The sequence below is a fragment of the Chiroxiphia lanceolata genome, chromosome 18, assembly GCF_009829145.1.
Source record: "Chiroxiphia lanceolata isolate bChiLan1 chromosome 18, bChiLan1.pri, whole genome shotgun sequence".
Lineage (NCBI taxonomy): Eukaryota > Metazoa > Chordata > Aves > Passeriformes > Pipridae > Chiroxiphia > Chiroxiphia lanceolata.
The window spans coordinates 2,195,468-2,424,386 of NC_045654.1; the positions used below are offsets into that span (position 1 = coordinate 2,195,468).

General features: G+C 48.6%; 5 protein-coding genes and 2 long non-coding RNA genes across 7 annotated transcripts; 5 read left to right on the plus strand and 2 right to left on the minus strand.

Annotated features, from left to right (window-relative positions):
• Window positions 1-473: 473 nt before the first annotated feature.
• On the plus strand, window positions 474-25,039 carry FBXO21 (F-box protein 21). Its single transcript, XM_032706132.1, has 12 exons — window positions 474-679; window positions 3,347-3,482; window positions 5,643-5,735; window positions 7,689-7,821; window positions 9,156-9,302; window positions 10,162-10,295; window positions 10,538-10,674; window positions 11,056-11,232; window positions 11,964-12,096; window positions 14,546-14,736; window positions 16,171-16,328; window positions 19,617-25,039. Exons 1-12 carry the CDS (start codon window positions 474-476, stop codon window positions 19,793-19,795), a joined length of 1,824 nt encoding a protein of 607 aa, XP_032562023.1. The 3' UTR covers window positions 19,796-25,039.
• A 1,332-nt stretch (window positions 25,040-26,371) lies between these two features.
• On the plus strand, window positions 26,372-33,820 carry TESC (tescalcin). Its single transcript, XM_032705857.1, has 8 exons — window positions 26,372-26,475; window positions 30,866-30,935; window positions 31,857-31,937; window positions 32,462-32,601; window positions 32,691-32,752; window positions 32,852-32,959; window positions 33,363-33,410; window positions 33,503-33,820. Exons 1-8 carry the CDS (start codon window positions 26,418-26,420, stop codon window positions 33,578-33,580), a joined length of 645 nt encoding a protein of 214 aa, XP_032561748.1. The 5' UTR covers window positions 26,372-26,417; the 3' UTR covers window positions 33,581-33,820.
• A 5,956-nt stretch (window positions 33,821-39,776) lies between these two features.
• Window positions 39,777-95,516, minus strand: FBXW8 (F-box and WD repeat domain containing 8). Its single transcript, XM_032705856.1, has 11 exons — window positions 95,244-95,516; window positions 92,187-92,291; window positions 84,636-84,800; window positions 83,787-83,875; window positions 67,668-67,825; window positions 59,775-59,971; window positions 58,097-58,306; window positions 48,326-48,453; window positions 44,062-44,235; window positions 41,252-41,368; window positions 39,777-40,588 (listed from the first exon to the last, which is right to left on the minus strand). Exons 1-11 carry the CDS (start codon window positions 95,514-95,516, stop codon window positions 40,444-40,446), a joined length of 1,761 nt encoding a protein of 586 aa, XP_032561747.1. The 3' UTR covers window positions 39,777-40,443.
• A 62-nt stretch (window positions 95,517-95,578) lies between these two features.
• On the plus strand, window positions 95,579-111,267 carry LOC116795655. Its single transcript, XR_004360119.1, has 3 exons — window positions 95,579-96,381; window positions 106,827-107,337; window positions 109,462-111,267. It is a non-coding gene; the product is annotated as an uncharacterized LOC116795655 (long non-coding RNA).
• Window positions 111,188-143,074, minus strand: RNFT2 (ring finger protein, transmembrane 2). The gene is made up of 13 exons (XM_032705499.1): window positions 143,054-143,074; window positions 141,411-141,595; window positions 140,229-140,524; window positions 140,042-140,101; window positions 135,606-136,087; window positions 133,163-133,239; window positions 131,559-131,659; window positions 129,189-129,342; window positions 119,831-119,980; window positions 116,100-116,165; window positions 115,128-115,229; window positions 113,778-113,903; window positions 111,188-113,653 (listed from the first exon to the last, which is right to left on the minus strand). The coding sequence occupies exons 4-13, from the start codon at window positions 140,086-140,088 to the stop codon at window positions 113,582-113,584; spliced, it is 1,377 nt and encodes a 458-aa protein (XP_032561390.1). The 5' UTR covers window positions 140,089-140,101; window positions 140,229-140,524; window positions 141,411-141,595; window positions 143,054-143,074; the 3' UTR covers window positions 111,188-113,581.
• A 197-nt stretch (window positions 143,075-143,271) lies between these two features.
• Window positions 143,272-152,162, plus strand: C18H12orf49 (chromosome 18 C12orf49 homolog). Its single transcript, XM_032705500.1, has 5 exons — window positions 143,272-143,508; window positions 144,935-145,091; window positions 146,305-146,456; window positions 146,917-147,030; window positions 147,996-152,162. Exons 1-5 carry the CDS (start codon window positions 143,398-143,400, stop codon window positions 148,077-148,079), a joined length of 618 nt encoding a protein of 205 aa, XP_032561391.1. The 5' UTR covers window positions 143,272-143,397; the 3' UTR covers window positions 148,080-152,162.
• Window positions 152,163-166,584: 14,422 nt separating this feature from the next.
• LOC116795898 lies at window positions 166,585-169,169 on the plus strand. Its single transcript, XR_004360199.1, has 3 exons — window positions 166,585-166,667; window positions 166,792-167,030; window positions 168,672-169,169. It is a non-coding gene; the product is annotated as an uncharacterized LOC116795898 (long non-coding RNA).
• The last annotated feature ends 59,750 nt before the right edge of the window (window positions 169,170-228,919 follow it).

A 228,919-nucleotide genomic window follows, 5' to 3' on the forward strand; every position in this document is an offset into this window, starting at 1 on the left:
CCCTCGCTCTCCCTCAGCCGTCCCTGTCCTCTGTCTGTCCCTCACACTGTCCCTGTCAGACACTCTCCCTCCGTCCCCGTCCCTCGCTCCTGCCCGCTCTGTCCCCTCCCTGTCCCTGTCAGACTCCCTCCCCTCCCTCCCTCGCTCCCTGCCCGCTCCCTGCCCGCTCCCTGCCCGCCCCTGCCCGCTCCCTGCCCGCTCCCTGCCCGCTCCCTGCCCGCTCCCTCCCGCTCCCTGCCCGCTCCTCCCGCTCCCTGCCCGCTCCCTGCCCGCTCCCTGCCGCTCTCCCCGCTCTCCCCGCTCTCCCCGCTCTCCCCGCTCTCCCCGCTCTCCCCTCTCCCCTCTCTCCCCGCTCTCCCGCTCTCCCCGCTCTCCCCGCTCTCCCCGCTCTCCCCGCCCCGTGTGGCCGCAGCCCGAGCCGCCCCTCCCCGGAAGCGCCGCGCGGCCCCAGTGACCGCAGGTAAACAGCCAAGATGGCGGCGGCGCAGGGCGCGGGTCCGGCGGGGCCCGGCGGCGGCGGGACGGGCCTCACGGACCTGCCGGGCGAGCTGCTGGAGCTCATCCTCTGCTGCGACGTGCTGGGCGCCGCCGACATCGGCCGCGTGTCCTGCACCTGCCGCCGGCTGCGCGAGGCGTGCCAGCCCCGCGGGAAGGTGTGGCGGGAGCGCTTCCGCCTCAGGTGCGCACCGCGGGCCCGGCCCGGCCCGGCCCGCCCGGGCTGCGCTGGGCAGGGCAGGGCAGAGGGGGGACCCGCCGGGGCTCGGGGGAGCCGCGGGTGGTGCCCGCGGCCTCCCGGGCCTGGGAAGGCCGGCGGTGATCGGGGCGGGGGGGTGGAAGTGCAGCCCCGGCTCCCCATCCCCGTGTGGCTTCCCGGCTCCGGCGGGTGCGCGGGGAGCCCCTCATGGGCCGGACGAGCCCTGCGGCGTTCGGGGTGAAATCGCGGAGCGCTTTGGGTGGGAAGGGGCCGTAAAGATCATCCAGTTCCATCCCCGCCTGGCAGGGCAACACCTACCGCTAGGCCGGGCTGCTCCAAGTTTATCCCACCTGGAACGCTTCCAGGGATGAGGCAGCCACAGCTGTCCTTCCGCACTTTTAAAAGGGCTTTACAAGGCTGCCTCCCCTCCGAAATCCCGCGGGGTGGGACCGGGCTGTGCCTGCTGCTTGCAGGAGGTCTGTCCTGGCAGCTCTTTGCTAGAGATCAGTCCTGCAGCCCCTTCCACTCCCGGGATCCTGCACTCCCCAGATCCAGCCGGGATCTGCCAGTGGCACGGATCAGATCCACGTGCTCTGGAGTTGTGGCTTGGCCTCCCTGACCCCGACAGCACCTTCCAGAACATCTTCCAACACCTGCCCCGTCACGGGACTAATCCTTTACAGCAGAAGGGTGTTTATTTGTGGTGCTTTGAGAAGAACTGTTTCCATGGGTACCAAAATCCTTGGGACGGACTTTTGCTGCTGCCGAGTTTCGTCTCGCCCAGGGGCACTCACAGGGTGCCTGGTGGGGGCAAAGCTGTGTTGTAATCCCTGAAACTGTTCGCATTTTGGCTGGGAATGAAGCAGGGGGGTGACATTGCTGATGCTGAGCTGCTTTCAGCAGTCCTGGAGGCACCACCACTCAGCGCTGTGGCCTCCAGCCTCTCTAGGATAGAACTTTCTCATCTGTTACCTGCTTTTTTTTGGTCTGTTCTGGCACGGGAAAAGTAGGCAAATTGCTTTCTCTAATTGCCACTTGGCTTCTGAAATGTAGCATGGCCCAAATGAGAGGATTATTCTCTTTTCACGGGCGAAAAAGGCCTATTGAACAATTACAGCTTCCCCAGATCACCAGACCGTGGCTTGGGATTGACTTTCACCGATTCAGTGGCTGTGTTTCCTGGGAGTTTAGCTCTGGTTGGGATCCAGCAGCTGGAATGGGATGTGGTGGGTGATTAGCACACTCTGCTCTCCTCCTCTCTCCTTGGTAATGGGACTTTTGGCAGGAGGTTGCACGTTGACCTTGTTGTCCTGGCCGGATTCCATCGTAGCAATTGCACTTTATCTTCCTAAAATTCCCAATATCATTTCAACCCAAGAAATTACCCTTTCTCATCCCAAAATAAAAGATTGTGATGGTTATTGTGGGGTGGCTGCATTTCAGCAGTAAAAGAGAGGCCAGGGATTTGGGTTGTTATATAATTTGAGGTTATTTGACTTTATTTTGTAAAGGCAATTACAGGGCAGTTTAATTATTAACTGGCAGTGAAATATCTTCCATGTGGGGTCAAACCCACCTGTGCATTTTGGTCACTGGTAATAATTTTTATACAGGAGTAGTGATTTAAATATTTGGCCTTCTCTCTATTTATCCAAATAAATATATATGTAATCTGGAAAGATCCTCAGGTTACTTAAATAAATAAATAAATCAAGATAGATAGATAGAACCTGAAAAAAAAAAAATCAAGGCAGTCCCTGTGACTGAAGGAAAATGTTTTATATAACCAGTAATAATTAACAGAATTTCAAAACGTGAAATAAAAGTCCCAGTGAATTGCAAGAGACCTTTCTCTCAGCTTTATTTCCAAAGTATTTTCATCTGTGCTGATTCTTCCTCGTGTTTCTCACACAGGTGGTCTTGGAGTCTTCACAGCAGCCTTGGGAATTGCTGTGCTGGCACATATTTTTGCACACCCACTTTGTTAGAAAAGGTGCTGCTGACAGCCCCAAAACACACCTGGAGTTAGACTTTGAGTTGAACCTTGAAATTCTTAATAAAGTGTCTTAAGTTTTTGGACTTTTAGACTCAGTAAAGCAGGTTGGGGAGGGTTTTTTACAGGAAAGCTGCGAGGTTTTTTTAAAAATAATTATTTATTGTACCAAAATGAACTGGAAAAGCATTCTGCTGTCGGTTGGACTACAGGGTTCTGTTTTCCTCCAGTAGATGTTGCCACCAGCAAGGGCAGTGGAGGGAGCTCTGCTTTGTGCAGCCTTTTAATTAGACCCCGAGGTGGTAGCAGGAACACAGGACAATGTTTGCTGCCAAGTTGGCTGACATGGGATACTTCTTTGCTGAACTCTTTTAATTATCCAGCTAAAGCATTTAGGATATTTAGATGCTGAAACCCTGGTGTGTGAGCCTCTGAAGGTTTCCTCTTGGCAGGCTTTAGGAAATCTGACTTTTAAATAACCACGAAGCTGAAATCGCTGGGTTTGTGCTTCGACGTTTGGGTCGGTTTTGCACAGTTACCTTTAAAGCTGGGCGGTGTCTCAGCTCTCACTGGTTACAGTAAGCAGCATTTTCCAGCTCTGGGGGCTCTCAGGGCTGTGAAATCCTAATGCTCCTGTTCCTTTGTGTCTCCTGGGGTAGGTGGCCATCCCTGCTGAAGTACTACAGCCACACGGACGGCGTGAGCTGGCTGGAGGAGTACAAGGCCCGGCACAACGCGGGGCTGGAGGCCCAGAGAATTGTGGCTTCGTTCTCCAAAAGGTTCTTCTCAGAACACGTGAGTCCTCTGTGTGTCTGTGCAACAGCCTGGCCACTTGTTTAGTGGAATCATTATTAGAATCATTAATGGAATCATTCAGGTTGGAAAAGCCCTCTGAGATCATCAGGGCTGACCGCTAATCCAGCACTGCCAGGTCCACCACCGAACCACGTCCCCAGGTGCCACATCTGCAGATTTTTTGAACACTTCCAAGGACAGTGATTCCACCACATCCCTGGGCAGCTTGTTCCAGTGCTTGGCAACCCTTTCAGTGAGGAGATTTTCCCTAATACCCAACCTAAACCTCCCCTGGTGCAGCTTGGGCCTGTTTCCTCAAGAGCGGCTGAGCTTTCGTGTCAGGAGGTTGTGTTCTTAAAAAGTTCTTAAGCCATTCAAAAGGTATTTATTTCTCAGGTGGTTTTGCCTTTTAAAAATTATTGTTATTATTATTATTAGGAAAAGGGGCACTGACCAGGCTCCCCAGGGCACAGCCCCAAGGCTGCCAGAGCTGCAGGAGGGTTTGGACAACGCTCTCAGGGACAGAGTGGGATTGTTGGGATGTCTGTGCAGGGCCAGGAGTTGGACTGGATGATCCTTGTGGATCCCTTCCAACTCAGGATTATTCAAAGATTGCACTTCCTTGATTTTAATCCATACTTTTTCTCAGTTTATCTTGTCTCTCTCTTCACATCGTCTCAACTGTGCGATCAGAAATTTCGTATTTCCTCACTTTGTGTGCAAATGCTAATCCACAGCCAACAGGGGAGAGAGGTCAAAATCCAAAGGTCCAACACACGTTCTCTGGTTGCATTTTCAGCTTTAAAAACTCTCTGCTCACGTCTGTGTGTTCAGACCCAGCTCTGGGAACTTCTGAAGGCCGGGGTGGTTTGTTGACATGCAGCACAGCCCCTGAATTCCTCACCGCAGACCTTGAGCAGGGCTGTGTTCTGGGAGCTGTCACAAGGCATTTGGAAGCAGGGGCAAGGCACAGCAGGGTCACTGAATTGGAAAGGGTGTTATTGAGGTTCTTCACCCAGCCATGACACTGAGATGCTGTTGTGTTCAGTGGGGAAACAGGTGGAAATGTGGTGTCTTGGGGAGATTGACTCTCACGTGGAGCAGCAGATATTTCATTGTCCGTTTGCTTCGTTGGTGGCTGTGGATTTTGGGCAAGTTGTACAGTTGGGTGAGCCTGAAATTCTGTGAAATAAGCATAAATGCTGCCTGGAAATGTGGCTGAATTTAAAAGTTCACACCAGAGCCACTGAAGAGCCACCCCTCTGTATCTCCTGTGCAAAAATATTGTGGTCCGGTAGAAAATTCCCTTAAGATACAGGAGACCTGTGTTGAAACCCTCTCCCCTGACTTCCAGCAAGGGTTGGCAGGTAGTGTCTCTCCTGGAGAAGGTGGCTGTGGGGCCAGTGGGGTATTTGGTGTCTCTAGGCTGTTCTCTCCCACTGTAGCTGCAGCAGACACACATCTGTCCGTGGAGAATTGTCAGAGCATTAACTGGGAAAGGCAGCTCCTGGATTGCTGTTCTTTTAATCACGTATGCAAAGACTTCTGAGAGACCATTAAGCAATACCCAAAGGCCTGATAATGAGAATCATCTCCTGTGGGGCAAGAAACTGCAGCTTGATTCCCTGCTTAGAACTCAGAGGAAGAGACTTTCAGCCCATGTTTTATACCAAGAAGCGAATTTTTTATAGTTCAACCAGAAACTTTAAAAATAATTGTGAATTTCTGGAGAAATAGCTGTTCTTAATATAGATGCATAAGTGGTTGATTCAAAAAATAAAGGCTCCTGCCTCTTCATTCCTTCCCCCAGGATTAATCTTAGGCACTGAGGTTCAACCAACCACAGGCAAAAGTTGATTCCACCTTAAAATTACTGCATGAGATGAGATGTGCTTGTGCTGGTCCCTAACCCGCCCTAGGAGCCCCAAATGCTGTAGAATTTGGCTCAAATTGCTGTAGGATGTTACCAGGGCTCTCAGTGGATCCTTGTAATAAATCTATGAAGTACAGACTGTGAGTGTTTGGTGAGCTGGACATTTTTAAGGCCTTGCCTGGATTTGAAAAAAACAGGCCAAAATTGGGGTTGAGACTTTTTTCTGCAGTTCTCTTCTGCTGAGAGGAATCTGTTGTGCTCTGCATAACTCCTGTGTGGTCCCACAGGTCCCCTGTGATGGATTCAGTGACATTGAGACTCTGGGGTGCCCCAGTCACTTCTTTGAGGATGAGCTGATGTGCATCCTGAACATGGAAGGAGGTAAGAGAGAGAGAGGGTGACAAATGCCAGGAGAGCAGTGCTGTGGGGAAAGCCTGACCTCAGCTCCTGTCCTTGTGCCCCTCATTAAACAACACCCCCAGGCCCACCAAGGCTGGCACATGTTCCTGTGGGTTTAATTGCAGAACAAATTGAATATTTGCAGAAGGAACCACGTGAACTGTCCCACAAAAAGGAGTCCCCTGGCTTGGTGTTGCTTATTTGCTTGCCAAGTCATGCCATCTCTTGGGACCCCCTTCTCTGCAGCAACTTCCCATCCTCATGTTCCTCTTTTTATTTAAGCCTGGATCAGTTTGCTGAACTGCTTTTCAGGATCATTCCCACCAGAGGGAAGCAGGAATACTTGAGGATTGCCACCTTGAAGCCACGTATCATGAAATTACAGCCTTTTGTTTTCTTTTCCTCTTGTTGCTTTTCTTAGCTGTAGTAGGTTGGTACAATTTTTTATTCCCAAATAAGAATTTAATTCAGAGTTTAAATCTGAGTTTAGTTCAGCCACTGCACATGTTACAGTCCTGTAAATTATTCAGACAAATGAAATGGCAGGTGGGTAAATAAAACTTCTGGTTTGCATCTGCCTGGGTTTTCTCATCACCAGGATGAACACTGGGCAGGGTGAATAAGTCACTGCTTTCCTTGGAGGTTTTTCTGCTGGTTTTGGTGTGATAAAACCAATGATAGATTGCTCTTAATGGGGTCTAAAAGCCTTAATTAGAGGGACTGTCAGTAGAGCTTGAAAAAACCTCACTGGAATGGCAATCAGCTCATTTTTGCCTTTTCACAGCCATTTTATTACCTTTGCCATTTGAACTGGGACTGAGCATCCCTCACTTGACGACTGGTTGAAAAGCTTCTGAGCCCTTTTCGCTGGCCAAATGCCTCCCCATAAAGCAGAATTGCTGCTAATTACCCCCTGATTAAGCTGTACTCATTGCCATTCAGCAGCATTAGGCTAAATCATTGCCCTGGAAGACATCCCAATAAAGCAGTTGTCCCTATTGAGGATCCCAGTTTATTGGAAGAGGATAAAACGTGATGGGGTTGGATTGTCCTCCTGTCCAGGAGGATGGAGAAGCCTGACTGGACCTGCAGTCTGGAGGACAGGAGGTGTAAGCAGGGAAAGAGATTTTTTTCTAAGGAAGGAACCTGGGCTTGTTTTAAACACATGGCAAGGGCAGAGCCTGGGAAGGAGGGGGATTTTCCCTCTGGGTGTTTTCGAGGCCAGGGCTTGTTTAGATGCCCGTGGTGTGAACACCTCTGGGTTTGTCCTGTTGCAGGTGACCTCCTCCAACCTTCCCTACACAGTAACCAGCTCTCCAGTGCTGCTTCTCTGCCTCCACCTGTTAATTTAGAAAGTGATGGGCCTTTACTGTAAAAAGCTTTGGAATTGTGGCATCTACACACCAACTGTTGATCTGTTCCTGCCTTTTCAGAGCAACAGAGTTGGTTTTCCTCGGGGGAATTGTGGGTTTTTCCTGAACACTGTTGGGCTCACATTCATATCCCTCATCAATTCATTTTTAATGCTGAGAGGGTGCTTTCAGATTGACTCTGGAGGGATCCACTCAGACAGAGGGGAATGTTTTATGAATAAAATATAGGATTTTGATCAGATATTCCTGACTACTTTAATTAGGATCTGTGTTGTTTCCCATGATAATGCACCTACTCAAAGTTATATATTGGTGATAGGATGAAAATCAGAGATGGTGGGAACAATGTTTTGAAAGTGCCTTACCTTGTGGGGGTTTTGATGATGAATTTCCTCTTAACATTTCCCTTTCTGGCTGACTTTTCAGCGACAGCATTGTCAAACTCGTTAAACAAAGCAATAATCTAAATTATAAACGCCTATTCACCGGAGAAGTTCAATCAAATGTTCACCCTTAAAATACCTGTTTAGGGCAATGCTGCTTCTTGTATTTAAATGTAACAGGAAAGGCCTCACCTGGAAGTATTATGCAAAGAAAATTCTCTATTTCCTGCGGCAACAGAACATATTACAAAAACCTGAAGGAGTATCGCAGCGCTGCGCGCCCGATCTGAGCGACAGTCCGTTCCTGGAGGGTAAGTCTTGGGCAGAAATCCCGTGTTTTGCACCTTCCTGACAGCTTTCCCATCGGTGTTTTGCTTGGAAGGAACCTTCCTTGCTTAATATTTCAGCCTGGCCTCGGGACGTCCCCAAGAACTGGCTCTGGAAACCATGCAGGGTAGGGATGGGGAGTGGCTGGAAGTCCCAGGCACAGGTGTGGGAGTGTAACCTGTGCACCTCATAAGAAGAAAGGAAAGGTTTTTCTTCTATTCATGTCTTCACTCTGGTGGATTATTCTCCTTCCCAAGCTTCCTGGGGAGAAGACAGGTCTTCTGGATGCATCCAAAGCTGCCAGTGCTGTAGAAGAGTCCCTTACTCTTGGTGTACACTCCAAAGAGCCTCTGACACCACAGGTGGTTCTTGTTGGTGGCAGTAGACTTTGGCTTTCCCTTCTTGTCCTTTTTCCACAGTGGCTTTTTTTTGGACAGCTATTTGTTTGACTTAATCTGTGGGTCACAAATAGGTGCACAAATAGTCTGCCATGAAGGGCACATTATTAGAGCTATATTAGAGCACAGAAAGTCTTGTGAAGTTCCACCTGGCCAGCACAGGGAACACTTGAAGGGGACTAAAGAAGCCATGGCTTGGGGGCCCTGCTGAATTCCTGGAATTCCCTGCCATGATGTGCTAACAGAGCGATGTAGGAAGCTGGGAGAGTTATGGTCCATGCAGATTCCTGCAGGTGGTCTGCAGTTGATTCCAAAGATTGGGCAATGTGAGGCTTTGGAAAGAGCAGTGATGACAGGAGAAGATCTGTGACAGGGATAGGTTTGACAGAAGAGGTTTGGGCAGAAGGAAAGTGAAAGTTGTTCTGTTCCAGCGGGGTTTTGGATAAGAAGGTGGGAGGGCAGGTGTGGAAGGGAAAGATGAATGTATCAGAAGAGAACAAGAATGATAGCTATGGAAGATGCTGCCAGGAAGAAATCAGAGCTGAGGCACAAGTGAAGTGGATTGTTTCAGGCTCTGAATAAAAAGCAGTGTGAGTTGGGAAGCTGCCAGGGGATGCGGTGGTGACCGCAGAGCTGGCTGGTTAAGCCTGGCCTAGCAGCATACCTGCTCAGTGTACAAATCCACTGCTTCCCCTTCAGGGTGGTGGAGGGGGGGGAATGCTGAATTTAACTGGTTATTATCGTGTCAGCTTATTCCTGCATTTTCTGTGATAAAAATCCATATTTGGCTGCACGTTATGGACCGACGGCTCTGGTGCTCTGCTGCAATCCCTTCCTGCATGCCTGGAATGCAGAGCAGGCAAAACTAAGCAAAGAAAAAAAACTGAAGTCCTGTTTCTTATGTAGTTTGTCTCTTGCAGGTGCTGTTTTAATTGATCAATACTGTAACCCCCTGTCAGACATCTGCTTAAAAAGCGTCCAGGCGCAGGTGGACGATATCGCAGACAAGGTGCGCAAAGTCCTGCGGACCAAAAACCCCCGGCACCCCAGCTTGGCTTCCAAGGCAGGTACTGTACAGAAAATAAAGCTTTCCTGCAGCTCTGGGTGCAAGCAGACAAGGGGAAACAGCTGTTGAGTTGTGGCAGCTTGAGGAGCTGTTGTTCTTTATCCCCTGGCAAACATATTCTGACGTTTGCTTAAACCATCAGTCGGGAAAGAGCTGTTTTGTTCAGCCCAGAGACCTCCAGCCCGGGGTTCATCATCTGATGCTGTCTGAGCAACAGAACTGGGAGGGGAATTCATTCTTTTTCCCATTTATCCCTGAAGTCTTAATAGTCCTGATATCTGTAGCAGAGCTGTAGGCAGGGAAACAACCTCTTCTCTGCAAGTCCCAGAAAAAAGGTGCATGTTTTAACACCTCCAAAGGTCAGTGTTTTCCTCTGACATGGTTGGGAAATTATCTTAAGCTGGAATAGCTGTTATTAAAGTGCATCAGTCTAATACATAAAACCACTTGATTGAATTAGTGGTGCAGTTAGCAATTGCTTGGTTTTATTCTGGTCTTTGAGTGTGGCAGTGGTAGGAGCCATTATCACTTCTCAACTTACTTTGGTTTTCTTTTTAGGGTAGGGTATCACTGTAAATCATTTATAAGATGCAGTTAATAACAGACCCTCTAGCAGTGCTTCCTTCTACAGTAATGACACGTTCTAAACACTCATAATACAGCAATCCTTGATTATTGGGGCTTTTAGGCAGAAAAACAGGCTCTTCAGAAAAAAAGATGCTTTTATAAACACTCTGTGGTGTTTTCCTGGCTTTCAAGGGCAGAGTGAGTCCAGGTGAAGCTTTCTGGCGTGAAGATCACTGCCCAGAGGTGGAGTGCACTTGTTTTCTCAGTCTTTGTTTCCTTGCACGTGTTTTCAGGAGAGGTCTGTGTTCCAGAAGTGGAGCTCCAGCGGCAGGTTCTCGATGCCATGAACTGTGTCCTGTATGAGCAGTTAAAATACAAAGGAAACGAGCTGGATTACTACAACTCCCTGAATTCATACATTCACCAGGTATGTTTTTGGCAAAAACCCACGAGGCTTCAAGGCCCGAGACATTCTATTTGTGGTGGTTTTTTGTCCAAGTGTAGCCAGACAAATAATTCTCTCTGAAGAACAACTTGCTGTAAAATACAATATAATGTTTTAAGGCATATTCTCTGGAGTTGTGGTGTTTTCATTTGTGAAATCAAACCTCAGGGGTTTGTGTTTTTTCTCAATACCCCACGTGTTTTTCTCATCTTTGTCTCTCCCAGGTTTTGATCCGCAGGACAGGAATTCCCATCAGTTTGTCTGTGCTTTATTTAACAATTGCCAGGCAACTGGGAGTCAAACTGGAACCAGTCAACTTCCCCAGCCATTTTCTCCTGAGATGGTGTCAAGGAAAAGAAGGGTGAGTGGCCTGCTGAATATTGAAACCAGAAAGCATTTACAGCTCCAGACCTATATGAAAATGTGTCATTATTTTCCTCCTGGAATTATAACCTATACAGAGGAAAAAGTTCAGACCTCTCAAAGTTTTCCCACAAAAATCAGCTCTGCTGCTGCTGGAGTGGGAACAGATTTCCTGAAGTAACAGTAACCACAGGGTGTTGTTTCCCTTAGGAAAATTAGAAAAGAGAGAGAAGGTACCAGGAAATCTCTGTTTAGGGGGGAGCTGAGGAATAAACGACGCTTGTTTTACAAAAGTGCTGAGGGAAGAAGAAGAGGAATGGCTGATCCTGGTTTACCAGCAGACCCTTCCTCACCATTTGGTTTCCTCGTGGTTTCTCAGGAGCACAGATATTTTTGACTACACCTACATCGATGCCTTCGGGAAGGGGAAGCAGCTGACGGTGAAGGAGTGCGAGTACCTGATCGGGCACCACGTCACAGAGGAGTTCTATGGAGTGGTGACTTCCAAAGAGGTCCTGCAGCGCATGGTGGGCAACCTCCTGAACCTGGGCAAGCGGTGAGTTGAGATCTTCTCACCTCTGAGGGCCCCCAGAGTATCCTGGCATCATAGCCAAAGTTGCCCCTCTCACAGTTTGGGAGCGAGTGCTTCAGAAAGGTGTCAGTCACCCCATGAGGTCCTCAAAATTCTGTCTTGTCACAATGCATTGTCTGGCTGCCTTAATCACCTTCACCTGAGTGGAAATAAGAATGTTTAGTAAAATTAATTCCCCTCAAGAAAATAGATTTTTTTTTTTCCCCCTCTTTGTGAAAAGTTTATAGGGACTGTCCACCCTTCCCTTGAGAGCAGGGACCTTTGTTGTGACCTGGTAAGCACAACCCACATGCTCAAAGGAGCAGTTTCAGAGCTACTGTTGGTGTGTAGAACATCTGAGTTTTATTTCCAGGTGCCCCTGATACTCCCTTTCCCAAGTAGCCACAGACAGAAATCACAGGAGTGAAAAGATTGCTTGAGGTGTTAAGGGAACAAAAGGAGATTTCAGCAGGGAGTGGCTTGGTGAGTGAGTTCTCTGTGCAGGATTGTTTGACAGCAGTGGAGTGGGAGGGCAGAGCCCAGCCAGCTGTGTAGGGATTTTCCTCCTGAGCTGTTGGATGTGCCCAGTCCGTGCTGGAGTGGCTGAGGGAACACACCCATACCCATAGCATCATTTTTGGGGACTCTCCCTGTCCACTGGAGTACTGGGGTAGGGGTTGCAGAGCCTTACAACTGGGTTTCTTTTTTGCTGGCAGAGAAAGCACTGACCAGTCTTACCAGCTCTTGAGAGACTCCCTGGATCTGTACCTGGCCATGTATCCGGACAATGTGCAGCATCTAATGCTCCAGGCTAGGTTATACTTCCACCTGGGAATCTGGCCAGAAAAGGTACCTCTCCACTTGGTTGGGTGTTTTTTGGGTAGGCTAAGCACTGTTAACACTGGGCTATTGATTTTTGGGCTGCCTCAGCTTGTGTTACAGTCTGCCACAAGTTGTTGCTGTAATAAATGCAATGGAATGAGTTATCACGTTGCAGAGAATCAATTCCTTCCATGCAGAGCAGGGAAGAGGGAATGATTCTTGTCTGCTTGTCCTAGAGGAGACTAATGAGCAGCCTTGAGTCATAATTCATGATTTACTGCCCAAGCCTCACAGCTTATCTTGCAAACAGCACTTTTAGCTGTTAAGTTACAAGATCATCCTGTTTGGTTTATGCCCAAATTGTGATCAAATTCCTGTTGGACTCCTGTAAAAGGAGCAGTTACCTTATCAGGAAACTTGAGGAAGTTATCTTTTATAAATATGACCAAAGCTGTCCTCTGGAAACTTGACCACACATCTGTGGCTCTAGTGAAAAAAGCAGCTTGATATTCCTGTCCTTGGAATTCTTTTTGATTATTATTACCTTTAGTGTAGCAACTCGAGTCCTGCAATCTTGTGAGTGTGGGAAAGAAGGTGCTGGGACTTAAGAGTTGTCTGGATCATCCAGTTCTTTCACTGGATCAGAGAAGAAGCCTGTAACTCCAAAAGTATAATTTCTTTAGTGCTTCAGTGCAGCAAAGAGGTCAAAATTTCCTGTGTTGCTTCAGTGAAGCTCAACTTTTGGGCAGTGCCAGTCCCAAACGTGAGGGTGTGGGAGGGGGCAGGAGTATTGGCTGGACATCTGAGCAGAAAACAAAGCTTTTTGCACCAAATTATCTGAGACAGGACTGCTGGAAAATCTGCCTGCCTTCCTTCTGAAGAACAGACTGTGCTGAGCTTGGAGTTCCTTTCTTACAGCAGCAAGTTTAGGGTGACCACGGGAAAAACAGCACAGAGAAATCGTGTGTGGGAAGGACTCACTGATATCAAATGGCAACTGTGCATAAATGGGGGGAGCTCAGTGAAACACTGGAAGATCTTCCTCCCCCTTCCTGGCACTCAGGGTTGTGTTTGTGAAGCCCCAGTCCTTGGATTTGCTGTCCTCAGAACACACATGGCTGAGTTTTCCATGTAGTTCTCTGCACCACGTTGCCAGATGCAATGGAAATGGGCAAATTTGGACTTTCCAGGATTGCATCCAGTCCTTCCAGGCAGTTAACCAGAGAGAATGCTCTCTGTCTGACAGGGCAGAAGGTACCAGATTTTATAGGGGACTGTATGGGAAGTGGTAGAAAATCTAAAAAGTCATACAGAATGTTGTCCTAAATATTTTCAAGTGACAGTATAGGAAATTCCCTCGAATGTCTGGCAGCTGTGGTTACTGTGCTAGGCCTTCCCCTTCCTGTAGGATTTTTCAGGATTTTCAGCTCCTTCTTAATTCTTCAGAGAATTAAAGTGGCCTTGAAGCCTGAGCTGTGTTTTTTTCTCATACCAAATTACTCACTTCTTCTTTTTTTTTTTGATTGATTTTCCTCACTTCTTGGCTGATGGAACCTGAGATTTCTATTCTTTTGCTGCTGCTGCTCTAAACTTAAGAGGGACCAAACTTTCCAGCATGTGATCAGGGAGACAAACTTTTTGCCAGGTGCTAAAGTGTGTCAGATTTTGGGGCTGTGGCATCACTTGAGGTGTTTGATGTTGGGACACCTCTATGTCTCTTTTCCCAACATGTTTAGACAACAGGTTGGGGATTTTTTCCTCGCTTTTAACAAAAAACGTAAAATTTGCGTCGCCTACCTCTGACAGACTTGGCAGCAGATGCTCTGATGTTGTACCAGAGGGTGTTGGAAGGCTGGAATTCTGTATCTACAGGGCTTGCTGCTTTAAGAGCACCTTTTAAGCTGGTGTTCTTTCCTCATCCTGAGGCAGGCAGGTTTTCTGTCTTGTTCACTCTTCCAGGAGAAAGCACCACAGAGGTTATTTGCATTTCCTTCAGTGCTGCCCCGTTTTTCCCTGCCAGGCTCCCACAGACACACTGAGGAACTCTTCTAAGTTAAAATATTAGTTCTCAAGTGCAGCAGGAGTCACGTGGAATCACTTCACAGCAGCAGTTTGGGGGACTAACAACAGTACCCTCATAACATTTCAGAAACAGTGAAAAACCCTCTCATCGGTGCCCTGTGTCACAAAATGCGGGGTGGTGAGCTGGTGTGACTCAGTTTTAAGGAGCTGCTGTGCTCACCAGTGCCCTTCCTTGGAAGCCAGGAGCTGTACAAACAGAGAAGGAGAGCACTGTGTGCAGTTTGTGCAGATTAGGCGTGGAACAAGCAGAGAGCTCAGTGTGGGAAGTTCCCGTGGCGGATCTCCAGGCCTGGGCTCTTACACACAGCTGAGCACAGCACTAGACCTGTATGTATTTATACAAGTGCTGCTGCAGGGGCTGGTTCTGAATGGCCCTTTGTTTTGGTTGCTGAAGGTCCTGGACATCCTGCAGCACATCCAGGCCCTGGACCCGTCTCAGCACGGGGCCGTGGGGTACCTGGTGCAGCACACCCTGGAGCACATCGAGCGGCGCAAAGAGGAGGTGGGGCCCGAGGTGAAGCAGCGCTCGGACGAGAAGCACAAGGAGGTCTGCTTCTCCATAGGGCTCATCATGAAACACAAGAGGTGAGCTCTGCACCCCCCCGGAGCAGGAGGGTTGGCTGTGGCAGCAGCTGGAGCTGCGATGGGAAATGATGGGAAATGCCAGGCACGTGTGTCTGTGCCGTGGAGCGTGGAGGGAGATGGGAGCAGCCCTGTCTGTGCTCACAGAGAGAGAGTCTTGGCACTGCTGCTGGACTGCAGAGGGGTTTGGGAGGGGACTTGTCTGAGTCATTGGGTATCACACAGGTAAAATTTCCAGAGCTCTTCAAGAAACATCACCATCAGTCAACGAGGGACTGTGGAGCAGAACCAACTTCAGAAGAGATTCTGATATATTCTTATATATCCTGCGGAGGTCAATAAGCTGTCACGATCCCAGGGCAGGCAGAAAACTGGAATCCTTTATTGGGTTCACAGCTTCATATTTAAAGGGTTCAGGGTTTACATATTCAACAGGGGGTTCTACCTATTTGTGGTATTAAAATTGAGGGGGTTTCACAAGGATGAGGTAAGGGAAAAAAGGTTAACGTTTTTGGGGTCTTAGGAATTACCTCATGGGAAAAACCCACTTTAACTTGGGTGGTGATTTTACAGGGGGGAGGAGAGATAAAACACAATGAGTCTTCTGCATAGATTGATCAAATCAGGGTATGGTCTCTCTGGCTTGGGCAAGGCATGTGATAACATCATGCAAGGAGCCTCTTCAATTGTGCTGGAGGTGGCAGGAAGAATCCACAGTGATGAAGTTACTAAAAAGGGTTTTTCCCCAGCTTCTGTGACTCAAGGTTTTCTGTTTAAACCTAGCAGTTTCTTTTCTCATATCTAAAATTTGGAATCCAGCAATATTCTGAGAGCCTGTGGATCTTTCCCTGTGCTGTTATTCCCTCCTCTCCCTGCACTGCACAGGGGCTTTGTGTTGCTGTCTGTGCTGCTCTGCCACAGTGACATGCCAGCATGGCCACTCCTCTGACTCAACAGGACATGTGGAGCATATTTCAAGGGCATCAACAGTGACAGTTATAATACCTCTCGATTAATCCCATAAATATTCCATAAATAATGATGCCTTTGTTTCTGGGAGCTCAGGGTTGGGATTACCATGTCTGTGTGATGGCACAGAATTGCACAGTGCACTAGGGTGGTTCATTCCCTCCCTATTTCTTGTTTCTTGTTCTGCCTGGTGACTTCCAGTCTCTTTCCTATCTTCTTTTCTTGCTCACATTTGGTTTTCCTTTGTCCTCAGCTGTTTATTCCTGTCTGTTTCTCCAGTCACTCCCAGTCATTTCCCTCCACCTCAAAATAACACGCACCATCTTCCTGAATTGGTTTTTTTTCTTCCCTCTCCTCCCCGTGCCAGCTCACAGGAGGTTCCTATCCTGTTTGTGCTATATTAGTCTGGAGGGAAAGGAGCTGGCTCCGGGGTTTTCAGGGTGTTTGGTGTGCAATTCCTGTCGCTAGGTACGGCTATAACTGCGTCATCTACGGCTGGGATCCCGCCTGCATGATGGGACACGAGTGGATCCGGAATATGAACGTCCACAGCCTCCCCCACGGCCCCCACCAGCCCTTCTACAACGTCCTCGTGGAGGATGGCTCGTGCAGATACGCTGCCCAAGGTGAGCAGGAGCCTCCCTGTGCTGTGTTTGTGAGTGCATTGGGAGAAAGGGGTGCTTCGGTGAGTGACTCTTTCATGTAGAACATAAACTGTTAGCAAATGTTAGCCAGGTCCAGGGAAGTGATTCTGCCCCTGGACTCAGCACTTGTGAGGCCATACCTCAAGTGCTGTGTCCAGTTCTGGGCCCTTCAGTTCAGGAAGGACATGGAGGGGCTGGAGCAGGTCCAGAGAAGAGCAGTGAGGCTGGGGAAGGGACTGGAGCACAAGTGCTGTGAGGAGAGGCTGAGGGAGCTGGGGGGGCTCAGCCTGGAGAAGAGGAGGCTCAGGGGAGACCTCCTGACTCTCTGCAACTCCCTGACAGGAGGGGGGAGCCAGCTGGGGGTTGGTCTCTTCTCCCATCAGCAAGACAAGAGGGCTGGGTCTTGAGCTGTGCCAGGGGAGGTTTAGGTTGGACATTAGAAAGAATTTCTTTCCAGAGAGGGTGCTCAGCCATTGGAATGGGCTGCCCAGGGAAGTGGTGGATTCTCCATCCCTGGAGGTGTTTAAGGACAGACTGGATGTGGCATCAGTGCCATGGGCTGGGAACCACAGCAGGGTTGGATCAAGGGTTGGACTTGATGATCTCGGAGGTCACTTCCAACCCAGCTGATTCTATGATTCTAATCCTGAATCTTGTTTGCTGTCCATGAAATCAGCACTGCAAGGAATGGGCCTTAAGGCCCACTCTGGTGTAATTTCCTCTTGCCCAAGAAGTGTCTTTAAGCATCCCTAAAACACTTGTTCATGACAAATGTGGTTGGTTTTATGGTGTGAACCCTATGGTTGCTGCTTTGAAAGAAGTAATTCAGCTTTTGCTGAAGGCTGAAGATCTGCCAGCAGCTCTTTCTTGTGGAAATAACAGCTGTGCCTTGGACAGGACCTGGAAATAGGATCTAGTGAGGGAGCACACAGGCTTTGCTTGCAGGACCTGGTTCTGAGCAGCTGTCATTGAGACAGCACGTGCCAGGATCCCAGGGAACACAGGTAGCCTGGCTTTTAGTGCCACCTTAATAAGAACACAAGTTAATGTCTCTTTACAAGTGCAAAGAGGTGTGGAAATCTCTATATTACATGTTCTTTATGCAACATAACCATAAGAGGAAGTTTTGATGGTTAGAATTTGTGGTTAGGACATGGGAAGAGGCATCAGGCTGAGGTTCAGAAGAAAATTAAAACAGAAAAAATGCATTTGTGATTCTGTATCTTGCCAAAAGAGTGTTTTGTTTGCCTCATGTTTGTGTTCTCCCTGTGATAGGGAGCCAGGGCAGCTGCACAGCCAGAGTGTGTTTTGCTAAGAGAAGATGTGGAAGCTGCTGGAAATGCTGGGATATAGTCAGCCCTTTCCTTAGGTGCTCCCTAGATATTCTATCCCCACAAGAAAGAGGTGGTTTTTCAGGAAGGAACACCTGTACCTTTGTAGATTTAAAGTGCAAGTGTCTCCCACTGTCCTAGAGTTGCTTTATATTCAGTGGTCCAAAAAGAAAAAACCAAAAAGTGGGAGCATTGCAGCTCAGCCTGATGGTCCATATTAGGCAGGGCTTGGCCTCTCAGAGAGCCTTAAAAACCAGAAATTCTTGTGTGCCATGGGTTGATACTAAAATATGCATCTTGGTGGAGACTAATCAGGTAATTGTCCACAGTGCTGCTGGGGCTGAGTCACTGCTTAGCTTTTATCTCATGGTTTATAAACAGGCAGAATTCTGGCTGGTCCCAGGGTGTGTTTCAGCCAAGCATCCAAGTGTTCTGATATTCCTTGGGAGAACTGTCGGGTTTGTCCCTGCTTGCTGCCTGGCTGTTGATATCCCCTCTGAAACGTGTCCTGAGATCACCTGGGAAGGATGATTTCATAACCCCCTGACCTGACTTTGGGGAGGGAATGCCAGTTTTTTACTGAAAGACTCTTAAGCAAATCTGCATGTGGAGTTTAATCTGACCAGCTCAGGAATAACACCGAGCTTGTTACAGGTAAATGGAGCTCAGCTTGAGGCCTTCCTGTCGATGTGATTCCAGAACACCTGTGTCATGCAGCGAGTTTGGTGCCTGTGTTTTGTATCCCTGGCTCAGAACTGCTTGTCAGCACATTTGGGAGGCTCCCACCTTGTGCTGAGCTCGCTTGTCTCAGCCTCTCCCCCCCTGCTTCTCCCTGTGCACAGCTCCCTGCTCAGCCCTGCTGCTGCAGAGCCCTCGGACTGGGAATTCTTTTCCGCAGTGGTGCAGTATCCAGAGAGGTCCTTTGCAAGCCTGTAGGACTGGACTGCACCACTGCTGAGGGATAGAAAGCCCTTGTGCTTCTGCAGCAGCTTCAAAGAGCCTGCATGGATTAATAGGAATTCTCTGGGCTCTCTGTAGTGAACGGAATTTCAGAGACGGATTATTCTGGAATGACATTCTCTGCATCACGTCTTGTTCCTGCCCTGGCCAAAGTCAGGCTTTGACACTTAGGCAGCTTTTTTTTTTTTTTTTTTTTTCCCTAGATAATAGTTCCTGTATTATCTGGCACTGTGCTGGAAAAAAATTACATCATTTGGGGACTGCTGCAGGGCACCTGTGTGGGATTTACTGCCAGTCCTCCTGCTCTGTGCTGACCCTGCAGAGCAGAGCAGCCCTGGGCTGGGGTCACCTCTGGGTTTTAGTGTTTGTTTAACTCTTGTGCCTAATCAGGTTGTCTTGTAGGAGGAAATGGGCTGCTCTGGGAGAGAATCAACCTGCCTTTCTTAGGAACTTTGGTTTAACTTGGGGAAGTTTGGGTTTAGAGCAGTTGATTTTGCTGTGAGATGCCCAAAACCCAGGCTGGGCACTTGGCATGGTGGAAACACAGGCTGAGCAAGGAAGCACTTGGCTCTTCTGCCAGGACAACCTTGTGCAGGTGGGCTCACCTTGGAGCATTTGAGGAGGGTCTCTCCCAAAACTGATCTCCTGTGGGCTGTGAGGGATCAGAGCTCAGTGCAGCAGCTGCTCCCTGCACTTACCAGAGTGGGAGCAGCATCCTGCTGCTCCAGCCCAGTGTCAGGCATAAAACAGTTCTCATGCCACTGGTAAATGGGGTCACTTAGGAGGTGAGGCTCTGTGCCCCCTCAGACTGCCATATTCCATGCACATTTTCCTGGATTAGGTTTTTTTTTTTACTTCAAAGCACTGAGATTTGGTGTTTCTAGAGCCAGAAACAAGGCCCTGAGACAGGCCCAGGGTTTCTTGCCTTGCACTAGCACCATTTCCTGTGGTGATAACCAATCCTTTCCTTTCCTGGCAGAGAACCTGGAATACAACTCCGAGCCTCGGGAGATCCCTCACCCCGACATCGGCCGCTATTTCTCCGAGTTCACCGGCCTTCACTACCTGGCAAATACCGAGCTGGAAATTCGGTACCCGGAGGATTTGGAGCTCACACGAGCCACAGTTCAGAAGATCTACAGCTCAGGCAAGGAGTGAGTGCAGAAGGCAGCGTGAGGACAGAAGCAGCTGGAGTGTAGCTTTACCCTCTTGGCAAAACTTGCGTGGAAAGCAAGTTCGGTGACAATCCTTTGGCTTGATAATGCATTGAAAACTGCATTGAACTTTGAAACTGGTGCTACAGCATCTTCCCCTTGCCTGCCTGCCCGTTCTGGCCCGAGAGGCACAGGGACATGTTGGCAGTTGAGGCCAAGCAGAAGGATGTTGCAGGGACAGCCATGCCAAGGAAGCGCGTGGTCCTTCGGAAGGATCTGCACAAACTGCTCGTCCTGTGCTTGTCTTGCCTCAGGAGGTCGACACAGTGAGATCCCTGGTGTGGAACGTGGAAGAACCCCCTCTTCCAGAGAAGGAAGTTGCTTGTCCTTGCAGTACTGTGGGGTTTTTGTTTGGTTGTGTCTGTTTGCTTTGGTTTTTAATGTATATCCCACGCAGGTGATAGTTTTTAAAGTCTCTTACGTTTCCCTGTCGTCCTCTCCGGTCTGAGTTTTTGGTCAGGTTTTGCTTCACCTCTGTAGTCTGATTGTTCATAGAGCTACTGTCCCAATCCTGAATATCCTTCTGGGCCTGGCAATATCCTTTTGGGCCTGGGAAAGAGCCCCAGCAACAAAACCAGCAGCAGTGAGGCTTCTGGGGGTGGCAGGCACTGGGTCCAGTGGCCACCTTGCTGAGGACACGGACTCTCCTAAAGCAGAAGAGGAGCTTCTCGTCCTTTTCCACACCTGCTGAACACACCCAACCCATGTTTTGTGATCTGTTCATCATGTATGTCCAAGGCAGGACCTGTGGCATGGCCTGAGTGCTCCCAGGACACTTTGGAACCTCGTGGCACTTTCCTGGGAGCCTTGGGGCTGGTGCCACAATGACTTTGATGTACAGGGAGCTGCTGCTTGCTGCCTCCTCCAATCTGTAGGTATTTATGCAATACATTGGAATTATGACTGGAAACTGGCCAGCCCTGGAGTCAGCCAACCTGTGTATGGAAACAAGATGTTGATTCCTGCAGCTTGAGGCCTTCTTCCTTTTTGCCAAAAGAGACTGGATTCTGGGGGAGCACCGACTTTGCTGCCTGCAAGGGAAGAGCTTTAGCAGCTTGAGGCACATGAATTTTAACATGACTTAAAGACCCAGGCAGAACCACAGCAGAAAAGGTTTTCCTCTGGGTCCAGGGGTGCAGAGTGACAGTGTTTGTGCATATCTTTGTGGTTTCTGAAGCAATGTGTGTAGAGTAGCTGCAGCTCCTGTCACTGTCCAGTTGCAACACAGTAGTTCTCTCAGAGCTGAGAATTAGGTCCCTGTAGAATTAGGTGGATGCTCTTAAGCTCTTGTAGCACTTCAGGTGAAATCACAGAGCCCTGCCCTAAAACAATGCTTCAACTGCATGTCGTCCTCCTGCAGTCCTGGTCATGCTCCTGCAGTCCTGGTCATGCTCCTGCAGTCCTGGTCATGCTCCTGCAGTCCTGGTCATGCTCCTGCAGTCCTGGTCATGCTCCTGCAGTCCTGGTCATGCTCCTGCAGTCCTGGTCATGCTCCTGCAGTCCTGGTCATGCTCCTGCAGTCCTGGTCATCCTCCTGCAGTCCTGGTCATCCTCCTGCAACCCTGGTCATGCTCCTGCAGTTCTGGTCATCATCCTGCAGTTCTGGTCATCTTCTGCAACCCTGGTCATCTTCCTGCAACCCTGGTCATGCTCCTGCAGTTCTGGTCATCCTCCTGCAGTCCTGGTCATCCTCCTGCAGTTTTGGTCATCCTCCTGCAGTCCTGGTCATCCTCCTGCAGTCCTGGTCATCCTCTTGCAGTCCTGGTCATCCTCTTGCAATCCTGGTCATGCTCCTGCAATCCTGGTCATCCTCCTGCAACCCTGGTCATCCTCCTGCAATCCTGGTCATCCTCCTGCAACCCTGGTCATCCTCCTGCAACCCTGGTCATCCTCTTGCAACCCTGGTCATCCTCCTGCAACCCTGGTCATCCTCCTGCAACCCTGGTCATCCTCCTGCAGTCCTGGTCATCCTCCTGCAGTCCTGGTCATCCTCCTGCAGTCCTGGTCATCCTCCTGCAGTCCTGGTCATCCTCCTGCAGTCCTGGTCATCCTCCTGCAGTCCTGGTCATCCTCCTGCAGTCCTGGTCATCCTCCTGCAGTCCTGGTCATCCTCCTGCAGTCCTGGTCATCCTCCTGCAATCCTGGTCATCCTCCTGCAATCCTGGTCATCCTCCTGCAGTTCTGGTCATCCTCCTGCAGTCCTGAGCACTGGTTGTGTGCAAGAAATAAACACTCAAAGCCCAGCACGTTGCCCCTGGAGTGGTGGTGATGGTCTGCAGGGACCCCAGGCCTTCAGGGACAGCAGCCTGGAATGTGCTGGGGAATGGGGAAGGTGCTCTGCTCCAAGGGGAACTGTGAAGGATTATAATCGTAGAATCCCAGAATAGTTTGGAAGGGACCTTAAAGCTCATCCAGTTCCCAAGAGCAGGGACACCTTCCACTAGAGCAGGGCTGCACTGAAATGACCTCGCAGGGAGGGAGGAACTTCCATTTTGAATCAGGGTAGGGAAACCTCGGACAAAAATCTTATAACCCATCCCTTGTTCTCGAGGGTTGGAGCAGACTCCAGCCCTCCAGCCCTTTTTGGGGGTTGAAAGCAGATCCCAGAAGATTCCTAGCAGGGGTGCCAGGTTGGGAATGGGGCTGTGGAGTCCCAGGGTTGATGCTGGTGGCTGAGAACAGGCAGAGCAGGGTTTGGGCTCCCTGTTCCCAGTCCCAGCTCTGGATGTCACCGAGTGCCCTTGGACTCTGCCAAATGGGCAGTCTGGTGGCATCTTGGCCTCTCTCAAGTGCATCAAGGGAATTTTACCAGGCTCACAGGAGCCCTCAGGTGCTGCCTGAGTCCCAGGCAGAGTCGTGCCATAAAAAAACCACAGGAGCCAACGGAAGCCACACAGAGTTCCCCTGAAAATTGGTGCTGGCCAGTGCTTCTCTAACCCACATGAACACGTGCTATGTGCTTAAAAAGCCAGGGCTCCCAGAGCAGCCAGCAGAGCCCCAGAGCAGCCAGCAGAGCTCTCTTTTGGGGCCACTCTGTGTTCATACCCCGAGGAGAGTCTGGTCAAGGAGGAAATGGGGGAGCTGCTGCTCACCACAGACTGCACCCTTCCTGTTTCCAAGGGGAGTGTTGTGTGCTGTGAGGGACTGGGTGCACAGGGCAGCCCAGCAGCCCTGTAGCTAAATCCTGGGCCCTTTGGCAGGTGTTCTGTGGAGGAACTGTGTCCTCAGACAGCTCTGCTTTGCTGTGCTGCCCACGCCTGGCTGGGGGTGTTGGTGTCACCCGGGAGCACCGACACAGCCTTGGATGTGCCAAATCTGGAAGAAACTTGAGGTGTTTTCAATAGGCACCACACAAACACCAGCCCAGGGTCCAAGTCTGCTTTTGGCACTTCAGGCAAACACAAAGTTTGTAAAGCCCCCCCTGTTTGTTCCCATTTGGTTGGGGTGACCCCTCTGCCTCCTGTGCTGTTTGCTCTGGGTTGAGTTTTGCTCTTGGTGAGGAGGAATTCCCTGCTGAAGTATCTGCAGCTGTAGGAGGCTTCAGCCCAAGCGTCCAGGGTGGCCAGGGAAAGCTGGAAACCTCCCAAGGATCCCTCTCTGTCCCTGCTTGAGCAGCCTCTTGGAATGCACATCAGTTCCTGCAGGCTGCGCATCCCAGGTCTGCACGGCGGGAAACGCCTCTGTGGGACAGTGGGGTGACATTTGCTGCCTCCCTGTGCCCCCTCCCCTCCAGGCAGCACAGGAGGGGGTTTCCACAGTCACCTTTTCCCCAAGAAGACAGCAGTGGATCCCAAAAGTTCCTTGTGTCCATGAGTAATGTCCGGGTCCACGTCAGTGTTCATGTTACAGATGGTGCCAGTGCACACAGTGTGCAGTTTGTCCTGTCTCTGTGGAGCTCTCCAGGAGAAGGGATGTTTTCTGGAGAAGGTAGAATTGCCTCCCTCCTCTCCCACCATCCAACCAAGTGGAAAGCCTGGCCAGGTTCCCCAGTGCAGTGCCAAAGTCCTCTGGTCCTGCATCCCCTGGGAGCAGAGGGGTGAATTTCCTGCAGCTCAAACTCCCTTCTCTTTCTCTTCTCTGTCTTCTCCCTTCTCTTTCCATGTCATTGGCCATCTGTCCTGGGGACAGAACAGCCCAGGTTAAATCTGGAGGGTGAGGGAAAAACAGAGTGGGGGAAGAGGATGCTGGAAGGAGGCTGGAGGGAAGGAGGAGTCACTGTCTGGATCCTTAGGAAAAGGACAGGGAGCTGAGCAGCAGCCGTGGGCTGGTTCCCAGCGGTGCCGCTGGATCCGGGGACTCAGGGATGTTGCAGGGAGCACCATTCCCGGGTTTCCTCTAGCAGGGAGTGAGGCCTGTGGGCAACAGCATCTGTGGGAGGTTTGTCCACCCTTACAGGCCAGTGTCTTGTGAGAGAGGCTGCAGAGCTGCTCCCAGCCCTCCACCAGCAGAGTGTGTTCCCTGGGACAGCCGGTGGTGCCACATCCTCTTGGGAAGCCCTTCCAACCCTCCCACACCCATCATGACACACAGGACCAGCAGGAACATTCTTGGAGGGCCCTGACACAGCCAAGGGCTGGGAGTGTGGCCTCTGTGACAAACCATGAAGTTTGTCACCAGCCTTGGCAGGAGAACCAGGCAGCAGGACCCTCCTGCCCTGCCCTGGGCCAGCAGAGCGCTGTGTCCTCTGGGACAGGGGGTGAGGAAAGGCTGGAGAAGGGCTCCTGGGATGTCCTGGTCCCTTCCAGGCCACCTTCACCTGCACACCAGGTTGCTCAGGGTGTTGTCCTGACTAGTTCTGAGCATCTCCCAGGGCCATCCCAGCTCGGTGGGCCCTGCCAGCCTCCCTGCTGGCTCCTCCCCCACAGAGGACACAGGGACTGTGCAGGGACAGAATGGACAGGGACAGAATGGGCAGGGCCAGAATGATGCTGTGTTACCCTCCCTTCTCTGGGCTGGAGGGGCCTGAACCAAACCAAAAGCTGCATTTAATGGAAAACTGCCCAGAGGGTGCAGAGTCCCAGGGCCCCCGACACAGCTGAGGTTGCAAGATGGGGACATCTCTCCTTTCTCCTTTTTTATTTATAAAAAGGTATTTTCCTGGATCTGGGACAGCTGGAGGCTGGAAATGATTTGATCCCTTTCCTGTTTATATTTGGCTTTAAAAAAATAAACGACACTGACTTGCTACCCCCTCCCACGGTGTGCTGTGCTTTCTGAGCTGCCTCCCAAACCCCCTGTGTGCTCTTCCCTGTGCCCGTGGGAGGCTGACGTGGCCCTGCCAGTGCCAGAGCCCGGTCTGGCACCGAGGGAGATGGTGACAGAATCACCCACCTCTGCACCAAACCTGCCTCCTGCTGCCACACCCCGGCACCGCAGCCAGGCTCTCCCCAGGGCTGGAGTTCCCTTTGGGGGGGGTCCTGTGTCACCCCTCTGTCTGTGCCCCCTTGCCCTGTCCCCATCCTGGGGGTCGGTGCAGCCCTGGGCAGTGCTGGGGGGGGGAAAGGGCTCAGGTGGGAGCCGGGGGGAAAAAAGGGCTCAGGTGGGAGCCGGGGGTTCTCCTCGCAGGGGGAGATCCCGGCCCGCATTCCTGCGGCCAGGCTGGGCAGGGAGTGGGGCACACTGGAGCAACTCCACACCCTTCTCCTGGGGAATGGTCCCCGTGCAGCGCCCAGAGCCACGAGTGGGCACAGCCGGGGCTGCGGGTGCCACCAGCTGGTGATGGGAATTCCTCCACTGCCAGGGGGTCCCGCCCAGGCCGGGCCCTTGTCACGGCCCTTCACTCTGGAGCCTGAGGGCTGCAGGAATGCTGACCCTGGAGCCTAAGGCCAGCTCGGTGTTAACCCTGGAGCCTAAGGCTGCCTGGGCTGTTCAATCTGGAGCCTAAGGATAGCTCGGTGTTAACTCTGGACCTAAGACTGGCTCGGTGTTAACCCTGGAGCCTAGGGCTGGCTGGGCTGTTCAATCTGGAGCCTAAGGCCAGCGGGGGTGTTAAATCTGAAGCCTCAGGACGGCGGGGGTGTTCATTCTGGACCTAAAGACAGCTCGGTGTCAACTCTGGACCTAAGACTGGCTCGGTGTTAATTCTGGAGCCTAGGGCTGGCTGGGCTGTTCAGTCTGGAGCCTAAGAACTGCGGGGTGTCAACCCCGGACCTAAGGACGGTCGGATGTTCACTGTGGCCCCAGGGCTGGCTCAGTGCTCTCTGCCCCGGTACCGGCTCGGTGTTCTCTCTGCCCCCCTGCCAGCTCTGTGCTCTCTCTGTCCCCGTGCCAGCTCTGTGCTCTCTCTCTGCCCCAGTGCCGGCTCAGTGTTCTCTCTGCCCCAATGCCGGCTCCGTGTTCTCTCTGCCCCCCTGCCAGCTCTGTGCTCTCTCTCTGCCCCAATGCCGGCTCCGTGTTCTCTCTGTCCCCGTCCCGGCTCGGTGCTCGCTCTGTGCCCGTCCCGGCGATGTGCGGGGCGCAGGGACCCGGGGCAGCCCCGCCGCCTCCCCGCCTCCCCGCCCTTATAAAGCGTTGGCGGCGGCGCTCCCGGTGCAGCGCCCGCGGCGCCGCTCCCGGCACGGCCCGGGATGGGCTCCGCGCACTCCGTGCCCGCCGAGATGCGGGAGCTGGCGGACAGGACCGGCTGTGAGTACCGGGGGCACCTTGGCCACCCACCCGAGCCACCCCCGCAGCCTCCGGACGCCCCCCGGCCGAGGGGACACGGGGTGTCCGGACCCGCGGGGGACATGTCACTGCAGGGGAGGGGCAGGACGTGTCACCTGGGGTGGGGAAAGGTGGCACCTGTGGGGGGGGTGTGTGTGCAGGAGATGTCACCCGGGAAGGGGGGGATGCAGGAGGTGGCACCTGGGAAGGCGGGGGGCGGGGGTGTGCAGGACATGTCACCTGGGAGGGGCTGCAGGAGATGTCACCCGAGGTGGGGGATGCAGGACATGCCGTGTCACCCGCGGGGGCTGCAGGAGGTGGCACCTGAGCGGGCAGGGTGTGCAGGAGATGTGATGTCACCCGGGGGGAGGATGCGGGAGAGGTCGCTCGGGGAAGGTGCAGAGGTGTCACCTGGGGTGGGAGAGTGCAGGACGTGTCACTTGGGGGTGGGGGGGATGCAGGTCTGTCACCCGGGGGATGGAGGGGGGGGTAGGGGAGGGGGAATGGGCAGGAGGGTGTAGACTTGTCACCAAAGGGTTGCCAGCATGTCACCAGGAGGTGGGGGACGCAGCCGTGTCCCCGGTGCCACAGTGCCACGAGCCGGGGCGTGGAGCGGTCACACGAGGGAGCCCCGGCGAGGCTCTGCCACCCCCGCCGCTGGTGCAGGGAGTTGTCCCCGCACGGCTGCTTTGCCCTGGAGCCGCCGGGCCGTGACAGTCTCGGGGCTGTTACGGGGTGGTTCGGGATCAAGGGACCCGCAGGCAGGGAAATGCAGCAGGGACAGCCCAGGGCTCCCAGCAGGGGCGGGGGGTAGGACGGGGTGGTCGCGTCCCTCCTGGGAAACGCCATCGCTCCAGGGCGTGGGCAGCTCTGGGCACAGAGATCGGGGTCTCCCACCTGGATCCTCTGGGTCCTGCCGTGCTGGGAGCAGGCTGGGACACAGGGAGGGGTGAGGGGACACAGGGAGGGGTGAGGGGGCATAGAGAGGGGTGAGGGGACATAGGGAGGGGTGAGGGGACATAGGGAGGGGTGAGGGGACATAGGGAGGGGTGAGGGGACACAGGGAGGGGTGAGAGAACACAGGGAGGGGTGAGGGGACATAAGGAGGGGTGAGGGGGCATAGGGAGGGGTGAGGGGACATAGGGAGGGGTGAGGGGACATAGGGAGGGGTGAGGGGACATAGGGAGGGGTGAGGGGACACAGGGAGGGGTGAGAGAACACAGGGAGGGGTGAGGGGACATAGGGAGGGGTGAGGGGACACAGGGAGGGGTGAGAGAACACAGGGAGGGGTGAGGGGACATAGAGAGGGGTGAGGGGGCAGCTCTGCCCTCGGCCAGAAGCTTGGGGGTGAGGCTGAGAGGGTCCAGCAATGCTCCCCAGAGCTGCTGCTGATCCTGGGGTCACATCTGCCTTCCTGCCCTCTCCTCCTCCTCCCCCGGGTGGGCTGAGCACCCTGAGGCAGGTTCAGCCCTCCCCACAGGGGAGCCCGTGGGGTGCCAGCCTGGCAGCCCAGGGTGGGAGGAGGTTTTGGGGAACTCCCTGGCCTGGGGAGCAGCAGCACCTCCAGCACAGGCAGTGCTTGCCCGTGGGAGGGCACCTGCCCCATGCCCCAGTGCCCTGGGAATCAATGCCAGGGCAGGGTTTTACAAGGGCAACACCCCAAAAAATCTCATCAAACCAGAGGTGGGAGGGCAGGGGGAGCACAGTGACCCTGTGCCATGACTGGGGTTCATGTCATGTGCTCCCAGAGGGACTCACAGGGTTTCCCACCGTGCTGGGGCTGCTGCCAAAAGAACCTGGGAATTCAGGGGTTTTACAGCCTTGCTGCTGCAGTCGGATGTTAGGGAAGGAATCTCAGCCACCCTCGGTCCCGTGGGAGGAGCAGAGACAGGGCAAGGCCACCTGCCTGTCCCCAGGGCTTCTTCCTTTGCCTTCTCCCCCTCTGAAGGGGCACCCTCAGGGTCTGCTCAGGGTGTTGGAGCAGTTTCCCCTCCCTGCCTCCGTGTGCTTCATCCCAGAGCTGCAGCAGCCAATCCCTCTGGGGCTGAGGGGGCTCTTCCCGGGATGATGAGACCATTCCCTGCACCCAGGCCCATCCCACGGGGAGGGCAGTGCAGGGCTGAGCCCCCCCGTGCCCCTCTTCCCGGGGGATGCCCTTTGCTGGAGTGACACAAACCACCCCAGGCTGGGAGCAGCAAACCCAGCTCCCTTTGGATTAAATCCCAATTTTCCCCCCTTCAGCACAGGCTGCCATGCTCAGACACGGGCCTGCAGCACCAGGGTGTTCCTCAAGGATATTCTCAGGGATATTCCCAGGGATATGAGCAGCCTCTGCTGCCCTTGAGATGATCCTTCTCCTGGCAAAGCCTTTGCCCTTTGTGCAGGTTTTCCCTTTTTTTTTCTGGAAAGCACTGCCACCCTTGGCAGGGCAGAGTGGTCCTGCCCTGTGAGGAAGACCTGGGTTTGGAAAAGAGGGAGGAAGAGCCCTCTTCAGGCCTTGCAGTCGTGGGCTGGATGCAGAGCAAGGCTGGACCGACCACGAGCGTGCCCCTAACCCCAGTTTTTTGTCGTGTTGGGGCATTTTTTTGGGAAGATCAAAGACTTTTGGTGTGCAACCAAGTCCCAGATGCTGAAAACCCAGCTGCTCCCACGGTGACAGCGATGTTGTCGAGGGAGAAAAGCGAAAGGTCACTTCTCCATGGCCAAAATTGGAAAGCAAAGTCCAGAGAAAGTTTCCGTGTGTGTGTGTTGTGTGTGTGTGTGTGTGTGTGTGGACAGAGCAGAGCACCAGCCAGAGGGATTAGGGAAAAAACATCCCGTGGATGAATCAGTGGGGGCCCAGGCAGCCTGGGATTCCTGGGAATCACCCCCCGGGAGCCAGAGGGTTCAAGGGGGGACCCCAAAGCCGTGCAGGGGGTTAAGGAGCCCCTGTTCCAAAGGTGCTGGTGGCTGCCAGTGCAGGCAGGTCCAGGCAGGCCCAGAGCCCCAGGACCAGCACAGATGGGTTTTCTAGTCCATTAAAGAGAGGTCTGTGAAGGCTCAGCCTCGCTGATCGATACAGTTTCTATTTCAAGGCCGTGGAGCAGCAGCGAGGAATGCAAAGGACATTATTTAAACATCGTAAAAGAGAGGGAAGGAGGGAGGGAGGGAACAGCACTCGGCCCAGCACTGGCCTGGTGTCTCTCAGCCACAGCACTTAACCATTTGCAGCCCCTCAGTTGCACTTCAATATCTTTTATCTCTCTCCACGGTGCCAGGAAAGGCTGATGTCCAGCTGCTGGTGCAGCCCTGCCCTGTGCCAGCTCCTCAGCCACCAGCTGGTGCCCAGACTACTCCACCAGCCCATGGAGACAGGGCTGCAAACCACTTCCCTGGCTCCTGGGAACGGCTCTGTCAATATTTGCACAAGAGTCAGGCTCCCTGTGTGTCCTCGGGGGTTGCAGGGCTTGGTTACAGCCGTGGGGAAGGAAGGATAAAATCACCTGTGGGTGGCACTGGGGAAGTGAGAAGGTGCTGCTGAGCCTCTCTCTGTAGCCCCAGAGCTCCTGGGGCTCAAAGCAAAGCTGCTGCACCCCAGTTCCAGCCCTGCCCCAGGTCTGGGAGTGCTGCAATCCCTGGGGGATGCAGTGCCCACCTCGGTGGCTTGTGGTGTCCCAGTTCACCCTGAACAGCAGCTGTTTCCAGGCTGGGCTTTACTTCTGGGCTGCCAATGTGTGCCCTCCGTGCCCAGCCTTTCCTCTTCCCTGGTGAGATGCTGCTGTCAGCTCGGGGCATTTTGGATCCCAGGGTTATTTCCTGCCACCCCTGTGGACACGGGCACGGGAAGCTCCCAGAGCAGGGGGAGATGTCCCAGGGCAGGTCGGGATGTGCTCCCTGGGCTGGGCACTGCCCACAGTGCCAACAACCCCAAAGGAAAGGGTCAGGTCTGTTTGGAGGGTCTGATCCTGAGGATCCTGAGCTGGGGGTGGGATCCTGCTATGCCAGGCCACACCATACTGTGCCACGCAGTCTGAGCCAGGGAGCTTCTGCAGACCAGGATTTGGGATAAACCAGCCCTTGGAGTCACCCCCCTGCAGCCAGCAAGGGACAGAGCACTCAGGGACACAGAGAGGGACCTTGCAGGGCTGCACAGAGCCACTGAGGGGACACAGGGATGGGCACAACTGTGCCAAGAGGTGCCCAAGGCCCTTCCCCAGTGCCAGGGGTGCAGGAACAGCCCTTTGGCTGCTCACGGACAGTGGTGCCCCAGGAACAAGCCGTGGTGCCCACCCGTCTCCTCGTGTCCCTGGGCAGGACAGGAGCTGGCAGAGGGATCCCTGGGGGTCTCCCGGGGAGCTCAACCCCCCCATCCCCTCCCTCTTGTCCCCAACAGTCACCTCGGAGCAGATCGAGCACCTGCACCGGCGCTTCAAGCAGCTGAGCCAGGACCAGCTGACGATCCGGTACGGCATTCCCAGCCATCCCATTCCCAGCCATCCCATTCCCAGCCATCCCATTCCCAGCCATCCCATTCCCAGGGCCGACCATCCCATTCCCAGTGCCAACAATTCCATTCCCAGTGCCAGCAGCTCCATTCCCACTGCTGGCCATTCCATTCCCAGTGCCAACCATTCCATGCCCAGTGCCGGCCATTCCATTCCCAGTGCTGCCAATCACATTCCCAGTGCTGGCCATCCCATTCCCAGGACCGGCCATCCCATTCCCAGCGCCAACAATTCCATTTCCAGTGCCAGCAGCTCCATTCCCAGTGCTGGTCATTCCATTTCCAGCACCAACAATCTCATTCCCAGCGCTGGCAATCCCATTCCCAGCGCCAACAATTCCATTCCCAGTGCCAGCAACTCCATTCCCAGTGCTGGTCATTCCATTCCCAGTGCCAGCCACTCCATTCCCAGTGCCAGCCATTCCATTCTCAGCACCAACAATCCCATTCCCAGTGCTGGCCATCCCATCCCATTCCATTCCTGACCAGCACAGGCTCAGCCCTGTGGCACAGCTCGGAGGGACAGCGGGATGTGGAGGAAGCTGAGGGGAAGTTGGACAGCAGGAGCTCCTTCCCCTGCCTTGTTGAGCCTGTTTGAGGCCTTATTCCTGGGAAAACTCTTCCAAAACCACGCAGCCATTTGCAGGTCAAGCCCCACCATCATCCCAAGTATCCCAGAGCTTCCCAAAGGGGAATTCCCCCATAGCTGTGCCAAGCACAGACTTGCTCTCAGTCTGAACTGAGGCAAAAAGGGGTTTTCACCCAAAGCCTCTTTATTTTTCCATGATTGCTTTGGAAGAACAGGGTTGGGGCTTTTCAGTGGCATCTCCCTCCTCCTCCCTCCCTTCCTCACAAGAGGTTGTCCCTGTTTCCTTTGCAGCAAGGAGAATTTTGACAGCATTCCCGACCTGGAGTTCAACCCAATTAGGGGGAAAATCGTCCACGCCTTTTTCGACAAGCGGTAGGAACCCCCCCAGCGCCACGGGGAGGGTCGGGGCTGTTGGTTTATCCCCTGGGAGCGGGATGTGCCTGGGGAAAGGTCTCCCTAAAGGCTGGGATGGAGCCGGGGGGGTGGATATTACAGCCCTTTAAGCTGAATCTCAGGGACAAAGCAGCGCTGAAGGTTTGGTGTGATGGGTCTGCAGCGGGGGGGGGAGGGTCTGGGGAGGGTCCTGATGGGGTCTGCAGCGGGGGGAGGGTCTGGGGAGGGTCCTGATGGGGTCTGCAGGGGGGGGGAGGGTCTGGGGAGGGTCCTGATGGGGTCTGCAGTGGGGGGGAGGGTCTGGGGAGGGTCCTGATGGGGTCTGCAGCGGGGGGAGGGTCTGGGGAGGGTCCTGATGGGGTCTGCAGCGGGGGGAGGGTCTGGGGAGGGTCCTGATGGGGTCTGCAGGGGGGGGGAGGGTCTGGGGAGGGTCCTGATGGGGTCTGCAGTGGGGGGGAGGGTCTGGGGAGGGTCCTGGCCTCCCATCCCCCCGCTGTCGGCAGGAACCTGCGGCAGGAGTCGGACGGGCTGGCGGACGAGATAAACTTCGAGGACTTCCTGACCATCATGTCCTACTTCAGACCCATCGAGATGAACATGGACGAGGAGCAGCTCGACCGCTTCCGCAAGGAGAAGCTCAAATGTGAGGCTTTCCCAGAGCCCGGGATGGGGGGGGAATGCTGGGAGGGGACGGCCCCTCTGACCCCCCCCCTCTCCTCTCGTCCCTCCCAGTCCTGTTCCACATGTACGACTCGGACCACGACGGGAAGATCACGCTGCAGGAGTACAGGAATGTAAGATCAGGCTGCAGGAGCACAGAAATGTAACCTACGGCCCCTCCCGCCCCGGCTCCAGGGAATTCCCGGCCCTGGCTTTGACCTCCTGTCTTGCAGGTGGTGGAGGAGCTGCTGTCGGGGAACCCCCACCTGGAGAAGGAGTCTGCCCGCTCCATCGCCGACGGGGCCATGATGGAGGCCGCCAGCATCTGCGTGGGACAGATGGTGGGAGCTGCTGCCCTGCCCTGCCGGGCACGGGGGTGCTGTGCTGGCACCAAAAACGGGGCTGGGCGGTGTCTGTCCTGCCCAGGGCATCTCCCAGCTGATCTGGCTGGAGGTGTTTTTGCAGGCAGCAGCTTTCTGGGTGGGTTTGTTCCGCCAGCAAAGCCCAAGGGGGATGAGCAAACAGCCTCCCTTAAAGCCCCACCCTTGGAGTTTGGGGAGTTAGTGATTATGGGAATGGTGGGCTGGGAACTAATTTTGGGCTGGCCGTGGGGTACAGGGCTGTGCACCCATGGGAGACTTGTCCCACTGCCCCAGGGGACCCACCCTGGGTCACCCAGAGCCCCCAGAGCCCCGTGCCCAGTGGGGTGGGGCAGCTGCGATGTTTCCTCTCTCGCTGGCACAGGGGCCGGACCAGGTGTACGAGGGCATCACCTTCGAGGATTTCCTTAAGGTTGGTGGCATCTGCCAGGAAGGAGGGAGCTGGGAGGCCTCAGGGAGCTGGGGTCGGGCCCCTGGCCCTGCTCAGCCCCGTCCCCCTGGCAGATGTGGCAGGGGATCGACATCGAGACCAAGATGCACGTCCGCTTCCTCAACATGGAGACCATCGCCCACTGCTACTGAGGGGGAGGAGGAGGAGGAGAAGAGGAGAGGAGGAAGAAGAGGAGGAGGAGGAGGAAGAGGAGGAGGAGGAGAAGAGGAGGAGGAGGAAGAAGAGGAAGAGGAGGAAGAAGAGGACTCAGCAGCAGCTCCATGTTCCTGGCACCAAGCTCTCTGTCCCCGCCCGCACTGGGGCTGCCGCTGCTCTCTAGAAACATAAGAGGCTTTTATCTGTAATAAAAGGTATTTCTCTTTTTATTCCCAGCTCAGAAATACTCCGTCCATCCATCCCCCAGGGCCTGCTGGGGTCTGTCCCTGTGCAGAAACCCTCCACAGACACTGCTCTCCCTGTAAATCTGCATTTTTCAGCCTCTGCTCTGGGGAAGGAGCTGCTGTGATCCCCCTGATCCCAGGCCAAGGGAGAGTGTGCGGGCAGGGATGGGGATGCCGAGGGGCCGGAGGGAGAAGGCAGCATCCTCAGCACCTGGAAGGACAATCACATCCCACTCTGCATCCCCACGGGATGCTCAAGCCAGCAAAGATGGAAACAACTCATGGAATAACCCCAATTTAAACCCCAACCAGCCCCCCCCGGCTGTGTGTGCCGGCCAGAGCCGGGAGGAGCCAAGCTGGGATACAGGCAGCAGGGATGCAGGGACGTGGGCTCCTGGCAACCAGGTGGCTCCTGCCCCCACATGTTCCCGCTGGAAAAAGGCACCGGAGACAGGGGGTTGTTTACTGGTATTAATGACTGGATGGCTCCAGGCGCGTTCCCGTCGCTAAGGCAGCCTGAGCTGGGGAGGGAGGGGGAGAAAAAAAAAAAGGGCAAGGGCTATTTTTAGAAAAGCAGGAGAGATTTATTTGTTTTATCAAAAATGGCTTCCCCTGGTGACATGTTCAGTGGCTGGGAGCAGAGCCCCCTCCCAGCCGACAGGGAGCGACGGAGCCGCCACAGCCCCTCCATCCCCGCGGGCAGCGAGTGTGGGCACCTCCCCGGCTCGGGGCACCAGCGATTCCTCCTTCTTTGCCGTATTTTTGGGGGTCTCTGCTGTGCTCAGGCACCCCCACGCAGAGGCTGCAGATAAGAGAAATTCCCTCGCAGGCTTTGGAAGCTCTGTCCCCACGAAATTCCCGTTCCCAGCCGCTGGACACGGTCCTGCTCCGGAGCAGCTCCTGGAGCAGCAGCAGGAGGGAGAGCTGGCAGCGCTCCCCCAGCGCAGCACAGCCCTTCCCTGCAATGCAGTGCTGGCCTGGAGAGACCGGAGCGGCTCCTGCTGCTCCACGGACAGCCCGGGGCACACCTGGGGATGGAGCCGGTCCTGTCCTGCAGCTCCACGCTGGGAATGCCCCACGTCCAGCTGGGTGTCCCAGTGCCACCACACCCAGCTGGGTCTCTCAGTGCCACCAAACCCAGCTGGGTGTCCCACTGCCACACGCTGGGTGTTCCACTGCCACCAAACTCAGATGGGTGTTTCAGTGCCACCATGCCCAGCTGGGCGTCCCCCAAAGCTGTGGGGCAGCGCTGTGGCACCTGAGGTGTTGGTTGAAGTGTTGTGGTGCTGGCACATGGTGCTGGACCTGGGCCGGGTGGTGGGAGCAGAGTTGGTGCTGGGCCTGGGCTGGGTTGTCAGAGCCAGGGTTGGTGCTGGACCTGGACAAGGTGTGGGAGCAGGATTGGTGCTGGGCCTGGGCTGGGTTGTCAGAGCCAGGGTTGGTGCTGGGCCTGGGCCAGGTGTGGAGCAGGGTTGGTGCCGGTGATGCCAGAGGGGCTGAGCACCAGGGTGTGGGAGGGGATGGCAGGGATGGAGCTCTGGCTGTTCCAACGCAGCCATTCAGGCCCTGAGGGGTCCCGGGGCTGCCCCACAGCTTGGTCTGTGTTTGCAGGGCTCTGGGGTTCCAATCCTGCTCTCCTCCAGCTCCTCTGGACACCCCCTCTCCCGGGCTCATGCCCAGTGGCACAATCCAGGGCACAGGGTTGGTGCCAACCCCCCGACTGGCACTGAACCTCTCCTCCTCCTCCTCCCCGGGCCAGCCCCTCTGTGCTCCCTTCCCGCCCCACAAACGTTAGGGCACAACACCCAGCTCCTCCCAAAATCCCCAGGTTTCAGGAGTCAACCCAGGCTCCTTCCTCTGTTTTCTCACTGGAATTTTCACACAGACACGGCAGGACCATCCCACTCCCTGAACCAGCTGCAAGTTCCATGCTCCTGGTCACAGTCCGGGCTCTTTTCCACCCCTGGATCTCCCAGAGGGGCTGTCTGTCCTGGGAAGGGCCTTTGATGTTGCTGGGACTGCAGGGTTTGACATTAGGTTGTGGTCCCACTCCCCCTCCATGCTGTGGTTTCCTGGGAGGAGACATCCGAGAGGATCCACACCAGCCAGGGCTGGGAACACCATGCAATGCAGGGAAGTACAGGGCAGGAGGACTGAAGAGTATTGGTAAGAGGATAATTATTACCCCTTGAGCTAATTAGCTGTCCCCAGGTATTTTGTGGGGTGGTGTGGAAAGTGTGGGAAGCAGGGACTGCAGGAAGCAGAGGCTGGAGCCAACACAACCCTCTGCAGGAAATGGGATGAGGTGGAGAGCAGGAGGGAGGTGAGAGTGGGAAGGGAGGGCCCTGGGAAGATAAACCTGATCCTCACCCCAGCAATGGCTGATGCTGAAGGCCTGGTCCTTAGGAACGGATCCTCCAGGGCAGGAGCATCATTCCTGTGCCAGAGGAAAGCCAGGGAAGCACAACCCAGGGATGGTGTTACACACAGCAAACCCCAGGATAACAATCCTGTGAATCACTGGAAAATCTGGCAGAGCCCTGGGAAACCTGGCAAGGGTGAGGCCTCTGTTGCAGCCCCACAGCAAAGCCCAGAGCCTTCCATGAAGGACAATAGTTCTGCTATGGGGCCGAGATGCTGAGCCCTGTGAGGAGGCCCAAAGCTCTGTGGCAGATCCCAGCCGTGGTCAGCAGAGGGGAATTGGAAAACTGGGAAGGCTGATAAAGGCTGAGCAGCACTGGAGACAGCAGCAGCTCCTGGGTCTGGAGAGCAGGGCTGGGTGACCCCCAGGACTGCAGGGTGGGGACAGACAGTGCACCATGAGCAACACTCATCTCCACCATCCCCACCCATCTGTCAGCCACAGTGGGGCTTGGGAAAGGCAGGAGACCAGAACATGGGGGACATCTGCCCAGGAAGGGTGGGAGGAGCAGGAGAACAGGAGGCAGCACAGAGCCACAGCCATGGAATTGGGCAGCCCCTTACAGCTGATATTTGTGAGCCAAACTTTGAGGAGGGACTCGTTCCTTCCAGTGGCACCGTCTGAGGCAGAGGTGACACAGCAGCTCTCCCATGAAGAGGTATTTGGCCCAGAGGCTGAAGGTCCACATTTCTGGCCATAAATCTTCCAGTGGCACAAATCCTGACCTGGAATAGGCCCTTTCCCACTGAGTTCTGCTCTATAATCCAGCAGTACTTCAACCACTGCCACCCCATCTTCCCCTCTGGCAGCAGGGACTGGACTCAGAGGTCCCAGGGACTGGGACGGGTTTGGGAGGACCCCAGCACTGCCCAAAATGTAGGTGAAGGTTTTAGGACCATCCACAGAAGGTGGAAATGAGTGGCCAAACATCACTGGAAGGCAAGAGGGGGTAGAGAGGGCAAAGCCAATTGTTTTTTGCACCACCTGGGCACATTGGCAGCACACATCCACCCCTCCCTGACGGCAGCTGGAACAGGGACTGACAGAGGTGGGCAGGGGCAGCAGAGCAGAGGCTGAGTGGGAAAGGCCACAGGGTGGGAGGGGAAGGTGCTGCTCGAGGCAGAGACCCCTGTAGTCCCTCTCTGCACAAAGAGCACCCACTGCTCCTCTCCCACCACTCCTCAGCACCAGGAGAGGGATGGCAGCCCCCGAAATGCTGGAATCACCCTTCCCCCACTGCCAAGGTCACCAAACAGAGGCAAAAAGCACTTTCTGGGGGCCTTTGCTGGTGGGTTGGCCCCAGAATGAGTGGAGGGGCAGCTGGGGATTTTCCAGGGTGGATTTTCCAGCACAGCTGAGCACGTCCTACCCTGTCCTTCCCGTTGTGCTGAGCACCCTGCGGTCACAGCTCCGGGGCTGAGCACAGACAGCTCCCCTTTGATCTCGGATTCCCTTTGGAGCAGAGATCCTTCTCAGGAGGGAACAGACACCTCTTTTTAGCTGAGGGTCACTGTCACCAACAATAGACACCAGCAGTTGTTCTTGAGGCTTTTTCCCCTCCGAACTATTTCCTCCTCGGATGCCTTTGGATTTTTAGCTGTCCCCAATTACCCAGCCTGGCTGAGGGTCACCAGCCTGGCACATGAGCCCAGTGTGAGCCTTCACCTTCAGCCCAGCCCCTGCCAGGTCAGTCCAACCTGGCCCAGCTTGTCCTGACTGCAGCTCCTCAACTCAAGGAGCCAAAACCAGCAGAGATCTCCCTTCCCAGTGACCACCCTTGTGTGACACAACTCTGGGCTCAGCTTTGCTTCACTGGCATCAGGAGTCCCCAGATGGGAAGCCCAAAGGTGGCATCGCTCCCCACAAACACAGGATGGTGGCTCCATTCCTGCTCTTGTAATTAAGGAACAGGAGATTCCCCCAAGCCCAACCTGAGCAGCCCAGGCCGTGTTTGCTTCACTCCAGCACTACTCCAGCACCCAGGGAAGTGGGACAACAGCCCTTTTCACAAACCACAATTCAGCTCCCCACATGAATACTATACTCTCCAACAGCCTGAGTGCCCTCATTTGCATTAGGAATGCCAGTTAAATGCACACACCACCTTCTGCTGTGCTGCAACCTCTTCAATGAATTCCAGACACAGGGAAAACAGACCCAAAGGACCATCCCGGGATCCACCCGGAGGAGCTGCACCCAGAGCCAAGGAAACAGGGAATTCCTTTCCCCACTGGAGGTGACACAAACCTCCCAGGATCAGGATAGGCTGGTGACCAAAGAATTGGTGACTTGCAGGGCTGCTCTGCCTAAGGAAGCAAACATTCCACAGGCAGTACTGCAAAACATCCCCCTCCCATCGGCTCAAGGATGGGGCAGTGCAGGGGGACAGGGAGAAGCAGGGAGCAGGAATGTGCAGGTGGACTCCAGGAAAAGGGCTTGGACACGTGGGCACAGCACCAACTTATCTGCTCCTTGCAGCAGGGAGAGCAAGAGAGAACAAAGCTGTCCTGAGATAACAGAGGAAGATAAGGAGAGTCAGAGTGGGAAGAAGCCAAGGGCTGGGCAAGGAGGGAGGAGAACAACATGGAAGCTCTCTCTGCTCAGCACATCAGGAGTCACAAGGCTGAAATAACCCCTCAAAATCATTTATGCTGCAGAAATTTGTCAGGTTTCTGCAGAAATCTCATCCCAACTGTGTATCCGTGACACTGCTTGATCTTCCAGGAATGGAGGGAGGGAGCTGGCTTCCCAGAAAGAAGAAAAAAGAGACCAAATTTTTATGAAAGATCAAATTTATTGGTCAGACAGAATGACTTTGCCTCTTGCACTGCTTGTTATCCATCACAAGGAAAAAGCCAAGTGTTAAAAATCAAAACCATGGGAAATTTGGCTTAGGGGTCATGGAAAACCACCCCAAGGCAAAGAAGGAAAAGCTGCTCTCCAAGCAGGAGGGCAGCAGGAAGCTCTCCAGTGACTGGAGAAAGGCTGAAGTGACAGCCCAGCCCCTCTCCAGTGACTGGAGAAAGGTTGAAGTGACAGCCCAGCCCCTCTCCTGCAGGTTTGGGCACATTCCTTCACCCCTCCCTGGCACTTTTACACCCATTCCATTAATCCAGTAAAAAATATGTTAAGTTAAAACTTAACCTCAGCTGAAACAGAATTGGCACGGCTTTGGTTTGCACCAGTAGGTTTCCAAGGGCAAATCATAACCACAAAACAGTTTTAAAGGACTAAAACAGATCCAGGGCTGGGGCTCTTGTTCTCCAAACTGGTTTTCCCTTTGTCAGTGCAGCCTGGGCTTAAGGTGAGTGCACCTACAGCCTGGGGGCTTCTCCACAGCACTGGTGCTCAACCCCCAGGCAGGGGCACTGAGCCCAGCTCATCCCTTGTGTTTCAGGATCAATTCCCAGTTTGGAAGCATCTGATCCAGCAAAGGATCAGACCTGAGCCATAGCAGCCCTTTGTTCCAGTGCAGGGGGCTGGTTCACCCTGAAAGACTCAGGAACAAAACTCCAGAGACACGTGTACACAGACAATTAAAAAATATTTAATCCAGAATTTTAGAGGATTTAAAAAAATAATTGATTTTAAAATCATTCTGATGTGTGTGGACTGCTGAGTTCCCAAGCATCCAGTCTGGCCTGGGGCCAACCTTCCCTTTCCTCTCTCCATCACCCTCCCCTCTCCCAACCTTTTGTGCATGGTCCTGTCCCTTGACACATTCCAGTGCATTCCAAGGAAAACAAGCATGACCAGCTCTTTACCAGGACAGAGATAACAAACATGTGGCTCAGCAACATGCTTTCCCCAAGTTCCTGGTGGGTTTTTTCCCCCTCTCAGGGCAGGCAGGAACTCCTGAGTGTGCTCCCACCCCTCACACTGTGCCCCTCCAGCTTCCTGACCGTGTCCCTCTGCCAAGGTGGGACCAGCAGCATCCTTCCCACAAGCAGCAGGGTTTTGGTTCACCCTGCAGTGTGATGTTCCCCTTCATCTTCACTCTCCCCTCCAGCAGGGTGGACCTCTGAGCAGCACCACGTTTCAGTGACATGCTCCAGGGCAGCCTTGAACTCTTTGGGTTCATATCCCCACATTTTGGTGAATCCCAGCCCGTTGTCCCGCAGCCAACACCCCCTCTGAGGTGCTTGTCCCACGTGGCTGTTGTCCTGCCTGGCCCCCAGCAGCCCAGGAGCCCCTAAATGCTGTCATAGGGCATGGCCAGGCCGATGTTGTAGTTGTAGCCCGTGAGCTCGTCGTAGGACGAGCGGCAGATGGGGAGGACACTGTCCCCTGCCAGCTGCTCCCCTGAGAACTCGTAGGAGTAAATGATCCCTCGATACCTGCACAGAACACAACCAGGACACACCCCTGAACCTTCATCACATACCAGGGAAAGGAATTATCACCATAAAGGATCGTCCCAGTTCAAGAACTCGGTGCTTCGGGAGCTGATATAAAACCCCTTCCCTCCTGCACTAGTCAGAGTTTAACAGAGAACATCCCTCCTGCCTCCTTCCAGGGACCCAGCAAGCCCTGGGAATGAATCATTCCCTCCAGCACTGCAGAGACGTGACTGTCATCTGCTGAAACATCTCCAGCCTGCTCAGGACGGGGGCAGACGAGCCCATTGTCTTTGATAGTTCAATCACACACGGAGCAGCCCGAGATGCAAATACCAAAACCTGCAGTTTAAATACCAGTAGTTTTCCTTCAGGAGCAGATATCACTGCTAATATTTAGAGCATGGAAAAGGCTGTATTCCCTCTCTGGCTTCAGTGGCCTTTATGTTCCCCCGCTGAGAAAGAAATGCATTTTTTTCATGCTGGAAGAAAATAAAAAGCCAATTCCTCCCTTGTTTTGAAAACCTTATCCTTAAACTTTTTTTTTTTTTTTTAAGATGCTTTACCTCCTCTGTTCCTGCTCTGGATTATGACTCAGGGGCTTAGTGTGCTATTTAAAAATATATAAAGGAGAGCAGATCTGTGAGAGCTGCCTTAACTCACTTGCGGTGCACGGCGGGGTCGTCGTCGGCGCTGCTGCTGCCCCGAGGGTTCCTCTCCTCAGGGATGTTTGCCGTGATCAGACTGTGGGAATTGAACCACACGTGGCGAACCGGGTGCCTGGAAAACAACCCCCAGCTCTGGGTGAGGTGCCACCTGCACTGCACTCCCAAAATCCAAGTGCAGGAAAGGAATCGCTCGGGATTAAACAAGGATTCGTTTAAGTCGACGCTCGTTCTATGGCCAGAGGTTGGGAACCTGCAGCTCTGGCTCTACTCTGCCAGCCTGGAGCAGATCCCACATCTTCTATCCCCAACCAATAGGGCCAGAAACCGGGAACCTGCACCTCTGGCTCCTCTCCTCCAGCCTTGAGCAGGAACCTGCACCTCTGACTCTTCTATTCCAGCCTGGAGCAGATCCCACATCTTCTATCCCATCCAGTATGGCCAGAAACTGGAACCTGCACCTCTGACTCTTCTACTCCAGCCTGGAAGAGAACACACATCTTCTATCCCCATCCAGTATGGCCAGAGGTTGGGAACCTGCACCTCTGACTCTTCTACTCCAGCCTGGAGCAGGAACCTGCACCTCTGACTCTTCTCCAGCCTGGAGCAGATCCCACACCTTCTATCCCATCCAGTATGGCCAGAAACTGGGAACCTGCACCTCTGACTCTTCTACTCCAGCCTGGAGCGAACACACATCTTCTATCCCCATCTAGAATGGCCAGAGGTTGGGAACCTGCACCTCTGGCTCTTCTCCTCCAGCCTGGAGCAGCACATACATCTTCTATCCCCATCCAGAACGGCCAGAGGTTGGGAACCTGAACCTCTAACCTTTCTCTCCCAGGCTGGAGCAGGAACCTGCACCTCTGGCTCCTCTCCTCCGGACGAAGCAGATCCCACATGTTCTATCCCCACCTAGTGGGCTCTTACCAGAACACATGTGGAGGTCAGAAAATCTGTTCCAAACCCGGCAGCACGGAGGCTGTGAGGGATGGGGGCTCTCTGCCTGTTTGCTGCTTTGAGGGCTGCAGCACACTCCTGGGGAGAGCAGGGTGCTTCCCAAAATGAAGGGTAAGGACCCCCACGACCCCCAGGCACTGAGCTATGGAAATGCACTCTGAGGCACATGCTAAGAATCACAGAATCATGGAATATTCCGGGCTGGAAGGACCCACAGGATCATCAGTCCAGCTCCTGGATGCACAGACACCCCAATCCCACCCTGTCCCTCAGGGCGTTGTCCAAACCCTCCTGGAGCTCTGGCAGCCTTGGGGCTGTGCCCACTGCCCTGGGGAGCCTGGGCAGTGCCCAACCAGCCTCTGGGGGAAGAACCTTTCCCTGATACCCAACCTGACCCTGCCCTGACACAGGCTCCAGCCATTCCCTGGGTCCCATCCCTGCTCACCCAGAGCAGAGGTTGGAGCTGCCCCTCTGAGGAAGCCACAGACCCTGAGGAGTCTCCCCTCAGTCTCCTCTTCTCCAGCTGGACAAGCCAAGTGCCCTCAGCTGCTCCTCGTGTGGCCCCTCCAGACCCTTCCCCCTCCTCATGTCCCTCCTTTGGATGCTCAATCTGGTCTACACTCCTTTTCTCTCACTGGGGAATAAACTCACCCCAAACCACTGCACCAGCATTTTCTGTCCAAGCAGGAGTAATTTCTCCCCTCATCTCCATGACCCCAACGTGTCTCCTGTCACCTCCCCTGGCTCCTGCCCTTGTTTTCCATTCCCAGCCATGGATAACACCACACACAGCCCTTATCTCAGAAGGCCTGTTTGATTGAAGGGATCGCTTCTGATTCCTCTATAGATTAAACAGTATTTTAAATGTTCAATCTAATGGTTTCACTTGGAGTCCATCCCCCAGCTCAGCCCTGCCCTGCCTGCCCTCCTCCTGCAGCAGCACTAATGAGCGTGCCAAGGAGACAATCAATGGAATATTGTCCTTAATGCATCAGCCACATCACAACAGGCTTTATCATTCCCAGGGTCAACAGGGAAGGCAATACCTGCTATTAATCAATGACAGTTCCAGCTTGAACTTCTCTGCCTGTAAATACCTCATCTAGCTCCTCTTTGGAAAAGAGGCATTAAAAAAAAAAAAAAGAAATCAGGATTTATCTGCTCATTTTATGGCTATCACTCAGAGTTACAAGGGGCTAAATCCTTGAGTCTTCACCCAGATGAAGCCAAATCCCTGGGAACTGTGCCTTGATCAGGAAATCTGAATTTGGCTGCAGCAACTGTCAGCTCCAGGATACTGATCTCTGCTTGTACTCCCAGTACTGAACTACTTGTGCTTTCAGTACAAACTGGTATTTTAGTATTTAAATGAGTTTAAATACCAGCCTGGCTTTGATCATCACCATGAAGGGAATGTGTGAACGTGATGAGCACAAACACAGGGACTGTGCTGGGATACACTGGATAGAGAGAGCCAGGACCAGCCACTCTGAAAACAGCCAGCCCAGTGTTTTAAATGCAAGGTTCAATAAGCAGAGTGGTTGGGGACGGGGCAGGGAGAAGGCAGGAACTGAACCTCATGGAAAATCCAGGAAAGAAAACCTCCCTGGCCTCCGACACCGACTGAAGCGCTCATTAACTAACGAGCAAAAGCCCAAGACAGCTAAAGGGCAGGCAGAGAAAGCCATGACTGCAGCTGGGGAGGCAATCTGTTCCCAAATCACATGAACACTGAACAGAACCCTCCAAAATTCATCCTTTTGGTGCCTTTTGGATCATCTCCTCCCCACACTCCTCCCGTCAGCCGGAGCCCACGAACACCACGGGACAGCCCCCTCCAGGAGTTACCTGGCGTGCATCTCCCACAGCTTGGTGCCCATCCTCTGGTCCCACACGCACACCAGGCCCTCTTCTCCTCCACTGACGATCTTCCAGTCGTCCATCTGCACTGCAGACACTCCCAGCTGGTGGGCGTAGAGGGAGCACACGGACTCGCCCCCGCGCAGGTCGAACACCCTGACCCTAAACCAAAGCCAGGGAGAACAAACAGGGATAAAAACCAGCTGTGGACGTGCAGCCTTGCGGGTTCTGAGAGCACGAGGATCTTTGGGGTCGTGAAAATGTTATCTGGGGCAGCAGCAGTAGCCCCGTGGCCACTGCAGGGCTGGAAAACCAGTGCGGTCCATATTTTTCATTGCTGAGTTTTTCCTTGGACTTCTGGTTATCAGAGGGTTTTTCAGGCAGAGTTCTCCCACCATACAGCACTTTCCTGACTCTTTATAAGTCCTAGGACCTAAAGAGGGCCTCTTTACAAGTCCTAAGACCCCAGCCCTGGGGTCCTCAGCACAGAGAAGGATGTGGAGCTGCTGGAGAGAGTCCAGAGGAGGCCCCGGAGATGCTGCCAGGGCTGGAGCCCCTCTGCTCTGGAGCCAGGCTGGGAGAGCTGGGGGGGTTCACCTGGACAAGAGAAGGCTCCAGGGAGAACTGAGAGCCCCTTGCAGGGCCTAAAGGGGCTCCAGGAGAGCTGGAGAGGGACTGGGGACAAGGGATGGAGGGACAGGACACAGGGAATGGCTTCCCACTGCCAGAGGGCAGGGATAGATGGGATATGGGGAAGGAATTCCTCCCTGTGAGGGTGGGGAGGCCCTGGCACAGGTTGCCCAGAGAAGCTGTGGCTGCCCCATCCCTGAAAATGTTCCTAAAAGGTTGGATGGGGTTTGGAGCAACCTGGGCTGGTGGAAGGTGTCCCTGCCCATGGCAGGGGTGGGACTGGATGAGCTTTAAGGTCCCTTCCCACCCAAACCATCCTGTGATTCTCTGAGCCCATGATACAAAATACAAGTGCAATTTGGAGAAAGCTCCTCTATCTGAGCCTCCCAAAACATCAGCAATGCCCTGAGGCACTAAATCCTGTGTTTTGGGCACACTGCTAACACACCCTACCCTGGTACCCAACCCACATCCACTTGGGATGAGGGGTAATATTATTACCAGGATCAAGGGAAAGGACTGGGATTCCAAAGATTTCAGAAGACACCAAATGTGGGGCAAATTAAAAGACAAGAAATGGGAATGACATATTTATACTCTTGACTTAATCACTAATATTAAAACAAAGCCATCCACAGGCACCCAGCAACCAGTATCTCTTCTCACTTAAAAAATGCAGCCACTGACTGCGGGCAGATTTTAGGTACATCTGGTTTTCAGACATTATTGACCACTCAGACAAAGCACTTGGAAGAGAACCATAAGGAAGACTCAACCAGAACAGAACTACAGGAACAGAACTTAGGATTTCAACCACTGCAACAAGGCCACAAAGCCAGTTAAAGTTTTAAACCCAGCACGTATCACAAAGGAGTATATTTTTCTGATCCTTATGTCAGGATCCAATATGTCAGGATTAAGAGATGAAGCATCAGTGAATAAATAAATGCAGCAAGTGAAAACAGAAGGAAAGGCAAAATACTGATCTCAGATTTGAAAGGAAGCCAGAGAAAGTTCCTCCCAGCTGATGGCCATCAGGAGTGAAAGCATCAGGTCCACATTAATTCCAGAAAAGGCCAAAACACACTTGTTCCAACACATTAACTGTGCTTTATTCCACACCCCTGCTACGATCCTAATGGTGTTGTGCAAGTTTTTCCTTTTCCTCTCTCCAACGGAGATTGCACCGGAGGATTTCACAAACAACACGTTTCGGGGACTGAAAGGAAAAGGCAACAGAACAGTCCAGAACTCCAGCAGAGCAACATCCATCTGACATGCAGCAAAACATGCTGGAACGGGGCGAGGAACACGCTCCGTGTGGCTGCACGGCCGCCCTTGGGAACATCCCATCCCTCGGCTGGGATGGTGACAAGGACTCGCTGCCTCCAGCTCCAGCAGAGAGGAGCTTTGGCTACATGTTGGAGCAGTGCTTTGGGTGAGGATGGGGTATTTTGGAAGGGCTGCTGTCCTGCCTGTGCTCTGCACGGAAATCAAAGCTGCTCCTGTTTGGAAGGCTCAGCTGGAAGCGAAGATCCGATTGAGTCCTGCTTATTCCATTAGCGAGCGCCCGGGTTTCAGGCAGGTGTCCATCCTGGCACACCCCTGGAAGAATCACAGGCACACTTGTGCTGCTCAGATGTGCTTTGAAGGGAAGAAAGAGAAGCGTTTTGCCAATCTAATGCGATGCTGTAACACAGACCTGGCACGGCCCGGCTCCTCCTGCCTCAACAGCTGGGCTCAGTGGGAGCACTCCGGGCTCATCCCAGCCCTGGGAGCAGTGGGGAAGGTGTTCTCATGACCAGGCTTTGACCCTCCTGTTAGACTGACTCAAAATTAAGCTGCCTTGCCTCCAGGAAAGCATGGAATACATGTTTTGATCCACGCTCCCGGCGACCGGCCTTGCCATGTGTTTGCTTTCCCAACGCCGTTCGCCATCCCAGCTTCCAGCACGGAAAAGCAGGATCAGCACACGCTCCCTGCTGTCACATCTCTTGCCAGAGTGAAGCACAGCTCAGAAATCAAATACATCAGCAATGCTTCAGGAGTGTTTTCAACGGAGAGACAGATTTTACAGGTCCTACCAAAAACGTTTCCCAAGCGTTAACGTCTCAAAATCGTGGCTTTGAATAAAAGACCATCATATTCCAGTGAAATTGTGAAACTGCTGCATTTAATTCAAGCTGTAAGTGTTCCTACCGGCCAGCAGCAGTCTGAACTCCTGTGGCAAGGTCCCTATTTAGTAGATTTGCTCCTTAATAGGGCTGTGGAGGTTCCAGTCTCATTCCACCTGTGGATGCCCAGCACCTTCATGCAGCAGCACATGAGGCACTGACCTCAGAGATACCCGTGGTCCTGCCTCCTGGATGCCACACTTGTTTGCTCAACTATTAATTCCTAACTTCTTGCTATTTTTAGTGACAGCCAACCTCTTAAACTCAGTCAGTGCTTGAGCTGAAAAACCAAAAAGCTTTCTGGAGGGGAAAGGGCACAGACTCCAAAGGCAGTGAATCCCAACCCCACTGAAGGGATATCAGCTTCAGCTACTCTCCTGTCACGTGCAAGAGATCAAAATTGGAGGCAGTTTCACTGGGGTGCTTTGGAAAATCAATTATCTGCTTTTAGAGGGCAAAAAAAAACCTCCCAAGGACTCAAGTCCACTCGTCAAACTCCAGATATTTCCCTCACCCTGCGTGCCGAGGAAGTGTGAGGTTTGCTTGCACTGCCTGTTCACTGAGAAAGGAGGGGGGAAAAAAAAAAGCTGTTTGACAAAATAATCATTTTTGCAAGCTGCTGCTCTGGCGGGACAGAGGTCTGGGATTTGGCAGAGGGAAGTGCCCGCCTCCCAATCTGATCCCACCACCACAGCACAGCACCACCTGCAGCCTGGTGCCCGGCACGGGGAAAGGAGGAGGGAAGGAAGCGGGAGCCATTAGGGACTGGCTCCCTGCCATCCCACATCTCCTTTGGAGCACTGGATCAGACCCCACCGACGACTCGCCAGGAAAAGAAAATCTAAAAATTGGACTCAGAGGGTCTTTTTAAGCACTTTAATCCTTTCGCGCTGCCTGTTCCCAGCGCGGCCGCTCCTGGCACCGGCCACTGCGCTGGGAAAATCCTACTCCCCAAGCCAAGGAGTTAAAGAGAAAGCTGCTAATCAGCTAAATAGAAGCTGGAATCTGTTCATATGAAAGTCTCTTTTTTTTTTCCCCGTCACCTGAGGGACATCACAGTGTTCCCAAATACACTCTTGACATCGTTTGGCAGCCGGGCCCCTCTCATCTCCCACGATTCATCCCCGGGGTTGTTTTTTTAATATCAGAAAGTGAGCTTTTAAATGCCAAACTAATTTTGCGGGTGGTGGCGGGGAAGGGGAAGATATTCCAAGTGGTCTCGCTGGGCTGTGCACCAACTGCGTCCACCAAATGGCTGGAAAAGCAAAGTCTTCCCAGGGAGCTTCCCGAAAACAAAGCCCGCTGACAGCCACGTCCAAGTATTACCTAATAGTTTGTTCCTCAAACCGTGGCTGCATTTGAAACGTTAGAGGAGGAACCAATTCCAGCAGGTCCAGCTGTAGGACAGCAGGATGGGAAGTCAGCTAACTGGAGATGGTGGCACTTACTTTCTGTCCTTGTTGCCCGCTACGAGCATGTGGGGAGGGCTGTCGTGGAGGTTGACACACGTGAAGTCACCTATGGAGTTGCCCACCTTGGTCAGGCACTGGTTTGTTTCCAGGTTGTAAAGAAGAATCTGCCAGAAAGGGGACAAAACACAGGATGAATTCCTCATGAGCACGACAAAGAGGTTTTGCTGCAGCTCGAAGCGGAGTTGTTACCCCCAGAGATGTTTTGCTTGTTGCTTGATTTGTAACACATGATCAGGAGGCAGATTTATCCCTATTAAAAAGGGGGATACAACACCCCAGAAATACATCTCTAGTATTCTTAGAGATTTTGAAAGCTTCACTCTTGTTGCCCAGTCCTCCAGCACAAAATGATCCTCTCCTCTCTCAACTCCACCCTTCAGACCTGTAAATCCTCTGGATTTAAAAATCCTGGAGACTTTCAAAGCTTCACTTTTTTTGCCCAGTCCTGCATCACAAAACGAGCCTCCCTTCCTTTAATTCAACCTTTCAGATCTCTACAGTTGCACAAATAGGAAATAAAAGGCCAGGCAGCATCAGTGCCTCTGCTCTGGCAAATGCTGAAATAATACCTACAGATTGTGTAATATCAGGGTCTGTTGGGGGGGACACAACCTCAGAAATAAGGAAATCGGGTTTCCCAGTGGAATCCATCAAGGAGCAGGGATGCACCACCAGTGCCACCCAGCAGCAGACAGGGACAGCTCCCAGGCAGTTTCTCCAGGCCAGATCTTTAAAGTCTGTGAGGAAAACCAAACAGTTTCTTCCCCAATTTGAATATTTGACCGAGTAGCAGGAGAGAAGAGCACCAGCACTGAGAAGGTTCAGACAGATGGGCTGAGAGAGGCAGGGCCAGCCAAGTGCAGCCGAAATCGCAGAGCAGAACAGAACACGGGCCCTGCTGAGAGCTGTGCTGCACATCACACAGACCAGGAGGAAAATCACATCTGAAGTGGCAGCTCAGATGGCAAAGGCATAAAAACAACCCTGATTTTAGGCAACATCCGAGATGATTCAACCAGAGCTGGGACGAGAGGGACGAGTTGTTCCCCCTCCTCAATCAGTTCCATCACGTTTGCTGTTTTTCCTCTGGGGCCAGATGAGATTTATCTGTTTGGGCCTTTCAATTTAGGAGAAATGAGTATTCTTAGAAGCAGGAAAACGTGCTGGTCGAAGCCCAGTGGAGCTGAGCACTGCACCTGGCCTGACATAACTTCATAAACGTTATTAAATTTCACGGTGATGCTCCTTTCAATTAAAAGAGACCTGTGACCATGAGAGGAGTTAATGGTACTTAAAATATCAGCAGAAACTCATGGCAACATCAGCATGGCCAGGCCAACCTCACATCAATACCCTTTACTTCTAATTTGCTGGTTATATCCAGTGCAGCTTAATAAATATTACACAATCTGTAGGTATTATTTCAGCATTTGCCAGAGCAGAGACACTGATGCTGCCTGGCCTTTTACTTCCTATTTGTGCAACTGTAGAGATCTGAATTAAAGGTTGAATTAAAGGAAGGGAGGCTCGTTTTGTGATGCAGGACTGGGCAACAGAAGTGAAGCTTGAAAAATCTCCAGGATTTTTAAATCCAGAGGATTTACAGGTTCCCTCCACCTGCCATTTCTCCCAGCTAAAGAGCAGGCAGGGTTTTATTCAGACATATTATCAGCTCCCTATTAGGATAAAAACATTCACATCCCACTTCCTGAGGCTCTTATAAGATTTGTAATCTCCCAACTAGTCCTTTGTGAACTTACCTGCCTCGAATACCAGTCTTTAACATGTTATTTTTCATCCTTAAGACCCAAAAGAACCAAAGCAATTTTTACCCAAGCTCTGTAAAACCAGGAAGGCTCTGTACTTGCAGTGAGGTTTAGGGCGTAAAAGTTGCTCAAAAAATTCATTTCAACTTGCCCACCGAGGAAAAAATTGCTACAAACTGCATGGAAATGTTAATCTTTGAGGTCCAGAGCAGTTTTACAGGCTGTTCTCACTCACAGCCCAGCTCCCAACAGCTCACTAACCAAACCCAGGGATAATGACGTTCTGGCAAAGGGGCCTCGAAGAGTTTTCACTGCAAAGGAAATTAATATCTGGGCCTGGCAACCAAATTTCTCCTTGGAAAGTTCTGAACAAAAGACAAAGTCAATAAAGTGCTGAATTCAACCTAAGAACAATAAGTGACGGGGTCAGCAGCAAAGTATTCCAGCTCCCAGTTGAGCCTCTTCCCAGCTGGATGGAAAAGCTCCGGAGAGGAGAGGGCCAAAAGCTGCTTTCCCAAAAGCCCCCCGGGGCTAATGCTGACAGGGAACATCCAGAAACTATTAATTTACCTAAATGTCCATGGCTCCCATCTACCCCATAAACATATGATATGTCCTTGAAATGGCCGTGGAAGACCACAAGGAAAAATTGCTTCCACGTGGCATTTAAAGATTCCCCCGCTCTCCATGGGAGCAAATGTTACACGTTGCAGCCTCAGTTCCAGCCCTGGGGCAAAACTCACAGGTACCACCAGCTGAAAAATCACTTATTTCTCCTCACACAACCTGTAGGTGGCCACTAATTTAAAACATTTGCAGCTAAGAACCTGTAAAAAAATAAAGCTTCGCATCCACAAAAATGGAAGAAAAGCTTCTGCCTCACCACCTCCTACCCCCTCCAACGCCTTCTCCTCTCATGCCAGCCTCTATTCTTTTAAAGACTGTTTATTTTAACAATCAATAACAGCACTGATTGCTAAAATAAAATTTTATTCTGAATTTTATCACGCTCACGTGTCTCTCTAGCCAATTAGCCCCGTCACTGGAAGATTCTCTTTGTGATCTTCAGGATTTGTCTATCTCGAAATTCAACTCGTCCCGAGCGATTTCATGCTCTGCAAATGAATTTCAACGTGTTTTCGTGGCAAGCTGATAAGTAAAGAAGCAAAAAGCACTCAGAGTGCCTTTTTTTTTTTTTTCTGAAGTCTGAATAATGATTTCTTGAAGACAAGGAGTTTAAAAGCACACTGAGGACAATTTTGAAGTTCTGATGAGCTCTCCTATAATATCTCAAGGCAAGAAGGATTTTCTTTACAAAGGCCAAGGAGAAAGAATGGAAATACCTGGTCAATAGGGACTTGAAATAAGGGCCTGTGTGTTAAAGGGCAGATAAAGCCTAAGATCTCTGGGAGGTTTATAATCCTGTAATGCACACTGCAAGGGGATTACCCTTTTAAAGGTATTTATAATCCCATAATGGACACCCAAGACCAGTGACCTAATAGGTACCAAGCGAAGGTAAGTGAATCCAGAGCATCTGGGTGTGAAATGAAGTGTCCTGGGATAGCACACTAACGAGATCCCTGCCCCCAGAGGGACCTGGGGGGACACACAGGGGAGAAAAAGCATTAAAGACCCCGGGCAGACCTTAGGGGGGACCCAAGGCACCGGGTAAAAAGTGTTACCTATTAACCTTGCCCAAATGAAAAGTCCCAGCCCTTGGCCAGGAGCCAACCAACCTCCCAGAATGCTCCATAATTCAAGGAGCCAGGGATAGCCAGAGTACCTCCACCATTATGTTTAGTTAAAGACCACAGAGATTAGAAAACACATTATCCACCTCGGAGGCGATTCTTGCCATGTTACAAGTCCCTTAACGACCTTTCCCATCCCTCCCTCTCCCTCTCTCTCTTTTAATAAGGCTGAGCAAATGGGACTTCATTTTATCCCACTGCCACAGCCCGGTGCTGTTAATTATTCATGCTCATACTCTCCCCTTTTGTTAAGACAGTGCATTAGACTAATTTCCCTCTTTACTGGGTGACTTGGGCGAGGCTCAACCTGTGGTCACTCTCGGACAGACGCTCCAAGAAGCTGGAAAATTCACGAGCCAAGGGAAGGGAAGAAAGGAGAAGTTACTGCAGAGCAGTGGGCACGGGGAACTAACTCTCTTTAAATGCTGTCCAAGAACTCCTGAAAGAGGAGGAAAATTAATTCCCGAAGAATTAAAGCCTCTGCAGCCAGAAGAGCTGAGCTGGGAGCTTCGTTACACCGTGCAGCTAAGTGAGGTCAAGCGTGGCCGATGTACTCTGGGCTGAGATACTTCCAAGAAAAACCAAGGAACTGAAGGGAATGCTGTTGATGGAACTCTTCCATGCGTGTCCAAGACCCCAGCAGGTGTTTTGGGATCCTGGGTTGCCGGAGATGTCTTTTTTGGATGGGAACATTGAAACAACAAATCCCCGAGCGCTCGTTATCAAAGAGCCCGTGGTACTTTCAGCAGGAGCAGGGGTGTCCAACCCACCGTCCTGGCCAGGAGCCAGCACACAACTGCTCTGGGGAGGAGCTGCTTTCCCTCTGCAATCCCAGCCCTGCCTTCCTCTCCAAAGTTATGGCACTGCACGGCCAGGGAAGACCGAGGTCTCTCTCAGAACCGGGTGTGTGCTGTATTTTTAGTTCTTATTTAGCTGAAGTATGGAAGGGAGGGTGATAAATATCAGCAAAAAGTGCAATTGTCAAACCACACTCGAAACCTACATCCTTTTCCTCACTGAACAGCACACAGGATACATTAAAGAGCCACTTTTTCGGAAGGAATCGTTTAGGACGGAGCTTTCTGTCACTTTAGAGACAGAGGATCAAAATAAAACAAACCCAGGAACAAGCAGCAAGCCTGGGTACAGGATTTACATTTATTTTCATTTATTCTCCCCTTTTTCTTTCTGGCCATCCCTCTGCCAACTGGAAAAAAACCACATTGCCTGAATACACACAAATATTGCCAGCAAAAGAAAGGGTTGTGAGATTTCAAGCCCCCCCAAAATAAAAAGGGATCCTGTTTTTTTTCTCAGATTGAACCCATCCCATTTCAGAGGGTATCCACAAAAGCAGGAAGGCTACTCCACATGCATTTGTGGCAGAACTCATCAAATTAAATACAACATATGGTACACACTGCTGCAAGTTGGGATTTTTGTATCTAAAGCGAGGTGGAAAAAATAATATTTTTAAAGTTTACAAGGCTCAGGGGCACAGTTTCCCAGTGCAAATGTATTGGATTGCCTACTGTAAATATGGCACATGACACTGCAACAACAACAAAACCAATTTCACTGTTAACAAATGCAGGGTCAGCACGTTGAGACTTGCACCCAGAGATAAGTGTTCTGGCTCCATAAATTTAAAGATGAGCTAAGATTTAAAAGGAGCAGCTGAGGGAGACAGACAGACAATCAGAGAGAAAGAAAAAGAGTAAATCAAACACAAAACAGCCAGTTTGGAAAAAAAAAATAAATAAAAAAAAAGCAGTTAATATCCATGAATAATGGATGTTTGATTTAAAAGCAGTTTACTCCAATATGATGTAATTTTTGACAATCAGCCAGAGAGACTATTTTGCAGGTTCTTGCCAGATATAAGTCATTGTGCAAAGCTGGTAACACAAGGGCTCCTCTGAGCATGCGGAAAATTGACTTTCATGCCATCCTGGAGGTGACTTTGTGCTGGCAAAGCCGGGCTGAGCTGCACCGAGAGCCGAGAGCCACGCTCGGAACCCCCCGGGGACCCGCGGAAACCACGGAGCTCGCGGCAAATCCCGCCGGAGAGGCACCTCCCGCTCCTCCCCACCTGCTGCAGAGTCACCCACGGAGCTCCCAAGGGGAGTGTGTTGTTTTTCCACTTTGAAGTTTTTCCCCCTCTGCCCCGAGTTCTGAAGTGAGACTCCAAGCTGGCGGGAAGAAGGAGAGCCAAGCCTCGCGCCGGCGCTGCCAAGGCACCTGCAGCCCTCGCGGTTCCAGCGCCGGACACTGCCAGCCCCCGGGATCTGCCAGCCTGGATGGGCTTGGGATGGGCACAGATGTCTGCTAGGACTGCAGTGGGGGCACCAGGCTCACTGCCCTCGTGGCTGGAGGCTCCAGTGCCCACTGGAAGGATGGTGTGTTTACCCACCGAGCCACCCACTCGCTGGGAAAACAGGCCCAGAAATGCATTTCCCCCAACACAGGGGAAAGGAAAAGCAAGGGAGTTATTAAAAAGTAAGGGAGTCATTAAAAAGCAAGGGAGTCATTAAAAAGCAAGGGAATTATTGAAACCTGAATGATTCTCTTGGTTTTGTATCACCTGGAATATTCATGGCCTGTCCTAGCAGCTGTATTTTCCAAACCTGAGACACCCTTCTGAGGCACTCACAGTGTTGTATAAATAGGGAAAAAAAGCAGAATGTCATCACTGGCAGCCAATGCAAAAGGCATTGATTTATTCATTTGAACTTGCAAAATTATTTCTGGTCATTTACAGGGGTTAATCAATACATCATGTAAAACTTAGGCAAGGGAAAGTTCTGGTCTCTCTGCTGGACTCTGTTCCTTGTGCTGCCTGACACAGTTCAGTTCCTCAGAGAGGTTTGTTTCTCTGACATGATACAGAAGTTTATAAAGAAAAGGGTATTTAAAACACCTTTCAACACCTTCAAAGATCTGCTAACACTCTGCAGTCCTGCAGCTCCTCAAAGAGAAAGAGTTGGGCAAGTCCCATATGCTCCAATTCAGTCCCCAGCCCTTCTACCATGAAAACAAGAGTTCATAAAGATTAACTTATTGAAAAAAAAACCCACCACCAAATACACTTTTAAAAGAAGAAAAATCAAGATAAAAAATTATTGGAAGTCTTTGGAACTCCCTGAGAACTGGAGACATGATGACATCAGAAAAGACACTGCAGCTTCTCAGTTAAAGAGAAGGATTTTAGTCAAAGCAAGGAGCAAGAAAGATGTAACAGCTTATATCAAGCAGCCATGACCTAAATATATCATCCAAGAGAGACTGTAGACAATGAAATTCAATTTAAAGGATTATTTACTGAGGCTGCCCCATCCCTGGGAGTGTCCAAGGCCAGGTTGGACGGGGCTTGGAGCAACCTGGGATAGTGGAAGGTGGCACTGGATGAGTTTTAAGGGCCCTTCCAACCCAAACCATTCCATGATTCTGTGATTTAAGAGTTTATTTAGTTCACTACAGTGGTTAATTCTACTGGATGCACTCCCATTGGGAAGCAGTTAAGAAACATTAAACACAGGAGCAAACCCAGGCAGGATTTCAGTGGCTGCTCAGAAGAGCCAGGTGAGGTTCAACACCTTTCATCAAGCCCAAAACCACCCAAATCCTCCCATGTTTATTAACTTTATCACCAAGAACTGCTGAATAGTTTCAAAAATTTGAACTGAATTTTAAATACAGGAAGAAAGTCGGGTTTGAGGTTTTCCCTTCCCCACCCCGAGAGAATAAAAAATGTCAAGAAACAAATTGCAAGAAATAATCAACCTATAAATTGCAAGAAATAATTCACAAAGCTCACCTGAACTACAGCAGGAGACCAGAGTTACCTGAGAGCAGATGGAAGGTTATAAATACCCCAGCTATGAGAAAAGCTTTGGTCAGACCCTACAACCAGATTGCATCAGAAATCAGATGAAGTCAATGCTGACATTTTTCATGCTCCATGTGTAAGAGGTTTATATTATATTATATTTTATATATATATATTATTATCCCTGTACAAGCCTAGATGGGAACACAGACCTCAGGATTTCCAGAGTTTGGAATTTAAGGGAAATAGTACATTCCATGCTGAGTTAAGACAACTGAAATATTACTGAATTATTGAACTATGATTGAAGAAATTCACATCTTAACATAAAAAAAGAGCTCCAAGAGCAATAACCAGACAAACTTCCAAGAAACAACAACATATTTGGGTTGTCTGATGCTTGAACTTCCCAGAGCTGAAGCATTTCTGTTCTCCCCTCACTCCTGCAAGGATGTCTGCAGTCTGACAGCAGGCAAGTCTAGGCCGTGGATTTGATGTTTTTCTCCTCTCCAACATAAAAGATCCTACAGATTTTATGCCTCAGATCTCGACTCTGCTGTCAGTTTTGGTTAAAATTAGAAAATTATTAAAAAAAACAGAGAGAGAGAGGGAAGGATGATGGCTTCCCAAACTAATTTTTTTCATGGGCAAACTATTTTCATCCCAAAGCAGGTTACTAAGGCGGGAGAAGGAAAACAAAGCAAACCCCCACCTGAGAGGAAACCCAGCCAGCAGCAAAAGGGGGCTGGAATCCTCCACCACCAGGCTTCCAAGATGGAAAGCTCTCCCCAAGACAGCTTGTGAGCTGGTGCCCGGTGTAATCAGCCAATGCACAGTCCCTTCACGTCTGTGGGAGCCGAGGAATTAGCACAAGAGACGCTGGTAATTAATTTCCAGCGTGATGTCAGCGGAGCAGCGGTGCCAGGAGAGTGTCCTTGTCACACACATCCCAGCCCATCACCCTGATTGGGATGCAGGGCTCAGCACAACCCGCCGTGGAGGAGCCCAGGACTAAATTAGGAAGGATGTCCGGCCTTACAGAGCGGAGCTTGGGGCCCTGAGGGGGTTTCACAAAGGGGGTGGCAGAGGTGATGCCCCTGAATGAGGAGATTTTGCCTCCTGACCTCCCACCTCTGCAGGGAAAGGAGCTGGATTAAGGCAGCAAAGGAATTAATAAAGAGAGAACAGCCTCATCTCCCAACCCTACAGGTATTTATTTGTGGTGGCCTCCCCGGGGAACGTGGATTTTGAGGGGAAAGGAGATGCAGCTGGACACGTTTGTTCCTCACACAGAGGAAGTCCTAAGCAAAGCTTTGCTGTTCTGGTGACCTGCCAAGGAGAATGCTGCCTTTTTACACCACAGACCACAGCTCCTTTCATCTGGGTGTGCTCACCTCCTGCTCTTTCTCCACCTGCCTGAAGAACCCTGTTCCCCTCATTGCTGACAGTCCACCACAGGTCTGAGGTGTAACACAGAAAAAGGAATGAAATTTGGGAGTGGAAACTCTTCTCAAGGCATCTGGAAACAGGTCTCTCCTGTTTCCAGCTTGCTCCCTGCCCTGGAGCGGGGCTGTGTCCAGGAGCTGCTTCCTGGGATCTCAGGGACTCTAAGATGCCCCCAAAGCTGTGGCTGCCCCATCCCTGGAAGTGTCCAAGGCCAGGCTGGATGGGACTTGGAGCCACCTGGGCTAGTGGAAGGTGTCCCTGCCCATGGCAGAGGGTGGGACTGGATGGTCTTTAAGGTCCCTTCCAACCCAACTATTCCATGAGTTTATGATTTATGTCACTTATTTGGGTCTGCCATCCCACAAGAACCCCTCCTGCAACCAGAGGAGCTTTGGAAGAGCTGCATTGGGAGCATCCCTCAGCCATGAGGCTCCAGCAGGGCTACAAAAGCAGCGTGGTTTTGATCTACCCTGCCAAGATGTTTAATGCAACAGTCACACCATCCTCACCAAGCTGGAAGTGACTTCAAATACTCCAGAGCACAACCTAAAAATCCTTCCCCCCCCCCCAAGATCACACATTTGCACGTACAAAGTTCGACATGTCCCCTCACCAAAAGGGATGTTTTGGGCTTTTGGGTTGTTTTTTGGGGGGGTTTTGAGCCAAGTTCCCCCTGATGCCACTGATGCAGCATAAACCAGGCGAGCTGGGCCCTGCTGAGGAGCAGAGATTGAAAAGGATGAACCCAGTGAACTCAGATAATAATAATAATCCCTCACTTCAGCCCAGGAGGAGAACACACAAAAACATCAAATTATTGCATAAAAGAATGTCTTCCCTCTCCTGCTGAAAGCTGGAGAGCAGGGAAGGAAGTGCTCAAGCAGCATGAACTCTTTTTTTCCCTTTGTTAACGACAAAGGTATAAAAATCTTACCAAAAGAGAATTAAATACCTGGTTGGGCTCATTCAACAACCAGCCAAAGGTTTTGATCCCAAAGGCAGCTTCATGGGCAGACACATCCAGGCAGGTGACAGGCTGGCCATAGACAGAGTGCAGGATTTTGCCAGGATCTTCTGCTTTCAGGAGATACACAATGTCCTCTGCAGCTGCCACTGCCACTGGGCTCCCCGTAACATCTGGAACCAGATTAAGGAAGTTGACCTGAAAAGAGCAGACTTTTTATTTTTAATACATCACAAATTCTTCTACATCACTACTGCCACTGGCTGAACTGAGCAAACTACCCATGTGTGGTTATGGGTTATGTCTTGTGTCATCCCAATTATGGATTAACTTCAGACAAAGACCGAGAATCAATTTTAATTCTGAATTTCTGCAAGTTTAGCTCCTATGATGAAATTCAGCTCACAATCTTTAGAATGAGTCCATTAAAAAAAACAAACCTAATCAGAGCACATTACAATAAAACATCCCAAAATGTCACATCAGAGAAAGGAGCAAAACTTAACACACTCATCCACTGAAGGACAGAGAAGCCACAGGTTAAAGCACACAAGGGAAATACCGTGGCTGGAATGTGAATAAGGTGCTCCAGAAGAGGAAACACATTGATACAACTCACATGGAATTGGAATAGTTGATGTTTACCCTGCAATCATGTAGGGTTACCCTAAATTAACAGAGACATCACATCCCTCTAGGACAGCCCAAATGCCAGCTCCCAAATCTTCTGTCACGAGACCACGAGGATGTTGCTCTTCCCATTTCAGTAAATAATGAAAATACAGCTGAAAAGTCTCACCATGGGAAGGGTTTGAACTCCTGAACAGTTGATCTCTAACCCAGCCTTGGAAGATAGTGTGGAATCTGTGTGTCCCACGGGACAAACTGACTTGTCACAGCATGCAAGATCCAAAAAATGGATTCAACTACAGTGGTGCTTTAACTGGAAAACCTCTTAAATCAACAAAATCCCCAAATATTTTAAGCACTGCAAGGCTGACTTAGCTTTGGAGGAGAGGATTAATCAGGGGTGGTTTAAATCCCTTCACACCCCTTAGCTGTGCACTCAGCTTCCTGCAATGGCAGAGAGGCTGCAAGACTCAATTATTCCCCTGCACTTCCTTCCCCTACCAAAGAAAAGTTGATACTCTGAGACCCAATAAAACTTGAGAGAACGGGACAGCTTTTGTTTTTTAATTAAAACAGTCTCAAAAACTTCAGTTGACAGAAGGTGCAACCCGAAGAGTTCCAGCTTCACAAGTGACACTATTAGCTCTCCTGCAATATCCTGCCTCAGAATTAATCAGACAGAGCTGATCTGGAATGAGACCTGGAGCTTCAGCTCCAATTCTACGCGAGAAAACTGATTTACAAAATGAGCCAACCTAATGTTGACAGGGGGAAAGAAAAAAATAATTAAAACCAGCCAACCTCCTGCACCATATGGACTCGGGTTCATTTTCACTCGTAGCCTAAGCCAGCATTTCACCCTTGCTCTTCAGTGCTGAAAGGCTCATCCATTAACCTGCTCCAAAGCCAGAACCCCCAGCTGATAAGGCTGTTCTCTAGTTCAGGGAGACTTCTACAAGATCCCCCTTAGCTTGCACCAGAAATAATCACTGGATCGGGAGCTCCTGCAGGGAAGCTGAGCGGGCTGGAGACTCACCAGTTTCTGGATTTCAAAGGTTGCTGTGGTTTGCCAGAACCCTCTGTCCTCGGCGGTTTCCACCTTGACCTCGAAGCCCGACGCCGTGGCCACGGCTGCGCCCTCCGGCCCCAGGGCCAGAGCCTGGATCTTCTGGTTGTGCTGGTAATGATGGATTGGCTCCCGCCCCAGCAGCAGGTTCCAAATGCTGATGGTTCCTGGGCACCAAAAAAGAACCGTTGGGGGTCATCTCAGAACTTAACGAAGCTTTCCCAGAGCATTTAAAGGGGTGAGTTCACATCCATGGCGTGGAAAAAAAGGGAATGTACAGAGAGGAGACTGCAGGGCAGGAAAGCAGAACTTCAGGATGCTGTGCTGCCTCTGAGCCACAAACCAGGTTCAGGGGAACCTGTATGTGCTCTGGCCTTAAGCTGAAGGTTTAGAGTAGTTTTCTGAGGAAGAAATTCTTCCCTGTGAGGGTGGGGAGGCCCTGGTACAGGTTGCCCAGAGAAGCTGTGGCTGCCCCTGGATCCCTGGAAGTGTCCAAGGCCAGGCTGGACAGGGCTTGGAGCAACCTGGGATAATGGGAGGTGTCCCTGCCCATGGCAGGGGGTGGGATGAGAAGAGCTGTAAGGTTCCTTCCCACTCAAAGCATCCCATGAATCTCTGATTCCAGGCTCTGTTGCTCTCTGTGATTCCCTAATTTTTGACTTTCCAATAACAGGATCTACCTTGAGGAAGACTCCTTGATTTCCCTCACATTTCCACGTTTGGAGAAGATCAGAATAAACAGCCACCCAAATTTTTGTTCTACTGCAAACACACCCTCAAGTACCACAAAAAACCACCAAGGGCAAACCCACGCTCAAATTTAAGCCACTTTGCTTTGCACCCAGAAAAGTTTTCAAAGTGAGGAATCCGAAGCTCTGCACGCACAGTTCAGGGATTTTAACACCATTTTCAACAGTTTACAACCAGCAGCAAAACTCCTCATCCTGATGCTGTGGGAAAACAGAAAATGCAGAAGAATTTGTGGCATATGGTGTGATTTTGGGGGCTGACTCGATGGTCCTTGGGGGTCCCTTCCAGCTCAGGAGATTCTGTGATTCAAAAAGAATACAAATCCCAAAGGATACAGGAGTGAAGTCAAAATACAACATATTTCTGATGGCATTTTTCCCAGCAGGGACCCCCCATATTCTATTTAAAATGCTGCTGCATTAAAGCCATAATCTGAATAAGAGCAACCCGAGGCAGTCGGGAGCGGATGAGGGAACAGAAGGGCTGGGTGGAACTGGAGCCTTCTGGGCCACCTTTGCACTGAATTAAGGGAGAAACAATCTTGAGGAAGGGCTGGAGAAGCCTTCCCTCGACTCAGGCATTAATGATGAAATGATTAATGGCAGCTCTTCCTTCAGAGGAGACATAAAAGCCCCGACAGGCAGCTGGGGATGGGCACCGATGCCAGTGTGCAAACACCACCCCCCAGTCCCAGAGGAGGTGAAGCAAGAGTGTGGTAATGAAACTGCACATAGTGAAATGGTATCTAAATGAGTTTAAATTGATTTATGCTCGCTTTTGTAAAGATTATTTGGTATCTGGAAAGTGCTACCGATGTGAAATAATGCAGATAATCCTTAAGATCCCTGTCTAATGGCACTCCCCCTGAATATTTATGTTCCTCACCATGGGAATGAGCACCATAATGGGGACCATTTTTGTTTTATTAGGGATGAATATTTAAATTAATCTGCTATTTGCCTAAACAATTAGCTGCCTCTGTTTGTTTACACAAAGCCAAAACTGCAATTAGGCTTCCATCAAAAAGATAAGTCCCGACTAAAACTGTCCCGACGGAGCCGTAAGGGCTCGGAGCAGAACTTCCCAAAATTACTTCTTAGCATAATGGTAATTATGTTAATTGCTTGAAAGGTAAATAACTGCTGAACTGGGTTGGAAAACCAGACTGGGAGCCTGTATTGCTCCCACTTAGCCTAAAACCAGTTAACAAATCCAAATGGGCAGCACGGGCTCCCTCCCCTCTTGCAGCACGACTGAGGCACCCCTGGGCCTGCCCGAAAACAAAGTCTCATCTCCAGGACAGAAAAAGGGGAGAAAACAGGTCAGAAACGGGGAGATCAACCCCCATCAGTGATAAAACCCTGTGGGGACCTCAGATCACGGATGTCAGACCTGGAATTTCTGGGCAGCCCATGGGTATCCCTGCCAAGCTCCTCCAGGCAGGAGGATTTTCAGTTTTGATTTTGTAGAATATTTATCCCAGTTAAAGACCACTTTTGTGAGGGGGGGAAAAAAGATGTTGATTTGCTTTCAGTGAAGCCTTTTGTTTACAACCATCTGTGATGAGCATTTAGCTGGTTTCAGTGGCGTATTAATGGATGAAAGTTCTGGAAAATGCAAAAAAAAAAAGCCACATTGAAGTCAAAGAACCCTCTTCTGACCACAGGAGCAAACTGGGAAACCCAGAATTCAGAGTCCTGCTCTCTAATTTTGGGCAACAAGTTATTATTATTATTATTATTATTATTATTATTATTATTATTATTACTACTACTTCAGGTCAAACATCATGAAAAGAGACAACGGTGGAAATGGCTCCTGCAATAATAAAATGGTTTCAAGATGGGTATTTTTGGTTGCAACCAGATGTTCAACAGCAAAATCTGTCCAAAATAGCACAAAATGTTATCAGGCAAGCACAGTGTGTGCAAAATCTGATACATCCCTGGTAATACCAAAAACCCAAGTGACAAATTCACATGTAATGAAGGAGCACAAAGTAAGGAGTAAAAAGGAAAGTTTGTGGAATGTCCTGAGCTGGAAGGGATTGACAAGGATCATCGAGTCCAACTCCTGCATGAGAGCAGGAAAACATTATCCAGCTTTCCACAGAAAAAGTAACACTCCACGGGATTGATCAAGAGGTAAAGCTACAGGTGCTACTCAGAATATTCTGCATTTCACTGCAGACACAGCCACATGTATTTATGAGCACACGAGGCTCTGCACCAGTCCATCACGTTTGTTTAAGAGCAAAAAAAACCCTCCAGGTGACAGTTTAAAGTTATTAGTGTGGCAACATCAAAGAAATCAGGGCTAAGATTTACCAGTCAGATGAGATCACTGCTCTCCACAGTCCCTGTTCCTGCCCCCAGCGCTTCATTTCCAAGGCAATTTCTCTGCTAAGGTGAAGTTCAGGTTGCAAACATTCACTGTCCCTTTTATTTTTTTAACACTGAAGCCTCGGAAGTGTTAGGAAGTCGTTAAGTCAGAAGGATCAGCAGTGTTCTCACAGCTCTCTAAAATCTGTGGTTGTTCCAACTGAACTCCAACAATAACTCCCCAAAACGATTCAGGCTTTCCAGGATTCAGGCTTTCCAGCTTGCTCAGATTTGGTCTTGGCTCAAGGAGACAGGGCAGTGCAATCACTGACACTTGACAGTCACTGCACCAGCCTCGTTGTTTATCCCTCTGTCCCAGGTTAGACAAAGAATTCAACTTCTAATCCAATATATTGCTGAATTGTGGCCTGATGAAAGGTCCATTTATTGCAAGTGGAATGTATTTGGATAAAACACTGACCATGAGCCTGTTGTGCCTCACAAAGTGCACTGCTGATCCTGACTGAACTCCAAACTTTACTCCAAATTTAGGAGACATCAGCCTCTTGCTGTATCAAAGGTGGATGGCTGGAGGCTCTTCTCCCTCCACGAGTCTCCTCTTTGCAGCTGGGAGCACAAAAGACATCCTCCAAGCTGCTTTTTTACATCTATTTTCATGTATTGCAGGCAACACACTTACCACAAAATCAATAATAATAAAAAAAAAGTATTTCTTTTCCTAGAAAATCCTCTAATCCTCCGTCGGGGAGGAGAGGCAGCACAAACACAGAGGCAAACAGAGTGAAATCTCATTTGTAAATATTACAGTGGCTGTATTTGGCAGGGCAATAGAGGCTCCTCAGAGCTCCTCCTGAGCTGGGCACAGCAGAAGAGAGGTGCCCACCTGGGCTCCCTGCTCAGGGAGGGAGGGAGGCAAGGCTGGATCTCGGGGTGGAACATCCCAGCCCTGATCCTCATGACCCGTTGCATCAGCTCTTCCACATTAAGACAGGCACTTGCTGTCAGCTAGTGGCTGCTGTCAGCCTTGGGGAAGATGTAAAGCAGTTTACATGTGCATTATCTGAAAAAAAAATAAAAAACCAAACACAAAGAAAAATAAGCAAAGACACGATTTTGTCAGTGCTGGAGCAGGGAATCCAAATCTGCTCATGGTTTTCACTTCAGCTTCTAATCACAGCTCTGTGGGAAGGCCAGAAGCTGCTTAATTCACATCACCTCCACGTTGTTCCTCTTTGAGAGTTGTGGTTTTGCCATTTCTACCTTGATTTAAATGAAATAAAACTCTTTTTTGCCTTTTGAAAACACCTGGGAGTTGGACTCGATCCTTGTGGGTCCCTTCCAGTCAGGGTATTTTTTGACTCTATGACTCCGTACAGGGGGGTTTTTCCTTCCAACTGAGAACATTAATTTATCTCCTCACATTTTTCAGGCATATCATGAGCCTATGAAATACAAACAGCAGAAGAAATACATGAGTGGAAATAAGCACCAGCCTGGAGTATCAAAACTACTTCTTGTGAATTCTGAGTTTTTCCCCCAACCATTTCTAGTCAGAGGATTCACTTTACCCTCAGCAGATCTTTGGAGTTCCTTAACTAACTTTTTACATTTTATTTTGACTTCCAGCAGGTGCTTAGTGAGAGATCAGACCCCTGTGATAAGTCTTGTCTTCACATCACCATTACCACACCGGTTTCCTCCCAGTGTTGCCAGGTTTTATCTCCACCACCCTCCTCACAGGGATTTATTTCCACCCTGGACAGTCCCTCAGAGAAGGCACAGACAAGACAGAGAGTATATCATTCCCAACTTGGGGATGCAAGAGGCAGAATTCCCATGACTGTGGTGGGAAATCACACACCACCTACCCAAAGCAAATGTTTGCACCCACAGCCACCTGTATCCAACAGGAATAAAGATCCTGCAGCGTCCTTCACTTCTCCCTTCCTCTCAGCCAGTCTGTCCCTGCTCCTGCTCTCCTAGGGCATGTCCTGCCACCAAACCCACCACTCCACTTCTTGCAAAGAGGGCACAGAAGGGACAGACAACACCCCCAGGCAGCTTTAAGGGCACCAGAATGGACAAGACAGCAGATTTGCACAAGTCCCAAAAAGGAGCAGTGCCAAAATTCCCCTCCTGGAGCCTGCCAGCAAGCAGGAGCACTGCTGATCCCACAGCAGCCACCTTCCTGTGCTCCATGGAGCTGCCCTGCAGCTTGGGAAGGACCACCAAGCCCTCCCAGTGGGTCTCCAAGCACTCCACAAAGGGCAGCAAGTGGGGCACCTCCCTGCTGTGCCTACATGAGATGGACATGGTGTTTAAGGGGAAGACTCCAAAAAGGATGTTCTCGTGCTGCAGCACATTGTTCCCCAGTCAAACTATGAAACTCCAGAGCGCAGGGGGGAGAGCCATGGCTAAAGCAGACTGCTGTTTCCCAAAAGCTGTGGCTCCCAGCCAAAGCCAGGCAAGCATGGAGCAGATGGAGTCCTGGCAAGGCCTCTCCTGTCCCTGCATTAGCAGCATCTGCTCATTACCCAGAACCCTCGCCTGCTTTATCTAATGCTCCAGGAAAAAGCATTTTGATTTGATTCATTTCAGTTCGGTAACGTGCAACACAATTAGTGGTAAAATCAAACTGGAGGGCTGCCAGTGCTGACAATAGGAAACAAGGCAGAAGAAATATGAGGCCAGTGGGTTGGAATTCAAAAATCACAACTGTGGATCGAGTTGCCAAGTCCCGTTGCCCCAGGTGTACATCCAGTGCCCCCGCTGAGCGCTGGCACGGGCACGGGGAACTTCATTTGCTCCCCATCCATTTCCCTCTCATTTCCCTCTCCTTGCAGCTTGTTTCTCGCAGGTTGGCACCGCCAGAAACGCTCAGGAGCCACAAAAATTCCGCTTTTCCTTAGCGGAGTTACAACTCCCTTCGGATGCGGGCATCCCGGCAAGGCAGAGCCTTCTCCTTGCCCCACTTCCCGTGCCTCGGGAAGCTTTTGCTGCTGTGGAAGCAGCAAAGCAGGGCTGTGAGGCAGGCACAGGGTGAGCAGGATCTGCCTGAGCTCTTCCCTGTGATCGGGTGCCAAGGACATCTCTGCGTGAGCTCTGCTGAACTGGGAGAAGCCGATGTTATCGGGACGAGTCTGGGAGCCAGGGATTCGACAGGGAAAGTCTAGACTGTGCCTGACAGCACCACCTCCAACACTACCAGATGGTTTCTCTGTGCTAGTCAAACTTACAAACAAAGAGAAAAAGGGGAGCTGGAAAAGTACAACAAAGAACAATCAAACACATTATCTTCAAAGTCGTCCTCGCCCTCCCCGAATTCAAAACAACTCCCTCCACCAAATTGTAAATATGTGCTTCCAGCTTGCAGTTAGTAAACATTTCTAAAATGAGGCTTTAGAATTCCCTATTCCCATAGAAACTAATCTATTCTGACCAGGCTCCTCGAATCAGAGTCACTGCCATATCATGGAGCCTATTAAAATTTCTACCCAGAAGAAGAAAGGACGCCGAGCTTTATGCAAACTAGTTCAGTCACAGCACTGACAACGAGGAGTATGACAGGCAAAAACACCCAGACAAATTATTAGATTAGGCAGTGGGAAACTAGAAAACAAACAAAAGACCCTCTGCTAGACGTTGTTTGGCACACTGGACAAAAAGCCAACATTTTAAACTATCACTGTGTCATAATTCCTGTGACTCGAGTAAATAATCTTAATGAGCAACACCAGATTTGCTGTTGTCAGAAAGTGTGGAAAAATCAACAATTTTTAGCCACAGAAAACCATTCTAACATGATCCAAGCTAGAAACACAGCTAAGGATGCTGATGATCTTAAAACATATACAGCATTTAATTTACTTTTAAAATAAAATTCGGTTTGCATTATCCATCCCTAGTTTTGTTTTCCGCTGTAGAAATGCCAGGATCAAAGGCAGTATGTGTACAAAGCTCTCTAAATATGCTTTATTTATACCCAGGAGATATTTTAAGTGTCAAATTACAGATTTTAAAGAAAGATGACAGGAGCTGATTCTGCCTGAGCCCCTCAGCTCAGGATCCCAGTCGGCCAGCACTGTCCAAACCTGACTTTTTTAATTGCTGTTCCCACATCCAGAAGATGCTGGTCTTTGGCTCTTCTTGTCCATTATGCAAAACCTCTGAGGATATTTAAAACAATGCACACAACCAGGATTTTACGAGGGCTTCAGTAAATATTAGGTCAAAGCTTTTATTCTCTGTATCAAAGTATATAATAACCCACCACAAACAATACTTCAGTGCATCCACACACTGAGCCAAGAGGGAGAGGGATGTGGATTAATCAGACATGCAAGTTTACCACCATTCCCATAACAAAGCTCCACAGCACCCCAAGGGAGTTTTGGACAGAGGAGAAGGCTGGTGGAAGAATATTTAATATTTTTATAGCAAAACAAGTTATTTGCTTAAGATAGCTTGGCTGGACTACAGCCTGGCACTCAAGCTTTGTGTAGCTGCTCCAGTAGGAATTAAAGCTCAGTTTTAATGGGTGCTGTGTTCCAATGCCTCCTAATGCATTTAGGGTTATTGGCCAACTTTCTCACATAAAAGCAAGAGTGTGTGTGTGTGTGTGTGTGTGTGTGGATACACAGGATTACAGACACACAAAAAGCTGAGCACAGCTGCTTCATTTTTGTAAAGCCTGGTTGTTGGTTTTTTGTTTTGTTTTGGGTTGGGTTTTTTTTTCCTGTCTTTAATAGGGAGGAGAGTTGTGGTTCCTCACCGTCCTCGTGAGCTGCCACAGCCAGGGAGCTGTTTATCCTCACAAAGGAGACGTGTGGCCGAGGTCCAGCCTCGCCAGGACCCTGCACGGCTTCCAGGATGGGGGCTGTGTAGTCCCAGGTGCGAGTGTCCCACAGCCTCACTTCTCCTGAGGTGTATCTGCAAAAGAAGGCTGTTACTCATCCCAAAGCATCTGACAGGCAGTGCAGGAGAAGGGAGGAAGAAACAAAAGGTGTCTTAAAACCCAACACCATTTGCAGCTCCTGGACTGATCCCCTGTGAACAAGACCATCAACTTTGCACATTTTACTCCCTTTTATTGAGTGTGGCACCAAGGCTACCAAGACAGGTAAATTGGAGCTACAAGACCCACACAGCTGAGCTACCACAGGTTACCAACTATCAGTATTAACATGCAAGGAGAGAGGGCTCAGCAGAAAGGAGAGGAGCTGCAGGAGAAAGGAGGAAGAAACAAAAAGTGTCTTAAAACCCAACACCATTTACAGCTCTTTGCTGTACAGACTTTGCACATTTTACTCCCTTGTATTGAGTGTGGCACCAAGTCTACCAAGACAGGTAAACTGGAGCTGTAAGAGCCACACAACTGGGCTACCACAGGTTACCAACTCAATATTAACCTTACTACTAACATGCAAGGAGAGAGGGCTCAGCAGAAAGGAGAGGAGCTGCAGGAGAAGGAAGGAAGAAACAAAAGGTGTCTTAAAACCCAACAATATTTACAGCTCCTGGACTGATCCTCTGTGAAGAAGCCCATCAACTTTGCTCATTTTACTCCCTGCTTATGAATTAAAGCTACAGAGACAGGTAAATTGGAGCTACTAGACCCACACAACTGAGCTACCACAGGTTACCAACTATCAGCATTAACATGCAAGGAGAGAGGGCTCAGCAGAAAGGAGAGGAGCTGCAGGAGAAGGGAGGAAGAAACAAAAAATGTCTTAAAACCCAACACCATTTACAGCTCCTGGACTGATCCCCTGTGAACAAGCCCATCAACTTTGCACATTTTGCTCCCTATTTATGAATTAAATCTACAAATACAGGTAAATTGGAGCTGTAAGAGCCACACAACTGAGGTACCACAGGTTACCAAATCAATATTAACTTTACTGCTAACATGCACTGAGAGAGGGCTCAGCAGAAAGGAGAGGAGCTGCAGAAGGGAGGAAGAAACAAAAAGGGTCTTAAAACCCAACATCATTTATAGCTCCTGGACTGATCCTTTGTGAACAAGCCCATCAATTTTACACATTTTACTCTCTATTTATGAATTAAAGCTACAGAGACAGGTAAATTGGAGCTGTGAGACTCACACAACTGAGCTACCATAGGTTACCAACTCAGTATTAACATGCAAGGAGAGAGGGCTCAGCAGAAAGGAGAGGAGCTGCAGGAGAAGGGAGGAAGAAACAGATAATGTCTTAAAACCCAACACCATTTACAGCTCCTGGACTGATCCACCCACTGGTCACTCCCTCTGTGTACAAATCCACTCACTTTTGCTCATTTTATTCCCTTTTATTGAGTGTGGTACCAAGGCTACCAAGACAGGTAAATTGGAGCTGTAAGAGCTGCACAACTGAGCTACCACAGGTTACCAACTCAATATTAACATGCAAGGAGAGAGGGCTCAGCAGAAGAAAAGGTGATCAGTAACGAGCCCAAATTACATCATGTAGCAAAACTTCAAACTGCCTCTTTTCAGTCCTTAAAGATTTGTGACTGTGGTGGTGCCAGGGAAAGGCTGTTGAATCAGAGCATTTATCCATGGACATACAAGTAGCCACCCAACCTACTGCCCTTTATAGAAAGAAATTTCTCAATGCCTCAGCAACAGAGCAGCTTTACCTACATCTCTGAAGACTAATTAATTAATTCAACTAAGTGTTGTCTTTAAAACTGAGGCTTTTATCTTTGCAGAAGGCTCACCCAAAATATCACAAAAACTGTAGTTTAGCATCAGTTTGTCAATGAGAAAATAAAAAAGAACGAAACTTCTCAGATAGAACTGAATATATCCAAAGGAATGAAGGTTCAGCAAGCAAGAGATTGACTGCTCTGGGACACCTAAGCCCACACAACATATTATTAAAGGAAAAAAAACCACTGCAGGCAAAGCAGAGGAGAAGCTTCTTCTAGAACTGGTCAGAGACCACAGTTCAACAGCCATTTGGAACAGTTCAATAATTACCTAGATCAGTTTTGACAGAACTGTGACAACACTGTCAAAGGCTCACTCTTTCTCTGCCATAGCTGATACCTGGATTCTTTTGGAAAATCAAAGGTGCTTCCTCCTCTGTCAGATTTGTTGTTACATCCTGACTTTTTAGGGGAAAGTATGACAAAAGAATGATTCTTACAAATCTCCAAGGTCTGCTGGTTAGGAATGGCTGTCCTGGGTTTATGAGGAAAATCAAACAGTTGTTTACACAGGAGGGGAAGGAAAGTGGTTCACAAAGGTTTAGAGGGTGCTGGGCTTGCACTCAGGTACCCAGTTCCCTGGGCAGGGCCACGCTCTGGATCTGGGTGCTCTGGATCAGCTCACTCCCAACAGCTCCAGGTGAAAATGCTCCAATTTATACAACTAATTAAAGTGCCCAAGGGGGAGGTGAAACCTGTCAGGCAGAGAGAGACAGAGATGCACATGAACCCTCTGCACTGCCCAGGAGGGGAGGGGAACGGTGTCCTTGTCACCTGGTGCCTCTGCCTGGGCTTTACAGGGCAAGACAGAAGGAAATGGGAGAACAGGGTGGGACAGCACTTCTTGCTTTTCTTCCTTCTCCAGAATGCTGCTTTCCTTTCCAATCTACAGCAGCACCACTTAAAAAAAAGGACAGATCAAGAAAGAAGCTTCCCCAAAGCAAAACATCTCCCGTTGGATCGGACAAGCGAGTCTGGATCCGTTCACAACAAATATCTTCAGTCTGCAAAACTGGAAAGGGCTCGTTCCAATTTAAAATCTGGAAATAAAACACAGTGGGACAGGGAACTGCACGGATCTGCTGCAGTCCCCTTCAACACCAGGTACACAAGACATTCTGGAAGCATTTTAATTTTGAGCTGATTTTCGTTTCCTTATGTTAGGGGTTGGTTGGGGTCGTGTTTTCAAGCTTCTCCTAAATGCCAAGAGCAGCAGATTATTCCCAAGGGAAGCCAAAATTCTCTTGTCCCTAAGTGACCCTGAGAAGTGAATTTTGAGGGAGACATAAAATACTGGTAGAATTGACAGAACTGACAGAATATGTGTTGTCATCCCGAAATAAATAAGGAAGAACAGCATCTCCTCCTAGTGTAGCTCTCACATAGTCCAGTCAAGGGATATATATATATATTTCTTTTTATAAAAGAAAGACTGAGATGGAGAAAACAATGACAGGAATAGAGGAGAGGCACAGGGCTGGATAATCCTCTGAGCTCACTCCATCTGAGTTCCCTACACAGCACAGAACACGAGGGATCCAGGGCTCAGGATGCTCTACCAAGCACAAAAAATAACGTTGCAATTCTGGGATTAAAGATCCAACACCACAGCACCAATGCTTAAATTAATTTTATCTCAGAATTCAACCACGTCAAAACTTAGTTTTGAACTGTTCTTTGCTCATGAAGAACCACCTGTAAGCTGAGCTCAAACTGGAACAGAACCAAACACTTCTGCCCAGCAGTCTGACATCAATTTGACCCAAATTCTGACGTGCTGCTGCTGGGACCTGGCTCTGCTCGGGGGGCTCTGCATCAGCCCACCCTGCAGCTCCCTCATCCTCACTCCCTCTGTCTCCCAAGATGGATCAGCACGTGCTGAAGAGCTCTCACTTCTGAACCATGAAACCACTCTGCTCTCCCACCTGCAGCCAGGCCCTGTGAGCACACGAGCTCAGCCCAGCACCCAGGGGTGCTCCAGGGGGTTCAGATGCTGCAGAATGACCCATGACAGGATCCTGGACATGGTGCTCCCTCCAGTTCTGTTGGTAGAGAACAGGGAGCACTGTCTGTGCTTGTCCCAGGGGTGCTCCAGGGGGTTGAGATGCTGCAGAACAACCCATAACAGGGTGCTCCCTCCATTTCTGTCATGGCACAGAACAGGGAGCAGTGTCTCTGCTTGTCCCAGCACCCAGGAGTGCTCCAGGGGGTTGAGATGCTGCAGAACAACCCATAACAGGGTGCTCCCTCCATTTCTGTCATGGCACAGAACAGGGAGCAGTGTCTCTGCTTGTCCCAGCACCCAGGGGTGCTCCAGGGGGTTCAGATAATGCAGAACTACCCATGACAGGATCCTGGACATGGTGCTCCCTCCAGTTCTGTCATGGCACAGAACAGGGAGCACTGTCTGTGCCAGGAGAACCCTGCAAGCACCCAAACCTACCTTCAGGTGCCTGTCCAGCAATCCCAGCACTCCCAGCACAGGACAAGTGCTCTGTGTTCCTCAGGACTAAACCTTCTCTGCCCCATCCTTCCTGCATCCCTCTTACCCCATTTCCCACTCAACACCACCATTCCCACCCTTCCCAGCCAACCAGTCCCTCAAGGATTTGGAGGGGTGTCACAAGACCATGCTGGAAACATGAGTGGAGATCTGGGACTGGGCAGGGGACCAGTGCTGGGAAAACGTGAGACACAAACTATCTCCCCACATGCCCCTTTCCAGCACACACTGGGACTGGACCAGCACTGACCTGGAATGTTTTCAAACCCAGGTGAATCCAGTTCAGAACTAAAAAAAATCTGATGGTTCAAGTCCCCCAGCTTTTAATGCTGCTGTAAAGAGCAGCACACTTTCAATTTGTAACCACAACAAAAGGCTTTTAAACTATTAAAGAGTTGCCTTGCTGTAAAAATAAATAAATAAATAAATAAAAAGACTGTTCTATGGCAGATAATTGGCAAATCTGCCCTGTCAGTGTAGACGGCTGGGGAGAAGAACACACTGCACTTCACAGAGCCTGTTTCTGGGTAATTTCAGGATTTCTGTTCATTTCTATCACAACTTTTACATTTTGCCCTGAAAATTTCATTTGGATTACTCAATGAAATAACCACAGAGACAAGTCTTCTGCCCAAGAACACGCACAGTACTCCAAACCCATTCACTCACTGATTTTTCTACCAGGATGGTTATGAAATGCCCACTTAGCTCTCTGCTGGAGTGAAAAAAAAAACCCCAAACAACTCAAAACTCCCTTCCTGTTTAATACAACAAGGAATACACTATTTGCTCTGATACCAACAGCACTCAGCTGCTGTGTTTTCCCCCTGATAGGTGCCATGAGATGGTTATTGCAGTGGCAGGTAAATACTTCAATATCTCATATAAGACACTCGCACTGAGAAAACCCAGCAAACCAACCCCAAAACCTAAAATAAGCCCACAGAAGAGACCACACCTGCTTTACTTCATTTCGAAGGCTGTTCCAAGTCTTGCTCTCCTGAGCACAACAGGGAGCAACAAGAAGACTGTTCTGCTTCCAACCCCAAATCCCCCCTCTCCCGATCCCCCTTCCCCGGTGTTCCATCCACGCCTGGCGCTCAGCTCTGGGTCTTTGTCCTCCTCACAGGCACAATTATCCCTCTCTGATGTTCAGCAGAGACTCTCCACACAAATAACTCAGCTTCTCTGAGGGACTCACGCTCCCCTTTGCCCTTGTTCTTTGGAATATGTCGGTATATACAAATGAGAAAGACAAGAGTTGTATTTTTCTAAATATACTCCTCCTCAAGAACAAGCTAGCACTGTAATTCTGGACAGATATAGCTGTCAAAAATAGCTTGGAAATTCAGCTTAAGCTTTACAGACATGCATAAAAACCTTGCTGGGATGGAGCAACCCTAGATGGAATGCACATGGCAGAGAGAAACGGGGAAAGAATTAAATTCGTGTGTTATCTACAAACGAACTACAATAAAAATACCTCCTGACTAATCAAAAGCATTTTGACTACTTTTTCCTGGCAGTAATGCCATAATGAGATGAACATTTTCCCCGTGCCCTCTCCTGTGAGTGGAAGCAGAAGGAGCTGGGGGTTAAAAGCTGCTGCTGTCCCCGGGAAGCAGGTGGTGGAGTGTGGAGCACATGTGGGAGGGAGCGGAGAGGGAGGCTGGGTACGGCTCTAATGAAGTGGTGCTGAAGAGGCAGACGATTTCATAAGGAGAAAAACATCAGGAAACTGGTCAAAACACAGGATCTCATCTGAAAAAGCTCAACTGTGTTGGATGGCACAAGCCAGAACGAATCTGGGGAAGAGGAGGAGGGGGATGCTGATCTCTCTCCAGAGCCCCAGATGTCTTTATCGTTGCCTAATGACAATTATACTCAACCAATTAAGACACTGCTATCACAGTTGCATTGTTAGGAAGCCTTTGGCCCTGAGTGTTGATGGCTGTCTAATTAGTGTTTGTGCAAAGTACAACTGCAACTAATACATAAACTGACAAATACACAAAAGAAAAACTGTTAACGGGAACATTTTCCAAACAGTCGAGGCTCTGCTCATTCGGTCCATGGCAGCAGCAAAGACAAACTGCTTTCCTTCATGGCTTCTGTACTGCTGGCACTGCAGAATTTCACTTCAAACGGCAGGTCAGAGGGACCATCCCTGGGTTTCTGCTGGAACAGGATGTTGGTGTCAGGCAGTTCTGTTGGCTGCACCCTCCAGGGCCGGTCTCACCACCCCACGTCGGGCTGAGCACCAAAGACCTCGGATGAGACACCTCAGAAATCAGATTGTGGTTTCCCCCCCCGTTTTCTCTGAAGAATTTGCAGCGGGAGAAAGGAGGATGGAGAGAGAAACCCCTTTGTTTCACAGTCAGGTTTGCTCTCCAGAAGGCAAAGTCTGTTCGGTTTCCAGATACCTGCGGTGATCAACAAACCCAAAAAAAAAAAAAACCCAACAACTTTGTTTCAGGCAGTCAGCGACCATCTGTTAATACTCAAAAGATCTTATTATGAAGTCCTTACAATGTCAATGCATTTTATTGAAGTCAGTAGGAATCTTGCTCAAGTAACAGTCTCCAGCCCCAGCCCTGTTTAAACGGGTGCCTGTTGATAAGCAAGTAAAATAATGAGTGTTTTGCATTGTCTTGCTGCAACGAGCACCTCAGAGCTTTCATCCTGACGCCACCAAAAGCAACCCAGCAGCCCTTCCTGTGGTTAATTAAGGTATCCAGCCAGTGCCCCCCTCAGCAGGCTCACGAATAAGGTCCAATTAAACATGCAAAGCCAAGTCCAACTGCCTTTAAGTTGGTTCAAATTGCTCCTCAGCTTCATCTTCTCTCTAAGGCTCAAGAGAAGGCAGTGGTAACTCAGAAGGTTCAACAGCAAAACACCTCTTCATCGAGAAAAGTCGGGAGGTGCCTCAACCACAACCAAAAATAGCAACATGAAATGTAAATCAATTATATTTATATAAATTAAATATAAGTAGGACCTTTTTTTTATACTGTTCTGAAGTGAGGGATATTGATGGACTGCTCAGGGTGAGGTGCCTCCTGGAGTAAAACTGGATTATATAGGTCAAAATTCCCAAGCCTTCCTGCCCTCATTTCCAGTTTGTCATTCCAGTTATTTGGATACACTGATTTTGCCACAGGTAGCTTGGCTAAGGGATCCCTGGAGGGAAGGATTCAGGAAGAACAGTCCAGTGGCAGAGATGGAGTAAAGAACTACTTTACCCAGCAGAAAATAATACAAATAGAACACAAGGACAGACAATGAAATACAAATGGAACAGCAAAGAGGACATTTTCTGCTACTTTATGGTTTTATTATTTATTACTTATTATGCTATTTTCTGGTGCAGCAGAAAGCTACACCAGAAAACACAAGAAAAACCAGGTGGGGTTAAACCAAACCCAGGGTTTTAAACAATCCTAACGCTGGTAGAAGAACGGGGAGAGGGGAATTCATCTCCCTGATTCCATCCCAGCGTTATTTTGGGTTGCTGGAGACATGAAGGCAGCTGTGACAGAAGTGACTAACGGGGACCCAAATGGATCTGGAAAGATTTCACACGCAGGGAGCCCGTTCTGAGCATCCCTGTGAGCAGTTCCCAGACTCTTCTGCCAGGAACTCGACTTCCCAATTCATCAACCCACGTCCATCTGGGGCCCCCTCACAGAAGCTGAACTGCAGAGAGTTGACACCTTCCTTCCCAAGGCCTTTTTTTAGGAAATCATGGCTCTAAAAAGCAGGGTTTTTTTTTTTAAGGAAGTGTGTAGCCCTCCTGCAGCTTATCATTGTTATCCCTGACAAAATTACCATTTCACCACCCTAAGTACTTCTGCCTGCCTCACCTTCTGTATATTAAGGGCATGCAAATGTCCTACCAAGGGAACAGAAAGGAGCCAAAGGGTTGTATCACAGGCAAAACATTTTAATGAAGGCTCACAAAAGCAGAACTTGAAGCCAAAGTGTTTCTAGTAATTTTGATTTTAAGGCAAAGAATCTCGCACCATTTAGATCAAGGCTCGCACCAGCATTAATTAAACCAGCTGCTCTACCAAGAAAACATATCACTGTGGGCACAGGAGAAGAAAAGCCTCGTTTTGGGGGTCTCTGGGTACATTTTAGGGGGCTGGGGATACATTTTGGGGGTCTCTGGGTATATTTTAGGGGGCTGAGGGTACATTTTGGGGGTCTCTGGGTACATTTTAGGGGGCTGGGGATACATTTTGGGGGTCTCTGGGTACATTTTGGGGGGCTGAAGGTACATTTTGAGGGTCTCTGGGTACATTTTAGGGGGCTGAGGGTACATTTTAGGGGGCTGAGGGTACATTTTGAGGGTCTCTGGTTCCCATTTCTGGGGGGTTGTGGTTCCAGGACCCCCAGACTCAGCAGGCCCTGGGTTTTGGGGTCCCTGGAGTGTGTTTTGGGGGGCTCTGGGTACATTTTAGGGGGCTGAGGGTACATTTTGAGGGTCTCTGGGTACATTTTGGGGGGCTGGGGATACATTTAGAGGGTTTCTGGGTACATTTTAGGGGGCTGGGAATACATTTTGGGGGTCTCTGGGAACACTTTGGGGGGCTCTGGTTCCCATTTCTGGGAGGTTGTGGTTCCAGGACCCCCAGACTCAGGAGGCTCTGGGTTTTGGGGGGATTTTGGGGGGCTGGGAGTACATTTGGGGGGGGGCTGAAGGTACAGTTTGGGGGTCTCTGGGTACAGTTTTGGGGGCTGAGGGTACATTTTGAGGGTCTCTGTTTCCCATTTCTGGGGCGTTGTGCTTCCAGGACCCCCAGACTTGGGAAGGTCCCGAGTTTTGGGGTCCCCAGAGGCAAATTTTCGGGTGTTATTGGTACATTTTGGGTTCCAGGACCCTCAGACTCAGGAGGTCGTGGTTTTCAGGGTCCCCAGAGGTGAATTTTGGGGTGTTATTGGTACATTTTGGGTTCCAGGACCCCCAGACTCAGGAGGCCCTGGGTTTTGGGTTCCCTGGGGTGTATTTTGGGGTGCTGGGGGTACATTGTAGGGTAGTATTGGTACATTTTGGGTTCCAGGACTCCCAAATCCAGAAGGCCCTGGGTTTCAGGGTCCCCAGGGGTGTATTTTGGGGCATTATTGTTACGTTTTGGGTTCCGGGATCCTCAGACTCAGGAGGCTCTGCATTTTGGGGTCCCCAGAGGTGTATTTTGGGGTGTTATTGGTACATTTTGGGTTCCAGGACCCCCAGACCCAAGAGGTCCTGGGTTTCAGGGTCCTCAGGGGGTACTGTAGGTGTATTTTGGGGTGTTATTTTGGGTTCCAGGACCCCGGCACTCGGGAGGCAGGTACACAGAGCACCTCACTGCAGCAACACCTTCCCCTGCATCCTGCAAACCCCACAGGTAAACCAATAACTTCCTGCTCAGACAGGCTGGAAAAGCAGCTTTCCCAAGGACTCAGTATCAGGCTTCTGCTCTTGGTTTCACCTGCAAGGCTCTCCTCTTTCAGGAGCTGACACAAAAGCCACCCCGTGTGTCACTTCACACACCCTCCCGCCTGTCACCGACCCTCTGAACTCATGATGTCACCGTGCTCTCAACCCTCCTAAAGGTGACTCGACTGGAAAAAAAAAGCAGCTCTGACACTTAGTCCTTTTTAACAGCGAGGAGAACACCAAAGGTTTGGGGAAGGTTGAAGGGAAAAGGTATTTATTTTCACCTTCTGCTTGGTTTGACGCCTTCCAGTCACCGGGAAGGGACTGTGCCACCACCCCAGCGAAATTTAAGCAATTAAATAATTAACTCAGGCCGTTGGAAGCTTGCAGTTTGTTTTTAACTTTGATTCATTTTCATTACTAATTAATCTTTCAGTTTCCTCGGGTCTGCACACACAAGAGCTAATAATAAATACAATAAATACCTGGAGAATAAGCCCACGAGCCCTGGAGCAAGGAAAAAAAAAACCAAATTAGATGAGAGTTGCCATGAAGTTTTTAAAAAGTGTTTTCGAGCCTTTCGGGCTCTTTTCACACATCATTATGAAAACTAAAGAGAGTGGCAAGGCCAGCTTTTTAAAAGTCATTTGCAGGTCACCTTTGAGCAAGAGGAGAGGGAAGAGAACAAAGGAACCCACCATAGAGGAGCAGATACTTATTATGTCTGTGTTGCTCACTATGACTTAAACTGAAAGGCCCAAATTGTTTGAGGCTCACGGCATTTCAGTGCATTTAATTTCTCAGTATGAGAATCAAAATGCCTCTAAACCACCTGATTTCCCCTACCAACCACCCAGGATATTTAGGAAGTCCTTCGGTTGTGACAATGCCAGGTGTGCTCCACCCTGAAAAGGGGAGGAGGTGTTCATCTGCTGATTTATGGAGGCATAAACCACTCAGAGCAGATGGATCTCACCAGACCTAACCCAAGAAAATAAAATCTCTAGGAAAGCAGGCAGCACTTGGTGGGGAAGGAGGAAAACATCTGAAATTAAAATTTAGGGCTGATTCCCTAGTCTGTAAGAGGGACTCCTCATGGCACCTACTAAATCAGCTTGTGGCCCTTAAATCTCCATTTATGCAGCTCTTCACTCACAGTGTCCCCCTCCTTCTTCAGTCTAGGAAAACTGAAGGAAAAAAAATAAAGGAAAATCCCATAGCTTTGTGTTTCTGGGTCTTTGGAAGGGTGTTATGGCTCTGGGCCTCCCCTGTTTGTTTTCAGAGCTACCGAGAGCAGCAGTAAAGCCACAGGGCCCTTTCTGCAGCGTTACAAAGTGAACACAATGCACAATAAAACCCCAGCCCCACTCACAGCCCACCTGGTGTGGGTTTAGGGGCCAGCCCTGAGGGGAGAGTGGTTGTCACCAGCACAGGGCAAGTTCACCACGTGGCTCAAGAACAGGTATTTCACACAGACAGCACGACAGTGCCACAACATGCCCCGGCCATGTCACACCACGGGATCCCCTGTGCGATGACAGGAGTTCAGACAAGCACCAGATGCTCCCAGATCATCTCCAGGAGGAACCAACCCCCGACTACAAATGCTCATCGGTGTGGCTGTCGGCACTGCCAAGAATAAAAGAAGGTGGCATAAAAAGGAGCTGGTTTACTGTCTGAGCATGAAAAAAAGCCCCGATAAATTCAGGTTTTACTAAGAGAAAGTGAAGAAACGCAGGCATTCTGCACAGAAAGCCAAGCAAATGACAGCATCAGGTACAGCGAACCTCGGCAGCAGCGGTGATTTATAAAAGCCAAGCAAGCAGCCGTATAATTGCTTTAAGTAAGCCCCGACTTAAAGACGAAACTACATTTGAATTGAAGGCGGGGAGGGGGGAGGAGGGCCATCGAACCCCTGAAGAGGATCCTTGGAGACGCGTAACCCGAGAAAGGCTGGCGAACACACGCGCCATCGATTGGGAGTGAGGTAACCACAACCACCGCCGGCTCAAATGAAAAGGGATTCGAGGGCTGACCCAGAAAACAAGCGTCGTAACCGCCGGGATGAAATTTTAATGATCAACACAAGGCGCTGCCGCCCTGATTGAATTATCTGATGTCAGCCAGGAACGCGGGCACAAAGGGAGCCGCTCAGCCACCTTCCCTCCCGGCTCGCCTGCCGCTCCATCCAGCCTGGATACTCTGCCATCTCCTGGCTCCCGCTTTGGCAGCAGCGGGAAGGCAGCAGAGCGCATGGAATTGGTGCGTTTTTCCAAGGGAGAGCTCTCATCCCGTCAAGTTTATCTTTTGCTTCCTTCGCGAAATTAATAAGCCGAGCTCCCGAACCACTTCGGACAAGGGGTGCCTCTGTAAATCCCACTCGTGGCTGCTGGTTTAACTCTGCCCACAGCCTGGACAAATTCCTTTTGGGAAGATGAAAAAAAAGCTCTACAGCAACTAAAATAGAAATTCTTCCACTTCCCAGCAGAGTTTGGAGGAGTACAGTGATGAACACAAGGTCAGGTCTATCACAGCACAGGTTCAGATCAAATCAGACTGATTCCAGGCTTGCTCCAAGGCTCCCAAAACACACCAGCCCCAGCATTTTTCCTGGAGAACCCCTCTGTCCAACCAGAACTACTCTCTCCAGCTAGAACTTAATCTGGGTACTGCCATAAAAGACAATTAAAGATGTTTCTTTTAGCAACAAAAGGAGGGCTAAGGAGAATCTCCATCCTTTACTGCATTGGGGGGAACATGTGACAAAGGATGAGGAGAAGGCTCAGGGACTTGATGTGTTCTTTCATAGCCAGGCCACTTGTTTTCAGGTGGAAGGCAGGGATGGGAGCAGGACGAAGCCCCATAATCCAAAGGGAAGCACACAGACAGGTCCCTGGAGCAGATGGGATCCAGCCAAGGGTGCTGAGGGACCTGGCAAAGAGCTCACTGAGCCACCTTCCAGCATTTCCCAGCAGTCCTGGCTCACTGGGTGACTGGAAGTGGTGCCCACCCAGAAGATGGGCTGGAAGGAGGATCCAGGGAATCAGCCTGACCTGAGTGCCAGGGAAAGTTATGGAGCAGAACAGCAACAAGGTGACGTGGTGGGTCCTACCCCTGGAACCCCATGGAATGCTACAGGATTGGGGAGGGGTGGCTGGACAAGGTGGACAGGGAGCTGGAGAGATGGCTGACAGCTGGGCAAGTGGCCAATGGCCCCCAGGCTGTGCCAGCCCTGCTGTGTCACAGCCCCAGGGCAGTGCCTGTCCCTGTGCTGGCACTGCTGGGGCACCTCCAGCCCTGAGGGCAGCTCTGGGCCCCTGCAGTGGTTTGGTTTAGGCCTCTTCCTGGCAACCAGGTCGAAACTAAGGAAGTACCAATATCCCAATATTCCATTCTGTTCTTTACATAAGCAGAAATATAAATAGAAGGGGGGAGGAAGCTGGAAGGGAGATCACTTCCAGGAGAGGAGGAGTTGGAGGAAGCACAGCAACCTCCCTGTGGCTGGGCTCCTCATGTGGGAGTGCAGGCCTGTAAGGTTTTGAGAGGCTGTTGCTTCTTCCCCATTTGAGAGGAGAGATCTGGTGGTGTGGCCTCTGCTCTCTTAAGGAAAGTATTAAGATTCATTTTGCTAGTTCCTTATTGGCTGTATCAGTTTTTCTGGTTTTTGGGGTGTTGGGGTTCTCTTTCTTGTATGCATATAGTTTTTGTAACTGTATATAAGTGTAAAAAATATATATATATAATGCTTTGGTTCTGTTATTTCGGTCTTTTAGTAGTTTTTTCCTCTTCCCTTTCTTTCCCCTGTGCTCATAAAAGGAGGGGGGGGAGCCAAGTCCAAACAAGAGGGACACTGAGGGGCTGGAGCGTGGGCAGGGAAGGGAACGGAGCTGGGGAAGGGGCTGGAGCAGCAGGAGCAGCTGAGGGAGCTGTGATCCAAAACCCTGCTAAAAACTGAGTGGCACAGCTCAGGAAAACCCCAGGAAATGCCCCCCAGGGCTGGATTAACATCAGGAGCACCCCCAGCTCCTCAGGCCTTGCAAAGTCACACACCAGCTCTGCTTGCACCCAGGACAAGTCTCGCTGCCATCACTGATTATTCACGTGCAAAGCCGAGCCCAGAAGTGTTTGTGAAACTGGAGAGAGAATCATTAAATGTAACAGATAATTGATATTTATACTGAGAAGAGAATTGACTCTGTAAACCTCAGCTATTAAATTACTTGTTCAGGACTGAAAGAACGCAACAGTTTGCTATTGATCACCAGATTCATTACACTTTTATGGCAGATCTGAAAGCACAGTGCCATTAAGTACAATATTACAAGCTGGGAGAGAAAGGGGGGGGTTATGTTTGGATTTTAAAAAAAAATAAAATACAACAAACAATAAACCCCCGACGAGTCCCTCAATCTACACATCATAAATACTTACCAAATGCACATAACAAAGTCTTTCCCTGCACCATCTGCTAATGTCCTTGGAAGTTGTAGTTCTCTCATTTGCTATTTACCACTTATCAAATTAAGAGGGGCTTTCAGAGATCTCCAGCCACCAGAGCAGAGTGGAGGGCAAGCAGTGAACAGCAAAGGGCATCGCTTTTGGGTTCTAATATTCTAAACATTTCATTTACTAAACCAGGGAAAGTCAAACAGCTGAATTCTGATTGTTGCTTTATCAAATGTCTTCTCCCAACTTCATAAAAAGAGAATTCATTTTCTCAGAGAAGAGAAATTACTGGAGAGTAATTTAAATGAAGGCTGCTTTTTCTACAGCACACACACATGCAGCTTTTCCCTCAGAGGTCTCTTACCTGCTCACCTATTTTCAGGAACCTTTCAGGAGCCTGAATTATTTATTGGCACCACCTCCCTTCATGTGACTGATGCAAACTCATCAAAAGAATCAAGAGATACTGGAGGAACTGGGGAACCAGTATGAAAAGAGGGTGTGAGACAGCTTCAACCCAACTTCTGTAACACACCAAGCTAAAATATGGACTATCTGACTTTGACAGGCAGGATTAATAACCCTTGTTATTTAAAGTATTCGTATTCAAGTGATAATAGCCTTTATTAATACTTTGGAAATGTAATTTATTCTGCCTAACTTCCTTATATTGCCTGTCTGATTACAAACACAATGGATACAGCAGCAAAACATCACAGGGAAGGCACAGAAGGAGGATCAAGAGTCAAGGAACAGAATGGCAAAGAGGACAGAAAGGGAGAGCTGCAAATGGAGAAGGGAAATTAGTGAAAGAACATCCAGTAAAAGAAAAAAACCCTCTAAATAAACCAGCTCCTTTCACTCCTGCTGACAGTTTAGATTTCTGCTCAGTTGCACAAGAGCACTCAAAAGCATTTTTGTGTCTGAGAGAGTTTTCAAGGCACCTTTCTTATAACCAGGCTGTGAATTTTATAGTATTTTACAAGTGGTTTTCTCTAATCCCACAATGTTGAAGCACAGTATTAACATGAAGTGTTACCATAAAATATGGAATTCTGGTATGTTAAGGACAATGTGCCCTGACTGCCCCCAGATGAATTTTAATTACTTGTGTGATTTATAGAGGGGCTACTAATTACTGAACATGTAAAACTGAACTAGAAAACAGTTAAACTTTACACCTATTTAGACAGTCAAGAGAGTTTGTGAGGCTCTTAAAATTGTATTTAAGAGTGTAAACCAAATGAATGGTTAGTATTAAATCAGGGTCCGGAAAAAGCTTTATATTGGGAAAAGAAAACTTTGAGTTTATCTATTTTTGGGTAGGTTATTAACAATGGAGGAAAGCAGCAAGTCCTTCTAAAGTTATTTTTGTGGGCTGTGACAAGATATCCTTGTGATTAAGAGATTTTTAGGGGGGAAAAATAACAAAAAGAGAGTAGATGTGGACAATATTTAACACATTCTGGGTGCTTCCCCAGCAAACCAATAGACACAGTTCATCAGAAAGCACCTGACAGGGACTACATGTATAGAGATAATGGAGATAACTTTAGAAGAGTACAATAAAAATTGGCACTGCTGAAATAATTTGTAGATAACCAACATTACCAGTCACTTAAGGGTAGTTTATCTGAGGATAACCATCACTATCAGGCATTTGAGGACAGTCTCTCACCAGGAGGAACTGCAGCCAGGTAAATCCATCCCGTTGCCTGGAACGGGTGTTGCTTTTGAAGGTGTTGAAAGCAGCACAGGAGATATCAAAAGGTGAAGGTAAAATGGGCCTTCCACAGCCTCACACTCACCCAGCAATGACAACTCCATCCCAGGAATGGACATCACACAGCACCTTCCCCAGCTCGTACCTCAGCTGGCTCACGGCTCCGATCCGGTTCTGCACAGAGGACACAGGGCATTGAAATTCCGGCTCCTTCATCCCCCAAAATCTGCCAGGTGGAAAACCCTGAGCTCTGCTTTTGCTGCTGCTGCAGCACAGCTGAGAGGAAAGGCACTTCCACCCCATAAATCCCTCAGCAGCTCCCACCTTCTAACAGGCAAAAAGGAGCTGCAATACACGGTTATATTCCTTCCAAAAGGATTCTGTGCAGCACTGGGGGAAGACGTTGGGAAATTCTTTTAACTTTGGTACAACAGTGTTTGATCCCTCCATCTGTGCCAGCTGTTGCTTCCTTATTTCCTTGTATCAGTGATTAACAGGTACTAGGAGGTGTCTTAGCTGTGAGAACAAGGATTGTGGGTCAGAGCAAAGGATGGCAAGAGAGGTACGTTATGACCTGACCACATATTTGAGATACTCTCAAGGAGAGGAGATTCCTTAGAAGATCTGGAACCATATCCAAGAAATTATTAGCACACATGCATGTATTCAGGAAATATAATTAATATGTAATAGAAATGTGATGAACATGTCTTAGTTTCATGACCAGAACCTGGGCTGTTGGATTGCTGGGTGTAGATGACACGTGGAGTTATCCCCAATAACACGGAGTTATTCCCCTTCATAAAGGAGTGTCAGCTTTCTAACCCAACAAACTGCTTGGAGACTTGATTTCCAACTTTTCCCTCCCACCTGCTGGAATCAGGTTCCCATTTTTCTACAGCACCTGGATCCCACTGAAGAAAGCCCCTCTCACCTTCCAGTTGTATTTCAAGGTGCGCTCCCGGGCCCGGCAGTTCTTGAGGGCGACTTTCCAGCAGGACTGGTCAGAGATGCTCATATCCAACAGGTATCCCTCCTCTTGGCACAGCCTGTACCACAGCACTTCGTCTTCTGCAAGGATTTTCCACGTCCTGCTGACCTAAAAAAACCAAATTTTGATACGTGTGTCTCACATATCCACGTCTGGACAACGCTCGGAGGGGTTCCTGGGGTGTCCTGGGTAGAGCCAGGAGTTGGACTGGATCCTGATGGCTGCCTTCCAATTCAGGATATTCTATGATTTTACAATAAATTTATAAGTAAAAATTACATTTAATATAAAATTATTTATATAGCACCTGAAATATAAACATGTAAGTCGATATAGGCCTGCACTGAGATTAAATTAATAGCTAAACAAATATATTTATTCACCCATATAAAAGCCCCAAATGCTTGTTTTCTGTGGGTTCTTTTGGAAACAACTGAGTTTCTACTCCACTAAAACCTCACACACCAGTTTAGTGGCTACACTGCCAACCTGAAACATCAGTGCACTGGAAAACTTTAGAGGGAAAAGGAGCAACAAAACAATTAAAGGGAGCACTGTAAGCTTAGAGAAAAATATGAATTTATCTTCATATTTGGAGCTAAGAAGCCCTCTCATATCACACCACCACATCTCCAAAGTCCCACTGACAATGCCTGATTAGGGGTATGACATTAGTGATTTATAACCTATTGTATTACACTATGCAGAAATAGGAATGAATTATTAAGTTTTTGAAGCAGCCTCAAGTTGCTGGCCATTCCAGAGAGAACAGCTTCATCACAATCAATTGTGGGCTCAGAATTAAAGATTCAAGAGGTAAGAGCCAACTTAAGTAGCATTTGTTCCCTGTAATTCTTAATTTAAAAAGAAAAAAAACCCAACAACAGCCGTACCCAATGAAAGCCAGGAGTGGTGAGAGCAGCAATCAATTGTGCTCTGTTTCCAAAAAGATCCAAACAACCTCCTGAGACTGACATCATTTTTAGTAAATCACAATTAAGCATCTAATGTCCATTTGAGGCCCAAGATTACACCAAGAATCGAGGCCTGCCACTGACACAGCCCCTCCCAGGACCATCTCTTTGTGTTTATTTGCCATTTGTTCGGGACTCACTCTCAGATTCAACACGGGGAGGTTAGAGAGGAGTTATTCCTTGTTCTCCATTTTAGGAGATTAATCTCCTTTGTATTTTCACATTACCACACACCCCCTCTGCTTCAAACTTAAAGCCACAGCTTTCAAATGCAAAGCACAGCTTCAGGAAATCATATCTGGGGAGGAATAAATATCAGACCCTTTGGGCTGGGAGATGTGCACGAGTCCGTGAGCTCTTGGAGCAGCAAAGAGGCTCATGGAGAGGTCAGGAAAACAACCCTGCCTCAAATAAATCAGAGAATCTCAGAGTTTGGAACTAGTCAGCCTGCCCAGAACACCCACATCAGGGCACTAAGGGCCAGAAAGCACCCAAGATTTGATACCTAAATGCAAGAGCAGCTCTCAAACGGGAATATCCCAGTGCAGCAAGAGAAATATTCCATCAAGAGACCTCAAACTGGGAGACACAGACAATCCCCTTCCATCCTATAACACAGAAAACAACCTGAACAGGGCAATAATAATGCCTTTAAATGATACAAAAAGCACTGAGCCTTCTCAAGCATTGACACATCACATCACCCTGTAATAAAAAAGCAGTGCTTATTAGTGCTCCTGTCCCTAAAAGGACACTCTCAGGAAGTTCAAAAGCAACCAAAAGACACGATCCAAAATTCAAACCATCAGAGTTTATCAAACAAATCAGGGAATCTCAGAGTTTGGAACTAGTCAGCCCTCCCAGAACACCCACATCAGGGCACTAAGGGCCAGAAAGCTCCCAAAGCCACGACCCTGAGTCCCACAGGGCTCAGCAAGTGCAAAAAGATCTCACACACACAGAACTCCTGCAGACTGTCCAGTCCCCAACCAGTGGGACACTGTCCTCTGCAATGCCCTGTTTCTGCCAGGGAAAAGAAAAATGTTCCATATGGAAAAAAAAAAAGGGGGAATAACCTGCCAGTGTTTTTAAGATTTGATAGCTAAATACAAGAGCAGCTCTCAAATGGGAATATCCCAGTGCAGCAAAAGAAATATTCCAGTTAATCATCAAGAGACCCCAAACTGGGAGACACAGACAATCCCCTTCCATCCTATAACACAGAAAACAACCTGAACAGGGCAATAATAATGCCTTTAAATGATACAAACAGCACTGAGTCTGCTCAAGCATTGAAACATCACATCACCCTGTAATAAAAAAGCAGTGCTTATTAGTGCTCCTGTCCCTAAAGGGACACACTAAGAAAGTTCAAAAGCAACAAAAAGACACAATCCAAAATTCAAACCGTCAGAGTTTAGCGAGGAACTCGCTCTCAATTTGATTTTAAAGTAATATAAATACATCTCTTATTGCTCAAAGAGCACAGAAATCCACCCAGCTTTGTTGCTGACACACCAGAAGAGCAGCTGTGGGGCAGGTTGGAACCTCTGCCCCCCTCCCAGAACACGTTCAGTGAGGGACAGGCCGAGCACACACAGAGTCAGCACAGCCCAAAGCAGGCCAGCTCTTTTGCCTTGCTTTAAAAAACAAAAAATCAAAAATAAACACACACCTTCGGAGCGTGCCAAAACAGACAATATTTGGACAGACCTTTCAAGTTTCAAGGTCTTAAAAGCATTTTATAAAGGCAGTAAAACAAAAGAAAAGGGGAGGGAGAGGGGGGGGAACTACATAAAATTTCAACTGCCTTTTCAACTTTCCAGGGGAATAAAGATCCTATCCCATTCTGATTTTTTTTAAATCAAATTACAGCGAATCCTGCTGCTTTACAAGCCTGGATTTCCAAAGAGTCCCCAGCACAGCCTTTTTCTGACGGCCCCAAAACTCGCATGCCAAGCCCTTGTAAAAGCCCCACTGAGTGAGCCTCAGCTGCACGAAATCACTAATAAAAGAGGCTCAAGCATTTCACTTTACAGCACCACTGTGAGCTGCTGCATTAAAACCAGCCTTTGGCTCCAAGTCAGCTTTATTAGATCTGCCTGACTTAGACTTTCAGGTGAGGCCCCAAAAGCCAGAGTGGCCGGGCTTTATTTACCATATTTCCACCGTGTGTTGGAGGGGCTGAGGTGTGCAAAGCTCTTATTGAGCTACAAACATCACTGTTTCCAAATCTACACTGCCCAGAAACCCCAGAAAGCCCATCAGTGACAACGTCTTACGGAGCTGTTTGTAAATTGAGGGTCCCCCGTTTAATTTTGTCTTTAGTGTTCCTATTTTCTTTTTACTACAGAAAGTTTGGGTTCCCCCGAGCTCCACACAGGAACGGTTTTATAACTTATAGTTCAGCAAGTAATAATGTTCTGAAGGACTTCAAAGGCTTCTGCTGACATAGATTTTACTATTTGAGTTTGCCTGTGGGGGATTTTTCCCCCCCCTCCCCTAAAAAAGCCCCACCTCTTCCATCAAATCCTAAATTTCCTCTAATCCCATCTAAATCAACTGGCTCACATCCTAATGAAGGTTTATTCATCCCTCCCCATCTGATAAGCATTTTTGTTTCACTGGGTTTATTTTCTTCCCCAGACACACAAAGACACAGTCAAGGCTCATTTGCTGAGTCCAGGGGCCTCAATTAGAACTATCTGGACTTTCAGTCCAGGACACAGAGAGCCAAAGAGTCCTGAATCCAAAGCCATTCCCATGGAACCTGCTCATTGTTTCAGTTCACAGCCACAAGCATGGAATGGTTTGGGTTGGAAGGGACACTAAAGACCACCCAGTGCCACCCCCTGCCATGGGCAGGGACACCTTCCACCAGCCCAGGTTGATCCAAGCCCCATCCAAGCTGGCCTTGGACACTTGCAGGGATGGGGCATCCTGTGGGAAATCCATTCCAGCCCCTCACCACCCTGACAGGGAAGAATTTCTTCCTAATAGCTCATCTAAACCAGCCCATGGAATCATGGAATTGTTTGGGAGCTTAAAGATGATCTTATTCCCCCCCATGCCATGGGCAGAGACACTTTCCAGTATCCCAGATTGCTCCAAGACTCCTCCAGCCTTGCCTTGGACACTTCCAGGGATCCAGGGGCAGCTTCTCTGGGCAACCTGTGCCAGGGCCTCCCCACCCTCACAGCCAGGAATTCCTTCCCAATCTCCCATCTCTCCCTGCCCTCTGGCAGTGGGAAGCCATTCCCTGTGTCCTGTCCCTCCATCCCTTGTCCCCAGTCCCTCTCCAGCTCTCCTGGAGCCCCTTTAGGCCCTGCAAGGGGCTCTCAGCTCTCCCTGGAGCCTTCTCTTCCCCAGGTGAACCCCCCCAGCTCTCCCAGCCTGGCTCCAGAGCAGAGGGGCTCCAGCCCTGGCAGCATCTCCAGGGCCTCCTCTGGACTCTCTCCAGCAGCTCCACGTCCTCCCTGTGCTGTTCCCAGGGCTGGAGCAGCTCTGCAGGGGGGTCTCACCTGAGGGGGCAGAGGGGCAGAATCCCCCCTGCCCTGCTGCCCACGCTGGGGATCAGCCCAGGGCACGGGGGGGGTCTGGGTGCTGAGGCAGGTCCAGCCCCTCACCCACCAGTCCCCCAAACATCCTCCTCCCCAGGGCTGCTCTCCATCCATTCAAAATACACACGAGATTTTCTTCTTTTAGTTGTATAAACACCAAGAGCATAATGGTTTGACAATCCCAGAAGCCCTCAAGCAGCTGAAATCCTTGAATTATGCACGACAATTCTTCCCAAATTCCTAGAAACAGCCTCCCTTGCCCTAGATACATAAACAACTGTGTTGGTAAACACTTCCAAACCTTCCCCAAGATGAAAACATAACAACAGGGCAAGGGAATTTCCCACTGATCTGTTCAGAAACTAAACTGCCTCAGCATTGCCAAAATTCAGCACTACTGCCCAGGAGCATTTCACACCACAAAATGCAATTTCAGTCTCTGGTATTTACTAAAAATCAAGCAAATTTAAGTACATGGAGAAGTTCATAGGTAAGACACATCCTCTTGTTTTACAGCATGAAGACCAAGTCCTCAGGCCATGAGTAAAGTTAATTATTTCTGCAGTTTCAGCCCCAAATAACACAAGAACTTGTGGTGCATTTCAGTTTGTCACAACTGTGGTGTCCCAAGGGATTGGTTTTTTTTTTTCTCCTCTACATCACAACCATGAGGAATAAGTGATGGTTCCCAAGCCTGCTCCTACTCCCGAGAGTCACTCCTGGCACAGATATTTCAAAAGGTGCTCACAGGGTTGGCACAGAGCAAAGGGGAAATTCTGCCTGTTCTGGGGACACTTTAAGCCCTGGATACCTTTTTCCTTGGATTCCAAACTTGGGACACCGACAGGTATCTGCTGGATGCTGCTGAATGTCACCACCTGCTGTGAACCCACCAGAGCTCAGGAGCTGAGGGCACCACAATTTAAGGGCTGCACAAGGATCTGGGATTTTCAAGTGCCACACAGGTATTTTGTGTTTTATGGCACTAATCCCAAAAAAAAAAAAATCAAAGCAAAGCTGTGGGGAAGTGAGGGAGAGGGAAATATCAGGGTGAAGTTAAAGTTCTGCAGGCAGCCCGTGGTGTGATTAAATCTCAAAGAGGCTTTGAAGTCAGGCTACTTTCCTGTTAGTTGGTTACCAATTTGGCATCAAGAACTAAGCAAACAGGTTTTCTCCAAAGGCTCTCACATGGATCCTGATGCCAATTCCACTCACTGGCCCGATTTCCCTAAAATCCCAAGGCACCTTAATAAAAAGCAACCTTTCTAGGATAACGCTGTAAAGCAGCAGGGTTTTCCATGGAGCAGAAGAGGGCCTCCCCTCCCCTTCAAAATCAAAACCACCAAGAGAAAAATGAAAATGGGATTTATTTTTATGGCTTTGCTTTTCATTTGAACGCTTCAAAAGAAGCCAGCTCTGCCCTGGATATCCATCTCCCTGGGAAAGCCCTGTAAAACCCTGGGCACTTGCTCAGCTGCCACACTGGAACAATGGTTTGGGCTGAGGAGGAGAAGGAGAAATGTGGAAAATTATGTGTTAAAACACAGCTTATGAGAACAGGTTGGAGATAAAAACCAAAGTGAGAGAGAGAAAGAGGAATCAAGAGCAGCCCCAGCACAGGGAAAGGAGCAGCCCCTCCCTCAGCCAACCTTTTTCCCGTGCCATGAGGTAAAGTGATCGTGCCCAAGGGGCTAAAAGAAAAGAGAGGGAAGGAACAACCTTAAACTAATCCACTTCAGAAATGCAAGCCTGTTCCATTTCATGGCATGTGGCCTTCACTGATGGTTTATCTCTACCTCAAATGACAGAAACTTGAGCGTATCCGAAAGCTTCAGTCTCCTGGACAGCCCCAAAAAAATAATCCTCAGGAATTCTCTCCCCTGCAACAGCAGCCCTGCACGAGGAATTAATTTTCTTTTAACAGCCCTTGTTGCTAAAAGGCATTAGAAAGTCAAAGTTTTAAGCAGTAACCACCTGTAGCTGTTTAACACTATGAGGTGCTCACCCTGAACACGACAAGCCCAATTTCCTTTCAGTGCCTGGGCCATTTGGGGAATATTTGTGCCTGTTTTACCACCCACAACTGACCCTGTCTGTCAATCCTGTCTTTACACACTAACATTTCTTTCTCTGGACTGTTTGTAACACCAAAGAATGGTTTGGTTTGGATTTTTGTGAAGCTGCGAGATGTGCTTTGTACATAAATTAATGAGCACCAGCCTGGAACCCTGAATAGTGGCCGTGGGAGAAGCTGGCAGTGAGTACCCACAATATTCTACTTCATTTCACTGGGTAATCAGCACTTCCCAATTAAGTTTGCTTTGTTGGCTCATCCAGAGAGGAGGTTCATCATTCAGTGTGTGAAAAAAGGAAATAAACAGGCTGAACAACCCCACACAGAGTGAGGTGTGAGTGTCTCATAAAGCTACAGGCAGTTTATAAACATAAACTGGTGAATGCATCATCCGAAAGTATCACAAAATCAAAATATAAACCCCTCGTGGGGCTGGGGGTGAGGAAATCAAAAGTCACTTAAGAATTTAGCCTCACATGAAAACGCTACAGACAGAAAGTTACTATTCCAATTTCTGTGGTTCCAGCCACACACAGAAGTGTGAGGAACAGCTCTTGCCATGCCCTCAGCACTGCCAAGTTCTAAATATTGCAGCAAGACACTCACTTGCTTCTGAACACACTCACTTGAATCAAAATATCTCTGCAATATTCATTTTAAATTTTAAGGCTTTGCTTCTGCCCGAGCCACAAATGTTTTATTTAACTCTACTCAACTGCAGCTATAAACCCAGCTCATGGATTATTTCTCAATATTCAGCTTTGGAAGTGTTTCCTGTAAGTAACTGGGGCTGCCACCCACCTTCCCTGCATCAAGGTGGCTGTTTCTTGATTATTTCTGCCCATTTTAGGTGGTGTCAGAGAATCAAAGTGCCAGCAGCACTTACCTGAGCACACCTTCCCAACTCAGCCCTGCCCAGGTACTGGAATATCTTCAGTGCCAGCTCATAGGGCAGCTGCACATCAAAGAAAGGAACCTCATTGATTTCATTCTGGAAAGGAAAAAGAGAAAATAATTTTCTTTAATGCCCAGCTTGACAGCAGGAGAAGTTACCACAGCCTGAAGAGAGGATGTTGTGCCCCCAGTGCCACCACAGCTCCATAAAAAAGGAGTTATTCTGCCTTTCCTCCCTTTAAAGGAACATCAGAACAACCAGGTACCCAGCTACTCTTTGTTCTGAGTCAGGTAAGGAATATTAGGTGGTTAAGTGGAGCTAAAAAGCAAATTGAGAAGAACTGTAAGGCTGATCTAAAGTCTGAAAAGCAAAGCACAAGCTCTAGGAAAATATTTTAACTAATGTTCCAGTGCCAAACAGACCCAATAAATAAGCATTTTGAAGACACGTTCCCATTATTAATTTCACTTACAGGATTTCCAACACAGAGAATGGGAAAATGAACAAATATTTTGATGCAAAACTGAATGGAAGATGATGTTACAGTTCCTTTCATTAGTGACATATTAATGTCTTTTTAATATGAAATCTTCCTGCTTTTAACTGATCGAGTATCTCAACAACAAATTTAGAACCAAATCCATCAATTTACACTAACAGCTAAATGCAGCATATGGATTATTTTCCTAGATGTGTTTTGTTTAACTGCATAATTATTAAACATTCTTCCTGCAGTTATCACAACAAAATTTGTCTTCTCTCTCACAGTGCCTGGATATTCCAAATTTCTACACTATGCAGTAAAATAGAACCAGCCCATTCTGATCATTTCTGTGTCACCCTTTTTGCTCCCCAGTGTTCTCTCCTGTCTTCTGTCCCTCCCCAGGTGCTCCTGAACACCTCATCACTCTCCATCCATCCCCAGGCACAAAACCAGTTGCTCAGTTAAAACCACTCTCCACTGTCTGCCTTCAGAAAGTCAGGAAGATCCCAAATCGGGATCCTCTCCTGCCTCTTGGCACTTCCCTGTCTCTGGTACCTTTATTTGTTTTGTAGGTCTCTTCTAGAACTACACCCTCTCCTTTAAACCTGGACCTTTTTCAGGACCAAAGTAGAAAAAAACAAGGCAATTCTGGGTTTATTTAAAGCAGAGTTACTCAGGGAAATCACAGTACAATGTGGTTGTGGGGAGGTTTTTAATGTAAAAGATATTCTACAGCAGGTCAGTGTTTACACAACACAAACACGGGCAACGTTCCCACTAGGTCTTTTTAGCAACAACACACTGATGTATGCAGACTGGAGCCTCACACCAGCTCTAAAGTTACTTAAACCAGGACAATTTTCCTGCCCAAACAGCTCCCTTTCCCTTCCTTTCCCCCTGCACGAGGATCGCTGGCTCCACTCCCCGCTGTGGCTCCGCAAGGAGATTGTTTGCCCCGCTGTGATTTAAATCCCATCCATTTCCAGAGGGGACACCAAAGGCAAAACACAAAGGGAACACGCAGACAAGGCTCCAAGCTGGCCAGATGTGAATCCACCCGGATCCAGGAGCCATCCCGGAGCTGCCCAAACAAATCAGAGGAGCCACTGGGCAAGGATTATTAAGCCCCAGGCTCATGAGCTCAGGCACGGCACCACTATGGATATGCTGCTTCCAGATTGGAGTTGACTCACTTCCAACCAGCAGATCCTGCTCTGTCTGGACGGACAGAGGTGTCATCAGGACTGACTGACTGCAGACACAACAGGCAAGACCTCCGGTGCTCTCAAGAAAAGGTGGGGAAAATCAGAAAAAAACAGATAGAGAGATGATTTTTTTTAATTAATCTGTAATATAATTTATACCTTCCTTCAAATAAACCCAGAATTGCCTCCTTTTCTTCTACATTTGTACTGCAAAGGGTCCATTAAATGAGAAGTAATTGTAGAAGAGACCTACAAAGACACAAAGGTACCAGGGAGAGGCAAGTGCCAAGAGGCAGGAGATGATCCCGATTTGAGATCTTCCTCACTTTCTGAAGGCAAACAACTGAGACAACCACAGAGCACAAGCTCCTGCTGATTCCATTCTAATGCCATCCTAAAAGAAGAGGCAGATCAACGTCTTCCCACCTCCCAAAAAGCCCAGCAGCTTGATCTCAGCACAAGGAAGCAGGGATGTTAAGTCAGCACCAGCCTGTCTAAAAGTCTACTGGAATGAATCCAGAACTCAAACACAACCATCCCCTCTGAGACAGATTTGGGCTCCTGTGTGCTAATGGAGCACTAATTCTGTAAATGGATTAATTTGTGCCTTGCAGACAGAAATTTAATCTGCTCCTTTTAATTTTTTTTAAGCAAAGAGTAATTAGTCACAGGGAGGTGAGTGAGAAACAAGAAAATGGGTTTCCCCCCTAGTTTTCCTACGCTGTAAATAAAAACCTCTATGGCATTCAGAGGATTTACCAAAATAACTTTTATCTGGTTCAGAGCTGTATTTAAGACTATTTCCAAATTAACTCCTTTATTTAAAGAATTAAAGCTTGTTTTCTTATTACGCTGCCGCGTCACAAGGCAGGATATCCCTAATTACTGCACGGGCACCAAAGAGCCCAAGTAAGCAACTGCCTCCTTATCCACAATTTTCCCGCACAAACAGCTCCTTTCCCCTTCCTTTAAGTTTTTTAAGAGCAAAAATAAAATACTATTTATAGAGCCATGGAATATCCAGAGTTGGAAGGGGATCACGGAGCCCAACTCCCGGCCCTGCAGGGGACGAGGCGAGAATCCCACCCTGGGCCATTAAAGAGTCACGGAATACCCTGAGGTGGAAGGGACGCACAAGGGCGACACGGGTAAAGCAGATTTTGGAGGGTTAAAGCTTTGTAAGTGGGATACGCTCGGAGGTTTTAACAAGCAGAGAGGAACCCAAAAGCGGCATCCCCTCCCAGGGCCGGGCACGGCCGAGCCGCTCTCTCCGCTCCGGGAACGGGCCCCAGCACGGCCCCTCCGCCCCCTGCCCGCCCCTGTGCCCGGGGCAGGACCCCCGGCCCCGCACGGCCCTACCAGGTCTCGGATGAGCTGCCCCAGCAGATCGTCGCCATCGCCGGCTCCGTCCCCCGCGGGCTCCCCGGCGGGGCGGGCGGGCGCGGGGCCGCGCAGGGCCGGGGCGCCGCCGGCCAGCAGCCCGCGGGCCAGCGCCAGGTACCCGGGCTCGGCCGGGGGCTCGTCCCGGGGCCGCTCCTCCCGGGGCCGCTCCTCCCGCCGCGGCCGCTTCGCGCCCCCCGCCCGCTCGGGCCGCTCCTGAGGCCGCCTCAGCTCCGCCGGCACGGCGGCCATGGCGGCGGGGCCGGCCCGGCGAGGAAACCGCGCCCCGCGCCCGCGCGTTCCGCGCACACAACGTTCCGCCGGGGCGGGACGGGGCCGGGAGCGCGGCCGGCATTTCGTGGTTCTCACACGAGGACCGCGATGGCGGCCTGAGGGCCCGGCCCTGGAGAGCCGCGGGCGGCCGAGAGAGGCCGCGGCGAGGGCAGGGGCTGGTCTGTGCCCTGTTGGGAGCCCTCAGCCATAGCCAGGGCCAGGGCCAGGGCCCCGCTTGGGAACCCTCAGCCCCCTCAGCCATGGCCGGGGCGAGGGCAGGTCCCACTGGGAGTCCTGAGTCCCCTCAGCCATGGCTGGGGCGAGGGCAGGTCCCACTGGGAGTCCTGAGTCCCCTTAGCCATGGCTGGGGCGAGGGCAGGTCCCACTGGGAGCCCTGAGTCCCCTCAGAGCCGTGCCCAGCCCGTGCGGGTGGTTGCCCATAGAAGTGGCCGCTCTGGGTGATGGATAAACCCCGCTTGGATCATTTTTTCCATTCTGTTCGCCAAGTCTGAACCAGAGCTGGTGGGCAGGGGTGTTCCCACCTCTAGGGTGCCCGTCACACCAGCTGGGTGTTTTGCTGCTCGAACACAGGCATCTCCTCCTGCTGCCACCACAGCCCCAGAGCCGCCGATTTCATGGCACTTTGGGGAGGACACGACCTTGGCTCAGCATCTCTCCAGTGTCAACCCACCCTGGGGATCGAAGGCTGCGTTTCAAATGATGCCGAACCACAAATGTGGAGCTGCTGCTGCTTCAGCCAGTCCTGCTGCCCAGGGGAGGGAGAGGCACCAAGTGCTCATGTCTTCAGCAAGACTTCTGTGGAGTCTTCAAGGAAATAAAACAGGTGAGTGACCTGTCTGTGTAAGTCAAACAGTCCTTGCTGGGCTCTGGTGAACAGGTTAAAACACAACCCTTGCTCTTGGCAGCTGCTGAGGGTACCCTCACCCTTGTGCCCCCATCCAGCTTCCTCAGTGGCCACTTGCTGGCTCTCCTCCTTTGAGGCTTGTTGTTATCCGTGCAGTTTATAAAACCCAGCTTAATGAACACAAACAGGTGTTTGGATTCCAGGGAGAACCCAAACAATCTCATTTAGGGGAGGAGCTCCTGCATGTAGTAACCATGCAAAAGAGTGGTGGGTGAGGGGCCACTGGGAAGAAATTGTTCCGTGTGAGGGTGGGGAGGCCCTGGCACAGGTTGCCCAAAGAAGCTGTGGCTGCCCCTGGATCTCTGGAAGTGTCCAAAGCCAGGCTAGACAGGGCTTGGAGCAACCTGGGCTAGTGGAAGGTGTCCCTACCCCTGGCAGGGGGTGGGATGGGGTGAGTTTTAAGGTCCCTTCCAACCCAAACCATCCTGTGATGCTATGACTTGTTTTCCCTGCCAGGGGAGGGATTGCAGAGCAGGAGCTGCCCCAGCATTGGGATGTAGGGCTTCTCCAAGGAGGGATGGTTGGGAAGAAGGGGGGTCCCCGGGGGTCTCTCTAGACCCCTTTGCAATACCAGGGTGATTTGCCAAGAGGGTGGCAGCAGCGTCCTGCAAGGCAGGGGTAAAACAGGCCAGTTTGGGGTGATTCCTGCCCCACAGGGAGCTGCAGGGAGCCCGTGCTGCCATCCCAGGGCTGGTGTGTGGTGGGGGTCCTGCCCATGGTCCCAGACCCTGGTGTGTGGTGGGGGGTCATGCCCAGGGGGCCCAGCCCTGTGCACTGGCAGGGGGGAGGCTCTGCCCTGGGTCAGTGCTGGGGCTGCTCCTGCCTCGGCCGCCTGAAATGTGATCCGAATCCGTAATGCTGTGGGTGATGAAATCGGCTCCGGCTCTGTGTAATCCCCTCACTGCCCCCCTGCATCTCCTCACTGTCCCCTCCTCCAGCCCCGCTGTCTCCAGCATTCTCCTGCTGTCTCTCCATCCCATACTGTCACCTGCATCCCCACTCTCTCCTTTATCCCACACTGTCATCTGCATCCCTGTGCTGTCCCCTCTATCCCCACACTGTCCCCTCGATCCCCACACTGTCACCTGCATCCCCACCCTGTCTCCTCAATCCCACACTGTCCCTCCTTCCCCACACTGTCCCCTCTATCTTTATGCTGTCTCTCCATCCCCACAGTCCCCACACTGTCCCTTCCACCTCAAACTTCCCATCAAACTTTCACACCATTCCTGGATACCAAAACGTTCCACCACACAAGCACTGTTACCTCCACTGCCCCCACTCCCCAATGTCCCTCCATCCCCACACTGTCCCTCCATCCCCATGCTATTCCCCCATCCCTATGCTGTCCCATCAAACTCCCAGGCCACCCCTGGATACCAGAATGCCCCACCACACAAACACTGTTTCCCCCATACTCTCCATGTCCCCCCATTCTCCCCATGTCCCTCTGTCCCACTCTGTCACTGCACTGTTCCTCCATCTCCACACTATCCCCCCATCCCCACACTGTCCCACCAGAATCCCACACCCTCCCTGGACACCAGAATGCCCCACAGTGACACAGTCCCTGTCCCCCTATGCCCCCCATTCCCCCATGTCTCTCAATCCCCACAGTCCGTCCATCCCCACACTGTCCTCTCTATCCCCACACTGTCCCAGCAGAATCCCACACCCTCCCTGGATACCAGAACGTCCCACCACACAGTCCTTGTCCCCCAGTGTCCCCCATTCCCCCATGTCCCCCCATCCCCACACTGTCCCCTCCATCCCCACACTGTTCCTTCATTCCCCCATGCCCTCCATCCCTACACTGTTCCTTCATTCCCCCATGCCCTCCATCCCTACACTGTTCCCTCATTCCCCCATGTCCTTCCATCCCCACGCTGTCCCCTCCATCCCCACGCTGTCCCCTCCATCCCCACGCTGTCCCCTCCATCCCCACACTGTTCCCTCCATCCCCATATTGTCCCCTCCATCCCCACGCTGTCCCCTCCATCCCCACGCTGTCCCCTCCATCCCCACACTGTTCCCTCCATCCCCATATTGTCCCCTCCATCCCCACGCTGTCCCCTCCATCCCCACACTGTCCCTACACTGTCCACCCCATCCCCACCCTGTCCCACCAAGCTCCCACCACCCTACCCCGTGCCCCGTTCCCCCATCCCCGCACCGTCTCCCCCCTCTCGCCGCCCGCCCGGCCCCGCCCCGCGGGGGCTGATGTAACCGCGGTCCCCCCCGCCCGCCGGCCGGTCCCGCCCGGCGCACACTCCGCGGGCTGTGTGCGAGCGGAGCGCACCCAGCCATGTGCCCGTGCGCGCTGCGCGGCCCCCCCGCGCCCTGCAGCCCCTGCGGGCCCGGCCGCGCCGCCCGGCCCGAGGCCGCCGCCCGCCGGGTCGCCGCCCGCCTGCGCCGCCTGGGCGATGAGCTGGAGCAGCGGCGCAAGGCGCGGGGCCGCGGGCCCTCGGCCGCCCGCCGCCTGGCCGCCGTGGCGGGGCTGCTCTGCGCGCTCACGCCCGCGGCCGCGCTGGCCTGGCTGATCCGCAGGAGGAGCCTCTAGGGAGAGCGGCGCCGCACGGAGCGGGGAGCAGGCGGGACGCGCAACAGGTGGGTGTAGGGGATGGCGTGGGACGGGCGTGGGACGGGGACGGGGCGAGGCTCCGCGCGGGGCGGGGGCTTGGTCCGGCCGGAGGGATCCGGCCCCGGGGCTCGGCTTGGCGGAGCGCGCTGTCCGCGGTACCCGCCGGGCTGCGGACGGTGATGCGGAAGTGCAGGGAGACATAGGCAGTACAGGCGCCGCCGACTCGCACCGACCCTGGCCCCTCTACTTCTTCTCCCTCTCTCTGGGCTACCGGTACCGGCGCTGCCAGGTGGCACTGACCCCGACCCCTTTCCCCTCTCCCTTTACATCTCCTCCCTCTCTCTGGGCTACCGGTACCGGCCCTGCCAGGTGGCACTGACCCCGACCTCTTTCCGTCTCCCTCTCTCCTTCCCTCTCTCTCTCGCTTTTCCCTCTCCCTCCCTGTCCCTGGACTGCCACTACCGGCACTCCCAGGTCGCACTGACCGCGACCCCTCTCATCTCCCTCTCCCTCATCTTCTGTCTCTCCCTGGGCTGCTGGTACCGGTGTTGCTAGGTCGCATTGAACTCTGTCCCCTCTCCTTTCTCCCTTTCCTCCTTCCCTTTCTCCTCCCTATCTCCTTTTGCCTCTCCCTCTTCCTCTTTCCCAGGACACCCCAAGCGCCCCCTTTCCCCGCTCCCAAACTTTCACGGTTCTCCCCCCCCCCCGGTGCCTCCCCTCTACCCGGGCCGTCCTTGCCCCCGTGGGGCAGTTCCAGCTCCCTGCAGGCAGCTCAGGGGGGTCGGAGCAGGTCCCACATCGCCCTGACTGCCGGCCCCGGGAGCTGAGGGTGCCCTGCACACCCGCTCCTGCCGAGCCTCCAGCCCTCTCCTGTCTGTGGAGGGGCTTTCCCTGTGTCCTGCCATTCCCTGGTGGGCTCTAGACCCCCGGGTGCTGTGGGGCACCCATTGCTAAGGTGGCTGGGTGGTGAGATATCCCCACAGGACCATCCAGCGGGCAGCCCGGGACATTGGCTGGCTGTGCCTGGCTCTGTGTGTTGGATAACACCTTACTGAGCATACATGGGGTCACCTCAGGGATTTTGGATGCTCTGAAATCCTCTGGGTTGTGGATTTGTCCCCACAGACCTGTGGAGCAAGGGCTCTTGTCTTGGCTGCTTTAAATTGCATCATAAACGTCCCCGATGTCTGTCTGTGTTCAGGGAAGACTTAAAGTGCATGTGTAACTTTCAGCATGCACTCATATCCCACCAGCTTGGATAGGGGGGTATGGAGGGAATGTAGGGATAGCAGAGAGTTTAAAAATAAGGTTTTCCAGCAGGTCTGTGTTTGCACTGTGTGTGTGTGTGCACTGGTTTGGAGGGGATCATTGTTGTCATCCCTCTGAGCCACAGCTGCTGTGTCCGTCAGCAGGTTCCACTGGTCACCTTTGGAAAGCTTTTTATGAAACAAAACCAGAACAAAACTGGGGGTTTTTTTTGACAAATCAAAGCCTCAGTTTCTCTAAAATCAGGCTCTGGATGGTGCCCGCAGAGCTGTGCCCAGCAGAGCCCTCAGGGGTGGTGTCAGTGGTGTGGGGCTGTGCTCAGGAGCAGAGCGAACACACCTCTCCCTTCCCATCAGTTTGTGGCACATTTGGTTGTAGTGTTTGGAAACAAACCCACCCATCTGGCTTGCTGGCCTCTCCGACCTTGAAAAAAAGTTGGAATCCAAGGGGGAAGTGCAGTGATCTCCCTTACTTAGTGCCTCAAGTGCTCTTTTCCTTCTCACAAGCTGGGGAATTTCCTCCCTGCCCAGTCTGGGACTTAATCCCAGGAGGAGGTGGCAGGTGAGAAGGGCTGGCAGAAGGAGCCTGTGGATCCATGCACACAGTCAGCCCAGACTCCCTGACAATCCCAAGAGGCCAAAGCTCTTTGGATTCCTGGTTTTTTGTGAAGGTTCCCACAGCCCTGTTGAGCGATATTCTTTTCCCCAGTCTCTTCTGCTGTTGACTCCGAAGCCCTCACCTCCATTTCTGCCCTTCAGGCCCACCAATAACCAGTTGCTCAGAAATGGCTTTGATGAGGACCCTGTGGAAAAGCCAGGCATTACCCCAGTGCCTCCAGGGCTGCTCCGGCACGAGCCGTCCTGGTCCTGCCCTGGTCCTGCCTCGCAGCTTCAAAGGCTGCTGCACACAGGACGTGCTGAGGCTGAGCTGCCTCTGAGCTGCCTCCAAACGCCTCCAAACGCTCGGGGGCTTCGTGGCCGCAAATACAAATGTGAGTCTGAAAAGAAGATCCCGGTGTGTGATGGGAAGCAGTCTCAGGAATAAAGATGTGAGGATTAACAGGCTCCTGACAGTCTCCTGGTTGCCCCTGTGTGCAGCCTGTCTGCTGTCACACTTCTGTAAGGCACGAGTGACCAAGCTGCAGGTGAAAATACAGTGCAACCCCAGAATGATTAACTGCATCATCTACACCTCAGTTTCTGGGGTTATTTTTGCCATTAGGAATCTTTTCATGCTGTAATTTGCACCCACCAGTGGAGATTTCTGACTGTCTCAGAGCCTGAGTGATAGTGCAGAGAGCTGTTAGGCTTAGAGATGAGGTAAGACAACAGTCTTTCATTAACTGTGCAGAGTATTTCTGAACAAAATATGTGTTTTTCTGCCACCCTCAGAGAACTCTGCAGTGACAATAACATTGTTCTGCAACAAGCTGGGAAGTCCAGGCTCTGAGCATGGGATTTCTTGGAACGGCTGGTAAGAAGAGAGTAACTCATACAGTTAATGAGGATGCTGCAGAGTCAGCATTTGTCTCGTGATCTGGTGGTTGCAGAAGGAATAGAGAAGTCAAAGGCCGTTGTCAGCTGGGTTTACTACCAGAGTTCCCCTCCTGCTTTTCCAGGCAGTAGTAGGATTTGTGTTGGCTGCTGTGAGCGTAAGAACTGTTTCTGAGGCAGGAGGTTGGTGGTTGTTCCCTCAGGTCCGTGTGGCTTCCCACAACAGCACAGCTCAGGGAATAATCCTGTGCTCCAGGGAACCTGTCCTGCTCTCACAGCCCCTGGGGATGCCAGGGAGAGCAGGATTAGGGCCGCTGCACGTGACCAGCTGGCATCTGTGGACCGAGCCTGGGGTTTGGGGCTGAATCCCTCACAAGTGGCAGTTTTAGAATCTATAATCTGACATCACCTTGACTCTCCAACCAGGACATGAAGTGCAGTTGTCAGGTGCCAGTTTGGCACACGGGGACACTTGTATTTCGCTCTGTTCGTTCAGGAGTGGCAGTGTATTAAAATCCAACCCTGCTCGTCCCTGCCAGCTCCACCAGCCTGGTTCCGTGCCCGCCGTGTTGCCAGGAGTTCCCCCCACTGTTTGCTGCGGGGTTCATGCAGAGCCACTCTGTCCAAAGTCTCAGTGCAGTTAATTATCTGTGTTAAAGCCGGGCTGGGAAGATTTCTGGAGGTGTCACACTGAGCTGCGCAGGGGCTCAGAGCAAACCGAGGACCGGAGGCAGTGCGGGTCTGCGGGAGGACAAACATCCAGCGTGTGTTTCTCTCGCACAAAGAGCGAGGCACTGCTGTTTGTCCTCCCGGATAACTGAGGAAGAAGGAGCTCTTCCCAGTGGCAAGCGTCCTGCTCCAAGGTGCCAGCAGTCCCTACCACCCTCACTCCAACTTCACGGTTAAATTGCTCAAGGAAAACCTTCTCACGACAAACAGGCAGCAGAGTTTTCACAGACAGACAGCAGCCCAGAAAAGGCTCATTCCACAGGTGGACTTCCTTTGTGGAAAGATCGGAGCCTCGACGTATTCCTTTACTGCCTGGGTTTCCCTGCTCTTCCTGAGCAAAGATCTCCCGAGCAGTTCTCCTCTTCCTCCCTCTCTTGAACCCCCTCCTAATTGTTTTTCGGTGTTCCAAGTGCCCGTTCCGTCTCCCGCGGAGCTGCTAATGAAGTGTGAGTGTTCGCGGAGAGCGGCTGCTTGGGAATTTGCCGGGGCTCCTGCCCAGCCCTTGTTTTCTCATTAACCTGCTGCTGGGTGCGCAGAGGGAGCGAGGGCGCCTCGTCCCGTCCCTGCCTTCCAGCTCGCCCGCAGCAACGCGAGCCCTCCAATCTATTTTTCCCTTTAAACGTATCAATAACTGTTATTTTGTTTATTAGGGGTGGGACGCGTGCCAAGGGAGCGGCCCGTGTAATCCATTTAAATCGAGCGGTTCCACGCTGACACAGTAGCCGGGAGCACAGCTCCTTTTTCCGAGCTGCTCCGGGGGCTGTGAGCTCAGACTCACATGCGGCTTAAGCGCGGCTTTGCCTCCTCTCCCTGAATAAAGATTAGTCAAAGAAGTGCTGAGATGGGACCCCCCACCTGAGCCGTTTCGTGCCCGTCCCACTCCGCATCCCCCGAGAAGAGCAGCCTGACTTTTCTTATTGTGAACAGCAGTTTAGCGAGTTGTGGGATGGAACAGTGGGATTTAAGGCTGGAGAATTCCGAGTGATTGAGTAATTGTCTGTTAAAGCAGCGGGATTGCCTGAGGTGCTTTTCGTTTGTCCTCTCACAACCTTATTGCTTAATAGGTGCGATGGCTGAGAGGTCTCCCTAAATGTCCAGGCAGAAAGAAATACCTCACCAAAGGGAATGTTGGTTCCCATGAAAAAATTTCAGAGGAAGTGATTTTTTTCTTATCACTTCAATCCATGTTTTCAACAGACAGTGCAGTTTTCACGTAGGAACTCAGCTGTAACTCCTGTTATTTTATAAGTAAATGAGAAGTGTTGATATTTGTGGACAGTCCCCCCCCCTCAAAGTTTCAACATTTTAAAGAATGACACATAAAGTAATCAATTTTTCAGCAGCTCTACAGAAGGGACGTGCTGGCTCCCTTTCCAGCTTACTATCCACCCTGGAATTACAAATGGGATGTAGTTTGGCTTTCCCCAGCCTGTTTCAGACCCAAAGCACCGAGTTTTGCTCTGTCTGCTGAGTGCCTATTGTGGGAAATTTGGAGTAACTCCACTGAAGTCAATTGGGTTGCCCTGGATTTACGGTGCTGTAAATGAGATCAGAATTTGGCTCCAAGTATATTCCATTAATGAGTCAGATACTGGCAGTGCAGCCAATATGCACCCAGAAATGGCTTTAACACAGCCCAGGATATTCAAAATTGGTTTATTGAGAGATGGGCTGAAGGCCAGGATTCTGGGGTCCTCTTTTATTCTTTCCATGAAAATTCACCTTCGTGCAAAGGCCGGCACGGGGCTGATGCAAAACTTTAAAGAGCCATTTAAGCTCTTAGAAAGGGGCTTGGGAGGTGCATAAACATTGTGCTGAGCTCTCTGCCTGCCCCGGGGCAGATTTATCGCCGGGAGTTCAAGATGGTCTCGGATTTATCAACTTTTACAGGTTTTTATGGATTTTCTGTGCGTTAAGTGACACGGGGAGGCAGCTGGTGAAATACGGTGACACCGCGGATGATCTGTTGCCGGCCACGGGTGGCACAGCAGGACAAGGGTTCATGGATGGCAACTGGAAGTGCTGCTACAGGAGAAATAATAAATCAGGGTTAGATGGTTTTGCTTCAGAGGAAACCCTTCAATCAACTCCTGAACTCTTTATTGCAGTGGGACTGGAGTGAATCCCTCCCCTCAGGGGGCAGGAACGGCAGCGGGGGCTCCTCCTCCCAGCTTGGGTCGTGCCCTGCTCTCCCACCCCGGGGGGGAATTTTGGCATCTTGTGTGCAGAGTGCAGGTGCCCAAATCCCCTCCTGGGGGTGTTTGGCAGGCCTGGAGAGATCCGTGGTGCTGAGTGTGTGTCCAGAGTGTGTGGCTGTGCCAGTGGAGGTGAGATCCCTGCAGCAGGGAGGGCTGTGTCCCGGGAATGCAGGCAGGGACACATTTCAGCCTCTGGGCTGGTTCTGACAGCTCTTTACCAGCTCTCTGCCCAGCTGGATGGGTTTGTGTAGCCGGGGTTAGCGTGGTTGTGCTTTCTCACACAGCAAACACTTTCCCTTCCTTTCCCTTCCCTTTCCCTTCCCCTTTCCCTTTCCCTTTCCCTTTCCCTTTCCCTTTCCCTTTCCCTTTCCCTTTCCCTTTCCCTTTCCCTTTCCCTATCCCTTCCCTTTCCCTTCCCCTTTCCCTTCCCCTTTCCCTTCCCCTTTCCCTTCCCCTTTCCCTTCCCCTTTCCCTTCCCCTTTCCCTTCCTTTCCCTTTCCCAAACCTTCCCAAACCTTTCCTTCCCTCCTCAAACCTTCCCTTCCCTCCCCAAACCTTCCCTTCCCAAACCTTCCCTTCCCAAACCTTCCCTTCCCTCCCCAAACCTTCCCAAACCTTCCCAAACCTTCCCTTCCCTCCCCAAACCTTCCCTTCCCAAACCTTTTCCTTTCCCTTTCCCTTCCCAAACCTTCCCTTCCCAAACCTTCCCTTCCCTTCCTTCACCTTCTGCCAGAAAAGCCAAGCAGCCCTGCAGAAACACTCTCAGGATACTTCCAGTAGTTGTGGGGATGTGGGAGCCCGTGAGCATGGAGGGGCAGCAGCCCTGGGACTGTGCCTGACTGGTGTGTCCTTGATAACAGTGAGCCCCTGGAATTGTGCTCCCTGCCTGGATGATTCACTCCAGCGTGAGTCCTTCGAGCTGTTCCCACTGGGGCTGCAGATCCCTAAAAACCAGAAAGGCAAGGCTGGAACCTGAGGGAGGGAGAGCTTGGGATTGCCCCATCCTGCGTGCACAGCTGGCAGTAACTGGGGTAAAGCAGGTAGGGTTCAATCTTCCCTGGCAGAACCAGAGACATTCCAGGTTGCTGGAGTGGGCACTGCACAGGATCCCCAGGGAATGATCACGGCCCCGGGGCTGGCAGAGCTCAAGGAGGGTTTGGACAGGGTGGGATTGTTGGGGTGTCTGTGCAGGGACAGGAGTTGGACTGGATGACCCTTGGGGGTCCCTTCCAACTGAGGATATTCTGGATTCTGCTCAGAGGCCATGGCAGCAGCACAATTTGCCTCCTTTGCTGGAGGCTCAGCTCAGCCCAGTCGCTGTATCCCGGTAACCTTCACAGGCAGTGATTCCGGAGTTGAGGCCGCTCAGGATCTGCCCCAGAGCTGTTTGCCAGCCCTAATTACACTCTGACTCCAGAGCTGCTGCGGTTGCACGGGCACTGCCTGCCCCTCCTCCCTCCCAGCCGGGTGAAGTCACCTCATCCCGGGGAGGTTTCTCTCAGATCTCGTTGTCACAGTCTGTGAACGCTGGGACCTTCCCCAGCCAGGGCTGGGACCAACCACAGCCAGGGATAAACGCTGGGAAATGGGGATTTCAGAGCAGATGCCCCTTGGGCTGCTCTCCTGCTAATTTGCACTTAGATGGGTGCTTTTCTCTGAGCACTTTATTAATTAAGGCTCCCAGCCCACCTGTGAGGCAAATAAGTTATTAGTGCCCTCATTTTGCAGCAGAACCGAAGCAGTGGTTTGCCCCAGGCCACAAATCTAATCAGTGGCAGATCCAGGAATGAGTGAGTTCTCCCAGTCTCCTGTGATACTCCAAGCACCCCCTTTCCCACCTGTGACAAAACTGATGGCTTCCCTAGGAGTTAACATGGATGGAAATGAGGATGGAGCACCCAGAAGAAGGAGCCTGGTGAAGTGAGAGCTCACCAGGAAACCCTGCACAGGGCTGAGGGTGCTGAGCCACAGACCTTCCTCCCCATAAACTCCTGTCTGCAACTTTAGGGGAGGGTTCAAGCATAAATTAAAAAGCAGCTTTTATTGTACCCAGCGCATCGACATAATTAACACCCAATTCTTTTTTTGCTTTCCTAGGCTGGAGCAAACCCTGTGCCCTTGGAGAAAATTGTTTCCCCTTTTCCTCCAGGGAAAATCCAGAGCCCGAGCAGCAGCTGTGAAAGGGGTGGAGAGATAAAGAAAGAAGCTGGGGAGATGCTGGAAGCGCTTTGGGCGACGCGCAAAGAAGGATTTTTGCACGGAAAGGAGCTGTTTCAAGGGCCCAGCAGCAAAACCAGAGACACACACACAAAAAAAAAATGCTTATATATAGAAGAATGTAAACCCTCCTGTAAGCAGAGTTGCCCGTGCATGCCTCGTGAGAACGTAAGCGACAGTCCCTGTAGTGCCGGCGGTGCGATCCCGGGCTGGGGGGGATCTCCTCCCGGGGATCTCCCGCTGGAACACCGCCCCGCCCCTGCTCGTGCCAGCGGCAGGAGGAGCTGTGACCTGTCCGTGCCGAGCTATCGACCCCTTGGAATGCCGAGCTGGAGGCGGGCAGCGCTCCCGCAGCGGGCGGTGTGTGTAAATATTGACGCTCCGGCACCAGGTGGGATCGGCTTTTTTTTCCTCTGACTTTAGTTTTCTCTGGTGCTACGTTTTACATATTTGGCCGGGGCTAAACTGCCTCTCTCTCTGTGGTGCTACGGTTTCCCCCCCCCAAGAGGATGTTCAGAAGCGTGGGACGAGGAAAGATCTATTTTGGTTATTGATATTTATACACGAGATAGCAAAAAAAAAAAAAAAAAGAAATAATAAGACTTGTTGAGAAGGTGCTATTTTTTTTTCTTTCTTTCAATCTTTGCAGAAACTTAAACCAGATAATCTACCCCCCCAGAACTTTATAAAACTCTTTTTTTTTTTCTTTGGAGCAGTTGTTTTTTTCTTCTGACAGTTTGCAGCATTCACTGAGGTGGAAAGGACACACCAGCTCTTTCCACATCAAGGTCTGCTGGTGCAGCACTTCCTGCAGCTCCAGAGCTGGGAATTCTCCTGGATGGTGGTTTAAGCAGTCCCAAATCCTGTGACCCAGGGGAGAGAACTGTAATCACTAGAGCAGGGGATAACAGGAGAACTTGGCCTTAGAAGTCAAAGGGCTTTTTTTCAGTCTGGTACTGAGCACTTTTTTCACTGCAGCCAAAACTACCTGTCAGATTTTGGGTCCCTTATCACCGGATCCTACTCACAGGAATGACTGGGCACAGTTTGTTTAGGAACATTTTTTCCAAGCTTCTGATTTTTCCGCCAGAAAATTCACCCTCCCGTGGCAGGGGGGGCATTTTCAAAGAATGTTAGAACCCGATTTCCAAAGGAAGTTTGGCTCCTTGTCCTTTAAAAACACTTCCCACCCCTCTCCCAGCCCAGGAAGAAGCTGAGTGTTCATCCAGCATTTTCACTGCTGCAGGAGAAACGTTTCCAAGGAACCTGAAAGCCAAATTCTCCCCTTATCAAAGATTCCCTGCTGAGTTTGAGCCCAATACTGATCAATCCATATATTGATCAGCCAGTTCCTGGGTGTTATTGATCCCAGACAGCCCCAGGGCTGTGCTGGCAGGGCAGGTGGTTCCCAGTGAGGAGCTTTGGGTGCTGGGAGGGATCTGGAGCTCCATGGTTGTCAGTCTGTAGCCTTTGGGTGGTCTCAGGACACCAGGAAACCTTTTCCTGCTGTGTTTGGCCTGATGCTCAGTAATCCTTGGCATCCTGAACCCCTTCCCAGCTCAGTCTCCTGCTGAAATAAGTACAGATTCTTCTGGCAAGAGGAGGAGCCTCAGGTGATTCCAGCAGTGATTCCAGCAGTGATTCCAGCAGTGATTCCAGCAGTGATTCCAGCAATGCTGCCAGTGCCAGACTGGGCAGAGTCTTAAAACCAGGAATTTCTGCAAGTGACTCAGAGGTGGAATTGTGTGTGTGTGGAATCACACAGTGCCATCAGAGCAGGAATCACTGCTGGGGGAAGGCTGGATGGGGCACCTGCAGGTCTGTCCTCCTTCCCCAGCCCGTGGGGTGTCCCCAGGCATTCCTGGGACAGCTCCCTCCAGGGCACAGGTTCCTCACCTCTATCAGCTCTGAATGTAACTAACTCCTCCCTGGAATATGCATTATCCCATTTCCCTGTGCAGTGCCCCTGGTTCTCCTGCCCCTGCAGCCTCCAGGCTGCTCCTGGTGTCCTTCCCACAGAGGCAATTCCCCTGGAACAGCTCAGCCATGGAAAAGGGGAGGAAGTTCTGTCCTTGCCATCGGGAGAGCCCCTGAAGTCAGAGATGAGCCTCAGGGCAGAGCTTGGCTGTTCTCCCTCTGTCCCAACCCTCTGTCAGATTCCCAAACCTCAGAACTCCCAGGGGATTGGTCTCCTGGCTGCTTCCAAACACTCAGCAAAAAAGTCAAAGCCACGTGGTGCTGCCGTGGAACAACCCAACGTGGGGTGCTTCCCAGGTGGAATCCAGAGCAGCTCCAGCGCCCCAAATCCCGATTTGCTTCACTTTTGTAGTTCCAAACTGGATGTTTAGCATGAACTGAGGGTTAATTTTGGAGTTTTATAGCCAGAATTCCCTGTACAGAACTGGAATTCCTTACTAGAGGGCACGGATTTGTCGAAGCCTTACATTTTCTGGTGTAATTGCTATTGTTGAATTGCCGCCGTTTTTTTTAAGAGGGGTGTTTTTATCGTTTTTAGAAGATCTGCTCTCCCCCTGGGTGATGTTTGTACTGGCAAGGGAAGCATGCTGTGAACTCCCTGCGAATTCCCTGTGAATTCCCCGTGAATTCCCTGCCCTGCCACAGCCGGGCAGCGTCTGTACCCTCCTCGTGGGCAGGAAACCAGCACAGTTCCTCTCTCCCCCCGTTTGTTTTCTCCCAGCCCCGGGTTTCGATCAGCTGGGAAGACCAGGGAGCGCTTTCCAAAGGGAAAACAAAAGGCTCCGGCTCGGGTTTCAGCGGGAGCGGAGCGGGCTGAGATCATTGTCTGCGCTCCCGCCGCCCGCGCGGCTGCGGGGAAAGCCTGGATGAATTTTTAAAGCAGCTCTCGGCCAAGGCAGCTCCCAGCACAGGCTGGAATTCTGTATTCCAAGGGGAAAAAGCAGCCCAGCGTGGGCTGCTGGTCACCTCCTGTCGTGCTGCTCAGCTTTGGCCGGGTCAGTCCCGGGCTGCCCCGCTGACACCCAGCCCGGGGTTTAGCACATCCATTCCACAGCCCGCCCTCTTCTCCCAGAATTATTTTCAGTGGTAAAAACATCAGGAATGGGACCAGGCCTCCCGTCAGACACCTCTGTGTGCCCAGGAGAGGCGTCACCGACACAAACACGCAGCAAATCACCCGAAATCGGGGAGCTGTGAGTGATGGGGGAGGACAAACCCATCCCACTGCTGCTGCAGAGCACGGGCAGGGATCGCCCTCGTCCAGCCCAGCCCGACGCTAAAGAATTCCCTGCAGTCACCAACACTTCTTGAATCAATTCCATCTGAGTTGAGAGTTTGTTCTGTCCCTGTGTCACACTAAAATCATGTTTCTGTATCACAGTAAAATTACAGGGGTCTTAAACCCTCAGCAGAGGCTGTTCCTGCTGCTCAACCCCAGTGCAGACAGAATTGCACAGAGAACTTCTGCAGTCTCTGTGTCCACAGAGCCTGGAATGAGGCAATTCCCTGCTGGAAAACTGCACTGCCACGTGCAAAGTGGCCCACAATGAGGACACAAAGGTACATCCAGCTTCATATTGAATTTTCCTAGGAATGGTTTTAAAACATCTGTCTGGGATCTCGATGGGAGCCCAACATGTGAATAACAAACTACCTGTGGCTCCACATGAAATCCTGGACACTCATTTTCTGCCCAGGTCCAAACCTTTGGCTGTTTCCCACCCCCCAGCAGGTGAACAGCATCTGCACAACATTCCTTGGAGCCACTTGGCTCCCAGCAAATGGGATTTGCAGTCCAGGCCTCAGACTCAGCCCCGTTCCCGTGTCCCCCTGGGCTGGGGGTGAGCTGGACTTGCCCATCCCACCCCTGGAGGGGACACTGGCCATGCCAGCTCAAAACCCAGGAGATGGGGCAGTGTGAATGCCATGGGAACTGGGCTTCCTGAGGAAGTGGAGGGGAGGGATCCTCATGTGCTGCTCCTGCCTTGGGCTTCTCGCCCTCTCCCAGCTGGAATGTGCGACCCCTCACATTCCAAAGGCCACCTTTGTTCCCAGACAGAGCCCTGTTCCCAGCACAGGACAATCCCAGTGGCTTGGATCACACTCCACCTGCAGCACAAGGATCTCTCACATCCCAGCACTTCCAAGCACAGCTCTGCCCTCCCCAGGAGTGGGAAAAGCTGCTGTTCCAGGATGGCCAGCGCCCACCTCCAGGAAAAAAATTAAACTACAAACCACAACAAAACAAGTGGATCTTTTTTTTCCCTGACAATATTTATTTGAACACAGGAGGGGATTCTGATGTGACTGATCCAACCTCACTGGGCAGGAAAACCTGAGGGCTGGAGTTTCCTGAGGGGTTTAATATTTACACAAAGGGACTTTGGAGCTTTGATAAATATTCACTGAAAGCTTCTGGGTGTTAAATGGCCTTTATTAATTACTCCCATTATTGGTTACACCCTTAATTGGTTACACCCTGGATTAGTTACACCATCACTTCCCAGTGGCTCCTCAGCAGAGCAAACCCAGCTCAGGGGGGGGGGTTAATTCCATGGGTATTTCCAGCATCACCTTTCCAGTCAATTCAAACACCAGCCCACCACAAAACCCTTCCCATCATCGATCCTTAGGACACTGCAGAACTTCCCAGTCTCTCCCAGGTCCATTGCTAAGGGGATGACAGGGATGACAGGCAGGGGGGTGTAACTCCAGCAGAGTCACTGTGCAGGTTTCCACCTCCCCAAGGCAGGAGCAGAGCCCCTGGAGGCTCCTGGTCCTGCTTGGAAGGGACTTCTTCTCTCTTTTGTAAAAGGAATTTCGTATGCTGAGACTCTTTGTACATATTTATAAGGACTTTATTAAAAAAAAAGAGAGAAAAATAACTGTTCAATGGCAAAAAAAAAAAAGGCTCTGGGTTTTTATTTCCTCTCTCTGAGTGATTTCCTCCCACAGCCCTCCCTGTTTCCTGTGGGAATCAGCAGATTCCCATCACTGGAGCTGAAGTTTCCCCTTGGATGTTTTCTGGTGTCGTGTTCTAGGAGAGGGTAGAATTGTCCTCCCCTCTCAAAAAGACTTTAAGAATTCAAACAATATGCCCAAACTTTCCCTTTGATTCCCTAACTAATCACTGACTAACTCTGGAGCAGTTTATCCCACACTTTCTGCAGTGCTGGGCTCCCACTGACCTTCTACACTTCTCCAAATGCATTTTCCAGGAGTATTTAGGGAAAAAAAAGAAACAGCAGTGGCTTTTCAAACACTTGGAAAGCAGAAGCACCAACCTTTTGGTTCCCTGAAAACTGGCACTGAGGCCTTTCAGGAGCTGCCTGCCCATGGAATCCCTCATTTTCCCTCTTCCCAGTGGATACACCAGGCTATCCCACATTCCTGTGCCCACTGCCAGCCTTGCTTCCTGCCTTCCCCCATCCCAGAGGGGCCATTCCCATTGCAGAGAGCAACCAGATTCCTTGGGCTAATTCCCTGCTTTCACAGGATCCTTTTAACAGGAATCAAATCACTTTGTCTTGGAAAGCAAAGCTTTCCCTCCTCTGCTTCCCTACAGCTCTCAAGCCAGATCTGGACTCTTCCCTGCTCGGGCTCTGCCTCCCACCCCCATCCCTCCTCCAGCCACATCCCAAAGAAATGTGGAGCTTTAATCCTGTCTGGCTGGAATTCTCCCCCTGGGGATTCCAGTGAGGGCAGACACAGCTCATCTCCCCCAGGGGATGGGCTCAGGGGTGACTGTCACTCAGCTGGGACCCTCACCTTGGGCCATTCCCGTGGCAATGAGCTGGGAAAACACCACAGTTCCTAGGGAGGCACTTCCTGGCTGTGCAGCAGGAGCAGAGGTGCTTTGGGGACAGGGAAAGCTCCAGAACAAACAGCAGCTCCCTGTTGCTGCAGCACCTCAGCCACGGGAAGGGGTTAATCCCTCCAGGAGCTCCAGTTCTCCTGGTTTGGGACCCAGGCAGGTCCTGGATGTGAGTGGGGCTGGCCTGGAGTGGCTGCACCCAGGAGCAGGTGCAGAGACCCCTCAGTTTGTGGGATGCTCTTGGTTTGGAGGTGGATTTTTCACCCAGACAAATCCAACTCGACTCCTGTGATTCTGTCACTTCAATCTCCCTCTGCCTCCCACTGTTCTCCTCATATACTGGGAAATCACAAAGCCTCACCACAAAAATTAAAAAGGGAAAACATTCCCAAGAAAAATAAATGTAATTCCCAGCTTCACTTGCCTGGTCTTTCCCAACTTTTTAATGATTTTATTACCCTTGCAGCCACAGTTGTGGCATCAGTGGAACCAACTGCACACACGTGGCTGCTGGGAAATGCCATTTCTCCAGCCCCAGGTGACCTTTTGGACACAAGGTTCTGAAGCCCTGCTTGGGAAGAGTTCCCAGAGGTTCTGTGACAGCCACTGTGTCATCCTATAAAGCTATGGATCCAGGGAATCTGGGGCCATATAACGTGAGACACCTCAGCAGAGGCCCGAGCCAGGCACAGCTTTGCTGCAGCACATCAGGTCATAGCCATGAAATCCATGCTTCCCTTGCCTTGTCCACGTGGGATTTGTCCACACTAAAAGGACAGGGAAGCAGGAAACATCCCAGGCAGTTCATAACCACGTCAGCTCCAGGAAAATCCTCGGCTGTAGCTCAAGGCACAAACCACATCCCCTTGCCTTTGAGGACGGAGTTCCCGGCCGGTGACGACTGTTCCATTGGCTCCTGGAGGGACAGAGCTGGGAGGAAGACTGACAACAAACACACAGGGCAGCTAAACGGGGGGGGGCACGGGGTGATTTTCCAGGTTTTTCCTCTCCCCTGCACGAGGTGCCCTGTGTCAGTAGACCTGGAAGTGGGCAGAGGTGGTGCCATCCTTCCAGCAGCGCAGGGTCTCCACGGTGACCGAGCGGCACAGGGGACACGTCTTCTCCCTGTCGAACCACAGGCACAGGCACTCCTCACAGAACACGTGCTGTGGGGACAAGGGGCAGTGTCACCCGGCAGCAGGGCCCTCCCTGTCCCCCCTGGGAGCAGGGAGGGATCCACGACAGCGATACTCACATGGAAAAATAAATCCCAGCATTACCAGCACATCAGAGTCTTTGCCAAAGCCAGTGATTTATTATTTCTTAATATGGCACCAGAGGGAAACATTAAAAAGGCCTAACGGAGTAGGGAGAGGTTTTCTCTGCCATGTTTTCATCCTGAGTTATTTAAGTCTTCACTTTTACCCACTTTTTACCCCCTCACTCCTTGCATTTGCTTTATTCTGCTCTCAATGCCCACTGTCCCCTTTCCATAAATGCCAGTTTTCACCCCTTCTCTCCTCTCATTTCTGCACTGGCCCCTCCCTGGGTTCTCCCTCCATCCTGCCTTGGGCACCAGGATCAGGAGGGGTGGATCCCCAGCTCACACCACCCAGTCCCAGACTGGAAGAGCAGGAATAGGGCAGGGAGGATGAGAAGCTGAGACCTCAGCTCATGTGGAGTCAGAACTGTCACTCTCCAAACCTCAGCTCTGACACAAAGGCAGCTCCTCTGGGGCTCCCAGCTGAGGAACATCTGCACAGATGTTCACAGCAATATTGAGAGGCACCTTTGATGCACAGGAGACCCACTTGCTTTAATCTGATAACTGTTGTCTAATGGGATAAAAGCTCTCCAACAGCTCTCCATGAAGCTCTCCAAAAACAGGCTCCTGAGCTTTATTTTGATACCACAAGAGAGCTCATATCCCACCAGCTCCCTTCCCTGTGCCTGGGGTTTTCCTGCTCACACCCCCACAGCAGCCAGGGCCCCTCCAGGACTCAGAATTCCAACCCCAGCAGGCAAAGCCTGAAGAGAAAACCTTGGGGCAGCACCTCCAGCCTTGCCACGAGCTCCTCTGGTCCATTAACAGCCCCATGGCAGTGTGGGGTGTTCCAAGGGCTTCTCCCAGCCCAGGCCAGGACTGCAGCATTCCTCAACTGCCATCCCTGCCCTACAAGGCTATTTCCCCCCCCAAAAGTGCTGGTCAGCCCCTGAAGGGTGGCTCAGCTGCCAAGAACCACCAGTGACCCAGGCCAGGGCAATAAACACCCACCAGGACCCAGCCCTAGACCCAGCAAATGGTTCCAGAGGCCCCCAGGCCGACTGTGCCTCTCTCCCCAGCTGCAGGACACCCAAAGGAATGCCAGCAGGAAAGCCTGGGCTCTTACCTGGCACAGGAGGATCAGAGGCTCCCTGAACTCTGCCTGGCAGATGGCACAGATGTCTCCTGCCTCGCTGCACTGCTGGCTCGTGGCACGGACCCCGTAGGTCTGCGGGGGACAGGGGGGGGAAAATCCCAATGACCGAGGGTTTGGAGGCTCAGGGAGTGTGAAAACAGGGCTGTTCCCAGCCCACACGGCCCGGGAAGGACACTGGGGCCGTGTCCCTGGTGGGGAAGGGAGGTGTGGGCAGCAGCACGTGGATTGTGCAGCTCTGTGCTCTCTGCTGGGTTGGCCCCTCGAGCTGATTCCACCCTTTGGTGCCTCCACTTGTGTAGCAACAATAATGACACTTAATGAGCTCAGCACCACCTGCAGAGGTGTTTGGATAGTGGGAGGGATTATTATTGGCAAGTTAGACCATAGGAGAGAGAAAAGCAGCAGCAGCACCCAGGGGCTGCCCACTTTTCTTCTTAGATATGTGGAGGGTAAATGTTTCTCCCATATTTTAACAGGACTGGGGGAAATAGAAACATGCTGAGGAAAAATGAGCAGCCCAAGCCCACAGAACAGGCCAGGTGAGCTCTAACAAACTGCAGTGGTGGTGTGGCCCTTCTTAAAATACAAGTCCCAGCATGTCAGGGCAGCAGATCCAAACACCAGTGCCTGGGATAAATCCTGATCTCTGGGAGTGTCACTGCACAAAAGGCACCAAAGGGTTCTGGTTAAAGCCCTTCTCACACTCTGCACTGCAAGGTTGTGTCAGATCCTTGCAGGTTTGGCCTCAGTGGATTAATCCACATTACACAGAACTCCCAGTCAGACAAAGCAGGAAGAGTCTCTCCCCAGAGCTGGGACAGGGCAGGGGTCAGGAAAGGTTCCCAACATCCCTGACAGGAGGGAACAGCAATTCTCAGCTCCATCATCCCACAGGAACAAGGCTTCACCTCTGAACTGGCTCTTTGATGTCTCATTCCTTACCTGGGGGGTGCAGAGGACCTTCAGTGCCTTCCTGACACTTCCCACACGGCCACAGATGTCAAAGGACTGCAATAAAAATGTCCCATTTCAGGTAATTTTCACAAACTGTGTGTGTGTGTGTGTGTGTTTACAGTCCAGAACCTCAGGAAATATTGTCTCCAAAAGGATACTCAGAGGGGAAAAAAAGTCACAATGGTGCCAAAAAACGATTTCATGGTGACCATGAAATGTGTAATAAATGTGAACTGACAGGGGGGAAGAGCAGCCAAAAAACCTCTGGTAACACAGACTGCAAAGGAGGGGCTGCAGAGGAGGAGGAGAGGGGCAGAGGTTGGGGGGGACAATTGTCTGGAAGGGATAAAATGGAGCCATTCCCACCCTGGGATGAGAGGGAAGGGAAGGAGAAAGGAGAGGGAAGGGAGAGGGAGAAGGAGGAGAAGGAGGAGAAGGAGAAGGAGGAGAAGGAGAAGGAGAAGGAGAAGGAGAAGGAGAAGGAGAAGGAGAAGGAGAAGGAGAAGGAGAAGGAGAAGGAGAAGAGGGAGAGGGAGAGGGAGAGGGAGAGGGAGAGGGAGAGGGAGAGGGAGAGGGAGAGGGAGAGGGAGAGGGAGAGGGAGAGGGAGAGGGAAGGGGAAGGGGAAGGGGAGGGAAGGTTTGGGAAGGGAATGTTTGGGAAGGTTTGGGAAGGTTTGGGAAGGGAAAGGGAAAGGGAAAGGGAAAGGGGAAAGGGAAAGGAAAGGGGAAAGGGGAAAGGGAAAGGAAAGGGAATGGAAAGGGAAAGGAGGGGAGGGTTCCTGCTGCCGAGAGGAACTGAGCCCAGTGCAGAGAAGGACCTGCTGGTCCCACCTGGAGGGCAGGGGAAGGTGGGATGGACCAGCACTGCAGAGGCACCACAGTGCCTGGAGTTGGCTCTCTTGTTTTCCCTTGGTTAGCAGGATTAAGTGGGCTCACTGCAGGGAATGCCAGTGAGATCATCCTGCAATAGCTGTGGAATCAAATGAAGGCACCAATAATGCTTCCAGTCAGCATGTAAAAGGCTCCCAGGGTCCTTCCAGTAATGCTTCCAGTCAGCAACTACCACTGGAGGCTGCCACTGCTGCAGACTTTTCATCTCCTAACGAGGATCAGCTCTTTTCCACAGTCCATTTCACAGACTTTTTCTGCTTGCTTTGCTTACAGTGTGGCTTCTAATGCCTCTGCTCCAGCATCTGATGTGTCTTCTCTTCTCCCAGTCCGCTTTCCCCCTTCATTTTTTCCCCCTGTACCCCAAGAGCTGCTGTTTGAGTGGTCTCACACCCATTTCTCACCCATGCACTGAAGTGTGGTGCATCAGTCATCTTCCATCTTGCCTTTCATCATTTTAACACCCGGGTTACAGACAGTGAGTGCTTCTGTTCAGGATGGGGACAAAATAACCCCTGGATGCTCTTGCTGGTGAACATCTGGGATTTCTTCACCAAAATCAGAGGGTTTGTGTCTACACAGCCCCGAGAGAGGCACCAGGACAGCTCCCAGGAGCTGCAGGACACAGAACCCTCTGGAGTGCCCCTGATCCTGCCCTCTGTGCAGGGGAAGGGGCTGCAGCCCCAGCTGAGCCCTGGATTTTCGCCAGGAGCTCTCGGTGCCAAATTGGCTTCTGTGGCTTTTTCTAATGTGGTTTGTGGCTTTGCTAATGTGGGCTCCCCTGGGGATATCCTCAGTGTCTCAGGCAAGGAATTAGACCTGCAGCTCCTGTGGCTGTGAATGGGATGCACACACCTGGCACTCCTGGCTCTGTGTTGGAGGAGGGTGATCCCGCTTTTCCTTCACTTCCAAGCAGAGTCTCTGTGTGCTGGGGGCTGACCCTGACCTGGACACGCTCAGGAGCTGCCACACAATGACCTGGGACACGTCCCTGGGTTTAGCACCCTTCCCCTGGCCCATCCCTCCGTTATCCCCCCGGTGAGCTGGATGAATTCAAGGAAGGAATGTGCACGTCCCAGGAATGGGCTGCAGCCAAGGCACCTTCCCAAGGGTGCCCCACAGTCCTGGGCCCAAGTTATAGGCAGGGCTGGAAAACAGCTGTCCTGCCCTCAGGGAGCTTCTGAAGAACAGACCAGCAGAACTGACCAAAATGAGGTGGCTTTTCCACCCCAGGTCATCCCACACTACCTGTAAAAGCTCCATAGCACAGAAACATCAAGTGAACCCCAAAAGAACTGCTCACACCAGTGGGCCCTGGGGGCATTAACAGCCCCTCATGGCCCTGAGGAGCCTGCCCTGGGCTCTGCACCCACAGTCCCTGCCCAGGGGCCCAGCAGCTCTATTTAAGCTCAGCCCTGGAGGGCTCAGCTCATGTCTGAGCCTGGGGTTTGGGGCTGGCTCCCCTTCCTCCAAGGAGCAGAGGCTCCCACTGCTTCTTGCTGCTGGGAGGACTTCTCCAGGTGGAAGGAATGGCAGGTGGAACTGCAGGTAAGCATCCATCCCTCTTCCAGGTGTTGAGTCACTTTTGCAAGAAGGGACACAGGAAAGATCACTTGAAATCTGTTCCTGTACCTGCGACCTGAACACCTGAGCTCCCAGGCCAGGAGGGCAGGAAAGGGCTGGATCCTGCTGCCTCCAGGGGATCCAGGCAGTGGCACCTCTGAAAGGGGCAACAATCCTCTCCCAGAGAGGAGTAAAGAGCAGGGAGCACAGAGCTGAGGGAATTGGTGGGTGTGCAGGAGCTGCACTGATCTCTTGTGCTTCTGTTCTGGCACTGTTTGCTCTGGTTTGGGCTTGATCTCAGACCTGCTGTGACCAAATCACTTCCCACAACCTCTCCTGCCTCTCCTGCTCACAAGAACTGACAATTCCTTGACAGGAGGGGTTGAACAGGCCCTGTTCCTACATAACATAGAGCTGCAACTGCAGCAATGAGAGCTGCAGTGTGATTTAGAATTGCTGGGCCCCTCTGAGCCCCTCTGTTTTCAGCTGGGATATCTTCCCTCTTCCCTGTTCTTCAGTCTGCTCCTGCAAAGCCAGAGGCACAGGGATGGAGCCAGCCTGACTCACCCGGCCTTTCTCAGAGGGATGGATACCACAGGGATACCCCTGTTTGGGCAGGGTTTAACACACACAATTAGAAATACAGCTATTTCTAGACCTCAGACTTGGGACTCTTATTTATAAAGTTACACTTACTCACAATTGAACAGACAGACTTTGTGCTCTTAACATTGTTATTTCTGAGGACACATTAATTACCCTTGTCCATCACTGGGATCCTGGACTTGCAGCAGCCAGACCAGGACCTAGAATGGGGCAGAACTGCCTGTTTTATGCAGGCAGGACATGGATACCCCTCTCCCTGCCTGCTGTGAGTGACAGAGCACCCACCCTGCCTGGAAAGGCAGAGGAAAGCTCAGAGAGAAACATTAAACTGCAACCTGCCTTTTCAGTGCTGCATCTGGAAGGCTGCAGACAGCTGAACACGCCAGCACTGCTCCCCCCAAGGCTCTCCCCTTCTCCTCCAGCCTTTGCAGGAAGGGATTAGAGAGCAGCAATGACTTCATGAGTCTGATGCAACACTCCTGAGCAGCCACAGACCTTCCCCAGCTCAGCCATGCCCACGGGCTGGGGATGCAAAATGCCTCTGGCAGCTGCAGCTGCAGCACGGGGTGTCCCCTCTGCTGCCGGTCCCTTCCCGGGCAGGGACAGGAGGGGGATTTGTTCCCCTCAGCTGTGCTGCAGGTCAGTGCAGGGGTGGTGCTCACCTTGCAGAGGCTGTACATGATGATCAGGATCCCTCCCAGGAAGTAGCTGCCCGAGGGATCGTCTCCCATGATGTATTTGTACCACAGCTGGATGGGCACGAGGCAGCGGAACAGCTGGCTCAGCTCCTCGATGAGCAGGTAAAACTTGCCCTGAGAAACCACACAAGGGAGGTGGGAAGTGTCAGGAGGCCAAAAGAAGAGCAGTGTTCACTCTGTTAAACGGGGCAGGGACCTGCTTTTGAACTCTGAAGGGATAATTGTCACTTCATTCTTTCACGGTGCTCCTCCAGCTCTGCCCCTTACCCAGCTGTTCTACATTTTGGAATTTTACCCTCTAGAGCAGGTTATGGACACACATCTTAATGCTGCAGCAGAGTTAAGACTTACAGGATTAATAGGATGTAAATGGTGGATGCTATTAATTATGAGAAAAGCAAAGCAAGGGGAAGCCTCTTTGATTTTATACCTTTCTGAAGGTACAGGGATTAAATGTAAGGTGACATCAGACTTCCTGACAACTTTCCAGATCAAACTAATTATCCCTTTGCCAGCATCCTTATCCCTGCCCTTCCACTCAGGTGCCTGTTGGCTCTTGTACAGAGCAAAGATAAAAGGATTGGTGCTGAAAAACAAACCCTCAGGGCATTGAAATTCAAAATACTTCCTGAGGACCTTAAGGAGAAAGGGGGGGAGGGTGAAGCCTGATGGTTCAAACACTTCTCTCTCAAAAGAGACTCAAAGAATGGGCAACATCCTGTGTAAAAACCTTCAGCAAAGCTGTCCCTGCCATCCCGGTGTTTATTGGGCACAGAAAGCTTTCCCTCCTTGAGGGGCACCTGGAGGGTGACACACATTCCCTCCTGGCTCGCTGCAACCACGAGGTGCCTTTTTTTCCTTACCACATCACATCTATTTTAATATTATATATAAAATATTATATATAAAACATATATTTTACATATAAAATATCTATTTTATATATATTTTAATAATTCTATTTTTATTTCTTCCCGACGAGCAGGAAGCTGGCTGAACAAGGGGGATCTAATTTAGGGCCAGTCCTAATGAGGGTCTGTTCATTTATGTTCTGTCCCACGCCGGTGGCAGGGCACTGGGTCAGGGCAAGATCCTTTAATCTCCACTGACCTTATCCGGGCTGAAAGGTTTGGGTTTAGTCACGTCAAAAACCCCTTTCGTGCGATAAGATCCCGGAGAAGGGGGAAATTCCCCTGGAATTTTGCTCGCTTTGTCATCAGTGATGTCACCGCAGGCCAATCGCTAATTGGGGAGGTTTGGAGCGGGGATTAAGTCCTGGCAGGCGGCTCGGCAGCAGCCAGCGCCCTTCCCCGGGGGCCGGGGATGAGATCACTCGCAGGCCATCCCGCTGCTCCCAACAAATCGAATCCTTCGGAGAGCTCTGGCACGCTCATGATCTCATACCCCCCCCGGGACGCGGAGTGAGGTCACACCAGCGGTTGCTAACGGACCCGGGCAGCTTTCCTGCCTTTCTGCCTCTCCCCTCCTCCCCCTGAATCCCAGGTGGCATCACGGAGCACAAAACCTACCGGCAGCGATCCTAAACGCGAGCAATTTATTAAATTAGCGCCGAGCGCTCTCTCTCTCTCTCTGCAGCCCCGTGCTTCGATGCAATCATCGTTTATTTTGGGCAGAGGGTCACTGCGCTGTCGCTGCCTCCCCTCTGATGAAAGCCACCGGCAAGAGAAAGGCAGCAAACTGTTTTGTTTTCCCTGACTCGTCCCTCCCACCCCTCATCTCTCCTGGATCCTTGCCTCGCCAGGAGCCGGGATGGGACAGGTCACTTCTTGCTCTCCCGTTGCATCAGATGGAGCTGCTGCGCCCAGATTTTGGGGCGCCAGAGCTGAAATCCTGCTCACAACACAAGTTTTGAGGCACTGAAACGCCAGAGCCCACAGCAAGATGTAAGGAAAGGTGGGGCAGGGGCAGCCCTGGAGGGCAGACAGGCTGTAGAGTTGGAAGGGGCAGAACGTGGCTCTAAAATGAACGTTAAACTTCAAGTGTCCTACCACGACATCTCCACCCTTCCCAAAGCTCTCAGAGCTCCTTTATCCATTGCACATCCCCGGTTTTCAGAGGGAACTGCAGGGTACCAGGATTTCTCAGCAGCTAGAAACTCGTTCACAGCCCCCACAAGAGTGAAGTTCAGATTTGAAGGATGCTTCCTCTCCATGCAGCCCGTTAACAGCACCCACCTGACCACTAAAGGTTGATAAGTTCAGAGTGAATCCAGGAGGAAGCAACACTTAGAAGAGAACTAGAAAGTGCTTACAGAACTTTAAGTCTTGTCAGGCATCTCAGTCCTTAGTGCACCATTTTTTTAAAACTAGGAAAAATGCCAGAAAATCAAAAGTAACTTTACAAAGAGCTGCAGCAGAAGTGGGGTCTCCCTTCTGAGCCAGAAGCTTGGAAAACAAGGGTTGTTCCCTACAATTTTAGCAGCAAAATGTGGACTTGTGATGGCAGTAACTTGCTGCAGACAGCACCCACCACTGGTAAGGACACTCAACACGTCTCTCTGCCACTCCTCAGCCTTGTTACATCTTGGATATCTAGGTTATAGTTTTCAAAGATAAATCTTTGTCTCCAGCTCTATTTTGTCTGAAAAACTCAAGTATTTCAGCTTTTTTTTTTTCTCATCAAGATTATATCAAGCACAAATACAACTATTTTTCACGTGCAACTGGCTTGGAACAACAGCTGGAAATAAGGCAAGGCCTGTCTCTGTTAGGTGAGTTCACATTTCATAAAGATCAGTGTAAATCTGGGAATCTTCTGTGGAATGCACGACTGTATGGAGCTGAAGGGCTCTCTAAGAGCAGCAAAATCTATTTTTGGTGAGCCTGTGAGTCAGTGCCAATGCTTGACTGGACTGTGCAGGAGCCAACCTGAACTGCAGAGATTAAACAGGGTATTACCTGCAATTATGTCCCCTACAAGGGCCAGAGAAGGGGCTCTGCTCTCATCAAACCCCTGCCTGAGCCAGAAGTGAGAAGGACACTGCTGACCCTGCCAGGCCACCATCAAAGAGCTCATTAGCACATGAGGGGAAGGGCTGTGCTGGGGATCTGATTTTAGCAGTTCCCGAGATCCCACAGTGGGAAATTCCGATTCCCTTTTTCCAGAGCTTTGTTAAAAACCGAGTCAGTGACTCGTGTGTAACCCTCCATTTTCCTGCACCTCCCTCACCACAGAAAGGTCATTTTTATGCTTCAAACGAAGCACTTCTTTTGAGAGAGGAGAGTGCAGGATTTTCACCCAGTTGCCCTTTTCCTTCTGTCCATGCAGTGTTTTGGCCTGTAAGGGGTAAACCCTTTTGCACATTAAGCACTCAGCTTCCTAGTATTTTGTTAAATCCTCATCACTTGATGGCAGATCTGCATCTGATCCCTTCCTCCTGCTCAGAGCAGCAAATTTCTAACATTTCTTCAGTCCCTTTATGACATCACCACTACAAACCCACTCTTCAAACCCCCTTATTTTCACAGGGCTGACCCCAGGGACAGTTGTTCCCTGCGTTTCCTAAATGAAAACTCGAGGCACAGAAAGATGGAGGTCAAGGTAAGGCTGGTTTGGTGTCCAAGCTGAGATGCCTGGGATTAGACTTTTTATAAAGCACTTCATTTTATAGATCACATTACCATTAAAAGCTGAACCCCTGACTCCAGTCTGCAGCTGTACATGACTTTTCTAGAATCACACAGGAATTATCTGGCGAAGTAAAGGACAGAATTCAATTCTCCAGTGTAGAAACCTGAACCTGTAGAATGTTCCTCTTCCAGTGGTCTTTGTTTTCTATGAGCTTTCCAGTTGCTACAACAGCTCCTTTCAGTATCTCACCTCCATCCTTGGGGCACTGGTGATGGAGGGAAGGAGCCTTACAGTGACACGACATGGAATGGTGTCATTAAAAACTGAATCCCAATATATACAGAGCAAAGGGGGGAAAATTTGCAGCTGCAGAGGCAAATGCTAATTCCCCCAGAGCCCAAGTGAGCCTTGATTTTGTGGTTTCTTTTGACACAAGGCTTTGCATAAGTGCCTGTGCCTCCCCAAGAGGGAACAGGGAGGCAGGGTAAGGTCTGACAGGGTGGAATTAAAATGGGATGCAGGAGAAGTGAGAGAAGTTGCAATGAGGCAACTGTAAGTCGTGATTAGCACTCAAGGGAAGCTCCAAGTCTCACTTGTTCTGTTGCCAGCAGCATTAGGGCTTATTCTGACACAGGAGGATGCTGGGAAAAAACTTTGGGGACCTGCTGTGGCAATTTGGATGAGGAGAGATCTCTGCTGGGACTGCAGGTCACACTGCCAGGGCAGGGAAGTGGGAGCAGGAAACAGGATTGTGGCACATTGTGCTGCTGAAAATCCAGGCAGGACTAATGAGGAGGAATTTCCAGGTGGGATTAGAGGGGAAAAAAATGAGAATTTCCCTTCTGAAAGTCTCATCCTGGGACATCTTAAATTGGGAAGTTCAAGTGGGAAAGCCCCTGGGAGTGATGATTCTTTTAAAGTTCAGCAGCAGTGGCTTGCAAAGCGTGTCAGGGAGGGGGACAGAAGAGACCCCACTCCTCAGGGCCTGGCTCTGATGCTTTAGTTATGCTTTTTCTTTTGAAAAATAATAAATCTCATGCTTGTGATGCTGAGACACCTCATTTGTCCAGGCTGAAGCAGAGAAAAGTCTTTGCAGAACATCACCTGGTTCTGTGGCTCCAGAGGATCAAAGCTCAGACTGTTGTCCAAGACTGGTGAATCTGTCCCAGAGCTCCTCCAAAGAGTACCCAAGGTCAGAAGGTAATTAGAGGATGGGTTATCCTGCCTGGAAACACCACTATAACCATGTTAAATTTAGGGAAGACCAGCATTAACCTGCATATCTCACAGCTGAAGAGAGCACAGATAAGGAACATCTTCACCTGGGTTATTTTTCCTAAAACTCATCTATGTGTCAGCTCCCAGTGCTTTTTTAACACTTGTGGATTTTTGGATCAGCATCCAGAGGACTCAAATGCTCCAAGGGACCTTTATTTCCTCAGGACAACAAAAAAAAGGTGCAGCTTCAGAAGGAGCATGGGAAGCTTGATGTGCCAGTTTACATGGCAGAGCTGTAACCACCCATGCCAGGAAATGTCAGGGAACATGGAATGCACCTGAAGTTTAGTGCTATTCACTGTTTTCATCATATTTGGTCCAAAATCCAAGTGCAGAACTGGGTAAAGAACTGCAGCAACACACAGGCCGAGTTTTCCCTGCCCAGCCTCAGTGAGATGGTACTTTAAAAATAAAAAGCACTAATAAAACAGTCAACTGGGAAAAAAAAAAAAAAACAAACCACCAAGCAAATATTTTCAAAGCTGCAGTGAGGGGTCCCCAGTGCAAGGGTGGAGCAGTGTTTGTACACTTGCCACTGACAGCATTTCAGCAGCATAAAGACAAATTCATGGGATTAATGGCATTTGCAGTGTCTGGATCCAGCTTTCAAGTCAATCTGACAAGTATTTAACCAATAGTCATTTATTTCATGCTGTGTTTGCAACGAGCCAGTGTTGAGTGTTCTCCTTCTGAATTTCCAGCCTCCTGGAAATGCAGCTCCCTGGAACTTGGCTGCACATCTGTACTGAGCACGGAAGGAAAATTCCAACTTAGGGTCTTTCTCATGTACCAGCCCATTAAGATAATTGGAAAAATGTCCTTCTCCCCTCTAGGGATAAGGATACATATATAAAAAAACCCTGGGATCCCAGTTCCTTACAGTTCTTTTGTCTCACTCCATCCTCCAGGATAACCAGCTCGGATTGCTGACAGGAGCATGAGGAGGGGATGGGAGACTTGCAGGCACCTGGGATTTCCTAAGTGAAATCTTTGGCAAGTGTGCCTTTTTATTATTTATTTCCTTATTTTTAATTCCACCCCCCTCAAGCTGTCATTCCTCAGCAGTGCAAATGAAAAGCTGCCATCCATGGGTGTACAACAATGGAAGCCTCTGCAAGGCCACATGGCTCCTGCAGTTTAATTTACTTTAATTCATTTTATATTGAACCAAATGATCTTATTTGCCTTTTTTTTTTTTTAATGGAGAGAGCAGGGTGGGAGCCAAACCCCCCCTCTTCCAAAGAAATGATGAGCCTAGCTGAAATTAAAACTTGAACTTGGCTTAACGTGCCCAGCAGCTCGTGGGGGAGGAAGGGACACCTTCAGCCACAGGTTTGATCCTTCTGCCAACTCCACTGACCCAGAGGTGTGAGATCAGCCCTTTCCCTGACTTTCTCTCCCATTCACCAGCCCTTCCTTCCCTGCTTTCCAGCCTGTCTGCAGCCTCACAGCCTCTCTTGGCACCTCTGTTTTCCAGGCTGGTTTGGAGCCTGGCAAGGCCTGGGATTATTTTGTCAAGTTTTTCAGTCTTCCCTCATTCTCTGGAGGAGTTTGTGGCAGAGATATTCCATTTCTGAGTTATTCAAGCTTGGAGAACTCTGGCTAGTTGTACCCTAAATATAATACATAATATATCAGTTCTCATGCTTCACACTTCAAGCACTCCTGGGCATGTTTCTTGCCCTCTGTGTTCTGATTGCAAAGACAACCTTATTTTCCTGCCTTTCAATTTTAGTTTGCTTTCTCTCATTTAAAGCATAAATGCTGCAAATCCAAATGTTATCCTACACCAAAAGTTGCCATGCTAGGAATACACGACCCAGGTACTTTAGGGGGGGCAGAACTGAGTGCTCCAGCCCAAATTTTTTATGTGTTCACTGTCAAAATGCATCTGAGGGAAGCAGAGCTTAGTGCTATTCACTGTTTTCATCAATGATCTCGATGGAACAGAGTGGGTTTATCAAATCTGACACTCAACTGGGAAAGGCTGTAGATGCAACAGAAGGAAGGATTATGATCCAAACTCATCCTGACAGGCTGGAGAAATGCTCTGGAAAACAGGGAGGGATGAAGACAGTCCAGAAGAGAATAATAAGATCTGGAATTAAAAATCTCTGAGAAAAGACTCAAAAACTTGATGGTGTTCAGTCTCCAGAGAAGACTGAGGGGAGAAAGGAAGACTGGAACAGAAAGAAAAGAATCTGATCTTGCTCCAATCCCAATGGACATGGAGAGGTAAGAGACTTAAAGGAGGATATTCAGAGGAAGTGCCTTGCAAGCAGCAGTGAAGAGCACAGAGCACCCAGAGAACACCAGAACCTCAAGGAGCAGCACAAAAAGCCAGCCTGGCTTTGGAGGTGCCTTGGAACTTCCAAAACCAGGAAAAATCCGAAAAGCCTGCTCAGAGGTTGAGGGCACAGTGATCAAAGTTCCTCAAATCCCATCCCTGGACAAACTCTGTGGTTACTGCTGACTGCCAGGCCTGCAAGGAAGCTCAGGATGAAATCCCTGTGTCCCACTCACAGCTGGGCTGAACTCCACCCCTGAGAGGGCAGCAGCTTCCCCTTCAGGCCCTGCATTAGGGGAGCTGTCCTGACTGGTTATATTGGCACCAAAATTCTCACTATATATATATGTATATCTTGAAAAAAAATCTACCTTTCCTCTGGTTTAATTTATATTTCTCCAGCAGCACGATACCATTAAGTGACAGCCACCCACAAGCTCACAAACTCCCATCTGGGCTTAAAGCAGAAGCTCTGGTAGGAGCACCTGGGGAAGCAGAGCATAACTTTGTATCTGGCAAGTGTTAAGACAGCAAATAGTAAATATTTTGGTCCAAGTTAACGTGCCTAAGTTGCAGTAGAACTGTTCTAACTCAGAAGGAGCTGAGGTCTGTCCCCTGAGATCTCATCCCTGGTTGGCAGTGCAGAGTGGGGGAGACAAATCCAGCTCTGTGGTGGCAGGGAGCAGCAGTCTGAGATGTCAGGGGACACCGAGCCCGTCAACAACATCCTTGGACAAAAATGGGGCTTGAAAAAAGTGAGAAGTGTTGCTCTCCAGAAAAAGGTATTAAAAACGAAGCATCTGTGCTCTGAGTCATTACAGGCCCCTGACAGATGTGATCTTACCAGCCTCCCCCTGTAGCTGCAAATAAAGACCCCTTCCCTTTCTTCTCTCCAGACAAGGATTAATGAGTGCTTGGGAGAGCTCTCAGACAGGCAAGCAAAGGCTGTGAACCTTTTCCAACGCTGCAATTTATCTTGGGGAGGTTATTCACATCACTTTTCCCTCCCTCCCCAGGCTGGATTATGCTCTGACCCAACACATTAATCTCCTAAAATATAATAATAATAATAGAAGAAGGAAGAAAAAAAAAAAAGTTGGACAATTGCCAGAAATAAATTAATAACCATCTCAAATAGCCCTGCTGTGCAGGAACAAACTGCTCAACTCCCCTGCCACCCCTGTCATTTCCAAGCAAAACTATTCCCAGTTTAGATATCCTCCTAAGTGCCCTGCCTGAGACTTTTCAGGGATTAATGATGGTATCTTGCATCTCTACAGTGCCTTTCATCCCAACAGCTGCCAGAAAGTTCCTTTACTGAAGGCAAATAATACACATCTCTGTGTTTGCCACTGAAATGCAGAGGCTACCAAGTGGACAAAGAGGCAGCATGACAGATCTGTGCAGGTAAAAACACATGAAAAGGTATTTTCAGGGAGAGAATGCAGTGAGGAGGTTTCCAAAGTTAGGCCTAGTCTACGAATAACTTCATAATAATTTAAATACGTTAAGCATTCAAATATTTCTTCACCCCTGGTTATGTAGAAGGGGTGTTGTCTTTTGTGGCACCAGGAGCTTCAATTTAGTCCTGTTACTGCTTTGGCCCAAGTGGGAGGCCAAAGACACAAGTACCTGCAGTTTCTTCCCATGAAGAGATTTGTGCTTCAGAAATATGTATTTACAGAGACTGCTCAGAAAACAAGGAATTCAACCAGACAAGCTGTTACCTCACTGCTAGTGCCTGTTCCTCCTCCAGCAATGCATTCCTCATCTCTGGACTTCCATCACTTGCTGGTGCTACCAAACCCTTGCTCAGGTCTGTGATGGTTCAAACCCCAAACCTTGATACCCAAGTGCCAAAGTTTTATGAAGAGATTTCATTATTTTTATTCTTCCATTCATATTTGGCCCTGGCACAGGATGCCCAGAGAAGCTGTGGCTGCCCCTGGATCCCTGGAAGTGTCCAAGGCCAGGTTGGACGGGGCTTGGAGCAACCTGGGCTGGTGGGAGGTGTCCCTGCCCATGGCAGGGGGTGGCACTGGATGGGCTTTAAGGTCCCTTCCCACCCAAACCATTCTGGGATTCTGGGATTTCACGCTGCAAACGTGTTCTAAAGGTATCAGATTATCAAAGATAAATACTTGTACATCAAGAGGAGTCTCCTACCTTGGACTTGACAGCCAGGATGATCTTGGGCAGGGCCACCACGAGGCATTTGAGGGCGATGGTGAGGTACTTGAGCACGAAGTCTGCGATGCCCACGATCCACATCAGGTCGAAGAAGTCCAGCCTCTCCAGGTTGGGCTTCAGAAAGATCAGGCTGAAAGACACCAAAACACCAGTGAGAACCTCACTCAAGCTTCCTGTGTCCACTGCTGGCTAGAGAGAGAGCCCAGAAACTCCCCTGAGCCCCAGGGGGATTGCCAAGGGCAACAGGAGTCAGACATGCAAATCAGTGCCCTGCTTCCTCTCTTGGCTTTGCTCTTGTTCTCCCGAGGTCACCAGGTTTGCCCACTATCACCAAACAGGACCCAAACCTGTTTTGGAAGGCTGCAATCTCCACAGCCTGCCCTCCATGCTGCACCAGAGCCTTTGGTGTGCAGGCAGTGCCTTCAGCTCTGTCTGATTCTGTGATCTGAATGTAAAACCTTACCCTGGGAAGTCCTGCTCAACGTTTGCTCTTTGAAAAAAGTGGAGTCTGGGACAGCAGAATTCCACACAGCAACGGGCAGGAGCCACTGACCCGAGCAGCAATGAGGACTGGACCCTACTCAGGCTGAAAAACCAGGATTTGTCTTCAGGGTGTTTAGCTGCTAAAGCCTCGTGGTAGGAAGCAAACACTTAACCAAAAAAAAACCAACCAAAAACCAACAAAAAATAAGGCAAAAGTAAAATAACCAACCCGAAATGAAAGGCCTGAACATGAATTTAAAATACTCACAACACTGGCACAGCACAACAGGTAAAATTACACCCTAAAAACAAAAACAGAATCAGAGGCTTTACTACTATTCGTGCACTAGAAACAATAAATAAATAAATAAAAACACTAGGAAAAAAATAAATAAATCAGGAAATGAAAAATAAGGCAGAAAGAAACAAACATGAAGCAGCTACTTCTAATTTGACAAGCCTGCCCTGTGAACAGTCCCAGGTCCCCACACAGCAGGCAACAGATGCACCAGCCCAAGCATGACACAGCAGCACTCCCAGGAACAGGGATCCTCCATGGAAATGTGCCCAGCCTGCCCACTGGTAATAAGCCCTGCCCTAAACTGTGTGTAGGGTGGCCCCAATTTGCTGAAAGCCCTTTATTTTGGGTGATCTATCCTCTATTTTAAACTAGTCCCATCCATGTTTTTAACCCTGACCACCACCTTACAGACACACAGTTTCCCTGGGATGCAAATTCCTTCTCGATGCTTCCACACCTTTCTGCCATTCCTGCTGCTCTTCCACTCCCTCCCACGAGCCATAGCCAGGGAATCCCATGGCTTGGCATCTCCCACTTGTACCCACACGTTCAAGCCTTCTCACCTCTCCCCCTTTCCAGAAGCATCTACATACAGAGTTTTTCCAGTGACTAAATCCAAATCCATTAGGGGCAATTCCAAAGGATACCAGGGTTAGGGGCAGACCTTGGCTATTCCCATAGACTATTGTTGGGAAGAAGCAGGGAAGCAATGAAACAATTGGCAGAGAAACCAAACCCAAGAGCTGTGTAGCCATAACCCAACTGCTGCACGTTGTATTTTCAGCCTCAAGTTCTAAGTCCCCTTCAGTGGGACAAAGAAAATTCTAATGAGGGAGATAATTCATATGGTTTTAGCTCCTGATATCAAAACTACTTTCTAAATAATTAGGTTTGATGTTGTTCCATTTTCTTCTTATTTATTCCACTAACATCTCTTTGCTTAAGTTGTGTATCTTTGCTTCCTGTCTGTCACAATTCCTACAGACTTTATGGTAACTAGGGGTAGTGCTGAACAAAATCCATTGGTACAAACTTTTCTGTACCTGAGAACTGCTTTAGTGAGAATTTGAAAGTCAAGGATGTCTTAATTACCTCAGATCCAAGTGCCTCCAAGCCCTGAGGACACTGAAGTAAAACACTACTATTTCACCTCCTGTTTATCTCCTGTCCTGCACTCAAAGCTTGACAGATTGAAGAGAAAACATTACAGGAAGAGGAAAATCAGTGGGGCTGTGCCTCATCTGCTTCTGACACCTGCTCTGTATGTTCAGCCCCTGCAGTCAAAGTGGAAATTCAGAGGTCCCTGTTAAAAAGGGTCCACCCTGCTCTGAAACACGTCGTGTGTCCTCACCCCCCATTCCCACCCTGGCTATGCCATGGATTGCAGAAATGACACACATCCTTCTGCTCCACTGAAAGCTATGACAAAGATGCTTTAGACAAGACAGCAGGTGCTTTAGGCATGAACACTTCCAAAGTGTGGGGAACAGTGGGAAATTCTTCTCCTCCCTGGAAATTATCACCTGCTTCCAGCACAGACAATGTGAGTCCTGCCCACCTACCTGTTGTAGAGCTGCTGAGAGCTGAATGTGTAAAGCAAGTACAAGGTGTTTCCAGTGAGAAAGGCCAGGATCCAGAACACAACCAGCACTGATCTCTTCTCCTGGGCAAGAGAAAGAAGGAGAGAAGATAAATTGGAAGTCTTGTGGGTTGAGCCCATCCCAGGGGACACGAATATGTATCTAAGTGTTCAGTAATTAGTTTATTGACACAGGACTGAGGCTCAGAAGCAGGCTGCTAGGTAAGGACACATATAAACACAGGCAGAAATGGCTCTCACCCAGCAAACCTTTCAAATAACGTAACTTCAGGGAAATTAATTGAAATATGCTGGGGGAGGTGACAGCCTTCCTTGCAGAATGCAATCTTCAAAGCTGAGATCTTTCCTGGGACATCTAAACTCTGCTGGTATTTAAAACTCAGTGTGACAAGCAGATTAAAAAAAAAAAAAAGTCAGTTCCATATATTGTCCTAAATTCTGAGCTGTCACCTGGTGGGAGTGACACCTCATCAAAGGAGGGGTTTTACAAACAGATCCTCTGAGTGGGAGGAAGGCTCAGCTAAACCAAATATAACCCATCACCACCTGCAGCACATCTGAGTGTTATCCAAATGCAGGGAGGTTCCAGAACATGCATTTTTGATCGAGGAAGTAACTGAAGGTCAAAAAAGAAGTGCAAGTGCTGCATTTCAAAACACATGGGACATTACAGACAGAAGCTGGATGGCAGAAGATCTTGTCCTGGGTCTTGGCCCAGGGTAATTTTGAAGAGTAAATTTTACTCCTGGGAGGGAAAAAACACCCACCATTTTTCTTGTGAGCTGATTTATTAAGGAAATAGGTCTCTGCAGGGATGTTAGGCTGAGATTTAAAGCAAGGGGATTAAGGGGCACACTGCTGGAAGGAGAGAGTGCAAAGTGCAAGGCAACAGCCATCTATTACATGATTGTGCAATTTATCTCTTCATTCAGCATTGCAGCACATTTATTCCACTGCTGCTGGTAGATACCAGTACACACTTGTGCCACCCATGTAATTTTAATAAAAAAGGAATTCTAGTCTTGTGCTTTTGGTGCTAACTGAACTGTTCTCCTGACACTGAAGATCACAAGGCCTGGAAAGATCTGCTGGTTTCTGTACATTCTCAACAGAGCATTATAAAGATGCTAACAAGCAACACATCTGCAAAATGTTTCAGTTAAACACCTCAAAACTTGATCTAAATGCTAATAAGTTAAATCTCATCATTGATAAGTCAAATAGCTTCCAGCACTGCTGCCGAAATGGGGAAACCCAGGTGCAGAGAAGTGCTGGAAGATGCACTGCCAGCCAGTGGCACGGGGAGATGCAGATTACAACACCCCTGAGCTGTCCTCTTTTTGTTTACTCTGTTCACACTCACAAAAAAATAGGGTAGAAACAGTGGGAGAGCATCAGTGTGGAGAAGCAGGAAGAGGAAGGTGGGATTAGGGCACAGCACTCTTTGTTCCTAAAGATCTGTGCCCATATAAATGCGTTCAGCCCTCCAGTGCCAAAGAAGGTGTTGTTTTGTGCACAGAGGGTGATGTTTCCCGGGAATACAAGGAGGTGAAATGTTGGACTCACCTTCAGGGCGACCTGCTCTCGGAGCGTGGAGTTGGCGTAGGCGAAGGTGCTGGCCATGCCAATGCACACAGCAATCCCTGCAGGGAAGGCACTGTCAGGGGCTCAGCCCTGAGCCAGGGACACCAGTCCTGAGCCAGGGACACCAGTCCTGAGCCAGGGACATCAGCATCTCAAGCTCAGAAAAAACATTACTGGGTGATACTCTGGATGCGCCGGGAATTTAAATGTACAGGTGACTAAACCAGTCCGGGCTCTGTACTTCAAATTCAGTGTAAATGAAGATGCAGCACTGCAGTGAGCACCCAGCCCAGCACAGACACTCTGTCCTAAGGTCCTGAAGGAGAACACAAGTGCTCTGAGTCGTGGCTGTGTTGTGCCAGGTGACAGTATTACGACAGCAGTTCAGCAGCTCCTGGAGGACAGGGCACACTATCAAAAACCTACAGGATATCAGGTCCAAAGGCCAAGATATTGCAGATATGAATTAACCAAATCCCTGTCAGAGTTGTAAGTGGACTAAAACAGAAGCATTACTGGTTTCCCAATGTTGATAATCTCAGAATGAGTCAAGATCCTCAGACATGCCACACACATACAATTTTATAGTGCTAAAATACTCAGGCACCATTAAAAAAAACCCTGCATAGACGTATTCTTCAGGGAACTCTGAAGATCTCAACTGCAAGATGTAACTGCTGATGCTGTCAGACTTGATTTCACAGCTACTACCAGCTAGACAAGTGTCTCATCCCTCAGAACCCTTCTGTGCTCCACAGAAACCTTTACCAGTCACCAGTGTAAGCTCTGCCCACCTGTCCTAGAGAGAGCTCTGAAGGAGGAGCCTTGGTAACATCCTCACCCTCCCAGGAATGTCAAGGGGAGATCAGGAAAAGGAACAGAACTGGTCAGGACAGCAAACATGTTCATAGTACTAAACTACCTGCAGATATCCTGCTGGGTGTAACAACTGCTGTTCAGGTGAGGGCCTTCAGAGCAGGGAGCTGGTGAACATCCTTTCAAGCTCTGTTAACAAATCCTGTCTCTGAAGAAGTGACAAACTGCAAGTGTTCACTGCCTGCTTTCAATATTTTTCTGCACCACACTCACTGGACTTGTCAGTGTTTAGTTTTAACTGGTGCCATAAAAATTCTTAGGGCAAGTAGTAATTAAGTACAATTTGCAGGCGAGCATCAAGCACTTTTTCCCTTTGGTTTTAATATTTTTAGAACAGCTGGGACTGAAAGTAGGGTGAATTCATCCCGTGCATTTCAGTGTGTCCCCTTCGTGCCAGGCTACACCTGGGCACTGTGTAGTGGTTTGGTTTAGGTCTCTTCCTGGCAACCAGATCAAAACTAAGGAAGTGCCAATATCCCAATATTCCATTCTGTTCTTTACATAAGCAGAAATATAAATAGAAGGGGGGAGGAATTTGGAAGGGAGATCTCTTCCAGGAGAGGGGGAGTTGGAGGAAGCAAAGCAACCTCCCTGTGGCTGGGCTGCTCGTGTGGGAGTGCAGGCCTGGGGATTTTTTTGGGAGGCTGTTGGTTTTTTTTCCCAATTTGAGAGGACAGATCTGGTGGTGTGGCTTCTGCTTCCTTAAGGAAAGTATTAAGATTTTGTTTGCTAGTTCTTTATTGGTTGTGTATATCTGTTTTTCTGGGTTTTTTTTGGGGTGTTGGGAGTTCTCTTTCTTATATGCATATAGTTTTTGTAACTGTATAGAAGTGTAAAATATATACTGCTTTGGTTCTGTTATTTGGGGGGGTTTTTTTGGTAGGTTTTTTTCTTCCCTTTCCTTCCCCTGCCTTCATAAAAAGGGGGGGGGGGGGAAGACCTTTGCTGTGGTCTTGAGCACTTGGCAGGGGAGCCAAGTCCAAACTACCACATGCTGTCACATGGGCCCCTCAGTTCAGGAAGGACATAGAGGGGCTGGAGCAGGTCCAGAGAAGAGCAACAAGGCTGGAGAAGGGACTGGAGCACAAGTGCTGTGAGGAGAGGCTGAGGGAGCTGGGGCTGTTCAGCCTGGAGAAGAGGAGGCTCAGGGGAGACCTTCTGATTCTCCACAACTCCCTGACAGGAGAGGTTGAAGCCAGGTGGGGGTTAGTCTCTTCCCAGGCAAGAGGACATGGTCTTAAGCTGTGCCAGGGGAGGTTTAGGTTGGACATTAGAAAGAATTTCTTTCCAGAGAGGGTGCTCAGCCATTGGAATGGGCTGCCCAGGGAAGTGGGGGATTCTCCGTCCCTGGAGGTGTTTAAGGACAGACTGGATGTGGCATCAGTGCCATGGGCTGGGAACCACAGCGGGGTTGGATCAAGGGTTGGACTTGATGATCTCGGAGGTCCCTTCCAACCCAGCTGATTCTGTGATTCTATGGATAAGAGTATGGGACACCACAGCCTCACAAAGCTTCATAATAGGGTTCAGAAAGGATGGGGGTGCTTACCAAGCTTGTGCTGGAAACAAACTTTAGCCAGGAGGATCAAGATGAAGGGAAGCCCCTTCTGCAGCCACCCGACGACGGCCTTCAGCTCCGAGAGGGCCGGGGCCGGGGTGCCCCCCTGCTCGTCCGGGCCCTCCTCGGCGTGGCCGTGCCGGTCGCCCCCCGCCATGTGCAGCAGGGAGGAGCCGCGGTGGTGGCCGTGGTGGAAGTGGTGGGAGGGCTGGTGGTGGTGGTGGAACGGGGCTCCCTCGGCCCGGCCGGCCCCCTCCTCCCGCGGGGCCGGCATCTGGATGAAGACCTCGCCGCCTCCCGCCGAGGAGCCCAGCACCAGCCCCGACTGGAAGGGCGCGGCCGTGATGGTGCCCGAGGGGATCCCGGCCAGCCCCGAGAAGAGCTGCTGAGGGGAGGAGGCCTCGGCCTTGAGGCTTTCGAACACTCCGCTCTCATCCACGCTGGTCTCGGAACTCACCGTCTGGCTCCGGTTCCTGTGGAGGGGCGACAGCGAAGCGATTAAAAAACTGAGTGACACAAAACTTCACGGTCTTTTGTCGTGGTTTGGTGTTCCTCACGGTAATGGTTTGGTCTAGGCCTTTTCCTGGCAACCAGGTCAAAACCAAGGGAGTGTAGGGAACCAAACAGGTGTTCCAGTTAGAGGCCCTGAAACAGTGGCTCAGCCAAAGGCCTCTGAGATAACGCAGGAATCCACCAAAAGACCTTGGGCAGCCTGGGAAGGAGAGAAAAGAAGCTGCTTATTCCTGCAGAGGAATACCTGTTTGAGTACCTGCACTTAAAGATAAAAATAAGACAGAGGAAACTGTTTTAGGCTAACACCACTTACAGAATATATACCGGTATAGATTTAACAATGGCAGTGTGTTATTAAAATGCTTGAAAGAAGTGTGTAAACTTAAAAAATGTGTGTAGCAGTATAAAAAGTAGATCCCTGTGTGCCTTCTTTTCTGTACCTTAGAAATCAATGCTCTAAGTGTGGTAAAAGTATGTTAATGTAAACATTGGAGGCCTTTTCCCGCCATTCATCTGGGGAAGATGAGGACGAAGAATAAAGCCTCAAATTTATAATGCAGTCAGATTGTCTTTCTTAGCAACTAAAAGACATCCAAAAAGTGCAAAACTGCATTAGACAGATTTTTAGGCATCGGTAAGGGAGTACCAATATCCCAATATTCCATGCTATTCTCTACATAAGTAGGAATACAAATAGAAGTTGGAGGGAGTTAGTTGGCCAGATCTCTTCTGGTGAAGTTGGAGACAGCAGGCTCCCTGCACTTGGTCTCACTCATGTGGGAGTGAGGCCTGTGAGGCCTGTGGGTTTTCTGATTTGAGAGGAGAGATTTGGTGGAGTGGCTTTTGTTTTCTTAAGGAAAGTATTAAGATTTTGGTTTGACAGTTGGCATATATCTGTTTTTGGGGGGGTGTTAGGGGTTTCTTCCTTATGTGTATATAGTTTTGTAATTGTATATACGTGTAAATACATATATATATATTGCTTTAGTTCTGTTATTTCGGTTCTTTTGTTTTTTTTTTCCTTCCTTCTGCTTCCCATGTGTTCATAGACGAAAGGAGGGCTTTTGCTGTGGTGTTGGGCACTTGGCAGAGAGGGCCAAGTCCAAACTGCCACTCTCACACACTTTGAGAACACACAGGTCTGCAGATGACAGATGGTTTTCCCTCTGTGTGCTGTTGGAAAGTCACAATTGCAGAACTGGAGGCCAGTAACCAGACTCACAAGATCAGAGAACCTCTAAAGACCTGACCAACATGCACCACTTCCTTCATCTAGAGAACAAAATTCCCAAACACCCTGTTTACTTCTGGAGGAACCAAAGAAATTACACATCCAATACCAAACTCAACATCACCTACACTGACTTTAATATTTAAAGAACAAAATTCCCAAACACCCCCTTCACTTTTGGAGGAACCAAAGAAATTACACATCCAATACCAAATTCAACATCATCTATACCGACTTTAGTATTTAAAGAACAAAATTCCCAAAAACCCTTTTTACTTCTGGAGGAACCAAAGAAGTTACATATTCAATACCAAAGTCAACATCATCTACACTGATTTTAATATTTAAAGAACAAAATTCCCAAACACTCCCTTCACTTTTGGAGGAACCAAAGAAATTACACATCCAATACCAAATTCAACATCATCCACACTGACTTTAGTATTTAAAGAAAAACATATAAAACCCTATGGAACCTGACACAATAAGACAGGTCATATTACATAGAAACAAATGAACTCAAAGCAATGACCTACCCCCAAAACCTTCTGTCTTTATTTAGGGTTGATCACTGCCTGCCCAGTGATGAACTGCACCAACAAGAGACACAATCAACTGGGGAAGAGAAGCCTGTGTGTCCCTGAACTAATAAAGGATGTGTTCATGGGTCAAGAGAAATTCTTCTGTTTTGATATTCCTGGCAAATTAGACATGGATGTACCCGAATTACTGGGAACTGAAGGGAATTAGTTCTGGCACTGATCCTTTCCAGATTCCAAAAAGTCTAAATACCTTCTTCCTAACACCAAAAGACAAGAGGCTTTCTTCACCTGAAGTCAATCCTGTGGTGCTGAGATGAATACAAAGCAAGTTTAGATGGCAGGGAACAATCCAGGTAACAAGGAGAATGATCATTAGGCAGTAAATGCCTGGCAGATAGTAAATACCTCTCTAAATTGCAGAAGGAGAGTAAAGAATAAATAAGCTCAGCAAGAGGCAAAGCTCACAAATAAGACAAGTTGCAGGGCTTTGGTCTCTTGATTTTAACCCCTGGAGGTCTCTAACTTTAGAAATAGTGATCACAACTCAGGGATGTACACACAACACGAGGACAGAATGTGACAGTGCTTGGGTCTGGGAACACTAACAAACAGCCTGGGTGGAACCCAGTGTTACAAATAAAGACACAACTATTGTTGGGAATAATACTACCAGGATACAGGACTGTGCTTTCAGCAGGAAGGAATTAATCTGGGACACATTTAAAAACAAACAAGGATGAAATTGTGAGGCTGCTGAAGTTAACCAGAAGGGAATACCACTGGCAACAGCATTTCATTCTACATTTAGAAACCTTCAGCCTCTCTGATAATATGCACCTAACCTGTTAAAAACCAGAAGGATTTATAAAAGCCAACTGACATTACTCTGCTTATCTTCTGCACTCAATAACAAACACACACCCTGAATATATTTTAGCTATTCAAACAGGTCCTAAGTGTCTTACAGGTTTGTACAGACTCAGAGAGCTCTGCACAGAAGACAAGAAGGCCCATTCAGCACCTTCTGTGCCTCTCAAGCCCCAGCCTTGTCTGCTGATACAAAACCCCCAGACTGCACAGAGGCTTGGGCAGCATCATGCAGAAAAAAAGGTGGAGGTGGCTTTCTTTTCCCCTGAAATTAAGAACAGTGCCATGCTAGCAGGGGTCAGGGCATCAAAGTGCAACTCTACTTGCAAACCCGATGATCTTTCACTTATAATCTCAGCTCAGCCAGAGCAATGAAATTTGTTAGTTCCATCTTTGTCTTAATTAGATTAGTTTCTTCTTTAGGAAAAAAAAAAAACCAAAGTCAAGCTGTTAGCTCTGGGAAAGCCCTAGGGAATACTTAGCACCAGAACAACAACACTGGCAAGGCTCCCTTGCTGATGTTATAATTACAGAAGTGAATTAGAGATATTCTGCATCTAAATACTCACATGCATGGAGCTGGATACAGACTCTGGGAAGATGTAAAGGATCACTCAAAGTCTTTATAAAACACTAAGTCGTTGAAAGCTTCAGCCCAGCAGACTTTTTACACACTTTAATAAGAGAAGTATAAATAGTTTCTGTTCATACAGGTTGATCCTTGCAGATTGATTGCACTCAGGATCCCCATAAGACTGTGCAACAAATCATTCAGGGCCTAAATTCTTTTTATAAGGATCTGTAAGTTTTATACAGGAAAAAAAAATAGATATTATGGTTTTTTTCCAAATGTTACAATCTGCATTTGAAGTAATAACACTTAGTATTCCAGGAATCTTCTAATGCTTTCCCTGCAGTAAATGTTATTTAATCCTAACCTGACAGCATCTCTTTTGAGTTAATACATAATATTATGCTCTTTTTTAACCAAAACAGCAATATTAACAGTCTAAAACATCCTGCCTGTGCCAAGCCAGCCACACTGGATCATCCTGGAACACTGTGGTGGGCAGCAGTCAATGCTGATGTGAGGGGGAAAAGTAAACCTGTGTCCAAACTTCCCGAACTCGAGCAGAAAGCCTGGCCACACCACATCCACAGGGATGAGGACTGAGGAAACTCAATTTTCAGTTTCCATCTTCTCAACCCCCCCCCCCACTGAAATCAGGACATTCCCCTCTGGAGAGGAGCCCGGAGGAGGGAGGCAGCTGTACCTTTCCGGGGGCACGTTGTCCGTGTTGCTGCTGTGCCGCCTCTGCATCTTCCTCAGCACCCTGAAACACAACACGCTCAACATCAACGGCGCGGGGCAGCAGATCCCGGGGGGGCTACTGAGACAGGCCCACGGCCTCGGGGGGCTGGGGGTGCCACCCAGCTGGGCACATGGCTGGCACCAAGCACCTCCTTCTGCGGCAGAGCCCCTCCGGCTCCCGGCTGTTCCTCAGCCCACTTGCACAGGAACAACTCGGAAGCTGTGGCAGCACAGGGACACGGCTCTCCAGGCAGGGCAGGAACTAGTCAGGTCCCCTTTGGCAGGACAGGGCAGTCCCAAGGAGTGTCCAGCTGTGTGATGGCATGTCCTGGGAAAGACCTCGGGGACGTCTAACAGGGTGGGTCCCGCTGTGACACGCCACCCAACATCCGCTCTTGGGAATGAAACCCCTTCTTCCTCTTCTGCAGAAACCTGGTTTGTAAAACTGAGAGGGAGGAAAAAAGCAAATGTGTAAACATCTTTGATGAAAAAATACAACCAGGTCATGACAATATTCTTTTAAATAACTCTCTTAACTACCTTGTAAGTCCCAGCAGGTTTTTACCTTTTTTACCTTGTAAGTCCCAGCAGGTTTTTAATCTCTTGCTATACGTTCCAGCTTGTGCTGGATTTTCACAGCCTAAGTTCTTTTTATAAGGATCTGCAAGTTTTATACGTAAAAAATAGATTTATAGGGGTTTTTTCAATTGTTATAACCTGCATTTGAGGTAACAACACTTAGTATTCCAGTAATCTTTTATATGCTTTCCCTGCAGTAATCCCACCCTGACAATATCTCTGTTGGCTTGATATATAACATTATACTCTTTTTTAACCAAAACAGCAATTAAGGTATGATGAACAGGCCAAGACAGGCTGGCCTGTGCAGGCAGAGCTGTCCTGCCTAGGAACAATTTTGAGGTCACTGCTTATAAAAAACATCTGTCCATCTTCCCATGCTATGAGCTGAGAGCCAGAGCCAGACTAGAGGTAACTCCGGCACTTGGAAAACTCTCCACGCCTTTCTAGACCATTGGAAGTCTAGATTGTGATGTGGGGTGAAATCACACTCCACAATGACATTCAGCTCCATGGGGAGACACTTTCTCTTTTGGCATCAGCCATGAAGGGGACAGTGACATGAATGCCAAGTCCTGAAGGTGCAGGACATCGTGAGATGTAATGGTCTGTTCTGCCCACAGGCCTACAGGTTTGATCACATTTAAATGGCCTTTGTTCCCAAAGGGACTCAGCTTCAGTACTGACTGCTCCTGCTTTTTCCAGATTAGGGGTTTTCATCTTGCTGCACTTGGGACATTTTTTAACAGTACCTGAACAACAGCCTTATCCAGAGGTGCCAGGTGCCACCATGGGAGAGATGGAAGCTCCAGAGGGTGCAGACAGCTCATACACAGAGTGCCTCAGACAGTCCAAGCTGCTCCAGATTTCAGACTCAGCACAGGTCCCTCAGACTGGATGACTGCAATGCCCCTGGCTCCCCATGCTCACAGGACATCTGTAAGAAACACATGCACAGAGACATCTTCACCACAGCACAGACAATATATCCACACATACACCTTAGAATGTGCATCACACATAAATAACACAGTGTATATTTCTGTTTATATCTATATATACACAACTATACATCTGTCTATATATATACATATCTATATCTGTATACAAACCTAGATGTGTATATATATATATACATATATATACACCTATATATACACATATATGTATATATACATATATATACATATAAGTACAGTTCTATACATACAAACATATGTATACATATATAATTCTATACACATATATACTTATATATATTACATATTATATTATACAAATATATCACACACATATACGTATTTTATGTACACGTATATAAATATATATACATGTATGTGTAGACATACATATATATGTATATATACATACTATGTACATTATATATATTTGTAAATTACATATAAATACATAAATATATTACGTATATTACATATAAATACATATACATACATATGTATTTATTATATATACATACATGTATTATATATTATGTATATGTATTTATTCTATATACATACATATATACAATGTATATTATGTATATATGTACACTATATCTACACATATATGTATATATACATAAGTACAGTTCTATACATACAAACATATGTATACATATATACTTCTATACACATATATACTTATATATATTACATATTATATTATACAAATATATCATACACATATACATAAATATTTTATGTACATGTATATAAGTATATATACATGTATGTGTAGACATACATATATATGTATATATACATATTATGTATATTATATATATTTGTAAATGACATATAAATACATAAATATATTACATATATTACATATAAATACATATACATATATATGTATTTATTATATATACATATATGTATTATATACTACGTAAATATATGTCTTATATATTACGTATATGTATTTATTATATATACATACACATATATATAATACATACATATACATATTATGCATATAATATGCATATATGTATGTATATATATATGTATATATTACATATATGTATTTATTATATATAGATATATATATAGATATATATACATATATATGTATATATACATATATACATACATATTACACATACTTATATACAGACATATATACACATTTCTCTCTATATACATAGATATATATACACATATCTATATCTATCTACACATATCTATATCTATATCTATCTATAGATATATATACACATCTATCTCTATGTATACACTTCTCTCTGTTTACCTATATATACACATTTATATCTATCTATAACATATATATACACATTCATACCTATCTATAACATACATATACACATTTATATCTATGTCTATATACATAAAGATCTATAAATACAGTTCTATGCACACACACATATATCTACGTACACACACAGACATAAGCGAGGCCTTTTCCCCCATTAAGCCGAGGTGGGCGATTCCCGCTGGCACACGGGGCGCCGTGCCCAGGGGGACGGGAGCCAGCCCTGCCCTGCCCGGCCCGGGAGGTGCCCCCGTACCCACCGATCGCGGTCCCGGTGCCGCTCCCGGTCCCGCCCCGCGCACGCCCGGCCGCGGCTTCCGCCTCCCGCTCGGTGCCGGCGGAAGCGCTCGGGCCGCGCCGGGGCCGCCGCCGCTCCCGGGGTTCCCGCACTTCCCGGGGCTCCCGCAGCTCCCGGGCCGCCGGGGATGCGGGTACCGGGCAGTCCCCGCTGGAGCTGAGCCCGCCATGGTGCCCTGCGGGGCCGTGCTGTGGCGGCGGCTGCTCAGGAAGCGCTGGGTGCTCGGCCTCGTGTTCGGGCTCTCGCTCGTTTACTTCATCAGCAGCACCTTCAAGCAGGTCAGTGAGCGGCGGCTGGGGGGGTGCAACAGCCCTCAGACCGCGGGCACTGCGGTCCTGAGGCTGCTGACACTGATCTCCTGAGTTAGAGAATCAGCTGGGGTGGAAGGGACCTCCGAGATCAGCAAGTCCAACCCTTGATCCAACCCCCCTGCGGTTACTAGGCCGTGGCACTAAGTGCCACATTCAGCCTCTTTTTAAAAATCTCCAGGGACGGAGAATCCACCACTTCCCTGGGCAACCCATTCCAATGGCTGAGCACCCTCTCTGGAAAGAAATTCTTCCTAATATCCAACCTAAACCTCCCCTGGCACAGCTTAGGACCCAGCCCTCTTGTCTTGCTGATGGGAGAAGAGACCAACCCCCCCCCCGGCTCCCCCCTCCTGTCAGGGAGTTGCAGAGAGTGAGGAGGTCTCCCCTGAGCCTCCTCTTCTCCAGGCTGAGCCCCCTCAGCTCCCTCAGCCTCTCCTCACAGCACTTGTGCTCCAGTCCCTTCCCCAGCCTCGCTGCTCTTCCCTGGACCTGCTCCAGCCCCTCAATGTCCTTCCTGAGCTGAGGGGCCCAGAACTGGACACAGCACTCCAGGGGTGGCCTCACCAGTGCTGAGTTGCTGTAAGAGCTACATTGTAATTATTAAACACAATAGAGTTTAATTTAAACACACAAGAGTTTAAAATAGTAGCGCCTGATACTGTTTGACAGTGACAGTGTTTCGAACTGAAACTGGGAAAAGAAAATCTCGAGGGGACTGTTGTTGTTTGTTTTACTGTTGTGTGCTGTTGCTTGTTGTAGTGTTGTAAATGTTGATGTTTGTTGTATGGTGGTTTGTTGTGTTGTTGTTTGTTGTTGGTTATTGTTGCTGTATCTTTACAGAAAGGGTGCTCAGCCATTGGAATGGGCTGCCCAGGGAAGTGGTGGATTCTCCATCCCTGGAGATTTTTAAAAAGAGACTGGATGTGGCATCAGTGCCATGGGCTGGGAACCACGGCGGGGTTGGATCAAGGGTTGGACTAAGGGTTGGACTTGATGATCCCGGAGGTCCCTTCCAACCCAGCTGATTCTGTGATTCTATGATCTCTTGTGAGTGGTATTTCCACTAGCAAAGGACTCACCAAAGAAAAATATGTGCAGCTGTGGTTATTTAAGATAATTTATACCACTTTTGTGGTTGTAGTGACCAAGTTCAGCTGTGTTGCCTGGTCCCTTGGTGAATTTTCATGCCCCTATTGTACTGGGTTGTGTATCTTCCTGTGAACTGCACAAAGTAACCTACTACAAGTCATATGTTCGTTACTCCACTGGTGCTGGAGTTTGCTGTGCTGTGGAGTTTACAACTACGAGCCATTTCTAACTGTGGGAAGAGCACGTGGATTGAAGTGGCAGAAGGAACTCGCATGTTTGGTTGCACAACTGTCTTTCCTTGCAGGAAGAGAGGATGGTGAGAGATCGGAATCTCCTCCAAGTGCAGGAGCACGAGCAGCCCATCCTGTGGAAGGTGAAGTTCAGCCCGGGAAACAGCAGCCAGCTGAGTAACCAGTGCAGGAATTCTGTGCAGGGGAAGCTCCTCATTACAGATGAACTGGGTATGTTTGACACTAAGGATTTATTCTGTACGTGGCAGTGCTGAAGGCTGCTTTGTCTGTCTGTCAGTGGCACTTCCAAGGAACAACTGCTCTTTATTAAGGTGTTTTTCCTCAGCCATTGACATTTTGTCCCCAGGCTGGATGAACTCCCCTGTGGCTGCACACGCTGCTGGTTTGGTTCTGTGCAGGCTCAGCTCAGGCACAGGGCTGTGTGAGTGTGGCTGTGCTGATCCCAGGGCCACCTCAGAGTCAAAGAATTCCGCTTATCTTTGCACAGAACATGAACATTGAGTCCTGCTCCATTTACTGCCATTGCTTGCAGAGCTGTTTGTGTCTTCCTGCAGTGTGTCCCTACTGTCAGAGGTGTTAGGGAGAGTAATTGAGGAAACACTATTGACCTTGTAGGGAGGCAGCTCAGGACATGTGTAATTAGTGCTCAGTCACAGTTAACAACCTCATCTGACCCTTGAAACCCAAGGATATTAACCACTTTGTTTTAAGTGTTAAAAGTTAAAGGTCCTTTCTTGCCCTACACAAGTACTTCCCCACTGTGCTCAGGCACTGGATCTTTCTTGAAAATCCAGAAATCAAGGCTGTAGAAAACCCACCACATCTTTTTTTGTGATTTGCATCAATGTTAAATTTGGCACTGCCTGAATTATGGCTGGTGCCAGTTCCTGAGGTCTCTGAAAATTACAGCTCTGTCTCACAGTCTAACACCGTGGTAGTAGTTTCCATAAGGACATACACATGGTTCTGTACTACTGATGGTTCCCTAACTCAATTAATTTAGAGCTATTCTGCATGGATAAATCTAAGTCCCTTCATACTGATCTGTAAGGAGTGTTATCCAGACACAGAGCTGTTGAGAGAACACGTGTCACAGGTTTTTCTCCAGTACAATCATCACCAATCCCCTTCCCCTTTCCCAACAAGGAATTATGCCAAAAAGAAATCAGAACTTTAAAATTCTGTATTTAAACACTCTTACTGTACATAGAGCACACATCAGAGTAGTAGCACATATTAGTTGTGCACATAACACCAGGCTGATTGAAACATCTAAGTGTCATTGCAAAGAACTGCTACTGCCGGACAGAGGGGGATCATAACCTGCTAGATGACAAATAAACCTGTCCTTAAGTAATGTGATTCCTACTGTGGATGAAAGGGGTGTGTCTTGCCCAGTTGTTACTGCTGCTGTTGTTGCCAGGGTACATCTGTGAGAGGAAGGACCTGCTGGTGAATGGCTGCTGTGACGTGCACGTGCCCAGCACGAAGCTGTTCAGCTGTGAGAGCTGCCTTCCCAACGGCTGCTGCAGCATCTACGAGTACTGTGTGTCCTGCTGCCTCCAGCCCAGCAAGGTGAGAGCACCTCCTCCTGCTTCTCAGGCTCCTCTGGGCCTAAAAGTGCTTCTTTTCCCTTAGAGGGGACAGTTCCTTTCCTTGGAAGGCCTGCAGGGACCGTCTGGCAAGCTGTAAATAAAGCTTTAAACAAAATTCATCCTTCCCACCTCCGAGGGGAAACACTGGGAGCCCTGCAAAGTGTTTCAGCTTCAGGGCAGTTGCTTTTGCTGGAGGGAAATTATTGCAGAAAAAGCTGTTCCAGTTTTGTAATTGGCACTTCCCTGTGTTCTATGAGCTTCTCTAGGTTCTCTTCCTACTGCTGGGGTTGTGAGGGATTAGCCTTTCAGTGCTTGCTAGAAATCCTAAGTGGAGTTGCTTACTATTCCTCTGATACCTGAGTTGTTTAGGTGAGGGTGGGCTTTGGTTGCTCCTTGCTGAAGGACAGTGTTGTTTTGTGGTTTTTTGCTGGCTGCTTTAGCAACATCTCCTGGAGCGTTTCCTGAACCGGGCAGCTATTGCTTTCCAAAACCTCTTCATGGCAGTGGAGGATCACTTTGAGCTGTGTCTGGCCAAATGTAGGACTTCATCACAGGTAGGGCACAAGGACGTGTCCAGGGCCCAGAAAAGCGCCCTTGAAAAATGAGTTTGGTCCTGTGTGTTGTGCTTTTATGTCCAGGAGTGTTCATAAACCTTGGCTGGGAGCTCACCTGCAGGCACAGTGCGTGTTTGGAGCAGGGCAAGTTGCACACTCTCTTTAAAAAAGAGATACTTAACTAAAAACAAACTGAGTTCAATGATCAGAGAACATCTTGGATGAGTTCTGAGGAAGGTCTAATAGGGGTGAGAACAGTGAGAGCTGTCCCCAGTAGCTTCAGAATGCTATTTATTTTATGGTACAGTTGGAGACTTACCATATGCTGGCAATCATCTGCACAGAAACTCAAAAAGTATGTTGTAATATTTCTGTTTGTTTGTTTTAAGAACAAAGGTGAACTTCTGTTACCCATGTGATTTTACTTAGAATTAATTTTGGTCTAAGCAAGCATTTGGCCCTCTTAGAAAGTGCTGCTGGTGATCTTATGCAGCTTGAGCATTTAATGTAGCAATAGGGATGGAGTGCAAACAAAGGATATAGTTCCAAATGTCTCTAAAGCTGGGTTTTTTTTGTTTTTTTAACCATAGTATCTGAACTCTAGCTTTATCAAGAAAAATGCACACATCTCAATTAGCAACTTTATTGTGCCTTGCTTGCTTAGGACATTTGGTGATACTGCCTAAGCATATATATATATATATATATTTATTGAATCTATCCCCACTTACTTGAGTAGTCTCCTGAAAAGGAGTTCTGGGTATGGCTCAGCATTAAAGTGCTGTAATTTAGCAACTGTTGGGAATACAGAGTTGTCTGACTCCAGCTGGTGTGATACACCAACGTGTAGAAGAATTTGGGAAATCACTGCTGTGGGTTTTGGCCCTGGGTGAAGGGATGTGTATGTGTGTGTGTGTGTGTGTGTGTGTGTGTGTTGTTACAGCTTGTCCTCCTCTCCCTGGCAGAGTGTGCAGCACGAGAACACCTACAGAGACCCGATTGCCAAGTACTGCTATGGGGAATATCCCCCCGAGCTCCTGCCTGTTTGAAAGCTGGGAGATCTGAGCAACAGAGGGAAGGAGCTGGAGACTGGAAGCCAAAGGAACAGGACACCAGCTGCTGCTTTACAAGAGCCTCAGTGCAAATGGCTTCTGTTGGGTGTGGGGGCAGAGCCAGAGGTGTCAGTGAGCAAGGAACTCCAGTTCTCTGGGACTGAATCTTGCTTCCTTCACCTTGTTGTGCTCCTGTGCTAGCACTGTGCTACAGTACCAGTGTGTTCTTGGAGTATTTCCTCTGTATTTTAGGATCTAGGCTGTAAAACACCGTGGGAAAAATATCTAATGTGTCTTTGCAGCTGTAAATGGAGGTTCAGTTGTGTCTCTGCAGTCCAGAGACTTTCCAGAGAGACAGGAATAATGGGAGGATTTCTGCTTTTAGAGAGAAAAGCACACTTTGCTTCTCTCTCTGGAACCCCTCTTGACATGCATGGTGTACACTACATGTGTAATTATGAATTATTTATTCATTTTATATGGATTACTAGCTGAAAGTATTGATGCTTTGCAGAGCTAGTGGTTGGTGCCTTTCAGTCCCTGGTTTGCTATGTCAGCTAGAAAGGATGTTTTAGATCCTGACTAAAGTTGGTTGGTTTCTCTTCCTCCTTAGTCTAAAGGAATTGTGTTGGGATTTGTCACTACAGTGCTTATGTTCCTCTTAGTGAGTTTAAAGCATTCAGAACTCCAATGGAGTTGTTATTCTGTCCAAGTCCTGCAGCGTGAGAGAAGAGCAGGGATCTGCCCGGGGTGGGGTGTTGATTGTTTGTTGTAAATACTTCCCTTGTTACTCTGCAACAGTTTCCTCAAAGAGGAGTCTCAGTTTTGTGAACAGCTCTCTGCTGGTCCCCTTGCTGACAGGGAGCACTGGAGAGCTGTTTGCTTGAACTTGGTAAATCAAACGTTCTTCACTCCTGGTTGTGCAGGAGGCAAAAGGGTGGAGCTGTTCTGGGACCTCAGTTTCATGATGTCCTGGTGCATGAAGTAATTCCAATGTCAGAATATGCCCTCTGAGGACAACTGTGTTGCATGAGCTCAGCTAAACAGTCAGAGTGCTTTTAATTTGCTGTTTGACACGCTTGCTGCTCTGGAATCTTGGTCTGATGAGAATGTCACTAGACCAGGGCTGGTTCTCCCACAGTTTCTCCTGGCTCTCTAAAGTTGCAGTTTAAACTGTCTCCCTCTAAAGGCCACACAACACAGAAAAGATGGGTATAGAACCAGTAAAATGCTGACTAAATTTGTGCTCCCCCTGCAAGTCACTGGGCAAAGTCTAAGCACTAGACTGAACTGGGTTGTTCTTTTCTATAAAGTGATTCATTTCTCTTGTTTTTACCCCACCCATCTCCTCATGATTTGGACTTTGTGTGTGCCTGCTTGAACTGCATAAGTTAAAAAAGTAAATAAAAACGTAGATAAAAATCTACAGAGGCTTTAAAGAAAAAACAAACAAAGACAAACCCCAAACACAGTGGTGGAATATCCTGGTGCAAAAGAACTGTAGAATGCTGTGCAATTACACATGCTACAAACAAGAAATAGTACCAACCATCTCGTAAAATCCATTTGCATTGTTTTCATTGTTCTTTCCCAGAAGCCATCATGTGAAATAACGGTTCCATCAGCAGTTTTCTCTTGGAAATCTTGTTTTTCCACAGGCTCCAGAGCTCTGGCATTAGCACTTTGTGCAGTTTATCCCTTTGCTGCCATCCCGTGGCAACGTGCAGACGTGTGTGAGGCTGCAGTGTGGAATCCTGTCTTCAGAGGGTAGCAGAGGTTGCTTCTCTTTTCAGCGTCAAGCACATCCTTCAGCCCTTCCCAGCACTCCATAACCCTTTTCCTTAGGGAAGGCCATCAGGTTGGTCTGTCGGACCATTCCTGCTGAGATGTACTCCAGCACTTGGTGTGTTTGCACCGTGACTGATGAGATCAAGATGCTGATGGCCTGCTCCTGCTTTCTTTTCCAACTTGATATTAATTCCTTAGCAGGTCATACCACTGCTTGAAGCAGTAATTGTGAGAAATCGGAAGAACCAGTCTAATCTGGACAATGTTTGTGAGAATTCCTGGCCCTTTTCTCTCCTAGGAAAACAGGACGAGATCAGAAGTGCATTGTGACCACTGTCAGTGGGACAGAAACTGCATCCTCACTCCCTGGTTGTTGAGCTGTTCAACTAGTACCTGTAGTTTATGTTAAATCATTAAAATGTTCCAAAATGCTGCCTGTTCTCACATCTTTCCTTGAATGACAAAGCAACTGTACCAAAATGTAAGGTTGAAGAATGCAGTGGAGCAGAGAGGGACACTTCCTGGAATATCTGTAATAAAGGCAAGTGAGTAGAGTTGAAAAGGAAATCAGTTGCATTTTAATCTAAGACGAGAATGCTTCTGTCAGTGATTAATAGAAAGATCAGACCCTTTGCAAAAGTGGGTTGAGCAGGGGAAGGAATGCAGATGATTGCTTCACGTTGGGAAGATTCAGTGAGACACGTCAAATCTGTGCTCCCTGATAAAACTTCTGTGTGGTTTAAGTGGTGTCCATCCCTCTTGCAAAAAGCCTGGTGATTCTGTGGTTGTCTGACATCTCATTTCTCCTTGTCAGCTGAGAGGCTGGGGCTGTGGATGCCTGTTTGGCAGCAGGTTTAATGAGAACACCTGATGGAGCCACTGGCTCTGCTTATCTGCACTGAGGTCCCTGCTGGGGATAATTGGATGGGTTCTGTGCTTTTTCATTCCTGGGGTTTATAGGAATATTAATGCTGGTGAAAAAATGGTGGCAGCTACCATGGAATGGGAAAACAGGCCCAGGATTTAGTTGTACCAGTTTGGAAACTAATCTCTGCAGGAGGGGGAAAGTGCTAAGTCTGCCAGGTTTAAACCTGAGCCATTGGCCTGGACAGAACCTGCTGTTCTGCTCCACTGGGATGGTACATGGAGAGAACTGGATGAAAATCCTCACTGTGATGGGCTGGAGCTGTGAAATGGCAAATGCAGACCTCTGCACATGAGTAGGGATAATGGTTTCTGTATTCTCAGACTCTCACTCATGTGGTGGCTGTTCTTTATCTCCTGTACGTGTTCAGGCTCTGATTGCTTGGAGAACTTCCTAAAAAACTATGTTAGGAGTCAATTTGTGAATATAAAGCACTAAGCACAGCAAATCTTAATCATGAGTCTTTGTTATGATCCACTTTTAGAAAGCAAATCCTTTCTTACTTCCCTTGTCATTTAGCTGGACAGGCTTGAGCTTTAGGATTTGTTCAGTCTTGTGGCAGTCACTTAACTGCAAACACACTCGATCCTTTTACCAAACACCATAATGTGATATTTGTTCTTGGGTTATTCTTGTCAGGGAGGCGTGGGGGAGGAGGTGAAAAGGAATTTTCTAACTCAGCAAGTTCCACAAAAGATGGAGTTCAGCAAATTATCGGTGCTTTAATAACAGCCCTCTTGCATTTCTTTACAACCTGAGGCCAACAACTAACTATATGCAGAGGGGGAAAAATGCCAACTTCAAAACCTGCAGGGAATGATGGGAAAGCACTTAGTTCTTCATTTTTGATCCGTGTCTAATTAAACAGACAGTTCTGTCTAATATTTTTGGTCCATTAAGGTCTGACTTGTAACAACACGCAGGTTGTCTTCCTGATGGTTTTCATTCTGAGGCAGTCCTGTGGCCACAGATCTTTTTTTTTTTTTGATAAATCAGGGGTTTGGTAGATTAGAAATGTCTGTCTTAAGCAAGAATTCTCAGGATACCTTCAGACTGAAGCATGTTTGTTGCTGTGGTCTGCTGTTTCGCCTGTGGTAAAATAACACAAAGTTGCAGAGTAGAGAAAATGAAGGAATTAATTCTGGCTGAAATCTTGCCTCGTAGAAGCTTTTCTATTATGGGTTTCAATTAAGGGGGATAGAAGACCACGAGCTGTAGTTGCAAATGGAATGGGAGGCAATTGTTAGGCTTTTCCATAGATGAGATGACAATTAATCTGTTTCTACTGTTAATAGTTGAAATGAAGACTAGCACCTGATTTCTTGCCAATTTAATGGAAGCTTCTAATAAAATGCAGCTCTCATTTATCCTGTATGTTTTCCATCTCTGCATGCACCTACTGAGTGAGGCACACTAGTAGGAGTCAAGGTAAATTGGAATCATGGATCAGTTGCCTGCCTTTTGTTCCTGACCTGCCCAAAACCTGTTTAGATTTTAAATTCCTCAGAGCAAAAAGACAACTCAACATTTGTAGTTCCTAGAACTTCTGGCAGTGGCCTTTAATGTACCTATTGATATGAACAAGACCTGTGTTACACAGATATGAAATATCACCACTGCAAGAAGTGGGATAAGGTTGGGTATAAGCCACCAGTGTGACATTTTTGTTTAAACACTAAAAAAACCCCCAAAAATAGCATTACTGACGTTACCAAATGCATAAAATGCATCCCTCAGCTCTGTCAGACGACACTTGCTGTGCTGTATCCACATCTTCAAACAGCAAAACGTAGATTAGCTGCAAACTGCAGTTACAGACGTGCTTGGTAATAAAAGCTGTGCTGTCTGAGGAAATAAAACATGTTCCTACTCGGATGAGCAGGGGCCCTAATTTATCTAAATCCCCCGGTGCCTTAAAAATACGCATTCAATTAAAAAATTCCAAGCCTCTGGAGTAACAAATGCGCACAAAAATATGAGTAAGCAAACGTGATGTACCTCTTCTGATGTCTTTTTGTCTGCTCAACCACGAGCTTCCTTCCGAGCCGGTGCAGCATCGAGGATCTGCCAGCAGAGGTTACCAGAGCCTTTGGATAAAGGCTGAGCCTCCTCTCCGTGGAGCTGGGCTGGCAGAGGGAGCTGGATTTCACTTGGAAAAGGCACCCACGGGTACAGAACACGACTCCTCCAGGAAAAAGCGTGGAGTGTCTGTCTGGAATTCTTTGGACTGGCCACCTAAACCTAGAAAATAAACTTAACCTGCCTGGGTTTTAATGTACTGGTGATCGTGGGTGCTAGCGTGGGAAAAGAGACGTGATACCTCGGTAGCCTCGTTGGTAACTGTTGTATAATAAAATAACAATAATAACAACAACTCGGCCCTAGGGAGGCCACGGCTGAGGTTTCTGTGGGATTACCTTACTCCAGCAGCTGCAAAAAAATGTTATGAGACCCATGAAAACATAGTGGGAGTCGGTGACTGACAGCCCTGTTATTTCTGCCAGACCAGTGAAATAAAAATCAAACTTCACCCCGCGGGGACTTATTTGCTTCTGATTATGAAATGGAAATTCGTTCGGGTTTGGGGGGTTTTGTTGTTGGTGCACAAGTAATACTCAGCTACAGAGGGTCTAGATAAGGAGCTGTAGCTTTTTTTAAAGTCAGTTTTTTCTGATCTCGAGTCCTGCAACTCAAAGATGGTGCACTTGAGGGGGAGTGGAATTCCTTTGGAATTTATTAAGTGCCAGTAAGCTGACCGGGAGCTTTGGACCTCATCAGGATTCTCCCTGGCTTCCTGCCAGCTGGCTTTCAGGTGAGTTCCATCCCAAGAGCTGCTGTGTGTTCCTGCCCTCAAACCCGAGAGTTTGCAGTGGAAATGCTGCAGGGGAGCGGGCTATTAAACCAAATTAAGCCATCTATTTGTGAGCACTCGGTGATGTTACACTGCCTGCTCTTGTCACAGCCCTACCACGTCAAGGTTAGAGGGAGAAGGTGACTGGCTGGCAGTCACTTAATCAAAGGGAGATGCTGATGTCTCAGGTAGCCCAGGCAGGGTGAGGTTTGCATGCTCTGCTGCTTTTAACAGCCAGATAATGAATATGCTCTCCAGAACTCGTGTTCCTCACAGGGGAAGCGGCAGCTGCCTGTGATCTGTGTCGCTGTCAAAGGAAAGTGAGATGTAGTTAATTCAGGGCTACACAACAAAGACATATTGATCAGGGCTCTCCTGGATTTCTGCAATAACAGGGACGAGGACAATGCAGAGAGCCAGGATGGCAAAACCAAACGTGCTTTGTCTTACTCCCCAAAAAAAGGGTGAGTTCTTGCCACCCTGAGCAGCAGCAGGTTCAGAGCAGTTCTGCTCCAGCCTTCAGAGGGTCAGTGAGATGCTGAAATCAAGTGAAAAGGGCACATCTTGTTCATGTCGTTATAAATACACTTCATTTGGAGCTATAAGGTTAAAGTCATGGATTCAGTACAAACAGCTTGGGGTGGCTCAGTTCCACATGGCATAAAAAACCCCCACAACCCTGTGTTTGTGGTGTCTGGATAAAGTCACAGTGAGCTGCTTACAGAGGTACTGAATGTTGCAAGAATTACATAGAGTGAATGCATATATTATGTTTCCTCTCTTCCTTCCCTACTAGCAGTACTTGGATGTGGATGATTATGTGCTAAATATTTACTAGAGGGTTGCTTTGTGTTTTTTTAAGTGCAAACCTAAAAATCCTCCCACACTGGTTCTGTAATAAAAAAATGGAATAGTTATTTTTATTTCTGCAGTTACCCAACCCGTTGCCTGTCTCCCCACTTTTTCATCCTGGTAGTTGCCCTTAATAGCTGTGCCTGCTTTTCTTTTGTTCGTGTGTTGTGCGGAAGAAAAATGGGCACTAACAGATTTGCTAATTACTGTAAAATTCTTCCCGGCCTCGTTCAGCTCAGATCATTCTATTAGCTAAAGTAATGGAGTGCAGTGGCACGATGGTGCTCCCACTTTTCATTGTCTGAGGTCTTCCTGGTGCAATATATTACTGGGATTGGCTTCTGGGGCTGTCACAGGAGCTTTTGGATTCCCTACACCTGCTGCTTTGTTTTGTCTCACCGTTGCTTTTTCACTACTGTGTTAATTCTCCTTATCCTTCCTAAATGACTTCTAAGGGCGTTTTTGCCCCGTTTTCCCTCAGTTTTTGCTGGGAATCAGTAAGGCTGAGGATTGTTGTGCTCAGTACCTTGCCAGTCCTCTCCACTGTCAGTGCATTCACATCACTGAACAGTCCCCTGGCAGTTTGCAGCTGTACTTTTATACCCAAAGGCACAGTCTTTACCCTCCCTGCATCATTTTACTCCTGACACCTATTTTTCCTTGCCCATCAGCACTGTCAATGTCATCTTCCCCGGCAGTATTTACAGCAGCAGACTTTGGTCTCATCTCTCTGATTATATCAGCTCCAGTGATTGTACTTTCACCTCATTACTGAAATAAAGTTAACATTAATGAGAGTCATGCAGCTAAACCTCTGCTCACCTCTCTGGAAATTTATTCTAGTGATGAAAAGGAGATGCATGTGGATCTATTTAAAAGCAAGCCAGCTCTTTCTCCCACCCCCACCCAGCTACCTCCCAAATTCAGCAGTGAAGCCTTTTGTTATTAAGAGCTGATGATGCAAAAGAAGCCAAACACATTATACAACATTAACAGCGACAAATTATGTTGGTTGAACACTGGTCTGCTACAGAGTTCCTTGATGACCCGAATTTCTTTGTTCCTGCTGCTTCAGGAAAGGGTTTTCTCATCTCTGACTCTCACAATAAATTAACCACAAAGCTCTTGGAGGTCCTGAGGGGTGTACTGGGAAAGTTGAAGATATTATCAAGGGTAACAGTAATCACACTTAGAAACAAGATGAAGCACTGAGAGGTAGAAATTGTTTATAGAAGACACAGCAAGGCTTTGAGCTGAAAGAAGAAATATAATTTAGATAAGCAGAGTTCATGAGATAAGTGCACATGATGCATGTGCCCAGCAAGGGGGCTCATGACATGTTGTACTGATCAGAATTTGGATTTACAACAAGAGCAGTTATTTTGCCACTGGTCACTGCCAGGGAAGCCGTATCAGGAGAGGTGATTTGTTTTGGGGGTTTCTTTTTTTGTTTGTTTGTTTATTAGTTAAAGGTTAGAGAATAAGAATTCACTTTTTATTAAATCTTCTTGCAAGCAGCTACTGTGACGTGGCCTCAGTCCTGTCTGAGGCCACTGCCTGCTTTAGCAACACAGGTTAACTAGAAGGGTATTATTGACTAAAAGGAATACAGGCTCTGGATCAACCTTATTGTTTGATATTTTCCTTAAATGTTCCTTCTTCATGTATGAAACTGAAGCTGAGCCTGGTGGAGTTGAAGAGATCCAATATTATTCTTGCTAAAATTTTGCATGTATTTAAAAAAAAATACAAGAAGGATGTTCAGCTTATACAATGTTGTGAGCAAACAAATCTCTGTGTTCAAAAATAACAAGTTATGTCTTACAAAAAAAAAATACCACTGGGCTCTACAGTGAGTGTGATGTTTTAGACCCCGAGTGTTCTAAAATGCTGCCTTAGGCTCTCAAGGAAAAAAAAGTAATCCAAGAATTGGCAAAGCGTGGTTGATTCAGAAAAGGGAGTGAAATATTACTGTGCTGGCAATCATGCTCTGACCTATTTTGGGTTCTGGGCTGTAGGTGTAGATGTATTTTCTCCCTGGTGCAGGTTTGTGGTTCTGGCTGTGGAGTTCATGAGGAAGAACACGTCGACTTGTCACCAGGAGAAGAGGTTTCTGGGGGGAAGGCTGTTTAAGTTAGCCTTTTCAAATGTCACAGTCCTAAACAAGAGGGATGAAGTTGGGCAGAGGTGACCCTTTCCAAAGGTTGGTGAAATAACGTTGCCGCCCTTTGGCGGAGGGGAAATGGGAGCCCGGCGTTCAGGAGCCGTCGGCCCTGGCAGGGGGTGCAGCAGGGCTGGGCTGGGGCACAGCATCTGGAACTGCTGCTGCATCACTGTCCTGCTCTGCCTTCCGGACACTTCCACCTCCTCTTGCTGAGCTCGCTGCTGCTGTGCCCTCAGAGAGCTCTGACTCATGTCTGGAGTCACAAACTGAGTGTGCCGGCTTGAAACGTGCCCGATGAAACAGTGACACAGGTTGGGTTTCAGTTGAGAGACTTTTTGTCCTAAAGCAGCTTTTCTTACAGGCACAGACGAAGTGAAATACCCTCTGAATAAGCAACATGAATTCAATAATTTTCAGCTCATGTTTCATGATCACTCCCACTGCTCCCGCATCCCTTTTTTGCAAAACCAGTCTATCAGCTGCAGGTATTTCCTTTGCAATTTGTTCTTTTTCCCTTTCTATGCACATCCCCTCTTCTCCCACCTGCTTCCCAGCTTGGCTTTTCCTCCTCCTGGTGCCCAGGAAATGCCAGTGTCTGGCTGAATGAGCTCTGCCATAAATCAAAGTGTCATCACTTAGCTGGTAGAAGTGATTTAATTAATGCCTCGTGCCCTCCCCGGAGCCTCTCCCCACCTGACTGCTAATCAACCTTCAGCAGCAGGAGGAGAACGTGGCCCTTCCTACAACTGTGCAGGAGACACCGAGGGAGAGACACTTGATTGCAGCTGCAGAGATCAGCCTTGACACTTGTCTGCTCCTCAAAGCGCTGCTGTCCTGGTCCCTTCCAAGCCACACTTAAGTCCATCTGTAGGGAAATTACCTGGGATCACACCAGCCATCACTTTCTGTCACCAAATGCCTCTGGCAGGTGAGGTGTTTAAATACACCCTGTTGTGCACAGGAGTGTTGTGGCAACTCGAGTGCTCTCTTGGCTGGGAGGAGCAGCTCACCTGTGAACATTCCTGTGCATTTAGCACCGAGCATCTCCCGGCCAAAAATGGTTGTGCCGGTGTGGGATTACAGGGCAGACAGTCAGCGAGTGGCACCCTTTGCTTGTCAGCTGCTGGGGAAACAGCTGGTGATTTGATCTCAGGTGTAGATGTACCAAAATGATCATTTCTGTGCAAGCCACAGAACTTGTCCCATTCAGTTTGGTGGCACGATCTGTGGCAATGGGAGTCTCAGCTTCCACCTGCTGGAACGTCCCTGATGTCCCAAATATCCCTCATGTCCTTGGTGTCCCAGATATCCCTTATATCCCCCAAATACGAGCAGAAGAAGAATTGAGTGTTTTATTCGTGACTGTTCATAGCCATATAAGCAATCAAGATAAATATGGGAAAATAGCACTTGTGGGAAGCCGTGGTTTTCTTCTGGTAGCCGGAACAGAAAACAGAGTCAGGATTCCTGCTTTTTGGGCTTGGCCACTCCCAGGGTGCCAGATGACCGTGAGAAAGACACTGGACTGGTTTTTAGCTGGGTTTGCCCCAACCATGATGTTTGCTGTCCTGTGACAAACACACAGGTGGGTGAGCTCCCTGCCCTGTGCAGTGACACCAGGTCAGGGCCACCAGCTCAGGGACACCAGGTCAGGGACACAGCCCAGGGCCACCAGGTCAGGGCCATCTCCATGTCCTCACGAGTCCCACAGGCTGCCCTGAGCCGCAGCCCCGGGGCTGGGTGATCCCAACCCGAGCAGGGTAATTAGCAGGGTGGTTAAGCAGCTGTTTCCTTTGTAAGTCCGTAATTTGGAGGGTTCATTACACGGACATAAAAGTCCTCTCCAGGCAGAGATTTGGCAGACAGACCCCAGCCAGGGAGCTGTTTAATCATTTGTTAGTTTGTTTATTTTTGCATCTGTTGGGCAATTCTTTGGGTATTTTGTGCACGAGGCAGCAGAAGACACAGCTGCAGTCATTTCCAGTTGCTTGCCACTGGGGTCTTCATTGATCTTTATTCCTTTATTGGTCACTTATAATTTATTTGAAGGAATAAATTTATATAACTACATTAAAAGAAATAACAGCATTTTCTGACACTTTGCTGATTTCCTTGTTTAATGCACGTGCTTTGCTTTCCTTATTTCCACAAAGTCTGCAGCTCTGTGGTTGCTTATTGCTGCTTCTCTTGTTTTATTCTAGAGTAGCAGACAAAGACAGTGTTCACTGCATAGCTTTGATACTATTTTTATCCTTTCCCCAGCTTTTTTTTTTTGATAGAATGGAAAATCTGCAACCAAGCTGCTTAAATCTCTATCATTTTTGTTGATTTAAATTGAGAAGAACTTTTCAAGCAGCGATTTTATCCCAGTGCAACTTGTAATAGAGTTTGTGCCTGTTGAGGAATTCTTTTTTTTTGGGGAGATGCTGCTGAATATAACATCTGTAAATTTGATCTCTGAAGTCAACAGCGTCCTCAGGCTTCCTGAAATTCCACAGCATCCCCTGTTGCTGCTGTTCCAACCACACCTGAGCTAATTTAAAAGCGAGATGCACTGATACCCATGGCAACCAAAATAAAACTGCCTCCCTTGGTAGGATTTTACTCAGGGCACAAGATTGAATAAGTGGCCTTGTCAGGGTTGTGCTGCAGGTGAGGGAATGGAGCCATTCTTTAGCAGATATTTGGATATTAAGGAATCTCGTTGCTGGCAAGATGCTGAGCTTATAAATGGTTTTCTCCTCTTAGCAGTAGCTGATGACTTAAATAGGAGTTGTCATCAGGACAGCAAAGCTTGTGCTTGCAGAGCACAGCCCCAAATCCTGTTCCTGCTGTTGTGACAAACAAAGTGTTAGCCAGGACTCACTAATTCATTTGTCTGAAGTAAAAATGTCTTGCCAAAATCTTTCTGTCCTTCCCCCCCCCCCCAAGAAAATTGCTTTTCTACGAAATGAAAAAGTAACTTTTAACAGTATTGATTTCTGAGAGGGGAAAAACAGTAGCCAGATGTTTCCATTTCAACGTGTTTAGGAACCTAAAGCTCGAAAATATTCGGTGACTTTTTTTTTTTCTTAAAATTTGTAGGCGATGCAAATTGTTTAAACTCGCTCTTAAGAAAAACAAACATAGAAGAAAAAGAAAGTCCCTTTCAATGAAAACAAGTCAGATGACTGGATAACGTGCAGCTGACAGAGGGTTGGACCGGGAGCCTGCTGGGAAAGCTGCCTTTTTGTGGGGAGTGGAGCAGAAGAGGACTGTCATTCCTGAGGGCATCAGGAAGGCAGGGTTTTTATCCTCTCTCTGTTCTGCCTCTCCTTCTCATTCCTGTGTGTGTATTAAGTGGCTCTTGCTGAGCTCGGTGTTGAGATGTGTCACTGTGATAAATCACCTTTTACTGGAGATTATATTTTTCCTTCAAACCAAGCTGCCAGCGAGGCACATTTTAACAGTTGCAAGTGGCTGCAACATTTTCTGTCACCTTTTCTCTCTCCTCAAAATATTACTCAATAAATTCTAGTTAAGTTCTGTTGAGGACCATGTTTTCTAATGGGAGGGGGGAGAAATAGCTGTAAAGAACAATCATCAGGTGTTTTTTTGCTCCAGCCATGTGAACCCCTGTTGTTAAGTTTATGATATCAAGGCCATACAGTGTCTGCAGTAAATTTACTGACTTTTAACAAACAGTTGTGCCATTTTGTCATCGCTGCAGAACTTTGTTGTCGTGCTGATGTCACTCTTCTTACCTCCTAAAAAAATCCAGAATGAACATGGGAAATAGTGGCTCATATTAGTAGCAGGAAAGGAGTAAAATTATTTCATTACAATAAAAACAACTTCTGGATCTTTGTTATTTTTCCAGGAGACAGAATATCTGGGAGATTTTCTAGAAAAGTCTTATCAGGGTCATCAAAAGATTACTTTTTTATTTTATTATTTATTTATTTATTTATTTATTACTTATTACTTATTTTTTTTTTGGTTTTGGCGAATTGTTAATTAGTTTTGACACCTTTGAGGAAATAATTTTGGCAGGCCAAGTCACAAATAAAAAGTGATAAACTCTGAAAGCTTTTTGCTGTGCTCGACAGTCACTTGGAAGGTGACAGCTTTATTCCTCAGGAACCAGCTGGTCAAATCCCAGCTGGAACCTTGAGGCTTATCAGAGAAATGGGAATTGGTTGGTCATAGTTATGTAAAGTAAAACATCACCTCCTTCCAGAGGTGTCTGGGTTACTCAAGTATAAAATTGAGTTACCTGGTATGGAATAAATGGGGCTCCTGCTCAGGCTGCACAAACAACAGGGAGAAATGGGGTATAAGTTGTCAAGGCTGACCCAGCTGGCCCCTCTCTCTCAGGACTTCCCTGCTGGTTTCTCTCCCTTGGTTTCTTTGCTCTAAAATTTCTGAACTCGCTCCCATTTTTTTGTTTCGGCTCCCAGATTTTCCCTTTCAAATGAATTCCACATCGTTTTGCCCTCGAATTCCGTTTACAGAAGTGGTTGCCTGTGAAAAATCTGTGATGTGATATATTCCTGTGTGAAAATCAAACAGTTGCAGAGTTGACTTAGTCCTTCATCCTGTTCTCTTTTCCTTTTAAACTTTACATTGCTGTGGATACTCAAAAGCCATCTTGACTTACGAATTTTTTTGGGGGAGGTGTTTTTTCTCTTGAAAGAGATGTGAGAAAACACCAATGTTACAGCAGGTCCCATAGAAACTGTTTTTTGTGTATAACCTGGCCAAGCATTTTCTGGTTGAATCTCTCATCTTTTCAAAAATTAGATTTTTTTAGAAAAGGAGGGAGAAACAATCTGGATTTTCCAAGCTGGATTTCCAGGTGTTAAATGGCAAATCACAAATGCCAGAGCCCTTATTTGGCCAATATCCTCTGAAGGTCAGTCAGATCCTAGAAAAATCCTGACTGTCAGCCAAGGGTCCTGGATAACTCCCGGGGCAGTTGTGGCAAAGATAACAGATAGGGACATTATCCAGTCCCACCAGGATGAGGAGTGTGGCTTGGCCATGGAGCAGAGCCCTGCTCCTCTGTGCTTACTTGATAAACACTTTTAATTATCAGCACTGTCATTTGCATAATGGGATTGGACAGCTGGCCATGCACAGGGAATGCAGTCACCACATGCTCTCCTGGGCACGGGCAGAATTCCTGGAAGAGCAGAGGGAGGGAGGTGAGCACGGGACTCGTGGAAGAAGGGGTTCATTGTGCTGGATTGGGAATTTCTTGTGCGCTCAGGGCTGCCTCAAGAACCACCTTCTGTTGGTTGCAGGAAGCTGCTTTAGTGTAAACTCCTATTTTTTGCTCTAGTTCAAGGAACAGCTTTTTGACAGGGATCCAAGGAACTCGTGCAATGGTCAGCTGGGCTTTGCTATCCCGTGGTTTTGGCTCCAGCTGGAGCAGAGCTGAGCACACGCTGCCTCTCCCCGGGTCCTGGAGCAGAGCAGGCTGCAGCGGGAGGAGATGGATGGCTGTGCCACCTTGAAGGCTCTCCCACAGCTGTGGGCATCAGCAGATGGCACAGCTCTGCCAGCACTGGGCCACAGACAATGGGAACTGCTCCTCTTCCCGCGCTGCTCCAGATGGGAGGCCTGGGAAGGGAAATGGGATGTGCTCGTTTTGTGCTGGGCACTCCAGCTCTGCCTTCCCTGCCCTTCTGGGGGACACTTTTCCACCAGTGCCACACGATCCCAGATGAGCACAGCCAGCCTTGTTGTGCTGCTTTATGATTCACTTTGACCCTGCTCCTTAAGCTATCACCAGTCTTGAATGAAACCTAATAAATCCAATAATTTCTGACACCCCCCAGAGTTCCCAGCGAAGCTTTTGGGCTGCAGAGCCACGACCAGTGAATGACATTCAGAGAGGAGGAATGCAGCAGAATTAATCTGCTCCATCTGGGGCAGGCAGAGCTTGGCTGCCAGGGTAGGAAGAGTAAACAGGATTGAATCTTTCAGACTGACACAGTTTTTGGCATAAACGAGCTTTAATTCCATCCCATTGCTGAGGCAGTTTAGTGCTGCCCATCAGCAAAAACTGCCCCTCTGGGGGAGCTGTAGAGCCCCTGTGCATGGGGCAGCATTGGCAGCTTGGGAGGATGGAGTAAAAGAGAAACAAATTGATTTTTTTTTGGTTATAAAAATTGACATTTTACTTGTCTTCATGTTATCAGGAGTTTCCCAGTGGGAACCTCTTCCTTAGTGAAGTGGCTGAAGAGAAGGGAAGTGCTGTCTGTCAGCACGTGCCAACCTCTGCCACCACCCTGGTGATGCCCTGCTAGAAGTGGAATGAGTTGTGTGAATATCTCCAGGTTCTGAGGGCTCTCAGGCAGGAGTCCTGAACTCAGAGGAAGGATTTGGGAAGTCGGTCAGCTCGGCAACAAATCCCTTTCCCAAAGAGCTGCTGTTATTTTCCAGATACAACATTTTCATAGGACTATCAGGGTGTTTGGCAGAAAACTTTTCCTCTCACACATGAAATATTAGGGATTGGGTTGGGTTTACATTTTTTCCCCTGCTTCCCAAGTGCTCAGTGAATGAAACAAGCAGCAGAGGATGAATATTCTCATTAATCACCTTTTGTTTGTATATACTAGTCAAGACCTAAAAATCCTCTTGGAGGGAAAGGGGAAAAACTTTGGAGGGTTTGGTTTTTTTTTTAATTTTAGTTCCAAAATAAATGCTTCCAATTTAAGCCCCAAAGCCCATGAAGTAACTTGGTCAACTGGCTGCACAGGAGCATAAACCCACTGGGAGATTGTCCCTTCCATGGCCAACTGTGTCCACAATTCTGACCTGGCACTGTGGGCTCACCCCAGAAGCAGTTCAGGGCTCCCTTAGAACTTCCTGGGGGGATGTTCAGCAGCCCCAGGAGTTGTTCAGAGTTTTCATGTCACACAAGCAATTGCAAAATCCCATTTCTAACCGTGGCAAACCACTCCATTTATTATTTTCCACTGCAAATTTCCTGCTCATCCTCCCTTTCTGGGTAACCCTCCTCCCCCCAGTGTTTCAGAGTTTTTTTCTTAAATGATTTCCAAGTTTAACCAGCAGTATATTTTTGGTGTGACCTCTTGGTGCCAGAACCTCAACAAATACTGAGGAGGACTCTGTAATATGAATTTACCCATTGTCTGGAATCTCCACTGTTTTGACACAAAGATAACACCTATCAGAGAACACTCAGAACAGGAGGTTAAATGTGTAGTTTCATCACAAAATGATGAATTTTAAGGAAAATAGTGGTTAAGAATGACTGCACCCTGCAGTGAAATAAAAATAATAATTGGGTATTCCAGGGTTTGCTGATGAGGTTGACATCCTGAATTTATTAATGACCTGGAAAAACTAGACCATAAGCTTTCAAAATGTGTGGATAAAAGCTATGGAGCTTGTAATGTCCACACAGAGATCAGTAAATCACTGGGACAATTATTATTACAGCAGATGAATTTTCATTTGGCCACGTGTCAAGTCCTACGTGCAGGCCAAAAATAAGGCCTTTTCTCTGTAGAATGCTGATGGATTCAAGCTTCCCATGTCCTCTGAGGAGATATTGAGCAGTCTGGGTAAATATTTAATTCAAAAAACATCCGCCCAGCGAGCAAGAATTTTTTAGCAAGGGACACCTTGAAACATTGACCATGGGCAGGGAGAAAGAGAACAGGTGAATTGCCAAGTAGGATCTTTATTCTCATGTTCTGTGACCTTTGGTTTCTCCTAAGTCTGGGGTTTGTTTCTTACTCCACCCGTGTGTTACAGTTCTATTGCTCTGCTCGCTTCCTCTTTTAATTACCAGAGCTTGGGACACCTGAGGAGCCATAAATGCCACCGAAATTAAAGTTGCAAGTGGGCAAAAGGCTGTGTCACAACAAAAGGAGGTTTGACACGTGCACTTGTGACCTTCAGTTCCTACCTTGTGCATAAACCCAGCTGCTCATCTCCTGAAACAGCATCTCTGCCCTGCTAGGTTGGTTTCCCAGCCCAAGGTCTTCTCCTCGTGTTCAGGGTGGTTTGTGTTATGCCTTGGCCACTGGTCATCACCTTTATAGGGTCACAGAATCTCTTACAGGGTCACAGACTCTGTTCCAGTGGCATAGGGCTGTTCTGGAATTACACAGGAAAACAAACTTTCCCAGGTTTGTTCCTGGTGAGATGGTGGTTCTGAACTTCCCACATTTTAGAACACGGTAAAGAAAGGGTTTACATTGCTCAGTTTGTCATCCACTCTTGCTTTTCTCTTTTCCTTATATGCTACTGAAATGCTGGAATTTTAGCCTTTTAGGGACGTGAGAATTGCACAAGACACAACCTAAAATGAGTTAGCACTGCATTAAACACGATCTTACATCATACTGGTGGTTCCAGGGACAGTTTGTGTAAACCTCCTGTTGGACACAGAAGTGTCCTTTCATTATTATAATAACTTCCTTTCCTCTGTAGTGTTATTCTTGGGTTACTTTGTCATGGGTGATGAAATGCACGTTCAAATAAAGGTGTTTGTGGTTCCAATATCACAAACCACCAAGGCTTCGTGACTGGGGATCTCCTCCCTGTGGAAAAGTGTCAAGCAAAGCTCTCAAAGCTCTGTAAAGGAGTTTGTGGCTTCCTTGTTTCCTTTAGGTTGTGCCACCTTGGCTTAAAGCAGCCTGAGCTAATGATGGCTTGACACCAAGGGCATGTGAGGCATTCCCAGGGCAGAGGCAGCTGTAAACCTGTGCAACTGCTCCTAACAAAAACTGAGCTTTGCCCACAGTTTGCCCCCAGAAATACAACATAAAACAGGATTAATTCTCATTTTGGTTTCTGTAAATGAGCCAACTCTGGGAAGGTAACTGAGGGACTTGGCTTGAAGTTTTACAGCTGCTCTTCAGCTAAGAAGAAAACGAGCTGCTCACAGCCAGATGTGGTTTGGGGATCTGCAGACCCCCAGCTGGAGGTTCAGCTCCGGGCTTGTTGATTTTGGGGGAGATCCCAGATGAGTTCGGAGCTGCAGGGGTTCCTGCTCCGGCCGTGCCTGATGGCAGGGGATCATCCCAAGGCTTCCCAGCAGCTGGCATTCTGCAGCTGGAGCAGCTCCTGTGAGAGCTGACAGAGCTGGAGAGGAGGGCGTGGGATCTGCTCCCGTTATCCGTCGGCACTCGGGGCACTCCCAGCACCCTGCAAACAGCTGGAATGTCTCCTGGTTGAGAAGTCTTCCTCCAGAAACCCCTGTCCAGCCCCTGTGACAGAATTGATCTTGCTGGAAGTGTGTTTATCATGAAGCTGGGGCTCAGCTTCCTCAGCCATGTCCCGCTGTCCTTCTCTCCCAGCCACTTCCCCACGGGAATCTTACTCCGGTTCATCCAGCGTCCCGGGTTATTTTGTGCTGCTCAACTTCAAGTGCTCTTAACTTTCCTGAACGTGTCTGTGCCGCTGTAAGTGCCTGCTAAATTCCAAAAGCTGTTTCGCTGTGCCTGCTGCAAACGCTTGGAAACGTTCCAAGCCCTGGTCTGGCATTTAAAAGGGATTTTCCGGGATGTTACAGTTCGCCCAGCGCTGTCACTCTGCCAATCCAGAGGCTTTGCTGCCTTCAAAGATACACTCCTGAATGTAGTAAAAGTGTGTTCCAAGGCACACAAAGCATTAAAAATACCATCTCAACCCGTGGCTTTATTGGCACAGACATTAAACTTCCCAGAAGTGCTGTCTCTGAGCCTCTCTCAGGCTGAGTGAGCTGCTCAGAGTTCCAGCTCTGCTTTGTGTGTACAGGTTTCTGTGACAGAGCATCTTCTCCTGCCTGGAGAATTCCATGTGAAGGGGGAATGCCCACTTCCTTTCCTCCCAGGAGGTCATCCAACCCCAAATATCCCCACAATCCCAGTGCTTCCATGGAAGAGGGGGGTGAGAAAACGTGTGGAGGCAGCTCTTTGTTTATTCTGAAAATAGACAAGTCCATGGCAGCAGTGATATGACATTGTTAAAACCTGAGTTACTAAGTGTTTAAAAGGCGGGGTGAGTGGGAGAGAATATATTTAGCAATAATTTAAGTGCTGCTTCCCCGGACTGAGTGCTTTACTGTGTCTAATATAAACTGAACCGCTTGTAATGAAAAGGTTGACCCTGTCTCTACACGCAGTGCAAACCTGACAGGAGTGGAATGAGAATAGTTACTGCTGAATGGCTCAAACAAAACAAACCAGAAAATCCTGCAAAGTGGCACATATGGTTTAAACTGTGCTGTTGAAGCCACTGAAAATTTAAGGTTGTTCACATGAAGCTGCCCTGGAATGATTATTCAGATCCCAAAGGTGGCACTTTGTTATGAATTTCAACATCAGGTTTTAACCAAACACAAGTATTAGGATCAAATCTGAGGTGAGTGGCTGAAATGTAACTGATGGTAAAAGGTCAGATAAAGCTGCTTAAAGGCATATACATATATATATATATATATATATATATATATATATATATATATATATACTGGCCTTACACTATCATAGAATCCTAGAATGGTTTGGCTTGGAAGGGAACTTAAAGATCATCTCGTTCCAATCCCCTGCCATGGGCAGGGACACCTCCCACTAGCCCAGGTTGGTCCAAGTTTATCCAACCTGGCCTTGGACACTTCCAGGGATCCAGAGGCAGCCACAGCTTCTCTGGGCAACCTGTGCCAGGGCCTCCCCACCCTCCCAGGGAAGGATTCCTTCCCAATATCCCATCTCACCCTGCCCTCTGGCAGCTTAAAACCATTCCCCTTGCATGGAGTCCCTCTCCAGCCTTCCCGTGCACCCCCAAGTGCAGGACTTTGCTGATCCCCAATGTTTTAAACACGGATCCCAAGTCTGTGAGTATTTCTGGGAATACTCAGGGTGATGGCAGGGGGTGAGTTTGCCTGGCTGGCTGAGCCATTTCCAGAGCTCAGCTCAGTTCAGGTCCCAGCAGTGACTCTGGAATGCTGCAGGTGGCTGTGGAGACCCTCTCCTCTGCCCTGGCCTTGCTGGTTATCCACTGGTCAGCTCCGAGCATTCCATGTCCTCACGAGAACAGCAACCAGGAGAGCAGAGGTTTGCCAGGACAGCCAAGCCGGTTCTCTAGGATGTAATTAAAGTGCTGACAAGCCCAGACACAAGACACATAATAAATTAGTTATAGTGCCTGAGTAAGAGGGATGAACTCTGCTGCAAAGGCAATTACGCAGAATTCCAGCCTTGGGACCACTTCCACATGTTCTTGTGCGTTGGGAAATCACATATAAATTTTATGTGTCTGTAGAAAAACGGAGAAATTATTAACATAATGTTATCATAAACATATAAATTTTTAAAGTCCAAGTGAAATCTAGGAAGGTTGTTGCAATAGCACCTGGTTTTGACAGCGCTGTCATCCTTCTGGCTTTAGAGGCAAAGCAACTTCAATTTGCACGGAAACTCTCTTTATCTGCTCCCAGATGGAACAACTGGACTTTTAATTACTGAGCTGATATTTAAAACACTCAGCAATCTGCTATTAAAAAAACTACCAGAGCTGGGTTTCACAAGATTGCTTCTTCAGAGGTGATAAACATGCTGGCTGTGTTCAAGTGGTTTTCAAGCCCTGCAATCACCACAGGAGCTATTTTAAATGCTGCATTTGCTAGTTTTCCATTTTGTCATTTGCTCTTATTTTAATTTTTTCGGTGTTTTTCATCCCTTCTGGCCTCATTCAGCTTGCATTTAGCATACCCATTTGTTTGTGTTGCAGGATAATTTTACTCATACGAGCCAGGCAGATGACTGGATTTTTATATCTTCTGTTTTAAAATCCATTTCATGGAGGGTGGAGAGGGCTGGGAAGGGCCCTAGAAGAGCTGCTGACCCTTAAAGAACAGTTATCATTTCCCTGGCAATAACTTTGCCACTTGTCTTCTGAAAGGAATTGCCTGTTGTGCTTCAAATAATGAGGGACATTGTTATATTTGCTTTCACAAAGGCTGAACAGCTAAGATACCAAATAATTTATTTTTTCTTATTGTAGGAGGACTGGAGCTATTTTCCCTATTGGCTGTGTGGTTCAGCTTGGTTATAAGTGGTAAAGTAAGGAAACTATGTACATTTTAGGCCTAAAATAACAAGAATGGAAGGTGTGTCATGACCAGCAGTATCATGACCCTCCTATTTGAGGGTGTCACTGAACTGCACCAGTACCCGGAGGAAAGAAGGTGACAGTGGAACTGGCACACTGTGGACATTATCCATAGGAATCTGGGGCAAATGGCTGTTGAAAATTAAATGTCCTGTTGGATCTTCAGGGGCTTTAGCTTTTCAGATCTCAGTTACTTTTGCAAGTCGAGCAAAAGTGGCAGAAGAAGCTTCGAGGTGGAGAAAGACAACATCAAACACAAAACACTCATCTCTAAACCTGAGCAGTGCACAATTCGACTGAGGAAAAACAATGATGTAATCAAAATTAAATGGAGTCCAGGACATTATTAGGATTAGCATCCCCATTGATTAAATGGGTTGCTGACAGCAGCGGTGCTGCTGGGCTATCAGCCTTGCACTCCTGCTTGACATCTTAAAAGAAAATGATGGATGCCACCAAGTTTTTTGCCTTTGTTTGTGTGATGTAAGAGAATATATTTGATGGGTTTCAGATCCATCAGGTCCTGCCAGCTTAGTAGGATCCTGAGCACATCAAAATATTTACCTCTTATCTTAATTGGAGGCGAGTTGAATTTGTTCCTTCTACTGTGGTTCCAAAAGCAAGGGCTCATCTACCTGTACTTTGAACTGAATTAACAAAACTCTGTTTGGGTTTATTCTGACTATTATTATTATTGTTATTACTATGGTTATTATTATTGTTTCAGTGCAGGGCTGCACGTACAGCTCTCCTTTGGCCGCGGCGTCTCGAAGCCGACTCACTCCTGGTTGGCGTGTGAGGAGCTTTGATCCCCGTCCTCCACGGCGCTTTTCCAGGGCCGCGTGTTTTCCAGGCATTTTGCAGGCAGTGCAGCTGGACACTTGGCTGGGGCTCTCCTTTCAGGAAGGCACATCCTCTACCTTGTGCCTGGCAGTGGGACCCCCGGGGCGGTGCCAAGGCGGGGGAGCGGCGGCTTGGCCGCGTCCTGGCAGCGGCGCCGGGCACAGATTGTCACCGACCTCTCGTGGAATCCGATAATTGGGATGGACCCGCTCCAGCCCTGCGAGGGCACACTCCATCCCCTCTGGTCCTGGCTCTCTGCTAAGCTGGTCTAAAAACCTCTTGAAGAGGGAATATTCGGCTGGAAATGAAGAGGGGTGCGCCGGCTCTGGTTTGGCCTGGCTGGCCACGCTTCCAGCGTGGCAAATACCCCGTGATCCTTAACAATTAGGGGAAATTAGGATTTACTGAAGCTGGCACTGAGAGCCACAGCTCGGTTTGGGAGTGCCTGAGTATCCTTAGGGGTGTGTGTTGAAGGATAGCTGCCTAGGGAAGGGGCAGCATCCTCACAGATGTCGGTGTGCTGCAGGAAGGCTCTGGAGGATGCTTCCCACTCGCTTTCCGTGATACATCAACGTCATTCCGTGCTGCAGGATGGTGGGAGCCTTGTCCTGACTGCTGCTGCTTTTCTGGGCTCACATGGAGGGTTTGGTCACAAGGCTCATGAGAAGTAGGAAAATGGGTTTCAACATGAGCCAAGCCCTTAGACTGGGAGGTGGCAGTGCATGGAAATGTCCCCTGTCTCTGTGCTGAACAAAGAGAAATTGCAGCCTTGTGGATGTATATTCCCCAAAGACTAAGACTGATTTGGAGTTAAAGGCTGTGCCCCACTGACCACTCAAGCACTGGGTCACTGCTTCCTCTCTCCTGTAATATTGTCCACAGCCTTCTCACCTGTGCCTAATTCTCCTGCTCCTTTATTCTTGTTGGAGTCCTCTTTAAAATCCACCTTTCCAGACCGGACTGTCTGGCAGAGACAGTCATTAACAAAGGGTGAGAGGACTCCAACCACCCTTCCCTCAGTCTCCCTTCTTCCTGCTGAGTACCTGTCACAGAAATATTCCTTCTGAGAGGTGCTCTGAGTGAGGCTCTGCTGCCCTACCACCCCCACTCCGTGCTCTGGGAAAAGCAGGAGGCGCAAATCCACGTCTCGTGTGCCCGGTGCCTCTTGCCCCCGAGGCTCAGGAGGTGGTGGTATCACCACTAATGCCTTCCTGAGGCCACAAGCTGCTGTTTTGTCCAGGGAGCTCAAAATCCAGGTGGGAAGCACAACTGTATTTCCAAAGCCAGGACTGCGGTATCACTAGAGGGCATCCTGTGCCTCATCCCAGCACATCCCGGGGGGTGGAGGGGCAGCCCTGTGGGGTCCCTCAGTTCCCTTTTCTCCCGGGCTTTGCCTGCCTGGAGCTTTTCTGTAGGGAAAACTGGTGGATAAGGGTGTGATTTTCCTTGTGTTGTATCCAGCCAGTCCTGGAAATGCCGTTGTGTCACAGACTGGTTCTGTTTCTCTTCAGCAACAGTTGTGAGTGTAGTTTTTCAGTGTTATACCAGTGGAAATAGGTGGGTGGGAGTGTTACCATTTTAACTGGACTAGAATGAATAGAGCAATATAATGCATATAAATAGTATTTACAAAAGACTCCACAGAATAAAAGCATCCGGATCAGCAGGAGTTTTCTCCTCTGAGGTTACTCAGTTTACTAAAACTTAAAAGACTGGGATTTGTAAGACAAGGAGAACCCTTTGTTGTTCCAGCTTTCCATGGAAGCTGTCAGGTAACACACCCCCTGCATCCTGAGCACAGAGGTCTCAAAGAACACAGTGAAATGTTCTAAGTGGAAAAAAACCAACACCCAAAATAGATCCCAATAATGCAGCAAGAGAGAAAGGGGAGGGCGAAGACAGCTTCGTTTTACAAATGTCTTTGTTGAGACAGTAACTGGATCCAGGAATCCAAGTCACAGTGGGATTCCAAGAGTGCACATCTGCCTCCCAGCCCTCGTGTTCCTCAGAGCAGTGGTGCCGAGCTGAGATCTTTAGAGGGGGGGTTGTGTGGTTCTGCCTCTGAAGGCAGATTTTAAGGGCCACTTTTGGATGCCCTGAAGGAAATAAATGTCTGCTGATCCTGAGCAGACTCCCCTCCAGTGTGGACCTGTTTCCATACTTCGTTGTTCTCCCAGGAGAGAGATGCTAAATTAACTTTAACCACACCACTTACTTAGACCTGCTCCACAAAGAACCAGTGTCCAGCTCTGGCTCCAGGTGGGACCCACTGCCTGTGGCAGCAGAAGGAATTGCTAAAACAGAGGATCTTCAGCAGAAATGCGTGAAAGAAGCCACTTTACATGTCCCACAGAGGCACAGGCAAAATTTACCCTGGTCCTAGATTGGAATCTGTTTGTTGAGTAATCTGCCTGTGGGGAACCATCCAGGGCTCTCCAGAATTTCTTTACTGTAAATCCCCACAAAGACTAGTTCTTCCATTCCATATAACCCTGTGTTATCATACCAAGCTTTCTCTTAAGTACAAGTTTACTCTTAACAGAATTTAGCCAAACATCAGGGCTGTTTTCCAACAGCCAGACGTGAGTATTTGTGTCACATAAATCGCAGCAGGCAAACATATTTTCACGTGAGGCTTCACATAGGTTTGGTTCTCACAGGAGGCCTCACCACAACCATATTTGCTTTCTTTCTGTTGTGTCTTTTCCATTTTTACAGGATGGTCAAAGAACTGTGTGGAAGGAACACAGGGATATTCCCATCCTTTTCTCCGACTCCATATCCTCGTGTACCCTCTCTGTTCCTGCTCTGTTCCTCTGTAGCCTCTCCTGTCCACAAATAGGGGCCAGGTCCAGCTTGGTAGAGATTTTCCAGCCTTGGAATCCCTTGCTTTTGCATCCTCTGTTCTGCTGTTCCCCAGATCACACAGATCCACTGCATTTATTTCTAGACCCTTGGGAAGCCTCAGCAAAGGCAGGGGCTGGAGCTCTGTGGCAGTTCTTGGCAGGAAGCTCTTTGCATAAAGCCCATTAGGGCAGCAACAGCTGAGCTTCCCCCTTAACAACTTGCAGAAGCAGATTGGAACAAATTGTTCTTGTGGTTCGTTGTTTTTTTAAAAAAAATAAAAATACATATTTTGAGAGTAAAGTTTAGTGCACACACACGCACGATCACTACTGAATTGTTTTAAAATAGGAACAGAAAAAAACCCAGATGAGAACAAAGGTCAAAGTGATGCTAAAGAAGGGGTAAATATCTTTCTGTTCTGTTTGATTTTGGATGCAAGAAAGAGCAGGAAAAGATTCTGAAAAATGAGTGTTTTCTAACTCAGCGTGAAAGGTCCGAGGTCTAAAACTGACTCTGGGAGAATTTAAATGCACAAAGGGGATCAAAATGCTCACGTTGTCTTTTCAGGTCAGTAGGATTTGAGGTCTTTCAGCTCTCCCTTGTGCCCCTGAAAGTCTCCTCCTCCATGTTTGTAGCAAGCCATAAAATTCTAGGAAAAGCTCTGGGGACTCCCAGGGATTATTAGCCAAGGATGCTTCTGGAGCAGTGTGTCCTGTCACATGTCTGTGCCTATCCCCAGGCTAAAAGAAATATGTGGAAGTCTGAAACCTGAGACACAGGTGTGTGCTGCATTCAGAGATATTGCTCTATAATTAGATCTTTTTTTTTTTTTTTTTTTACCTTGTTACAGACTTTCCCACTTTATGGATGTGGAAACCGAGAGGTAAAAATGCAGCGGTTCCTTGACAGATTTCTGGGGTGTAAAGGCAGATAAGCCATTTACACAGGGCAGAGATCAAACATGTTCTGTACCTGTTCTATGTCTGGGAAAGTATTAGATGTGTTAGATGCATAGGTGTGTCAGAACTCTTGCTTCTCTGACAGTTTATAATTGCAGGTGAGTGTATTCAGAGCTCGGATTGCCAGAAGTTACCTCTGGGTGTGAATGGGAAGGTCACCAAAGGCCTTGTGTAAAGGATTGTATAAGCCAGTAGATAACCAGTATATCCCATTAGGCCCCAAAAATCCAGAGTATGACACCTTCTGCTGCAGTGGGAAGGGCTGTGGAGAAGGGAACCGCTTCCCTGTGGGGATGGTGGGAGCTCATATCCAGGGAATCCGGAATAACTGACACAGCAACGAGCAGTGTGGGATAACAAACACGTCCTTCACACACACAGTGCATCCAAAGGGTTAAATGGAGTTGTTCTCTGCAGTGTTTGGCCTGGCTGGAGATTAGAGCTTATTTTAGCTGTTCTTCCTAAACATAGCAAAGGTCACCAGGGAACAGGCTTTGTTGCTGAGTCTTATTGGCCTTGTTCCTTGCAGGGGTTTTGCAGGAGGACAGGATTGCCTCACTTACAAGGATAATAGATGACAAGCCTGGCGCTGATTAACCTCATTTTAATTGATAATTAATTTTAAACCCTATTTACTTTCCCTGGAACAGCTGAGACTTCAAGGGAATCACAACAGAGGTGAACGAGAACTGAAATCTCCCCCAAGGAAATGATCCAGGCAGGAAGGAGGGAGGGTGAAGATAGATGTGTATTCAGAGTGGCACTTTGGATCTTCATTAGATTTATTGCTTCTGCAGAGGGAGGCCTCTCACCTTTTCCGGGCTGTTCCACCTGATTCCTCCATGAAGGCATCCTGGGCTTCAGTGGAAAGACCTCTACACTCCAGACTCTGGGTCTTGCTTGCCACTTAGCCTGGTTTTTGCTTTATTAGAACAGCTTTTGCCTCATTTCTGAGCCTGGCAAATTGGTGGAGTGGCCCGTTGGCCATCTAGGGGCATGAATGCTCCTTTTATACTTGAAATCTCTGAGATGCTCCACAGTTTTACAGTGGTGACAGCTCGAGAATGTGTGTAAAAGGTCACTTTTATTCGCAGCCCAACTCTTTGCACATCCTGGACTTCGTTCTGCAAAATCAGAGCCTTTTGGGATTAACAGCTGCATTAAGTTTCCTGGCAGCGCATTCCTGCAGGAGCTTTCCTTATCACAGCGAAAATCTCCCGAAAGCCACAACGCCTGCAGTCTGCCCTTCTCCGGCACCGCCTGGAGAGGGCTCACGAACCACTTCACAAACCATCAAGGAGTTAATTCTTTAAACACCTTGGAGACGCGTGTCGTCCTTATGGCACAGGCTGATAAAGCGGGAGCCCGGGTAATTTATTCGGGGTCACACAACATCCATGGCAGAGGCAGCAGCTCCTCCTGGCACCGGGAGCTGCTCTGAACTTATTTCCAGGACAACGTTCCCACACGAGCCGCATCCCGAATTAGCTTTTTCCATCAGGATTGCGGCTCGTCTCTCTCTGGAGCAGTTGTGGCACCGCAGCATCTCCGCTCGGGGGAATCACCATTTACCCGGTTGTGTGTGGAGTTATCCAGTCCCTTCCTCCTGCACCGCGGGGCTGTTTAAAGCAACGCGGGTAATTTAAGGTGAATTTACATCATCTCCCTGGGTGGGTGTAGTCAAGGGCTACTCTCACGGTATCGGGGCTTTTCACACGCTTTGAATGTGAAACGACACCTGTGACAGCTCGGCTGCCTCTACTGAGCACAGCACCCCTAATTACCGAGCAGAGCACCTCTAATTACCGAACACAGCACCCCTAATTACCGAGCAGAGCACCCCTCATTCCCGAGCAGAGCACCTCTCAGTCAGGTAACATGGAAAAGCATCGCTTTCCCGAGTCCCGAGTTCCCAGAGTGTTTTAGACTCTGGGACAGTTCTAGAAGAAAGATTCCCTGGGGCAGCTTTGTATCTGTGTTAGAAAAAGGGTATTTTAGCTCCTGTTTAATCAGATGGAACTAGAAATGCCTTTCCAAAGGGCATCGGACACTGCATTTAACCCTTGATACCACCTGACCCCACTCCCACCTTTCTGGTTTTGATGAATGACTGAGCATTTGTCCTAATGGATGCTTTCATTTCATGATCTGGATCTTGCCAGATAAATAGTTGGCATTATAGTTCTGGGTTTGTTTCAGTGAGTGTAGATCAGCTTCTCTTCATTTACAGGTCAAAGACCCACCTATAACACCCTGGGTGGAGTCCTGCAGGTTCCAAATGGATCCTGAAAGTTCCTTCATCACTAGCAACGATAAACTCCCTGCCAGTCATTCCTTCTCTTTTGGAATATTTCTAATCCCCTGCCAAATTAGGAATAGACCCCCTCTCTTTAGGGCAGGTTTTGGAAGGTGCACAGGCTGCTTGCAGAGTGGGCAGATCCTACCAAGGGCAGAATTGTTTGAAGATGTGGCCCCGGTTTCAAGAGCTGTTTGGAGGTTTCTGCCTCCTTCTCCCAGGCTCTGATTTTGCCTGGTAACATTCAGACTGCTCTTGGGAGGAACACGGGGTGGTGAAACCCAACCTGATGTTCAAGCCCCAGCTTTGCAGCCTCTTGCATCCGTCCCACCCCGTGAAACGGGGATGTTTCCCTGCTGTCAGTTCTGTGTACAGTGCAGCTCAGAGTTTGTTGACAGAGGGCGTTCTGATACACTCACAGAAGGAATGTGGGTATTCTATTAATGAGAGCAATTTAGTTTTAATAGCTGCTGTGTGAGCCCTGGATCTGCTCAGGCAGAGACAAGTTATTAAAGGTGATGGTACAACGATGATTAAAGCAAGCCCCTGGCTACAGCCTTTCCTGCATTTAAAGCCATTTCAAGCATCAGGATCTCCCTGTTACAACTGGCAGCACAGGTGCTTTACCTGCCTGCTTACACACGTGTGGGATTCCCCCAAGCTACGTTTCCATGTGGCTTTTGACAACACTTTCTCTCCTTCCTTTGCGCTGGGAAGGAGGGAGATATTTCCCCTTTGCTTCCCTCCTAAAGGCTGCAATGTATTTTTAGCTGCTCAGGATATCTCCAAATAACACAGTGACTGTGAACTTGCATTGTCAGCCTTCCCTGTAAAGCCCCTCCTGGGAGGTTTATGGCTCACTCTCCCCAGCTCTGCTGATGCAGCGTGTAATGTTTATACCTGCAATCAAGCACTGCAGCCCAGCGCTGGCAGCTCCTTCCTTCCTCCCCCTGCTCCCCCCCTTCCCTTGCAACTCCACTCTGGTGATACCGGATTGATAAAGTGCATGCACTGGTATAAAAGTGAAAAAAAAAAACAAAAAAGAAAAAAGGCATTACTCTATAGCCAGAAAAACTTGTGTGTGCTCTGCCCAGCACGACTGAGCTGGACTCGGGGTCTGTATTTCTTTTTCTGGATGATTTATAACTCCTTCCTCCCCTGCACTGCTGCTTTCCAAGCCATTTAATGGGGTTTGAGATTTACCAGATAAGAGGTTCATCTACAGTTTATAAACTGTTTTTCTTTTAAACAGAACACAAAGGTTAGTTTCTTCCTTTCTTTTTTTTTTTTTTGGTACCTAACAGATCTTTTCCTCCCAAGTATCTCCTGACCTGCAGTTGCCTCAGAACTGCTCATCAGAATCTTCACCAACCCACCAAAAAAGCACCTTTGAAACAGGGCCCTCATCTAGATGGGAAGGAGGGGCTGATTGGATTGGAGCAGAATTCTGAAATAGCTTTATTTAAGCCTTCACAATGCAGACAACTTTATTCCAGTTTAAGAGGGTCTTACTCATGCTCAGCTTTGGTTTACTGTGTACTCCCAGTCCTTGTCAGCTAAACCAAAATAAACACATCTCCCAGGCTTTTGCCAGCGTTTCACTAAACGGGTTTGAAGTCACTCTTTGCTTAAATCAGCGCAGCTGTGGATGAAAATAAGGCCAAATGCATCCAGCTAATCGTGAAGGCACTGCCAGCAAAATGCACATTTTTCCTGATTAATGGATCTGCAAGTTCTCGGAGATGGAAGTGGAGCCGGGGGTTGAACGCTGTGGAACGAAGGATGTCACTGGTGTGTGTGTTTGTGTTTGTTTTAGTGGTGTCCCTGAGCTGATTAACACTTTATCTGGCTGATGAACCTCTTGCAAGACCTGGAGAACCTCTCCTGCCCATCCATGATCCTGCCCAGCTCCCCTCTGGAAGCTTCTCCCTGGGTGTAACTCCCACCCATCAGTGGAGTTCACTGTGTAGTTAAAAGCTACTCCAAGCTGAGCTATTTTTGTTCATTTCTCCTTGAGGATTCCTGCTTAATTAAAATGGGCCTGAGGGAAGAACGACTCTCTTAATTTATCTTTTACCAGAGAAAATGTTTGAAGGCCTTGATTTTTATGCAGATCCAGATTTATTTATGTTAACAGAAGACACTGCTGGTTGCCCAACTCTTTTTAGGCTGATTTTTGGGACTCTTTGGCTGCTCCATTAAATTTACAGAGCAGCAGCAGAGGCACTGGACTGAAGAGGCATCATGGAAACACTGCAAAGAGAGAAAGTAGTTAAGTGTATCTCCACAACAGAATTCAGTCAGACTTCTGATTTTATGCTTCTGAGTCAATAATCCTGCTGTTCCTAGAGCTTGAATCAACATCCAAGGGAGATTTTCCACCTTTATCCACTCACAGCAGTTTCTGCCACATCTCTGTCATGGGCTCCACAGCACAGTTCCAGCTTCTTAAGTTTCCATTTATTATTTATTGCAATAACCCCACTGAAATATGAATTTCCTCTGCGAAATCTCTGGTTTCCTGGATCTAAACCCTGCTGTTTAGCTGCTGCAAATTAGGATGGGAGGTTAAAAAGTTGCTCCCTCACAAATGTAGCAATAAGTCTATTACCCGCCTGTTTTCTCTCTTTTACATTTTAGCCTCCTCAAAAGTATCTTTGATACTCAGCCACCAAACCCCATCATCCACTTTGGGTCTGAGGAGGATCTTTACCTGACAGGGAGAATATTATGATGTGGTTTCTTAACTTATATTTTAGTGTTGTGCTGTTTCCTGGTGGGGCTGGAGCAACTGTTCTCCCCTGAAGTTGCTTTGCAGCGTGGTGAGTGCTGTTTATCAGTTGCTGTACTTCAAATATGTGAAGGACAGACATATGGTTTGAGTTCAGAAATGCTTGTTAAAAAGCTTCCTTCTAATCTGAGGTTAAAGAGAGAGTTCAGTGGCTGTGTGTCTCAGAACGGGCTCCAACAGCTGTGAAAATGGAAGAGCTAATTCTCCAGCAGACTTTTGGAGCAAAATTAGCTTTCTAAAGCACATAAATTAGCTGGTTGGGTTGTTTTCTTACTTATCAACATCAGAATAATGAATTAGTAGCTTACACTTATGTGTTTGAACAGCGAGGCCTTGAAGAAGAAAGAACTTTTCTCTCCCCAAAATGCAACTTTCAGGTAAGAGAGAGCTGTCACAAAGCAACATCTCTTTTGTTCACACTTTCAAACAATTGCTTTATTTTTTTTTTTTTCACAAGCCCCTATTCCATCTCTCAGTAATGTGGCCTATTTATCTCGAGAGATATTTTAATTACAGTGAGATCTGTGCCTGGTGCTGTGTGGCTTCCTCAGAGCTGACGGAGTTGGAGAGAAGCTCGAAGGTGAATCCTGTTGCAGGTCATCCCTTTGGATTTGGGAACGAAGGGGATGTTCTGTCGAGGTACAGCCTGGCTCAAATACTCCCTTGGTGCATCATGAAGTTTTAAAAACCCTTCCAAGCCACAGCCAGTGGTGTTTTGTTGTGAGGAGCTGGGCAGGACGTCAAAGGTGTGGCTTGCTCTGCCCTCCTTGCCTTCCAGCTCTGAAGCTCCATGATGTGACTCAGGGGCTGTGTGTGCTGCTGTTCCCATCAGAGCTGCTCCCCAAACCCACACAGCCCTGCCTGCACCCCCAGGTCCTGGCAGGCTCAGCAGCAGCTCCTGTCCCAGACCTGCTCTGGAGTGAACCCTTCTGTTCTAGTCAGGAAGAACAAGAACCCAGAGATTTGTCTTCAGCAGCAAGAAAAAGTGCTGCCAAGGAGGGATCCTTCCAGACTGTGGCTTTCTAGCATTAGGATTAGGAGTGTCAGCTAAATCAGATTTAATCCCGTCCGTGTGTCTGGCTCTGAGGTGCTGCATGGGAGTGTCCCACCACCAGCAAACCTCTATTCCTGCTTCCAGCACCCTTCACTTGGATCAGCAGCAGCACATGTGGCTCCCAGAAACATTTCCACACTTAACCTTCTGTGTGGGGGTGCAGAAAGGAAAATGTAGGCAGATAGTGAGATGAGTTGTTACCATCTCGTGTTTTGAAACAACGTGGGCACGTTGGGCAGTGCCAGGGCTCTCCTCCTTCCCAGGGCTTGGCTTTGACAAAATGCAGGGTGGGATAACAAACTCCTCACAGAACTGTGCTGGTGGCACAATACCTGCTGTGGATTCCCTCCGAGCAAACTGCCCACCCTGAAATGGAGAAGTCCTTAAACTGATGGAGGCAATCACCAAGCTGATTGATCTGGGGAGCTGCAGCCACATCTCCACGGATCTTCTCTGATTTCTCTCTTTGATGCTCCAGGGTCTTTGTGGAGGGCTGTTCAGGAGGCCATCGGGGAATGGAGTTAAATAATGTTTTTATTGTGTTTGCTTCTGTAGTTTTATGAGTGTTTATATGTGGGCTTGGCTGAGAGATGTGAGGCCAGATCATACACTCACAGTACTGTAAATTTGAAGCTTTCTGCTGAAAACCACGAGGGACTCCAGATTTGCCTCACTGTAAATTACACACGGTCCCCCACCTGCAGTGTTTTAAGGACTAAGGAGGTTAAGACATTGTTCTGAACAGACCCTGAAATGACAAAATGCTTATCTCCAATTTTACATTTCATCCCAGCCCTGACTCTGCACGCAGTGAATAAGCCTCCAAAACCATATCATAGGTGCCACGTTTTGGATTTGGGTTCCCAAGATACTTTAACACAGTAAGGACAAAGCCCATTAATCCAAAGATAGCACAGTGCTACAACAAAACAGAGCTGAGCTGTAATCCTGAAGATTATAGTTTCAGGAGAAAGATTTAATGTCACCTCAGGGTGGTTGCTTTTTTTTTTTTTTTTTTTTCCTCTTTCCTCGGTTCTGTTTTGTTTTCAGGCAAACTTCAAAGTGCCTCATTAGATGCCTTCAGAAGTCATGAAGATGAAATGAATAAGAAGCGATTCAGGCAAATTGTTGACTCTGGAGAAGGGTTTTAAAAAACAACACCACAAAAGCAAAACCCCCAGGGACGGCTGTAATTGCATATCTGAGGAGTATTTCAGCGCTGGGCTGCCAGCCCCACTTAGCTCAGGCACCTTTTCCTCATCCTGAGAAGGGCTGATCCTGTTTGTCCTGGCTTCTCAGACATCACTCCAAATTTCCCCTGACTGTCTAAATTTCCCTTGACTGTGTCGTAGCGATTGAGCCTCACAGACTTCCTGTGGGGAAAGATTTCTGCTCCAGAGGAGATTTGCTGAGGAGAGAGATATTCAATATCTGTTTTTTAAAGTGGGGTAGGGATCCAGACGATTTGATAGCCGTGGAGGAAAAGGGATTTTTTTTAAAAAACTATTTATATTTTTTCCTTTAAATCGGTTCCTTTGTTGCCTCTTCTCTCATCGTGCGATAGGATGAGAGAAGGAAACGGAGCAGGAAAAAGAGTCTCTCTGATGGATGGTTTCCACATTGCCAGGAGTGAAATCCTTAGGTCATGCTGAACAGTGAACACTGTCCTTTAGGCTCAGTGCTTTGCTCTCAGGTTTAGCCAAGCCCAGCCTTCCTTGGCACACCTATCCCTTCGTATCCCACAGCTCAACCGCAGCCGTGACCCTGTTCCTGGGAACAAGTGTGGACAGATGCTCCCTGAGTCAGCAGGGAAGCTCTGCCTGCCCTGCACAATTCGGTGAGGAAGGACTTCCCAAGCCAGGCTTTTTGGGACACAACACTTGGCAGTGCCTGAGTGCTCCTCCAGGGAGCCTCTGGAAGACGCTGAGCTCACTGGAGCGGGGACAGGGACACCGAGAGCTCATGGAATCACAGAACATCCTGGGCTGCAAAGGAGCCACAACAGTCATTGAGTCCAAGCCTTAAGGATGTGCTCCCTGGCTCTGACTGGCATTGCCTGGCTTGGTGTGTCTCCCAGAGGAGCGAGCAGGGATGTGGTGGGACAAGAGGGCACGTGGGCACTGCCTCCTTCTCTGGTCTGGGTCAGACTGGCACCCACCTGCACTTCCCCTCCCCGACCACCCTGTTACTGTGGTGACAATTCCCCCTTTCTCCTTTACATCTGCTACCTCACCAGCGCCTTGGAGTCTTTGGAATGAGCACAAGAAAGAGAGGGAACCTGGAAAAGTTGTTTATATGGGGTGTTTCTTTCCACTGTTTTTCCTTGGCCACTTTTGTCGTCTGTCCAAGGATCGTATGAAATATCACAGGGGACAAAGTTCTGCACATCACACACACACACACACACACACACACACACACACACACACAGGCTTTTCTAAACCTTTTTTTTTTTTTTAGTAGAAAAGCAACTGTACTCCAGTCACAATGATCCAAGGGAATCAAAAAAGGCGAGTTAATACCTTTTTTCGTGCTCACTGACACAGCTGAAAAATCCCAGGCGTGGTTTCAGGCTCGGAGCCCCTCCTTGGGTTAACTCCGGGCTGTGTTTGTGCCACTACCAGCGACAGCCAGACGGGGCTGCTCTGGCCCTGGGATTACAGGGGGAAGCGCAAGGGAGAAACCAGTGGAAAACAGGCGCCAGGGAGAGAACGATTTGTTCCAAAACATTTGCTTTGTAACAGGGTCATCTATAAATTCTGGGATTTCCTGTTCGCTGAATGGCAAGGCTTTCTCTTTTTCGGGTTGCAGACTGGAATAATTTTATTACAGCTCTTTGTAAGCTTCTTTCCAAGCTCAGATTTGCAGCCTTTGCACAGAAATTTCCCGGCTTTCTTGGGGTTTTAAGTTGTATCCTTCAGCGCCGTCCTCCTGAGCTGTGCTTTCATTTCCTCTGGGCTTTGGAAGTGGTGAGATCATGGTAGTTTTAGGGGAAAAGCATTAGACATGTTAATGGGTCCTTTTCATGCTGATGTAAGTTTGTTCTGAATACTGGGAAAGCAAAACTTAAATAAACGGGAAAAAATAGTCATTTAAACCACAAGGAGCCTGATCCTGCATCTTGTACATCTTGTGGATTTATTGACTTGACTGGGAGTTGCCATTGCTGAGGAAATACAGGTTTTGGGCTACAGCTGGTCAGGAGGTTGCTGTTTGTTTTTTTTTTTAACAATTTGGTTTCAGAAAACACCCATTAATGGGTCACCTTTGTCAAGAATGTGGTTGGGAAACACTGTCAGGATGGTTCCTCAGGTCCAGACCCTTCCAGCTAAAGGAAGAGAGACCTATCCCACAATATTCCCTTGTAAAGATGTAGCCTCACGTTGGGAGGATTTACCTGTGCTGTTAAAGATCTGGGTCGGGTCACAGGTCTGGAACAGGCAGGGACAATTTTCCATGTGAGTACCTTGAGGATCTGGATGTCTCAGTGCCTTTCTGTTCCATGGAACAAGGGGGAAACAATCAAAAAATGCATCCTTGGAGAGCTGGCGATAAATGAGGAGAGGAGGAGAAAGGTAACTGTGAGTTTTGTGAGATAAGGGAGGTGTTTTGTGCTGCAGCAGGAGACACACCCCGTGACGTGGGATGAGCCCTCACAGGAGTGCTGAGCCCTTTGGCCAGAGCTGGTGTCCATGGCTGTGCTGCAAACTTCCACAGGGACAGAGAGCCTGGCCTGGGGACCACTCCCTGATTACATTTATAAGGAGGGAAAATTAATTTCTTGTAACTGGGGAGCAAATCTGCCGACTCAGCTCGAATTTTTATTAACGGCAGAAAGTTCCGAAGCTCTGACTGCACGAATTTAGAGATGTCTCTTGTTCAACGCCCTGGGAGCGTTTTGCCTTTATGCTGAGTTTAGCAAATGAGATTCCAGCCCTTGACTGACATTATTAGGCGCTATTGTAGCAATAATGAAAAGGAGATGATTAAAATCTGCCTACTAGTGGCAGGGGTTGATGTTGCTATACAGCAACATAAGGAGGACGGCGTTCTGAGCTCCTCGCATTCCCCACTGATGTGAGCACAGTGAGGGAAAATGGAATTCTCAGAAGAGCTGGAGTGGGTAATTGCTGTTTTTATTTTAACTCCCTTTCACACGGAGCCGACGCTTCCCGCGGAAATTTTGCCCGCGCTGACTTCGGTGGAAGCCTCCGCCTATTTCTGGCAGCAATTAAAAGCATTCAGGAGCTGCCTGTCACAAATTTTCCACGGGGTGCTTTATTTGTGTTTTGTGAAAGAAGTGGAAAACGCAGCAACGTGGATCCTGCTTCGCTTGAACCGTCTCCCAGCTCGTGGCAGCTCCCATTTTTCTTCACTGGGAGCTGTTCTTCCCGATATCGCAGCGTGGAGCCGCCGATGGGATTTTCCCAAGGAGAGTAATGACATCCAGCACCCACCAACACCTGCTGGCCAGTGATCTGGAAGTGCTTTTGGGGAAATATTTATCAGGATTCGTGACTGTGAAATCAGTAACGCTGAGCTGAGTTCACAGGTCGAAAAGCTGATTGTTGTTGTCTCTCTGATACTCAAAACCACCATTAATTTAAAATGTCAGCGCTTAATTTGGGGGAGTTGGGTCCTCATGTGCAGAGCACATCAGTTCCCAAGTTCTCCAGAAGGGGTTAATTGCTAAGAAATCGTAGAGTTGGGCCAAGAGCTTCCCAAAAATGAAGAACCAGTGAGAAGGTGCTGCAGCAGAAAATGTGGTGACTGCTCCGGGGGACACCGGTGGAGTACTGAGGCTGAGAATAAAACTGGGAGCTCTTCTCATTCAAATATTTATAAGGCTGCTTGAATACATCTCTGGGTGGATTCTGTGGGAGGAAGTATGAGATGTATGTGTGGTATCTCTGATAGAATTTCGCTTGCTGTGTGGGTATAACCCAAAAAACCCCATCAGATGGAGGGTACGACTGTGTGGAGCTCACCTGGTGGATGATCTAAAAGTGGCTTCTAAAAGGGGTTTTCACCAAAACCCTCCCCACCTCTGCGTCCTGGGTTTTAAAACCTTTAAAAACCTTTCAAATCCTTGAAATTTTAAACCTAAAAGTGTGACTTTTAAAATCTGTGCCAGCGGTCAGTAACTAACGGAGCTGAAATCACAGGGGCAGAGGGTTCTCCTGGCACATCCCAGGATGACTCCTGAGCAATCCTGGAGACCTCACCTCCTGCTGCAGTCCTTGCCTCAGTCAAAAGCCACTCCATGTCATTCAGAGTCGCACTTGCAGCTGGAAAAACCTTTTTGTTTCCTGTTATGCACCGCTGGGAGAAGCAGGGGGAATCAAAAAGTGACTTTTAGGAATGCCTCAGCAGGGCTGTGTTGAAGCATATATAAAAATTATAAATACAAATAATATAAATATAAAAATATAAAAATATAAATATTAATATATAAATATAAATATAAATATAAATATAAATATAAATATAAATATAAATATAAATATAAATATAAATATAAATATAAATATACCATGAGTCTCTTGCAGCCAGATTTCTTTTTCACCATCATTGGGGGTTTAAGGTACAGAGTCACTACTTGGGTTGTAAGACCTCTGGATTTCCCTGAGAAAACCACTGTGCTTCTCACCTGAGTATCTGGTTGTGACTGGGATTTGTGTTCCCTGTTCCAGTTGCTTGGACAGAGCAAAGGGAGCAATTTAAAGCAACCGGGACTTTTCTATTTTTCAAAAAATTTGTCGCACCTAAAATTGGGAGAAAACTCAGTTTATCTTCAAGGAGTTATTAACAAATGGGTGCTGTGGCCTGAAAAGCAGAGACAACATCTAGGTGTGTGTGTCCTTCTTAAACGAGCCTGAGCATTTAATCTGATTTTTATCAATCCTAATTAATGATGCCTGCATTTGTAATTTGTCAGTAGATATTTGTAGTTTGTCCATAGGTGTTTTTATGCTGGGCAAAGTGGTGGGCACCGAGGCTGCAGATCAGGTGGTGTGGGCTCTGGGTGGCAACAGGGAGGGAGAATGTCAATAAAATAATATAATTTCAATATAATATAATTTCAGTATAATAATTTCAATATAATATAATTTCAATATAATAATATAATTTCAATATATGATTTCAATACAATCATATAATTTCAATATAGTATAATTTCAATCTAATAATATAATTTCCATATGCTAATAGAATTTCAATATAATATCATTTCGATACAATAATATAAGTTTAATATAATATGATTTCAATATAATAATATAATTTCAAAATAATATAGTGTCAATATAATATAATTTCCATATGATAATATAATGTCAATATAATAATATAATTTCCATATGGTAATATAATTTCAATGTAAAATCATTTCAATGCAATAAAATAATTTCAATATAATATGATTTCAAAACAATCATATAATTTCAATATAATAATTTCATTATAATACGATTTCAATATAATCATATAATTTCAATATAATACAATTTCGATATAGTATAATTTCAATATAATAATATAATTTCAATATAATAATTTCAATATAATAATTTCAATATAATATGATTTCAAAACAATCATATAATTTCAATATAATATAATTTCAATATAATACAATTTCAATGTAATAATATAATAATATAATTTCAGTATAATAATATAATTTCCCTATGGTAATATAATTTCAATATAGTATCATTTCAATACAATAATATAATTTCAAGATAATATAATTGCAATACAATAATATAATTTTAGTGTCATATAATTTCAATACAATAATATCATTTCAGTGTCATATAATTTCGATACAATAATATAATTTCAGTACAACTTGAGCTGTGATATGTGAGTAGAGGTGGGATTTTGACCCACCACGTGATTTCCTCACTGTTCAAACTTATCTGGAACTCTGGGAGTTCCAGAACAGCTGAGCCTGTGAGTTCTGTGGAGGAAAGGGTTGGATGCTGGGATTATGTTTCTTATCCCTCAGTTTGTATGAAAATTCCCATAGTCAGTTCTTCCTGGTTCTTTGGAATTGCTGCTAGTCCAGACTAGGGGAAGGATAAAAATCCCAGGAGGAAATGAGTCACCTGTGAGCAGGGAAATTCTTTTAAATGGAATTACAACCGGCTGCCAGAGTTTGGAGTCGGGTTCCCTGCACGGCCAGTTTTTATAAAACATAGAGTTTATGCAGCATTCCTGTTCATCATTCCCTCTGCTTGAGATACCCAGGAAAGGCCATCACATTAATTTGATTGAAGAATTCTCTGGGAATTGTATGTGACGTTTTTCCTCGTTAAATTAATGTTATGGACTTCAAATAGAGTTTCTGGGCACCCGTTGTTGTTTGCAGAATTATCATGTAAAATTATGGCTGATCTCTGCCTTTTTGGGAACCTTGATAAATGCTGTGTATTTCCTTGGAATTACTCCCCTTTTGGATGCCAGGGAACCTTGATAAATGCTGTGCATTTCCTTGGAATTGCTACCTTTTGGGATCCTGGGGAACCTTGATAAGTGCTGTGTATTTCCTTGGGAATTCATCCCCTTTTTGGGATCCTGTGGAACCTTGCTAAATGCTGTGTATTCCCATGGGAATTGCTCTCATTTTGGATCCTAGGGAACCTTGATAAATGCTGTTCATTTCCATGGGAATTGCTATCTTTTGAGATCCTGGGGAACCTTGATAAATGCTGTCCATTTCCTTGGAATTGCTCCCCTTTTGGATCCTAGGGAACACTGATAAATGCCATGTATTTTCATGGAATTGCTCCCCTTTTGGATCCTAGGGAACACTGATAAATGCCATGTATTTTCATGGAATTGCTCCCCTTTTGGATTCTGGGGAACCTTGATAAATGCCATGTATTTCCATGGAATTACCCCCCTTTTGGGATCCTAGGGAACATTGATAAATGCTGTGTATTTTCATAGGAATTGCTCCCCTTTTGGATTCTGGGGAACCTTGATAAATGCTCTGCATTTCCTTGGAATTGCTACCTTTTGGGATCCTCGGGAACCTTGATAAATGCTCTGTATTGCCATGGAATTACTCCCCTTTTTCAGATCCTAGGGAACCTTGATAAATGCTGTGTATTTCCATGGAATTACCCCCCTTTTGGGATCTTAGGGAACCTTGATAAATGCTGTGCATTTCCATGGGAATTGCTCCCCTTTTGGATCCTAGGGAACCTTAATAAATGCTGTGCATTTCCATGGAATTGCTACCTTATGGGATCCTGGGGAACCTTGATAAGTGCTGTGCATTTCCGTGGAATTACTCCCCTTTTTGGGATCCTAGGGAACACTGATAAATGCACTGTATTTTCATGGAATTACTCCCCTTTTGGATCCTGGGGAACCTTGATAAATGCCATGCATTTCCATGGGAATTGATCCCCTTTTTTGGATCCTGGGGAACCTTGCTAAATGCTGTGCATTTCCATGGGAATTGCTCCCCTTTTGGATCCTAGGGATAAATGCTCTCCTGCTCTGGATGCCTCAGTGCAGGTCACATTCAAGCCCAGCACAACCCCCCCAGCCCTGCACACAGGTTACATCAACAATCCAATTCCCTTTTTCCCTGTGAGCTCCCAGCTTCCCCCGTTCTGCCTTTTGCCTTCTCCCAAACTTCTGTTGGAGCCGTTTCTGTGCTGGGTGACACCCAGGGAAGCAGCAGCAGTGGAGTGGGAGCCCGTTAAGGAGCTGGGGCATTGTCCAAGTGGCCCAATGTGAGGGTGGCACCTCGTGTGTGCCAGAGCACCGGGAACAGCCTGTGCTCCCAGGGACAGGGACGGGAGCCACTGCACAACTGGGGCTGGACACAGGGGCACAGCAGCTTGTGCAGCACTGACACTGTTCCATAACCTGATCCAGGCCTGGCCTGAAGGACCTGTGCACCTGCCTGACTCCTCCTGGCTGCACTTAAGCTCAGCTTTGCTTTGGGGTTCAGGAGAGATGCCCCTGTGAGGACAGAGCCTGCAGCCAGCAGGACACAGCCCAGCACACAGAGTGGGATTTCATGGAATCCAGTGGCTCCAGGAGTGTGCTGTTGAGTGAGTGGGTCAGTGTGTTATCTCCCTGTTTGCTCCCTGCCTCCAGGGTTATTTTGGCCTCCCAGCTGTGTTCCTGGTGAGCAGCTGGGGGAGCTGCCTGACTCGGCACATCCCCGGCCTCCACGGGCACAGGGAGCACTCAAGCAGGACCAGGAATGCTGTGGGCAAAGCAGAGGGTCCCCTCTGCTGCCTCCCCCAGCCAGGGAAGGGAGGGATGCTCCCTCACATGGATAGAGGTGTTCAGAGTGACAGGAATCATTCGCTCCAGGACTGTGCCCACTAACATGTTGTTCACTGAAGGACCTGATGTTCCTTGTGGGTCCCTTCCTACCCAGAATATTCTGTGATTTCATGAAATAGGACAAATATGTGTCTTTATTTCAGAAATATATAGTGTGTGGAGTTATTATCTCTGCAAAAGCAAGCCCTCAATCGTGCAGAAAGGACCTGACACGAGGTTGGGGTGCTGTGGGGAACGAGAGCCTCTGGACAGGAGCAGGGAGGATCTGGTGCCCACCAGATCAGCTCTGCAGGGAGCTGTTCCCACTTTACCTCACTCCTGGGACAATATTGTCTCACAAGTGTCTTGAGTCACTTTTTCTGGGCAGGTTCCTGACGCCCTTCCCGTGGGACAGCCCCACACGTGTGATCTGTGGGGTGTTTGCACCCTGCAGAGCTGGGGGGTATGAGAGGATGGGCAGGAACCGGGGAGGGGAGGCTGGGAAGACACCTTTGCCTGGTGGTTTGAGCAGTGGAATAAGGACAGGAAGATTGTATGACCAGCTCTGCCTTTGACCTTGGGCAAGTGAACTCTCTCTGCCTCTCTCTCCATTTTCTGCCCTTTGTCTGCACTGTTTGTTTTGACTGTAATTTTGGGTCTGAAGGTGGTCCCTCTTCACGAGATTGTTTAGTGTCCAGCAGTCAAAAGCTGAGTTGATGGAGAACTTTTCAGTTCTAATAATGTAATAATGAATACTGTAAAAATGTAATGATAATGTAAAAACGAATCTGTTTTGAAAAACGGAGTGGGGCTTGTATGAACAGCAAAACACCAGTAGAGTGAGGAGGAATTAAATGTCTGGTGTAATTTGAGTCCACTGTAAAAAAACCCCAGCTAAAATTCCAGTTGCAGTGAGGTTGTTGGGGGCAGCAGGAAAGGGACTTTTTGTAAGCATGAGGCTTTGACTGCTTCACGGTTTTATCATTTGCCTGTAAAGGAGGAAAAAGTTCTTTAATTGATTGGAATTTCTGGCGGCTCCTCTGTTTGGAATTGAGTCTTGTGGCAGTTCCTGAGTTTACAGTTTGATGGAGAAGGGTGAGGAAACTCCTCCTTTCCCTGGGACCATACAAGTCTTCCCTGACTGTTTGGGTATTATTCTGCCTGTGGCAGAGGGAAGATGTACTTCCCATTCCAGGCAGGGCAGATGAATCATGGATCTGGCACAACAGGGCAGTCTGTCCTACAGCACTGACTCTCCAGAGCACCTCCCTTGTGCTGCCTCAGAACCAGGCACAGCACCCACAGTTGTCCAAACCAATTTGCATCTGACACCAGGTTTGGGAAGTGCTGTATCCTCTCCAGGAACATCCCAGAACATGCCTTGGTTTGGAGTCCACCTCGAGGTGTTGCTTCCCTAAGCACCTGAGCACAGGTGGATCATCCCAGCCGTGCTGTCACCCCTGCTCAGGTGCTGGTGGGGACACAGCCCTCCCTGGGGGGGCTTCAGCACATCTCACCCCCCCCACACACATCAGGGCTGGCACTTCGTAGCAACAACAGCTAATATTTGTCCACTTCTTTTCAAAACTGCAACCAGCACATCTTTCTGAGGACAGAAGCAGGCAAAAAAAAAAAAAGGGGGGGAAAAAAGAGAGAAATTAAGCTGAGGCTTCACTATGACTCAGTTCAACCAGCTTGAGAGTAACATTTGCCCCCGTGGACAGCAGTGACTCCTTAACACACTTGATTGCTCCATTTCCTCCCTGCCCCCTCAGCAGACCTTTTTTTGTGCCAACTCCCACAGAACTCGCAGGAGCATAGGAAGCCTTTTGCTGGGTGGGAAGGGCCTGAGCCCTTTCACGTGCTCTTGTATCATCTGGGAAATCAGATGCACGTGTGGCCTTGGTGCTAAGTTTGCTGATCCTTTGAAAGCAAACCCACCACAGTCCATCCATATGTGTGACATGCTTATGTGTATATATAATTATTTATTTATTTATTTATTTATTTATTTATTTATTTTAAAGTGAGGGTGCTCTGTCATGATTTGGGTTGACTCAGCAGGATTTGCAACCAATGCTGTTTCTCACAGTGCTGCTGAGCCAGAGATTTTAACGTGTGAATAAATAACCAACGTGATCTGCTACACACAGACCTGCTGAGCCCTGTCCTGTGGGTATACAAATATTATCATTAAGAGGAAAGGTTTCAGAGAGCCTTCCCACTTCATGTGCTCCAGTCCTGTGCTCTCACAGGCAGCTGCACCCCGTAATATGTGTTCACACAGGGAACAGCCCCCATCTGAAAGCTAAATGCTGTGTTTTGCCCTTATTTTGTGAGGGAGAATAAAGGGTCTCTGCCCTCCTGTGCACACAGGGCTGACAAAAACTCTGGTAAGTGGCTCGTAAGATCCTAAAAATTGTCAGTACCACACCATTCCTCTGCCTGGGAAGTCTCAGTGCTTGACCTCCACCTTGATAAGAAAACTGCTCTGAACAACAGGCACCCCCTTCAAGCTTAGTCCTGTTTGTTGAAGGGGTGGAAACCCGTCCTTTAATCTAGTTTTTTCTTTTCTAAATGCCGTGGCTGTTCTGCAGGCCAGGCCAATATTTTCGTGCCTGCGGATCTTTAACCGTTTAGGTGTTGAATAATTACAAATAATCTCAGCTGAGTGAAGTGGTTCATGTGGCAGATGAACTGCTGCACTCAAAGTGTCCAACCACCTCCACAGCCGAGACTGGCATTCAGAAAATCAGCCTGTGGAAGTTTTACCTGCCTGAGCCTTCCAGGAATGACTTGTTTTGCGGGTGCAATTTAGGTACCAATCCCAAACCAGTCTGTCTGGGTCGAGCAGAAAGAGGTGGAGAAGCAGCTGACTGGTGTGTGAGAGAGCAGCAAGCCCAAGTCAGCAAGGTGGTTTAATGGCACTGCTCCTGTTCCTTCCCTCCAGTTAACAGGAAGGTGTCAGAATTTTGGCTCCTCCTGAGAAAATGTGTCTTCCTTTCCCTGCCTTCCTCCCCTGTTAAGGGAAACTTCCTGCACATTTTATGTGTGTTGCACATGTGTGTGTGTGTCCCTGTGCACCTGTAGCAGGATTTCTGAATACAGGATTTCTGGAACCTGCACTGACAGAAACTTGTGTGTTTTAAAACCTGCTCACAAACACAGCTCACACAGGAAATTCAGATCTTCCCTCCTCTCCCCGAGGTTCTGGCTGCTTCAGATCAAACCCAGTATTCCATCTGAAGCCTGGGATGGGCTGCTCAGTCCCTATGCTGTGTCCTCTTTTCCGTAGGATCTTCCACCTCCTTTCTGCCCAGAGGGAAGAGAGAACCCTGCCACTCAATTAATCAGGGAAATGCACTTCACCCTTTCCCAGCAGGTTCAGCACCTGCTGCTGCACAACCTTTCTGCTTTCCCCCCTGGTCTCGTTTTTCCACAATTCCTCTCTTCTCATTAAATCACTGGCTGCCCTGGGATTATTGAACTGCACCACCAGCACTTCCCCCTGTCAGTGCAGGAGCTCTCCAGCCCTTTAACACGAGGCAGTCACCCATGAAAGAGGAAAGGTGGAGAGGGTACCAGGATTCTCAGCAGTTGGGAACAAAAAACTTGTTAAAAAATGACTGTGCTGGGTGCTGGGGCTGGACCTGCCGTGTGATCCATCTTCCCTGCCTGGGGGAACATCCTTGTCCTCTGGCAGCCTGAGCCTGCCCAGCACAACAAATAATGCCTTGGAGCAATGTGCTCTGTGGCAGCAAGTGAGGACATTGTCACACACACACACACACAGCTGTTGGAACAGCCAGGCTGGAATCCTCGTGCTGTGCCCACGGAAAGGCACTTGGCAAAGGAGATTCCATTTGCTCTGTGCCCAGAGTGGAAATTTGCAGCGGGACAAGAGGCATTAGGGATGTGTTATTGATTGTCTGGATTATAATAAACAGGCTGTGGCAGGTGATCATCCATCATATCCCTGCTGTGAGTTCCAGCACCGCTGGGAGACATGGAGAGAGCTGGAACGGGAGCAAGGGAAAGGAAAAGTTGGATTCCTACAGAAATAGAGGAGGAATAGAATAGAAAAAAGAGTCAGGATGGAAGGGAGAGGGGACTGTAACCACTGCCCTGAGTCCTTAGGGATGGGAAGGTCTGTGGTTGCAGTGGTGCTGTTCCAGGATCCAAGTGATGGGAATGATGGCTCTCTCCTAAGGGGAGCAGGAGTCCAGAGCAGTTCAAGGCTTTTGTTTCTCAGCCCAGCCTTTCTAGGGAGAAAATTATTGCTCTTGGAGAGGAGTGTGAAGACATGGTGAAAAAATACATAGGGAAATGGTGGCTGTGGCTGGAAGGACAGAGGGATTTTCCTGAATATTTCCAAGCATACCTCGTGGAAAGCTCCATGCTCCAATTTCCACCCTCTGTACTGAAGCTGAGAAGGCAACTGTGGGAATAATTTTCCCTTTTAAAATACCCAATTTCCTCTGTGTTACTTGTTATCTTTGCAGTATGAATGATCAGACTGGGTTTTTTCCAAGTTTGGAAAAATGTTGTATCTCTCAGAGTTGCTTATGGACAGTTATATGCCATTACTTTGACCAAAAAACCCCCCAAACTTAAATTGTTGTGGCACTGTTTGCATTTGCTGCTTGATCAGGTGCTCAGACAGTTCCCCTACAGACCTTTGCACACAAATATTTAAAATTCACTCCCTGCAAACACCATGGTCACCAGAATTGTAGTGTAAATGCTTATGTAAAATAGATGTGAACCACCAACTGCACCTGAAACCCAAAGGTCTGAGGCTTTCTTTGTTGGGGAAAAGGGCTGTTGTTTGCCTTTGTCAGCTCCTGCTTCTACAAGTGCCAGCCCGACTCCCAAAATTCCAAACAGGTGAAGATTCCTCCCAGACCAAAGGTGCCAGGACAGAAAGCTCCTACTGTCCATGCAGTGTCCAGGCTGGCCTGGGCAAAATCACTTAAATTTGGTACAACAGTGAAGGAAACATAGTGAAAATTCTTAAAATTACTGTGAAATTTTATTGAAATTTTTATAACAATTTTGAAATGTATAATATATTTTCTTTGATGAAAGAGCAATTGAACCATGTTTCTTGCTGTGGCTCAATCTTTAAGGATAAACTTCTTTCCAGAAGGTAAAAGTAATTCTAGCCTGACTTTGACTAATCTCCTACTGAGACTTCTGTGCCCAGATGTCCAATTTCAGTCCTGTCTGACCAAAACCCTGAGATCGGGGAAGCAGTGGTCGTTTGTTCCTTGAATTCTTTCGCAGGAATTTGACTGAGGCATCCAAGTTTTCTGTGAGAACAGAAGTGGTGGAGGGGAAGGCTCCGTGTAAACCACTGGCTTCTGAAACTGGGAACAAATCCTTTCTTGAGAAGCAGAATCGAGGGTGGGAATGGAAAAGTCTGGGCAGAGAGACTTGCTGGGTCCAGGACAGAATATTTACCTTCTCACCGTTTCCCTTCCTGATGGCTATTTTGTGACTCAAGGAAAACATGGGAAGGGATGCAGTTGGAGGAGTGAGAAATCCCTGTGGAGGCTTTATCTGAGGAGGGAAATGGGAGCTGGTTTGGACTGGGGAGCTGCAGGGCCCTGACTGTGAGTAACTGCTGCTGGCACAGCGGGGGTTTGGTTTGGCCCAGACCTGCCCTGGGAACAGCAGAGGAGCTAAAGCCCTTGGAATTCTCTTCCTTTACGATTCACTCAGCAACTTGGCTTCAAAAGAGCATTAAAGAGGAGAAAAAAAAAAAAAAGAAAAATAAAAAAAAGAGGCAGGAAACGTCTCCAAACATCGAAGCCAAGGTTTGTGTGTGAAACTGCGAGGAGGAGGTGAAAACCCCACCAGTGCTGGTGTCCCTGGGTGGGGGATTGGAAGGAAGGGCTGGGGCAGAGGGAGGGGGATGGACCTGTGGGGGCAGCAGCTCCTCTTCTGGAGGGCTTGTTGAGCCCTGTGTGACATGGGTTGTGATCCTGGGAAGGGAGTGACCTCCTTCCCCACCAACACCCCGGGGCTGCGGGGCAGGAACCAGCCCAGCCTCTGTGTGTTTGTGGCCGTGCACATTGGAGTTGTTTCATCAGGGCTGCCTGTCCCCAGGGCTGTGCCCTCTCCCTTCCCTTCCCTTCCCTTCCCTTCCCTTCCCTTCCCTTCCCTTCCCTTCCCTTCCCTTCCCTTCCCTTCCCTTCCCTTCCCTTCCCTTCCCTTCCCTTCCCCTTCCCCTTCCCCTTCCCCTTCCCCTTCCCCTTCCCCTTCCCCTTCCCCTTCCCCTTCCCCTTCCCCTTCCCCTTCCCCTTCCCCTTCCCCTTCCCCTTCCCCTTCCCCTTCCCCTTCCCCTTCCCCTTCCCCTTCCCCTTCCCCTTCCCCTTCCCCTTCCCCTTCCCCTTCCCCTTCCCCTTCCCCTTCCCCTTCCCCTTCCCCTTCCCCTTCCTTAATCTTCCCTTCCCAATCCTTCCTTCCCAAACCTTCCCAAACCTTCCCTTCCCTGTCCTTGGGCTTAATGTTCCTCTGCCACAGAGCAGGGAGCCAGCGAGGGATCCAGGGATGGCAGGAACAAAGCTCACCACTGGATCCAAGTCGCCTGGTGCAGAATGGTTAAAACTGGTGCAGGTTAAAACATCAGAATCAGGGCTTTTTTTCCTCTTCTTTTAATTGCTGCAAAGCTGTTTAGTCAGTTCACATGGGACACAGTTTAGTCCATGTGAAAGGAATGTAAAATACAATTTTCTGTGTGGGTATTATTTGTTACATTATGCATTTTTAGCCTAGAGGATGAATTCTATATCTTAAATACCTGTTTCAGCACATAACCCACTAATTCACAAACATGTGGCAAGTGCTGGTACCTTCAGGTTATGTACAAACCAAGCTGGATAGATTTTATTCCTGTCTTAATGGTTTGTGAAAGGGTAGCATAATAGCTTCCATCGAGGAACATTGCTAGAAACAGTATTATTTAAAATTCCAGACTTTGTTGCACATGCAGTGTTTCTCTTTTTTTCTCTCATTTGTCCCAAGTCAGATAATTTTTTAAGTTGACAACAATTTCTCCTCTTTTTTTTTTTTTTTTTAATAAATGTAAACAGGACTGAACACAGAGCAGAAGCCTTCAAGATATCCAGTTTTTCACTTGACCTTTATAAAGAGTCGATTCGTGCTTTGTTTCTTTACCATGAAATCTGAAATGCCCCCCGGTCCCTCCCTCAGTTTTGACCATCAGCAGAGCAATTGTGTGTTTGCAACCTGACCCCTGCAGTGGAAACAAGCAGCAGAAATGACCCCCCTGTGTCCTGAGCATCAGCTCCTGACAAGAGCAGAGCTCTGGGGTCCCCCCAGAACGTCCCTCGCTCTGAGGTGACTCTAATTGCAGGGTCAGCCTGAGCTCAGTTTGAGGAGGGATGGTGGGGATTGAAGAGGGCTGAAAGCCCAGAGTTGTGGCTGTGCATGTGCTGCTGGCAAGAACAGGCCAGGAGAGTTCCCCAGGCCAGAAGTGGCAGCTCTGGGGGGGTGACTCAGGCCCTGGAGTTCCCCCACCACGGCACGGCCAGGCTGAGTTTGTGGAAGGGGGAAGGACGTGCGTTCCCAGCTGCCACAGTTCTGCAGAACTCCTTTGCTGGACGGGAGGGCTTTAGTGGGATGGAGTTTCCTCTGAATTAGTTTCACAAAAACGTCACATGGGGGTTTTCTCACAGTAATTTGGGTTCTGGCTCCCGAGGTTCAGCGGGAGGATCGTACCCTGGGATTTTTAAAAACCTCTGAGTAAAACTTCTAGGCAGTCTTCCTCAGTGCCTTCCACGGTGGTGTGGCATGGAAAACCCTTTCCCAAGAGGAGCAGTGCTGCTCTGGGTCTCTCCAGGTGAGCTCTCCTGCTCCTGGGAGCACTTCCCAGCTGGTACCAGGCTTGAAGGCACATGTGCCCTGACCTTGTTCCTTGTGCCACACCCAGAGTGCATATTTCTGGACACAAAGTGAACATGCCTTGTCCTGCCAGCTGTGCTCAAGTGTTCACAGGAGGTTTCCCAAGAAGATGCTGCAGCTGGTGAAGAATCACAGTTTCCTGTCAGTTTATTTCTGGGTTAAATTTAAATTCCATTTCTTTAGAAGTGTGTGGCACCGGGTTGAAAACCCCGCGATGGGGTGGCTGATCTTACAGTGGCACCTCCTTTCTGGCTGAATCAAAATTTGTGATTTGCATGCTGCTTTGATGCCTTAGAAAGGCTGAAAGTTCAGCAGAACTGTGTGAATTGAACATCATCTTGTACCCATGATTTAATCAAGGGTTACATTTTTGGATATTCAAATACTGTGTAGTATCTCCTAATTGCTCAATGCTCTAAAAGTAAAGTTAACACAAAAAAAACAGCCCTATAGAATAAATTTAGTATCTCCTCTTTTCAAACTTTCTAATCTGTGATAAAAACAAATCTATGCTCACAGAGTATTCTGAGGTCCTCATTTAAATGCCTTCTACTGTCACAAAATACAGAAAATACCTCTCAAGAAGAGGTTTTATTAAGTCTTCCAAGACTCAGTGGAAGAAAGTGAGTGTTATTGCAGTGGAAGTCTGCAGAATAGTTGGAATAAGAAAAGAATCCAGGCCTCTGGATTCTGCGAATCCTTTCACTTCAGCAAGGTCTGCCTTTCACACCTGTGACTCAAAAAAGGAAGTGATTTTTCTTTATTGTAATGAGACGTAGTAATCAGAAAATGGAAACAGTCAGTGGCCTCCTGAGCTGCACAGATGCCACCACTGCATCTTAGAGTCACTTGGGCCTTTGTGTTTGACTGGAGATAGAACTGGAACTGTTCTGTTCCAGAGCACTTTGGGGCTGAAAAGAGACTCTGCACTGGCTCTTTGCTCTGAAGGGACTGTGATGTTCCCATGGGATAAGATACAGCTCTGGCCACTTCAAACAACACTGTGCCATCTGTGTGTCCCCATGAAGGACACACCACTGAGACTTCCTGGGCAGTTTTAGTGCCTCTTGATCTGTCCTTTACTAATCAGTGCCTTCACTTCATGCAGCTTTGTGTGTGCAGTGATATGGCTTTATGTTGTATAATTCATTCCCTCTACAAAAGACTCATTGTCCTGGTTTGCCAGTGAGAGCCTGGAAATGTGTGTCTGTGTGTGAAGCAACTTCATTTATCCCCCCCCTTTCTGCTTTGGTTCCTCTTTTCAGCCATCTGCTTACCATTACTGCTTGCCTTTTGTGCCTGCAGAACTTCCCAAGCCAGGTCCAACTCTTCTCTTCCATCAGTCCCTTCATCCCAGTGTCACCCACCCAGAGTGCCAGGGAATAACAAAGCACAGAGGTGTTTAAAAGTGTCTTCATTTACATAAAAGTGCCTTTGTGTGTGGTCAGAAGGATGTTGTTTAAAAATCCATCAGACCTGGAAACCAGTGCTTTGGAGTTTGTTAGGAATTGGTTGACTCTGTGCTGTTGGTGCTCGTGGTGTGGACCAGGAGAACATGATTGAATCGTGGGGTGGTTTGGGTTGGAAAGGAGCTTAAGGATCATCTCATTCCACCTTCCACTAGACCAGGTTGCTCCAAGTTTATCCAACCTGGCCTTGGAGACTTCCAGGGATGGGGCATCCCCAATTTCTCTGGAAAAGATGCAGTTATGTTCCTTAAAGTGTTTAAAAAGCAGTTAACACTGGAACGCTGCCTGTGCTGCCAGATCTGGGGAGGAGGGTGACTTACCTGGCTTTTGGGGCTGGGTGATGGATCCAACCTCGCTGGCCTTGTCCACACAGAAACTTCTTCTGACCTACCCTCAGAGAGGCAATTCCAATGCTCTCACCATTCCAGCATTGCTTTTACATTGGAATAAGCGCATCCATATGTAAGAATTCACCCAGGGAGTGATACTATTGCAGCAGTGAGTCTGTGTCATATTTATCCTGGAGGATATGAGGCCTTTAAGTGCTGAAAGCTTTAAGGCAGAAACAGTGGTGGCCAGCAAAGGGAAATAAAAAAATTCTGTTACCCCAAGGAAAATTGGGCTCCTTTATTTGACCTTGCCTAAGCTAAGGAGTAACTGGGGTATTATCTCCTCAAGATAACCCATGTACATGTGTCATCCTGGCTATGTCTTTTACTTCCCTCCAAGAAGTATATTGTTTGGATATGTTGGTACTGGGTTTTGAGGATTTCCTCCATTAATCTGGCAGCTGGGTGAGAGCAGCAAGACCCAGAGAGGATCCTGCACACCCCAGCTGTGCTCAGCTCACTCTTCCCGTGCTGCAGAGCACACAGGCGTGTTATTTTTAGGATTTCCCCCAAGTAAAAGCAGCTTCCTGCCCTGCTCTGAACTCAGGGGAACTCTCCCGATGCCCAGAGGCAGCAGTTAAACCCGAGGTTTGTTGTTCAGGGGTGGGAGGAGCAGCAGCCCCTGGTTCCTCCAGGGTTCCCTGAGCAGGAGGTTTTGTTCAGTGCCCTGTCATTGCCGTGTTCCTCCTTCCTCAGGAATTCTGCCTTTCCCAGCACTTGTCAGCAGTGGGTAACAGCATCCGTGTCCACTCCTTGGGATTAAAGCAACAGATCTTTAAACTCAACATTAATGCAAGAAGGACTTGCACTCTGGACCTGTGTAAAAATCAATGGGAACCAGCCCATGGCAGTTTTTCCCATTCTGCACTTTAAACAACAACTGTTGTTCGAACTGTTCCTGGAGTCTGGAATAGGATAAGTCCTTGGAGAGAAGGGTTATGTACAGAACACGAGCGAGGTGTCCAGGGTTGCGTGAAAAATACAATTTATTGTCTGTTTTTACAGTTTATCTTGCTACCATTTTATAGACACACTTTATAAAGTACCATACATTTATTGCTGGCTGTTGCCTGGATGTGCCAGTCAGTTATACAGCTCAACAAGGACCTCAGAACAGCCACACGTGGTCTTGCTCCAAAGAGTTCACCATTTCTAACTACAAAGTGAGTTTGGATTACTTCCTATATCTGTACTGTGGCTTTTTGATCATTTTAGTGTGACTCTGTTCCTCCTTTGTGGATGGATTCCACGAAGTAAAAGCAGAGCAGCTCAGGGGAGGCTGGATGTTGTTTGTGGTGTTAGAGGGGGATGATTAAAAGGGAAATCCCTCCATGTAGAAACCTTCAGGTAGGAGAAGGAAGATAAAGAATATTACAAATAAAGTGGGCTCTCCAGCTTTAGTGTGGAACCTGCCTTTTCCCAACAGAGCCTCTGTGGGGAGGGAAGTGTCCATGTCTCTGAGTGCTCGTTGTCTTTGGAAACAGCCTCAACACAGGAGTTCAAGTGTTACTAAACTGCCTGATTTCAGACAGCTCTGCTGCTGGAGAGGCCCCTCCACACCTGAAGTGCCTCTTGCCTCCACCTGTTTGTCTGTAAAGGCAGCACAATTCTACAGAGTTCTCAGATCCACTTGTGGTGGAGCCCAAGGACGGGAACCATCAAGGAGAAAGGAGTTGATCTTCTCTTTGTGGAGAGTGGACAGTTTTGTTGTCTGTTATCGAGCTACACTGACATGGTTTTCAAAACAACAGCTCTGTTTTTAACAGCCATAATCCTCACCAGGAGAAGATGAGGAGACCCTCACCACACCCTCTTGGAGGCTTTTCTTTTCCAAGGAGTCATAGAAAACTGAGTTTATTAGCTGTGGAAGAAAAACATGAACCCATTCACATTCCTCTGTGTCTGACAACGGCGAGGTTTCGTAATCTTCATATAAACCCCCAAGTTTCTCAGCTAAAGAAGATTAGGACAGAGCTACAAAGCTTCATTATAACCCAGGAGACTCTTCATTGAGAGGTTATGGGATATTAATTGTTTGTTGATGCTGACAAATATTTTATAAGCAGGTTCTTTTCTGCCTGAAGTGGGATCACGGGTGCATTTGCACAGACCACTGATGCCCGTGGGCAGGTGCTGCAGAGAGTGTTCGGGTGTTGTGTTACAGCAGAGATGTCATTTGAGGGCATTTCTGTACAAGAATTGTCATTTTTGATCAGGCAGGGCACAGCTGGACAGCAGGGTGGCAGGTTGTACAGCTGCACAGTGCCACGGAGGTGACAGTGAGCTGGAGCTGCTCCCCCAGTACAAAGGGGGGACCAGTCCAAGTGGGCTGGGCTGGCAGCGGGTCAGGTCCTGGCAGATGGGTTTGTCCTGAGCCCGGGAGAACCCTTAGGCAGTTTGAAGAAAGCTGTTGGCAATAATCAAAATTGTGGTTTAATGGGGTTCATAGGATGGAACAGAAATAAAATCCCTGTTTGCACAAGAGGGAAGGAGTGAAAAGCTCAGAGCAGCAGTGCCCAGGCAGCCAGTCTCCATTAAGACCCTCTCCATAATGCATGAGGGTTGGGAGCCCAACAGAAAGGGAAGAATCCTCCAAACTCCCCTTCAGAAAGCACCGGGTTTGTGTCCCAGAAAGGGCCATCAGGAGAGCACTTTGGGTCGGGAATGGCTCACTCTGGCAGGGCGCTGATGGGGCACTAATGCACTGCAGGCTCCCCTGCACTGCACTCACATGCTCCTGCTCAGGGATCACTGCAGGCAAACCAGGGTTGGTTTGGTTCATCAGCACTGCTGGTGTTTTTGGTTTATTGGGAGCAGGCTGCAGGAGGTGATTCCTGCCTGAAATTTTCTGTCAGGTCGGGAATGCCAGTGTCCTCCTGATTTCTTAGTTAAACCTTAAACCTTTACATGTTAACCCTCTGGTGGGATTCTAAAAATATTAGGTGTGCAGTTCAATAATTCTGAGTTAAAAGATTTCACATGAAGGGTCTTGATTGAAGTACCAGGACAGCTTGAAAATGGGGATTTGGACTTTTCTGGAGACACTGTGACTTGGTTCTCACACGTTTGCCTGTCTTTTGTGCTGAAGTTCTGTGCCAGACCTGCAGTCCTACTTCTCCTTTCTGCTTTGTGGGGCCTCTGGCATTACTAGGTGCTCAGTAATGCTTCACACCTACAGCAGGACAAGTCCTTACACTGAGCTTTCCTGACTCCTTTCAGCACAAAGGCAGCATGTTGCAAAAGCAGAATTATTAATTAAAATCTTCTCCTCGTAAGAGTTAGTTCTGCTGGAACGAAGATGCAACATGCAGTGATTGGAAGGACTGAATCAAATGGAGCTTGAGACATTTCTGGGCTGTCCATCTTTTGTTCCTCTGTTGGCTTTGCACTTGTACAGCACCACAGAGCTGAGCCTGGCCTCTGGAATCCTCACAGGGACTCTGGTGCCCGACCTTCATCCACCCAGGAGAGGAAGGAGCATCTGTCGGTTCCTACATGTCCAATTCATTTGCAGCAAACTACAGAATTCTGGAGAATGTAAAGCCTCCATCCCAGACACCACAAAGTCTCCAGCTCCCTCATGCTTTGGCAGGAGCTGAGGGAACAGCTGGAACAGCAGGGATGGAAGCTGCAGCACCAGAAACAGCTTTGGCTCCACTCAAACTCAGCAAAGTATAACGGTAAATTCGCTTCTCAGGCCTGAGAGGTGCCAATTCCTCCTTTTTTTTTTTAACCAGAAAGGCCTCCTGCATGGAATTCAGTTGGACAAGATTTGTAGGGATCTTCATGGTCTTGAACTGGTGCAGTGTGGTCTGGGGTGAGACGAGAAGACACCTGAGTGTTCAGGTGACTGGTGGAGATTTAAAACTCAGTGGCTTGGGGGAGACCCTGCAAACACTCTTGGTGATTTTCCTGAAGCAAAAGAAGAAATATATCAGGTCCCTTTTATAGTTGGATAAAGAATTATTAGTCTCTGAGTACATAAAAGGCTGATGTAAAGAGGGGAGGGATCCATTTTTCTTCATGATGGATAAACCAGGAAAAAAGCAGCCGACAGTTGGGCAAGGAGCCTCAGACAAGAGTGTGGGAAACCTTTGCCAATGGTAATGGTAATAAAGCACTGAAATGGATTTCCTAGGGGTGTTGAAGGATTTTAGAAGAATTTGTACAAGCACAAATGGATCTCGCTGCAGAGAAGGAAGAAGGACTGGATTGCAAGGTTCTTCCAGGCCTTGATTCCGTGATTTTATCCTGGGCAATATCTTTGGGCAAAGTCCTGGCCTTGTGCTGTGAGGTTTGTGTTGCTCCATTTCTTTCACAGAGATGGAGAAGGTCAGGAAAGTCTGTGTTTGTGTCCAAATGGGCAGATGTGAAAGAATAAGAAAGAAAGGGGCACAAGAAAAGAGTTCTTGCCCCAACCTGGAATGCGAAGCCCGACTGGCTGAGATGAAGGTGCCTGAAGTTTGGGTGTGCAGTTCCACACTTGGCCTGTTCCCACGTTGGCACACGCTTCCCAAGGGCTCCTGTGGAGCCAAGGTAAATGCTGAGCAAGCCTTTCCCAGCCTCCCTGCCAACCCTTGGGAGCCTGGTAGTGAACACTGTCCATCCAGATGTGTCAGTGCCAGGCTGTGCTGAGTGCTGCCAGCCCCAACCACACAGCACTTGGCAGCTGAGCCAACAGAGAAAACAGGGGTAGACTTATTGTACTTCCTTTTAGGACAAATTTGTTTCTTTATGTGTGGTTTTCATTGTCATAAACCCAAAGGTCATATACTCCTTAGACCTCAGGGCCTATGTTTGGCCCATAAAAATGACACTCCTTCTACCCTGCAGAGCCCCATGTGACATTTGGTTCATCTGGGTGGTAATTGAATACTTTTTTGCCTCAAGGCAGCTTCATTTAATATATGAAAGGAGAAGCTGCTCGGTTTTGGGGAGCTGTGGCTGTGTCTCTCTTCCTCAGCTGCAGGGATGGTGTTGCTTCCACGTGAGGAGAGCAGAGGGTCACCTTGGAGGAGCAGTGAGTGGGCACTGAAATGCCAGGTGATGTTAATATGAGGGAAATTATCCTAAATCACACTCCTACTGCGTGCAGGACTCTCTTACAGAGCCATTCCCACCAGGGATGGACAGCACAGACCCTTTCCAGAGCATTCCTGGGTGGAGGTAGAAGTTCCTGAACGCGGGTGTCCTTCAGCTTGTCATTCCTGTCTTCTAATCACGTGCCTTTTCTTCAAGCCCCAAATACTTCAAGACTGAAGAGCATCAGAAATCCTGAGGAGAGCTGATTTCTGATGGGATCTGTTAAGGAGCTGAAAAAAAGCCTGATTTTAAAAGAGGGGAGTCTAAGCTAATTTATTTTTGTTGTCTGTCTCCCTGCAGTCTCTCAGCAGTGCTTCCTGCCATCCCCAGAAACACATCTGGGGGTTTGGCTGTGCCCTGGACAGGATGCATTAGGTCTGTTTGTCATTGTCATGACCTTTGTCTCCAGACATCTCTTCGTGGCCCTCAGGTTTTGTAGCTCCTGGGGGATTTTTGTCACTGGCAGTGACTCCTCCTTCAGTGGGACAGAACAAGTTTGACTTTTCTCTGCATCCACACTCCCTGGGAGGAGCAGATGTGAGCTCTAAGTGATGAGAAGCTGTTAGAATGATGGATAAAAGAGAGAGGAGAAGGCTCAGATAGAAATAAAATCAACTGTGTATTTTTTTTCCATAGGCACTGAGAGAATATTGTGGCAGGTTTGTGTTCAGATCTCGTGGTCCAAAAGTCTTTTATTTCAGTGTTGTTGGTGCTGTCCTGCCAAACTCCAAGGCTTCTCTTCCCAGGTTGGGTGAGATGGAAGGTCAGTGGCTCTCCCATAGCCATGGCAGCAGATTCCAGAGGGATTGGCCTTGCAGCTGGAGGATCCTGAGGAACAGCAGAAACTGTTGGCAAAGAGGTTCTGGGTGAGCACAGGATCCTTCCATCCCTCCAGACACGGGGTTGGAGCAAACCCAGCGGGTTTGGGAGGCAGAGATCCCTGTCAGCAGTACTGCTGACCCAGGGGAGGACTCTTCAGACAGATAAACCTGTCAGCTGTGCTGAGAGAGGAGCAGGAGGGCCAGTTGTGAGGCTGGAAAAGACCTTTGTGTTCCACATGCAGACAGGGAGGTGGTTCTTGCATAATGCTGCAGGGTGGTTGAGAGTATCCTTGTTTTTCCATGCACTGATTCCATGGTTAGCCCATCATTCACCGCCCTTTTCTGTAATAAGAGGGTTTTATTATCCCCAAAATTGTGTTTGCTGTTGGAAACACTTTTTTTGTAGGCTGCAGGACTGAATCTTTCCATCTGAGCTCCCCCAGCTATCCAGGGGATTAATTGGGCTTCCCCTTCCACACACTGCTGGTTTGCTCATCATCCGTCTTTCATATTTATCTCCTTAAAGCTGTAACTGGCTGGTTTCCCCCAAAAGATGTTGATAGTAGTGACTGATTGCTCTGTCAGAGGTGCTTTTTTTTGGGTGAAAATCTGATGGTGTAGGAAACTAAGACATCTAATTTGAGACAGGCAGGGAGTTCATGGAAGTGTTGCCTGTTGGGCTGCTGGACTTGGTCACTCCAGGGCTGGTGGGAAGGGACTCACAGGGAGACTGAATAGTTCCAGCAGGAATTTCCTTTAAATGCTCCTGTTATTTTTCTATAAATTTAATAGTAAAACATATTTTGTTTTTGTAGGACCTAAACAAAATCCTGTGCCCTGGTGCTCAGAGCCAGCAGAGGGAGTGTGAGTTAATCCTGGATCTCTCTGTGTGGGGAATGGAGTGTGGAATGGGGATACCCAGGGAAAAACCTCAGGCAAAACCCCCTGCACCTCGTACTCCTTTTAGGTCCCATTAGGAAGGAAGACTAAATAACAACCCTGCCAGACAGAAAAACATGCTGGGAGGGACAAAATCCGCTTTAATTCCACACTTCCAAGTGGATGTTAGCAGCAATAACATCAAACAGAGTGAATCCCTAAAAAAGGACTCCAGAGCGTTGTATTCCCAGGCAGCATCAGGAACCTGGTGAGACTTGGGATGTGCTACCCCCTTCCACGAAGGAGGGGAGGAATCTGTGCTTGTCCAGACTGTTGGTGGGGTTATTTCTGTGTTACCCTCTCTCTTTTCCTCTCCCCCTCCCAAAAACTTCTGGGTTTCAAGCCCTGTTTTGCTCAGTCACAGTGAGAGGTGATTGATGCATCTTCATTAACACACATGGAATGCTGCTCCTGTTTTCTGCCATGGAATTCTGGTCATGTTTTGTGCTCAGGAGGTACCTGTGGCTTCTCCATCTCAGGTCTCAGCTGGGTGTGACAGTGAGGGAGACAAAGAGCAAGTGGAACAGTTGGTTTGTGTTCATATGCAGGTAGCTTTTAAAAAAAAAAAATCAATATTTTTTCTTCTTTTAGAATACATAGTACACGTTCAAGAGACGCTCAAAGCAAAGGCTGGTGTCAAACAGGGTGAGAATTCTCAAATTGTTCCATTGTAAGGCCTGTCAGCCTGCTGGTGATCATGTTGGGGTGTGTGTCGTGTTGGGGTGTGTGTCATGTTCTGGCTCCTTCATCTGATTTTCCTATCAGAGAAAATCAAACACCTTCTACAGACATGAAACTGGAAGGCCCTTTTCCCTCCCCTGTTTGCACGACGCAGATCACAGCGGAGCAGAGATCAGTGGGTGAGGTTCCTGTGTAACAGCAGATCAGCAACAATGGTGAAGGGATTACAAAAGTAATAGGACATGCCCTTGTATTATTAATGAATCATGAAAGTAATTACAGCTCATCAACTGCTTGGCCTTGTCTGGACCATTTCTTATGTTCATAAAGGGAAAGATTTTTTGCTATCAAAAAAAGTGTTTTCACTTCTCAGAATGGGAAGATTCACCAGCAGGTCCCTTTGAAATTACAGCAAAAAAGGGATGATATTAAGGATATTAAGGATACAGAGAAATGGAGGATAAACTGTTTAATGGAAATAAAACATCTTTTTCCGTGGTGTAGATGAGGAACACTGACTTCTCCTGGAAAAGACTGTATTCCTTGCTCCAGACAGATCTTGTCCTGTGATTTCCCCCCTGATCATTTATGAATTATATAATCTGTGTGTAAATTCTAGCCCAAGAAAAGATTTTTACAGAGTAGGAGAAGTTCACATCAGCATCAGCTCAAAGGGTGAAATGTCTGGAGGTTTGATTCACGAAGGCAAAATCAAAGGGGTTTTTCATGTACAACTTGGCAGAGAAATGTAAGGGAGAAACGGTCTGATAATGGTTTTCCCCCAGAGTTTTTCCTGAGGGTTTTATGCTGCATGATCTGGGTTTTCTTTTGTGACTTCCTGAAACATTTCCCATTAAAAGATGATACAAAGGAGTGCAATTTCGTGAGGTAAAAAGAGAGATGATGAAATCTGTTCTTGCCTCTGAGTCAGCGAGGAGAGGAGCACGTTTCTAAGAACTCTGACAGAAGTGCATCACTGGCTGAGCCTGCACATCATTCCTAGAATGCTCTAATTGCTGCACTACTCAGGAGCAGGGACTGGGTGCCCTCTTCAATCCCTAAGATTTGCTCACTCTTTTGGGACACGGCTCATAATAATATTTCATATTCCTGCAGCCCCTTCCAGCAGATTATCTCGAGTAGCTTTAATTATCACTCCATATTCCCTTTGTGATCAACAAGTGCTCCGCTTCTTGCACGCAGGCTGGTGATGTGAGAGGAGTGTGAAACGCTCCTGTATCGACACACAACGTGTGGGGAAAGTGAAATTATTTGGCAATTTGTGCCAAATTTGTTCAAGGAGAAAGTTTTCCCAGCTGACGCCTCCTGAGCATTTCCTGGTGCTCCTTTTACCCAGCCCAGGTAAAACCCAGAGCGCTGCAGCAAAGCACGCTCAAATCTCACACAAAAGCAGAGAATATCAGAATCTGAATCAATGTTTGTAAAGAATCAAAGGCTCTTTTGTCTCCTCTGACACCTGATACTCGGCAGCAAAGATTTCCACTCCCGGTGAATAAAACTGCCCTAGGCCTTGTTCCTTCCTCCACATATCCAGGGAGCAACCCCTGCAATTGTTCCGGAGAGCATCGATACACAGTGTCGGGAGGGGTGTGCAGCAGAATGGGTGGAATGTGAAAAACCTACAAGGCTGAAAATAAAAACTAAACAACCCTCTGATGTGCACATCTAATCCCACGGTGCAGCTGACCCAGAATTGTAATGCAAATATTGCAGTTCAGTCGGGCTATTTTAAGGCAGGATAGGAACGAGGCTTCTCCTTTCCCCAGAAGGAATGTACATCGTTGCCTCTTCTTTAATTTCCTTTTGATTAAAAAAATATTAGGCTGTCTAAAGAGTGTGTGCTGTCTTTGCTGTGTGTTGAGGGAAAGGGGGGAAAATCAAAAGGAATGAGAAATACAGGTGAACTTGTCAATTCAGGTTCACCAGGAAAAGCTTAGAACTCTTTGGTAGCTGCTCTTGAGGTGCTTTAGTTTGGCCGATTGGGAAATTCAATTGCTTTGTTGCTTCCTAAAATTCTGCAATCCACCACTGAGTTTCTGGATAAGGAGGGGACAAGGGCTGAGAGTCAAGTTTGTGGGCAGAACTTCCCAATCGTTCCAGATCTATTTGTACAGCCATTAGTTCAGTGGGTAGGAGATTTTTCTTTTCTCTTCCCTTTCCCTTTCCCTTTCCCTTTCCCTTTCCCTTTCCCTTTCCCTTTCCCTTTCCCTTTCCCTTTCCCTTTCCTTTTCCCTTCCTCTTCCACTTCCCCTTCCACTTCCCCTTCCTCTTCCAATTCCCCTTCCCCTTCCCTTCCCAAATAACCAGTGGCAAACCCTTTATTTTTGAACTTCGCTTGTTTTTTGAGGCTTGCAAAATATTCACAAAATGAAAGAAGGCCTTAAAAAATGGTTTGCTGTGGTTTTATTCTCTGGCTGCTTGTCCTGGCAGTTTTCCAGGTGTCCTTTGGCTGCTTGGGAGCCAAAGGGGGTCACTGATGTGGTGCACGTGGGACTTCTGAGCAGCTGCCAGAGTCCTTGGAAAGCTGGTGGTTCAGCCTACCCAGCCCCAGGAGACTTTTTGAGGAGAAACTTTTCAGAGAATGTGAAGAGCAGGAGAAATGGTGTTTGGGAAGTGTCAGGCACAGAAAGCATCCCTGGAATGACGCTGCAGGACCCGGTGGGGACAGTGGCTTTCCCTGATGGCCTCGTGGAGACATCGAAGAGCAGAACATTTAGAAAAAATAGCAGGTGATGGCTTTGCTGCTAAAACAATGTCAGCAGTTCTCTTTCCTCAGCTCCTTTGATAGAGAGAGTGAGCTCTAGGAATACCAGGAATATCTAGGAATATCAGGAACATCCTTAGGCACTGGAATTTGGTGGAAGCCCCTTCCTGGTTTTGTGCCTGTTTTGCTGTCCCATGGCTGGTTTGCACCGTGTGGCTCTGCAGTGGCACCGGGCTGAACCCAGGGCTGCTGGAATGATTTTCCACGAGGATTTGCACGTGGCAGTGGAAAACCAGCCTGCCCTGCATGAACATGCACCTGCACAGGGGTAACTGGTGCCTCAAAGTCCTTTATTCCCTGCCTTTGGAGAGCCCAGGCGAGGTTTCTCCTCTCTAGGACGTGTGTTATGCAACAGTTTCTGTTACTTTGGGTGTCTCTCCGTCACTCCCACACGGCTCTGCTGGAGCCAAAGGCAGTTACTTTGCACATGGAACTCGGAAAATGTGAAATTTTCAACTCTTCACGGGTTCCAGAAGCTCACCTCTCCTCCCAGAGACGATCGTTGGGTACGAGCCGTGGAAATGTTCGTGGATCCCAAAGCTCAGCGGTGCCAGCTGGAGGAGGGAGGGAATTCTTGTCGTGTGCTGATGAAGGGGATGAAACCTTTGTTTTGGTCAGCCTGGGTCAGGCAGTGCTGGGGGCCAAGGAACTGCTGGGCTGAACATTTTAGGGGAATTCAAATGCCTGGATCCTGAGTGAGGTGGTGCCGGCAGCTCCAAACAAATGGCCATAAAAAAATCATGGAAAGCAAAGGAAGTGTCTCTACAAACCCTAAAAACACGGTGTGAAGAAGGCAGGCACAGTTTTAAGGATTTTTTTAAGTTCTTTTTAGCCTCTCCCTGTCTTTTGCAATGCATTAGTTACTATAGTAACTATGCTGGGAATGGTATAGAAGGAGGCCAGTGCACCCTGGCAGGGAAAAGTATAAAGCCACTTTATGTAATAGTTTGAAATTTATATCATGGTTTTGAAAATACAGCAGTTTTGTGGTGGTTTCCATGACCACATATGTGGTGTGAGTATATATAGCACTCTTAGGTCATCCCTGGTAATTCCCCTGTGCTGCCAACATCCCAAGGATGGCAGCAGCCCTGCCTGGAATTCTGCTGCCCACGCAGAGCCTTCCGAGATCCACTTTCACCACCATCCACTTCCCCCGTGCCAGGAAGTTCAGTTGTTATGGAAAAGGGATGTGTCCCTGCAGGTACAGAGCTGTGGGACAGAGGATTTCACTGCCACCCACTCAGTGGGTGTTTGGGGGGGGTGTCTGGACTGGCCTCTCTGGCAGTGACTGAAGTGCTTTGCATGGATGTATTCCCTGACTATATTCCCTGCTTATATTCCCTGACTATAATCCCTGCCTATATTCCCTGACTGAATTCCCCAGCCTATATTCCCTGCTTGTATTCCCTGACTATATTCCTTGACTGTATTCCCTGATTATATTCCCTGACTATACTCCCTGACTATACTCCCAGGCTCTATTCCCTGATTATATTCCCTGCCTATATTTCCTGCCTGTATTGCCTGATTATAATCCCTGACTATATTCCTTGACTGTATTCCCTGCCTATATTCCCTGACTACACTCCCTGACTATACTTCCTGGCTCTATTCCCGACTATACTCCCTGATTATATTCCATGCCTATATTCCCTGACTATACTATCTGATTATAATCCCTGCCTGTATTCCCATGACTCTATTCCCTGATTATACTCCCTGACTATACTCCCTGCCTACATTCCCTGCCCATATTCCCTGCCTGTAGTTCCTGCCTGTATTCCCTGCATTTATTCCCTGCCTACATTCCCTGCCTGTATTTCCTGCCTGTATTCCCTGCCTGTATCCCCTGCCTACATTCCCTGGCTGTATTCCCTGCCTGTACCCACTGTCCACATTCCCTGCCTATATTCCCTGCCTGTATCCCCTGCCTACATTCTCTGCCTGTATTCCCTGCCTGTATTCCATCCCCCTGGTGTAACAGCCCCAGCCTGGGCTGTGCTCCTGGTCCCTTTTCCTGAGTCAGTGTTTTCCCAGGTGGATGCCAAACACTGCAGGAAGCTGAGGCAGAGTAGGAAGTATTCCTGGAGCCCCTGCAGCTCCAGGAGACCCTGCAGCACGAGGGATTTGGGGATCATGATGTATCCCACACCTGGGAACTTCTGCTCTTCTGCTCACAGGAGACTTTCCTTTTCCAGGGAGTGAATCTGAGCCCAGCCTGGTGTAAATCCTCCACTCAGGAACTGTGTGCTCCCTACCCCTGGAGTTCCGAGGGAAAGCACCACCATTCATTCCTTCCTGTCCCCAGCTCAGTGCTGCCAGCTCTCCTGATTTTATGGAGTCTCAGGATAGCTGTATTTTCAGGAAGTCCCAGCTCCTGCACTAATGCAAACATATGAACTCCACTCCACTCCATAAAGGGCACACTCTGAGTTTTCTCAGCTGGGGAAAAGCTTGAACCAGCCACTCAGCAAGTCTGGGAAAGAAAAGGTAATTTAAAAGTGTATCCTTTTTAATATAGTCTGCAATTTAAGCAAGTACCTTTTTCAAGTTCCTGACTCATAAGTTTGGGATGTTTGGGCTCAACAACATTGTTTATTTTGCTGCCATGCTCCGTTTGGGAGCTTGGATATCTCTCAGTTGGTAGAACATCCCTTCCATTGCCTCGTGGAGAAGGGAAGCTTAAACTGGAAACTCATTTAGAAATGTTTTGAGATCCTTGGATGGAAGCTGTGAAAAACACATCTGTCCTCTTAAATATGCATTAATGTATAAAACACATTAAAAATTCAGGCCTTAAAGTCTTGATCACATGACCTGAAAGGCTGCTGGTGTCTCTCTCTTGACTCATGAGGCAGATTCTCCATGGGCTGCCCAATTCCTTATTTAAACTCTCTGAACCACTTCATGGGTGGATCTTAGGGTGCTCGGGGGCAGTGAGTAACAGGAGAGGAAAATGGGAAGGTCCTGCCAAGGGGTGGAAAAGGGAAAAAAAGTCTGGTCAGGGAAAAAATAGTGAGGAAATATTTCCCAACTACTCAATTCCTGCAGGTTTTCTTCCCTTTCCAATGCCTGGAACTGACCACTGATGTGATATTTGGCCTTGTCCTGCATTTCATCCTGCACCAGATCCAAGCCTGTGTTTCATCTTTGCAAAGGCAGCTCTGTGAAGGATTCCTCACTGGGTGGCAACGGGATGTTTCATCTCGTGTTGGATTCCTGTAACTTGGAAACTGGAAAAGGGGGAAGGAGCAGGAGAGGAACTGGAATGTCTCAGCACAAACCTCTGGCTGTGGAGCCCAGTAACCTCTCCAGAGCACTGTCATGTTCCAGCCAACTTGGAGAAGGGCTTGGAATGGTGCTCCAGGCAGGCCTGGGAGAAATCTGCATTGTTCACATTACTGCTGGTGTTCTCTGCCTTCTGGACAACAGCCAACAGGAAATTCCTGGGACAAATATTTTCACTTTTTTTTTTTTTTTATTTCTTTAATAAAAATATTTAGGGGGAGGGAAAAAAACCCCACAACAAAAAAAGAAGAAAGAGAGTGAAACTGAGTTGTACAGAACAAAGAAGGCAATATTGACCTCATGTCACAGATGGGTAAAGTTTGGGGCCTCCTTTGTGGGTTTATTTTTCCCCCTGAGGGATTTATGACCTCACGTGTGGTGTTGCTGTGACATCAGATGGTGTTACCACGGGAACCGTTTTATGGCGAAAAACGAAAGAATTTTGGAGAGTTCCTCGGCAGCACAGGACACACAGTGCAGAGGAGAAAGGAACTATTTTTATCTGGATGATAAATCTGCTTTATTAGGCCCAGGAATTTGCAGCTCTGTCCTGCTAGAAGCAAGAATAAAGCTGGCAAAAACAACAACTCTTTGCACCTGTTAATCAGGGACTGAATTTGTCCCAACGTGCAAAATCTTGGGAATTTCCTTTCTTGTCTCCCCCTCCAAGTGACTGATGGCTTCCAAATGCTCCGGCATATGAGGAGGAACAACAATCTGCTTGTTGGAGCTTTGCAGGAGCAAAAGCTTGAGAAGTAACAGGAAGTTTGTCAATTTTAAACAGCCAAACCCACAGCCACACAATCATCAGCAGAATGAAGGACCGGGGATTCGTGTTTTGCTTCTGTAATCAAATCAAATATCACAAGGGATTGGGGAATTTGTGTTATTAAATATAGAGGTTTCTAGTTTGTGTTGAGATAACAAGGGTGGGACCTGCAGCAAGGATGGACCCACAGGTGAAAAAAACTCAGAATTTTGTGGTTGAACACAGTTAAAATGTTCCAACCCTCGCTGAGAACGACACAGGAGGGACCTGCTAAAGAGCACCAGTTAAGATGTAGCTACTCCAGGAGTTCTGTGTCCATGAAAACAGCAAGTGTGTGAACATTTTAACTGGTGGTCTTTAGCAGGTCCATCCTGTGTTGTTCTCAGTGAGGGTTTGATGTCTGGGCATCCTGAGGACATCCTGATTCTGCTGAGCCCCACATCCACTCTGCACGTGGATCCTGCTTCTCCTTCAGGCAGACACCAGCATGGGCTCCGAGAGCAAGTTGTGAGAGGAGATTTGAACCTTCCTTTCACATACGTGTCCTGCCCTGGTTAAAGATTCTGCAGCAGCTGAATTTGGTGCCCCAGCGCTGTTGCTGTTTCCAGAAGACAGGTGATCTCACTGCCATGTATTTGGTGCCCCAGCACTGTTGCTGTTTCCAGAAGACAGGTGCTCTCACTGCCGTGTATTTGCTGGAGCAAAAGGAACGTGCACGGGGGGGGGGAAAGGTGGGTGGGATGCCAGCTGGGTAACCCCAATGTTCCTGCTCTCAGGGATTCCCTGCATTTGGAGGCAGAGCAGCGTTTTGCAATGTTTTGCTGATCTTTGCTTCTGTAACCTGGAGAGAGAGAGAGAATGAGAGTGCCTGTAATTACCCCCGATTTGTGTCTGCTCCCCGCCCAACCCACCCGGCAAACGCTCCCCTGGAGACCTGAGCAGCCCAGGAGTGGATCTGAGGGAATATCGAGGATGCAGAATCCCAGCATGGGAAGGGGAAGGGAAGTGCTGCTTAAACATTGACACATTGCCAGATGTAGTGCTTTTTAACATTGGTGGAGGCTTGTTCACACTTGTCAAATCACACTGTGCTTGCTAATGTTGCATTTTCATCAGATGTATTAACTCACTCCCTATCCCCACTCTCCAGCAATCCTTGTGTTTTCATTTCTCCTTTCTTACCTTCGTTCCACTGTGCTTTGTTTCCCCTTTTCACCCTTATCTTATGGTTATTTTATTTCGTTCTTTATTCCTTTCTGCCTGGCTCCCCCTCGGCTGAAAACAAAAAAAATCAGTCTGACCCAATCTCCATCTTTTTAGAGCACGTAGGTTAAGCAGATGCCTGCCTGGAGGAATTTACAGCCTCAGCCTGATGCACAGCACACCAGGAATACACTGATATTCCAGAGTGGGAGTAGATAGTTGTTAATCAGTAATTGAGGGATGCATGAAGGAAACAGGTTTGGGATTTTCTTAGGGGGAAAAAAATAAAAAAAAAGAAGGGAAAGCAGTGATTGTATGCCCTGAAGGAAAGGGATCTTTTTTTGGTGTGTCAGTGGGTAGTGGCAGCGAAGAAAAGGAGCTCAGACCTGAGGAATACCAGGATGCACCAGAAATAACAGATTACGGCATCTGGGAGTTTCTTATAGGAGAAAAAAAAAAAAAAAGGAGGCTCTTAAATTAGTTGGGGAAAATAGCTGAGGTTTATGAAGGGATTTAAAAAAAAATTACAGAGAGTAGCAGAACACTCCTTCTCCCCTCTCATTTCAATGTACACAAAAGCATCCTCAGTCCTTTGCCCCCTCAGCTCCTCTTGCCCAGTTCCCTGTCATGTGGAAGGATGAAAAGGGAGCAGTGGACTCTGATGGGGTTGGACAGGAGGAACACTGAGAAGATCTCGGCTGGGAGCAGGTCTGGAGGGGAGTGGGGGGGAGTTGTCCTGAAAGGCTCCTGTCTGGGGTCTCATCTCGTGTCTGACAAGCACAGACAGTTCAGCAAGGCCACTGTTAGAGCAGAGCAGTTGCCTTTCAGTGCTGTGGGAGCTGCTGCTGCTGGAGGGAGAACATTCAGCAGGACAGAATCTTGCAGGATCACTGGGACAGGCCTGAAATGTGGAGGTTCTGCTGCCTGTTCCCTCTCAGGGGCAGGTAACATTTTATAGATATATATTTTTTAATTTTAGGATGTAAGCCTTTGTCTTGTTATGGTGAAAAATGTGTCTTAATCTGCCCTTCACATTTAGAACCTTTTGGAAGCTCCAAAGGAGGTTTTGCCAAGGAAGGGTTTCAGCCTGTGCTCCCCCAGCAGTGTCTTGTGCAGTACAAATATGTACCTTTGTCCAAAGAAACAGCAAATTGCTGAGGAAGCAAAGGCAGCAAAGACTCAAAGTCATGCCAGCTTTTCCATGGATGTGGTACCTTTGCTGGGTGGGTCCTGACATGGGGTTTGGTCTTGGGAGCCTCTCAGATTCTGTCTGGGTCTGCTCCTCATGTTGCTATGGGCAGTTATGGGACAGGTTTGGGGCTGAAGGTCCTGGCTGTGGTGGGATTCCCGTGGGCACTGCTGCCTTGGAGGAATTCCAGGGGGAATTCTGAGCAGATCAGTTCTGCTGTAGCAGCAGAACTCCTTGATCCACCAGGATTAACAGAAGAAGAACTGCAGATCTGCTCCACCTCTGTGTCCTGTTGTCTCCTCAGTGGGTGATCCCTGCTCAGGGTCACCTCCACACTCCATGGGACAGGGATTCCTACATCTGAGGGTCACCAAGCACAGCCCAGACTGGGATGTTTGGAGTCCTCACACCCTGTGCATGGCCAGGGAACGTATCCAAGTGCTTTTTAAAATAGTCCTTTTCCCCGTGGCTCAGGGAAGGGATGTGGGGTGTCCAGACATGGGTTTACCACAAACCACCCACCCATTGGGTGGGATCTGAGGCTTTCCTGCATTTGGGGAAGGGTTTTCATGGGAATTAAGGAAATTAAGGAGCATGTTGGAAGACACAGAGCTGCTGGTAGTGCCTGGGATGGCTCTAGGTGTGATAATGAGCCCTTGCCTCAGTGATTGTTTTCCAGCTGAAAGAGGCTTTTCCTGAGTTAGTGTTTGATTTGGGGCAGTTCTGAAGGGAGTCCCCTAATCCCTTCTGCTTTCCCTGCTCTGGAGTGAATTTTGAATGCATTAACTTGGCTTCTTTTGGAGGCACTTACACAAAATACATGCTTTAGGAGCAGCACAACCCCCAGCAGGGATGTAAAGGTCCAAATCAGTGATGGGATCAGGAGTATCCACGGAACCAAAGTTACAGCAGGGCTGCTCAGCCCAGGCACCAGGCAGAGCCCAGTCCAGAGCAAAGCTCCAGGGCTGCATTTAGTGCTCACTTTGATCTCCTGGTGTGCTGCTGTTGTACAAAATCACTGGCAGGATGGAGCCACAGGTGGCTGCACTTTAAATGTCAGAATTAACTGTAAAGATGAAAAACAGGGGAGACAAGAATCACTCCCATGGCAATCCATCAGCTCATCCCAGTGGCTCCTCCACGCTGAGGGGCAGGTACAGGGCTGCTCACAGTTCTGTGTGTTAGTGGGTACAAGTCCTGGTCACCTTTGCACCCCCATCCCTCCTCTGAAGTCATCCCTCTTTCCTCCACACAGGAGTACGACTGGCAACTGAAAATACATTAAAATCCACTTACCAGGGAAGAATTAAAGCTAAAACTTAGTACAAAGAAGGATATTCAAGGGACAAGGATACCTGGGAGAACCTCAGGGAACTTGCATTTTCGATTCCCTCCCTTCCCCATGAAGATCAGTCTCATGAAGAAGGAAACTGGAGGTGAATGGCCCTGCTTTTCACCTGAGGGGTGGGACAGCCCTTCTCAGCCAGGTCATCATTTTTACCACTGTTCTGAAAAGGTTTTAACACTTTCATCAGCTGGGGTGATGGGGCTGGCTGGGGTTTGCTCTTGCTCTGTGACCAGCACAGGAATAATTGTTTGGTTCTCTTGAGGAGGGTTCTGTTTGCAGTTTTGAGGAGGTTGGGTTTGCTTCTTTTCAATCCTTAATGTGCATCCCTTGGATCCTGAGTCTCCTGTTGGTTGCAGAGGAGAGAACCACCATGAATGGGCTGTACCAGGACTTGTTTTTTATCCACCACAGAGTCATGGGGAGAGGTGGGACACAGGGGATTCCTGGCTGGAGGGATCCTGTGGGAGCACAACAGGGGCTCTGCCATGTGGAGGGGTTCATACGGGGTGAGGAAACAAAGGGATCCTCATGGAAAAACAGCACCAACGTTGTTTTCAAGTCCAGCTTTTTGTTCTCATTAGTCCCAGGAAATTTCATGGTGAACCAATCTAAGTTATTACCTCCTCATATTATTGTTTCTTGCCATGCTTTTGTGAGGATGCTGTAATTCTTAATTCCAATGCACTTGACATGATAATTCCTGGATGTTTGGCCACACCATTTCTAGTATCAGTTAGAACATCTACCTTTGTCTTAGATCTGATAATCTAATTAAAATACATCATTATTGACTAAGCTTTGATGTTTGTAGGTTCTCAGCTGAGAGTTTGAACTCTAAAGAGTGCATAGAAACAGAAAGAAGGAGTTTTATGTACCCTGACTCCATGCAGGAATCGTTTCTGGAAAGGGCTGAATATTTTAGCTTAAAACTTGTACAGGAAAAAACCTAGAACATTGCAGTCCCACTCCTTCAGACTGATTTACAAGCCAAATTTTATAGGAGAGGAAGAACTCCAGCTTCATTTCTTTGCATGACTATGGACCATTCAAAGTGTACCAAAGTCATAAATCAGATCTCAGAAACAAAGAGATTGTTCAGGATTCTTTTCACTTGCTGGATGGCCCTTAGGGTTCAGTTTTCTAGATTTTCCTACAAACAGGGAAGACTGGTAAGTAATTTCTTGATTCCAGGAGCTGGGTCTTTGCGAGAAATACAAAATATACAAAATACTGATAGACTAGCCAAAAAAAAAAGCCCACCCAAAACAGAAAAAACAAACAAAAAAGTGATGTTTGGGTTATGACAATTGTTGATGTAAATCTTGATTAAATTCCTACCCATGGTCTGGCTTTTATACATTCAAATTGATATTTTTCCCCCCCTGAGAGTGAGCAGAATGACAAAGGTGTGGGAAGAAAAACACAAGGACAGTGCAGTGGGAGTCTGCCCTTAAAATCAATTTAGGCAAAATTAGTTTTGACATTTTCTTCCCTATCTTATTGCTGCTCTTCTCCTGTGAAAGGGGAATGAACTCTGGGATTTCCAGGACAGAGGACAGGATCAGGGATCAGCCCAGCAGCCTGTGGGCAGCTTTCAGTGCCTGCCTGTCCTTCCCTGCTGGCTGCTGCTCTGGAATCTTGTGATCCCTAAATACAGGATGGGAGAAGAGAGGCCTCCCTCAGTGTGTACAGCAGGGAGCTTTAGGGGTTTGAACTCGACTGGGGCTGGGTGTGCCACCTCCAGCCCAGCCCGCTGGATCTTTGCCTTGGTCCAAAAATCACCTCCATCCGACAACAGATCCTTCCCCTTGCGGGCGTTTCCAAGGAATCTGCTCGGCAGCTTTGCAGGGCTGACTCTGAGTTCCACCCTCAGCCGCCAGAGCTTCCCACTGAGCTCCCAGGCTTCGGCTCTCTCCGTGTGAACGGGAATCATTCAGGAACTGCCTTTAAAGGTGCAGTTGCCGTCTGAGATGAGCATCCAGCCCATTTGATGCCTCACCCGGTCCTTCCCGCTGGCTGCAGCAGGAGCTGTGCTGGCGGGGGAGCTCCTCCACCCCCTGTTCCAGGAGCCCCTCGTGGGCTCCCTCCCCTCACGCTGCCCCTCCGCAGCCCTGCCTGTCCCCTTAGTTGCGGGTTAGAGGCACAAAAGTGTCCCCTTTCTGTCAGTAAATGGCACTGTGAGTGTTTCCCAGCTGGAGCCTCGGGTCCCTGCAGCATTTCCATTGATTTGGCACAGCGGGAGGAGGGTAATTTTGGCCTCGGAGAGCGCAGGAGTCACACTGTGTTCTCCAGCCTGGCAAGAGCTGCACATCACACTCACGGAATAATCAAGGGTGGAAAAGACCTTGAAGGTCTTTGCGTCCAACCATCCCTCAGGGCTGCCAAGGCCACCACTGACCCACGTCCCCAGATGCCACATCCACATGGTTTTAAATCCCCCCAGGGATGGGGACTCCACCCCTGCCCTGGGCAGCTGTGCCAGGGCTGGGCAGCCCTTTCCATGAAGGAATTACCCCTGATATCCAGCCTAAACCTCCCCCAGCACAGCTGGAGGCCGTTCCCTCTCCTCCTGTCCCTTGTTCCCTGGCAGCAGAGCCCGACCCCCCCGGCTCCCCCCTCCTGTCAGGGGGTTGCAGAGCCAGAAGGTCCCCCCTGAGCCTCCTTTGCTCCAGGATGAGCCCCCCCAGCTCCCTCAGCCCCTCCTGCTGCTCCAGCCCCTTCCCAGCTCCGTTCCCTTCCCTGCACATGCTCCAGCCCCTCAGTGTCTCTTGTCTGAGGGGCCCAGAACTGCCCCCAGGGCTGGAGGTGCCCCAGCAGTGCCAGCACAGGGACGGGCCCTGCCCTGGGGCTGTGACACAGCAGGGTTGAAATCAACCTCTCCGGGAAGGGAGACACGGGGTCTGCAGTCTCAGGGCTGGAATATCCTTCTGGGAAGATCTCAGAACTGTTCTGGGAATGTGCTGGGAGTCCTGTGAAGTCAACATTTACCATCTTCACCTCATAAAGGAGGAACCAAAGTCACAGACTGGCTTACCTGCAGCAGACAGGCTCTGTGCCAGCCCTGGGCAAGGACAAAGGTGCCTGTGCCATCTCCCTTCTGTTCCTCCTACCCACAACTCTTCCACATCTAAAGAGCCCAGGCCACCAGGAAAGAGATCCTCCCTCTTTTCAAGGACTTCAAGGATGTTTGAGGTCACCTTGTGGTGCCCAATTTACACCCTCCCAAACCCCAGGGAAGGTTTTTGGGTGCTCGGTTACCCCGAGCTGAGCTCAGTGACACTCCTTGCGCTCAGGATTTCTCAGGGGAGCTGGAGCTGCTGCAGACCCACCCCAGAAGCCTCCCCAGCTCACAAAATTGTCTCCTGGAGGTTTATACCTTCCTGGAAAACTAAATCCTGCTGTTGCCATCTCTGTTCATTGGCACATTTTGTGAAATATTCATTTGATTTTATGTTGCACTTCAACTGCCCACCCACATTCACTTCAGGTTTGGAGCTCTGATCTTGTGCTGTCCTTCCACAAACATCTGCTTCCTGAGTGATACTTTTTAAACTGGATAATGGTAAGGACATTTATAAAACAAAATAAAAAAACCCCATGGGATTAATGAAACTGTGATTCTTTTGGGTTTTTTGTTTTTTTGGGGTTTTTTTTTGTTGGTTTGGTTTGGTTTATTTTTTTGTGCTTTTCTCCCTGTTCTCCACAACAAGAAAAAAGAAATAAATGTAAGAAACTTACTTTTTATTCCCCTAAAACAAAAGTTCCAGACAGTCATGTGGCCACAGAAACAAGAGCTTTAAGAAAACATTATAAAACTGAGAGATTCATTACAGAACCTCGAGAGTGGACAAAGCACTCACACTCACCCCCATCCAACAGCTCTTGTGGTGGGCAACAAGAAAAACAAAAAAACCAAATACCACACATGGTGAATGCTCGGGGGAGAGTCACAAAAAACCCCCACAGCACAACAAACAAAACCAAAACCCAAATGGAAAAAAAAAATACCAAACCCCAAGTTATTTATTCATATTAATGTCCTCCATCTGCTTTCTGACTGGTTAATTTTTCTAAACTACATGGAGATCCTGAGGTCAGACACGAAACAGGGAATAAAGTTCAGAGACTCAGGGGAAAGTGAACTTTGTGTGAGAATAATTAATGAAAAATTGTTGCAAAAACCGATTTATCTCTTTCACTGGACTCGTGTGTCCCTTTTGCTGCTCAGAATCTCAGTGGTTTTATTAGGATGAACAACATAACTCTGAGGATGACCTTGCTCCCTGGTGTTATTTATAAGGGAAGAGATTTTTGTCTCTTTGGTATAAATTCTCAGTGTTTGAGTTCCATCCCGGTTTTATCCAGCTGGTGCAGGTTTCTCAGGAGGTGCTGGCACTGCAGAGCTGGGGTTTGGGATCTGCTCTTTGCCGGGCTGCCCTGGTGCAGTGAGGTTGGAATTCCTCTCCCTGCCACCCCAGGTTTGGAGCTCTGACCTTTACCCCTCTCTCACCAACATCTGCTGTGTGTGTTTGTCCTCTGTGTCCCCCCAGCTGGGGGATTCGGAGGGAGCTGCAGCCCTGGAATTGTGGGTGTGCTGTGGCACTGCAGGATACACCCCCTGGCCATTGTTGGATATTGTTGGATGCTCAGTCCTCGGCCATAAACCACTCACAGCTCAGGGCATTTTCCTCCCCTCGACCACCTCACACCCCCTGAGTGTTATTAGATGTAAAACTCTGCTCCATCTCCAGCAGCTGCCTTTGTTGTCTCTTTTTCCTCTCGGCTCCTGCTCCATCCCGCTTCATTTTTTAGCACCTCTCCCTGGTTTTGCCTTTTTTTTACCCAAAGTTCCTCTGCAGAGTGGCTTTGTCCTGCAGAAGCAGCTGCAGGAGCACCCTCAGGATCCCCAGCTGTGTATTCCAAACTGTAAAGTCTGTGTGTGTGAATCTTGTAAGTTTGGGAATCCTGTCTAAATCATAATGTTTTACCTGCCTGTAAATATTCAAAATGAATTAATGAAAAATGGATCAAGTCCTGAGCCCTCTGGTTCCTGGATCAAATTAATAACCATGTGAGACCTTTAAGAGAAGGTGCCAGGCCCTTTGGTGCCTCAGTGCAGTGTAAGTCAGGGGTGCCCAGGTCAGTTCTGTCCCTGGATAATGGCAAGGACATTTATAAAACAAAATAAAAAACCCCCATGGGATTAATGAAATGATGATTCTTTTGGGTTTTGTTTTGGGGGTTTTTTTGTCGGTTTGGTTTGATTTGGTTTTTTGTGCTTTTCTCCCTGTTCTGGTTTTCCCCCTTTTTATGGTTTTCAGTGTCTTTTCTGGTTTAGACTTTGCAAATGTTTGGGTCATCGCTGGCTGAAAACAGGATGGAGGAGATGTCTGAGCTGAAATTGGGTTTACTGAGGATTCATATCCAGTGCAGGATTCACCTGAGACAAGAACTGCTGGAAAAAGTGTGTTAAGAATGTGTGATAATGCTCAGACTCCAGCTAAAGGCACCTGTAGTATTCAGGATTGGGGCAGAAATGAACATTTTTTCAGCCAAAGGAGTTATTTATTTACTCCAGAAAAAGATGGAGACTCATCCCGAGGCTGCTGCTTTCAGGACTCCTTATCAAAATCACCCTGTTATCCCAATTTTTGGGGGAGGTCTCTGCCTGTGAGGGGGAAACAATGCACATGGAGGTTTTGTGTGGTGTGGAAGTTGCTCTGGCAACTCCACATGGCTTATGGATGCCAAGGTAAATAATAGCCAAAGACATGCACACACTGTTATTCTCATAATTTCCTGCTGCCCTGGGGCAGTAATAACTTACACACCCTATTTTCCAAATGGTTCTAATTTATTTCTCATGAGCAGAATTATCTCATGAGGAAAACTCCTCCCCTTTGCAACCAGCGCTGCCTCTTCTTCTACAGCTGCCACAAAGGAGGGGACCAGTCCGAGGGAAAGATTGGGAATATCCCATTTAGTGTTCCCTGCTGGAGCTGGAGCTCTGGAATTCTGCCTTCTCCAGCATTAATCCTCCATGCAATGCTTCCTGCAATCCTGCACACCCATTTCATTCCTTCTAATCCCTGCAGTCCTGCACATTCCTTCTAATCCCTGCAGTCCTGCACATCTACTTCATTCCTTATAATCCCTGCAGTCCTACACATCTACTTCATTCCTTATAATTCCTGCAGTCCTACACACAATATTTCATTCCTTATAATCCCTGCAATCCTGTACACAATATTTCATTCCTTCTAATCCTGCACAAATATTTCATTCCTTCTAATCCCTGCAGTTCTGCACACAATATTTCATTCCTTCTAATCCTGCACAAATATTTAATTCCTTCTAATCCCTGCAATTCTGCACACAATATTTCATTCCTTCTAATCCCTGCAGTCCTGCACACAATATCTAATTCCTTCTAACCCCTGTAATCCTGCACACAATATTTAATTCATTCTAATCTCTGCAGTCCTGCACATCTACTTCATTCCTTATAATTCCTGCAGTCCTGCACACAATATTTAATTCCTTCTAATCCCTGCAATCCTGCACAAAACATTTAATTCCTTCTAATCCCTGCAGTTCTGCACACAATATTCCATTTCTTCTAATCCCTGCAATTCTGCACACAATATTTCATTCCTTATAATCCCTGCAATCCTGCACACAATATTTCATTCCTTATAATACTGCACACGATATTTAATTCCTTTTAATCTCTGCAGTCCTGCACACCTATTTCATTCCTTATAACCCCTGCAATCCTGCACAAATATTTCATTCCTTATAATCCCTGTAATCCTACACAAATATTCCATTCCTTCCGATCCCTGCAATCCTGCACACAATATCTAATTCCTTCTAATCCCTGCAGTCCTGCAAAAATATTTAATTCCTTCTAATCCCTGCAATCCTGCACACAATATTCCATTTCTTCGCAACCCCAGCTCATGGTTCTCAAGCACCCTCTGCTTTTACCCCTCCATCTGAGGCTGGGGTATCCTTGTTTTTCCAGTCCCACCTCTCCCATGTGCAGCTTGGGCTTGATTTACAACGTGCCTTTTGCATCAGCTCCTCTTGAGGAAGAGCAAGAGGGGGGAAATAGGCCAATTTTATTTTATTTTAACATTAAGGCAGCAACATAGTTATGGGCCTTCAGTTTTCCTCTGTTGGGGAGGGGGATATCCTTATTTTTTCAATATTTTTTTTTTCCACTTGATTACCATCTATATTGACTTTGGAATTGGTTTTGAGAGCGCAGCAAATGATGTGCAGTGATGGCTACACGATAATTGAAAATGCAGGGGGGGAAAAGAAGACATCTCGAAATAAGGTTCTGAAGATTGGTTAAGCAAATAAAATTACTCAAAAAGTACCATAAAACTGTTTCAATGAATGCTTGAGTTAAACTACAGCTCGAGAATGGTGTCCTTAGGCTGGGCTTAAATCCCACTCTGACTCCACTCCCACCTGAACTCCCAGGTGAAGCTCAGCAGTGATTTCCAAGCTCAGGAGGGGGAGAGCTGATCCAAGGTGAGTGATTCCTGGCAGCACATTTTATTTTTGGTATTTCTTTTTAATTTTGGGGGGGGGGGTAACAGGCTGTATTTTCCATGTTGGCGTTGCACAGGCTGCAGAGGAGAAGCGTTTTGGAGAAGTTCTGCAGCAATTCTTGAAACCAAAAGGTTATTGTGCTTCCAGGCCCAGCCTTGGGAACTAAAAAAGGTACATTACACCCAAATAAACACTGAAAATTTCTAGCCAGGCTGCAAATTGTTATGAAAATTAAATTATTGCCACAAATGTGTAGTTATTTCTGTTTCTCTCTCCTTTACACTCCTGCAGTTCAGGGTAAGGGAGGTAGAAATCAGGATTAGTGTGTTTTTTGCCGTGTTTTCCAGTGTTGTGGTAACTGGGTTTGCAAACACGTCTGAGGAGCTGCTTTTCTCAGGGGCAAACGAAGTAAGCAGGTTTTATTAATGCACTGGGAAGTCATCAAGAAAAATAAGTTTTCTTCCTCTTTCTAGTGCTATTTATTGTGTGCTCTGCCCCTCTCTCCTCCCTTCAGCTTCCTGTGGTGAGGGACATTCTGCTGCCTCCTCTCCCTCCAGCCCAGAGAGCTGCTTTTTCTACAGCCTGGAATGACATTCCAGCAGAGTGATGGATAAATCCATGAGGGTCTCATCCACTCTGTGAAAACAAGAAGAAAATTTTCATGTGCGTTTTTTTGTTTGTTTGCTTGTTTTTTTAAGCCTTTTTCCAGTTCCACTCAGTCACAGAGAGAAGGGGAGGAAAAAAGAGTTCTATAAAAGTAAAATCTAAGTTTTTATCCCACTTTTTGGAGTGGCCATTTTCAAGGCACTCATTTACAAGGCTTTAATTCTGATCTAAGGCAGTTGCTTCTGTGCTAAATAAAGCAGCACAGATTAATTATTAAAACCATACCTTTTGTGGCTGAACGTTCTCCCTTGTAGCTGGTAAACTCCAAGACACAGTTTGCTTTTTAATTATTCATTTTTTTTTAAAATTTATTTTGTGAGTGTACAGTTAGTGTTTTGTGGGAAACTGGGAGAAGGATGGTCTGGAGGCTGCTGTGGGAGCCAGGGTGGGCTCCAGCTCCAGTTAATCCTTCTCGGATGGACCTGGGAGTGTCCTGTGTGTCTGTCAATGCCTTGGTGAAAACAACTGTTGGGTTATTGCTGAGGAGCTTTGGTACCTCCTCCTCTGCCCCTCTCAGGTGAGATCTCAGTGGGAACAGTGTCCAGCCCTGGGAACAGCACAGGGAGGACGTGGAGCTGCTGGAGAGAGTCCAGAGGAGGCCCCGGAGATGCTGCCAGGGCTGGAGCCCCTCTGCTCTGGAGCCAGGCTGGGAGAGCTGGGGGGGTTCACCTGGAGAAGAGAAGGCTCCAGGGAGAGCTGAGAGCCCCTTGCAGGGCCTAAAGGGGCTCCAGGAGAGCTGGAGAGGGACTGGGGACAAGGGATGGAGGGACAGGACACAGGGAATGGCTTCCCACTGCCAGAGGGCAGGGATAGATGGGAGATTGGGAAGGAATTCCTGGCTGTGAGGGTGGGGGGGCCCTGGCACAGGTTGCCCAGAGAAGCTGTGGTTGCCTCTGGATCCCTGGAAGTGTCCAAGGCCAGGTTGGATAAACTTGGAGCAACCTGGGCTAGTGGGAGGTGTCCCTGCCCATGGCAGGGGGTGGAATGGGATGAGCTTTAAGGTCCCTCCCAACCCAGGCCCTGTGACTCTCCTGTGGGATGACAAGGACACCTCAGTGTGCCCAGGGACTGTCCCAGAGATCCAAACTGCTCTGCAGTGCCAGAACCCCCCCAGGCCCAGGGCAGGTGACCCGTGTGTGCCCATGTGGACAGCTGGGTGTGCTCCTCCTCTCTCAACATTGAGAACCCCTGAACTGGGACAGGACAAACCCTGGATTTCTGTAGGAACTGAGCCACTGTCACTTCACCCTGAGAAAACCTGGTTCTGTGCAACAAGAAAAACGGCAAATTTATTTGCTTAAGGTTTGAAAGATATTTATGAGCTTTGGTGAGGAGGAAATTTCTCCCTTGAACAAAGCCTTGTGCCCTGGATTCTTTGTGAACCGCCCCGAGCCCTGTGCTGGAATTATTCCTCTGCTGTGCACGGGGAGGATCCGGCCCAGCCCATCCCTCCTGACATGCTGCTCCAGCAGGGCTCTGAGAGGCTTTTCCAAACGCCACAGGAGCCTGTGCAGGGTGGCTCTGGAGTCATTCTGTGCTGCTGCAGTGTGGGAGTTACGGGGACAGAGGTGTGTGAGGGGAGCAGACAGGCTCTCCCTGCTCAGCCAGAGGGTCTGTGCTGCTCACAGGGACGTTGCTTTCCAATGACACTTCCAGCTGGAGCTCTGACCTTCCGTTGGGAATTAGCACTTGCTGCAGGAGATGAGAAGTGTGGTGACTGGCCAGGCTCCTGCAGGAAGTTCTTACATTTTGCCTGCTGAGATTCCCTCTGCAGTTCCAGGTGCACCGAGTGCCCGGCTCTCACTGCCCTGGAGGGCACGGAGGGGACAACTCATCCCAGTCTGTAACTTCTCAGGAGGGGCAGCTCCAACCTCTGCTCTGTGCGAGCAGGGACAGGACCCAGGGAATGGCTGGAGCTGTGCCAGGGCAGGATCAGGTTGGATCTCAGGGAAAGGTTCTTCCCCCAGAGACTGGTTGGGCACTGCCCAGGCTCCCCAGGGCAGTGGGCACAGCCCCAAGGCTGCCAGAGCTCCAGGAGGGTTTGGACAACACTGAGGGACAGGGTGGGATTGTTGGGGTGTCTGTGCAGGGCCAGAGGTTGGACTGGATGGTCCTTGTGGGTCCCTTCCAACTCAGGATACTCCGGGATCCTGAACAGTTTTACCTCAGTTACACAGTTGCTGCATCCTGTTAAAAACAACCATTTCCCACCCCAGAGCAGTAGTAAAGCCCTCTCTGGGTGTACAAACAAGGCATGATGGAAAGGGAAACATATCCTTCTGTTCTCCCACAGTAGCTTTGCTGGAATCTGAGGGAATGATGCTCCTTTGAGGAAGGATAACAACCCCAAACTGACTGAGTTGTTAGGAAGGTGTATTTGTGCCTGGCTGCCAGCTTTGGATGCCTCTTGTAGAGGAAGGTTGTCTCCAGGCATTTGAGGCCAAATCATTTGATGATTCAGGCACTATAACTTTAATTTCAGCCCCATGTCTGTTTAGTGTGAAGATCCAAGCCCTTGTGAGGAGATTCTAGAGGCTGGAGGTTCTGAGTGAACAACAGCCTGGAGAGAGATGAGGATCAGCAAGTACAGGCACTTTGGCTTCATCCCAGACAAAACCAGCACACATATCCTGAGGAACAAATTCCCACAGCCTCTCTCTTCCCAATTTTCTTCACAGTATATAAAGCTAGGGAAGGAGGAGGAAGGGGGGAATGTTCAGAGTGAGGGTGTTTGTGTTCCCAAATCCCCATTAGGTGTGATGGGGCCCTGCTCTCCTGGGAATGGGATGTTGTTCCTGTGCCTTGTGCTTTCCAAACAGAACGAGCTGTCTTGGAGGGTTCCTAATATGGAGTAAGGACAGAATAAAAGAAAGCACAGTGTGCAAGTTCAGCACTCAAACAGATGTCCAGACTCTTGCTAATCACAGGGATTTGTTGATTACCTTGGGCTCAGAAATGTTGCAAGGCAGACACGATGGGTGGGTGGGGGGAATTTCCAAACCAGAGATCCAGCCCTTTGACTCGACTTTTTCCTCTTCCACTACTGAACTGTTGGGACAAGTTTTGTGAAAGTCTTGGGAGCTGGAACTCATCATATTACAGGATGAGTCTTTTGGTCATACTCCTAAAGAAGGTCTCCTCCTGAGTCTGCTGGAACAGCTATTTTGTGTTCCAAAGCTAAAAACTGCCATGAGTTTTCACAGTGCCAGCTGTAGCTCTGGGCGTTGGATTCTTTCATCACCCAGTTCTTTCAGATTCTTTGTTCCTCTGGGTGTGCTGGAGTCTCTGGTCACCTTGTCCCTGGATTTTTCAGCCTCCCTTTTACCAGTCAGGCCTGGCCCTGCTGCTGCCTGCTGAGCCTGAAGAGTGTTAGAACCCCGTGTTGCCAACTCTTCCCTCTCTTCATGTGATGCCAAAATTACAGAATCAGCCTGATTTCTGGATCAGCAGAATAACATGAGATAACCCATTTTCTCAGGTGAAAGGTTTGATATCCCCAGGAGTTCCTTCCCACCCTTTGGTAGAACTGCATCCTGTGACTGCATATCCATGTGTAGGATCTCCCTGGTGTGGGTTCCTTCCATTGCAGGGCTTTTATTTCCCTCCCGTGTGATCTTTCTCCTTGGGATGACAGAACACTTTCTTTCTAGTAATCAAGAAATGCTGTTGAATTATTATCCTGGAAAACAACATTTCCCTCTCGGTGGAAATGACTGTGCTTCGTTACATCCGTCCAAAACAAGGGATATTTCATATTCTGGGGGCAAGAGGAGGCCTGGGCTTTGATTCCAACAGCACAGGGAATTTGGCAGGGATGTGCAGCGTGGTGCTGATCAGACTGCTTATGAGAGCAGCGAGGCTGGAATGTGTGCTGTGGAAGCAAGGAATGACAGAGATCTCAGCTATCTTCAGCCCAAATTAAT

Excerpts from the sequence above, each read along its gene's own strand:
- FBXO21 (XM_032706132.1), top strand. The coding sequence starts at position 474 with ATGGCGGCGGCGCAGGGCGCGGGTCCGGCGGGGCCCGGCGGCGGCGGG. Across the intron at positions 9,303-10,161 it reads CAGCTTGGCTTCCAAGGCAG|GAGAGGTCTGTGTTCCAGAA; the intron begins GTACTGTACAGA and ends ACGTGTTTTCAG. Across the intron at positions 14,737-16,170 it reads CTCATCATGAAACACAAGAG|GTACGGCTATAACTGCGTCA; the intron begins GTGAGCTCTGCA and ends TCCTGTCGCTAG.
- TESC (XM_032705857.1), top strand. The coding sequence starts at position 26,418 with ATGGGCTCCGCGCACTCCGTGCCCGCCGAGATGCGGGAGCTGGCGGAC. Across the intron at positions 30,936-31,856 it reads CAGGACCAGCTGACGATCCG|CAAGGAGAATTTTGACAGCA; the intron begins GTACGGCATTCC and ends TTTCCTTTGCAG. Across the intron at positions 33,411-33,502 it reads CCTTCGAGGATTTCCTTAAG|ATGTGGCAGGGGATCGACAT; the intron begins GTTGGTGGCATC and ends TCCCCCTGGCAG.
- FBXW8 (XM_032705856.1), bottom strand. The coding sequence starts at position 95,516 with ATGGCCGCCGTGCCGGCGGAGCTGAGGCGGCCTCAGGAGCGGCCCGAG. Across the intron at positions 67,826-83,786 it reads GATGGAGTTGTCATTGCTGG|ATACACCTCAGGAGAAGTGA; the intron begins GTGAGTGTGAGG and ends CTTCTTTTGCAG. Across the intron at positions 59,972-67,667 it reads TGTGGCAGCTCACGAGGACG|GAACCATCAGCATTTGGAAC; the intron begins GTGAGGAACCAC and ends TTTGGTGCCCAG.
- RNFT2 (XM_032705499.1), bottom strand. The coding sequence starts at position 140,088 with ATGCAGAGGCGGCACAGCAGCAACACGGACAACGTGCCCCCGGAAAG. Across the intron at positions 131,660-133,162 it reads GAGAGCAGGTCGCCCTGAAG|GAGAAGAGATCAGTGCTGGT; the intron begins GTGAGTCCAACA and ends TCTCTTGCCCAG. Across the intron at positions 113,654-113,777 it reads CCACCTCTGCCCACTTCCAG|GAGCCAATGGAACAGTCGTC; the intron begins GTCTACTGACAC and ends CTGTCCCTCCAG.
- C18H12orf49 (XM_032705500.1), top strand. The coding sequence starts at position 143,398 with ATGGTGCCCTGCGGGGCCGTGCTGTGGCGGCGGCTGCTCAGGAAGCGC. Across the intron at positions 143,509-144,934 it reads TCAGCAGCACCTTCAAGCAG|GAAGAGAGGATGGTGAGAGA; the intron begins GTCAGTGAGCGG and ends CTTTCCTTGCAG. Across the intron at positions 146,457-146,916 it reads GCTGCCTCCAGCCCAGCAAG|CAACATCTCCTGGAGCGTTT; the intron begins GTGAGAGCACCT and ends TGGCTGCTTTAG.